Source organism: Colletotrichum spaethianum (assembly GCF_022836535.1).
Source record: "Colletotrichum spaethianum MAFF 239500 DNA, contig04, whole genome shotgun sequence".
Classification (NCBI taxonomy): domain Eukaryota; kingdom Fungi; phylum Ascomycota; class Sordariomycetes; order Glomerellales; family Glomerellaceae; genus Colletotrichum; species Colletotrichum spaethianum.
The window spans coordinates 1,267,413-1,532,314 of record NW_026054774.1 but is presented as its reverse complement, the minus strand read 5'-3'; the positions used below and the strand labels follow the sequence as shown (position 1 = coordinate 1,532,314).

The 264,902-nt window shown below is 55.3% G+C and overlaps 89 protein-coding genes and 1 non-coding gene across 90 annotated transcripts in view; 43 read left to right on the top strand and 47 right to left on the bottom strand.

The window, feature by feature from the left end:
* Window positions 1–117, bottom strand: part of ColSpa_02471 (uncharacterized protein) — a gene marked incomplete at both ends in the record, with an annotated part of 828 nt that extends 711 nt beyond the window's left edge. Inside the window, one exon of the mRNA XM_049268683.1 lies at window positions 1–117. This exon is cut by the window's left edge and continues 154 nt beyond it. Within this exon, the coding sequence (XP_049124640.1) occupies window positions 1–117 (117 nt within the window).
* A 2,780-nt stretch (window positions 118–2,897) lies between these two features.
* ColSpa_02470 (uncharacterized protein) lies at window positions 2,898–3,131 on the bottom strand (the record flags this gene model as incomplete). Its single annotated transcript, XM_049268682.1, has 1 exon — window positions 2,898–3,131. One exon carries the CDS (start codon window positions 3,129–3,131, stop codon window positions 2,898–2,900), a length of 234 nt encoding a protein of 77 aa, XP_049124639.1.
* Window positions 3,132–5,294: 2,163 nt separating this feature from the next.
* ColSpa_02469 (uncharacterized protein) lies at window positions 5,295–6,575 on the top strand (the record flags this gene model as incomplete). Its single annotated transcript, XM_049268681.1, has 1 exon — window positions 5,295–6,575. The coding sequence occupies one exon, from the start codon at window positions 5,295–5,297 to the stop codon at window positions 6,573–6,575; it is 1,281 nt and encodes a 426-aa protein (XP_049124638.1).
* Window positions 6,576–7,139: 564 nt separating this feature from the next.
* Window positions 7,140–7,862, bottom strand: ColSpa_02468 (putative endopolygalacturonase D; the record flags this gene model as incomplete). Its single annotated transcript, XM_049268680.1, has 3 exons — window positions 7,140–7,610; window positions 7,676–7,759; window positions 7,830–7,862. The coding sequence occupies 3 exons, from the start codon at window positions 7,860–7,862 to the stop codon at window positions 7,140–7,142; spliced, it is 588 nt and encodes a 195-aa protein (XP_049124637.1).
* A 1,624-nt stretch (window positions 7,863–9,486) lies between these two features.
* On the top strand, window positions 9,487–10,188 carry ColSpa_02467 (DNA-directed RNA polymerase II subunit rpb7; the record flags this gene model as incomplete). The annotated part of the gene is made up of 4 exons (XM_049268679.1): window positions 9,487–9,735; window positions 9,794–9,874; window positions 9,944–10,113; window positions 10,134–10,188. 4 exons carry the CDS (start codon window positions 9,487–9,489, stop codon window positions 10,186–10,188), a joined length of 555 nt encoding a protein of 184 aa, XP_049124636.1.
* Window positions 10,189–11,311: 1,123 nt separating this feature from the next.
* ColSpa_02466 (uncharacterized protein) lies at window positions 11,312–11,512 on the top strand (the record flags this gene model as incomplete). Its single annotated transcript, XM_049268678.1, has 1 exon — window positions 11,312–11,512. One exon carries the CDS (start codon window positions 11,312–11,314, stop codon window positions 11,510–11,512), a length of 201 nt encoding a protein of 66 aa, XP_049124635.1.
* Window positions 11,513–11,778: 266 nt separating this feature from the next.
* ColSpa_02465 (4-hydroxy-2-oxo-heptane-1,7-dioate aldolase) lies at window positions 11,779–12,373 on the top strand (the record flags this gene model as incomplete). Its single annotated transcript, XM_049268677.1, has 2 exons — window positions 11,779–12,052; window positions 12,108–12,373. The coding sequence occupies 2 exons, from the start codon at window positions 11,779–11,781 to the stop codon at window positions 12,371–12,373; spliced, it is 540 nt and encodes a 179-aa protein (XP_049124634.1).
* Window positions 12,374–12,544: 171 nt separating this feature from the next.
* On the bottom strand, window positions 12,545–13,018 carry ColSpa_02464 (glutaredoxin-like protein YDR286C; the record flags this gene model as incomplete). Its single annotated transcript, XM_049268676.1, has 2 exons — window positions 12,545–12,673; window positions 12,812–13,018. 2 exons carry the CDS (start codon window positions 13,016–13,018, stop codon window positions 12,545–12,547), a joined length of 336 nt encoding a protein of 111 aa, XP_049124633.1.
* Window positions 13,019–14,078: 1,060 nt separating this feature from the next.
* On the top strand, window positions 14,079–15,298 carry ColSpa_02463 (cysteine and histidine-rich domain-containing protein 1; the record flags this gene model as incomplete). The annotated part of the gene is made up of 2 exons (XM_049268675.1): window positions 14,079–14,184; window positions 14,433–15,298. 2 exons carry the CDS (start codon window positions 14,079–14,081, stop codon window positions 15,296–15,298), a joined length of 972 nt encoding a protein of 323 aa, XP_049124632.1.
* A 2,488-nt stretch (window positions 15,299–17,786) lies between these two features.
* ColSpa_02462 (uncharacterized protein) lies at window positions 17,787–17,978 on the bottom strand (the record flags this gene model as incomplete). The annotated part of the gene is made up of 1 exon (XM_049268674.1): window positions 17,787–17,978. One exon carries the CDS (start codon window positions 17,976–17,978, stop codon window positions 17,787–17,789), a length of 192 nt encoding a protein of 63 aa, XP_049124631.1.
* Window positions 17,979–18,020: 42 nt separating this feature from the next.
* Window positions 18,021–18,493, bottom strand: ColSpa_02461 (uncharacterized protein; the record flags this gene model as incomplete). Its single annotated transcript, XM_049268673.1, has 3 exons — window positions 18,021–18,033; window positions 18,135–18,284; window positions 18,336–18,493. 3 exons carry the CDS (start codon window positions 18,491–18,493, stop codon window positions 18,021–18,023), a joined length of 321 nt encoding a protein of 106 aa, XP_049124630.1.
* A 1,302-nt stretch (window positions 18,494–19,795) lies between these two features.
* ColSpa_02460 (uncharacterized protein) lies at window positions 19,796–21,109 on the bottom strand (the record flags this gene model as incomplete). The annotated part of the gene is made up of 2 exons (XM_049268672.1): window positions 19,796–21,016; window positions 21,062–21,109. The coding sequence occupies 2 exons, from the start codon at window positions 21,107–21,109 to the stop codon at window positions 19,796–19,798; spliced, it is 1,269 nt and encodes a 422-aa protein (XP_049124629.1).
* A 1,513-nt stretch (window positions 21,110–22,622) lies between these two features.
* On the top strand, window positions 22,623–22,962 carry ColSpa_02459 (WD repeat domain-containing protein 83; the record flags this gene model as incomplete). Its single annotated transcript, XM_049268671.1, has 2 exons — window positions 22,623–22,751; window positions 22,822–22,962. 2 exons carry the CDS (start codon window positions 22,623–22,625, stop codon window positions 22,960–22,962), a joined length of 270 nt encoding a protein of 89 aa, XP_049124628.1.
* A 3,255-nt stretch (window positions 22,963–26,217) lies between these two features.
* ColSpa_02458 (uncharacterized protein) lies at window positions 26,218–27,564 on the bottom strand (the record flags this gene model as incomplete). The annotated part of the gene is made up of 1 exon (XM_049268670.1): window positions 26,218–27,564. The coding sequence occupies one exon, from the start codon at window positions 27,562–27,564 to the stop codon at window positions 26,218–26,220; it is 1,347 nt and encodes a 448-aa protein (XP_049124627.1).
* A 2,184-nt stretch (window positions 27,565–29,748) lies between these two features.
* ColSpa_02457 (protein gar2) lies at window positions 29,749–31,276 on the bottom strand (the record flags this gene model as incomplete). The annotated part of the gene is made up of 3 exons (XM_049268669.1): window positions 29,749–30,085; window positions 30,140–30,732; window positions 30,791–31,276. The coding sequence occupies 3 exons, from the start codon at window positions 31,274–31,276 to the stop codon at window positions 29,749–29,751; spliced, it is 1,416 nt and encodes a 471-aa protein (XP_049124626.1).
* Window positions 31,277–31,844: 568 nt separating this feature from the next.
* ColSpa_02456 (NADH-ubiquinone oxidoreductase subunit, mitochondrial) lies at window positions 31,845–32,249 on the top strand (the record flags this gene model as incomplete). The annotated part of the gene is made up of 2 exons (XM_049268668.1): window positions 31,845–32,070; window positions 32,170–32,249. The coding sequence occupies 2 exons, from the start codon at window positions 31,845–31,847 to the stop codon at window positions 32,247–32,249; spliced, it is 306 nt and encodes a 101-aa protein (XP_049124625.1).
* Window positions 32,250–32,817: 568 nt separating this feature from the next.
* ColSpa_02455 (54S ribosomal protein L37, mitochondrial) lies at window positions 32,818–33,557 on the top strand (the record flags this gene model as incomplete). Its single annotated transcript, XM_049268667.1, has 2 exons — window positions 32,818–33,196; window positions 33,301–33,557. 2 exons carry the CDS (start codon window positions 32,818–32,820, stop codon window positions 33,555–33,557), a joined length of 636 nt encoding a protein of 211 aa, XP_049124624.1.
* A 370-nt stretch (window positions 33,558–33,927) lies between these two features.
* ColSpa_02454 (transcription initiation factor TFIID subunit 8) lies at window positions 33,928–35,406 on the bottom strand (the record flags this gene model as incomplete). The annotated part of the gene is made up of 1 exon (XM_049268666.1): window positions 33,928–35,406. One exon carries the CDS (start codon window positions 35,404–35,406, stop codon window positions 33,928–33,930), a length of 1,479 nt encoding a protein of 492 aa, XP_049124623.1.
* Window positions 35,407–37,299: 1,893 nt separating this feature from the next.
* Window positions 37,300–39,764, bottom strand: ColSpa_02453 (putative TLC domain-containing protein; the record flags this gene model as incomplete). The annotated part of the gene is made up of 3 exons (XM_049268665.1): window positions 37,300–38,637; window positions 38,692–39,503; window positions 39,560–39,764. 3 exons carry the CDS (start codon window positions 39,762–39,764, stop codon window positions 37,300–37,302), a joined length of 2,355 nt encoding a protein of 784 aa, XP_049124622.1.
* A 1,831-nt stretch (window positions 39,765–41,595) lies between these two features.
* Window positions 41,596–43,874, bottom strand: ColSpa_02452 (SWI/SNF chromatin-remodeling complex subunit snf5; the record flags this gene model as incomplete). The annotated part of the gene is made up of 3 exons (XM_049268664.1): window positions 41,596–43,467; window positions 43,517–43,780; window positions 43,836–43,874. The coding sequence occupies 3 exons, from the start codon at window positions 43,872–43,874 to the stop codon at window positions 41,596–41,598; spliced, it is 2,175 nt and encodes a 724-aa protein (XP_049124621.1).
* A 747-nt stretch (window positions 43,875–44,621) lies between these two features.
* Window positions 44,622–46,320, bottom strand: ColSpa_02451 (6-phosphogluconate dehydrogenase, decarboxylating 2; the record flags this gene model as incomplete). Its single annotated transcript, XM_049268663.1, has 5 exons — window positions 44,622–45,062; window positions 45,122–45,556; window positions 45,607–46,131; window positions 46,192–46,213; window positions 46,268–46,320. 5 exons carry the CDS (start codon window positions 46,318–46,320, stop codon window positions 44,622–44,624), a joined length of 1,476 nt encoding a protein of 491 aa, XP_049124620.1.
* Window positions 46,321–48,987: 2,667 nt separating this feature from the next.
* Window positions 48,988–49,207, top strand: ColSpa_02450 (uncharacterized protein; the record flags this gene model as incomplete). Its single annotated transcript, XM_049268662.1, has 2 exons — window positions 48,988–49,017; window positions 49,052–49,207. The coding sequence occupies 2 exons, from the start codon at window positions 48,988–48,990 to the stop codon at window positions 49,205–49,207; spliced, it is 186 nt and encodes a 61-aa protein (XP_049124619.1).
* Window positions 49,208–49,601: 394 nt separating this feature from the next.
* On the top strand, window positions 49,602–50,741 carry ColSpa_02449 (putative RNA-binding protein; the record flags this gene model as incomplete). Its single annotated transcript, XM_049268661.1, has 1 exon — window positions 49,602–50,741. One exon carries the CDS (start codon window positions 49,602–49,604, stop codon window positions 50,739–50,741), a length of 1,140 nt encoding a protein of 379 aa, XP_049124618.1.
* Window positions 50,742–51,802: 1,061 nt separating this feature from the next.
* ColSpa_02448 (putative transporter) lies at window positions 51,803–53,914 on the bottom strand (the record flags this gene model as incomplete). Its single annotated transcript, XM_049268660.1, has 3 exons — window positions 51,803–52,641; window positions 52,693–52,996; window positions 53,075–53,914. The coding sequence occupies 3 exons, from the start codon at window positions 53,912–53,914 to the stop codon at window positions 51,803–51,805; spliced, it is 1,983 nt and encodes a 660-aa protein (XP_049124617.1).
* A 7,008-nt stretch (window positions 53,915–60,922) lies between these two features.
* ColSpa_02447 (transcription initiation factor TFIID subunit 5) lies at window positions 60,923–61,824 on the bottom strand (the record flags this gene model as incomplete). The annotated part of the gene is made up of 2 exons (XM_049268659.1): window positions 60,923–61,194; window positions 61,293–61,824. The coding sequence occupies 2 exons, from the start codon at window positions 61,822–61,824 to the stop codon at window positions 60,923–60,925; spliced, it is 804 nt and encodes a 267-aa protein (XP_049124616.1).
* A 795-nt stretch (window positions 61,825–62,619) lies between these two features.
* Window positions 62,620–64,979, bottom strand: ColSpa_02446 (dipeptidyl-peptidase 5; the record flags this gene model as incomplete). The annotated part of the gene is made up of 6 exons (XM_049268658.1): window positions 62,620–62,730; window positions 62,783–63,102; window positions 63,154–64,162; window positions 64,183–64,516; window positions 64,572–64,774; window positions 64,878–64,979. 6 exons carry the CDS (start codon window positions 64,977–64,979, stop codon window positions 62,620–62,622), a joined length of 2,079 nt encoding a protein of 692 aa, XP_049124615.1.
* A 1,369-nt stretch (window positions 64,980–66,348) lies between these two features.
* On the bottom strand, window positions 66,349–66,932 carry ColSpa_02445 (chromatin modification-related protein eaf6; the record flags this gene model as incomplete). The annotated part of the gene is made up of 2 exons (XM_049268657.1): window positions 66,349–66,564; window positions 66,615–66,932. 2 exons carry the CDS (start codon window positions 66,930–66,932, stop codon window positions 66,349–66,351), a joined length of 534 nt encoding a protein of 177 aa, XP_049124614.1.
* A 1,224-nt stretch (window positions 66,933–68,156) lies between these two features.
* On the bottom strand, window positions 68,157–68,903 carry ColSpa_02444 (uncharacterized protein; the record flags this gene model as incomplete). Its single annotated transcript, XM_049268656.1, has 3 exons — window positions 68,157–68,444; window positions 68,532–68,727; window positions 68,758–68,903. The coding sequence occupies 3 exons, from the start codon at window positions 68,901–68,903 to the stop codon at window positions 68,157–68,159; spliced, it is 630 nt and encodes a 209-aa protein (XP_049124613.1).
* A 581-nt stretch (window positions 68,904–69,484) lies between these two features.
* ColSpa_02443 (uncharacterized protein) lies at window positions 69,485–69,796 on the bottom strand (the record flags this gene model as incomplete). Its single annotated transcript, XM_049268655.1, has 1 exon — window positions 69,485–69,796. The coding sequence occupies one exon, from the start codon at window positions 69,794–69,796 to the stop codon at window positions 69,485–69,487; it is 312 nt and encodes a 103-aa protein (XP_049124612.1).
* A 22-nt stretch (window positions 69,797–69,818) lies between these two features.
* Window positions 69,819–70,356, bottom strand: ColSpa_02442 (uncharacterized protein; the record flags this gene model as incomplete). Its single annotated transcript, XM_049268654.1, has 2 exons — window positions 69,819–70,052; window positions 70,123–70,356. 2 exons carry the CDS (start codon window positions 70,354–70,356, stop codon window positions 69,819–69,821), a joined length of 468 nt encoding a protein of 155 aa, XP_049124611.1.
* Window positions 70,357–74,595: 4,239 nt separating this feature from the next.
* ColSpa_02441 (uncharacterized protein) lies at window positions 74,596–75,258 on the top strand (the record flags this gene model as incomplete). The annotated part of the gene is made up of 1 exon (XM_049268653.1): window positions 74,596–75,258. The coding sequence occupies one exon, from the start codon at window positions 74,596–74,598 to the stop codon at window positions 75,256–75,258; it is 663 nt and encodes a 220-aa protein (XP_049124610.1).
* Window positions 75,259–75,836: 578 nt separating this feature from the next.
* Window positions 75,837–77,669, bottom strand: ColSpa_02440 (alpha-amylase 2; the record flags this gene model as incomplete). The annotated part of the gene is made up of 3 exons (XM_049268652.1): window positions 75,837–77,063; window positions 77,096–77,222; window positions 77,371–77,669. The coding sequence occupies 3 exons, from the start codon at window positions 77,667–77,669 to the stop codon at window positions 75,837–75,839; spliced, it is 1,653 nt and encodes a 550-aa protein (XP_049124609.1).
* Window positions 77,670–79,753: 2,084 nt separating this feature from the next.
* ColSpa_02439 (fusarisetin A cluster transcription factor fsa6) lies at window positions 79,754–82,481 on the bottom strand (the record flags this gene model as incomplete). The annotated part of the gene is made up of 4 exons (XM_049268651.1): window positions 79,754–79,897; window positions 79,955–81,127; window positions 81,182–82,220; window positions 82,357–82,481. The coding sequence occupies 4 exons, from the start codon at window positions 82,479–82,481 to the stop codon at window positions 79,754–79,756; spliced, it is 2,481 nt and encodes an 826-aa protein (XP_049124608.1).
* A 4,267-nt stretch (window positions 82,482–86,748) lies between these two features.
* ColSpa_02438 (endochitinase 42) lies at window positions 86,749–88,521 on the bottom strand (the record flags this gene model as incomplete). The annotated part of the gene is given in 4 exon segments (XM_049268650.1): window positions 86,749–87,526; window positions 87,586–87,834; window positions 87,888–87,992; window positions 88,004–88,521. The coding sequence occupies 4 exon segments, from the start codon at window positions 88,519–88,521 to the stop codon at window positions 86,749–86,751; spliced, it is 1,650 nt and encodes a 549-aa protein (XP_049124607.1).
* A 2,435-nt stretch (window positions 88,522–90,956) lies between these two features.
* Window positions 90,957–92,254, bottom strand: ColSpa_02437 (Ran-binding protein 9; the record flags this gene model as incomplete). Its single annotated transcript, XM_049268649.1, has 2 exons — window positions 90,957–92,009; window positions 92,063–92,254. 2 exons carry the CDS (start codon window positions 92,252–92,254, stop codon window positions 90,957–90,959), a joined length of 1,245 nt encoding a protein of 414 aa, XP_049124606.1.
* Window positions 92,255–92,847: 593 nt separating this feature from the next.
* On the top strand, window positions 92,848–94,045 carry ColSpa_02436 (INO80 complex subunit 1; the record flags this gene model as incomplete). The annotated part of the gene is made up of 2 exons (XM_049268648.1): window positions 92,848–93,367; window positions 93,420–94,045. 2 exons carry the CDS (start codon window positions 92,848–92,850, stop codon window positions 94,043–94,045), a joined length of 1,146 nt encoding a protein of 381 aa, XP_049124605.1.
* A 794-nt stretch (window positions 94,046–94,839) lies between these two features.
* Window positions 94,840–95,554, bottom strand: ColSpa_02435 (uncharacterized protein; the record flags this gene model as incomplete). Its single annotated transcript, XM_049268647.1, has 3 exons — window positions 94,840–95,126; window positions 95,192–95,296; window positions 95,362–95,554. The coding sequence occupies 3 exons, from the start codon at window positions 95,552–95,554 to the stop codon at window positions 94,840–94,842; spliced, it is 585 nt and encodes a 194-aa protein (XP_049124604.1).
* Window positions 95,555–96,413: 859 nt separating this feature from the next.
* Window positions 96,414–98,174, top strand: ColSpa_02434 (cytosolic Fe-S cluster assembly factor NAR1; the record flags this gene model as incomplete). Its single annotated transcript, XM_049268646.1, has 1 exon — window positions 96,414–98,174. One exon carries the CDS (start codon window positions 96,414–96,416, stop codon window positions 98,172–98,174), a length of 1,761 nt encoding a protein of 586 aa, XP_049124603.1.
* A 29-nt stretch (window positions 98,175–98,203) lies between these two features.
* Window positions 98,204–99,179, bottom strand: ColSpa_02433 (uncharacterized protein; the record flags this gene model as incomplete). The annotated part of the gene is made up of 2 exons (XM_049268645.1): window positions 98,204–98,906; window positions 99,010–99,179. The coding sequence occupies 2 exons, from the start codon at window positions 99,177–99,179 to the stop codon at window positions 98,204–98,206; spliced, it is 873 nt and encodes a 290-aa protein (XP_049124602.1).
* A 936-nt stretch (window positions 99,180–100,115) lies between these two features.
* On the top strand, window positions 100,116–100,547 carry ColSpa_02432 (uncharacterized protein; the record flags this gene model as incomplete). Its single annotated transcript, XM_049268644.1, has 2 exons — window positions 100,116–100,272; window positions 100,426–100,547. The coding sequence occupies 2 exons, from the start codon at window positions 100,116–100,118 to the stop codon at window positions 100,545–100,547; spliced, it is 279 nt and encodes a 92-aa protein (XP_049124601.1).
* Window positions 100,548–101,402: 855 nt separating this feature from the next.
* On the top strand, window positions 101,403–101,905 carry ColSpa_02431 (uncharacterized protein; the record flags this gene model as incomplete). The annotated part of the gene is made up of 2 exons (XM_049268643.1): window positions 101,403–101,508; window positions 101,574–101,905. 2 exons carry the CDS (start codon window positions 101,403–101,405, stop codon window positions 101,903–101,905), a joined length of 438 nt encoding a protein of 145 aa, XP_049124600.1.
* A 6,949-nt stretch (window positions 101,906–108,854) lies between these two features.
* On the top strand, window positions 108,855–109,073 carry ColSpa_02430 (uncharacterized protein; the record flags this gene model as incomplete). The annotated part of the gene is made up of 1 exon (XM_049268642.1): window positions 108,855–109,073. The coding sequence occupies one exon, from the start codon at window positions 108,855–108,857 to the stop codon at window positions 109,071–109,073; it is 219 nt and encodes a 72-aa protein (XP_049124599.1).
* A 572-nt stretch (window positions 109,074–109,645) lies between these two features.
* Window positions 109,646–112,384, top strand: ColSpa_02429 (serine/threonine-protein kinase sid2; the record flags this gene model as incomplete). The annotated part of the gene is made up of 3 exons (XM_049268641.1): window positions 109,646–110,889; window positions 110,941–111,055; window positions 112,163–112,384. 3 exons carry the CDS (start codon window positions 109,646–109,648, stop codon window positions 112,382–112,384), a joined length of 1,581 nt encoding a protein of 526 aa, XP_049124598.1.
* Window positions 112,385–114,248: 1,864 nt separating this feature from the next.
* ColSpa_02428 (uncharacterized protein) lies at window positions 114,249–114,568 on the bottom strand (the record flags this gene model as incomplete). Its single annotated transcript, XM_049268640.1, has 2 exons — window positions 114,249–114,398; window positions 114,440–114,568. The coding sequence occupies 2 exons, from the start codon at window positions 114,566–114,568 to the stop codon at window positions 114,249–114,251; spliced, it is 279 nt and encodes a 92-aa protein (XP_049124597.1).
* A 1,696-nt stretch (window positions 114,569–116,264) lies between these two features.
* On the bottom strand, window positions 116,265–117,686 carry ColSpa_02427 (cytochrome b561 and DOMON domain-containing protein; the record flags this gene model as incomplete). The annotated part of the gene is made up of 3 exons (XM_049268639.1): window positions 116,265–116,639; window positions 116,729–117,603; window positions 117,647–117,686. 3 exons carry the CDS (start codon window positions 117,684–117,686, stop codon window positions 116,265–116,267), a joined length of 1,290 nt encoding a protein of 429 aa, XP_049124596.1.
* A 9,764-nt stretch (window positions 117,687–127,450) lies between these two features.
* On the bottom strand, window positions 127,451–129,343 carry ColSpa_02426 (putative transporter; the record flags this gene model as incomplete). Its single annotated transcript, XM_049268638.1, has 3 exons — window positions 127,451–127,898; window positions 127,948–128,727; window positions 129,123–129,343. 3 exons carry the CDS (start codon window positions 129,341–129,343, stop codon window positions 127,451–127,453), a joined length of 1,449 nt encoding a protein of 482 aa, XP_049124595.1.
* Window positions 129,344–130,655: 1,312 nt separating this feature from the next.
* Window positions 130,656–131,555, top strand: ColSpa_02425 (alanine racemase TOXG; the record flags this gene model as incomplete). The annotated part of the gene is made up of 1 exon (XM_049268637.1): window positions 130,656–131,555. The coding sequence occupies one exon, from the start codon at window positions 130,656–130,658 to the stop codon at window positions 131,553–131,555; it is 900 nt and encodes a 299-aa protein (XP_049124594.1).
* A 458-nt stretch (window positions 131,556–132,013) lies between these two features.
* On the top strand, window positions 132,014–133,561 carry ColSpa_02424 (putative WD repeat-containing protein; the record flags this gene model as incomplete). Its single annotated transcript, XM_049268636.1, has 1 exon — window positions 132,014–133,561. The coding sequence occupies one exon, from the start codon at window positions 132,014–132,016 to the stop codon at window positions 133,559–133,561; it is 1,548 nt and encodes a 515-aa protein (XP_049124593.1).
* A 379-nt stretch (window positions 133,562–133,940) lies between these two features.
* Window positions 133,941–134,459, top strand: ColSpa_02423 (cyclin pch1; the record flags this gene model as incomplete). Its single annotated transcript, XM_049268635.1, has 1 exon — window positions 133,941–134,459. The coding sequence occupies one exon, from the start codon at window positions 133,941–133,943 to the stop codon at window positions 134,457–134,459; it is 519 nt and encodes a 172-aa protein (XP_049124592.1).
* A 67-nt stretch (window positions 134,460–134,526) lies between these two features.
* Window positions 134,527–135,390, top strand: ColSpa_02422 (cyclin pch1; the record flags this gene model as incomplete). The annotated part of the gene is made up of 1 exon (XM_049268634.1): window positions 134,527–135,390. One exon carries the CDS (start codon window positions 134,527–134,529, stop codon window positions 135,388–135,390), a length of 864 nt encoding a protein of 287 aa, XP_049124591.1.
* Window positions 135,391–135,729: 339 nt separating this feature from the next.
* Window positions 135,730–137,195, bottom strand: ColSpa_02421 (tRNA-dihydrouridine(47) synthase [NAD(P)(+)]; the record flags this gene model as incomplete). Its single annotated transcript, XM_049268633.1, has 5 exons — window positions 135,730–136,369; window positions 136,448–136,772; window positions 136,831–136,933; window positions 137,007–137,070; window positions 137,152–137,195. 5 exons carry the CDS (start codon window positions 137,193–137,195, stop codon window positions 135,730–135,732), a joined length of 1,176 nt encoding a protein of 391 aa, XP_049124590.1.
* A 468-nt stretch (window positions 137,196–137,663) lies between these two features.
* ColSpa_02420 (phosphoribosylaminoimidazole carboxylase) lies at window positions 137,664–139,584 on the top strand (the record flags this gene model as incomplete). Its single annotated transcript, XM_049268632.1, has 3 exons — window positions 137,664–138,501; window positions 138,554–139,207; window positions 139,262–139,584. The coding sequence occupies 3 exons, from the start codon at window positions 137,664–137,666 to the stop codon at window positions 139,582–139,584; spliced, it is 1,815 nt and encodes a 604-aa protein (XP_049124589.1).
* A 2,976-nt stretch (window positions 139,585–142,560) lies between these two features.
* Window positions 142,561–142,928, top strand: ColSpa_02419 (uncharacterized protein; the record flags this gene model as incomplete). Its single annotated transcript, XM_049268631.1, has 2 exons — window positions 142,561–142,774; window positions 142,801–142,928. 2 exons carry the CDS (start codon window positions 142,561–142,563, stop codon window positions 142,926–142,928), a joined length of 342 nt encoding a protein of 113 aa, XP_049124588.1.
* Window positions 142,929–143,730: 802 nt separating this feature from the next.
* ColSpa_02418 (putative succinate-semialdehyde dehydrogenase [NADP(+)]) lies at window positions 143,731–145,868 on the bottom strand (the record flags this gene model as incomplete). Its single annotated transcript, XM_049268630.1, has 4 exons — window positions 143,731–143,950; window positions 144,008–145,231; window positions 145,293–145,735; window positions 145,824–145,868. The coding sequence occupies 4 exons, from the start codon at window positions 145,866–145,868 to the stop codon at window positions 143,731–143,733; spliced, it is 1,932 nt and encodes a 643-aa protein (XP_049124587.1).
* Window positions 145,869–147,250: 1,382 nt separating this feature from the next.
* Window positions 147,251–148,233, bottom strand: ColSpa_02417 (succinate dehydrogenase assembly factor 2, mitochondrial; the record flags this gene model as incomplete). Its single annotated transcript, XM_049268629.1, has 3 exons — window positions 147,251–147,571; window positions 147,629–147,780; window positions 147,873–148,233. The coding sequence occupies 3 exons, from the start codon at window positions 148,231–148,233 to the stop codon at window positions 147,251–147,253; spliced, it is 834 nt and encodes a 277-aa protein (XP_049124586.1).
* A 1,104-nt stretch (window positions 148,234–149,337) lies between these two features.
* ColSpa_02416 (5-azacytidine resistance protein azr1) lies at window positions 149,338–150,423 on the top strand (the record flags this gene model as incomplete). The annotated part of the gene is made up of 1 exon (XM_049268628.1): window positions 149,338–150,423. One exon carries the CDS (start codon window positions 149,338–149,340, stop codon window positions 150,421–150,423), a length of 1,086 nt encoding a protein of 361 aa, XP_049124585.1.
* Window positions 150,424–151,721: 1,298 nt separating this feature from the next.
* ColSpa_02415 (uncharacterized protein) lies at window positions 151,722–152,472 on the bottom strand (the record flags this gene model as incomplete). The annotated part of the gene is made up of 3 exons (XM_049268627.1): window positions 151,722–151,846; window positions 151,904–152,221; window positions 152,280–152,472. The coding sequence occupies 3 exons, from the start codon at window positions 152,470–152,472 to the stop codon at window positions 151,722–151,724; spliced, it is 636 nt and encodes a 211-aa protein (XP_049124584.1).
* Window positions 152,473–156,539: 4,067 nt separating this feature from the next.
* Window positions 156,540–157,715, bottom strand: ColSpa_02414 (histidine protein methyltransferase 1; the record flags this gene model as incomplete). Its single annotated transcript, XM_049268626.1, has 2 exons — window positions 156,540–157,181; window positions 157,239–157,715. 2 exons carry the CDS (start codon window positions 157,713–157,715, stop codon window positions 156,540–156,542), a joined length of 1,119 nt encoding a protein of 372 aa, XP_049124583.1.
* Window positions 157,716–160,959: 3,244 nt separating this feature from the next.
* On the top strand, window positions 160,960–161,993 carry ColSpa_02413 (putative sterigmatocystin biosynthesis P450 monooxygenase STCB; the record flags this gene model as incomplete). Its single annotated transcript, XM_049268625.1, has 2 exons — window positions 160,960–161,524; window positions 161,581–161,993. 2 exons carry the CDS (start codon window positions 160,960–160,962, stop codon window positions 161,991–161,993), a joined length of 978 nt encoding a protein of 325 aa, XP_049124582.1.
* A 3,789-nt stretch (window positions 161,994–165,782) lies between these two features.
* Window positions 165,783–169,016, top strand: ColSpa_02412 (nephrocystin-3; the record flags this gene model as incomplete). The annotated part of the gene is made up of 3 exons (XM_049268624.1): window positions 165,783–166,536; window positions 166,584–166,812; window positions 166,883–169,016. The coding sequence occupies 3 exons, from the start codon at window positions 165,783–165,785 to the stop codon at window positions 169,014–169,016; spliced, it is 3,117 nt and encodes a 1,038-aa protein (XP_049124581.1).
* A 573-nt stretch (window positions 169,017–169,589) lies between these two features.
* ColSpa_02411 (succinate dehydrogenase assembly factor 4, mitochondrial) lies at window positions 169,590–170,193 on the top strand (the record flags this gene model as incomplete). Its single annotated transcript, XM_049268623.1, has 3 exons — window positions 169,590–169,808; window positions 169,947–170,046; window positions 170,111–170,193. The coding sequence occupies 3 exons, from the start codon at window positions 169,590–169,592 to the stop codon at window positions 170,191–170,193; spliced, it is 402 nt and encodes a 133-aa protein (XP_049124580.1).
* A 236-nt stretch (window positions 170,194–170,429) lies between these two features.
* On the bottom strand, window positions 170,430–172,790 carry ColSpa_02410 (putative ATP-dependent RNA helicase ucp12; the record flags this gene model as incomplete). The annotated part of the gene is made up of 1 exon (XM_049268622.1): window positions 170,430–172,790. One exon carries the CDS (start codon window positions 172,788–172,790, stop codon window positions 170,430–170,432), a length of 2,361 nt encoding a protein of 786 aa, XP_049124579.1.
* A 467-nt stretch (window positions 172,791–173,257) lies between these two features.
* Window positions 173,258–173,716, top strand: ColSpa_02409 (GTP cyclohydrolase 1 type 2; the record flags this gene model as incomplete). The annotated part of the gene is made up of 3 exons (XM_049268621.1): window positions 173,258–173,294; window positions 173,361–173,604; window positions 173,662–173,716. 3 exons carry the CDS (start codon window positions 173,258–173,260, stop codon window positions 173,714–173,716), a joined length of 336 nt encoding a protein of 111 aa, XP_049124578.1.
* A 152-nt stretch (window positions 173,717–173,868) lies between these two features.
* ColSpa_02408 (protein transport protein SEC9) lies at window positions 173,869–175,223 on the bottom strand (the record flags this gene model as incomplete). Its single annotated transcript, XM_049268620.1, has 2 exons — window positions 173,869–173,928; window positions 173,988–175,223. 2 exons carry the CDS (start codon window positions 175,221–175,223, stop codon window positions 173,869–173,871), a joined length of 1,296 nt encoding a protein of 431 aa, XP_049124577.1.
* A 2,002-nt stretch (window positions 175,224–177,225) lies between these two features.
* ColSpa_02407 (GTP-binding protein 2) lies at window positions 177,226–179,844 on the top strand (the record flags this gene model as incomplete). Its single annotated transcript, XM_049268619.1, has 1 exon — window positions 177,226–179,844. One exon carries the CDS (start codon window positions 177,226–177,228, stop codon window positions 179,842–179,844), a length of 2,619 nt encoding a protein of 872 aa, XP_049124576.1.
* Window positions 179,845–180,051: 207 nt separating this feature from the next.
* On the bottom strand, window positions 180,052–180,484 carry ColSpa_02406 (ER membrane protein complex subunit 6; the record flags this gene model as incomplete). Its single annotated transcript, XM_049268618.1, has 2 exons — window positions 180,052–180,342; window positions 180,419–180,484. 2 exons carry the CDS (start codon window positions 180,482–180,484, stop codon window positions 180,052–180,054), a joined length of 357 nt encoding a protein of 118 aa, XP_049124575.1.
* An 851-nt stretch (window positions 180,485–181,335) lies between these two features.
* Window positions 181,336–182,736, top strand: ColSpa_02405 (uncharacterized protein; the record flags this gene model as incomplete). Its single annotated transcript, XM_049268617.1, has 4 exons — window positions 181,336–181,384; window positions 181,463–181,650; window positions 181,720–182,192; window positions 182,286–182,736. 4 exons carry the CDS (start codon window positions 181,336–181,338, stop codon window positions 182,734–182,736), a joined length of 1,161 nt encoding a protein of 386 aa, XP_049124574.1.
* A 53-nt stretch (window positions 182,737–182,789) lies between these two features.
* On the top strand, window positions 182,790–183,425 carry ColSpa_02404 (uncharacterized protein; the record flags this gene model as incomplete). Its single annotated transcript, XM_049268616.1, has 1 exon — window positions 182,790–183,425. The coding sequence occupies one exon, from the start codon at window positions 182,790–182,792 to the stop codon at window positions 183,423–183,425; it is 636 nt and encodes a 211-aa protein (XP_049124573.1).
* A 1,024-nt stretch (window positions 183,426–184,449) lies between these two features.
* Window positions 184,450–185,501, top strand: ColSpa_02403 (proliferating cell nuclear antigen; the record flags this gene model as incomplete). Its single annotated transcript, XM_049268615.1, has 3 exons — window positions 184,450–184,491; window positions 184,555–184,984; window positions 185,047–185,501. The coding sequence occupies 3 exons, from the start codon at window positions 184,450–184,452 to the stop codon at window positions 185,499–185,501; spliced, it is 927 nt and encodes a 308-aa protein (XP_049124572.1).
* An 805-nt stretch (window positions 185,502–186,306) lies between these two features.
* Window positions 186,307–187,756, top strand: ColSpa_02402 (putative pyridoxamine 5'-phosphate oxidase; the record flags this gene model as incomplete). The annotated part of the gene is made up of 4 exons (XM_049268614.1): window positions 186,307–186,360; window positions 186,557–186,599; window positions 186,718–187,046; window positions 187,232–187,756. 4 exons carry the CDS (start codon window positions 186,307–186,309, stop codon window positions 187,754–187,756), a joined length of 951 nt encoding a protein of 316 aa, XP_049124571.1.
* Window positions 187,757–189,503: 1,747 nt separating this feature from the next.
* Window positions 189,504–190,418, bottom strand: ColSpa_02401 (uncharacterized protein; the record flags this gene model as incomplete). The annotated part of the gene is made up of 1 exon (XM_049268613.1): window positions 189,504–190,418. The coding sequence occupies one exon, from the start codon at window positions 190,416–190,418 to the stop codon at window positions 189,504–189,506; it is 915 nt and encodes a 304-aa protein (XP_049124570.1).
* Window positions 190,419–192,634: 2,216 nt separating this feature from the next.
* Window positions 192,635–194,129, top strand: ColSpa_02400 (RNA-binding protein rnc1; the record flags this gene model as incomplete). Its single annotated transcript, XM_049268612.1, has 2 exons — window positions 192,635–193,147; window positions 193,203–194,129. 2 exons carry the CDS (start codon window positions 192,635–192,637, stop codon window positions 194,127–194,129), a joined length of 1,440 nt encoding a protein of 479 aa, XP_049124569.1.
* Window positions 194,130–195,241: 1,112 nt separating this feature from the next.
* ColSpa_02399 (uncharacterized protein) lies at window positions 195,242–195,952 on the bottom strand (the record flags this gene model as incomplete). Its single annotated transcript, XM_049268611.1, has 2 exons — window positions 195,242–195,268; window positions 195,350–195,952. The coding sequence occupies 2 exons, from the start codon at window positions 195,950–195,952 to the stop codon at window positions 195,242–195,244; spliced, it is 630 nt and encodes a 209-aa protein (XP_049124568.1).
* Window positions 195,953–200,490: 4,538 nt separating this feature from the next.
* On the top strand, window positions 200,491–201,322 carry ColSpa_02398 (uncharacterized protein; the record flags this gene model as incomplete). Its single annotated transcript, XM_049268610.1, has 2 exons — window positions 200,491–200,722; window positions 200,811–201,322. The coding sequence occupies 2 exons, from the start codon at window positions 200,491–200,493 to the stop codon at window positions 201,320–201,322; spliced, it is 744 nt and encodes a 247-aa protein (XP_049124567.1).
* A 4,548-nt stretch (window positions 201,323–205,870) lies between these two features.
* On the bottom strand, window positions 205,871–205,933 carry ColSpa_tRNA_063. The gene has a single exon. It is a non-coding gene; the product is annotated as a tRNA-Lys (tRNA).
* A 5,262-nt stretch (window positions 205,934–211,195) lies between these two features.
* ColSpa_02397 (nitrate transporter) lies at window positions 211,196–212,765 on the top strand (the record flags this gene model as incomplete). Its single annotated transcript, XM_049268609.1, has 2 exons — window positions 211,196–211,330; window positions 211,386–212,765. The coding sequence occupies 2 exons, from the start codon at window positions 211,196–211,198 to the stop codon at window positions 212,763–212,765; spliced, it is 1,515 nt and encodes a 504-aa protein (XP_049124566.1).
* Window positions 212,766–214,704: 1,939 nt separating this feature from the next.
* ColSpa_02396 (ATP-dependent helicase SGS1) lies at window positions 214,705–219,639 on the top strand (the record flags this gene model as incomplete). The annotated part of the gene is made up of 4 exons (XM_049268608.1): window positions 214,705–214,840; window positions 214,889–217,199; window positions 217,458–218,376; window positions 218,437–219,639. The coding sequence occupies 4 exons, from the start codon at window positions 214,705–214,707 to the stop codon at window positions 219,637–219,639; spliced, it is 4,569 nt and encodes a 1,522-aa protein (XP_049124565.1).
* A 1,218-nt stretch (window positions 219,640–220,857) lies between these two features.
* Window positions 220,858–224,060, bottom strand: ColSpa_02395 (uncharacterized protein; the record flags this gene model as incomplete). Its single annotated transcript, XM_049268607.1, is given in 2 exon segments — window positions 220,858–221,606; window positions 221,618–224,060. 2 exon segments carry the CDS (start codon window positions 224,058–224,060, stop codon window positions 220,858–220,860), a joined length of 3,192 nt encoding a protein of 1,063 aa, XP_049124564.1.
* A 5,817-nt stretch (window positions 224,061–229,877) lies between these two features.
* ColSpa_02394 (uncharacterized protein) lies at window positions 229,878–231,476 on the top strand (the record flags this gene model as incomplete). The annotated part of the gene is made up of 2 exons (XM_049268606.1): window positions 229,878–230,108; window positions 230,133–231,476. 2 exons carry the CDS (start codon window positions 229,878–229,880, stop codon window positions 231,474–231,476), a joined length of 1,575 nt encoding a protein of 524 aa, XP_049124563.1.
* Window positions 231,477–232,339: 863 nt separating this feature from the next.
* On the top strand, window positions 232,340–233,789 carry ColSpa_02393 (putative 26S proteasome subunit rpt4; the record flags this gene model as incomplete). Its single annotated transcript, XM_049268605.1, has 5 exons — window positions 232,340–232,550; window positions 232,697–233,006; window positions 233,060–233,082; window positions 233,133–233,601; window positions 233,669–233,789. 5 exons carry the CDS (start codon window positions 232,340–232,342, stop codon window positions 233,787–233,789), a joined length of 1,134 nt encoding a protein of 377 aa, XP_049124562.1.
* Window positions 233,790–238,578: 4,789 nt separating this feature from the next.
* On the top strand, window positions 238,579–241,096 carry ColSpa_02392 (glutamine--fructose-6-phosphate aminotransferase [isomerizing]; the record flags this gene model as incomplete). Its single annotated transcript, XM_049268604.1, has 5 exons — window positions 238,579–238,583; window positions 238,747–238,817; window positions 238,916–239,147; window positions 239,243–240,813; window positions 240,876–241,096. The coding sequence occupies 5 exons, from the start codon at window positions 238,579–238,581 to the stop codon at window positions 241,094–241,096; spliced, it is 2,100 nt and encodes a 699-aa protein (XP_049124561.1).
* Window positions 241,097–241,600: 504 nt separating this feature from the next.
* Window positions 241,601–242,560, bottom strand: ColSpa_02391 (proteasome subunit beta type-7; the record flags this gene model as incomplete). Its single annotated transcript, XM_049268603.1, has 3 exons — window positions 241,601–242,214; window positions 242,307–242,454; window positions 242,531–242,560. The coding sequence occupies 3 exons, from the start codon at window positions 242,558–242,560 to the stop codon at window positions 241,601–241,603; spliced, it is 792 nt and encodes a 263-aa protein (XP_049124560.1).
* A 671-nt stretch (window positions 242,561–243,231) lies between these two features.
* ColSpa_02390 (uncharacterized protein) lies at window positions 243,232–244,236 on the top strand (the record flags this gene model as incomplete). Its single annotated transcript, XM_049268602.1, has 2 exons — window positions 243,232–243,747; window positions 243,832–244,236. The coding sequence occupies 2 exons, from the start codon at window positions 243,232–243,234 to the stop codon at window positions 244,234–244,236; spliced, it is 921 nt and encodes a 306-aa protein (XP_049124559.1).
* Window positions 244,237–244,699: 463 nt separating this feature from the next.
* Window positions 244,700–246,235, bottom strand: ColSpa_02389 (uncharacterized protein; the record flags this gene model as incomplete). The annotated part of the gene is made up of 1 exon (XM_049268601.1): window positions 244,700–246,235. The coding sequence occupies one exon, from the start codon at window positions 246,233–246,235 to the stop codon at window positions 244,700–244,702; it is 1,536 nt and encodes a 511-aa protein (XP_049124558.1).
* A 714-nt stretch (window positions 246,236–246,949) lies between these two features.
* ColSpa_02388 (sterol-4-alpha-carboxylate 3-dehydrogenase, decarboxylating) lies at window positions 246,950–248,175 on the top strand (the record flags this gene model as incomplete). Its single annotated transcript, XM_049268600.1, has 2 exons — window positions 246,950–247,441; window positions 247,534–248,175. The coding sequence occupies 2 exons, from the start codon at window positions 246,950–246,952 to the stop codon at window positions 248,173–248,175; spliced, it is 1,134 nt and encodes a 377-aa protein (XP_049124557.1).
* Window positions 248,176–249,436: 1,261 nt separating this feature from the next.
* On the bottom strand, window positions 249,437–253,164 carry ColSpa_02387 (Rho1 guanine nucleotide exchange factor 1; the record flags this gene model as incomplete). The annotated part of the gene is made up of 4 exons (XM_049268599.1): window positions 249,437–249,904; window positions 249,961–251,984; window positions 252,041–252,737; window positions 252,796–253,164. The coding sequence occupies 4 exons, from the start codon at window positions 253,162–253,164 to the stop codon at window positions 249,437–249,439; spliced, it is 3,558 nt and encodes a 1,185-aa protein (XP_049124556.1).
* A 2,610-nt stretch (window positions 253,165–255,774) lies between these two features.
* ColSpa_02386 (uncharacterized protein) lies at window positions 255,775–256,357 on the bottom strand (the record flags this gene model as incomplete). The annotated part of the gene is made up of 2 exons (XM_049268598.1): window positions 255,775–256,035; window positions 256,073–256,357. 2 exons carry the CDS (start codon window positions 256,355–256,357, stop codon window positions 255,775–255,777), a joined length of 546 nt encoding a protein of 181 aa, XP_049124555.1.
* A 1,406-nt stretch (window positions 256,358–257,763) lies between these two features.
* ColSpa_02385 (cytosine deaminase) lies at window positions 257,764–258,560 on the top strand (the record flags this gene model as incomplete). Its single annotated transcript, XM_049268597.1, has 5 exons — window positions 257,764–257,835; window positions 257,927–258,013; window positions 258,103–258,196; window positions 258,292–258,463; window positions 258,536–258,560. The coding sequence occupies 5 exons, from the start codon at window positions 257,764–257,766 to the stop codon at window positions 258,558–258,560; spliced, it is 450 nt and encodes a 149-aa protein (XP_049124554.1).
* A 489-nt stretch (window positions 258,561–259,049) lies between these two features.
* Window positions 259,050–259,235, bottom strand: ColSpa_02384 (uncharacterized protein; the record flags this gene model as incomplete). The annotated part of the gene is made up of 1 exon (XM_049268596.1): window positions 259,050–259,235. The coding sequence occupies one exon, from the start codon at window positions 259,233–259,235 to the stop codon at window positions 259,050–259,052; it is 186 nt and encodes a 61-aa protein (XP_049124553.1).
* Window positions 259,236–259,294: 59 nt separating this feature from the next.
* Window positions 259,295–264,225, bottom strand: ColSpa_02383 (E3 ubiquitin-protein ligase SNT2; the record flags this gene model as incomplete). The annotated part of the gene is given in 6 exon segments (XM_049268595.1): window positions 259,295–259,778; window positions 259,796–260,411; window positions 260,573–260,858; window positions 260,918–262,769; window positions 262,827–263,310; window positions 263,430–264,225. 6 exon segments carry the CDS (start codon window positions 264,223–264,225, stop codon window positions 259,295–259,297), a joined length of 4,518 nt encoding a protein of 1,505 aa, XP_049124552.1.
* Between the last annotated feature and the right edge of the window lie 677 nt (window positions 264,226–264,902).

Genomic DNA, 264,902 nt, shown 5'->3' with positions numbered 1-264,902 from the left:
CAGCACGCGAACCTCGAGATCGCGCTTCTCAACCTGGTTAGCATCGACGTTGGCGATGGCAACCGGGCTGGCAATGGCAGCGCCGAGGAGAGTGGTGAGGATGAGAGTAGCCTTCATCTTGATGGTTGGGTTTCCGAAGAAGAAAGAGGTGCCGTTAAGAAGAGTAGAGAATGTTCCGAAGACTTGAGAACTGAGAATTGAAGCGGCTGACTATCCTGTAGTGAAGGCGTGGTGTGATGATGAGAGAAGAGATATTACCATCCTGAGGGCGGAAGATCAGGTCTTTTATAATCGATATTGTCGTCGATGAGCTGGCTGTCTCTCGCTCAGCCGTCTTCTCATGTTCGTCGTCGTTGTCGAGTCTGACTTCCGTCTTCGTCACGCACGCCGTCTGGCCCTTTTCGGCGCCAAGGTAACAAGGGATTGCTCAACGTGTAGTTCATGTTGGTCCCCTTGCCGGGCGTGACTGGCCGCGAAGTCCATACGCATTTCTTGCACAGGCCCATCACAGGTCGCTTCGATATCCAGTATCGCGAGTCAACCGCTGGACCCTTGTGCGGGCACGAAAGGCCAGGCGCCTTTGGCTCCAGGCTAAGGTGGTCTAGGGAGGGCGGGAGTCTCAGCCCGAGCGCCTTTGATAGCTCTTGTCGCCGAACATGGCCAATTGTCGGTCGGCCTTTCTGCTCGCGCGCTGCCTCATCCGTCTAGCAAGTCTCTTATGGATAACCTAAAACTAAGACATTCGTTCCCCGGTAGAGGATCGTGGCATCTTTCCTCTTTGATTTCTCATTGGCGCCTCTCATCTGCGAACGGCTGCCGGAATGTCTCCTGCGAAGAGCACAATTTTCCGTTCAGCCACGGCGAACCCTCCGTGGAGAAAGTCGCGAATCCCCATATCCACTCATACCTATCGATGAGACAACGCAGGGAGACCTCGGCCGAAGGGCTGTTGACGTTTGCGGGGATGACATAGTTTGGTCAGAGTCAGTGCATTCTGAGCCCGCCGTTGCTGCCGCCGCCGATCACCGGTAAGTTTGCATACCGCACGTCTCTTGTGTGATGCGATGGCCCGATGATGCTCAACAACATCCGGCAGCGTCGAGTAAATTGCCTCCCCCAAGATCGTCAGGAGATGATCAACGGGGCCTGCTTTTCCAAAACCCAGTCTGACGAGAAGGCTTTGAGCCTCTTACCGCGTTGTCTCGCTCTGGCTCTTCTCTATTCCCTTTACTGCTGGATTCTCTGTTTTCGTCAAGGACCGCTTCAAAGGCAAGGGGTGACGATGAGTTAGGATACTCGTTGCGAAGGGAGCTGGAGAAAAAGACAACAAGACTATTTTGTCTCGGCCCTCGAAGCCTCTCAGCCTCCACTTATCTCCTTGCCTCCTTTCCCGCTCTACCAACGGGAGCTTGGAACCCTAACCATCCCAGTCTAGTCGCAGAGACATAAGCTCCCCTAAGCTGAAGGAAAACGTGAAAATCTGCAACCTTCACAGGAAACAGAGGTCTCGCCGGAGACCATCGAATTACGCTTCAAGGGGCAGCCATACGACGTTCTCAAGACTCAATCTCAACAAGAAGCGATCGCAGGTCGGCGTCGATCACACTGATGTTGAAAAGACCCTCCTTTCTTACGCAATAGCTCGCCATAAAGGATGCGAGACATTAAGGACATCGTGACCGGAATGGGATCTTCTAGGGCTGATTGGGATGACCGCCTTGGTAGCGTGTAAAAAATGTGGGGTTCGCTCTCCGGGTACCGTAAACAGGCCCGGCTTTGTTGACATCGAGCCGGGACCAAAATGGATACTAGTTAGCCCAGGGGATTTGATGGAAGAGGCGGGAATCTCAGAGGCTGAATCAGTGTCCCACATTGGTCCGTTGCAAGCCACGTCCGAAGCTTGGCAACATGGAAGGTAATGGGGGGCTACTTGGTAGGTTGTCTGTGGAAACCGCTGACATCTGCGCGGATGAATCTCACGAGAGCAACGAGGGCTGAATCGCACGTCATGTACAAAGGGATGTTACTCTTTTGATGAGGTCGGGAAAGAGATGTCATCGGGAGGCAAAGATGACTTTTTCGTTACGCTTGCAAACTGCAACCGTTCAGGACATCGTCAGTGTGCGCATAGCCTTTTGCGCTCGACGTCATTCCCGACACCACAACGAGGTCATGTAAGAGAAAACATATCGGGTAGGTGTTCCGACCTTACTCCAAAGCCGCCTTCAACCTCTGCCTCGATCCCTCGATTCTTCCTTTTTCTCCTTACGTTGGTGAGAACCATCATCGAGCTCGGTAAGGGCGGCACTGGATAGAATTCGGCCCGGTAGTCGCCTACCGGCATCTCTTTTGCCTCACTCATCTCGGCCGAAGTCAATTGTCGCCCTTCTAAAGCGGCAAGTGCCTCCTGCCGCATTTTGTCGGAGGCTCTCGCTTGTTGTTGAGGGCTGGGCTCTTTTCCCGACTGCCAAGTCTGGATGTCGTGGCCGGATTCGAGGCTAGAACGGCCTGTATCGTTCCCGTAGACCTGGTCTCGGATCCTTTTGGCGGGGTTCGTGGGAAGACCCCGACCGGTAGCAGTGACAACCTTCTTCCGCCTGCCGTGCTCGCGAATCCTGCGTCTGCGGGGGCTTCTTCGTTCATCGTAGCGCCGCTGCACTTGGTCACGCCGGACTTGGCTCCGTCCCGCATTTCTCAGTGGCGCCTCCAGCAGCGAGTTTGCCTGTGCGCCGTACCAACTCCGTCGTTGCCCTAGCTTAGAGTGTTTTTGCAGCCGAAGCTCAAGGCGTCGATTTGCCTCGTGGATATCGCGCGCTGTCTCACGGCCCCCTCTTCTCGTGCGAAGGCTGGTCCCGCCCCTCGAAATCGTGCTGTTCCCGGACTTCGGCAATTCTCAACTATTTCTGCCTCAGCTCCAGGATGCGGATCCAGAACGACAGAGAACTCAGGTAGACGATGGCGCTGGACCAGGCGAAGCCCAGACACCACTTCATTGCCATGCTGGGAAGGAAAGAGATCATTTCTTGTTCTTTCCTCAAAGTGCAGATTGCCGAAGTGACAGAGCGGGTCATTCGCTCGTGGACGGATAAGAAGATCGTCTCGATCTGATCGGACGCGGGTCTCAGCTCCATAAGTGCTTGTGGCCAGTTTTGCAGGGCTGGTAGATGTTCTTTTCGTGTTGCCCTCAACCGTGTCGAACTCAATATTAGCATTCTCTTCTTTGGATACATTGCGGAAACCAAGTCTGGCTGCCTCAAGGAGTGATAGAAGGCTTCCCATTTCTTCGCTGAGGGGTCTTATTTGGTCGGTTGTGTTTTTCCCCAGCTGGCATCTTTTTATGTCGAGGTCCCTGCCGCTGTTCAACCCTTGATGAATAGCATGGTGAGTATCATGGAGTTGCGTGCCTCCATCCGCTACAGTACTTGGAGTGTGAGGAGTTGATTTGGAAGTTGCGATTCCTCTGTTGAACAAAAACAGCCCAGAGGATTTTGGGGCTGACTTGGGCGCGAACCACAGATCTGCGTGGCCACGTCTTGGGAAGTAGCCGAAGAAGCGATGGGTGGATGCCGATACTCCTTCTCGCAAAGACTGGCGAATCCTCAGATTTCCGTCGAGCTTCCAGTAGACGACGTAACTGGCGCTTTCTTTGATATACGCATCTGTGTACGACTCTGCTCTTTGCCACCAAACGCGCACATGAACCATGTCACTTCGCCGCGCAGGACCTCCCGAGCCCTTTTCCCACAGTCTTCCCCAGTCATCTTCCCAAATGACAGTACGTTCCTGACGATCTTCGATCGCCCATTTCGCGCCTTTAGGCTGGTTATGGGGAGTTCCGAAGCGACGACGGCCGTGTGTGTTCCGACATGGTGAGTGAGCTCGGACTCTGTCGTATGCAACCGGGTCTAGAACACGAGCATCATGTGTGTCGAGCGGCGAAGTTGGTTCGCTCGCAGCCTCAAGCGACTCGTGAAAAGGGCGGTAATTGTGGCTGCTCATAGTTTCAGGATGAGGAGTAGAATGAGGACGACGAGGAGGAGGAGGAGGAGGAGGAGGAGGGTTGAGTTTATTTTCCTCGATCTGGGCCAACTGCCTAGTGCGTCCTTGGTCGTCGTAGTTGATACCTAGTATGCCTAAATAGTCTGATCTTTGAGTTTCATCGGATCGCATGGAACCATCACGAGGACAGTACGTCATCTCTATCATGGTTCACTGCATGTCGCTGAATGGTCGAAAAAGCTCGCGATGCTCTACATACGAGGATCAAACTTCCGAAGTTGATGTTCGCTTCAGATATATACACGATTGCCTTGGGTGACAAGACGTTTCGGAAGGCTCAAATCGAGGGGTGTGAAACGAGGGAATAACAGAGAAATCCGGTCTTGGATCTGGTCTGCATGAAAAGCTGTCAGTTTCTCAGGTCCGTCTCTGATTGAGCGCCGGTTGTGAAGCGGAGGACACTCGGAACCGAATGGAAGATTGGCATGTTCGTGGTTCGGGCGCATTGTTGATCGAGATATGCTAGAGTGACGGTGGGAAGGGTTAAGTTCCTCGAGCGCCTTGTTTCGAGCGAAACAAAGTTGTTAATGAAAGAAGCGTAAATGAAGAATCCACTCAAAGATATAAAAGAAGCATTAAAGATGGTAATTCGGGTCAAAGGAGCTTCCATCACAAAGTATGTCCTCATAAAAGTTCTCGCCTGGTCGTGCAGAAGGAATGAGCATGGCCTATCTGGTCCTTCACTAGAGACAGAAAATAGGTTCCCGTTGTCGAATAGGCTACGGCATCTTCCGGTAGATTCGAGGTTTATCGTTTTAACGCTGCATCCGCCGAGTTATGTCTTTCGCCTATGAATTTACCTCTCATTGTCTGGGCAATACCAGCCACTGCCATGTTTTGCTGAATAGCCAATCTGAAGCCTCAAATATGCTCTTACTAGTCCATAAAATAGACTGTTCGTCCTCTGGTCAGGTATTGAAGCACAAAGTGACTTGTGAGAGCAGAAAATCGATGCACAATGATATTGATGAACAGTCGTCATGTCTACCATCTTCCACCTTTGTTCGTTTTCTTTGGCCATAAGTTAGGTCGAGATTGTGACAGAGTTATATAGATTCATCCTGAGCCAGTTCGAGATAGAGGCCTTGTGAGTCACGCCAGAGCACACTTACCACACATAATAATGTACACAACTTGGCCGACCAGATATTTAGCGATCCAGGTTCCCAGTTGACGTCATAACAATAGTAACATCGTCACTACAATCTTCAGCAGCCGTCGGAATAACCGCAGCCATGTGCTTCACCAGTATAAAATACGCCTGCGATCACAAGGAAAAGAAAGTCCTCAAATGCCGCAAGCTTTGGTCCGCAAGGACGGGCTGGTGCTGTCACCCCGCCTTTCTATTCGTCTTCGGCTGGCCGACTGAAGAGCCTTGCAGCGACTACCTCGAGGAGAGAGCCTTCCTCTCCTCGAAAATCTGCCCAGCGTGTACCAAAGCAGAGCAGTCCGGCCCCAATACCAGGGGCATCGTGCTGAGCAAGTATCGTCAAAGGCTCACGCCCGAGGCGCTGGACGCCTCGCGGAAGCGCATGCAGGAGGAGAAGGAGAAGGACGAGGTCGTCAAGGAGCGGTGGTATTCACGGGAGGAGAACTTCCAGGAGTCCTTGAGGGGGCGGGAGCAGGAGGAGCGAAAGGCTGCCGCCGGTGACGACGCCAAAACCGATAAAGCCCTGCCCGATATGCCGTCGTTCGTACACGTCCCTCTCGGTGAGCGCTGGGGTGACCCGAGCTACCACTACCCACAACACATTGCGGAAGCGTATGGAGCCGCTCCCTGTCGTCTGTCGAAAGCGCCTACTCATTCGGGTGTGAATGAGCAGCAGTTGCAACCTCCGCATGTGCCTGAACGACCAACTAAGAACATCGAAGTTGTGTTGAAAGACCGGGATCGACCAGCAATCAGCTTGGAGCAAAGCCAAACAGGAGGACACCGCTCAAGTCGTCACGATCATGAGAGAGAGCATATTGCGAGTCCAGTTGACAGTTGTCGGTATGCACAACATCTTGTGGGTACAACAGACAATATGGATCGATGCCAGTATGCAGCACGGCAAGTTACGAGTCTGGATCCCGGCCCTTACCGTCATATTGGAAAAGAGGTGGACGGAGGCCGGTTGCGATATGACCTTGAAACACAGCAGCAGAGGCCGAAGCAGTCGCTCGTTCCCCACCAGAGCAGGTACGCCGATTCCAGGAGTCTGACCGACACCAAGCCCACACCGGAGGCGCCCATCGGAGAGAGAAGGGGGCACAGACAGCCGCAACCCCTGACCGACAAACGTTCGCGGCCTAGAGAGCCCCGTCGCCGAGGCACCGAACCTATGCCTCCGGCGAAAACGCCAAAGTCGGCCTCACTGAAGGGGTTCTTCCAGGCGTTCGGAAACAGTTCGCGTCGTAGTGAAGATGCTCGTCGCGATAGAGTCGAGAGCCCGAACGTTACTTCGGACGACCACTCAGACATCAGCTCTTTTGTGTGCTGCAAATCCCGCGACGTGGAGAAGGGGAGGATGTAACTCATCTGCGACCTGTACCTTGCAAAGTGGAGGTGGATGGCGCGAAGGCAGTCTTGGTGAGTGAATGCTTATGTTTGTTGAACTATGTACCCGTTTCGTGCGTTCCGCTTCCCTGTAATTGACATAGACAAATAAAGCCTCCTTTCCCTTCCCAAAAAAACAAAAAGCTGATGACCGAATGCAGGCTACGCGTAGGAGGTCCGATGGCAACTCCTTGTGTGACAAGTATTGTAACTGACCAAGGTAACAGATCCAACGACTGACAATCTGTATACGCGTAAGCTCAAATTGGTATCTGATGAAAGTACTCCGCCTGTGAGGTGATGGCGCCTGCCTGAATGCTGCCATGCCGTGGGGCTTTGATCCCGCCTGTTGTTTCTCTCGCCTGTTCAACCGCTGCGTCCCGTGATGGTTCCGTTTCCCATTATGCTGCTGATCTCTGGTGATAGTGTGAGATAGACAAGCAGGGCAGTTGGCGCGGGGCTAGCGCGCAGCATGATATCCGAAGAGTTTGCGTCGCGCAGTACCGAGTAGATGTTTACTGATGGCTGGTCTGCGCAGAGTTTATTGGGCCTTGCCGTTCTTGGCGTTACCATTTGCCTTGGAGGCCCTGAACTTGGCGATTTCCTTCTCAACGGCCTTGTCTACGCGGCCCTTGAGCTCCTGTCGGTAGCCGAGCTTGAAGAGGAACTCGAGCCAGACGAAGAGAGGGGCGAGGAAGACAGCTTGGATCAGGTTGTCCAAAAGAGCCGGCGCACGTCCCTCGAAGGCGCCATGTCCGATGAACTGGAAAATCCAGCAGGCGATGTGGACGCCAATGGCGGCTTGATTCGTCAAGGAAGGGTTCTGGAGTCTGAAGGAGTTGCCAGCTGCGGTGGCGGCCAAGCAGATAATGGCCAGCAGCGTGCCTGCCACAGGCTCGAGAAGAACGTACAGACTGCCCCAAGTCAGAGCGGCCAAGGTTCCCAGATTGAGTTCCAGGTTGGGGACAGTGAGCCAGCTAGGGAGCGGGATGAGAGTTCCTGTGTTGGTGGCCTGGGGAAGTCTGCATGAGCTCAAGACGGTCAAGAAGGGCGCTCTCTCTCTCATTGGCTGCTTACTAGGCAAAATCCCGAAAAAAGAATCAGGGGCACACAGGCCATGTGAATGCCAATGTTGACAGTGTTATGGTGGTAAGCCCCATACTGTGAGGAGGTCATTAGCGACTGCAATGAGAAGACATCTGAAAAAATGTCGGAGTTCGAATTCACTTACAAAGGTCAAGTGCTTTTCCAAGTCGAGGGACATGATGGCGGTGGATGAGTGGTGGTTGGTGTTGAGACTTAAGCCAAGGCAAGGCAGGTGACTGAGAACCGAGGTTTGATGCAGGACACACCAGAACGAGGCTGCAGGGTCGTGGCTCGGCCGCAGGCGGATCGACAGGAGTTGGGGCGGAAGCGGACAAGCAAAACGGTTCGAGTGCGTCGTGCGTTAAGCGGCAGCGTCGATCTTTCAACAGGAGTCGGATGGTTAGATTGACTGCTGGCGACAGGGAGAGGTCAGAGAGCTGGTGATGTTGGGCAATGGAGGATGATGGAAAATGAAGGAATGCCGTCGTGTTCCGGACAGGGTTGCAATGGTGTTCATATGTGGTGTCCCACCACAGCACGTCGCCCGTACCTTTGGTGTGGGAGCGCCCGTGGGGCCGCTGGGGAGCGCGTTTTTGCGCTTCGGCTCGGGGGGACCGTAGGGAGTCCGCTGGGTTTCCAGCAGGCGACAGGCCACAAGAGCGGACAAGGGGCGGCTTGTGACTGGAGATTTCGGGGGGCCGAGTCCACTAAAAACCACTAAAGGTGCATGCACCCAACGTACGACGACGCCCTTCACCCAATCTGATTTCGTGGATTTGTCGTGTGAGCGTCTTGGGGGCTGGGGAGGCTTTTTGACCGACTCTCTTAGGGTTGGGGGAGTGCGAAAACCTCGGCCAGGAAGACTAGAGAAGTCATTGGTACAGGTAAGAAGAAGAAGGGGAAGCTGTGCCGCACGAGGGACACTTTAGGGTTGCGATTTCTACCGTTGCAAATGGCACCACCCGTCGCGTTCCTCTGGCATCCGATAGGCGCACACTAGACGGTTGAGAGGCGCAACGGGTTATTCCCGCCTTCTCGTAGTAGGTAGTCCACGAATCGGGATTCCCACTCGTTTCGGACCTTCAAGTCCAGAGTTCATACTTTCTTTCCCGATCATCGCGCTTACCCCGGCCTCCCGGAGCCATGAGCCACATGGGGCGGGCGTTCCGCGCTAGTGTTAAACTTTAGCGCAGGCGCGGAAGGTGTGGCAGCTGTACCTGTGGCTTGACACTCCCATGGTCGAATGCTTTTCATTCCACTTTTCGTGCCTGGGGAATGCGGCTGCCCGCAAGGCAAAAAATTCAGGAGCCACTTCTTCGCGGTAACAAGGCCATCTCAGCCTCGCCCGGCTTCATCTTGCACAACCTCTCCGTTCACTACCCGTCGAGTCACCACGCTGGCGGCGCATTTCCGATAGCGCATTACAGAGGCACCACGCGACATTCGATCGAGTCCTCGCGCTTCTCTTTTCTTCAGTCTTTCTGTTTTTTCTTTCTCCGAGGACTGACGTGCCGTGCGACTTCACACAGCTTCTCACTTGCTCGCGACCCCCGGCCCTGCACAGCGGTCTATCTTTGGAAGCAGCGGCTCGATTGCGTTCACTCGTCGAATCAAGCGCGTCGCTCGACCTCTTAACCCGACCTCAATCCACGTCGATACGAGCTCTAGACCTAGTCACATTTTAATACAGACGCATTGCTGTTGCGCGCCGTCGACAATTCGCAGGAGTCGGATCTGGGCAGCCGCGTTCACGACCACCCGCCGCTCTCCTTCGGACACGCTGCGCTGCGGAAACCGCCAACATGTTTTTCCTCTACAACATGGAGCGCAGGGTCACCCTGCATCCCTCCTACTTCGGCCGGAACATGCATGAGCTGGTGACGAGCAAGCTGTTGAAGGACGTGGAGGGCACCTGCGCGGGAAGCTACTACATCATTTCCATCATGGATACCTTCGACATCTCCGAAGGTCGCATTCTTCCTGGCAGCGGTCTGGCCGAGTTCACCGTCGGCTACCGAGCCGTCGTGTGGCGGCCCTTCAAGGGCGAGACGGTAATTGCTACAAATCTGCCTGGCTTTGTCGGGGAAGCGGTTTCTGACATGAACCCAGGTTGATGCTGTGGTCTACTCAGTCAACCACCAGGGCTTTTTTGCTCAGGCGGGACCTCTGCGGTTATTCGTGTCGGCACATGTAGGTTTTCGCTTCCGCGCTGGCCAGGCAGTTTTTTGTCGATAACTAACCTACGACTCCTCTTACCAGCTGATCCCGTCCGAGATCAAGTGGGATCCTAATGCGACGCCACCGCAGTTCACCAACAACGAGGATACTATCATCGAGCCGGGAACACATGTGCGCGTCAAGGTGATCGGCACACGTACAGAAGTCGGCGAGATGTGGGCGATTGGGAGCATCAAGGAAGACTATCTCGGGTATGTCATTCTCTGCAAAGCTGTGGCCAGGTCTCACTTACAAATGTTTCCCTGCGAAGCTGCCTTCAGGATTAAACATCCCCCGCAAAGGGATAGAAAGGGGGCCTTGAGAGATCACGTCCCGTGTGGCTTGCGCGGGCTTCGGTCAACGCAAAGGGGTCATGTTCCTCCACCAGAGCTAAGCCTCAGCCCCTTACCGTGGCCATCCAGGGGATTGGGCAAAATGCGCATCAAACAACGAGTGTTGCTACGGCGCAGAACAAGCTTCTGGACAAGGCCCAGACGAACTTCAAGGGGATCGTTTTGGGGCCAGAGACGAACATTCCGTTACGCTGACAAACCTGCATTCGAGGAGCAGAAGATAGAAAAAAGTTTGGGGAAGAGGGCATACGCATGCCCAAACGATCGGCGCGTTTTTTGATGATTCACAAGCATCATATCCGGGTTGCGTCTTGGAAGTTGTACAAAACCTGAAGCCACAGCTTTCTCAAGTTTGACGAAATAAAAAGAGCAAAAAGCGAAGCCGTGACCACACACCGTGCCATCAGGGGCTGTTTCTAGAGACCAAAAACCGTTGAGGGGGCCGCTCCTCAGGTCATGAATGTGTGTTTGGATAAGGGAGCGATGCTTGCTTTGACGGAGTGCCTCTCTAGACTGCCGACTTGTGATTGTAACCGCAAGCTGCGAGGTCGAGGTAGGTACTTTGGCCTGCACACTCCCTCCACGTTTTCTAGTTCTGGTTCCCAATGCAATGATAGTTGAATGTTTACCCCGCCGCCGCCTAGACGCCTCGCAGGTCGTGGTTTGTGGAGGGACAGAGTCTGCCCGCGGGGTCATTTTTCTCAGGGCCGGCCCATGAACCCGCTTGGCCTTCTTCCGGCCCGTGGCGGTTATGGGGGATCCGACCACAGTTTGGCCTGTTGGTTCCCACATCCTGCGTGCATGCAAGGTGGGGGGGAGGGGAATTAGCCGGCCTTGCTCCCGAGCGTCATTGGAAACCCCCGCACCAGCCCTTCTGATATAGGGCGCGGTTGACAGCGCCTGTTCACCATGAGTCCAGTCGCGGACGGTAGCATCGTACACAAGCGCACACTGAAGATAAAAGACAAGAGACTCACGTTGCACAAGCCTGCATCTTTCTCTATATACAGACTTATATAATTTCTACCTGTTCAAAACTACCCCGGTTCGCGGAAAAATGTCGGCAATGCAGGCAGCCAACCGGCTCCGGACGGCCTTTACCAAGGGCGCTGGCCCCAGCTTCGGGTTGTGGCAGATGATCCCCGGCGCCAATGTTTCCCGGGTTCTCGCGCGGAGTCCGGGAGTGGACTGGGTTCTGGTGGACTGCGAGCATGGAAACATTGACGGTAAAGGCTTTGAGGCCTTCATCCCTGGTTGAAGAACGCGATGTGATCTGACCTGCGACTCCAGATGGCGCCATGCACGATGCGGTGCCCGCCATTGCTGCGGCCGGTGTCTCCCCGATCGTGAGGTTGCCGGACATGCAGGGCTGGATGGTTAAGCGTAAGGGAACTCATCAATTGACGGCTCGCACTACAGGACTCGGCTGACGATGCTTCCAGGAGCCTTGGATTGTGGCGCTCACGGGGTAGGGTCAACATATTGAGACGGGAGGCCTCAGAAACTTCACTGACGCATTGACAAATGAAGATCCTCGTCCCGCTGCTCCGAACCGCCCAGGAGGCTAAGGACCTCGTCCAGGCCGCCAAGTTTCCGCCGTGGGGACGCCGGGGTTTCGGGTCGCCGTTGGCCATGGAGCGGTTCAACCCGGCGCCGAGCATGACCGAGTACCTCCAGCAGGCCAACGACAGCCTGCTGACAATGGTTCAGATCGAGACCAAGGAGGCGCTGGAGTCCATCGAGGACATCGCGGCGGTTGAGGGCATCGATGTCCTCTTCATCGGGCCCTTTGATCTTGGTCAGCAAACCCCGAAACCACCTTGGCATCTGGCCGTCTGACAAGCATAACGTAGGAAACAACATCGGCCACCCGGTGATCAACGGCATCATCAAAAAGGAGTTGAGCGATGCTATCGACCGTGTCCTTGAGGCGACGCACAAGGCGGGCAAGAAGGCGGGCATCTTCTGCACCAGCGGCGAGCAGTCCAAGGCCTTCGCGGACAAGGGTTTCGACATGATTAGCGTTGCGACGGATTACACAGCATTGCAGTTCACCTTGTCGGAGTCATTGAGCGTTGCCAGGGGGGAGGCGAAGCCAGCCAAGGGTGGATCGTACTGAACGGAAGCTGAGAGGAAAAGGAGGAAGAACGGAGTGACGAATAGGGGAAGGGAGTAGGTAGGCTATGCTGTTTGCTTGGGACGCTTGGCTGGCCCGCCGGCAAATCCTTCAGCCAAGCAACAGTGCGGCCGCTTTGGATGAAAGGGGGGAAATAATAACATCCCTGGCATTTCAGTTCTTGCCCTCAACCTGATCCATCTTGGCCTCGATCTGGTCTGGGTCGAAGCGGTGCATGAGCTTGACGGCCTTGCCCACAAGTTTGGGGTCCTCCTCAGGGGCGTCAGCTTTGCTGATGTGGATCTGGTATGAGTTAGAACATGGACGGATTTGGGGGTGAAGGTCGATGTCTTGTGCGGTAGGCTTGGCGTACATCGGACGTCTATTCTCCGCGTCATGTATTCCATGCGAGATAGACTAATGATGAGGAGGAAAACTTACCACAGGGACATCGAAATCATACAGATCCCTCCACTTCTTCGCATCCGGCGCGGTGACTTTGACCTCCGTAAAGGCAAAGGGCCTCCTGTCCCAGACATTGGAGAGGGCCGATTTGGCTCGCAAGCACAAGCCGCACTCATCGCGAGTGAAGAGCGTGATTCGGCACGTCTGAGCCTTCTGGAGGAGTCGTCGTGTTGACGTAAACATTGCTTTTTCGATCTCTGGACTTGAAGATCGCTGTGAAGTCAAGCGGCGGTAATCCGAGGAGATTTGGGATTAACTCGACGGATAACGTGTATCCCACCCACACGCATAAAGACGTGGCACGCGAATAGTACCAAAGTCAGGGCGACGGACTGGCTGAGGAAAGAGGCTCGAAGGCTATGAAACAGCCTCGTTCTCGCTCAGCTGATCAAGGAAAGAGAAAAGTGTCAAAAGAGGAGATCGGCAGCCAGGGACTAGGGTTGGTCGGGCGTAGGACGTCTGTGGGCGAATTTGATGAGCTGAGAAATGTGAGATGACGGGTCTGCCACTGCCTCTTGTCAATAACGAGGATGTGAGGGGGACGCTTGTTTGTTGCTGTTTCAAAAGAGTCCGATTGATTGATTGATTGATTGATTGATTGGGGGCCACCTCGAGAAGAGCAAAGTTGCAGCCGTCCAGAGTTGTATTGTGCTGATGGAATGGGCCAAAGGCAAAAGTGTGGGCTGGAGACGGACGTGTGTTTCCGACTGAACGTCTTCCACCCTGGTTGGATTGCAAGGACAGGCCAGAGAGTGACTTACGCATCTTCGGTCAATATTTCGCGTTCGCGGGGGGGATACGCTTCAGGAAGGCGGTGAGCACACCGAAGCAGCCCGCGTCCTACCACCTGTTGGGTGGCTTTGGGCGAATCATGAGTGTGTCTTCGAGGAGCTTGTGCCCATCATGCATAATTTTGAGCCGCTAAAGCGCACTGAGGACCCCTGGGAAATTCTGGAATCCTGGAGAACATAGTAACCCCTCCATCGACGACAAACACCCCTCACTTTCACTTCCATTTACCGGGCCCTTTCGACAATTTACAGTCCTGCAGACCCGCCGCCTCTCCTTATCCACCGCCCAACTCTCAAACGTCACCCGTCGTCAATTGCGAATTTTGCCTTCGCCTTACTTTCTGTTCAGTTTCTATTCTTCAAGGACTTATCAGGGAAGCGTCAACCCCATCCAACGCGAAAACGACTGCGAAGCAACGAAACCTCTATCTACCCCCCCGGCCAGTCCCAAAATGGCAGAAAAGTGCGTCCACCAGGGTTGCGGCAAGCTCTATACCGATGTAGAGGAGCCATGCGTCTACCACCCCGGCCCTCCCATCTTCCACGAAGGCCAGAAAGGTACTCAATCGCTCGCAACCCAGCCCATCTACCCACCATACAAACTCTACACATGTACTCCGTCATCTTCAATGGAGAATGTGTCTCTTCCGTTCTTGTCCCGTGCGATTGGGATAGGGATTCCCCTCCTTCGCCCAATTGACCCCTCTCCCATCCCTTTCCTAAGCTCCGTTCAGCCGCTACCCGGTCGCATCGGCATCTATTCACACGAGACACGACGGCTAACCTCATCCATCGCTTCAAAACAGGCTGGAAGTGCTGCAAGCCCCGCGTCCTCACGTTTGAGGAGTTCATGACCATCCCCCCCTGCACAACCGGCAAGCACTCCACAACCGACCTGCCCCCAAAGATCGAGCAGAAGCCGCAAGCGGACCCCGCCGCCGCGCCCTCCCTCCTCGACAAGCTCGCCGCCTCTACAACCGAACCGGGCCGCAAGCCCCTCTCTCAAGCCGCCCAGGCCGCGCCTTCCCCTCCGCCGCCACCTCCGGAGTCCGAGTCCGACGATGCCTCCCTCGAGATCCCCGATGGCGCCACCTGCCGCCGCAAGGCCTGCTCGGCCACCTACCGTAAGGGCGCATCCCGCGACGGCGAGTCCTGCGTTCACCACCCCGGCGTTCCTATCTTCCACGAGGGTTCCAAGGGATACAGCTGCTGCAAGCGCCGCGTGCTCGAGTTCGACCAGTTCATGAAGATCGAGGGCTGCAAGACCAAGAACCGTCACCTCTTCATCGGCAGCGGCAAGAAGAAGGATGCCGCGGCGGCCGGTGGTGAGGAGAAGCTCGACACCGTCCGCACCGACTTTTACCAGACGCCCTCCACCGTCATCGCCTCCTTCTTCCTTAAAAAGATTGTTAAGGACTCGGCCAAGATCGAGTTCAGATCGCAGTCCGTCGCGCTCGACCTGCCTACGTCGGACTCACCGCCCAAGCGCTACACCGCCGAGGTGCCCCTGTTCGCGCCCATCGATGCGGAAAAGTCCACCTTCAAGGTCCTCGGCACCAAACTCGAGGTAAACCTCGCCAAGGCCGGCGGTGAGTCGTGGCCGGTCCTGCGCAGTGACGACCGTCTTACCGGTGAGATATTACAAATCGGCAAGGCGGGGCGTCTGCAATAGACTTGAGTGTAGTAGATTTATGCTCTCGCGCTTCGCGTCAAGAGGGTTATCACACGGACTTTCGGATTTAGAGGCGCCAGAGAAGGGGGGGAAAAAGGACAAACGTCAGTGAGTAGAGATGAAGAGAGCGAGAGGGGAGAGCAAGTGTGTGAGACACGGGAAAGCCCCCTGGGCGCAAGAAGAGACAGGAGAGAAGCACGCAAGATACCTCTAGATAAGCATGCGAGACACGAGAAGCTCTCATGTCGCAATCCAAGGCCGCGGCGCTGCTCTGTAAAAAGAACGTATAACAAGACAATCACCAACGTCAAACCTAAGACATGTACCTGACCCCCACCCCCTTTCAAATTGAGGCCTCTCTCTATCTCTTGGTATCCGGGCTGTGTGAGACGCACTCAGACATGACTATCCGTCATGACATGTGACGAGGGTCCTGGCGGGAAACACGTTGCGCGTCCTCGTTCTTTGACTCGGTGTGCGAGTTTTTTCCTCTCTCCCCTTCTCTAGCCAATCTCTCTCTTGGAGAGAGAGAGAAAGAGAGAGACAAGAGACAGCAGCAGGTAGAAGAAACCGAGGAACAGCCAGACACACGGGCGCACATCAGAACGTGTTCAGCCGGGACATGCCGAAAACGGTAAGAGAGATAGACATACGCAATCCGACCAAAGTCTAGATCCCTCCCAGCCCAGCCGTTCGTCCATCCACGGGAAGAAATCAGAAACACGACCCTAGGCCTCTCTCGGTACACCTTTGCGCCCATGAGGCGGGCGTGATCAGAAACGAGAAAAAGTATAAAAAAAAATAAAAAAATAAACAAAAAAGAAGACGAATTGTTGAGATGACGAGTTTCGAAAGTCGGATGCCGTTCACGTCCCCCCCCTCCCTTCGCACCCCCCCTCGTCCGAGGGTCCTTGGCACTCGAACCATTGGCGTTTGCGTGTCTCGTCGCGGCGAGCGGTCGCTCGTGGTGACGAATACGTGTCTGGAAGAGGCGGTTGGCGATCTTTTCTGCGTTTCCAACTCACTCGCACTAGTGTAGTGCCGACGGCAGTGTTTGCTTACACTGAAATGGCTTATCTGATTTTTATTCTACCTAAGCCTAGTTTTCCTAGTGCCCCTTAGTTCCCACCCTAGCTTCCTCAACATAGTCCATTCGCCTTGTCCAAGCCTTGGATATCCAACGAATAAAACAAAAAAATACGACAAGGAGACGTGAGTGACCCTCCCCACTCCTCCGGCAACTGCTGAGATATTCAGAGGCGGATGAACCTTCTCGAGTAAATACCGACGCTAATGACAACACGCCCCTGGCTCACAACGTGTGTGAACCGGAAAGGGAGACAATCTCAAAAAGGATTAAAAAAAAATGGGGGGGGGGGGGGGGGGGGGGGGGGGTCGTGGACTTCTCTCCGCTGACTACAAAAAAAGCTCTTGGCTCGTTACGGCCTGATGCAGATGTGAAAGGCTGTTAAAGAGAAATCGGAAAAGAAAACCGGGGATTTTTATTTAATTGTTTCTTCAACGCCGACCCATGGCAGCTTTCTTGCCAGGGATGGTCGACCGCACGGATATTGGTTGCGTGCAGAGAGGGGACACACAAGCGGGTTGTGTGCACCTCCCGCCGTCCGCTCGGTGTCGAGTCAACCATCCCCCCCCCTCTCAGCTGCGAAACCCAAAACGCCAAGCCTGCAATGTGGACTCGAGAAGTGAATAAAACCTGGACAAGAATGAAGGAGTGGACGGAAATTCCGTAAAAGGAGGTAAGCCACAGATGGCGAAAGAAAGAAGATCGGGAAACGTAAAACAAAATGATGTAAAACAAAATCGGATCTGACGATGCGGACATCGTCATCCCGCTCAGGCCGGCGTCCGCTCAACGTCTTGGCCGCCGCGCCAGCACGGGAGTTTGCTGCTCCGCTTTGTTGGCTTGCCACGAGCTTGGCCGTCATGACTGTCCGTCTTGGTGAAGACGGCCCTGCTCGGCGCCCGCCCGATGGTCAGGTGATCGAGGTGGGAGTGGCTTGGCTCCCTAGTGCGGGAGGACCAGTGCCAACATGTCCGGCGGGCTGATCTTGGGGTCTAGCCAGCTGTGGGTCCCCCCTTCCCAACGTGGCAGGGATCTACCAAGATGAAAGCGCCGAAGAGGAAAAAGGGAGAAGCCCAAAGAGGATGGGACGTGGAACGGTGGAGAATAAGGCTTGCGTGCCATGACTGTCCAAGTGGGCGAGAAACGGGTGTGCTGTTGTCATAATTCTCCAGGTATGCGTAAATGGAGGTGCAGCGCAGAGTGGTACGGCGGCCCGTTTGCAGGGACACTGCTCGTTTGTGCCTGGCGTTATGACGTGGGGGTAAGCCGTGGGTATAGCCGCTGGGGTGTCGATCTGGCCGCCGGACGGCATCTAGACTTTTGCCTTTGACTTCGCCGCATCAATGCAAGGGTGGGGCCTGCCCGCTACGGGACGCAACGGAACCGACACGCCCCTCACCCTCAACCGGCGTTCTTGGTTGCTGGGTTGGGAGACGGCGTCCGCTCATCCTGGCCATTGTAAATCAGCTGGAAGCCATCGCGGCGGCAGATGACAATGGGTTTGTCATTTTCGCAGCGCCCGATGATTTCGCTCGAGTTTGGCAGGTTGTAGGGGACCGCGTCCTTGAAGTGGATGATTGGGCCGCCGTCCATTGTAAGCCCGATAATCTCGGCCCCCGAACGCCCTCGTCCTCATCAGAAGACTCGGCTTGAATAGTGTTTCTGAATTGTCATGTTAGCGTGAATAGCTCATCTTGGCGGGAAACCCTCGGGCAGCAATCAATTTCCCGGGGTGAATCGTGCACGTACACTTGGCTCATTGGCAGCGTTCCGGCGTCGCTGTGCTTCCTCTTCCTCGACGACGACGCCTTTTTCACTCTTCGTACCATGCACGTATGGAAGTAGTGGAACAACCCCGCGATGACCAGGACGGGCGTGCCGAGAGCAAGAGCCCAGGGCCTACAAAAGTTGTCAGTGAAGAGCTTCAAATATACCGGGGACACAACTCACGGGTGCTTTCGCTGCCTCAGTTGGTGAACGAGAGCCAAGATAACTCCGCACACTGCGATGAGGGATCCAACCTGGATCATGGTGAAGGTCGACCAATACAGCGACATGAGATCCTCGCCATCGCAGAATTGCAATGCCATCAACGTGAAGACCTCCATGATGACTGCGGCCAGCGACACACACACGCAACCTAGGTTGAACCATATGCAGCGTTTGATGGCCTTTTTCCGTTTTGCGTCGGTCTCGGGGAGCTCGGCAACAGCGTCTAATGTCCTAAATTACTTTATCAGCAAGGCGGTTCTGCAGGAAGAAGTCACCGCAGAGCGCAACGGTTTGCCGAGAAGCCTACCGAGTATAATTCCATGCTGCCAGGAATAGGATGAAAAGGTTGAAAACAAACAGAAGCCAATATAACAGGTCGAATTGCCATCTGTCTAGGTGAGATGCGAATCTGGCGTAGTGTGCGCACCGCACAGGGTCGTAAGGTGTGAAGTCTTCCTCGTTGGCGACCATCGTGAGTATTGGTTGATGATGGAGATGTGTCAACGTATTCTCTGATATCGTCTGGTTGATGATACTGACACTGACACTTGACAGACGGTGATGCAAGAGGCTCTGCTTCTTTATAGATAAAGAGTCGTTTGGTAAAGTCCCCGATCTGCAGGGTTACTCAAGTCGGTGCGGACTTGTCCAGGCTTGCGTGTGCAGGCAGGGAGGCGCTTTCACTCGGGCTCTGATGGTTGACAGGGGTCGTCAAGGTCTATAGCTCTGGAGGGGCACCCCGGTGTGTTCGTGCAAGGCTTGGGAAAGGGGGGGCGTGTGGAAGTGGAGATATAGATCAAGCTTCCAAGACTTGTCGGATAGATTGTGAGATTGGCTCAACCTGACGTGGAGCAGAATAGCTTACAAACTGCTAGAAACTCCCCCAGTATTGCAGTCCATCCAAAGCAGGCTGCTCCACCCAGTCTTTCAACAACTGGTGGATCCATGGTCAAACTCGTCTTGTCACCAATGATGCACCAATGCTGAGTCGAGTGCAGAGGTAGGCCAGGAATAGCGCTTGAAACAAGATGACAGCGAGCAGTGTTGTCGACTTGGCTAGTGGTGATCCGCAAATGGATGGCGATGCTGTCTGGGCGGTGTCTGGGCAGTCTCTTGGCAAGATGCGCGGGCTAAGACTTGATTGCCGATCTGTAGGCGGGCCCTTTGTGACGGTTAAGTGGGATTGGATTGGTCGGACGCCGCATTATTCTCCGTACTAGGGGGGGCTTAGCAACGACGTTCAGACTTGTAACCCAGTTGCCCAGATGCACATTTGGCCCATGGTGTTCCCTGAGCTCAACGACGAGCTTCCCTAGTCCATGTCCTCCTGCTCTGTCCATCCAATGGCGTTCCGAGGCCGCCGGTGCAAAGTCACCCCGCACGTCTCATCAATGAACCCTCAACTCGACATGTGCTCCTCAACTCATTCCCTCCATCAGCTCAACTCTGTCGAGCATCATTCCCTTCAGGCCAAGGTACTCCTTGAGAGATTCCCATTCGATGCCGCCCTCCTCGCCGTGTCGCCATTTCTCCCTATAACCCCACGCGCAGGCGATATCGTCCATGCCGGCGCGTTCCTCCTCGCGGAGCCAGCGTTGGTGCAACGGGATGCCGGGCGCCCAAGTGACTCGTCGCATGTGATCATTGACAGTGGTTTTGGCAACCATCCCAATTGTCGCCGTGAACCCCAGGTAGGCCAGGATGGCCGCGAAGGCGAACTTGGTGGCGGTCACGGGCTCCATTGTGTTCTGGAATGCCGAGAGATTGGAGGCAAGAGCGTAGACCCCAAAGGGGGCCGCACTCACGGCCGAGGCGGGCAGAAGCGCCTTCCGCAGCAGTTTTTGCCGGTAGAATGCTTGTGTTGCGTAACAGGCCTCAACGATGCCAATGGCAGCATCCAGGTTCTTGGCGTCGATGGCGGCCCCCAGAGCTGTTTCGGCCACGGCTGCCTCAATGGCCTTGTCTGCTCTGTTTGGGTTCTGCTGAACATAGGTGATCGATCCCTCGACCGCCTTTGCTTTGGGCTTTGACGCATATAATTCGAAAACATGGGGAAGTGTCTCGGGCCTGCCAAGCCTAGCTTGGATGTTTACGTACAAGTCCAAGACCTGGGGACCAATGGATACGGTGGGGTGGGCAATGATTTCGTATGCTGACTCGGAGATTGTGTCGACTGTATCCTTGACAGACATTGACGGGATCGACGTGCTGCCAGATTTAGCCGCGGCCGAGTTCGAGTCCAGCGATAAGAGGTCGGAGGCGGTCGATGCTGTGAGGGTCGAGGCCGGACGAATCTCCGACTTGGATAGGTATGGTTGGATCGCATTCGCGGCGCCTTGGCACGTTTTCAAGGCTGCGATGACGAGTTGTGGAGTAGGAATGCCGTCCGTAGATAGAAACCGCTTCTTGCTCTGGAGAACCACGGCCGCGAGCTTGCTCGGGTCAGGGAGCTCCCTGGACGATGGGCTATTCGTCACAGGTCTCTCGTGACCGTTTTTTTGCAAAGCCGAAGCAGATACCGTGCTCGCCAGACGGGTTCCCTCGATGACCCGTCTCAACGTGGTATTCTCGTGAAGCTTGGCAGATCGAGGAGAGACGATCGATGATATGTTTGGCTTGGCAGTATGTTGCAGTCGAGTCTGTTGACGACTGTGTGATGATAGGGTCACGCATAATCGACAAACGGATCGAGGTTGGCGAGCCGCCGGCGCAAAGATGGCGGTCCGCATCATCTTCGTGGTGATGATGGTGGAAGAGAAAGCTTCGGGTCGGGTGTTCGAGGAGTGCGCGCGCCTTCGGCGAACAAGGATTGGACGATCTGAAGCAGCATGCAAAGAGCGAGCGGGCGTTATTCGGAGTCGGCTGGTGTCTCTGAGCTGCAGTAGTAGGGTGAACAGCAAAGAGGTTGGGTGGGCAGGTCGTTTCGCGAAGACTTGGCCAAGAGATTCGAGCAAAGGGAATCGCCGAGCAGGTGAGGCAGAAGCCGTATTGAACAAGCAACCGGGACAGACCGTCTTGGGCCTCGGGTCTTGGTCTTGGTCTTGGTATATGTGTAAGGTAGTAATGAGCGAATGCCGACACAGGACCCGGGAGGTGCGAGGCGACGATACGAAGCGCAAGAAAAAAAAAGGAGGACTGAAGCTCTGGACGCGACGGAGGCTCCGGGGAAGCTGGGAGCTCCAGCAAAATTTCCACTCGAACCCCGTTACCCCCCAATAGCAGGTCGTCTAATTACCCGCACATGGCCCCTGGCCTAACAGGCGATCATTCACGCGCGAGGGAGGCTCTTCAGCCCGGCAGACGACGCCGCACCAATAAGGCTGGCAGTTGACCCTGCTGAGCGGGGTGGTACAGGCACTAAGTACAGAAGGGTACAGTACCTAGCCAGTACCTAGAGGCCACTGAAGAAACGTGGTTGACAAAGCCACAGCCGTCCTGGTACCAAACGTCTGCCAACGCATGCTGAGAATCTTTAGGTTTTTTTGGTACGAACTGCCACTTCACTCACACTATATGCATGTTTCTCAACACCATTTCCCCCAAGACATTAAAACTGTAGATCTCCATGTAGTACCGCAATAAACAAAGACTAGGTAGCCTTAGTACATCTCTAGTTTCTTTGGCTCGTTCCGGGTAGTTTTCGTTGTTGCACTGGTGGCTTTTCCCTCGAGCACTTTGTAGGTGCATCCGCAGCTGCCGCGTCTTGGGTTCGCGTACTCCCTAGCCACAGGTATGCCGAGAGACTTGTGAGGCTAATGTGTCGCGGGGTACCTTGTTTTCTGGTGCGGCTGTCGGCCAGATGGAAGTACCTCGAAACAGGCAGAGCCGCCTCAGCCCACTCTTAATGCAACGGTTGCACCGCCCACGCCTGAACGACGCCGCATCTTCCAAGATCCTACCCAAGGATGACGAAACACCACGCGGCTTGAAAGCGATCCCAAAGTCACAGCACCTCATCGCCCCTGAGAATGCACCGATCGACCCCTCGAGAGCTCATATTTCTCTACTACTGAAACAATACCCTGCCGTACAACCGTACCGTATCTGAACGACATCTGTTGCTCGACTGGGAAACCATTCATCTCGACCAGTCAAGCCTGGCTTGCATCAGCCTCTACCCAACCCCGACCGACCGACGACGTATCCATCATCAACCACCTCTCCGTCGGTGACATTCCAGCATCATCGTCCTTCCCACGACACCGATAGCGATATAATACTGAGGGGATAAGGAACAGCTTCATCATGCCTCCTCCACCCCCACCGCCGCCTCCAATGCCTGCGATGGGCGGCCCTCCGCCGCCGCCTCCACCGCCAGGCGGCCCTCCAGGAGCCGGTGCTTTGCCTGCAAGGCCACCTGCAGGAGCTAATAGAGTAAGTAATCATTGCTTGGATGGCGCTCCTTCATGGATTCTTTGTGGTGCTGGACTGATGCGACTTGCAGGGTGCGCTCCTCTCCGACATCACCAAGGGCAAGCCCCTCAAGAAGGCCGTTACGAACGACAGGTCTGCCCCGATAGTTGGAAAGCCATCTGGCGGCTCGGGAGGGCCGCCCGTAGGGGCGCACCGCCAGTTCCAGGCTTAGGAGGTCTACCTAAACCTCCCGGCGGCCTAGCCCCTCCAGTACCGGGGAATCGTGCTAGAAGCAATAGTGACCAGAGCGGACGGGAAAGCGCACCTGCGCCGTCGATGGACGCGGCACCACAACTGGGTGGTCTGTTTGCCGGCGGCATGCCAAAGCTGCGAAAAACTCGTGGAGCCGTCGATACAGGTGCCTCTGCGGACTCGTCGTACCTTTCGGACCCCGAGAGCAATGTGCGATCATCCTCCGCGCCAAAGCCGCCGACTTTCGGAGCGCCAAAGCCTCCGGGCGGTGCGGCGCCGGCCCCGCCGGGAAGGCCGCCTCTGCCTCCTCCCAACGCTGCTCCAACACTGCCTCCATCAATCGCCAGCTTGCGCAAGACGACGAGCGATGTTCCCAGACCAAGCTCGTCAGCATCGATGAAAGGGCCCCCACCTCCCATCGGCAAGAAGCCTCCACCGCTACCTGCATCCCGGAAGCCTTCTACTACGCCCTCCAGCCATCCTCCTCCGGTACCAGGTGCACCGGCCCCTGGAGCTCCTCCTCCTCCTCCTCCTCCTCCTCCATCCGCTGCTCCAGCACTTCCTCTATCTGCGCCCCCTTCTGCGCCCCCTTCTGCACCCCCCTCGGCGCCTCCACCACCCCCTGCCGCTGCTGCACCTCGAGCTCCAGCGCCATCACCACCCTCACGCTCCCCAGCGCCTCCACCACCTCCGCCAGCATCAAATGGGCCTTCGCCGCTGGCAATGCAAGCTGCCTTACGAGCAGCTGGACAAGCGTCTCCTAGTGCTGCTCCCCCGCCTCCGCCTTCAAGCGCACCATCGCCCCCTGCTGCCGCTCCTTCCCCGCCGGCCGCTCCCCCTTCACGGGCCCGCGCCGGTTCTGGTCTTCGCTCTTCTATGCTGGACCCAAGCGCATTTACTCTTGCTCCCAACGGCGCAAAGAGCCCTAGTCCTACTCGCTCTAACACCACGGCTACTCTACATGCTGGTGGCGGCGGCGGAGGTGGCCAACGTTATATTGTTCAGGATCCGCGGTGGAGGTTTCAAGACGAGGCCATGCTACCAAAGCCAAGGGATTTCGTTGGCGGTCCTCGACGCTACCGGGCTGGCAGGGGAAGCAGTGTTCCCCTCGACTTGAGCGCTCTGTGATGAGCTGATCAAAGACGGGCTGCTCGCCGCGGCTTCATCAGCACTAGGAGCCCTATCAAGGATTAGGTACACAACGAGGGGCTTTCTCCGACAATATACATGCTTCAAACGATCAACTCTTAACGAGCTCGAGTGGCAACGCGCTCCCTGTTGCAGCACTCCATGTCACCGCAAACAAGCCCAAAGATGAGTTCCAGTATTTCGACAGTGCACTCCCCTCTGCGATTCTATTGATAGAAAGCAGTGTGTCAAAGCAAGATGAGCAAGAGAGCCAGAACGGACGTTCGGACGTCAGGATGCACGCCGTGACAAGCATTTGTCAAGCCTTAGTCGAGCATTTTCGTGTCGGTGTGTCTGAGGGTGCCGTGGTATCGGACTCTTGTCTTGGCAGCATCGTCGAGCCTTGGCGAAACGATCGATTGAGACGCAATCTAGATCTACCGGTTGCGATTCGCAAGCCTTGGATTTTTCTTGGAAGCCGCGGACCTTCCAAACATCATCACGCAGATAGAAGCCTGCCCCTATCGCTGCTGGGGGTGGGTGGCGGTTCTCTAACATGGTCGTCGGGGGAGTGAGATTCGAAAAAGGGCTTGGCATATGCAAGCATCTTGGAGGGGCGGGGGAGGAAGGATCATCACGACAACTTCTGGGATAGAGGTGGGAAAAGGGAAGTGAAGCATCACGCTAGCGGAGTTTTTTGTCGGTCATTCATTAGATGATGAGTCGCGAAAGGTAGATTAAAAAAAACAATAAAAAAAAGAGAAGACAAAATTATCCAAAACATACCCTGGACGCGCGTGCCGTGCAGCTGGAATCTGCAGAAGAGGACAGATCGTGCGAGTCTCGTGAGAACGTAGGGGTCCCGGGTTGTCAACGCGAGGGGAGGTCAGATCGAGCGAGCATCTCGGATCGAAGCACAAGTCGGCCTGGAGCGAGACCTCCCCCCGGTCGAGCACATATTTGTGTGCTTCACACATGGAACGAACGTTGAACTCTGGGGACTGACCATGACGACGCGCGCTTGTCTCGTTTGGAAACGAAGCCTGCCAGATCACATCGCATCATGATGAGGTTTGAGATAGGGGGTCTGCGCATGTAGCCCGAGTAGTCGGCCATCGGGCCTGGCTTGTAGGGCGTAGTCGTAACCGAAAACTCTCTCAGCTGCTAGGCCGCTGGACAATCGTTGTCAGGATCAGCGTGTACGAGAGGGTAAGCCCGTCCCGAGGGGGGCAGCCGGGATGGGGTCCCCAACCAGCCTCCATTACATGCGTATACATCAACACAAATGAAATAGCCTGCAGGACGTGAACCATAAAACCGTGCCCTCATTTATTAAACTACCCTAGGAAAAGCCGAGCTGAGCAGAGCTATCCCGCAAATCCAGGTTTCAAACATACTCGCCGGCCATATTGCTAAGCAGTGGGAACACAAGGCTCAAAGAAAGAACGAAGAAGACTCCCCAAGACCTCAACCCAAGAGGGGGGCCAGACGAGGCGAGAAGTGTAAACATTCCCCGAGGACCAACGAGGTTGGACGACCGGATAACCTCACCCCTTGCCCTCCTCTCTACTCCTCTCCTCTTTCCCTTCAACTCCCCTAGATAGATGCCCGGGCAGACAACAATTCGAAACCCCCGCGCACGACAGAAAAGGCAAGAAGTGAAAAAAGCTTTCACGCCATGCCGGGCCAGTCCTTGGCTGCTCTCACTCCCACTCCCACCCCCAGATCCGGAGATCATTGCATATGGCAAGTGAAGAGACAAGACAAAGGACGCAGAAAAAAGAACGCAAATGACCCCGGTCCCCCCATGAATCCCCGTTTTCGTTTACCAGGCATGTTCCGCGTTTCTTCCCAAACTCGAGGGAAAGAATAGGTATCCATGAGTAAGAGAAAAAAATTCAAAAAAAGTCGTCTATATTCGTCGTAGCCCGTGTTCAAACCCGTTCGTGACGAAAGAAAAGAGGACCAATAGTAAAGTTTGCGTGTAAGAAGAGGACCCGAAAGACCTCGCAAGGTCCAGTATCCCGGATCCGCCCGTACGTAAATAGCATCCGACGCTTCATGATTCAGACGACGTGTTCGATGATCGACGCTGGTTCAGAATTCTTCAGGCGACGACGCTTCGGCCAACACCTGCCCCCCACCTGAGGCGGCGAAGACCGCCGCCGGAGGACCGAATAACTTCTCGTCCGCACGACGAAGAGTCTGCCACGGTCGAGGCGTTGACGCTTACTCCCGCCGAGAGGGCCTCCTGCCGTCCTACTTCGCGGCCGATCACATAGCCAGCGCCAAATCCTACCACGGACACCAGCACCACGACACCAGCGCTCACCACCCAGGTCAGCAATGTCGGGCTGATGAGGGCGTCGTCGCTCGCTGAGACCTTCTTCTTCTTGGCCGCCCTCGACGAGCGTGTTTGTGAAGAAGTGCGCTTGTGCTTCTCGACGCCCTCGCTCTTGGGCGACGAAGGGGCAGGAGGCGTTGTCGTTCTTGAACGCGCGGCGGGTGACTTGGCAGAAGGAGCGCCTTGAGCTTGGGTAGGTCTCTCAGCCATGAGCTCGGATTCGGGCATCAGCCGTAACTCAACAGGTTGAGAGCTAGGTCCGACTCCGGCGTGCGCCGGCGGAGCGCCTTGTCGCTCAGCGTCCTTATACTTGGGCAGACCACGGGCGGCAGCGGCGCAGGACAGCAGGGTGGTGAGTGAAGCGCGCAGAGCCGCGTCATTGTCGGCTTGATAGGCGGGAGACATGAAGTTCGGCGGTCCGCGATGGACTCTGGTCTGAGATCGCTGTGAGAGTGTAGGCCGTACGCCGCTGTGCGGGTGTTGGTGGATCGCCGAGTTGGCCGAGTGGCTTCTGTTCAAGCCCGATGGCGGGTGAGAAAAGGCATTTGGTTGAGGCCTGAAGACGGGATCGTCGGGAACACGTCCCAGGGCCGTGGCGATCTCGTCGCTGTCGTCAGAATCTCCCGACTCCTCTGGCACCTGTTGCTGTTGGTGGAAAGGCGCACGCACGGAAGGCTGGACGTTCTCGGTCGAGCTCGTCAGACACTGGTCCTCCTCGCTTTCGCTCTCCTCATATTCCTCCTGGCTGCTCGTGCCGGCATGGATGGCCGTCTGGTCGACGTGGAAGGACCGCGGCACGGGCTGGCTCTGGTGATGTAAGCGACGTCGGCGGGCTGCCATGGACCCGCCGACGCGAAGGCCCGTCGTGACGATCTCGTCGCCGATGGACGAGAGGGACGACGAGGATGGCTGCGATGAGATCTCGACCCATGATTCTACACGGTTTTGTGTGAGCATTTCGTCATCAACCTCACCGAAATGATGGTGTCCTTCCGGTAACTGACCGTCATTCCGCCTACGTGGGCCTACGGCGGGCTGTGCTCCATTCACCGACATCCTGCCGTTCTGGACGTTCTGTCCCGCGCGCTCGTTGCGCTGCTGTCCGTCCATCCTGATATGCTATTTTTTTTTTACGCCGTGGAAGAATGCGAAAAAGAAACAGCCGAGAAAGAAAAGAGCAAATGGTTCGTTCGTCGTGATCGTTGTCGTTGTCGTTGTCGAGGGAGGTGGATAGACGTGTGGGGGCTGCGTCCTCCGTCCGAAACCCCGCGTTTTGGAGATAAGATACGCTCGCGGTGGGATCTATTTAGTACGGGGTCCGAGGCTGTCTGTTCGCGCGCGATGCCGACGATGGTTCGAAAAAGTGCTGGTGTACGATGAAGCGAGGCAGAAGGCGGAAAGAAAAAAAGTTGAAGGTTAGGAGGGAAGGGTTGCAGCAGACCGCTTCAAACTATGGCTGGCTCACCAGGCACGCAGGGTCGGTGTGATGGTGTTGAGGCCCCGTCGCTGGCTGGCTGGCTGGGCCTTTGTGCATACGGCGAAGGAGGGGGAGGGGGCTTCTGTCCAAGGATTCCAAGCTTACGATACGGAGATGATGTACACCTGCGGCAGTCCTTCGCTGGCAAGGTACTTGCTGCCTCGCACCGGCGCCTATAAGTCCCGGGCACCGTACCGTGTCAGGTGCTAAGACCACCAACCACCACTATCAGCCAGCGCCGGCACGGCTGCAAACGGCGCGATAAGCACAGTACGATCTTGTCTGACATGGGATTGTGCTCGACATGGATGACGCTATCGTTACGGTCAGGGGGGGAGAACGAGACGTCGTGGTCGCCCATCACTTACCCCCCGTCCCGCCCCAGAACATCCCACCTACTCACTGTCCGGGCCGCCAAGTGCAGCATAGCAGGGGGTCAGGTGGGGTATACTTTGGCTATGGGAAGCGCGAGCTGCGCCCACCATTTAACCAGTCTGCAGCTTTAACACCGACACCGGCTCTTTGCACCGGCCACGCATTCCACGTCGACGCAGTGTAGAACTGCGGAGATGGTGCCGTTCGGTTGTGCTAGTGGTCCGCGACTTGCATCCCGCGACAAGGACGATCCCAAGACATGCCATGATCCTCGTCTTATAATCGTCCCCAAGTCATGCCAGATTCCACTGCCTTCGTCACCTCCTTTTCGCTCCACTGGCCACCCCAACAGATTGTGTCCGTTTCGCGCCTCGAGCCTCGAGGTCTTGGGCGGGAACATCGAACGGCTGAGCAGGTTTCTACCAACTCGTCTTGCTGACGAACGGGTGTTACCCCTGTGACCTTACTTGGTTGAGCAGGCGCGGGATGACCAAGGCACCAAGGGACGGGTGTTCTAGTCGGACTGGGCACACTTTAGGTAACGGCCTAGATTGGCCCGTCATCACGGGGCTGAGCAGACACCTCGTGCCGCCCAATGACGCACCGCTCGACGGGCAGCTGAGCACGAGGCTACAGTCGAATGGGAAGTAGAGTCGGGCCAGTGCTTGTTGACAGGAGAGACAATCACCACAATGCGGCATGAAACAGCCACGGGACGATCCAGACAGTTTTGGGGACAGCATCGCATTCATAGTCACGCTTCATGAGATAGGGACAGAGGTTTCATCGAGGAAAAACATCAAAACTTTTGTATTACAATAGGAGCCGATCCCTAAACGCCGGGTCCACCTGGCAAGTGCATTTGCCTTTTTTGAAATGACATTCACGGGGGAGAAGGTATACTTACTCCATTTTTCCTGCGTCGCATTGCATTGGTATCGTTCCAAGTTCAAGAGTAACCGTAACCGAAGGGAAGAGAAAAAACGCCTGACCAGCCACATCGACAGCCGAAGTCGTTGAAAGCAACCCCCAGAGCCCACAGAAGCCGTCGTCATCTAGAACTTTGAGTCCCCTCTAACGTGTCTGCAAATGTAAGACACTGAGATTCTTCCCCAGTTTCATGATAATAAGCCGTCTGCCCACTGTGAAGATGTTGCGAAGCAACACATGCCCTCTTGGTCAACCCACAATAGCGTACAGATCCCGCATCGTCTTCTCTCTCTCTCTATCTCTCATGGAGAAAGAGAAGAAGACTGCCACAAGCCCACGGTCCCAAATGAAAAGCCCTCAGGTCCATCTTGTCTCCGAAGAGACTGCTCTCAAAGCCCACAAACCCCGCAGGGAAGAAACTTGTCTCGAACCGACAGCCCACAGTAGCCCACAGGAATGCCCGCGTAATGCCCTCTGATTAACCATCATAAGTGTGCAGCTTGCGTCACCGTTTAGAAGGTGACCTTCTGGCCCTTGAAGTCGCCGAAGCCACCACGGTTGGTGGAAGAGAATCCACCGCGGCCGCCACGGCCGCCGCGACCACCGCGGTCACCACCGCCACGTCCACGACCACCGAAACCACCACGGCCACCGCCACGGCCACCACCGCGGCCGCCACCGAAGCCACCACCCTCACGCTGGGGCTTCTGGCCGGCAAAGTCCAGGCGGACAGCACGGCCGCTGCGACCCTCGCCAACGTACTGGCCGTTGAGCTGAGCGAAAGCAGTCTTGGCATCGTCAATAGAGTTGAAGGAAACGTAGCCAAAGCCCTTAAGGTTACCCGTCTCACTGGAATGTGTTAGTAAGTTGCGTACAAGGGCTTGGGATCATGGATTAACTTACGGGTCAGTGGGCAGGCGAACGCTAGTGACCTCAGCGGCTTCGCTGAAGAAAGCGCTGACGGTGTCCTGGTCGACGTCGAAAGGAAGGTTGCCGACGAAGAGAGTGTCACTCTCAGGAGAGACGGTGTCGCCGTGCTTCTGGGCGCGGTCGAAGGCGCGAGCCTGGGGGTTGCCGTCACCAGCGGGCTTCTGGCCAGAGAAGTCGATGTTCATAGCACGGCCAGCAAGCTCACGGCCTTGGGAGCCCTCGAGGGCGGCGGCAGCAGCCTCGGGGGTGGCGAAGTCGACGTAGCCGAAGCCACGGCTGCGGCCGGTGGCCTTGTCGGTGACAACGCGGGCACCGGTGAGGTCGGCGAACTCCTGGAAAGCCTCGTACAGGGAGTTGTCATCGACAGCCCAGGCAAGGGAGCCAACGAAGAGGGTAGAGCTCTTGTCAGAGATATCGGTGCGAGCCTTTTTGCCGGGAATGACAGGGTCGTCAAGGGCCTTGCGCTTCTTGGAAGGCTCCTCGGCCTTGGCCTCGGTCTCAGATGCTTCCTTAGAGTCGGAGGAGTCTTCCTCCTCATCAGAGTCAGAGGAGTCGGAGTCGGAAGTCTGTCAAGGCACCGTTTAGTGGGATGTACGAATGGAAGACTGCGACGGTGTAACTTACGGCTTCAGCCTTCTTCTCGGTCTTCTCGTCCTCAGAAGAGTCGGAGTCATCAGAGTCCTCCTCGGAGTCGTCGCTGTCGGAGGTCTCAGCCTTCTTAGCAGCGCCGTTGGTCTTGGCCTTAGGGGCCTCCTCCTCAGAGTCGGAAGAGTCGTCAGAGTCAGAAGACTCAGCCTTCTTGGCAGCCTTGGGGGCAGCCTTCTTGACGGGCTTCTCCTCCTCAGAGTCGGAAGAGTCGCTGGAAGCCTCGGCCTCGGAAGAGTCGGAGTCCTCCTCCTCCTCGCTGCTGTCGGAAGAATCCGAGTCGGACTCGGGCTCGACAACCTTCTTGGACTTCTTGGAAGCCTTCTCCTTGGAAGCGACCTCCTTGGCGATCGCCTTGGACTTGGCCTTGGGGCTCTCAGCGGCCTTGGCGACGCCGGCGTTCTTCACCTTGGTGAGAGGGTCAGCGGCCTTGCTGCCCTTGGTGGTAGACTTGGTCTTGCCCATTGTGAAGGTGTGAAGAAAATGTGATTGAGGGGGTATATGGGAGGAAGGGGAAGGGTTTGAAGGGTTGGAAAAGAGCGAGAGAAAGACTTTTTTCCAGAGAATGGTTGCACGAGGGAAAACTTCTGAGCAGCTTCGAGGCGGGAGCTTGACTTTTATGGCAAGGGTCCGGTGGTTGGGGCGAAGGGTCTTGCGACAGAGATTTTTTTTGCGATTTGCCAACTTTTCAGCGGGGCGGTCCCTCGACCGGTACGGGCGGTGAGCGAGGGGCTGCATGGCTGTGGGCCAGCAGAGTACGTACCGAAAGCCGCAGCCGAGACGCTCTGGGGAGCAGGCCGTGGGCCTGGAGCCTGCGAATTAAGGCCACCGGAATCTGGCTGACCTTTAGCTGCCGCCAGGTTCCTCCAATCCCGATAGCCATCTCAAACCCGGCCCCCGAGACCGACATCAAGAACCACAAGCTCAACCTCACGCCGCGCGACCTCCGACCCCGGTGACCCCGTTTCGTCCACTTCGAACTCACGTACCTTAAGGAGAATTTCCCTTTTCCAATTCGAACATAGCCGTCACGATGCCCACCCCCGAGTCTGATATGTTCCTGGCGCAGAAGCCAAAGGTGCCCCCAACCTTCGACGGCGTTGACTACGACGACACCAAGGCGTTCAAGCAGGCACAGGATGCCATCATCCGCGAGCAATGGGTCGGCGCCATGATGCTGCGTCTTGTCGGCGAGGAGCTGGGCAAGTGCTACAAGAAGGAGGGCGTTAACCACCTGGAGAAGTGCGGTCAGCTGAGAGGTTCGTTGGAGTCCTGCGGCGATGGGGTGGGAACCAATCGCTGCCAACCAGCGGAGATGGGCCTCTCGTTAGATACTAGTTGCTGACAAGAAGAAACAGAAAAGTACTTGGAGCTGCTGAAGGAGAAGAAGGTCAAGGGCACATTGTTCGAGCAGCAGAACTACATCAGCAAGCAATAGACGGGCCATGTTCTGATTGGGATGGATTTGGAGAGTTTGGGTACGGACCAGGAGACGGCGCTCTGATAGAGACCTCTTTCTACATCTGAAAGGGGAACGCAGAGACGAGGCCATGACGGTATTCACGTCAATTGGCCAGCGCGTGATGGGCCATATCCCTCACGATATGTACAAATGAATCAAACAAGGCTTCCGAGGTTATGCATCTATCCGTTGTGTCCGGGCTTTGCCATCCGTTTGTCCATGAAATGGCCAGCTTGGCTGGCGAAAAACAAATAACGGTCATTTAGCAATCCAATTGACCTTTTTCCATTGTCAGAGTGCCTAATTTCATTATACAATACCCCGACTGAAAGTTGAAGCTCCATAGAGGTCCTAGTACCTGAACTGCCTTCCATGCCAAGTGCGCAACAGGCACGTCCCGCCCGCCCCAGAATTTTTCCACTGCACCACAAGCTCAAGCTCACGCATCCTGCAACACCACCATAGTCGAGGTGATCCCCCCGACGACAACCAGCAACGCACACCGGCCGCAACACCTTGTCGCGCGCGTTCAACACCACAAAGCATGATTTGCAGAACATGCCTGCGGCGGGCCTCGGCTCTGCCCCGTCTTCAAGCCCCAAGGGCCGCCGCCGTCCTCGCCATCAGACCCTTCTCCCTCTCCACGCCATCAAGAAACGCAGCAGCAGCGGCCGATGACGGAACCAAGACGAAAGCGACCGACGTCCCCCCGAACCTCTCGACCCTTAAGGCCGACGCGCCGCCGTCCGAGCCCATCTCCTCGTGCCCCGCCGGCACTGTTCTCAACGGCCTGAACTACTTCAAGGGCCGGACCGACCCGGTCGCCCTCCGCGATGAGGAGTACCCCGAGTGGCTGTGGACGGTCCTGGAGTCCAAGAAGGAGACCGTCGAGTCCGCCGACGATCTCGCCGCCGAGATGTTCTGTATGTCAAACACCACCGCCGCAGGCGAATACCCTCGGCCACCACCTCCCTTCCCCATGAAAAAATCGGGCCATGGTCATGCTAACCATCATGCGAACCCATAGCCAAGTCCAAGAAGCAGCGCAAAGCCGCCGCCAAGCGTCAAAAGGCCATCGAGGCCAAGCTCGTCGCCTCGGGCGATATCGAGGCCCTTGCGCCCAAGGTCCCGCTGCCGCAGCAGTCCATCAACCTGCCCGGTGAGAAGGGCGGCGACGTCGAGCACAACCTGCACGCGGCTACCAAGAGAGACGAGCTGCGCAAGGCAATGCGCAAGGAACGCAAGGCCAAGATCAAGGAGTCCAACTACCTCAAGTCCATGTAAGGGGGCGGATGTGGTATCGGCGGTGGTTCTGCTGCGGTTTGTGTTGCCACTGCTGGCGTGGCAGCGTGCCTGTACTGGAGTTGTGTGTCATAGAGAGTCAAAAAGAAGGGACTATTGTACAATATCTACTGTCGGCATGGCCGGCTTGTCATATCATCACTAAAACATCATACCTGGAGGAACAACAAGAGACAGTTCCGGCAAGCGCCTTGGCTTCTGGTATTAAAGCTCGTAGACTTAGTCTTCTAACTGTACATGGCCGTGAAATATGTGCATGGATTGGCCTTTTGTAGGCGCTCGAGTCATCAGCATGGCGATGCTATCTCAGTGTTTTGGTGCTGCTCCTTCGGGACCTCGCCCGATGCGTCCGCTAGTCTTCATCCTCCTCCTGTTCTCCGATGGATGCTTGCTTAAGCGACAGCTCTGCTCTCAGATCCTTCAAACGAGCCTCGACGCGGTTCCTCAGAATCTTATTAGTCTGGTTCGACTTCTCTTGCTCCTTCTTCGCGATCTCGTTCTTTAGCTGCGTAATATCCTCCCGGACAGCCTTGACCTCGTCCAGCCGCTCTTTGTCGTCGTCATCTTCATCGTCGTCGTCGTCTTCGTCTTCCTCGCTCGCGACTGACTCCTCTCCGTCACCACTGTCCTGAGCATGGGGTGCGGGCGTGCCGGTGTTCATGGTCATCGGCGTAGCGGCCTCAAGTTGTGTTGCTGGCGTGCCAACCTCTGTTGTAGCCTGGTTCATCGCCTCCTCTTCGAAAGCAGCCATGAGCTCCGCCTCCAAGTCTTCGTCGTGTTCATCGAGTTCGCCATCGTTGTAGCCGTCAGCCGGGAAATAGCCGCTGTCGTCCGCCTCGCCGTCGGCGTCTTGCTCGTCTTCGGAATACTCGTCTCCAGACTGCATCTTTCTGTCGTCGACAAGTTCATACCTGGAAGACATGGCAGCCGCGTCGGCTTGCAGGAGCTTCTTAACCTCGTTTTCCTTTAGTTCGATCTCCGAGCGACTGATGATCTTGGCAAATCTTTGATTGGTAGCGTCGTGCATGGGTGGTGTCAGACCGTGTGGCCACTTGAAGCCGGGCTGAATCATCGCGGGCAACGGCGCCTTCTTCGCCTCGTCCTCGCTCCGTACCTGCTGGAATACGAGGAGCATATGGCAGATATCAGCGGATTTCATGAACGTCTTCCGGTCCCAAGACTTCATGCCTTCCGTAATCGTTGGCAGTTCCACCATGACGGCGGCGTAAGGTTGGCCCTTCACTACCACCATGGCGCGCCGGCTCTCCTCGTCGAAGAATTTCATCAAGATGTCCGCGCCGCCATCCTTTCTAGGAATACCGACCTTGCCTTCTTCGATGCATTTCCTGACATATTCGCAGTGCTCACCGGGCATCATGCGCAAAATAAACTGTTCCTCGATTGTAGGGTCTTTCTCCTGGTCACTAGCCTCCGAGTCGTAACCATCACCGGGTGGGTGGACTGGCGGTTTGCCCTTTGACTTGACGACTATATGACCTGTTCTGGGTGTCGACACAGTCGGTGTTTTTAAGAGCTTGATCTTCTTCGATGGCTGGTTCGTGCCATCGTCGTCCTCGTCCTGTTCCCGTTTTTTGGACTCGATGAGCTTGCTTGTAGGCTTGGGTTGTCGTCCAGCCTTCGTCTTGGATGGGGTAGGCGCCGCGGGCCCAGCTGGTGTCGGCGGTTGTGAAGGTTTCAGTTTGATCTTCATGGATGAGGATGGCGTCGAAGCCGACGGCGTCGCGCCATTCTGTTCGCTGAACGAGGGTTGTCGCGAGCCTACGCTTAGCTTCAACTTCGGCCGCGGCGGCGGAGCGCTGATGTCTGGCATCTCCCGAAATCGTATGCCGATCTTTCGCTTTCGTTTGCGGTTTCTCTGGCTAGAGACGGTTCGAGTGGTTTGTCTCGATGAATGTCAGGAAAGGATCTCGAAACCGAAGTGGCAGGCGCGCCTCGATCGTCGCGGGGAGTTAGGTGGAGCGCATGCGGATATTCTTGGGTAGCAGCAGCTGGGGGGGGAAGATGATTCTTATATGGCGTTAATATAAGCAGGGGATTGAGGTTTTTTGTCAAGATTCAGGGTAGAAAGAAAGGTGAAGATTCACTGGCGAAAGGCGGCAAGCAAATCTAGGAGGTCGGTGCCTCAATTCTGGAAGGCGCAAGTGAGGTATCGGACCACGGTACTTGGGCAGGTACCTCCTCACCCTGGAAGGTACTTTTTGCTGGGGAAGGAGCGAGCGAACAGCCTTGCAGGTCGCGTGTTGTAAGTTTTAGCGTGACAAACGCCTACGCCTACGTCGCGCCTATCTCCACCCATGGTATCTACCTTATGCCGCACAGACGTTGTTCTTTCACCACCACCGACTGGCAACAAAGCTTGGCAATAAACCGGAAAGCTACCTTAACTGTGAACGCCTACTCATCCTGTCGCATCACTGCATTCTTTGTCTGGCTTGGCCTGGTCCTAATGATGCAACCGCTAGCTTATTAATGTCTCGAATGTTCCATTTTTTCCTATGTTGGTTGTCGAAAAGTCAATTTGGACTTCATGTCTTTATTAATCACACGCTTCGTTCTGACTCTGGAGTGTTCTACTATAAGATGAAGCACCAGACTACCGGCGTTCATCAACAAGCTTCTGGCCAGCATTGTACTCCTCAGTAGCTCCTAGAAGGAGAAAGAGAGTGTTAATGAGTCGGTTTGGGCGAGAGCTCGCTCTTAATTCAGGTATATTGGGGATAACTACATCACGACGATCCGCAACTTTGGCTTAGAGACCATTGTCGTCAGACCAAAAGATAGCTAGCCGACCAATCTGCCGTATAGATGTTCGCCTATCTCACCATAGTACTATATAGGAGCAGTAACTTGTCGCGTTTCTCGTTGATGGAGTGTCCATAGGAAGGGCGGTTCGTCGTGAAGTAGTCGTCTTTGGGGATCCCTGCACAAGGCATGTGGTCAGTGTTGAAGCCCGCGCATAAACCTACCTTTGAGGTGGGTTAGGTGGGTTTCTACTCCCCTTTTCGAGCTGCGTAGAATGGCTCGAGAGTGTTTGATTGCGTCGATGACTGGAAGTAAAACCTTGGATCGACCCAATTCTGATAACGCGGATCAGCTTCATGATCACGGCAGGTGTGGGTTTCGTGTGCACCAGCTTGGGGGGAGGCATAGAACTGGGGGCGGGCTGAGCGAATCTCTGCTCTATCTTTCTTTCTGAAAATAAAATCTGTCAGATTTGCCATTTTGAAGAATGACATCAACAGACCAGTTTAAGTAGTTTTGGGCATATTTCATGGTTTCCAGAACATAAAAGTGTAACATAGATGTTAGTGGCGCAGTCCCAGCCTACACTTGGATCTGTGTCAAATATTACAATACACACCAGGCGATTTGTCTTGAGGGAGCACATATGTGAGAGCCCAAGAGTCCGTACTGTATAATTTTGATCGTTGCAGTGGCATGCCTTTCTGCCGACGGTCAAACAAGTCAATGTTTCCAATGCGCCCTAGCCACACCTTCTATAGCGCCAAGGGAGAATGAACAACTGTCCAGAATAAAGACTCTCGACACTCGATCTCGTACGATTTCTTTACTTGTTACTTGGGCTTCGCGGTCATCGCTATCTCGGCTAATACACATTATAGACAAAGAGAAATGGACCGCATCCCTTCATTGCCACCAGACCTCCCCCCAACTCTACCGAATTATTCCTGATACCCCCTTTTCACAAGACAGTGAGTGTAATGGCTGCTACCACAGCACTCAAGAGAGCTGCAACATAGCCGCTCTGAGTCGTCCTGCATCCCGCAGAGATAGGGTTGAGCCCAGCCGGAGCGGTTGTCACCGCGAAGAGCCCACCAGTGGGCGCCACAGCGCCGACAGCCGTGGCCAGCACCATCGACGTCATCAGAGAGGACGGCAAGGTGATGATGGGGGCAAGGGGGCGAACGGAAGTCGTCTCACCTCCAGACACAAGCTGTGGTTGAGCTGTTGGCTGGACATTTGGTGCTGATGTATCGGACCCAGAGCCACCAGAGCCACTGTTTCCTGAATTATTGTCGCCGGAGCGGCTACCATCTCCATTGCCAGAGCCACTGCCGGAACCAGTCCCGGAGCCACTGCCAGAGCCGGATCCACTGCCGCTTCCGCTGCCATTACCCATTTCATTGCCTTTGTCGCCGCCTTTATCCCCTCCAGTCGAGGGCGTCTCTTGAGCTTGCCCACCTGAGCCGGCTGAGCCACTCATGGTCGGCGTAGGTTCAATAGACTGAATCGGGTTCAGGGGTGCGAGACCAGTAGGCGAAATTTCACTCGAAGGCAGGTTGCTGTTTGAACCCGCTGCTGAGGAGGGCATAGAGGGCTGAGGTTGCGGGGAAGCGACGGGAACGGGAACGACCGCAGCCGGCTCGGTAGCCGGAACGGCCGGCACACTAGCGGGAGTGCTAGTATTCAGTTGCGGAAGAGTAGCCATCGGAATACTGGTATTCAGCTGCGGAAGAGCAGTGACCGGAGTGCTAGTATTGAGCTGCGGAAGAGTAGCAGCCGGAACACTAGTATTGAGCTGCGGGAGAGTAGCAATGGGGATACTGGTGTTCAGCTGTGGAAGGGCAGCGGTCGGTGTGCTAGTATTGAGCTGCGGAAGAGCTGCGGTTGGGGTGCTGGTGTTCAGCTGCGGAAGAGTAGCAATTGGAATACTGGTATTCAGCTGCGGAAGAGCAGTGACCGGAGTGCTAGTATTGAGCTGCGGAAGAGTAGCAGCCGGAACACTAGTATTGAGCTGCGGGAGAGTAGCAATCGGAATGCTAGTGTTCAGTTGCGGAAGAGCAGCGGTCGGAGTGCTGGTATTCAGTTGCGGAAGAGTCACGATCGGAATGGTCTGTACAGGAGCGGACGATTCCGGCAGTGCAATACTCGTACGGTTTGCCGGGACTGGAGCGGCAATCTCAGCTGGCTGCGAAGAAGTAGTCGGTGCCTCTGGAACAATGCTGGTGAGGTTTGCTGGGACCGAGCTTGTAATCTTAGCGGGCTGAGTAGTGACAGGAACCAGAATCGGGGTTGGCGTCTGTTATATGACATTAACACAATGCCGATGCAAGTTCATGGCTGGGTAACTTACTTCAGCACTCAGGATAGCTGTCTGGTTGTTGGCAACCGGAAGGGTGGAGACGGACTCAGGCGTAGTGGAAGCCTTGGTAACTTCAGAAGTAGCTTTAGTAGCCTCAGGGGTTGAGGTCGTCTTAGCTGGGTCAGGCAAAGACCCCGACTTCAGGTCCTTGGGTGCTGCGGAGGAAGTGGATGAAGGTTGAGGCTGAGCTTTGTCACCATTTCTTGCAGTGGTTGAAGTAGAGATCGTGGTGTCCGCTTCACCGGCTTTGCCGTCCTTGGGGGAAGAAACCTTGGCCGGAGGGGCTTCGACTGGCGCAGACGGAATCGGAGTAGCCTCGGAAGAGGTAGCCACAGCGGGAGTAGACTTGGCAGCAGTTGACTTGGCCGGTGCAGATGTGGCAATGTCAGACTTCTCAGGAGCAGACGTCTCAGAAGCAGACTGAGCTGGGGCTGTCTTGCTAGACGTAGCTTCGACAGGCTTACTCTTTACGGATGAACTTTCAACTGATGTAGATTCAGCGGCAGTCGATTCGGTGGGAGTAACCTCTGCGGCGACGAAATTGGCAGGAATGGCCTTGGGTGGCAGAGCCCCAGAGTACACGACCTTGGGAGGACCAGCGGCCACAGTTGAGTACTGAACCTGGGCCTCGTCCGCCCCGAGGATCGTCTGGACGACAGGCTGCTGGGTAAGCTGGTTGATCTGGAAAGGCTCGGATATGACGACGGCCTGGGCGGAGTCGGTGATGATGATGGCGAAGTGTTCGAAGGCTGTAATAGAGGCGCTTGGGCTCCAGTTCAGACGGCCGATGTTGTCGATTTGCACTATAGAGCCTGTCAGTTTCAAGACATTCGTGTCTTGATATAAGAGGATGTCTTACCCCCAATCTTTTCGGCAACAACAGACAGGTCCGTCTTGCCGCCGGGCACAAGATTGATGTTGATGGGTGCCTGAAGACCTGTCGTCTGCCACTCGATCTCGAACTGCTGGTTGGGTTGTAGAACGTCTCCTCCCCTAGGCTTCGAGATTTGTGCTTCGCAAAGGGCAATGCCCAGCACCAGCACCAGTGACTTTGTGAACCACATCGTGTCTTGGAATTATTGGTTGAAAATAAGAGGACGTCGAGCCTATAGTCCACCGATACCGAGAGCCTTGTGCCGAACCGAACGATGAATTAAAAGAAGGAAAAGAGCCGACTAGGGCCCGCGGGTATCAAGTTCGAAGGAGTGTAGCGAATGGACTTGCTTGAAAAGAAGCTGACCTGCAGACCGGGTAGAAGAGAAAAAAGGAAGGTATTCCGAAAAGACCGATAGTAGACAGAATCGAACGTGAACTGCAAAAAAGAACGGAACGAGAAGAGAAAGGAAGAGTCACGATCGGATGGAGAAACAGACTGGATGCGCAATTAGGGGGGACCACCTCAAAAGCGCTCCCCATCCCAATAGACGACGTTTTCATGATGGAGCACTCTCTCGTGTGTAAGCCGACCCTTGACGCTGGAAGGTTAAGGGGTGCTCCTCCGTGACAGACTTCCCCAGAACGTCATCCTATGCCGAGGAGTAAAGGCTGGGCAGGGGTGATGGGGTCGTCTCATCGGCCGACACACGCTATGACGAGAAGGGCGAGCAGCGGCACATCTGAACTGCTTGATGGAGTGGGCCTGGCCAAGGCCATCAAATCGACCCGAAGCTTAAGAAGCCTATTTCTTAATGGGCTTATCCACCCGGAACCGACTTAAGCACTCGATGGAATGCGAAACGCCATGGTGAGGGGCGGCGATGGAAGTCGAGGTGGATGATTTCGCAAAACAGGCGAAGTGTGGCTTTCGCGACCACCCGAGGCTTGCTTCATCGACTGCTGCTAACCAGCTAGGCGCCCTCTCTCCACTAACCACTTGGTAGCGTGCCGCATTGTGCAGCAGATGCAGTCTGGTACTCCAATACAGTGTCAACAACGTCTTCATAGTCTTGCTCGTAGCTCCATGGAGCTTCGTCTTAGGCTTGGATTTAGGCATGAGATCTGGCAAGGAAACGCCCGCGACCTCGGACAGCTCGACGGGTCGCCTAGTATCACACAACCGGTTTTCGTCCAATCTCGTGGCGATGAACCCCTGCAGAACCCATCAATCGAGCTGTCGAGAAATCGGATGTCTGGATGACAGAGGAGCTAGTGTCGTCAAAAAGCTGCGGCTGAGACATCGTTCCTGGGGTTGATCAAACCTAAACTTCTTGCTCGGAGCTAAGCGAAGATGCGGTACCTTGTTAAGAACAACAATGCCGAGCCAGCTGATGCACTAACAAAGCGCACTGACCACTTCCCCTGTCCACGCAAACCGGCGGTTCTAGGATGAACCGCCATGTATCACCATTTTCCCCGTGTTTGACCCTATCGCCTTTCGACTCCATGGCATATGCTGGGCTGTGTATGCAATGTGCTATCCGTGGATGCGACGGCTTCGCGTTATTCCTGCCAAGGTACAGTTGGTACCGATGAGCCGCAACAATCTTGTTGATTGGCTGATCGGGGGTGGCTGAAGTCCGATTGAGCTGATAAAATTGCATTGCACCTGGGGCGACGGTCATGCATTCTGTGACCAGATCGGGGCCACTGAAAATGCTTGGTAGGACGGCAACCTTCCGGTCCTTCTAGAATCATTGAGTACAAGTGGAATCAGTGAGCGAGATTGGCAACGTAGATGGGACCTGAGAAGGCCTGGTTCTTTCCATTCTTCAAACCGTGTTATACCTTACAAACCCTTGCACCTGTCAACGTAAAAGCCATAACAATAGGACCAACTGTGGACTTCGACCACGTTAAGCCAGCCACCAATCCACCTAAAATATACAGTCCGTTCCCTGTCCGAGGCGCGTCTGCCGGTCTTATCTAGAACAATGATACGAAGTACTTTTGTTCTCCTTAGGCACCACCCTCGGACTGGTTTCCTGGCGTGTTGGTACTAGATACACCGTGGAAAGCATCGCCGAAGGCAGAATCCTCCATTTCCATGTTCATGTCCAGGCCGTCTCCTATGGATGCTCCATAACTAGCCATCGCGTCACCCGCCGAGTCGAGGTCACCCAGAGAACTGAAGCCGCCAGGAGTTTGGGTCTCCGCTGGCGTTCCGGCAGCGGATGATGCTTTGGCAGCTGGCTTGGGTTCATCACCCTCGGTCGCGCCGGTGCCGGCAGCAGCAGCGGGGTCGGGTGACGTACCTCCCTTAGGCACGACCACCCACTCCCCGCTGCCAGTCCCCTGATCAGGCGCAGTGGCAGAAGTATCCTTGGTAGACTCTGTGTTGCCCATCGTAACATCCTCTCCCGGGCCAGCAGAAGCGCCAGTAGAAGCCTGAGCCTCAGTCTCCTCGGGGATGGTCGGAGGAACTGGCGCAGGCGAGGGAGCGTTCGCGTTGGCTGGGGTTCCGGCCGTTGAGTTTAGAGCAGACACGTGAGTTTGAGGCGTAGGGAAGTTGTTCAGTGGAGTGGAGTTGGCAGAGAATCCGGTGTGCATCTCATCCAAGAGTCCTGCCGCAGTACCGCCCATGTCGATGTCTGAATCGCCAACCATCACCCCGCTATGGGTAGAGCCAGCCTGGGATGGTCGTCGCGATCCCGAAGCACCTGCATCGGCGCCGGCTGCTGGCGCTGGAGAGCTTGCCGGCGGCGGGACGGGCGAAGGCTCCTTGACGGGCTCCGGAGCGGGCTCCTGGAATCCACCGTCTTGTATCCGGTGTACGTTATGAAGGACTTCAATTTGTCGGCCGAGGTTAGCTTCGACCTGAGCGACAATCTCGTCAACCTTCTTGTTGTGTTTTTGTGACCATGAGCCAGCGTTATCGTCTGATTCTGTGGAGTGGCCCTCGATGCGCCATGGCTCTGGACCATGCTCCTGGACAGAGTTCTTGACATCCTTCTCGGCGTCCACAAATACCGAGCTCGCCTTCAGGCTAGCCAGGTTCTTCGCATGTTCCGCCTTCATCCTTTCCATTTCGGCCTTTGTTGCCTCAAGATGCTCCTGGACTCTCTTCCTAAACTCATCAGCCAGCCCGGGCTCTAGGCGCCCAATGTACGGCTTCTGAGGTGGTTCAGTGAGCGCATTCGCACTCTGTGCAGAGAAGATGCCGTCAGTCAGAGACGCCAACTCTCCCTTGAGCCCAAGGCCAAGATCAGGAGGTGCGATCTGGCTTAGGCCGTAAGGAGAAGACACAATCTCCTCCATCCACTCATGGTTTTGCTGGTATCGCGCGAAGGAGATATCTCTAGGGGTCAGGTGGTCAAAGAGATCCTTCTCCAGTTCCTCATCGTCGTGCAAAGCCTCAGCATGAGCGAGAGCTTGTTGATGCTGCTGGGCTTGAGCCTGCACCTGTGCTTGTTGGCGGCCACGGCGACCCTGAGGACCAGTGGGAGGATAGGCCATCTGCTGCGGGACACGCCGCGACTGCGCTGGTGGGTTGTACATCTGTGGTCGCCCACCGTTGCGGGGGAACTGGATTTGGGGCCAGCTGGCGCGATCCGAGAGCATAAAATCCTTGCGGGCAATCTGGCCGCACTTCTGGAGATGGTTGCGGGTTGCCATGATGTGCTGCGTTTCTTGCGAAACGGGGATCAGGTTGACCGGAACGCGATCGGGAGGGTCTGAAGGACCATAGTGCACAATCCAGAGACTAATATCAGGCTGCGGCGCATTCATCACGCCTGTCTGCGATGGCACAAGACGGAATCTACGACGAGCATGCATGGCAACCTGCTCACCCGGAACGAATCCAGACTTGACGTAGTGAATCTCGAGAGACTGTAGCCACGGTCAGTTATTGCATCAGTAATGCAATGGATATCCATACCAGTCCATTTCCAACATCCTGTCTGTGGTATTGCTCTGGGCCCCAGATCATCCCATCACTCGCGAAATTTGTTCCGAGCCGCTTGAGGGGTTGCCATGTGAGATATACTTGGCCGTCGCGGGGTCGATCGAGGTAGGTCCAGAAGAACGGAGCCTTGTCTTTCGCAACTTGGGGTGCAGCCATCAGCCATTTTGTGACTTGATTCAGATCGACGCGTGCCTGGTCGGCATAGTGGTTGGCAGAAATGAGGTGAGCGTGATTCAGCTACATTTTCATGAGTAATGATTCATTCACGGTAAATAATGGTACTGCTACTGACCAGCTCCTGATCAATTCCATCACTCGGGTCCTGCGCCATGGTGGATCGCGGTCGAGGACGCAGGGTGTAGTGCTGTGGGTTGGATGGTGCTGACGCGCAATATTTTAGGGCGGAAAGCAGAGAACTGCTGCATCAGTGTGCGGTTATGATTAGGAAGGTTGATGGTCGCGGAACAAGCTCGATGGGTGATGTCGCGACGAATTGGAAGGCTGTGTTTGGTGATGAATTGGCGTGTAGGTCGGTTCGCGATCCCCAAAATTGTCGCGACGAGGCTACGGCGCCTGAGAAGATCCTGGCTATGCCGTAGCCAATCAAGGTTGCGTTGGTCATGGGGGCCGTGCGCACATGTCCCTCAAAAAGTACCTAGTCATTTCATCGTGTCTGGGTGCTTAGTCATCGAGAACAAGCGGGAGCTCTCCTCGTCCGCATTGTTCTTCACTTAACCTTTAGTCCCAAATGCTTCTAATGTGCTACAAGGGGACCGGGTAAGAATAGATAACAAGATTGAGAGACTGGCAGAGAGATAAGTGGCCAACTCTTAGTGCCGTCTTAACACCGAATCATCGGCCCAATTTAACTTCCATTAGTCGGACTCGGTCGGGGGAGGCCCCGGGTCTCGCAGCATGTTATCACAACCAAGCAACGAAAGTCACATCTACAGGCAATGGTGGTGTATGTTTCTACCAATTACGTGGAATCATTTCATTTCATTCTCCTGGCACCATTATACCAGGCATCATAGCGTGCCCATTCCTAAAGTCTACTCGTAACCCATACAGAAACCTTTTATGCGTTATAGTTGGAAGCAGAGACGTTGCCTCCGCGGCCAGTCCAGTTAACGTGGATGTCCTGGCCCTCAGGATAGCGCTCGGATGACGCCTCTGGCTTCACACGGAATGTGTGTGCGCCAAAATAGTCACGCTGAGCCTGGAGGAGGTTGGCGGGGAGGTCCTTGGTACGGTAACCATCGAACCAGGACAGCGCAGTAGAGAAGGCCGGGGTCGGGATTCCGAGAAGGGCAGCCTTGGAGACAACGTCTCTCCAGCCAGGCTGGGCAGTGTGGATAGCCTTGTTGAAGAAGTCGTCGAAGAGGAGGTTCTCGAGGTCGGGGTTGTTGCGGTAAGCGTTGGTGATGTCCTTGAGGAAGACGGAGCGGATAATGCAGCCACCGCGCCACATGAGGGCGATGGAGGGCTTGTTGAGCTTCCAGCCGTACTCCTTGGCAGCCTGTAGTATGTACTGTTAGTACGTGGCAACTCAGAAAGGATGTTGTTGTTGATGCATACCTCCTGCATGAGCATGAAGCCCTGGGCGTAAGAGACGATCTTGGAGGCATACAGAGCCTGCTCAAGGTCGTCGATGAACTGCTCCTTGTTGCCCTCGAACTTGCTATTGCGGCCGACGTACGACAAAAGGGTAGAAGCCTTGGTGCGCTCCTCCTTGATGGCGGACAAGCAGCGGGCAAGAACAGCCTCGGCAATGAGGGTGACGGGCATGCCCAGGTCGAGGGCGTTGACGGCGGTCCACTTGCCGGTACCCTTCTGGCCAGCCTTGTCAAGGATCTTCTCGACAAGAGCAGTGCCATCTTCGTCGTTGTAGTACATGATGTCGCGAGTAATCTCAATCAGGAAAGAGTCCAAGACACCCTTGTTCCACTTAGCGAAGACATCACCGATCTCCTTGCTGGAGAGGCCAAGACCGCGCTTCAGAATGTCGTAAGCCTATAACGGGTGTTAGCAGTAATAACAGACGGATCTTCATGCGGATATACCTCGGTGATGAGCTGCATGTCACCATACTCGATACCGTTGTGGACCATCTTGACGTAGTGGCCAGCACCCTCGTCACCGACCCAGTCGCAGCAGGGCTCGTTGTCGCTCTTGGCACTGATAGACTGGAAGAGGTCCTTGAGGTAAGGCCAGGCCTCCTCGTTACCACCGGGCATCAAGGAAGGGCCGTAGCGGGCACCCTCCTCACCACCGGAGACACCGGAACCGACAAAGCGGATTCCCTTAGAAGCGCAGTACTTGGTGCGGCGGTTGGAATCGGGGAAGTGAGAGTTACCACCATCGATGATAATGTCACCCTTCTCAAGAAGGGGGATAAGGGTCTCAATGTAGTCATCGACGGCCTTGCCGGCCTGGACGAGCAGCATGACACGGCGGGGGCTCTTGAGCTTGGAAACGAACTCCTCGATGGAGTGAGCACCGACGATAGACTTGCCCTTGGCCTCGTTGGCCAAGAATCTGTCGACCTTGGAAACAGTACGGTTGAAGGCAGCGATGGTGAAACCGTGCTATACAAAATCGTCAGCGACCTGTGGGAGGATTAACAGCATATGTGGGGGTTGACAAACGTCGGCAGCGTTCAGGATAATGCTATGTTATTTGTTAGCGCACAATTCATTTCGGGAGTAGAGTCGAGACACTTACTTCTGACCCATGACGGCCAGGCCGATGAGGCCCATATCAGCGCTGTGATGCATCGTCAGCTTCAATGTTCAGGGGTCGGAGGTGAGTAATCAGTTGCGAGAGAAACGGAGCGGGACCTCGGAGCAGGCACAACGCCAGCCACAATGTTGGCCAGACGAGCGCTGCATTGCGAGTATGAGTATGTTGTTGTGTCGATGTTGAATAGGAGGAGCTAGTAGCTTGTGGCCAACGTCCATTGGCACCTCCCATAAGCCCGCACCGAGTCCGAAGCAACACGACGGACGCCGACATGCGCGAATTGGCAATCATCATCGCCGTCGTCGTGAGCATCGGAGGTCAGGAGCGGGGTGGTGGGGTAATTTGGCTTTCGAGAGAAGAGGGGTTGGAAGCGGACGGAAACTACTTACACAGGTCCAGACATGATGAATGATGTGTCGGTGGTTCAATGTGGGGGGGTTGTTTGATAGAGGAGAGGTTCAGACGCGCGATTCTCTGATGACTGCGGGAGCGTCGAGTTATTTATCTCAAGGGAATGTGTCAAGAAGAAACAAGAAGCTGGAGCTTTCGTCAACCCGGACGAAGTTTGTAGGGGGAGGGTCGACGGAGGGGTAGGATGGGAGGGGGGTTTGCGTTAGTGGCAGGGGCCACCCTGACAAGCGCCAGATGTGCACACACTCCCAGACCTCCCAGTCAACCAGTCCAGTCCTTCCCACCAAGTTACACCAAACCCAGCCCGGTGCTTCGCCAGTGGGCAAGCCCACGGCTGACTTCAACCTTTTGCCTTTGGGGGTGGGAATGGAAATCAGTGACAAAGACTGGGCAGAAAAGCGGGACTGGACGGCCCCGACGACGGTCGACAGGGCTGCTTTGACGGCAGGCCTGACTTGTAGCGATTGGCTTTGTTGGCGGGACAGAGCCAGAGCTTACTCATGGACCAGGAAGTACCGTGCTAGTATCCTGCATCTTGCATCCCACTTTCTGTTCCAGCACTTCCGTACGGATACCTGTGTACAGTAAAGAAGACGGACACATACATCACCACCCAGACGTGGAGCTCCATCAAGGCCCTCACCCCACCCCCCATTGGACGGCTTGTCATGGAGGGGCAGATATGACGATGGTCTCCTGCTACCTCGTGTTTCCTGTGTTGCTCAACTCCTCCCCAGCGTTGATTTTGGTCAACTCTCGCAGAATCTCTCGTCTCTTTGCGCAAGGGGAAAGCAGCTTCAGACACCACCGAAATTCAGGCACAATACAGCATCAGCCACCTCTGTGTACTTACAGTAGCGACTCCGGCGTCGGTACCACGGTTGACGCATTGTGCCATAGGCCGGCCCGCGCGGCGGATGGCGGCCCAGCAACGACCATCATGCTTGCTCCACGCCGGTGGTGTTTTAGTCAAGCAGCGCGCCAGCCTGACGCAGCCCGTCGTGCAAAAAGGCGCTTCTGGATCCGTCCAGTTGTGGTCCGATTCGGCGATAGGCACCGTTTCCTATTGGTCACCACGGGTGTGTCTCACACTCTGGATGTTCCAGGGAGCTGTGCGACTCCGGTATTCAAACTCGATGCGTCAGACCCTGACGTTTCGCAACTCACGGCCGCGGAGGAACACACTGCGCTCGGTCTAACAGGGCGCGGGGGCCTGCTTAACGGGAAATGCTAACATGCGCGCGCGTTGCCTGCCTGGCGGCATATATTATCTCCCTCCCAACGGAGCTCCGGTACTTGCTCATTCTCAACTCGCTTCGCTTCGCTCGCTCCTGGACTATCGTGGGTGGCAGGGGGCCATAGAAAGAGATGGTGTCTAGTCGCTCGAAATATTCCTCGAGGGCCGCCCTGCACGCACCAACATGTGCCTCTTGCCACGGACTGCATTCGAGGCCATTCCGCTTGATCAGCATTAAAAATACCCCCGTGCTCCGGGCACTTCCTGCAGCAGAGCTTCGAGAAGCTACGGGTGCCGTTGAGTCCCAAACGAATGTCGCGCTGTCGCGGTTCGTTCAAAAGCGCATCCTCGGCATCTCGTCTGAACGCGGAGAAAACACGGATGAAGGTGCAGCTTTTTGCTACGGTACCACCAGCTCACTTGAGCAATGAGTGAGCAATGGCAACAAGATAACGCATGCACCTCGCGTTTACTATCCCTAGCAGGCGGGTAGCGGGCCTTGCCCGGCATACGCGACAAATCAACTATGCGCTTCAATGGTGTGCAGAGGCAGTCGGTCCCAACCAAACCGAAGCTGGCCGTAAGGAACCCCTCTGATTCCTCCAGTTGGACTGCTTGGCCGAGCAAGCAACTCAATTCATTGGGTTCGTTGAGACCCACGTCCTCAGCAGAAGGGACAGAAAATATCGCACCTCCATCTCCCAAGGTACCTCAAGGTGTGGACGGAGGCAGACAGCGACGGTAGATCCGCGCTCGCTGCTCACAAATCGACACATCTGGCTCTGACATAGGAAACGAGGGGCAACCTCAGTTGCAGTGGGGGTAAACCGCCGCCTTCGGGCCTAGGGGCGGTCGCACGACCCGGAGTCGTCGGTTGCGAACTCCGCTAGAGCTCCGCTGTGAATCCACGCGCATTATTGATTGGCATGGACCCGACCGTGGGAAAACACAGCGTTGGAGGCCATGATGTCAGTCAGCGATTCAGCGGCGTAACACCGAACAAATGCACCAACAATTATCCGCTATGTCCGTATGGTCATGTCCGACGGATAAAATGCAGCTGATGCAGGAACAAAATGCGATGGTGAGTTGGTCTCGGTGGTGACAAACTCAGCTAGGCGGAGCGAAGCAACAGGGCCGATATCAAATGGCTCAAGACGGAAATTCCGTCCTTGTTTTCCGCCTTTGACTTCCAGATCAGACTTGGCGTTGGCGGCCTGGGCTGCACGGAGGACCTCGGGGTTCGACGGGCTTACTTAAGCAATGTCGTTTGACTGACGGCAGTTGCGGTCCCGGCCCACACGGGAGAAACTGCCAAGGTTATTATTGCTGGCCTGTAGGTAGGTACCTAGGAGCGTAGCGGGGTCATATTCTGCACGTGACTCTATCGGACTTAGCCACCAGCCACATCGGCTGAACGCCTTCGCCGAGGCTGAAGCACTATCGTCATATTTTCTCCGATTCCATCACCAACAGACCATTCTCTGCATTTGCGCCAGCTCCGATAAACAGCACGTGCACCGTCGGCAATAGCAAACAGCAAAGGAGATCTTGACTTCTTTGAGCGGGAAATCCCAGGCTCAGAGGTACGTTGCCACAAAAAAAGCTTTCAAGCAAGCCCACGCGACTTGCCCGAAAAACACCTTCAAAATCCGCAGTTCATTCATCATGGCCTACCCGCCCCCTCCAGGTATCTCAAGCGGGCCTTCCACCGGCAATCCGCCCTCTCACCCCTCTCTGCCCGCGCGGCCACCCCCGTCCAAGACTTCCGGAGGTTTCAAGCCTGCCTTCAAGCCCGCTTTCGGCGCGGCAGCCTCTCCGGCAGCGCCCAGCTACTCGAGCGCACCGAGCTACGCCAGCGCTCCCGCCGCCAACTATGGCACCTCCTACCAGTCCTACCCGCAACACTCCTCGCCCGCGGTAGCCGGCGCCGGCCCCTATCAGGCACCACCCTCCTCTTACAACCAATACCCACAAGCCGGCGCCGGCTACGGCCAGGCCACGAGCTACAATGCGCCGCCTTCAACCTACGGCGCCGCGCCGCAGATCCGGAACCCGTTCCCCGTCCCCGGCAGCGCTACCGACTACGATCCCGACATGGCGATGCAGATAGCCCAATGGCAGAGCGCATATAGTTCCCGGGACGCGACGAGCAGAGACGCCGTCAGCGGCTCCGGCGGGCGTGGCACCCCCGCGACAGGCAGCTCTGCAGCAACCCCCTCCGCCATCCCCGACCCCGCAGCAGTCGCCGCGGCAGCGACAGCGGCGAACCAGCCCCTCGAGCGCAAGAAGACCGTCGTCCGAGAGGGCGGCGGCAAGAAGTGGACGGACGACACCCTCGCCGAATGGGACCCGAGCCACCTGCGCCTCTTCGTCGGCAACCTCGCGGGCGAAGTGACGGACGAGTCCCTCCTCAAGGCGTTTGCGCGGTGGCAATCCGTGCAGAAGGCGCGCGTCATCCGTGACAAGCGCACCGCGAAATCAAAGGGCTACGGCTTCGTCTCCTTCAGCGACGCCGACGACTTCTTCCAGGCCGCCAAGGAGATGAACGGCAAATACATCCAGAGCCACCCCGTCACTGTCCGGAAGGCCAACACGGAGATCAAGATCACCAACGTCAAGGACAAGGACCACCACAACAACCGCAAGAACAAGAACAAGAAGCATTCCGGTAACGGCGGCGGCGGCGGCGGAAACAAGCACGCCGGCGACGGGACCGGATATGAGCCCCACCTCGGCCCCGTGCATAGTCACGGCGTCACCAAGCCCGGACAGAAGACCAAGAACGGTCTCAAACTGCTTGGATGAGCGTTTCCGCCGGTACAGTGTAGTTCTGTTTGTTCGGGTAGACGTGGGGCGTTCTGGAGTTGGAGGTTCATCATACCCATTCTAGTCATTAACACACGACGCAAAGAATAGAAGCATCTTCTTGAGTGAAAACAAAGTCTTTTGTGATGTTTGCATCCGTGATTGTCCCCAAGCGCTGGAGCCCTCAGTCAGAGTGATGTAGTAGTCTATTGACCACGACATGGATATGTGCGAGAGACCTCTTCTTAATCTATCTAGGCTTCATCACATCATTCTTCGCAACCAGCCCAGCAGGTCGTAGTTTGCGCATTGTTCCTAAATATGCGCGCGTTCAGCGTATACAAGGTTGCAATCCAAACTTACCCAGGCAACAGAATTCCGTCGGTGATGGAGAACTAGGCAAGCCTATCACACCTCAAGTCGTGGATAAGAACACCCACACCCTTCTCGTTGAGATATTGAATCTCATCTTGAATAGCATCCTTGCAATGCCCATGCATACGCAAACAGAGGCTGCAGCAACAGACTCTCCGGGCTATGATGACACTTTGCGTTGCCAGGCGTGGCCGGGCGTTGACCGTACTATCAAGAATTACCCCAGTCAAAAAGGCCCAGATCCTCCCGTTTACATGCACGAGTTCGTTGAAAACATGTCCCTCGCAAGTGGTTGGTCATACTTAATATTCTTGTGCATCTAACCTCTCCAGGCATTACACTAAGACAATGTCCCAGAATCCAGCGGCCTGGATCTTAACTTTCGTCAACTCTGTCGCCAATGGTATATCCACCTCGTTTTGCAACTCTTTCCTTCTGAACCTAACAACTGTGGGTTTCCCATCCATCAGGAGAGCCCGCGAGTATATGTCCGTTTTGTTAATATCTTCCTCGGGGGGCTGGAGTCCCCTTCCCATGTAAGTCCTTTGAACTCCTTGCCTGCCCTATATGCCAATCGGCGAAATATCTTTAACCCTTTTTTTTTGAAAAAAATGTACAGTTTGCCTGTCGGATCCCTCGACCTGGATATACAACAAAAGAGACGGGCACGTCCGAGGTGGACGTGTCTAGTTGTCACGGTGAGCCTGGGCCGTCCGTGACTCCTGCGCCGTATGTTGTGGGTTGGGGAGAATATCACCGTCCGCAGTGACGAGGTTGTCTTCGTATTCGGTGCTATTCCGCAGAAGGCCCGCCTCCTCGCCGCCGTCGTCGTTGTCGCTGCCGCTCGAAGACGAGCCGGACGCGACCTCCAGGTGGCCACGCTGGACCTCCTTCTGAGCATCTTCACGCATCTGAGTGATCTTGATGTAGTTGTACGCAACGATGGCGCCCATGGTGGTGATGAGACCGACAAAGTTGATGGGCGTCAGACGGTCATTGAAAACGAGAGCAGCAGCAGAGATGGTGACAACCTCCTTAAAGATACCGGCGATGGAGAGAGTGACGACTGAGGTGCGCTGCAGCAGAGCGAACTCGGAGGCGGTCATCAGGAAGGCGATGCAGCCGGGGAAGAGGAGGAACAAGGGGGTCGTGACAACACCCCACTCGGCCACGAGGACCTTCAGGCCCTCGATGAGGGCCGGGAAGCCCTCGACGGGAATGGCGATGACGATCAATGTCAAGAACATGACCGGCGCCAGGAAGAAAATGCTGGAAAAGGGGTTCGAAGTCGCCGGGTTGCGGAGCAGGAGGATCTGCGTCAGACCCCAGCGGAAACCGGAGAAGAAGGCGGCAGAGATGACGAGGATGAAGCCGCTAACCTTAAATTCGACTTCTCCCGACACCATGAGAACGACACCAAGAGTCATTGTTGCAATGATGGCTACAAGACGCCATGTGGGCTTCTCGAGTCTGAACAAGAAGGCGAAGATCAACACGAACGCCAGGGAGGATGATTTGCACATGGCTGGCTACTCGTTAGTGTTTGTTGAAAGCTTAGGTGGCGCAAAGCACTTACTGTAAAATGTGAGAGTGATGAACTTGAGCGAAGTGTTCCCCAGTCCGATATCGAGACCCGTCGCAGCACCGCAAGGCCCAATGCGCGTCAGATAGAACATCTTGGTCATCAACGGCCGGTCCGGTTCGGACTCGTGCCGTGAGCGGCCCAGATCTGAGTGACGCAGGCCGTTTGACGGGCGTAACGAAGGTATTAAGAATAACACTAAAGATGCGAGGGCGAATTGTACCAACATGTGGCACGCAGTTGTGAACAGGGGGAACGCAAAGTTGAGGCGGTCCTGGTCGAACATCCACTTGTTGTACTGCGGGGATGAAGAGTCAGCTTGCGATTCTGCTGACAGGAGCAAGGATTGGGGAACAGAAGTGGGTGTTGGGCTTACCAGCGAGATGCTGAGTGAAAAGAAGTACCACAGCAAGATCAATGCGACGTTGATCACGGATCTTCTAAAGACGTTTTGGTCGGCCTCTTTCTTCTCCTCGGCCGAGATCTCTCCGCGGACGATCCTCTGGTCTAACCGCGTGTTGTTCCTCTTCTTCTTCTTCTTCCTGTTCTTGTCCTTCTTCGTCAGGCCCGTCTCCTCGTCGTCGTGGAGGTCCTCGTCGGAGAAGCTGTCGTCGTCCATGTCTTTGGAGGCTGATGGCGTCGCCCGTAGTTCCTCCTCCGATATCTTTGGCTCATCGAGCAGGTTCCCCTGAGTCCTCGACGGGGTCTTCTGGTGATTGCTGGCGCCGGCGTTTTGCATGAGAGAACTGCGGCGCCGGCGGTGACCGGCCCCTTTCAAGGGCTCCATCTCGAATTCTTGGTCGGCGACAGTGTCTCGTTCGCGGGAAAGGCTGTCGTTGTTGTTGTTACTGCTGTTGACGGCCGAGGTAGGGCCCAGGCGCGAAGATGCGTGGGCGAGATCAGTGGCAGCGGCAACGTCTCGTGACCGGGGATCATCCGGGTTTAGGGATATAGTCGAGGTGGTCGCGTGTCCAGGAGACGGGGCGGTAGGCGGTGGGAGGAGCAAAGGTGACGGGCTCAGGAGGCGTCGGTTGGTAGCAGTAGTAGCGTGGTCGTGAGAGGAGGAGGGGAGGGCGTCTTCGTGCTCAATGGGATCGGGGGAGGATGATATGGCACTGGGAACGGCAGAGGCAGAGGCGGATCGACTAGGGTCGGGAGGCAGCACATGCACAAGTGAGGATGAGGTCGAGTCGGATGGGGAGGAGGATTGGGGCATGATTTAATCTGGGATTCCACAACGGGATTCGCAAGTTGCTGGGGCGGGCTGGAGAGCATCTGCTAAGGTCGGGTCCAGGTCCAGGTCCAATTTGCCGCAAGGTACGGGATGCTGCTCTCTGGCTCTCGCTCGCTGCGCATCTGATTGTTGTGTACGGCGGTCTAGCTGCTTGTGCTTGTGCTTGGCTGTCGGTGGATGGGGGAGGGGGGTCGGGGTCGGGGTCTTTGGTCGGGACGAGAAAATGGGCGCCGCCTATTCGCTGTCTGGGCTGCGCTGGTCGTGGTGCTTTGGCGTTTGGCTGCCCACTTGGTAGTGCTGGGCTGCGCTGCGCCTAGGATTCGGGGACGAGAGGAGCACAGGTTCCAGGTCACGACGGTGCGGATCATTTCTCCAGTCAAGTGTCGCGCCCACACGCCGAACCTACATAGTACATACCTACCTAGGAGTGTGGGCTGGGGTGGGTGGGAAAAGAGGAGAGGGGGGCCGGGGGGTTCACGGGTACGTACCTCCAAGGCACAATGAGATGAGCTAGGTGGCTTGGTCTCCTCGTGCCTCACTCCCTTTCTCTCTGGCACGGTGGTGGGTGCATTTGCAGTGACTACGGTGCCTAATGCTGCGGTATCGTTGCCCGCCCAAATGTCCCCGTGTCCACAGTGTTGCAGCTTCCTGCCGCCGCGCGAGCGGTGCGGAGCATCTACCGCCAATTACCGCCAACTGGTCTGCTGGCCCAATCTCTACACTACCAACCAATACGTGAGGTATCCAATGTCTTTGCTTTTCTCTCCCAAGATGAATTGTGGACATCGCCTTGGCATGCCTCATGGTGGAGACGGGCTTGTGGGCTGCTGCGGTAGGACTGGGCTCGCTTCTAGCGTAGCGGCGGTCAGGGTCGTCATCAGGGATGACCTTCCCTGTTGCTCCCTGTGACTTGACAGCTCACCATCATGGATGCAAACGTAGTAGAACAGAGACAACCACAATGCGACTGAGGGGGAGGCGAATCCGACCAAAACCCAGCGCGAAGCAGGCGGCACACAGCAACCGGTCAGGCACCGCGGGGCTTCCGAGCTCTTGGTCTCCATCGGCCCCCTTCACCGTACCCAGTTATGTCAGTCAACTAGTGTAGTGCATCCGCAACCAGATCCGCATCTACATCCCACCTCGGGCAGGATGAGGATCGTGGGCCGAGGACCACTGTTGCTAGAAGTCTGAGGGAAGGAAACATTGGATCTGTCCCGAGTCGCCAGCTTGGCCAGCTCCATCACATCTGTCGTGTCGTGGCCACCCTGTACCTTGACTCATTGCTACCTAATGGCAACCGAGTCGGTTCGTGCGAACAGCGCATAGCGGCAGTAGAGGAAATCTCTGTAGGTGGTATTCCCACCATCCGTATTCAACACGAGTTATTGAGTCATCTCGGAATAGACGTTGTTTGTTTGGTTTTATGCTTTCGCGCGGGCCGCTGTTAGTGCCTTTCTCCCCTTTCTTCCAAAGTATAGGAGATTACCTGCGAGGTAGGCGAAGCTAGCTGCAATATGCCAGGCTGATTGCATTAGCCCCTTTTCGTAGCTACATCTTTTCAACCGGAGTAAGCTTATCACGAGACACAGCAGATGCATAACTCAAAAACGGACCAGATCACGGCAAAGTGTAAGGATCGTCTGAAGAATCAGTGCTTCAAGTTTCACAGACGTTCGTCTAACCATCCAGATGCCAGGCTATCCGACACCACGAGAATCAAGAGCATGCAAGCTCCCATTTAAGCTTGGTCCAGCCGTCTCTCACATCCGGAGTCGCAGGTTTCCTCATCCGCTTGGGGGGCCCTGTTCGAGTGAACTTTACCGCAACATCATTCCCTCCACCAACCCCCGTTCTCTTCCATCCCTCGGACTGGCTGCAGGCTCTCGGCTACCTCCCTGTCCATGTGGTTCAGTGTCTCGGTCGTTGACAGAGCTCCTGTGCCCTGTTTGTAGGCAACTGCGAAAAGCCAGCCGAGATGGGTGCTCGGGCGACCAACTGCCCAAGGTGATCCAACCTGCCCACTCGTCAGCACCCGTGAACCAACCGGAACCTCTCTCCCACCGTCCCAACCAGACTTCACCGTGTGTTCCGAACCGGATTTCTCGGGCGGTGCCGCGACCCGCCGCCGGCCAAAACCCGAGCCCGCCCAGCACCCAGATTGGTTTGAATGTTTTGGAAGAGCCACAATCATTCCCTTCTGAGGTGTGCTGAGAAACAACCAAGACCGGCCTCGTTTCCAAACTACCGTTGCATTGTTTTCCTTTCCGGGCCCAGTTCTTCTGAGACGCACCTTGCGGAGTACAGAGCTAAAAAGGCACACAATGCAAGTTGCTTCCTCTCTGGTGCTGTCTCTGTTAAACAATCAAGGTGTTTCTCAGCCGATGTTCCCGCCTCGTCACATGGACTCATCCAAGAGCATCACGCCCACAGACGACGGGGAGCAGACAGTCCGAGCTTTGGTGGCTTTAGATCGGAACTACCAACTGACAGATGCAGCATAGACCGCGAGCGGCCAGCCTCCCCCCACAGAAAGGAGGAGGAAGAAGAGGCGGGCGGCTTGGTTTCTCGGTGTTGGAGCCCGTTAAATGTCTTGCGCCTCTCAGCCGGCGCCAACCCCGTCGAACTACACAGAAGTGGTTTCACCGGCTTCAAATCTTGAGCAATCGAACGAGACACTAGCCTCATTCTTAACCACCCGTCACCGCACTTACGGTTGCACCGTTGCATTTCTTCCGAGTGCCGTTTGCCGGCTTCTCAACGTCTCGAACAACAGGAAGGGGGAGGATCGGAGAGGCAAATTGCACATCGAGCCCCAAAAGGGAGAGACACCTAGACTTTACCATGATGTCAGGTGCCGTCATCCGTTACAATAGCTCACGTGTGTAATCGAGATGTAATCTAAATGCCTCCCCCATATCCGTAATACGTCGATCGGATCGCGACTCGGATGAGAGAGAGACGCGGTGGGTTCTTTCGCAGAAACAACCAGGAAATATCCATGTCGAAAGGGGCCATTAGCGGACGGAGAGAGCTTTCGGTTTGATTCTGTCTAAGCTCCAACAGGGTAGCTCTGCGCGCGTGCGTGCCTGGCCCAGCTTGGATGTGGTGCAGATCTGGCAGCTCGCTAGAGAGAGCTCCGAGTGGGCATCAGCCGCGGCTCGATGCGCCAACCGTATTTTGAAGCGTCATCAACTTGATCCTTGGCATCACCAATGGATCAATTTGTTTTCCAATTTGAGTTCTTCGGGAACCCTAGCCAGCCCGAGCCAAATGACGCTGCAGCTAGTGCTCAGGAGAAAGAATGGATAGACAGAGAAGCTGCGTCAGCGCCCGATTACTCACCGTCGATTAGGGGCCCGCGTCTTAGTGGACGTTGTCATTGAAGGGCAATCGTGACGAAACCATCAATCGACATTGGTCTAACGGTTTCCCTTCCACTGGCCGCCACACCCAGCCGCATATCGTGGCTTCTCATCGCTCAGTAATCGCCGGAGTTTATCCTCCCTTGCCTTAGACCCAAAGCTTGACCTCAACTTTACAGCTTCCATAGTCTTCGATCTCACCAAATCTGCTTGTGTACCATATTTACCAGATAATAATCTACACGGCTGCTACCTCATTCGCCGATTCACCCCACGGAGAGCAAACTGATCGCAGACACACTTAGCTATTGAAAAAGTGACGATCTTCGTCAGTTGTCTTTAACACCTCAAAAGCCTCGTTCCATCCTTCCAAGAGCCGACGTCATGGCTCAGCAATGTTCGACGAGACATGCTGCCGGCAGCCACGCCGGGTACCTACCCATCGAGGACTATGGCATGATCGGCAACATGCACACCTGTGCCCTCGTTGGAATGAATGGCTCTGTTGATTTTATGTGCTGGTACGAAATACCTTTCGCTGCTCTGTGTCAGATGCACGGTCTCGGCCGCGGTCACATTCGGCCGAGTGACCACTCCCATAAACCCTCCCGCCCAAAACACACCCAATGCGTCTATCGTGTGTATTGGGAATGATGAACGCGGATGCTTCTCGTTGGATTCTAAGCCTCAAGTGAGCGCGAAGGCCAAATGGTCTTTGGCCCGAAGCATCCGAACGTCCTAGCATTAATGCCACGCCGATGAACTTCTTCCTTAGACAGATCAACAAAGCTCAACATCTAACCTTCTATTCAGGCCGGACTTTGACTCGCCGAGCGTCTTTTGTCGGCTCCTCGATAAGGACAAGGGGGGCTTCTTTAGCATCTGCCCTCCTTCAACCAAGCGGTGTACCACCAAGTGAGCATGAGAGCCGTCGTTTATCAAGGCTCATCTGAATAACACGTAAAGGCAACAATATCTCCCGTCTTCCAACATTCTGCAGACGAGATACATCCACGATGATGGCGTCGTCGACCTTGTGGACTTCTTTCCTCGTCCAAAGACCGCCACTGTCTTGTCCAAGGGTACCCGCCAGAGCGCGTTCCGCGAGACCATCAAGATTCAGGAGGAGCTCAAAAAATGGCTTGTCCGACGAGTCGAGTGCATTCGTGGTCGTTTAGAGATGGGTAAGCCGAGTTGTTGATGTAACCGGGACGAAGCAGTCGGCTAATCTGCCGTAGAAATCGAGATCTTCCCAGCCTTCCAATATGCCACCGAGACTCATGTCACCACCATTGTCGAACCAACTCACACCACAGGCAGCCCGAGCAAGGCGGTCACCTTTCACAGCGAGCATTACAAGTTGCAGTTGGACGTCACCGTTGATGCAGAATCGGACTCGGCTCCTAGTGTTACCTTTAGAAAGGAAAAGCGTGACGGGATGCTAGGCGAGGGTGTGGTTGCCCACATCGAGATCGAAGAAGGCCAGGCCATTTCGCTTGTTCTGCGCAACGACATCCCCAATCATGTTACCGAGAACATCACGACCGCTGTGCTCGATGGCCAGCAGCACGACACCCAGTCGTTCTGGTATAACTGGATCTCCAAGAGCAAGTACAAGGGCCGGTGGCGCGAGGTCGTCAACCGAAGCTTGATGCTGTTGAAGATGATGACCTACGAGCCAACCGGTGCCATCATCGCCGCTCCCACATTCTCCATTCCGGAAGACATTGGCGGCGTGCGGTAAGTCCTCCCTCTCCTCTCGCTCTGTTGTCCAACACAGCTCACAGAAGCACTCAGAAACTGGGACTACCGCTTCTCCTGGGTTCGTGACTCGAGCTTCACGATTTACATCCTGCTCCGCTTGGGCTTCTCTGCCGAGGCCGATGCCTACATGGACTTCATCAGCGAGCGCTTTATCAAGTCCCGCGGCCCCAACGGCGAGCTGCCCATCATGTTCACCATTCGCGGCGAGACAGACATCCCCGAGATCGAGCTTGACCACCTCGAAGGCTACAGAGGCAGCAAACCCGTGAGGATTGGCAACGGCGCCGCATTTCACCATCAGTTTGACATCTACGGCGAGCTCATGGACGGCATTTACCTGTACAACAAGTACGGCAAGCCGATCAGTTGGGACCAGTGGTGCTCGGTGAAAGAGATGCTGGGTATGACTTTCTGAGCCCTTAACCTTGTCTGCTAGACGAGCTAACCCGAGCACTCAGACTTTGTTCTCACACTCACAGATAGTAAGTCTCCGACCTTGGGCCAAAATGAAGTCCCCCACTGACATCAGGAACAGAACCCGACATGTCCATCTGGGAGGTCCGCAATCATAAGCAAAACTTCACCTACTCCAAGGTCATGCTCTGGGTCGCTTTCGACCGTGGCCTCCGCCTCGCAGACAAGCGCAACTTTCCTTGCCCCAACCGCAGCAAGTGGCTCGCGGCCCGCGACGGCCTCATGGAAGAAATCATGGAAAAGGGTGCGTGTTGGCTCTCGATTCTCCTACCCCTTCAGCCCCGGATATCCTGGCCTCGCGCCTGAACCGTGAGCTGACTGTACGTAACAGGCTACAACAAGGAGATGAAGTGCTTCGTCCAGAGCTACGAGAACAACACCATGCTGGACTCCTCGATCCTCATCGCTCCGCTCGTCTTCTTCATTGCCCCCAACGATCCCCGCTTCCTCAACACCATGGACCGCATCCTCCTGCCCCCCGAAAAGGGCGGCCTCACCAGCACCGGTCTGGTCTATCGCTACGACACGGAGCTCACAGAGGACGGTACGTCTCCCCCTTTCTCTTCAGTGTCCCACAAACACACATGCATCCCCGCATGCTCTCCCATGATAACACACAACAGCTGACACGCTTCCATCCCCAGGCGTCGGCGGAAGAGAGGGCGCCTTCAGCATGTGCACCTTTTGGCTCGTAGAGGCCATGACGCGCGCCTCCGCCTACGAGCCAAAGTACCTCGTCCGCGCCGTCAACCTCTTTGAGAACATGCTCAGCTTCTCCAACCACCTGTCCATGTTCTCCGAGGAGATTGCACGCAGCGGCGAGCAGCTCGGCAACACGCCCCAGGCCTTCAGCCACCTCGCCCTCATCAGCGCCGCCTTCAATCTCGACCGCGTCACCGAGGTTCATCGATAGATCGAAACGAGGGAAGGGTGGGGGTCTATTCAAGAGAGGTCAATTTTGCATGATTAACGCTTCAACGTTGTAGAAAGGGGCACACCACATCCAGGACGCACAGATGATGGCCTTCTCAGTCATGGTACAGAATGAAAGAGTCAGAATGTTATGTTTTTGGCATAGTCGAATTTTCTATGCAATAAAGTCCAGCCAACGAGCCACGCAGGCTCAGACCACGAGCAGAAAAGCATCATGCCCTCGTGAGACCTGCCTATCCATACCGCCAATACGGCCTCGAGGACCGAGTGCTTTTTGTGATGTGCTGATTTTGTTTCCCTACCCCCCGAGAACGCCGCGCTATGCCTTGAAAACACCGAAACCCTTCTTCGCCACCCTCGAGCGGCTGCCGCCCCTGACCCCACGAACGGGGTCCTTGTTCCCGCTCAATGTCGCGCTGCTGCCGCTGCGCCGCCCGGTCCGCCGCCTCGTCCCCTACGACAAGTCCATGCCGTCCCGGTCGTCGCCCAGCCTGTCGCCCACGGAGCTCAGCCCGGAACTCGGCGGCCTCGATTCTTCCTTGATCCGCGGCGACGTCGCCGAGGGCGCGCTGCCCGGCGGGGGTCCTTGCATCTTGGTTCGCCACGTGTGGATGCTCGGCAGGTCGCCGCCCTCGACCTGGACCTCGCCGACGTCGTTGCCCTTGCCGATGATCGTGCCGTGGTACTTGGAGTCTTCGCCCGTCTTGCTGTGTTTCTTCTTAAGGACTGTGAGGGCGCAGATGTTAGCTTTTCTCTTGCGTCGTAAGTCTCCTAGCTCCAGTCTTATGCGCAGCTCCGGACAAGAGAGGAAGGGAGCAACGAACCGTTCAAGTAATCGCCCAACTCCAACTCCCCGTCACCCACCGCCGCCTCCCGAATTGTTTTGTTCCGCGGCCCGGAGAACCACTTGATAAACTCCTCCACGCCCCTCGTATCCTCAACCCTCTCCCGCTCCCGCGCGACCTCGGCCAGCGCTGTCGTCATCGCAAGGTCCCCCTCGGCGTCGGGCTCTTCCCCTGCTGCTGCTCCTGCGCCTCCCTCGGCGCCTCCGTCGACAGAGTCCAGGATCTCGCCCAGGATCGTACCCCTGCCCTCAGCGAGCACGTCGTCCGGCGGCACGGCACCAAGCTCTTGCAGCGCCATGCGCACGTCGACGATGCCGGGCGCCTCGCCCTCCGGGTTGTTGTCAGCGGCGTGCCGCGCCGTCGCCTGACACAGCGCGTACATGTACCGCGCCGCGAGCTCCGTCACGGCGTCGAGGACCACGGGCCGCGCCGCGTGGTAGCCCGTTGCGCGCAGGATCTGCAGGACCGCAGGCCGCAGGAGGGCGTGGAAGAGGAGCGGCGGGGGCGTCATTGTGTATTAATGTATTTGTGGCTTGTATTTTTTTGTTTCTGTTTTATTCTTGTTCTCTGTTGGCGATAGCGGTATTCGGCTGTCGTTTCGCGTAACGCGTATAGTATCTACCCCACGTGGAGTCGAGAGAAAAGGAGAGCGGTTCGAGAGGGAAATCGCGGGTGCTGTGGCTGGGCTCGTGGATGCGATTCCGTCTGTCACCTTCGGTTATGTTGTTGGTTCGGAGAGCTTCGCATCGTGCTGCGACGCGCGTTTCTTGAATCGCAAGAGCCTTGAAGTATGTATAGGGTCGTATCACGCCTTTACCGCGCTGGTCGTCGCAAACAAATCGGTCGTCGCACGAGGGAGAGGTGAACGAGGTGCAAGCCCGCGAAATTTCAGCCTTGTCGAGATGGAGGGAGCTCGGACCAGAAGAGAACAGAACCGAAAGGTGAGGCAAAAGCTCCAGTTACCAGGTACTAGTGTGGAAGCACCGCTGGGGAGAGCTGTTTGGACAGTGCAGATACTGTAATGGTACCCGCCATTGAACAATCACCGTTGCACCTGCCGCAGTGTCCCTAATCTCTCCTTCCACTTCGTTACTATTACTTTCGTCGTAAGGTAAAGCGTTCATATTATTGGACAATAATGTTCAACTTTTACACCTGCAATCCAGGATCAGGCACCTTTCCTACATGCCGATAATGTCCTTTAATCTCCGACCATTAAAAGAAAATGCGAATATTCAGAGAGTCGTCTCCTTACACAGCAATGTAACTGGATTTGCTAGCGGTCACCAGCCCACACCTGCCAGCCTTAGTTTTGCCTGACGGCTAGTTCTTCAGACTTTTCAATACCCGTGTACTTGTTGATCCAGCCCAGAACCTCTCTGTGCCAGACAAGCGAGTTCTCAGGCTTCAACACCCACTACGAATATGTCAGCATCTGCTATAGAAGCCTCATGATGTTCAGCACTTACGTGGTTCTCATCTGGGAACATCAACAGCTTGCTGGGCACGCCGCGAGCTTGCAGCACGTTAAACATTGCCAGACCCTCGGAAATGGGCAACCTATAATCCAGCTCGTTGTGGATGACCAACTGAGGCGTCGACCACTGGTCAAGATGGTGGGCAGGGTCCCACTTCTCGTAGCCCTCACGGTTCTCCCATAGAGGGCCGCCGAAGTCGTGGAGAGGGAAGAAGAGCTCTTCAGTAGACCATTGGTTAAGTGTTGAGAAAACGCCGTCGTGGCACACCAACGCCCTGAACTTTCTTCCGAGCTCGTGGCCCTGGATCCAGTCTACTTGGTGTTAGCTTTAACAACGGCAATCTGGACGAAGTATCAACTTACTGATCATGTAGCCTCCGTAGGAAGCGCCCAGAGCGACGGCGTTGCCCGAGTCAATGTAGGGAATGTTTTTCTCAATGTGGTCAAAACACTTTACCAAGTCGACGTACGGGCGGCCACCCCATTCGTTCTGGATGTTATCGGTGTGCTGCTGTCCGTAACCAGTGCTTCCCGTCGGGTTGGGCATGACCGCGATGTAGCCCTGCTCCGCGAAGATGGCTGGGTTCCACCGCGTGCTCCAGCTGTCCATCCACGCAGCCTGCGGTCCTCCGTGGATGAGAAAAGCAAGGGGGTACTTCTTGTTCTCGTCAAAGTTTGATGGTTTCACCACCAGAGCGTGTACATCGTATCCCTCTGCTCCCTTGAACCAGAACTCGTCACACTGTGACTTGGACAGGCCGAAAGACTTGCCATGCTTCGAGCTCGACGAGACAAGATCGGTCTTCTTGCTGACCGGGTCCAGGACCGAGTAAGCCGAGTTCTCGACTCGAGATGATGTACTGATGAAGAGCCTCTCGCCGTCGTCTCCCAACAGCTTAGCCTCAATGACAGAGCCCTCCTCGTAGATCGCTGCTGGCAAACCTTTCGCCTCGTGCGGTGTCGAGGGCAGCTTCCAAAGCTTCGCACGGCCGTGCTCTTCGGCAGACACGTAGAGCTCCGAATCGTCCTTGCTCCAAGTGATCCATTCGGGTCGCGCGTCCCATCCGCCAGCACCGTCCTCTGTCTGGTAAAACTCCTGTACACTTGCAAGATCGAAAACGTCTGGGACGAGCATCAACCTCGGCTTATCCGTCTCGTATTGATCGCTCTTCATCCGGGTGAAGGCAACTTTCTTTCCGTCCCTGGAGAATACGGGTGATGCCGAGTACCCACGCAGCTTGCTTGTCTTGACAATCTGCGGCACTGGCGGTTTCGTCTCCGCGAAAGACTTTAGAGGAATGAAGTAGAGGTCGGTTTTCGTGTAGATCGCAGGGGATACTTCGGGGTCCCGCGCAATAAACACAATGCCATTCTTGCTGAGGTCGAAATCACCTGCGCCACCAAAGGGGGAACCGGGGACTGTAGCTTCGAGCCCTTGAGAGCATTGACCAAGCCCGGATCCTCCAGCTTATACGTCTTATCGTCCTGCTTGAGAAGACCATACCAGATGGAGTTCTGATTTTCAGAAACCCAAGCGTCCCAGTGTCTGACAAACAAGCTCGAGTAGATCTTCCCCGTCGTGTGTTGCTTCTTCTCGGCGGCGGGGTTGTACATGGCGCCGTCAGGAGTTGTCAAGACACAGACGGCGATGGCGACCTCATTGTCCGACAGTCGCTTGGCTTTGAGGCTAGAGAGGCTGCCTTCGAAATGACCAACCCGGGTTACTCTGTCGTTCACTCGTCAACAATGGACTGCGATTGCAGGTCAGGGGAAGGGCCTACGTGGACGGCCTAGTGACGTCTCCCAACAACAGGCTGGTGGTTCCCTCGTCGCCGCTCCTCAAGAGAAGAATCTCCCGGTCTGAAATCCATGTTGCGTCGCTGTAGCTTGCCTCTTCATAGAGAAGGGTGGAGTGGCCGCTCTCGACATCGAGAACACGAGTTTGGGATGTTTTGCTGTGGGAGTCGAAGGAGTAGGTCGAAACCTGGCTTGGTCAATGCGTGCTCACAGCTTCCATTGATCTTCACTTGGTCGTAGAAAGAGACCCAAAGACCGGTAAAGCTCGAGAGTGCAGACAGGTAACTCACAGTATACAGCACCTTGGTGCCGGTGGGGTTAGGAATGCCAGGGGACCTGCGCGGGGCAGAGAGCAGGACCTCTGGGGTGAACTTGGAAGCTTGAATCGTCATCATGAGGAACTGAGGCAAGTATGCGACACTTTGAACTCGATTATACAGCTATCAATGGGGAGAAGTTGAAAGTAAGAAACGGTTGGGAGAGAATGCTGCCGTAGATGTATGTCGGTCGGTCAACAGCAATCCCCAAAACTGCGACATGACAACGGGGGATCGCCCGTCTGGGTTGCAGCTCGGTTGAAGAGCCCCGCACTAGCTACGAACAGGTTAGCTACGGCTGTTCGAGGCGACTGCACGGTGCCGACAAGGTTCTCACTTGATGCTCAGACGTTGGACAGGCTCAGGCCCCCTCAGGCCCCCTCAAGCCCCCTCACTGTAGCTCGTCCCCGTCGTCTCCGAACCAATTGGTGCAGCAGGCCGGTTGGGAGCTGGGGAATCAGATAGCCGACGCCTAGCACCTTGAGAAGAAGCTTCGTCAAACGGCAGCAGAGGGGTAAATGCTGCATCATGCAAGGGACCTGCCGAATTGAGATGTGTGTAACGAGGGGTCTTTTGACTTTTCCTCACGTTACTCGGACGGATCAATATCCAGTGGAATAATCCCAAGGGCCTTGAAAGAAGTTCATGTTGGCGATCAATCATGGGGCCTATCCTAACACGATTCCTCCGCAGTTATTATCGTAGTGAACCTCATTGTACCTACCTTAGTTCACGACACTGCCGAGACACCTCGAAAGAGGCCTCTTGTCATTTACAGCTTTGATTGACCGGGAAAACTTTTTACGCCGGAAAACCTGTCGACCAATGCGTGGGCAGATTTTGCTCTCTGCGTAGTGGTATGTATGACAGGCCTAGGAACGCAAAAGTTCGTCTCCACTAGGAACTTTTGCAGCGTCTCGTTACAGAAGTGCCCGCAAGTTACCGTAGTCTGGGTCACACGTACGTTTCTGGCCGTATTGTGTTGCATGCCCTCCTTCCTTTGGACCCAAGACTAATTACATCTCAGCGAAGACGAGTCAAGAAGGGAGACCATGTTGTCAGATCATCAAATTGGGAAGGAGAACATTATGGAGTTCTCCGTCGGGTATCATTGTTTTCCGGAACTCCTCAACTCCTCTAGCCTTCGCCGTCATGTATGATGCTCCATCGGTTGCTCTTTGTCCCCAGGTAACGATGCGAGTAGCCCTAGCGGCGCGCGACAGTTTGTGAGTTGACGGCGAAAGATCCCCTCGCGATAACCAAACGCTAGTACTGGAAGCCTGCGAGAGCCCCGATTGGTTTGAAAAACCAAGATCGCCGTGGTTGGGCCTGGAAGATGTTTACAGTCTCCCAGAAAGTTGTCGTAAATCGTTATAAAAATAATGCCTTGGCGGGCTGTCTACCCAAATCCGCAAACAATGGCGAATGGCATGCCCGAGCTAATTCACTTGCGCCCAGCCCCAAAGTTGATGCGCTTCTTATTCGGGGCCTGGGAGTCGTGATCGCTATCTTCTTCGTTCTGCTTCTTGTTCTTCTTTCCTGACTTCGAAGCTGTCGCCGACGTTGGCGTGGCATGGTTGGAGCCGGAGCCGTCCTTGAAGGACGTAGACAAGGGAGTGGGTGCATGCGATGCGGGAGTCGAGCCGGGAGTCGTGGCTTCCTGCGATAGAGGTTAGCTTATGCCATAAAGCAAAGAATGGAATGACGCACACTGCCGGGCCGATACGAGACGGACGACCGCGAGAAGACGCGATTCTGTTCCGTGGCGCCAGCCTTGCGACGCTGGGCGGCCGCGCCCGTGCCCTTGATGTAGTTATCGAATCCCGCGATGATGTTGCCGTTCGGAGTGCTCTCGAGGTACGCCGTTTCCTTCTGTTCGATGTCGGCTTCGATGTTGGCAAGTTTCCGGGCGATAACAGCTCTCTTGTCCAGCATTTGCCTCAGACGGGCCTGTTCCTCTCTGTACATCTGCATCGTAGGCGCCGGCTGCGATGCCGTGTTGGCGGTGTTTGGCTGGTTTTCGCCCATGTTGTCGGAATAAAGCTGCGCGTACGGGATCTAGGATCGGCGATGCTGTGTTCGGCGAGTTTGTCGGTGATGAACTCGATGCGGCGCGGTCGAGGCAAGGAACGGTCGCGATAGGAAAGATTGAACGACTTGTCGCGCCGGAGCTTCTAGTGGCTCAGGAACCGACGCTTTGGCGCAGATGGTCGCCGTTGGCAATGCACGACGCTCATTGGCTGATTCGGATCGTATGGATCTCCGAGTGCTTAGTCAGGTTGACAGGCGCCCCACCGTGGCTGCGGACCTGCGGCTACCTACTTAGGTAGTCTACCACGAAACCCAGGACGTCCGCGCTCCGGCCGGGTTAGTCAGCAACGCCGCTCTTGCTCGGTGAGCATCACCTTTGATCACCTCAACTTCGCCCATCCCTCCGACGAGCTGCATGCTAACCTATTACCTCTCACCCACCCATTTACGAACTGACACTGTATGGCCTTAAATTCATGCGTCTTTCGCCATGGATCAGGTTTCAGTTGATTGCGACCAGGGGCGAGGCGCGGGCAGATTGGCTAGCGAGCCCGGAGTCTGGCGACCCTCTTCATTCTCTTGACACATGAATGCCTGCCTGATGCTCAGCCACGAGACACGAAAAGTGCGCATATCATATTCGCAATAGCGCTGGGCGCGCGCTGGGCTCTGGTCATGAGTATATGAGACGCTGCGGTCGCTTGTTTTCCATCTCATCCTACTTCCTACCTGCGCAAACCGATAATACCTAATTCCTGCTCTTACTCTCTGCGGATTTCGGCGACGGGTGATCACTTGATCCTTGAACCCGTGAGCCTTGCGAACAGGGCAGTGATCATGCCTAAAAGGAAGAGCGCCGAAGATTTCTTTCGCGGCAGGAAGAACAAGGGCTCGGTACAATGCGCTGAAGGAAGCGCCTGAGGCGGATTTACAGCCAGGAACGTACCGAACAAAGCTGGGAGGCATATCGCGTAGCCAGGAACCAGAAGGGGCGAGTAACAGGAAAAGCACTGCGAACCATACGCCGCGAGAATGTGGAACAGGCGGCAGAGTCGCCGTCGTCGCTATGGAAGCTCGCAAAATGGTCATGCAACAGGCAGAACATCTTCAACCGGGCTGTAGGGACACTCTTCCACTGCAGGTGGCAAAATCTGGCAGTACATGCTTGGAAACCCGACAGAGTTCATAGCTCCGACCTCCAGCGGGAACGCAATAGCCTAGTCATAGGTTTGAGCTATCTATCCCCCATTCCTCAAGGTAGACGAGCTTGTCGTTTGCCTGGTCTAGCCAGCCATCCAGTACTAAGTCCCAATTACCAGGGACGCTGGCAAAGCGGTAGACAGAGATAGCATCCACAGCGGGACACTCTGTGACTGCAATGACGAAAGTACATCCATGTGAGAAGTCTCCGCCCACACCTCCAGTTGAGACCAGGATAGGGTTGTCAGGACCCAGCTCATCTCGAAGGTGGGTGGCACGGCCGCAGAGCCGGCCTTGAGCGTCGTCCCCCTGGCAGGCTCTGGGGTCAGGTGTCATCGGCTCATTTTTTGGTGGTCAGTACACATTCTGCCAGCTCGATGAAATCTGGTGTCCTACCTGCAAGTTGAAGCTCATGATAGCTTCTGGCCAATCCTTCCAAACCTGACCAGAGTGTGCGCCTTGATAGTTGAGTATATGTGACAGACGCGCGTCGTAGGCATCAAAAGCGGTTTGATCTACATAAAAGGCATCCCTGCCGAAGGTGTCGTGATAAATATCGCTGAAGATGCAGGTCAATAAGGCTGTGGCGTGTCTGGGAGGGACCTAAGTGCAGGCAACCTACGCGCGATAGTCACCCAAGAGGGAGTTGGAGTCATGGGGAGAAACGATCGTCTTGATGTTGCTGTCCTTCAGCTTGAACATGACCCTGTCAAGCTCATCCAGACATGCATCATTGTATTTGCCAATCGCGTCCTCCAGGGGAGGCATTGTGCGGACACGTTGGCTCCATTTCTCGCAGCCAGGCTGGTGGGAATTCACCCAAAGACGGATAACCTTGGTGACATACTCAACCAGTACTCTCGATCTCGTCAACGCCCTCTATGGACTAGCGGTGTGTTTCTTCATTGGGAGTCGAAATCCAGAATGCTTGTTGAATAACAATTTTCACATCATTTTCCACGTTGAATAGGAGGGTCACTGAGCAGAACTACAAAATGGAATGGACAGTAAGTACTTTAACATGTTTCATAAAATCTGAGAAACCGACACAGCCTCAAGGGTGCGATGGCCGAAGCTAGTGCATGGTTTTCTATTTTCCAGATGGTTGCTTGGCTGCTGTCAGGACAAGCCTTCTGTTGAGTTGATGCTTGGTCAACTCAAAGCGGATATAAATGGAGTCAGGAAACTGACGCTGTCCCATGAAATTGAACTTCCCGTCCAGTACAGCATCTCTGAAGAGTGGGTGCTGACAACCAAATGAGGCCACAAAGTATAGCTTGAATAAAAGATTCTGAAAGAACATTCATGTGCGACTAGCTACTCATACAGGGGAGATAAAATGGTCAATTTCAAGCTGTAGGAGTAGTCCTGACTGGTAGCTGCAGGTTCACGGGGTACTCGAGAGCTGGCCTGCCGCTAACAGGCAGAGGATCAATAGCTCTCAGAGCATTCCAGGTCTTCATAATCATCTCCAAGTATTGCTGGAATCCAGATCCCGGTCCAACGTCACCGTCGCCAGCAAACTCAGAAGCGAGATAGATGAGCTCGTCAAGGGTAACATCCCTATGATCGACAACGGAGATGCACAGGATATAGGCCAAGATGTTCTTGTGCACATCGACCACTCCCTTGCTACCGAAGGTGTACTTGTATGTATACATGTCGACACGAATGATAGCGTTGCTAGATAACATTGATCAGCATTTGTTGGCTTTGTAACAGAGGTCGAAGGAGCTCATCATACTGCTTCATACAAACGAAGAACTTCTTGTCATAGCTTTCGCCAGCTGAGGAGTCGCCGAGAATCGCAGAAAGGCCTGTCTTGACCACGGATTTGAAACCGTCGAGGACGCCCTTGGTCCCTGTATCAGAAGCGCCGAAGAAGGAGTCGACGGCATCCTCAACGCCTTTTCCGGGCTAGGGTATTGCAAGATTAGCGACTGGATGCTTGTGAAGGACTCAGGGGTCGGTTTGAATGAAAACTCACAGTGCTTTCAGCATCAACAGCGACATGACGCTCAAATCTCAATGCCCTCCTTCCTGGCACACTAGTCTTCATCGCCGACTCACGGTCCAGGAACATTTTCTCCAGCTCCCCTTGGAATGTGTCCAGTCGTGCATCTGCGAGCTTCATCATTAGCTCCAGTTGTTCCTTCTTCTTCCTCTCATTCTCGTCAGCTGCTTCATTGGGAGCGATTAAGGCACTGATAGCATTGCCCATCTTAAAAAGGAAGAATTGAAACGAATTACGGTGAAGAAGGATGATGATGAGAGAACGAGGTGTTTAATGATTCAATTCTACGTAGTGCAAGGGCGAACGCGCCTTTTTATCTTGCGCATTGCTTTCTTATTGCGACTGACCTCATGAGCTGGTGATTCTAGACTACAGTACAGTCCAAATGTCCGTCAGCATCAGACGAACTGGTGCCGGATCGAAATGGTCTCGAACATTTCATTGCCAATAACTACCCACCTCAGGGCATATCTTCGCGATACTACATCCCGCATCACATCGCCCTTTTCGAAGACGACTTACCCGATGCGCGGCATCAGCCAGCCATATGGCCTGATCGGCAAGCTGCAACACTATTTACAGGTAGACCCAGCACTTAGTTGATCACCGAGGATATGCTAGGCTTTCCGAAAAGGAAATGGATCAGCTGCACGAGACTCAGCAAGCTGAAAGCTGAATCCAATTGACCCCGACACCTCAATGGCATACAGTTAAGCCCGAGGTCACACATCACAGGAAAGGTTCGATAGCCACCAAGCGGATGGGTGTGTGATCCAGCAACAAGGCAGCTGGAGAGTTGGATGTGTGGTGGGCCGAAATTACTATCCTAGCCATTGTGGCTGGCTGAAATACGACCCGCAGTTTTCCAATACTTGGCCTCAGCTGGGACTACAGAACGTGAAAGGCAGAAACAATCGAAAGAGTCTTGGGTATGCCTCTGTGGGTGGAAAGAAGGCTGTTTGTCAAGCGTTCGTGTAAGCTCCCAAGCCAAGAGTGGATGGTATAAAAGTCGACAAATCCGCTGATGAAGGGATTCCTATCTCCACATACCTGTCGACGTCTACTTACAGCTTACTACATACCATTCTTCACCATGATCTTCCTTCAAGAAAACCAAAGGCCTGCGGTAAGCATTACTGAATGCATATAAGGACATTGTGAGACTAATTTTGCCATGCATTCAGGAACCGTATATCAGAGATCTTGACAAGGCTAAAAGTGTTCAAAACGGTGTGGAGAAAAGTCTGGGAGAAATTGCGACCGAAACGTATTGTTTGACGTTCGAAGACATCCGCTATATCCTACGTGCCGGTCTGAACCCCCGTTCTTGTGCGGACTTGGACGCTGCAAAAGCATTGCTAAAAAATGGCACACACTACAAGAACGAGAAAGGGGAACAGAAGCAAAGTCTCCCGGACTTCATTTCAGTCATGGGTGGCTTCTCCAGATTAGTTGGAAGCGTTGTCAAAAGCCAAAGCCTGCATTCCATCGAGGGCAAGCCTGATGTGCATGTTGAGCTTGAGCTGACGCTCTCAGCTTACGTCGACAACCGCAATCCAGACGATGTTCCGCGCCTTTGGGGTGAAGTCGGCAAAGTTCTGGACAGCTTTACAGTCGAACAGAGAAAGTTGATATGCAAGAAAGCCACAAAAGAGCTTATCACTGGCATGAAGAAGATATCGCAAGGGCCGCATACTTGCCTTGTCATGGCACCAGCCCAGACTATGATGTCGACGGACAAGGAAAGTTATGGTGGTTTTGGGAAGACAGGAGGGTCGTCCATGAAACGTGACGAGTCCGATTTCGACCGGAGTGTCATAATAGACTCCTCTGGTCAGTCTTCTCAAGTTGCCTGCGTTCCAGCTCGGCTGGTTTGGGCCTTTGCCGAGCATGCGGAGAGATTAGTTCATTTTCATTCGAACCGACCACTCTATAACTACGTTCTGAGTGTGGTGGATAGCTAGCACAATTGACTCTTCAATACTCTTGCTTTTTTTTTTTTTGCTTTTTTTGTGAAAAGTTCCATGTATGCTCATCTGCCTCCGACTGAGCCACTGCTCTCTAAGGCCTAACAGAGAGCGAAAATGCCGTCTCGTTTGTGGAGTTGACATATGTTCTATCAAAAAGCGTCTCGAGCTCATCGCTACTGTGCATTGCACCCTCGCATGGCCAGTGTAAGGTGTGGTGATGTGTGGTTGTATTGTGGAGGTTCTAGGTACCTGCCCTGTGTGGGCGGATATAACAGCCAGGTACCTTCCCCTCCTGTAGGTGCGGTTCCAGCTGAACTGCCCACCCTGGTTTTGACCACTAATGTAAGCAAAGAGCTACCCTGAAAATACGTATCTGCAGTCTACCTAGAGTGGGTGCTTAGCCATCGCCCCTGCCAAGTATCGCATTTAGGCAAGTAGTCCAAGTCAATGGTGAGCCGGAAACGGTCGCGAGCCCCAGAACTGACCCGTAGCCTACTGCAACCACCTCCTACAAGAGTCGTCTTTCTCGTCAGAATGAGAATATGTCTGTAGGCATCGTACTCACGTCAAATATTCCAACAAGAAGCAGGGTAGAACGAAAGGCAACTTTGCTAAGTCACGTGGTCAAGCGCAGCACGGTGCAGCAGACTGAAAGTTGACGACAACGCGCGCGTAGGTTTCCAAGTACAATAGAGAGGGAGACAACATGAGTGGGATTCCGATAAGGGTCCTGGACGAGCTGGCGAGAAGCTATCGACGATGCCGTTTTCTGGCCTCGCGCCACATCGATCTCTCGTCCCCTTCGACGCGGCGTGAGCATCCTTTACGCACTGAGGTTCTGGAACCGGGCGCGGGGGCAGGGGGCCTGGATGCCCCCAAGCGCTGGCACACAATGTGTTCTCCGTGTCAGCGACTGCGCAATTGTCGCCTGATCAGGGGCTTGATGGTCAGGCTTTGATCACCCTAGATCACCCTTACGTTTAGGGTAAAGCAGCGACAACTCAGGTTCCACGCCAGATATGGATTTGGAAGGCAAGATTTGTCGGGGGTGACTACATAGTATAGAGGAAGGAAGGAAGGAAGGAAGAGGCTTGGAAGAGGGCCGGTAAGGGGGAGCAGTTCATCGAACTCGATCCTTCGCTCGGCATCTCACTCAGCACCATTTCCAGAGCACAAGCTCCTTACCTCTTTTGTTCTCTTTTCATATTCAGTATTCTGAATACGGGCGATAATCCTACTGGGTCTTTGTCATGCTCTCCCAAAATTAACACTGTTCCAAGCCCCATTCAACTCAAGGTAGCAATATGCATCGACCCGGGCCCCCAAGCGCCCACGGCACCCCCGCCAGTCCTAAAGCTGGTTGTCCGAGTCGCATGAACCAAGACGGATCATCATCTCTACGCCAGTCTATTTGCAACGTAGACGGGCCGCTCATCACCGTTTCCCAGGTTTGCCCCTGGCTCTGGGGCTAGAGACAGGATGACAGCCGGTCACGTCCGAAGAAAATCAGCACAGCGTTTGGAAATGCATTCATGTTCTCACCGATTACGACAATCTGCTTCATCAGTCTGTGCATTCGACGAACGCCCACCCAACTTGCGGACGGGAAACCAACGCCAACCAGCCTCCGTCAAGCACTCAGCCGCCCTTCCGGCACCGACGGCACCCTCAACTGCCCCTCCCAAACCCTCCGAGCCGGGGGTAACATCAAGGCTCCGCACCATCAGCCGCAGCCCGCAGCCAATCGCTGGCACGCAGCTGCATCTTTTTGACAGACGAACAGAGAGGCTTGGCCCCTGTTTCGTTTCACCACGGCTACCTCGCAGAGGCCTCGCCGATGATCTGTGGCCAAGGATGCACCCGTCCCTTCTGTTCCCCCCTCCCCGTATCCTGGAGAGTCTTAGTCTTAGCATTTTTGCCAAAAACTTTACCTTGCTTGACCGTTCGGCAAAGCAAGGTCGTTCCATGTGGGGGGCAAAAGCTGCAAATCAACTGGCGCAAGCGCGCGGACAAGACGGAGGATCGTCACTGAATCAAGGGGGACGGGCATCAAGGCACTGGCTCCTGCGTTCGACTAAAGACTCAACATGGCACCGTTGGCATGCGCATGACCAGCCTTGCTACCCTACCGCTTCGCCCTAGTGAGCCGTCAAAAGATGCTGTGTTCAGGGGGCTGTTCCCTAGTCCTGGTCATCCTTCGGTCAAAAAAAAGACAAACACCTCCTCCTTGCCTGATTTCTCGTCAGTTCGCTTTTGTCTGACTGTGTCACTCACTCGTTTCCACCCACGATCGTTTCCACCCGTCGACTTCGCCCGGCTTGGCTTTTGTTTCCATCGTTTGCTTCGCTCATACAAAAGCCCTTCGTTTCTTTCTCTCTGTCACGGTCACGATCAGTATCATCACCACGCACATCCGTCGCCCACAGCACCCGCACTCCTCTTACACGGCATCAACCGTTCCACAAGACCGAACGAAATGATTCTCAACGGCTTTCTTCCCGTTTCCCTCCTCGCCAGCCTGGCTCTCGCCTCGCCCATCCTTACTATCCGCAACAACAACGCGACAGACATCATTGCGGCCGTCGCGCCAAAGTCAGTATCATGCGCCGGCGTGACGGACTTCCCTGACGAGTGCGCCACCGCAAACCACGCAGCCCAGTACATCCCGGCGGCGTTCCAAAAGTATGGCATCTACCGCCCCGGCGAGATCGCCGGTGTTCTCAGTCTCATGGCATTCGAGACTGGCGATTTCCGCTACTCCCGCAACCACTTCCCCGCGCCCGGCCGCCCCGGCCAGGGCACGCGCAACATGCAGATGCCCAGCTACAACCTGATGTACGCCCTCGCCATCCCCGAGCTCAAGGACAACGCCACCGCCATCGCCGGGGGTGTTACCGACGGCTCGACCCTGTCCGACGACAAGAAGAACGCTATCCTCGACCTCGTGCTCCCCGACGACTACTCCTGGGGCTCGGCTGCTTGGTTCCTGTCGACCCAGTGTGACCAGGGTGTGCGCGACGGCCTCGCTGACGGCACCGTCAAGGGTTTCACGCTCTACATGGAGTGTATCGGCACCTCGGGCACGGAGGACCGCGTCGAGTACTGGACGAGGGCCAAGGCCGCTTTCAACATGGCTTGAGTACGAGGCTGGCCTCCGTACCCATCTTTCTTCAACTTCCTGTACATATAGTTTATTTGGGTTGCATAATGGGATAGGGTATACGGAAATGATAACGAATGTTTTATTTCATTTCAAGAACCGAACGGCAGTGGCCGAGTGAGACAAACGCTACGAGTGTAGCTCCCATATGTACTGACTTTCCCATGTTCAAATTCGTAGTAGCAAAAAAACATGTACGTGCCCCAAAGGTGGGTGTGCGGGGTGGGTATGTGATGTCTCGCGAGCCTCGAAATCTCATGTCACACCCCCACCTTTCGGAAGCAAGAAGAAGAGAAGTTTCCCCCTGAGCTACCGCCCAGTCGCTTTCCTACCATAGGTACAGGTCCGTTGCCGAAGCAAGGATAAGAAAAGTCGAAACAGATACACACGATAAATACACACTACTTAGGAAATTAAGCTGTCGAATGTCGAGTCGATGGATTAGTTGTTTTGTTGTTGTTGTTGGTTTGTTGTTGGACTGTATGCTTGGTGAGTTGTTTCTTTGTCGATTCCTATATGCTATTCTTCAGTGGGTGACACACACGCACACACACGCGTTACAGCTGGGACGACAGGCAAGGCGACGAAGTGATGTTATTAAAACGTCCTATAAAGTCTAAGTTATAATCGGTACTCTCAAAAGCGAGGCGCGTCGTGGAGTGTTGCGCAGCACTCGTGGTCGGAGAAGGCTTGCGACGGGCAGAGGGGGGAGGAGGGGGAGGAGGCTTGCCTATGCCGCCAGCACAGATACCCGTCCCCATGACCTTCTCGGCCGGGACAAACACGAGCGGCTCCCCGGTCCCGCTCTGCGCCCTGAGCACGCCGTTCCCATCCGTCACGTACGGGCGGCACTTGACGACCTCGAGGATTAGCTTGCACGGCCGGAACCCCGTCTCGCCCGGGTTGAGCGACACGCTGAAGGTGTGGTTGCTTCCGACGTTGGAGTACACGCTCACGACCTGGCCGTCGTCGTACCCCTTGCGCATCACGATGACGTGGTCGTCGTTGTAGACGGGCAGGGCGTTGTAAAAGAGGTACCCGCCGTCGAGCGCCGCCAACGTCGAGCGCAGCGCCACGAACTTGGACACCCACCGGTACAGCTCCGACTGCGTGTCGTACCCCGCCAGCCACAGGGCCTCGCGGTTGTACGGCGTGTCGCCGCCCGCGAACCCCTGCTCCAGGCCCTGGTAGATGATGGGGATGCCGTCCATGAGCAGGGTGAAGGTTAGCGCGTTCTTGAGCAGGGTGCGGTCGCTGGTCTGGTGCAAGAAGCGCGCCTGGTCGTGGTTCTCGAGGAAGCTACCGTAGAGGGTCAGGTCACGGGCGAGCTCGGCGAGCTGCTTGACGCCGTTGGCGAGGTTCCAGATGCTCCCCGTCGTCGACTGAAAGGCCTGGGTGACCCAGTAGTAGACGGGGTAGTTCATGACGCCGCTCATGACGTCCTGGTAAGGGGCGACGTAGACCGGGTCGCCGTGGAAGACCTCGCCGATTGCAAACACTCCCGCCGAGGCCTCAAAGGGCGGCCAGAAGGACATCTCGACGTGCTTGGCGCTGTCGAGGCGGACGCCGTCGAACTTGAACTTGTGCACGACACGCTTGATCCACGCGTTGAAGACTTGCCGCACGCGCGGGTCCTCGGTGCGCAGGTCCGGCAGTGAGACGGCGTCGCTGCCCTGCCAGCACTTCTCAACCGACTCCTGGGAGTTGTAGTCGATGACGCAAGGGGGAGGTGGTAGGCCGAGGCGTTGGAGAAGGGGCGGTAGATGGAGAAGTCGACCGTGTTGCTGGGCCCGCGCCAGGCCATGTGGTTCGTCACTACGTCGGCCATGAGGTACATGCCGCGAGCGTGCACGGCGTCGGCGAGGGCGACGAGGTCCTCGGCGGTGCCGAAGCGGGGGTTGACTGACCAGATATCCTGGGCCCAGTAGCCGTGGTACGAATCGCTGGGTTCCTGTTAGTCTTGGTTCTGGGTTTGTTCAACAACCTTTCCGACAAGCATCCCGTGGGTTTTTAATGTAAGCCTCTCACAACCCATCCGCACAACTCCCTTCTCGACCCATCTCACGCAGGAAGAACAAAAGGAGAACTCACCCGTCGAGTGAATTGCCCTGGATATTCTTGACAAAGGGCGAAATCCACACGGCCGTCGCACCGAGGCCCTGGATGTAGTCGAGCCGCTGGGCGATACCCTTCCACGAGCCGCCGCAGTACGTCTGCTCGCCCAGGTCGCACGGCACCGTCGTCGACCCGTCCGTCCGCGCGAACCGGTCCGTCATGACCTGGTAAATCGTCTGAGACCGCCACTCTGCGGGGCTCAGGGCCGAGACCCGGGCGCCCTGGTGCAGGGCGGCGGCCGCTAGAAGAGAGGACCAAGCCGTGAGGGCCTTCATCGTTTCGCGCCGAGCGTACCGTTGCCGTTGTCTTGAGAGAGTGACCGAAAGAAAAAGAAAGGGAGTGACTGAACAACTAAAAAAGAAGGGAAAAAACAACAACAACAAACAACAGAAAAGAGAGTGTATGAAACAAGCCGAATTCGTGAGGAATCGTGAGAAAGAACTTCGTGAATCGGGACGTCGTCGAGTCGTAAACTTATATACTGGTCGTCGCCTTTGCGCCCTCTGCCATAACGGGTCTAGACGCGAACAAGAACCGCAGGCGTAAACGTAAAAATACAACTCTCATAGAGTTTCTAGGGGTGTAGCCGGTATCTTTCAGATTAAGGCGTCGAGTCCATAACTCAGCAGCGTCTCTTCTCAACTCCTCGCTCTATTCACGCTGGTCCGAGCAGGGAACCCCGGAGCGGCCAAAGAGTGCGATCTCTAAAGGCGTGGCTTGTGTGCGCGTTACTGGATGTTCCGGAGTCGAAGGGGCCGGGGTCTCTGAAGTAGCCCGCGAAGCTTAAAAGAGTAGTTTAGATGAGATAGGGGTTAAGGGCTGCGTTCCCCGAGAGCAAGGTACAGATGAGTCTTGACCTTTTTCCCAATGGGTTAGATGCAGTTGGTTGGTTTTGATAAAGACTAGGTTGCTAATTATTCAACCTTTTCGATTGAGTCCCCGCAAAACTGTCAGGAACCAGGAACCAGGCACCAGGGAAGCGACGCGAGTTGACATTTTAATATGTAGCGTAGGCGGGCGAGGTCCCAGGGTCCTACCTAGCTATGTCTGCTCCCCCGAGTATCCAGCAACTCGTCAACAGGGCAAGTCCCGTGGACCCACTCTCTGCTTGTCGATTTTTTTTCCCTTCTTCTTTCATTTTCGGTGTGCGAGGGGCCGACCGCCGTATCCTGTGAAAAAGGGGGTCGTATCAACTGGGGTACGATCGGCCCTATCGGCGAAGTGGTGTTCCCATCCTAGGTCCCTCACCGCCCCGGGGGTGAGATGGACTCCGACTTTTTCTCTGCGTGGGCCGGTGTTAGGACGTCTGCTGAAGACCGGGGAGATAGGCATGTAGAGTTTTATTCAAGCAACGGCCGGGAAATGAAGTTGAAGCTTGGTGGTTCGCCAAGTCGGTGGGACACCGCCGATCCCAAGTTCAGTAGAGAAAGTCTACATTGTAGCATTTACCCGTCCAGGCAAGAGGAGACGAGTTATGGAAGAAAACACGAAGTAAACAGCGTCAGTTACGCCGGTACGGATGCAGCATGTGTCTTTGACGACCTCCTCGCACCGCAGGAACAGCCAGCCGCATGACTCGGCAACGTCAAGTGGACAAGACCATTGTGCCGAACAACCATCGATCAGTAAATAAGGTAACACGAGGTCCCTTTTACTGCCCCCACCACGCGCGCGCAGGCCAAGGCTCCCCCGCATTATTTCCCCAAAAGTGACAGGTTTGACAGTGACACTCTGTAGAGTGTTGTGCGTTCTGCAGGACATCGTCTTCACTAAGCGCCCCCAATCTGTCACCCCCCCCTTACAGCGACTTTCAACCACGAGCCCAAAGGGACGGACCGAATCCTGCTGCATACCGCCGGCGTGGACGCCGAATACCACTCCGGACGGACGGTCGTTCCCCCCTCCCCACGCCCGGTTGGGCAAGTCTATCATTCCGCCCAAATGTGTCACTCTGCGGCCGAACAAACAAACGTGGTCGCTGTTCATCCAATGTGACCCTCGAAACGCGGAGACTCCGCGACTGTCATCACCTTCGGGCCGGTTGACATGACATTCTAGTGCCAAATCGGATCACATCGTCACATCGTACCGCAACTGCAAGGGAAGCTTTGCACGTGTAAAAAAAAAAAGGGAGTAGGGTATTTTGTAATCTTGTCCAACATGGCCTAAAGTGTCAAACACCCTTCTATCCTACCAAGCCCCGTGGCTAACGCGGAGGGGAGTCTATTCCCCGGCTCTCCTTTTCACCCAGCTGAATGGCCCAATCGCTCAGGCCTTCCCGATTCTGTCATTGTAGTCGTCATCACATTATCTACTTCCTGGCTCGATCACCGTTCCACCGCACCCCGAATCGGTCAAACTAGCCGGCCATGTTGTTGCCGTTGACTCTGCCAAAGGGGTTCCCGGAGGCGTCTGTTTCCGGCGAGGACTGACCCGGATAGACCTGCTGGAACCCAGTGTCGGGGGCCCAGTTCGCGTTTTGAGTGTACGTCTCGAAGGCGTTCTAGAAGCAGTGTCAGCAAACAATCCTACCATATCATTGGCGGAGCTGAGAACTTACCCAGTCGAAATTGGCAGGGAAATCGGCGCCAGCCTCAAGGTTCGTAAACATTGAGAATGGTGACCCCGCATTGTTCATACCAAGGTCGCCTTGGAAGTTGGGCGTCATGCCCGTCCCCGCCATAGGTAGTGACACCCCGAAATCCATGCCGCCAAAGTTGGTCGACGCTTGCAAGCTGTTCTCGATGGCAGCTGCCGTATTGGGCGTCATTCCACCGGACAGCATGCCCAACGTCATAGCAGCGTTGTGCTCCGACTCCATCTCGGGGCTGCTGTCGAAGGGCGGGTACAAGTCACCCTTCAAGGCCTCCTCCTCAGCGGTCGGACTCTTGATCTTCTGCAACATGATCTCGAGGACCTTTGACGCCTTGTAGGCCTCGATCGACCCGTCGGCGAGACCTTCCCATATGTCTTTGGTAAGCTCGAGGCTCCTAATCATCTCCATCCTTTGCTCCAGCGTCCAGAACATTACTGTCTCCGACGCTCTGCGATCACTGCTCGTCTCGGCGACTCGATCAAAGTGGAGGTCAAGAGCGACCAGCGAGGCTGAGAGGAGGAAGTCCTTGGTCGCTATTGAATTGACAAACCACCTGAGAGACCGGAGTCTGCCATTTGGCTGTGATTCCCGATCAAGGGTGATCAAATGCCGCAAGGTCTCCAATGCAGCCTCGACCGCGGTCCTACGTGAATAGGCATACCGCGGGTTGCGTCTGGCCCGCGGAATGTACTTCTTGTGCAACAGGCAGACGATCTTGTTATAAAGGACGTTGATATTGAACCTCGCAACGATCAAGGTGACGGGATCGTGTGAGCCCTCCATGGAAGCCACTTTGAGATGCGGCGGGATTTCATCGTTGATTTCCCGAAGGCGGGCGTCAAACCGCAGAATTTCGTCGTACGGTAGTTGTCTGCCCACCCGGTTGGTTGCCTGTAAAATGTCGCCCATCTCGGTGGACAGCCTTGATTTCGCAATCATGTACGCTATCGGAGTTGGCTCCGTCTTCGGCCGCGAAGGGGGCAGAACCTTGGTGTCCGGTCCGAACTCCTCATCGAAGATGTTATTCGGCAACTGAGTATCGCAATCGTGGCCGTATATCATCGATGGGAGACCGACCTGATGTGAAAAGAACACATCGGCCATCCTCACCAATGCCCACGTTCGCCTCCTCATTTCCTGGCAAAAGGCGTCAGCTAACACTCGAGAATCATGTTGCTCTGGGGGACTTACAGCTTGGAAAGGGGTAATAGTGGGGAACCACTTTGCATCGCGGTGGTAACCCATCCGGAACCCAACTCTGATGAGTAGCGAGACGATCAACCAGATGCCCAGATCGGCATCCCACCTTGACGAGTATTCCCCAAAGACGTAGAGAAGCATAGTCTCTACTGTGTACTCGACTGGCTTCGTGTAATCGGCGGCAACCAAGCATTGGACGGTCCGCAGCCGGTACTCTGCTGCCAAATCCAATGCTCTTCCTTTCCACTCAGGCGGCTCATCCCCAACCTTGTGATAGCTCAGCATAGCGAGGCACAAGATCGAGTACAGAAGGCCCAGCCACATGATTGGCGTTTTTGAAGGGTCTTGCCAATGTGCGCGAAGTTGTTGCTGGAATGTCGGCGCGTGGATGATGTTCACCGCATTGTCCATCGAGTTGAAGTATCGTGAGCAAAGGGCCAGAATGGCCGACTTGGGCGGTAGCTCTGCTCGCAGCTCGACTTCGCTAGCGGGCGTTGCTCCCAGGAGAAACGTGGGCCCCTCTCTAGCGCTGGGCGGTTTTGACATCATGACCTTTTCGTAGCTCCTCTCCAGATCTTTCTTGTGGTTATTGAAGTAAGTCTTGACCTCTGATATATCCTTCAAGATCGTGTGCCAATGCTCCTGGCCGATATACATGGACTTGCCCTTTTCAGTGTCGACTTTCAAAACACCCAAAGAAGTCGCCAACTCGCCATCAGGATCGCTGTCGTCGTCCTCGTCGTCATGCATCTGTGCTTCGTCGTCGAGGTCTACCTTTGCCGACGGAGGTGTGCTGTCGGTGTTCGATTTCCCGGTCGACGAGCCTGTTGCTGCGGCGGCTGCTGCTGCGGTAGAGGGATCAATAGTGGCACCCCCGTGCATCAAAGACAAAACTAGGCCTTCTAAGCGGTCAATACGATTCTGCATATCATCAGGGCTCGAAGCGCCTTGACTTTGATTCTTTTTACGAGCGGAAGGAGTCGCGTAAGAACATGAGGATGTGTCACCGCCCTCACGCTTCACGCAGTTACTGCATGGGTGACCCCTATCGCACTTCCTATGGCATGGTTAGTTCACAGGGGAGGTTGTGTTCCGCAGAAGTCTTACAATCTACGAGACGCGTTAGCAAGTTGAAGCGTAATGGCGGGATTTGCTTTCATGCTTACTTCCTAGTCCGACATGGGTAACAGCTGAGAGGAACTCTGTTTCTCTTCCTCACGACTCGGAACTGCTCCTCAGGAGAGCGACCCGACCCTGAGGAGGGCGTCGTGGACGGTGGTGTGGGAGTCATTGTGGCAATAGAGTCCGTGGAAAGAAGATACGCTTTGGCCGCGACTGGTGACGACTTCCACGGATTGAAAGGTGAGTGTTTGGACTTAAAGTCTTGTCCGACTGAACACACGTGGATGCAGTTCCACTGCCTTGGGAGACGAGATGAGAGCTACTGCAGATGATCCTTATACGACAGGCCCCTGATCCAAGGCTCGACAGGAGGGCCGTCAGATTCCCAAAAGGATACAAAGGTAGCCACTGGAACTATGACAAACGGCCGGTGGGTGGCAGCCTAAACCTGTAGGTCGGTGGAATTATCGCGCGCTTCAGCAAGGGTCCGTCCAAACGGATGTTGCGCAAATAGCAGGAGCGTCGGGCTGCTAGACCGTTGCTCCTGGAAGTTCGTTGGAGGGGCGGAATGAGACTTCTGACTACGTCCGATGTCGACGACGTCGTATCGGCGACGAGTTGCTTCTCGCCGAGCTCTTGGCCTCTCAGGACGTGACCGATGCAGGATAGTCTTGCGTCTGGATAAGCAGCAGATGTAGCTGCAATATTGCGACGGAACAGGGAACGCAGGTTCGCCACAGTTTCGAATCGATCTCGGTAATGGCGAATCGAGTCGGTCGGCCCGCGTACCACGAGGATTGGTGAAGGGGGGGGGTCGGGCCAAATCCCGCGAGGCGCACGGCAGATGTGTAGAGACGGCTGGCTTGAGGGACTAGGTAAGATTGCGGGCGCAATAGATGGCGGCGTCGATGTCCCGCGCGGTGCTCGTTGCAAGTGTCGGAAAGTGATAGCGCAGCCGGCGCGGGGGAGGATGAAAGGATTGCGGGAGAAGAAGGCAAAGTCTCGTAAGGTCGCGATCACTTTGACGGCGGCGGCGTCAGCTTTTGGTGGTACGGGTGATGGAAGGGTTGCATCGGTCCGCGACAAAAAGAGACCCAGAGTACGGGATGCAAAGTCACCACTCACCGCTGAGAAAGGTACTTTGGCTCAGTGCTAAGTTTGGCGCGTGAAGGAAGAGGGCGGAACGATGACCAAACCACGAATTGGCAATATTCCCCTCGGGATGTCGCCGTGAGAGGTTTGAGGCGGACCAGGTTGCGCGACTTGCGAAAGTGGCAGACGAGGGCAAGGAAGTGGATGGGAGAGGTGAAGTCGTAGCCGACACACTCGGAAGATTCAATAATATCATGAACAGAGCAAACCGCCCGCATCAGCTTGATCGGCACCCCCCAGCGCTGATTGGCAAGGGGGGACGGGATGGCATAACTGTACCTAGGTACGCAAGGGGGGGGCTGCTTTGAGGGTACCCGCCACCAGCAATCCCTCTCTCTTGGAGGTAACTCTACCGGTACTGTCCCGAGAAGCTGGCGTGTGATTATGTCGATACCAAGTACACAGCATTTTATTCAGGTATGGCGGCTTACATGTGCCGTGCTGGTGCCTGCTGGTGGCCTGCTGGCTCAGTACGAAAACGTGACGACGGTACCTAGGGGTCTCGAGTTGCAGTAGGTTGCGGGACACGCACGCATGCTTGGCTCATCAGGACTCAGGCAACCTGCCGCCCCCTGCTGTTCAAACCCCCCGCCCGGGAACTGCCTGCCAGATGCCTCTATCGTATTACATTTAGGAGCCCTAGGAAATCTTGGAAACTCTATCCCTCACCCAACAGTGAGTATCTTGGCTGGGATGGAACCCTGAATAAAGCAGGTTGCCAGCGGCTCAAAAAAACCAAGTCCAGACCTGCGCCGGAGTTAACGGAGACAAGAGCGGGTTCTCCTGTCATCAGCTACCGTCCAGTCTTGCGCTCAATTTCTTTTCAGTTGACACTGCCAGTGTAAGAGATTCAGCGTGGCATATACCAAGAGTCATTCAGTCGAGGCCGAGGAGCAATGAAACAATAAAAAAAACCCCATCCTAGCCTCCGTGACTCCACGGCTCTGCGACGAGTCTCTGCGCAGTCCGCAGTTCATTCGAACATTGCGCCGGAATATCATCGGCTCCTCGCTCGACTCACATCAAGCTGAGGAGACGAGACCGTCTTGCCCACGCGGTATGCCTGAGTCAGTGACCAAACAAGTTGCAATTGTGAAAAGCTTGCTTCGCGCATGCCAAAAGTTATGAAGTCGTTCCTTGGGACAAGACGCGGTGCATCATTCTCCTTATCGTCTATCTCTTCTAGTGATACATTGTATTAGGTATGTAACGATCGGTGATCAGAGGGGGACGTCCGAACTAGTGATGACGAAAGCGGGGTGGCTTGGAGACTCCAGACCCCGGTAGGAAAGCTTGCTCCACTTGGTGCATAACCGTCCTGGCTGCTAATAGCAACCCGTCCTATGTAGTGTACTCAACGTCAAACCGACCCCAATTCTCCCGCCTACCTATGTACGGACGCAGCATACGACCGATGCAGCAGCAATACGCGCCGTACATCAACAGTGCGCCCGATTGCTGAAGCCCAACGTCCAATCTTCACTTGTACCGATAGTTACACAAGCCATGAGACGTACGCAGCAGCCTGGACAGAGACCAACAACTCTTCTGTCAATCTTGTCGGTGGCTCCGTCCAGCCAATCATCACCCCGTTACCTTGCGTCGACAGGGGTGCTGTTTCTCTTCTCATGCGCGGTTTCTCACTCTCTCGCCGGATGACTCACCCCTCCCCATGGCATGGCACATTAACCGAGGGGGGGAAAACTCACATCATGATCGTTTGTTCCATCGTCTAGAACCATCTAGAGCTAACAGACGTTTCTATCGCCGAGGACGTGTGTCGTATGCCGAGTTGGAGTCTGTCGTCGCGCCCCGATTGTCAAAGGTACATCGCTGGCCCAAGTCAAATCGTCTAGAAGATGCGTTCCAAAGCAACCATGGCGGCTCATCACCGTCTAATCATGACGTCGGCAGTCTGCCACAAACTGCTCTGGATCACCGCCCCTCCGCTGGCCAACGTCGGTACCTCTCCCTGCCCCGTGAATGAAGGCCCATCCTCCACTATCTCTTTCTCTTTCTCTCACGTGGAAAGACCATTAGGGCAGGGCGCTGGTCGCCAACTCCATCCACTGGTAAGGCGGGGCACCGCCAAGTGGTTGACTTAGTCTATTCAGACCTCTGCCCTGCAAGGCTCGTAAAATTTGCGCCGACAGCAAGGCTAGACTAGCTAGCAACCAGTGAGGCGGCTCGAGCTCCCCAGTTACTCAGTGGATCCCAATTAGTAATCAGAACCAACCGAATCGCTCGTTCGCCCCTCCCGTCAGTACTATGTACGTAAGCCTGGAGAGTCTTCGGCTCCTGCCGAAACGCAGGGCCAAGCCGTCGGGACTGTACTTGGTTTGATCCGACTGTCGCCATATGACGCCAGGCGTGGGCAGCCAATCCATCGTTCCCCTGCGCAAGAATCCAGCCTTTCGGCAGTTCAAGAATAGAACTTCTCGCCCGGTAAGACAGTGCTGCGATCCCACCTTGCGGAACAGATCCGATCGAGTTGTTTAGTGTGTGCTTGCTGTGCTGCCTGACAAAAGTGCCCCTAGCGGGGACAGCGTACAAGCAGGGCGTCGACGGTGCTCCTACAGGAGCAAACATACCTAGTGCTTGATCGGGGGCTTTGTTACATGGACGGTTGTTTCGAGCTAAGACCCAAGATACCAACAAGATCCTGAAGTGCCGGCAAGAACATACTTCTCTGATCGTTAGGCCTTACCAGGATCGTGTAGCGGATGTCCAAGGCCAGGCCCGCTCAGACTGAGCGTATGCTTCTCGACAAAGTCAATCAACCTACCAGGCGAGGCGCGTGCACTTCCATCAAGGCAACAACGGACGATGCTGCGGACCGAAAGCAAGGACTCTGTGGCTACCGGCTATTCCTTGCTGTACCAGAATGCAGCGGGGGTCCAAACCGTTGCTCGAGATCTTAAGTGAAGACGTTGTAAGGCTGAATGAGCATCGTCCATGGGTATGGCCCGTCATTCCACTACTCATAGTGGAAACCATGAGCGCGGTGCTAATGGGCATAACCAACCATGGAATTTCGCCGTCGACAGTCACCATGGTCATTCGGGAAAGCCAAAGTGGAGCAATCTTGCCGTGAAGTCGGAGTTCTCATTTCTATCTCGCTCGCTCAATCATCACTCATGGGCACGGCTCATGATCCATATGCAAGCTCATCAGTCGTCTGCTAAACAAAGAGCCCCTCCAAAAGATGCAACGCCTCTAATGCCACGAAATCAAGCCACGAAACCAATGCAAACCAAGTCAGGCAGCGAACACACAAAGACCCCTCATGCCAGGTTGTTCTTGATGTTGGCGTACTGGCTGTTGGGATAGTTCAACAAATTCTGCGTCGGGTCGAGGGTGCCCATCTTGCTCGCCAGCGCGCCCACGAGACTGCCCTCGCCCTTGCGGTCCCCGGCCGCCTCCCAGAACACGGCGCCGCCGAGTTTCTTGTTGAGGAGGTAGTCCGCCTTGAAGTTGGCGCTCTGGACGTTGTCGTACGTCACCAGCTCCCGGGAGCTCGAGTCGTAGCTGTACAGTGCGCCGGCCGTCTGGTCGAATACCTCGACAGCGCCGGCCCGTGGAAGGACCTTGTAGTGCCACACGCCCGGCTCGATGGACCCCTGCCCGATTCCCTGGTACGGCTTGCCGATGCCGTCCGTGTTCAGGAACGAGCGGCCGTAGAGCGGCAGGCCCAGGACGATCTTGTCGGAGCGGATACCCTGGCCGAGGTAGTACGCCAGCGCGGCCTCGGTGCTGAACTTGGTGGCCTCCGGATTGGACGGGTCGGGAAAGAGGTTGGCCTGGTGGCCCGTCGTGGTGTCCCAGGACCCAGCGTAGTCGTAGGCCATGAGGTGCCACGCATCGACGTAGGGGTCCATGCCGCGGAGGTCCATATTCTGGTAGTGCGTCGGGCCGGCCGGGCAGGCGATGGTCAGGGCGAAGTGGTATCCCGGTGCATACTGCGCGGCGTGCTTGTCGAGCTCCTCGCGGCAGGTCTTGAGGAGGGCGACAAAGTTGGCTGCTTCCTGGGCGTTGCTGGGGTACTCCCAGTCAATGTCGATTCTGTGTTGTTGGTTAGCCCCGGACTTTGAGCATCGTGTGTCCCATCGAGAGGGACTTACCCGTCAAAGCCCCAGTCATGCATCAGCTTGATGGCCGATGTTGCAAAGCGCTGGCGGCCCGCGTCGGTTGCGGCGACGGGCACAAATTTTGGCGACCAGGTCCAGCCGCCGATGGAGAGGATGAGCTTGAGCTGGCGGTTCTGCTTCTTGAGGGCGTACAGCTGCTTGACGCATCCGTAGGCATTTCCGGCCTGGCTTGAGTCGCCCGGGTACTGTCGTTGAGTGTCTGACCAGGGGTCGGACGAAATTCTGCGGCTGTTAGTGTCTGGCATCGGCAAGCCTGGTTGGCATCGTTGACTTACACCTCTCCATCGGCAGCGATGTCGGCAAAGGAGTAGAGCAGATGCGTCACCTTGTCGGCGGGAATGTCTGCTGGCTGATAGTTGGCTCCGTAGACGCCCCTGAGTCTGTTAGCAACACTGTCCACTGGTCTTTGAACGGCTCAACGCACCAGTTCGTGAAGTACAGCACATTTCTGTAACCCGATGGAGGTGCTCCCGGGCTCGCGACTGGTGGAGACACACCACCGGTGCCCGATGTCCGAGGCGGGGACACGCTCGACGGAGCCGAGGGCACCGCAGAGGAGATCACGGACGATGGGGCCACGGACGATGGGGCAACGGGCGATGAGGCGACGGACGATGGGGCAATGGGCGATGAGGCGACGGGCGATGAGGCGACAGGCGGAGCCGGCCCTGTCCCTGAGGAACCAGGAAGAAAAGGGGTCACGACGATGGGACCCGGACCCGGATCCGAGGAAACCACCGGTGGGCTGGAGGCCGTGGCCGCTTGTGATGATGGTATGGTAACCGCTGTAGACTGAACGGCGGTCTCTGGCCTTTTGCAACTTGGCCGCGCCGAGCGGCGCTCGTTCGCCGGCACGGCGCCCGCGATGGACGCAAGGAGAAGGTGTAGGAGGAGGGTTGATCCAATCATGGCTGCAAACTAGTGACTGGAGAGGGCTGGTGATGATCGACAGGGGAAGAGTAAAAGGGAGAGGCAATAAAGAGCATTGTTGAGAAAGACGGAGGTTCTTATTGCTTTCTAAATCTCTTGTCTCTTGGGAGAGGCCGAGGGGTTGGCGAGAGGAGGGGAGAGGGGCGAGCTGAGCTGCATCATGGGAGAGGAATGCGCAGAGTTGGTGGCACAGTTGACCAACCACCAAACCCCGGGCGGGTGGTGGTGAAAAGAAGTCAGAATGGGAGGTCGTAGTCTGCCTCGCTCGCCGGCCCCTTGATATCAGGGTTCGTGATCTGGAGACCGGCTGCCACATCGAGGAATGGGGGCCACTATGGGGATTCGGAGCCCCAACTCATGGGACGTCCGAAACATGTACCCACGAACAAGGGGAATTTGAGACTCGAAAAGACACTTGTTTTGGTCCGGCTTGCTCTAGGGTGAGGATCACTCGTATCGCTAGACCATGAATTTCTTCCGAGTTATCAAGAAACCATCCAATCACGCTGATCGAGTTCGGTCATCGTGTTCTTCAGCACTTCCATGACCGGCAGGAGACCGGCAGGGGGGAATGTCTTGACCCATGGCGGTAGTTTGGACTGACAGACCCAATATCGTTACAACAATGTTTCCTTGCATACGATTTCCTGTTGCCTGCAGACAATGCTTCGAGTCGGTTGGGCCCCACGCAGAACGATGGGATGTCGTTGAAGCGAGGGTGTGCTAAGTTCTGCAGGTTCGCAGTCGGGACGCCGGACAGCCGCAGGTGGCGGCGCATCGACCCCCGCTTTCTCTCCAGGCACGCTGCACTGCGACACGCTGAAGAATGAACCCTGCCACACGAACGCAGCGGGACCGCCCGAGGCCCTGACAGCTGCCATCCCATCCTGGGGCTTGCGTCCACGACCTCGAACGCTTCCAAGACTGTCCGTCTTCTTCTCACAGTTGAGAACAACCTGGGACAGATTGGGTAGGAAGATCGGTTTTCAAGATGCCTGTACAGTCTGGAGTTGCGGGACTTGAGCCACGCATGGGCGAGCCTCCCACAGCGAGCTATAGATCCACGTTCCAGCGGCCAACCTCACTTACAGACCCATATGGTTGGAATGGTGCGCCGCCCTCAAAATCAATGTCTCGGCCAAAACGTCGTTCCAGGCAATGCACTTTGGACCTTGTCCCAACTTATCGATCAAGGGCAATTCGGTATTCAATAGCTTTGTTTCATGGTCTCAGTTGCAGTAATAATAATTTTGACAACCAACACCAAACTCGGTGTACGCAGGGCTGACGGCAGCGGCCCCTTCGCTTTAAACTCTCAGTATTTTGAGTCTAGACTTTCACGAAAGGCATTCCAACAATCTGATGCCCCTGCTCCCCTTTCAGCCCCGTCTCATGCAACGCCAATGACAGGCTGATCCCACAATAGCACCACTAACATCACCACTTGTGATAGTAGTATTGTAGGCCGGGTCTTCCTCACATTTCCAACGCTCCCTCGCCCTTGAACCCCTCCCTTTCCATCAACCCGCCCCTGCGCCTCGACCGCCATCAGCGCAGCAGGCATCGCAGCAACAAAAAAAAAACCCAACCTGCCCAGTACCTCTACCCAGTACATCCCATCCGCCTCCAGGATCCAGCCCCCGTGCCCTTTCTCATACACCAGGAACCCGAGAACCACCTCCGTGCCGGCGAGGAACGCCTTCGCCAGTCCGCCAACGGCAAGCCGGAACCATGCCAAGCGCGGAACGTCGTGGGCCACGAGCTGTTTGCTGATGTGTGCAGAGGGTCCACGAGAGCAACGTGCTTATTGTGAAGGTGAGGAGGAAGTATGGCAGCGCGATGGGGAAGATGGAAACAAGCGATGGCGACGTCCCAGAAGATTTCGACGACCAAATCCGTCGTCTCAAAGAGGTAGGTAGTGTCCCGTCATACCATGTCCAGCGAGGGAACGTGTCTTGGTGATGTGCAAATGTCTTTGACTTGAATTGATTGACCTTCTTGTTCTCTTTAGTTTCTCCCAAACTGCCAGAGCCCAGCAATTTACTGTCTCCTATATACTTCAATCTGTGCTCACGCAATTCTGTCCTGCTGTTCTGCTGATTTGACAGTCTCATGAACGCCGGGTGTATGGGGTGATCGTGGAGTGATGACATTTGGGGGGTTGCGGGCAGTCTAATACAGTGCCATGCCGCACAAGGCTCCGTACAAAGGGAAGCTGGTGATCGTCCCTACCGAAACCCGAAAGTCTCAGTATAGACCGTGCCTGGTTTTGTCCGACTGCCATCGCAATGTTGTAGGATGAAGTGTAATTTTGGGGGGTATCGTGTCTGTCTCCTCACTCCTGTAAATGGGGGGCATTCCTCTTGCGTTCCATCTTCTAAACCTGTAAACCAAATAAAACGATCCGTCCGACTCTAAATCTCCGTCTTGCCCAGCTTCTTGGCCAGATCGTCCACCTCCTTGTCCTTGAGCTGCACGGTGGGCTCCTCCTGAGCCTCCTCGGCCTCCTTGATGAGGATCTCGGCTCTCGTCGCAGGCTCCAGCTCCTCCTCCTCCTCCTCGTCAGAGTCCTCTCCCTCGAGATCGCTGAGGCTGTCGAGACCCCATGCGTCTTCATCGACAACGTCACCACCAATCTTCTCCTTGCGCTCCTCAAGCTGCTCGCGGATAGAGATAACAGAGGGGTCCTCTTCCTCGAACTTGTTGCCGTTGAGCTCAACCTTCTTCAGGGCAGGCAAAGAGTCGGAAACGGCGCTCGCGATGCCAGCCAGGGCCTTGGGGGTGATGTCGTTGAAAGCCAGACGGAGGATCTCGAGCTTGTCCTGCTTGCCCTTAGCAAGTGCCTTGGCGACGAGGGCGGTACCCTTGGCCGTGAGGTAGGCGTCGTTAAGACCCAACTCCTGAAGGTGTGTCCAGGTCGGGAGAACGCTGGCAACAGCCTTGGCGCCGGAGACGGTGAAGGTGTTGTCCTGGAGATCGAGGATGCGCAGCTCGGTCGCGTGGTTCAGACCCTCGCTGATGAGGTGGCTGATACCCTCCTGGCGAATTCCGTTCTGGACCATCTTGATCTCCTTGATCTTGTTGTGGAGGCTGAAGGCCTTGGCCCAGGCCTGCATGCTACCATTCTCCAGACGGTTGCGACCGCAGATAACAGTCTCAAGGTACGGGACCTCCTTGCCTTCCTTTCTCGCCTCCTCCTTCTTTGCGTGCAGCTCAGAGAGCGCATTCGCCACCAGGATGCCGGCGTGAGGACCGAGACCATTGTTGTTCAGGTACAGGTGCTGGAGGGGGACGTGGGCAGCCAAGAAGGCAACGACGGGCGCCTGGGTGTTGATGCCGAAAGCATTATCGTTCAGATTAATCGTCGTAAGCTTGGGGAGGTTGAGGATCGAAGTAAGGAGGGAGGTCAGAGCCTCCGGGATTTCGCTCAGGAGACGGCCAGTGAAGATGTCGGAGAGGTCGGCAGACTGGTTCATTTCGTTAGCAGTTGCGCATGAGTCTTGGCGTCGCAGCAGCGTACCTGGAGGTTGTTCTTAGTAGCCAAAACCTCACCGAGAAGCTTGCAAGCGCCGACGCCCAGGGTGTTTCCCAGGAACTTGACCTCCTCGACATCGGTCGAGCGCAACTCGGCGATGTGGGGTTCAAGGTCGGCAGCAGTGTCGAGCTTGAGACCCTTTCCCTCAAGGGAGAACACCTTGCGCGAGGACGCCATGATGAGTATGATGATGTGCAAAGAGAAATAGAGTGCTCGGGGCAAGGTGGCAGCGAGTGCGCAAAATGAGTGTCTGTCCGGGTGTGTGGTGTTGGTGGGGGCGGGGGAATAAACAAAACGATTTCGACTTTCAAAGACCCCTCGAGTCATAGTTGCAGGGGAGGAACCCGGGTGGATGCCAGGCACGAACAAGGGGCGGGTCTGCCAGCTGTCAGGCTCAGCCCCAGCTGATGGACACTGGCCACGGGCCACGGATACTCCAGTGAAGTTGGTCCGCTGATTGGACCCACCTTCCAGAGCTCCGTGAGCCATGGGCTCGTCGCGACACTGGTTCGAGCCCAGGCGCAAACATCATTAAAGTTGCCAGGAGCGAGGCCTATGTGATTACTCCAGCGATTGGTTTGCACTCGATTGGATCTTGCCATTTAACCCATCATCTACGATTCCCCCACTGGCAACCATCTATCTTCTGCCATCTCACCTCCTAATTCACTATCTCCGGCGACGATTGATCCTGCACGTCTCAGCAGCAGACAGCTGACGATAATTCTTGCATCCCTCGAAGAGCATTTCCATCCCTAAGACGGCGCAGCATGGCTCGTGGAGACTCAACACCGCCCGAATCGCCTCTGTCCTCAATGGACAACAGCGATGCTTCCGATGAGGAGGTCCACGACTACGAGGACGAATCGCTCCTCCGCCCTTCGAAGCGACAGAAGCTGGGAGCGGCCTCGACGACATCTCCTGCGGTCGCTGCCGAACCCGAACCCGAAGCAGTGCCCGAGCCGGACCCATTGGATGGCATGTCGGACGTCTCATCGGACACTTCTGGTGACATTCCCAGCTCCCCCATCAATGCCAAGCTCGACGAAGAGGACTTCCAAGAGCAGGTCACGGCTTGTGCTTGGGAAGGCTGCGACGCGGGTGACTTTGGCAACATGGATAAGTTGGTGGACCACATTCACAGCGATCACATCGAGAGCCGACAGAAGAAGTACACGTGCGAATGGATTGGATGCAACAGAAAGAGCATGGGCCACGCCAGCGGCTACGCGCTCAAAGCCCACATGCGTAGCCACACTAGGGAGAAGCCCTTCTACTGCTACTTACCAGGTATGCTACACCGGTCTCCCGTCGGTCCGAATGTAATGGCTGACCGAAACAGAATGCGATCGCTCGTTTACGAGATCTGATGCCTTAGCGAAGCACATGCGGACCGTTCACGAGACCGAGGCTCTGCGCCCTTCCGACCCTGTTCCCAAGTCTATGCAGGCCGGCCCTACAGGCAAGGGCAAGCTGAAGATCATCATCAAGACCCCTCAATCACACGCCGCTGGGCAGGACGACGCCATCGACGATGGCGTGGATGATGATGAGCTCTCGGCTGACCTGTTCACGCCTTTGACCGAAGAGCAGGGCTTTACCCCCGAGGAGCTCAAGATACCTCTCGAGAAACTTTACAAACTTTGCAGATTCCAAGTCAAGTGGGCCCAGGAGGAATCGGCTAAGCTTGCGGAAGAAGTGAAGTACTGGGAGAAGCAATACAAGGACCTCTGGCGCGAAAAGGAAGTTCTCTTTTCCCAGGTTGTGAAGAGCGAGGTCGACTGGCATGAACGTAGACAGGCGGTGCTTTCGGGCGCGGCAGACGTTCAACTCTCGGGCGTGCTTGAAAGCCAAGAGGGCAACACGGCCGCAACAAACGGCGATGGAGCAGACTCTCAGCAGGGTTCTAGCGCGAAAGAGACTCTGGCCAACGGGACCGGCTCGACAGAGGTTGCGGCAGCTAGTTAGAGTCGGCCGGTAACGTCTAAGAGCTGCTTGGGGAATACATACTGGAATGGCGACCTCGGAGAATTTGCAGGGGAACCGCTGGGCATGGGCGAGCCGAAAGTTCCCTGCATCTATTGTGGCCAGGAATATTCTTACTATTATCTTGTCGTAACACATGAGCAGACCTGTCTAGGTCTACGTGCATTCCTGACGACTGAAGACAAGACGACACAGACAACGACTTTGACGCCTCCGAGGCCAAAGCAGACCATACGGAATATGCGGGAGACACAGCAATACCATACTCCACCTAGCAAGGACTTGTCAACCGTGCGGAAGAGACGACGAGTCCACAGTCCTCCTAGCAAGGCCTACCATAAGACAGAACATGCTTTGGAACTCGCTGGAGGAGAATGGTCTCAACTACTCTGCATAATAAACAGCAGGGAATTTGGCGTGGAGTAGGTGGACCCCATGGTCTGCATGCAGTGACGGGCGTCAGGGAAAGTTTGGCGAGAAGCAAATGGGGAAAATGGCGCATGGCGTATTGTATCACTAGAAGGATGGTTCATTGTTGGCTGTAATTGATGAGCAGCGGCACAGTCGCCTTTACAACGTCTTGATATTGGTCACCTCATGTTGCGTGTGTGGACTTTGACAAGACATGTGAATTGTGTACATTATGACTACATGGCTCTCGACTCCGCAAGATATTGGAAACGACGATGCTGTGCCGACTTCCAAGGCGCCTGTTGTTTGACTGCGCGTTTCGAGGCAGCGACGTTGACTTGGTCAGTGAGAAGCAAAACGCACACTTACATTCCCTTCTTCTTGGTGCGGTAGGATTCGGCATTCTTGAAGGGGAACGAGCTCGTGTCCTTGTCGTAGCCGTGCTTCTTGCTGCGGCGCGACTTGTCGCCGGCGAACATGAGGCACCAGAGGCCGAAGACGGCGAAGACGGTGCTGCCAAGGCAGCCGAGGACGAAGGCCGTCTGGCCCGTCCGCAGATACCTGCTGTAGCAATAGAAGCCGGCGGAGGCGTGGTGGATGGAGGAGAGGACCAGGGCGGCGTTGGCGTAAGGCGAGACGGTCCCCGGGGGCGCTGTTGGGGGTGTAAGTACGACGCGGAGAGGGTCCTGGGTAGGCAAGAAGACGGGCGTGACTTACTTTGGTCCTCGGATGTGAGGGGGATTGCGCCGGAGAGGGTCACGACGAGGAGGCCGAGGGTGAGGAGGGCGAAGCCTAGGGAGCGGGCAAAGTAGTCTTCAAGAGCTGGTGGGTGGTAAAGTTGTCAGTTCACATGTCCCCGGGAGGGGCAGGGGATGTGAAGGACTCACAGCCTGCGGCCTGGTAGTCCTCAGGACGGAGGAGGTTGGTGATGAACCCAGGCCATATGATGAGCGGGACGGCCTGGGTCGCAAGCCAGCCCAGGTTGCCGAAGCTGAAGGTTGATATCGCCTGTCGCCAGAGGAGCTTGTCAGCAACATTTGTGATGCGCGGGATGGGCGGGGAGATTGCACGTACGTCCATTGTGGTGTTTGAGGGGGCAATCAGTAACCAGGTCCTGAATATTTTCTGCTTGCGGGCGGTGAGGTTGCTAATGGAATGTTATAGCCTTGGGAGCGCGCAAGGGAATATCTCGAAGCTGGGCCGGAGCTTCAACAAGCTCCATCACGCGTGGATGACCTCAGGTAAACGGTACGTAGAGCAAGGCGGTGCCAGTACGACCAGCGACGTCATTGGGCCGCCCCCCGGCCCGTCGAGAGGCGCGCGTCCACCCCTTGCTGTGCCTGGCCTGCCAGCTGCACCACCTGCAAAGAATGCCCCTGTATTTTTGGGCCTCTCAGGCCCTCTCAGGGGTCCTGGGCCGATGCCGCCCGCGGGGGGCGCTTTCCCAGCAGCCATCCACCCCCTTCGCCCGCTTTTTCTTTGCTAATCCGCCACCTGCCGATTTCGCAGCGCGTGCCCTGTGGGTTCCCCAACTTTGCCTGGCCGGCGACGTTTCCCCTGCAAAAGCCCAGTGGTGGGGGGCTGATTTGCAATCACGTCCCGTCGATTTTATTTTTCCTTAGCTGCCGAGCCGTCAACCATTTGCGCATCTCCGGGTTCGCGGAGTCAGAGAGAGAGGGACCACTCACTCCCAGCAACATTCTGACAAAAAGGCGACCTGGGTTCTTATCTGTTGCCTTTTTTCTTTTTCTACAAGAGGTGCTGATTGTTGGATCTGCCCGACTCCTCTACAAGTTCTTGCGGCCCTGTCCTTCCTATTTCTCTTCTTTCCGCATCGCAACGCAAAGCGCATTGCCCCGCCATTGTCGACATCCCACCACCCTCACCAACCCTACTCTCCTAACCTCTCACGACTCGCCCCTCCCCCCAAACCGACAAGATGAGCGCGATCCTCTCGGCAGACGACTTGAACGACTTTATAAGTCCAGGTGTCGCCTGCATCAAGCCGATCGAGACCCTCCCCTCCGCCCCGCCACCGTCGTCGCAAGACCCCTCCCTCGAGCACGAAGTGATCCTCGACGGCCAACCCGGCTCCGCCGCCGCGGCAAACGCCCCGCCCGCCGAGATCTCCCTGACGGACTGCCTCGCCTGCTCCGGATGCGTCACCTCCGCCGAGGCCGTCCTCGTGAGCATGCAGTCCCACACCGAGGTCCTCAACACCCTCGACTTCGGGCCCGCGCTGCGCATCGTCGGCCCGGACGGCAGCGGCCAGTTCCGCGTCGACGGGCTTGAGGACGAGAGCCGCAAGCTGTTCGTCGCCAGCGTGTCGCCCCAGACGAGGGCGAGCCTGGCGGCCGCAGCGGGCAAGGGAACGACGGAGAAGGAGGCAGGGTACATGCTCGAGAGGCTGCTCGGCGGCCCCGAGGGCCTCGCGAGCGCGGGGAAGCACAACAACGGGTTCACGTGGGTCCTGGATACCAACGTCGCGCGCGAAGCGTGCTTGGTCCTCGGCGCGGACGAGGTCTTGGGCGCAGAGGACGCGCCTGCGTCGTCGGCAACCAAGCCCATCCTCACGTCGTCGTGTCCCGGATGGGTGTGCTACGCCGAAAAGACGCACCCCTACGTGCTCCCGCATCTGTCGCGGGTCAAGTCGCCTCAGGCGCTGATGGGCACGCTGCTCAAGACCACGCTCAGCAAGAAGCTCGGGATCCCGCCGAGCAGGATCTGGCACCTGGCTGTCATGCCGTGCTTCGACAAGAAGCTGGAGGCTAGTCGCGAGGAGCTTACGGATTCGGTCTGGGCGGGCGACGGGACGCCGGGCAGGGGCGTCCGCGACGTCGACTGCGTCATCACAAGCAAGGAGGTCCTCATGCTGGCGGAATCAAGGGGTTTCAATTTCTTCGACCTTCCCCGGAGCAGGCCCAACATCGAGCGCGCGCCCTTCCCCGACGCGCGCCTGGAGAAGTTCCTGTTCCCCGGCCGCGGCGCCCACCGCTCGTCTCAGGCGGCGGGCACGTCCGGCGGCAACCTCTATTTCACCCTCCAAACCGTGGCCTCCAAGCACCCCAATTCCCAGATCCAAGTAGTCCGCGGACGTAACGCCGACGTCGTTGAGTTCATCGTTGCCTCCTCCACCGGCGATCCAATATTCAAGGCCGCCAGATACTATGGTTTCCGGAACATCCAAAACCTGGTGCGGAAGCTGAAGCCGGCGCGTCCATCTCGCATGCCTGGTGGCAAGGCGTTTGGTGCCGCCAGGAGGCCCGCCGGCAAGTCTGCCGGGCTCGAGTATGCCTACGTCGAGGTCATGGCTTGCCCCGGCGGCTGCACCAACGGCGGTGGGCAGATCAAGGTCGACGACCCCATCATTGTCGAACGCAGGGGCTTTGAGACTAAGCCTGGTCCCCTGGAGCAGAAGGTTTTCTTGTCCGAGGTCGACGAGGCTTACTTTTCAGCGGAGGATTCTGATTGCGAAGATGCCGCCCCTCAAAACGGCGACCTTCGAACGGATGCTGTTGATGGAATTTCGCCCTCTTACATTCGAGATACCCTGGCGCATTGGGCGGGCATTACTGGCATAGATCTGGGTAGATTGGCGCTCACCACGTATCGCGAGGTGGTCAGCGACGTGGGCAAGGACAAGGCGAGCGACACGGAGCGCGTTGTCCAGCTGGCGGGCAAGATTGGCGGAGGCTGGTAGCTTTTCATGTCCATAGGATAAGTAGTAATTCAACCCTCCTTGGTGCCTCGCTTGGCGAAGCCGAACCCTCCTCTTCCACTCCCATCTGGTCCGCGTGGTGCCCGGAAGGCCTGCTTGGGTTGATCCTCGTCTCTTGGCGTAGACCGGCCAGAATGCGAGCCGGGATCGCCCCCTCGCTTCTGCATCGCAAAGCCTCCCCTGGGCGCGTAGCTGGGATCGTAGAGCTCACGGCCGCTCTCGGAGCGGACGCCGTCGGCCCGACTGCTCCCAGGCCGTCGGTAGTCTTCCTGTCGGCTCGAGTTGTTTCCTCGGTGTCCACCACCGCGACCGCGCCCCCTACCACGGCCGCGGCCTCCTCTCTCGTTCTCACCGCCTCGGGGCGGGGTCGTCGTCCCGGGGCTCGAGGCACCAGACGAGGGGTTCGACTCTCCAAAGATCTTGGCGCGGGCCTCCTCGTAACGGCGCTGCTTCTCCTCGAGCTCGCGCTGCTGCTTGGCGCGGATCTCCTCCGGGGTGAGCTGGGGCTTCTTCTCGGCGCGCTGGTCGTCGGCGTCGTCGTCGGCGAGGGAGAGGTGGGAGAGCAGGCCGGTGACGGGGTCGCGGCGGGCGATGGTCCGGGGAGCGGGCTTGCGGCTGAGGACCTTGACTTGGGGCTTGAAGCCCGTGGCCAGTGGTACCGAGGGTTGGGCTTCGAGGAAGGTCAGAGGCGTGGGGGAGTCGCTATCGGGGTTGCTATGTCAGTGGCTGCTCCCCTAAAGAACGGAAGACACAGTCGATGAGGAAATTGCGTGGAGGTGCTACTGGGAGATGGGGAGGGCCTCCTCAATGGACGTACGCTGATTCCCAGAGCTTGCGGTTCGACTCGGCATGCTGTGCGAGGCGCTCTGCCTTGCTCAACGGTGCAGGCGGCTCAGGCTGCAACGGTGCCCCACCATCGATCTTGTCGGCGGCAGACTCCCAGTCATCGTCCTCCCAAGCGTCGGGAACAGGGCCTTTCTTGACCATCTTGTTCAAACGTCGGCCGGGGTATCAGGTGCGGTGTACAGGCTAGTCAGCAGCTGTGTGGGGATACTGAAAGCAGCCTTTCAAGACGTAATTCGGCCCAAGAAAGAGGTGCTTTGGGTGAATGAGGTTGGTTGAAAAGATGGGAGCGTGCTGTGACCGTGACGAGGCGAGCGGTGAGGGCAGCTAATGTGGGAGCATTGGAGGGGTTCGAGGAGGTGAACACAACCCAAAATTGGTGAGCCGTCTGTCTGGGTCTGAAGGAAGCTGGCTGTCCGCAGTTGCACGATGGAAAAAAAAAAAGGTGGGATGAGATGAAGTTGACGGACCCGACCCCTTGTTGGCTGTGTGCCTTGGACAGAGGCGTTCCGTCGGGACGGCTGTTTTTTTTATTTTAGCTTCCCTCCGCTGGGGACGAGGACCTTTGCGCTACTCTTTTCCGGCACCAGGCCTTGGCCATAAGTGGATGTACCCGCAAAGTCTCGTCTCGTGGCTTGTGTGGAGGGGCACCACCAGGGGTCAGCAGGCGCATCGGATCTTGGAAACACCCTTGGGAATGGTGGGGTTGCCCGGGCCGGGTGACAGCTCAGCTGGACGACATTCCACCCTCACTCATCACTTGTCCAGCTCACTGCGTAAGCAGGACCGCAGCTAAGATTCCGCCTTTGCTTTCATTCTTCGAGTATCGTTATAGTGCTCCTAACTACTTTATCTCCATCTTGTCGAATATTTGGTCATCTCTGGTGCCTAGGTTGCTTTGCTTCTCTTGACGTCTATTTCCAACTGTTCTCTTGGCGCATCCCAGGTTGCCGAATCGGGTATTAAAAGTGAGCGCGACTTGTAAGCCCACGCCGACGGCCCGCACCCTTTCTCCGCGGCCTCTTACCACAGTCCCAGGTCTTTTGAAGACTATCTCGACTTGAGACACATACACAAGCAATGGCTGCCGGGTCCGCGAAGCTCCAGACCCCCAGCTCCGAGGCCGGAGGCAGCGCCGCCGACGACTCCAAGACGGCGCCCGGCTGGAACAACAAGAAGCTCAGAGAGGAGTTTGAAACTTTCAAGGCAAAACTCCTTGACCAGCGCTTCGACCCTAGTAAGTGTCCCCAGTAGCGGTTGTGTTGCCCCTAGCTGTAGGTTTGGAACGCAGTCCATGCCTCGCAGCTTCCGCGTATTGAATGATTCAGCAACCGACAAGGCCGGTTGCGATTACAGAGATAGATCTAAATGCTAAAACTCAGACCAACAGAGCACTTCCCCGATCCTTTGCTCCCCAGGAACGGCTCCGACCCCCGGAATAATCCCAAAGGAACGCCGGAGGCCGAAAGGAGGATCGACCAGATCATCGCCGAGTACAATGCCCAGGGTTGAAGGGTACGATCGCAACCCCCTACGGCGGGCTGGCCTGTCTCTAGCCACAAAGGGCCTTACTTGTACCGGTCATACTATTCGAAGAACTCTTTTCGGTATTTGTGTGCGACTGTGTTGTGTGAGCCGCAGCTGCGTACCTCTATGTGATTCAAACAAACCCTTTTGGAGCTTTCGATTGTTGGCCGAGAAAGAGCGTTTCATCGTGGTAGTCTCTTTTTTTACTCTCGCTCCGACGAAATGAAACGGAAGCATCAAACCCCGTTTTCTTTCTGTTCTTTCTGATTCGTTGGCCTGCCTCTTCTGGTGAGTTCGCGGCCCTTAGTGATGTGGTGCTGCCAGGAGCCTTGTGGAGCTTTGGGTGAATGGAGTGGTGGTCACGCGGATGGGTTCGGCCGTGGTCATTCACCTCTCCCACCTACCCATATGATCCTTAATATGCCGTCATTGCTCTGCCCTACGGCGTAGAAAAGCCAGGCAACCGTACGCATATTTCGTCTCAACCTGATCATTTATCTCTGGGTTGGGAAACATCACTTGCTCAGTTATTCACATCGAGATCAGCCTGCCTGACTCTCGACCTATATCTTGACTTTCCCATAGCTGTCCTTTCCCACCCTCTCCGTTTCCTCGGAACGTCTCCAAAAGCATCAAAACCGAAACGGAATTTCCACGGCAGAGTCAAGACCTAGTTTGCAGCTTACTCAAGAAGTCCAAATCCACCGTTGAATCCGTGATTATCTCCATCGTCAGTTACCCACGTCAACTCCGCCGGACGGCTTACATCAGTCGCATCAAGCCATTCTGACCACATCATTGCCTCAGTTCACCTCAAAGTCGCCAGAATCCTCGGAGAATATGACTCCGATAATCTTGGACCAGGAGTTCATTAGGAACGGCTCTATCACGAAGCATCAACTCACAACCACCGTAACCTCAACTGCCCCGCCAGTCAACATCCTCAGTAAGCTCCAACACCTACACCTTCACTCTAGACTATCCGTCAACTGACGCCTCACCTGTAAACAGAACAAGCACTCGCCACGTCGCGCCGCCACCGCCCCTCCGACATTCTCGTCCTCCCGCAGTCCCCACCAGCCGAGGACATCATCATCGTCAGGATGGCCCCGGAGGCCGCGATCCTCCCGAGCCCCAGGTTCCACCGCGGCCTCCAGCAGCAACGGCTATCCATTCGAGCGAAACCCTCGCCCCTCGCCGCGGCGCAGAAGCGTCCCAGGATCCTGCTCTCGACCAAGAGCTTCAAGTGGGTCAAGACCGACGACGCCGTCTGGGTCAAGGTTCCCCTGGCGTCGAGGAAGCGGCGAATCGTCCTCAAGACGAAGGAGAAAAGCATGCATTGACGGCCTAGACGTGAAGGATCTGGTTTGTTACTGATATTTGGGTCATGACAGAGAAGCATACTGGGGGCGTTTGGGAGACATTTGGGCTAGATATCATTGTCCTACTTATAGGATTATATTGCATGGGGCGGTTCATCTCATGGCGTGGCGCGGGTTGCAGTTACTAGACTAGATGCATCGGAGCGGTTCCCAACGGATCCTGGAGATCCAAGTATAGCGAGTCTGTTTTCATATAATACGAATGCATGTCAACTAATATCCATGGGCCTTGAGCAGCGGTATGTGTTCTGGATAAAGAGCCAAAGGAGACCAAGGGTGTTTCAACTCGATTATGGTGGGACAAATGTCGTCGTTCAGGGGCCATAAAACGCCTAAAAGGGGCATTAACTTCCCTTCAGAGTCCTTGGAAATCAGGGTTGCATTAATGAGCATTGGAGAGCTCCACAACAAAGAACATGTCCTGTGCTCTCTTGTTACTCTCAGATACCGGGGATCTAATGCCGACAGCCTGATCAACCAGCATCTGTTGAATGTGATTCCTGTACTTGTGGGACGTGTTTACCAACACCACTCTTATGTTTTGAGGTATGGATATCTGGTCCGCAGTGTAGTGAATGGACAGGCACTCAGAGTTTGTTACCAACTCTATGGAGTCAGTCAAAGGCACGATATCAACCAGGAGCTTGATGAGTATGGGAGACATGTGGCTTGACGAGCTGGGCAAGATCAAACACCAGGCCCGCGCCATAGAAGTAATTAGGGATAACGGACTCGGATCACCCAATACCGTGAAGTTACGACATTAGGTAGCTGTGTCTCGTCAGGTCGACCCTGCATTATCCGGCAGTAGCACATGGCAAAACGCAGGGTATTAACCCCTCATCGGCGGAACGCGGGAGCACAGACATCGAGCTTGCATACAGCTAGACTCATGAAAGCTCTCGGCGGCAGACTGCAACCAGTGAGATAACACCCCCGCAGTCACTGGAAAGTTGTTGATGCTGGCGGGGCAGTGTTTGAGCTCCGAGAGCTTGTCCGTACCAGACGAAACTGACACTGGCATTGGCTTCTGTCTCCTCACCTGCCAGCGCCTTCGAGCGTTCATGTGAGAATGGGGGCCTGCCGGACGCACGAAGGGTCGCACGAAAAGCGCCTAGGTTCTTCGGCATGTGGTCTCCGAATGGGGGGCAGCCGAGAGGAAACTCGGGCCTAAAGATTAGACAGACTTGTTGCATTTTACCAGGAGACAGACAGCTCGGGATTGGCGAGATGCAGATCCGGCGGTTCGGGTCGAATCTTCTTCGGACGAGAATTGCTCCGGGTTGGGTTTGCGAAACGTTGACGAGGGACACGCGGTCGGCCGTGCTGTGTCGTTGAGTCGAGAAAAGAGACTTTTGAGTGCACGTGAAAACAGAGCTAGGAAAGGCTGTGTGGTTCATAAAGTATGCTTGCCATCAGACAAGGTTCATACGACTTCTGTATGCCTAGGCTCTCTTGTTTAGAAATGAGTCGGCGTCTTGCGGCAAGAGATGTTCATTTCCACGCCGAGAGAGAATGGTGGTCATTTAGCGTGAACGTAGATCAAGCCTCAGAGGGGTTTCTAAGTGTACGTCCCGGCTGCAATGTTTCTTGTATAGTAGGACAAGCACCCGAGCTATGACCGGAAGGCACAAAGTCGGCCGCGACAGCGATCGTGCGGTATTGAATATGAGAGCCCAATGACTCGTCAGCGTAAAACCGGCATGCCTCGAACACTGGGCAACGTCGGATGGAACGGGAACAAAGTTGGAGATCCCACGTTGGGCAGGAGGAAGCAGAGCAATTGACGTAGTGGATTCCACCAGTTACGTAGAGGCGGGACGGTTTCTCCACCGAGGGACGAACGGCGGGGAAGATTGGCGGTGGTCGTTCGACTTGCGTCCATCTTGAACCATGCGTGGGGTGAAAAGTTGGGGGATTGGATCGTCAAGCTCGAGCTTGTCACCTTGTTTAGCGAGCTTGCTCTGGCCGCCAGATGAATCATGGCACGGGCACTTAGGATGCAACAGACAATTTAGGGCATCCCGAAATGTAAGCGTGTGGTTGCAACAAGTGAACCCGTGCCGGTACAGTGCGTAATGTCGGCGAAGTATTGGAGATGGGCGGTGCTGACAAGAAAACCATAGGTAGATTCGCCAGTCGTTGCCGCACTGTCAGTGGCTCTGCTTATGTCTTGCTTGTTGCAGTTCGCCGATGATGCAGTTGTGTAACGAAACGGAAAGGACAGCCTAGTTTGAGTGACGATATCGACCAAGTAGAAGCGCTTACTTCACGGACAAGTTTGCCCCCGGTCGAAGACGCGGCTGCTGACGGTCCCTTGTTTAGGGGTACTATGTAACCTCATGCCTCGATGAGTTAGTTACCGGGGCGGTGAGAAATAGCCTCTGCGAGATTTGTAGTGTCGCCCCGTGTCCACGAGAAGGCGAGCATACTATCGTCAATATGTAAACACCCTTACCGACCTTGTCCATCATTGTCAGAGCATGTCATCTGAGAAAGCAGGGAATGTAACGACTCGTGCTGGCATGCTGGCCGGTTAGTCGAACGAAAAACCAGTGCTATGCCCCAACAGTTGATAGGCCAAACCATGGCATCAGTCTCGTGGTAAACCCGCCTCTGGAAAACCCGCCACCCGGGACAAGGACATGATATCGTATTGAGATGTGCGAGGGTTGAGGGCGCGAAGTTGGCCAATAATATCTGGTAATCGCCGAGCTGAGTGTGCATAGTTCGCACCGCATCGCAGGCTGACATTGGGGGGTAACTGCAGGTAAGAGGCGAATTCATGAGCCGGGGTTGTCCCGACATTCCAGACCCTGATGGTGTCTGAATTCGCAGAGTCCATACAAGTTGCTAATGGGACAGTGTGAGGGAAATGGGGGCCGGGGAGTGGACTGGCCAAAGCAGAGCCCCCTTCTTGGCTCAGCGAGGTAATCAATTCTTGCTGCAGGTGCGGCCATGGGAGGCAAAGCGACAGGTGATAAGATAACTCTGCGCCTGGACGACGGGTTAATGGCCAGAGGGTGTTGTGCCGGAGCCAAGGCTTCGGTCGATGTTGACGTTGATGTTGGTTCGTCGGCAGGTCTTGACTCATCCACCTTGTCAATCGAATTGCCCATCCATCCCACCCACCCCCGCGGTTCGCTCTCCCATGTCAAAACGAAAAGGGTGGCCCGCTGGCGGGGGTCGACGGTTTCCCGAGAGGGATCCCTCATGTCGGCGGTCTCGGAGGGAGGCCGGTGAGAACCCCACAATCCTGGCCTGGGCCAGTCGAAGCCATCGTGCAAGCGTTCGCGCTGCCCCCTGGATACTGTACAGGCTGTATACAGTATACCTATATGGATGGTGTGCTCTGTGTTGTCCGCATCGCTCCGTTCCAGAGGTGCGGTCTTAGATATTCGTAGGTTGTTTGCAGCGAAAACCTCGCTCAAACCAGGACGGCGCTGAACATTCCTTCGCATGCCTGTTTGGTCGGTTCTAGAAGGTTGTCTAGAACGGTACTTCCCTGCAATGGAGCAAGCCTAACCGAGCCCGGACGAGCTGTCCGGACGCTTCATGAGCGGCATGGCCCAAAGGCGATGCCAAGTTGGATTTGTGCGGCTGGAAATGAAGAAGAGACGCTTCCGATAACAAACTACATGTTGGCATGAGAGACCGGCGGAAACAAGAAGGGTGTTCAAAGGCGAACCCAGAGAGAGAGAGAGTGTGTGTGTGAGAAAGAGCAGGTGGTCGAAGTGGACGCGGCAGGCAGGCGGGGACAGCGTGGGCTTTGCTATGTTTGGGGAAGTGAAGGCTTGCAGATGACGGGGCAGGTGCGAGTGAGACAATATGGCCATTGCATGTGCCCTCGGCGGACAAACCTGCAGTCATCCAGTCATCTTCTCGTTGTTACCTTCCTTGGCTGCCCGTCTACGGTCAAGGCGACCAAGACTGGTTCGTGGAACGCAGGCCATCCAGAACACTTTGGAAGTCTCAAGATCCCTAAAACGGCAATCCGGGCCAAGTACCTACCTCACATACTTGAGAGCAGCACCAAGCTTGCCCTCCATCCTAGCATCTTTTGTACACGGGCTGACGGCACATGGGCTAGCGCATGCTACCTACCTTCGTAAGGCGACGCTCGATTGGACGACTGTGACTAGAATCGGGGTACCTCTTCTTCTCCCTACCGTACCTCTCTCTCACTCTCTCCGTGACTACCTACCCAAGACGACGAGGTACGTATGTAGCATAAGGAAGCGTCCAGCAACCTTGGAAGGTACCGCCATTCTTGTGGAGTTACCTTTGGCCGCCGGACTGCACCGGCCGACACACATCACGTCTCCTCCTGAGTGGCCCAATACCGGGCTTGGACTGTGACCCCCCTCGACATCGTCAACCTGAGGCTGGGCAGTCTGCATTTCCAGTTTCTTTTAAACCTTTGCCCCAGGCATCACCGCCATCCGGCACGGCAAGGCACTTTATACCAAGAACGGGATCGAATAGGACTGGATCTCCATGACAGGCACCTACCTTTTCTAGGCACCCCACCACCCCCAGAGCACAGGCTTGATTTCTTGCCTCTTACCTCACTCCGCCTCATTCACGCCCTCTTCTCTGCTCACGTACGCCTCCTTTATACTCACCTTACCTCACCTCACCGTTGCCGACCATTCTCAGGTCTAGGTATCTTGCGACCGCGCAAAGCACTTTGCAAACGAACACCTCAAATCACCTTACCTCACTTCACCAACGACCACTTCCTCTCCCGTCTCTGACGTCTCACGCTTGACCTCACTTTGACTCGACCAGCCCCACCTCGAACCCGATTTTTTCAGCTTCTCAACATTGGGAATCGGCTCCTTCTCCTCATGAACCTTCCGTCGTTCGGTGCCACTTCACGATCCGCCCTCTGCGACAGCCGCATTCTCACTGGCCGAGGGTTCATCACCACATCACGGACTCCCTGCCATACATTCGGGCCTTAGACCAGTCCATTGTCATCGACTGGAGCGCTGCGCTGTCGCCTCCCCCCCGCCCCACCCCTACACGACGCCGGACGCTCGACCTGCCCTGCTGCTGGTGCTGCTGGCTGCCCTGTCCCCGTCACCGTCTACGTCCTGCTACCTTATTCGAGGTCCTATTCGCCTTCACTGCCAGCCGGTTGCTGTGTGTAGTCAGTTCGGCAAGGGAAGAAGGAAAGAAAACGCGGAAAAAACCAGGTAGCAAGCAGCAGGCCTTACCTGGACTCACTGACGCCTTCCCCTCTCTTCCTTCCTTTCCGCCCCCCTCCTCTCAGGATCCCCTCCCCCTCCACCCGCCCGCATCCACTCCCACGCACACAACAGACCGTGGCCGACCTTCACTTCATCCCACTCTCAACTTCTCACCCCCTCCAGAGAAAAAATCAAGTCTCCAATTCCAACTCCAAAAAACCACAACACCTGCACCGAAACCGCACCGCACTGCACTCGCCGCCGCTGCCTCACGCAAACCTACCACACCACTCTCTCACGTACGCACACCACATCTGCTGCTCAATCTCTCGCATCGGCCAATCCCTCAGCAACGCTGCGATATCTCGGCCTGTTTTGACGCCAATCACGGATTTGGGCCTCTGCCTCGACTAGGCCATCACCGTCACACGAGTACAGCCGACAACCAGCGACCATGTCTGGCGCCGAGGGCACACATGCAAACACAGGCGGCTTCGACCTGCTGAAGCGGGCGACACAAGCCATGATGATGTCAGGCTCCAGGTATGTGCGGTTTTCTGTTACCCATCCCCACCACTCTCGCTGCCCTTCGATACCTATGCACTCGAACCACCCGAGCATCCATCCTCATTGCTGTCTGCGCCCGCCCTTGTGTGTTTGGTCTTCCTCTTGTCCCCGCGGGCCTCCCTGTTGCCGCAATACCCATTTCTACCCGCTCAACACACGGCGCATTTTATTTTTTGGACATCTGCCCTGGCCAGTGGCCTACCTCAACAACATCTTCCACCTGGTCAAAGCTGCGGCGCTAGTTCGCCTCCTCCCTCTGTCCGGTCGGAGTTGTGACGCCTCTTCCATTCGCCTGATATCTGCCTTCTCCTTCCTTTCCCAGTTGGGGGGTTTGTCCCCTGCCCGGCCTGTCAATTGCCGCTTATCCAAAGCTGGAGCCGTGCAATCAAGACCAACATTTCCTTCATCACCTTGCCTCTCTTTGCGCACAAGTCTTGCCTCTATATGTCACCAAGGCCTCTTCGTCACCTGTCGTGGCCGTGTTCAAGGTTGTTGTTCCCGACGCCCAGAGTCTCAACCGGAGCTGGACCCTTGAATAAGCCTCTCGTCTTAAAGGTTGCCCCCTCCTTGCGGCATGTCTACGTCGTACATACATGCTACCCAAAAGCGTGGCGACGGAGGGGTGGCCGGCGAACGAGGTGCTTTTCCTGGGACGTCCACCGTCGCTTGCTTGTTCCTGCACCTGACGGTTTGAAGGAAGATGTTCCTCATCTGGCTAGTGTCAGTGGCATCAGACTGCCGTCAACCCCTTCACCCTACCGGCGAATGGTCCTAGACGATCCCGGACGACAGTCCGACGCTGCAAGCAACTGAGCCCAGTTGGCGGCCCCTCCTCTCTCCTCACCTCGCCTTCCCATCCTACCGCTTCTACCACACCCGCCACTCCCACTCTCACCCCTCATGCTGGCACCGGGGCTTTCATCTGCCGCTGGCTTGCCTCGCGCGCGCGCCCGTTTTGTGGTTGTTAGTGGCACTACCTGACGGTCTGCGTGCTCAAACTGACCTCTGCTCCGCGGCCCATGTTGTGTGTGATATACGATGCATCCAGTTCAACGTTCAGTGAACCCCCTTCACACTCGCTTGCACATGCAAATGCAAATCATTACATACCCCTCGTCCCATCCTACCCCATTCCATCCCTAAACCCCATGCCCACCATCTACCTGCCTTACCTGAACCCTTCGGTTGGCCGCCAATGCGGCGACAACACTAAAGGATCGCAAATAGAGGAGCCGGAGCGCGGGGGCCGCCTCTGCCAGTGCAAGTCCAAGAGCCAATGCTGCAAGAGGCTTATCAGGCGAGGCCTGACTCGTCCGTTGACGGTCCAGCAGCCGGAGCATGTCTCCTCGTCGCTCCGGGAGCATTGAAGCTCTGCCTGTTGCCTTCTGCCCATCTTGGGTCCAACTTGCTTCCCTCTCCCTATCTCCCCCCGCTCATGGCGCCCAGCGTCTCTTTGCCCCGCCATCGCGTTAGGTTCAACTAAAAGCGCTCCGATTAAGGCCTTGACTAGTGTTCGAGGATAGGACCTTTGGACGACGGGGCGTTTTCGGAACAGAGAAACCCACTTTGCTCTTTTTCCTATTTGACGACGCTTCCCTTTTGGCTCTTTGCATCATCCCCTACAAACTGCACTACCCGGCTAGCTATTGCGACGGCATCCTTGCTTCCACCCAAGCCAAAGAGGACGAAAAAAATTTCCCCGTTCTTTCCCGTCAGTCACCGCAGCACACACACATAGGCAAAACTCCCTGCTACTCCGCCTCTCAATACCTCCGTCCTCGTCAAGTGGCCGTGGGCTTGGCAGCCGTCATGAGCTAGCTCTCCTACTTTGGTTCTGCCTCCGCTTTTCGCCCTACCGCTCAGCGTGTTCATCCCTCACCGTCCCCGTCGTCCAACACAGGATTTCCCTCTTCGCGCATTTCCCGCCACAAACCCGACGATGAATCTCACTGTTAACCACCACAGCAGGACCCCCGCGGCCGCAGCTGACGAGGATGGCGCGGATCAGATCGGCTTTGATACGCCCCGCTCCGGTGTGGCAACCCCTCAACCCGACCTCCATGACAAACGCCTGCCGGGCATTATGAGCTACTTCGGCCAGGTTCGTACAGATTCTTCTCACAATTCTGTATCTGCCCCTGTCGCGTCGGATCGCAATCAAAGACAATCGCTTCCTGGTCCCTCAACGAAACAAGTCGAGACGGACGGGAAGGCTTCTCAGGTCAGCTCAGTGGATGCTGTGCCCTGTGGCGATCCTGAACCAACTTCCCCATCACTTCCCCATCATCCCGAAGAGCGGCCTTCATCACCATACACCTCACCCATGGCACTGGTTCAGACACATCAGTATCCGACCCCGCCGATATCAAGACGGTCGTCGGTGGGACTTCTCCAGAGGAGTCTGTCGTTGCGCTATGGAGAGACACGGTTCGCTGCATCCTCATCGGCGCGACCGTTGCTCCAAAGAGGCGTCACGGACTACCCAAAGAAGTGTCACAGCCTCACTCTCATGTCCCAACCTTCGAGCCTCCTCACAACATCAGTCGTGCATGCGCATCACATTTCCAACCCCAGTTTTCCCAAGCCCATCACACCGATATCTCCCACCCATTTCCACGTTGGTTCAGCGCAAAAAGCCACTTCCCTTCACAGCTCTTCATCAGTTGATCAGCTCAAGAAGCTAACACAAGTCGCGGCGTTCAAGAGCGGTCCACCAACTCCCACCAGGGCGCTTTCGGCCGCGCAGCCTTCTCAGGCGGAGGAGCGGTCGACCTCCAAGAGAAGCAGCAATGAGACTGTGCCTCCCAGCGGCACGCAGACGCCCAGGAGCGGAACCACCGGGGCTCAGGTCCCCGCCGCCCGAGGCAAGCTCACGATCAAGATTGTGGAGGCTAAGGGCCTGAGACGCGCCAAGGACCCCTATGTCGTAGCCGTATTCCAGAGAAGCGAGCTCATCTCGGGAGGCCCGCGCTCTGTCGAGGAGGAAGAGGACGTGAACCTGCCGGCGCCGTCCTTTGGAGGCATTCCGATCCAGAGGCAAGGAAGCGACTCGGGTCGGCCCGCCATGTCGATTCCGATGCGCAGCCGTCAAAGCAGCAACACCAGTATCTCGGACTACAACACATTCCGCAACCGGTCACGGCGATCTTTCACCAGCCCAAAGTGGGACGCCGAGGCAGAGTTGTAAGTTGACACCACTGACGAAACTGCTGGGTCTCTGCTAAATCTGAACAGCGATGTTGTCGATTCGAACATGCTGGTGGACATTTCTGTCTACGACCACAGCGCAAATGGCGAGGAGTTCCTGGGCCATGTGGATTTCCAGGCGAACAGGGACTCGAACAACCCGGTCCGTGGCTGGTTCCCCCTCAAGGGCCATGCCGATACTGTGGCGGAGAATGCTCCAACCGGAGAGATCTATGTCGAAGCCGTCTATCAGCGCACCGAGCGGAAGCACTTTGGCCCTGAAGACTTCCAGATCCTTAAGCTGATCGGCAAGGGTACTTTTGGCCAGGTCTATCAAGTTCGCAAGAAGGACACCGAACGCATCTACGCCATGAAGGTCTTGTCCAAGAAAGTCATCGTTCAGAAGAAGGAAGTCGCTCACACCGTCGGTGAGCGTAACATTCTGGTCCGAACAGCGATGTCAGACTCGCCCTTCATCGTGGGTTTGAAGTTTTCCTTCCAGACCCCCTCGGACCTGTACCTGGTCACCGACTACATGTCTGGCGGAGAGTTGTTCTGGCATCTCCAGAAGGAGGGTCGTTTTGATGAGCGAAGAGCCAAGTTCTATATTGCAGAACTGATCCTGGCCATCCAACACCTCCATAACAACGACATTGTATATCGCGACCTCAAGCCAGAGAACATTCTGCTGGACGCAAACGGCCATATCGCTCTCTGCGACTTTGGTCTGTCCAAGGCGAACCTCACCAAGAATGACACAACCAACACCTTCTGCGGAACCACCGAGTACCTCGCCCCTGAAGTTCTCCTTGACGAGTCAGGATACACCAAGATGGTGGATTTTTGGTCGCTGGGAGTTCTAGTTTTCGAGATGTGCTGCGGCTGGAGCCCCTTCTACGCGGAAGACACTCAGCAGATGTACAAGAACATTGCGTTTGGCAAGGTTCGATTCCCTCGGGACACCTTGTCACAGGAGGGCCGCAACTTTGTCAAGGGTCTGCTCAACAGAAACCCCAAGCACAGACTTGGTGCCACCGACGACGCAGAGGAGCTGAAGCGCCATCCCTTCTTTGCAGACATCGATTGGGATCTTCTTGCGAAGAAGCTCATCACTCCTCCTTTTAAGCCCAAGTTGACATCGGCGACGGACGTATCCTACTTTGACCCAGAATTCACCAACGCTTTGGACAACAATGGCTCGCTCAACGAACGCGCAGCGGCCTTGTCCAAGGGCTTCGCCACATCAACACCCCTTTCGCCTTCTGTACAGGCCAACTTCCAAGGCTTCACCTTCGTGGATGAGAGCGCCCTCGACGACCACATGAGAGATAAGAACCGATATGACGATGAGGAGATGCGTGATTCCCACCATCAGGACGATGACTGGGATGACCTCGAGGACGTGAACCAGAAGAGCAACCGCATGAGTGGTATCGTGCGCACAGCCAACAACGACGAGCAGATGATTGGGGGAGGACACTTTGACGATTAATGAGTGCATTCTGGCTGTGTCTTGGTCATTTTTTTTGGTTCTACTTTGAGGACAAGAAAAGTTCATCAAAGCCTTCTCATTTCACAAGCAAAACACGGTCATCATCACGAAGTCAAAAACGAACATTCATGGGTTCAGTGCATAAGGGCGGTCAACTTTGCATGTGATCAATAGGGGTGTAATTGGTACATGGCGTTTGGGCTGAGAGCGATGAACATTCGGATCCTGGATCGGCCTTCAGAATGCTGCCTTTAGCTGATCGGAGCACTTACAACACATACACACTCACACAACGTGCCTCATGACGAGACTCTTGAATCCCGTGGAACCCTTGAAGCATTGGTTGCCCCAGTGTTTTTTGGTTCACTCACTTTCATGATGTCTTACTCCAAGCATGCATGTTTTTTACAGGCCATTGCAGGGTGGTCTCGCACGCAGGACAGTTGAGAGAGAAACCAGGCAGGATACAGACACGTCAAAGACAGATTGGATGGGGAACGCGATTCTCCTGACTGCAAGGCATTAACGCCTGTCGTGGGAGCGATCTCTTCCCACCCGGCATTCACGTGCCCTCTGTTGTGACGGCCGAGGTCTAGGGGACTCGAGTTGGTGTGGAAGATGACCGATCCGACCTATTCAATGGCAGCAACTTATGGTGGGAGCGGGAAGAAGGGGGAGCGGGGACCGGCTTGCGACGAAGCCGTCTGTAATACTGATTAATCAGTTAGCTAGAAGACAATCAGTCTTTTATCTTACGTGCCACCATGGTGATGTCTAAAATCGGTGCATAATACCTCGGGGGTTGTATTGGCATGTGGTTCTTCCGACGCTTAAACTCTTCCTCGGTCGTCTACGACATACAGCATGGAGGTTGTGGACCTAAATGGAATCGGAGTCGGCCGACGGACACACACACAGAGGCGACCCGTGAGTTCTGCATGCCGGGCCTGGGCAACCGGCCACCATGCGAAACTGCGTGGTTGGGTTTTCGCATGAAGAAGCCCATGCTATGCTGTTGTGGGGAACGTCCAGCAAAAACAAGGGACATGGGAGCTGCGTCGGCCGTGGTTTTTTTTTTCCCCTTCCCTTTATGTTGTTGTTTGTTGTTGTTGTTGTACGGGGCCGGCGACGGTTGCATTGAAAACGCGGGGAGAGGATGGGTCCTCGATGACTCTTGCTAACGGCTCACATCGCGGGTCCGTCGCCTTCGGGGTCAACTCGGTATCCTCTCCTCCTTCTTCAACGAGTCGTATGTGCCTTTGTCCGTCGTCACTTTTTGAAGTTTTGGGTGTTGGCTGTCCCCGGGAGTTTCCGGGGCCCACATGCCCGTCTTCTGATGATTTCCACGGTGACATGTGCAAGGCTAGTCTGGGAACAACTGGGGGTTGGCGTTGAGAGGACGTCAAGTGTAATGGATTACGAGCAAAGCAGGGTCTGGCGGTGACGAGAGTGACGCAAGTGGTTCGAGGAACGGGACATGTCACATCAGGTACACATAGACACAAGCACCACGCAAGCCAAGGTTCGACGGGTTTGAGCGCATGCAAATAGCATTCCTAGCCAGCGAGGTTCAGTTGGACAATATACACGGGATTACCACCTCCCAGCACACCTTCTTTCCCCTCGTTTCTCAGCTCTCCTCCCTCTCTCTCTCCATCAACACACTCCCACTCCTTTGGTCCGTCGGGGCAAGCGGCAGGGTTTACAAGATCCCAAAGAAGGCGAGAGGTGGAAAAGCACTTTTTCCCCCAGTCGCTTCCCGGGATGGGTTGGTTCGATCGGTTGTTTAAAGACGGGGTTGAAAAATGCGGTGTTCGTTTGTAAAAAACTTTTTCGGTATGGGGCCCGAGAGGGTGACCCGCGTCTAGTGGTGAGGCTCCTCCTCGTCCTCCTCGATCATGAGCCAGTCGTGCTTGACGGGCTCGCCGTTGGCGGCGAGGGCGGAGGCGTCCTGGCCCTCAACCTCGACGGCCATGCTCTCGTACTCCTTCAGGCTGGCGGCGAGGTCGGCCTCCTCGGGGACTTGGGGGTCTGGGGGATGGAGAAGGTCTGGACCTGGCCCTGGGCGTCAGAGTCCTTGATGGGGGTGGGCTTGTAGGCCTTGAGCTCCTTGAGGTAGAGCTCCTGGACGAAGTCGGCTGTGTGGGAAGGCTTGGTCAGTATATCTGGTATTCGGAACAACATTCGGCGGTAACGGCGACAGGGTATGATGCTCAGCGGAAGGGAAGGGGAGGCAGCAGCGACGGGGCTTTCGACGGGATGATGAGGTGCGTATTGATCGGATGTCGGATTGACGATGGGAGGACGATGCTCGACGACGTGTTTGTTGATGTGACGTTGTTGATGACCGATATCGTCATCCGAGGTCGAGGCGCAATCATAGGCCAGCTTCGGAGCTTGATCTCCCTTGGCCGCACCGGCAATCCGAACCACCTCTATCCGCCGCCGCCGCCTCCTCCTCATCCGCCTCCGGAGCCATTGCAAGTTGATAATTGGGGAAATGAGAGAATGACGAACCTCTTCGCGAGACCGTGGGGGCGATGAATCCCCTCATCTGGACGGCGCTGGGCCTCGCCAGCCGAGAGACAGCCGAAGCGGCGCGCTATTTGCACCATGTCAGTTTTTTTCCCCTCTGCCTCGCTCTTCCGATCGACCGCCGCGTCGAAACCCCGACGGCGACCGTAGCAAAAACTCCATCACGGGAAAGGGGGAGAGGACGTACAGTGGCACGGGACAATTGGACGAGCATCTTGATATGTGGACGGTGGCTGGCTCAATTGGGGGGGAGGACACCGGGGGGGAAGGGGGTTGCAGAGGGCGGAACGACGGGTGGTTGAGGGTTTTGTACGGGATGGGAGAACAAGCAGCAGTAAAAAGCTGGAGTGAGCCGGTTCGGTTCTGGTTGGACACAATGATCCAACCGCTGCGGGTTTTCGTTGGTGCCTCAGGCCTAAGGCTGCAATCGACTCGAGACTCGACTGCTGCGAAAAAAAGGCAGGCGGGATTCGATTCGATCTCTCTGTCGCCTGGCTCCACTTTCCCACGCCTTCCACTGGCGGGCGGGTCGGGGAAACAGCGACCGTGGAACAGAAGCGCTGGAGATGGAGCGGTGGACTGATATCACGTGAGAACTGACCGTCACTTTTCTTTGCTTGGCCCGAACGTGGTTTGCCAGGGTTGCGGCGGTAGTTCGATCTTTTTTCTTTTGGAGACGACAGTTTCGTCCGTCCAGAACCAAGACGCGCAAACCACCGACATCATAGGTTCGCATGGCGCCCTACACCAATCGTGCAGGTGTTGCTTGGCCTAAGCTCCTTGCGATCTGGCTAGCTCGCTGAGAGCTGCCTCATCGGCGTTGCATGACCTCACACACACACATACCTACACTCACACTCACACTGGCACACCAACTCTATTTGCCTACCAACTCAACTCATATCTGCCACAAAATAGTCCTTTGCGTCACCATCGGGCTTTGTCTATGGTGTTTGAGTGGTCACCCAGTCGACCCCCAACATTCACTAGCTTTCAGCAGCTTGAACTCACTGTTCTTGTCTGAGAGGGTTGCAAACACCAAAGCCAGCGTGCTTGGGGTAGATCAAGTGATCATAAATTCACTACCCCTTCGTCAACGAGGTGATATCATTACCAAACGCCTTGTAACTCCCAGCTCTACCCGAAATAGCCACTTGTCAAGATGCTGTCCTGGCCTATGGCGACGACCATTATTGAGATGGCACCCCCCAACCGACCCTTGGTATAAACATTACAAAAAAGCAAACCGAGAGATTAATGAGAGACCGGTCTCAGTTGTCCTCCGTTCCGTTATGTTCCGGGCCCCTTCCTCGGACCTTTCAACCTGTCTAGAGTACCCTGTTGTTTATTTCTTTTGGCGGTAAGGGATGCGCTGCTGGGAGTCCGGGGACTCGTGGCTCTGCTCGCGCTTGACGGTGCGCTTGGACCTGCGCATCTCGCCCCAAGCAGCGGACCCAATCCACGCAACGCCGATAATAGCGGCAATAACGGAGTACGCAATGACATAGGCCCGGGACGAGCTAGCAAGCTCGAGGCCCAGTCCGCCGTTGATGATTCCGAGAACCATCAGAGCCCTGCCGTACCAGATGTGTGTGTGACTGACGATGCCTCGGGTCTGATACTTCTTGTAGTACTTGTGGTGCGCCATTCCGAGGAACGGCTGGATGGCCAGCATGGCGACAACTACGGTGCCCAGAAGAGTGTGGGTTTGCGCAAAGAGCTACGTCTCATCAGCTTCATGGTCCTGGGTGGCAGGTCGGTTGGATCAGGGAGGGCGATCCACCGTTCACAAAAAAGAAGGCAACTCACATAGCCGTTGTCGCGGGCATAGACGTAGCCAGTGCCGAAACCAGCCCACATGAGTAGGAAAGCGACCGACTGCCAGGCAGCGTGTGCCATCCACTTGCCCAGCAAGGGCATGAGGATGGCACCAACAGGGTACAAGAAAATGAACACGATCGACATTATGATGCCGTGAGCGAGAAGGACGTTGGACAAGCCGCCGCCGCCTCCGTTAAATACAACACCACCGCTGGTGGAGCCGCCGTTCCCGCTTCCGCTTCCGCTGCCGTTGCCGCTGCCGCTGCCACTGCCACTGCCACTGCCGCTACCACTTCCATTGCCACTGCCACCACCGGACGTGGCCACGAACGGGTTGCTGTCAGTCTGGACAGTCGCCTGGGTCAGGTCGAGGTTGAAGCTGCTGTGGTCATCGTGCTGCTGGATGCTCTCGCTGTTGCTGGCCGAGTTGATGGCGCTGCCCGCCTTCCAAGCCGCAATCCAGGAGCTGGTGGCCGAGTTGAGGGCCATGGTGCCGGAGCTCCAAGACGCGCAGTTGGTGCAAAGGACGTTGGCGACCATCTTGCCGTTCTCGATGCCGGAGCCAGCAAGGAGCTCGAGGTTGGTGCTTGTGGAGAGCGTGGGCATGTTGTGGCCCCGCGCCGTACGGGGACCGATGGTGACGTTACCCTTGCCGTCGGTGTACATGAGGAACATGTTCGAGTTGGACATTGTCGAGCCGGTGCCGAGAGCGACCCACTGGTAGCTGGTCGGGGCAGACATCTGGAAGTACATGTTGCCGCTTCCAGAGCTAGAAGCCTGGCTGGGGACAGCGACCTTGAAGCAAATGTCATTGGGGCATGCTTGAATGGGGTCGGCGGAGACTGACGCCGCGTCTGTCGTAACTGTTAGTTGTGATCCGCAGAGGAACACTGTTCCTTTACGTACAGAGGGCGGCCGCCAGGGAAGAAGCTGCAGAAGCCTTCATCGTGGACGATGTTGTTGGTGACTTTGTATGTATGAGATGGATGCTGCTATACTGGATCACTGTGTCAGTGACGGGCCAACCATTGGGGGACCGAAAAGGCTGATGGGAAGAGATATCAAGGCAGTTGAATAAACGCCTTCGGTATGGGACACGGGCCGGAATATAACGTACGTCCTAATGTGATAGTATGCAGGGAGGCTCTGGACCCGTCTTTGGAGTAGCGCGGCTGTTGGAGACGATCTGAAGTGAAGGCAGGGTGGGAGTTCTGGGGTTCTTATGTATAAGTGTCGGGTGCTCGACAATAGCCTAGCTCCGTGGAATTCGATGGCGGAGACGTGCGGTGCTAGGTTCAAAGCGGCGCTGAGAGAAGGTACGGAGCAACCCCGGTGGCTCTGCTTGTTCTGCCAACCGTATGGCTGCGATTTGCGTTCACGGGCACTTTGCCTTCCTTCCCCACGCCCACAGCACATACTCATGAGACCTTGGCGTGGGAAATGGATAACGTCTTCATACACTAGCTCAAAGTCATCCCGACTTTGACTTCTCGAGTCGCTCTGGGCAGTCAAGCCCTGCCCCATGCCTGCTGCCCCCCCCCCGGTCCATTCATTTGTTGCTGGAACATGACTTGGGGGAGTGCGGACAGCAAATTCTATTCCCTCTGACAGGTTCAGCCACGCTGAGGGCCACCCCTGGAGCACATGTAACAGACGCACAAGGTGTAAGATGGCCGGCTGCAAGCTGTACCGGATCACCTAGCAAGTAGCCGTTATTGGGTTTCCCTCCAGGACGCTCTAGGGCGGACTAGAGATCAGCATGCGTACGTCGGCATATCTTGGCTGGCACAGCCACGCAAGAGAGGAGTAGTCGTAGGCTCGATACCACAATAAGCATCTAGTGTCGTACTATGAGGATAAAAGTGACTATGGGGAAAGTTGGACCCGCGTTGGCGGACCCGGTCGGTACAACACGTTCCCCCGGGCCACCAAAGCCTAAAAAATGGGCGGAGAGACTAATCAGGCACAGCTGCCCCTGGTTGTAATCTTGACTCCTTGCAGCACATGCCTTGGATACGGTCTGCCCTTTTCTCATGGTGTCAGACAGAATTGCGGGCAGCGTGATTGGGCACACACGGTTTCCCGGCCCTCGAGTTGGAGGGGGGTGCAGACAGTTTCCATCCTGGACAAGCCGACGTCTGAAATGGGAAATTGGCTTGGTTGGCCCTGGGGCGGCACCGACATCAGACATCTCTGAAGCAGTCACCGAGAAGGAAGAGGTCTCGCTTGCTTGTTCGTTTGGGGAGGCGCAAAGACAGGCCAACAACGAGATGGCACTTAGAACGTGGTTGTAGAGGGGGTCCGGGCCGGGACCATCCTGGCGGGAACCGGCAGAGTTCTACGCAACTGGGACTAGCGGGTTGGCAGGGTGTTTCTGCTGTCCATTTGGAGGCCGTGAGCAGCGAGTGCCCGGTACGAACTCTAAGGGGATGAGTGAGTAGCGGGAAAAGTAGCCCAAGGTGGGTGAGGGGGAAATAGAAACGAAACGCCTGATTGATGGCCATCAATACCCTGCATATGCGTGTGGATAGTTTGCTGAAGGCCAACCTGACAATGGCTCGGGTGGGAAAAGTCTAGGTGAAGGGGCCAATAGACGGGCTGGGCAGCTCAGCCTCTCGGATGCAGAATGATACCGTGCGGGCGATCCTTGGTCTCTGCTGCCGTAAGCCTTGGTCAGAGTAAGAAACAGTGTTCATGGGCAGGATATCGGACATTTGGGAAAGAGAAAAAAAGGCGTACGCAATCATTCCAAGGGAAATGCTTGGCTTGAGACAGTTGGGCCAAAGAGAAGGAAGAAAGAGGTGGAACGCAGCACCGATCGCAGGGTTGAGCGCATCACGCCGCGCCTTCGCGTTGCATCCTCCGTCATCACTGGCTTATCGAATGCCGGTGGGCTGTTGGCTTGGCTTCCGGGGTCGAGCCATCAATGTTCATGGAAGGACGAGGAGCGCATGAGAGAGAAAAGTTGCCCAGCCGGGGGTTACGGGCGCACAACTGTACACGGACGGACAGCATCGTAGGTGGAAGCCACAATGTCCCGGACAGGTAGCCAAGGGCATACCAGAGACTTGGTTCTCGTCCTTCCGTTGTTGACATTCTTCTCAGCACGCCTGCCTCACCACAGGCACGCAGCGCTTGGATCGAAAGGTCTACTTCCACGCCCTCGACATCACAGTGGCGTCTGGCCAGAGATACACACTCACACGACTCACAACGTGCGCCTGTTGTTATTTGCCAGGTATCTCCGCCGGGCACGCTGACAATGTACGCAGCCGCCAAGGAAGGGGCTTATCTGACGGCAGCCGCACCTCTCGGCACTTCTCCAAGTTCCCTGTTGCTGCATCTCAGCCCGAAATCATCGCAGTCACCGACGGGACGGGCGGTGCTATTTTCATTCCTCAGAGACCTTGTACACCAAACCTCCAACGTTCGCCCGTCGGTCAAGAGCCATTCTTCGTTGACCGAGGAGTGCCACCACTGCAGCCCCGACCACGTGTAAGTCGTTCTCTCCTCGGCGGTGTGGTTGCAAGGACGAGCTCATGGACTAAGGGTACCTGCACACCGCAATCTAGGCATCTGCAGTCAAAGACGATCAAACCGTCCGACTAAAGACCCGTACATCCGTCTCGACTTGTCCCAGTTTCTCTCACTAAGCCCGCACCAGTGGGACAAGCGCGGACGAGCACCAACGCAGGCCGCGCAATGTTTTCCCTGTTTAATTCCGTAATTCTTACTAGAACAAGCGGACCGGGCATTGGGCGACGATTCAGACAGACGGCAGATCACCGAAGAGCCGCCAACGGACCACATCGCCGGTCTGGGCCCTGGTGGACCTTGATAAGGTTGGCTAGAGATACCAAGCTGTTTGCCCAAACCGGAAGGATTCGACTTGAGCCTAGATACCCGCGCGCTGTTGACGCCATGTTCAAAACATGAAACTTTACTACTGCACGGTACGGGCTTGCAGCGATGCAGCTCCTGTCTATTCGTCTGACATTGTGCAGGTACTGGCTGGTTTCCTCCGTTACTTGGCTTGACAATGACGCACTTTGATCCGAAATATGCTTCACTTTCGAGATGCGTTGTCTTTCGAGTATGAACACATCGATGGAGACACGGCACAGCCCAGGACTCAAGACGAGTAACTCGGACTGGCCACTGATCATGCTCCACCTCGTGGACTCGGGACGGAGACCGTCTGACTTGTTTAGTTTGCTGTGCAAAAGGTGCATGTCGAAGCTGGTGAGAGCCAGTGACGCTTGGGTATTCCTCAACAAGGCGCAAACAGCACACACAAAAAACCGGACCAGTTGCATCACCCCAGAACAAGCACACACATACAAGAGCCTTATTGCCGAAAGGACTGAAAACGGTGCAGGATTGCGTCACTGTGTGGCTCAAGGTTCTACCTTCCATCCAGTACGCAACGCCAAGATTCCCACCAACAATTTTGCTGGTAAGCGGACGGTGTAGAAGGACTCGAGACCCATCCGAGTCCGCACCAAGGGAGGGCTCCAACACTGTAGTCTCATCTAGGATGTTGTGGATCACTGATAGAGTTGGAATATTATCCCCTCTCCTCAATTCCCCCACATCCTACTGTACACTTGGATATGCCGATACGGGAAATGAACATGGGGTTTCTCACAGTAGTGTCCGCGACTGGTCCCAACTAACTTTATTCGCTACACGTAGGTTTACTGTAACGGCGGGAAGACAGATGCTTGCAGTACGTCAGATGAGGATGGACGACGGTTTACCCCAAACATCGGGAAGCCCTGAAGGCAACTCGTTACGACTTGCAAAGTTTTTCACGAAACCTCGTGGCCAGCTACGCCACAGTGCCAACCCCAAGCTGTCACAGCGCCGTCAGCGGCCACCTAGCTTTCGTCGATCATTGTCTATTCACCACTCCTTACGGCAATCGACTCAATATGGCGATCTCGATGTCTCAATCCGGCCGCGGTGGCCGGGCTATGGGGCCGGTGCGGGGCTTCACCTGGTCCGGCGGGAAATTGGGCTTGCCGTTCCCCAGGTCGTCCAAGATGGCAACCGAGTCGGCTGCGAGTCGGGTAAGCTCCCTTGCAACGCTGCGTCTAGGGCATGGTGCAACTATCATCCCGCCCTGAATGAGAGTTGCTCCGGCTCGACCCCACATCAGCTACCATTATCTGTCCACATTGCACATGCGGTCTACTAGTGTAGTCTTTACTCAATGGTAACCTGGTAGAGGCTGAGCAGGTGTCAACTCAACATTAAGTTTTCTTGACCCATGAGTTACACCACTTGACCCTGGGCCCAGGCCTCCCATGAAGATGGGACATCGCGAACCCCAACCGTGGAGCATGGGTTTTGTTTGCACTCAAAACGGCACTCGTAAGGCGCTCTCCCCGGGGTCCGCAAACACCGTCAACTTCACCAAGATTGCTCCTTCTGAATCCATCTTAGTTCACTTGTTCGGACGCTGATGACAATAACAATAACTCGTTGAAGCCCGATGGAACGTATTGGTGCAAATGTACATCTTGTAATTCGTCAGCAGCACGTCTGCATTTTCCGGTGAGAGCACAACATGGCCTCGGCTTAACCCGGCGCCGATCCCGCGACTGTTCTGGTAAATCAACGAGTGAAGCGAGCACAATTCGCCCAAACGAGGCCAAGCATCCACGATCGCCCAACCACTCGAGACGACGAAGTTAGTAATTCCACTGCTTAGGGCTGACTCGATCAAACGTCAGACCTGCGACCTCAATCCCCGTGAATGGCCTGTTACACGGATAGGGGCTCATTGCCGCGCGGCGAGGGACAGCAACGACGGCAAATGCCAGGTAAACACGAGATCAGCATCACGGCCATCCGATGTCAACGTCGGCAGCACCGTTCGGAGCGTGGATCCCCCATCTTGCTCCATGAAACACACGGTCAACTTCACCCTCCAAGTAACCAAATCCTCCGTCATGCACCTCAAACTATGTCGTCCGACTCTGCCGTACATGTCAGCGGAAACCCGAAGTTTGCATCTCTTCCGCCCGTGTGGGGGGGCACCGGAACGGCGTGACAAGAGATTCGTCACTCTTTCCTGGCAGATGTACGCGCTGCTCGTTTACGGTCGATCCTTGAGGAACCGTGGCGATTGCCGGATGCCGAAGAAACTCCCACCGTGACATGTAAGCCCAGCATGCCGATATCGTGCAAGGGATGCTATCCGATTCACGGACCTTTGAATTTGCAAGGCAGCGAAGTCTGCTTTTGCCAATCCCGAGGGCGAATCAATAGCACGACACGCTAGCTTGAAAGCAAGATAGATGTACCAAGCGAAAGGGAGACTGCGCGGCAGTCGTAGGACTCTTTGTCCGAGAAGGGATGAACAGACTTCGCAGTCGCGTACAAAGGGGAACCCCGAGGCGAAGGGGGGGCAGGGGAGGGATATTGACTTTGAAGCAGCGACTTGGCGGGTTGGCTAGTCATGGCTCCTGGCGTTCAGATTGTCGCCAAGAGCCAAGGTCCAGCGGACCAAGGGTTCGCAGGTCATCGAGCCCACACGGATCGCGAGGTTGAACACCCAACACGGCTCAGAATAAGGGGCAGACAGAGCGAGACGACGGCAGGTGGTCTCAATGCTCGCTCGCTCACCTCTTTTTGCCAAGGTGAAACTCAAATACCTCCTGTCTATTGGGTACAAAGATGCTCAATCAACCCGTGTGAGGGGGGGAAACACAAACTACGACTAGTAATCCTTCGGAACACGAAGGAGAAAAGACCGACTATCAATGCCCGTGTACTGTTTTTCCAAAAACCAAGCCGCGTGATTAGTAGACACGGAGCTATCGCCCAGGTCTAGTCTGCTCTGCATCACCTCGTTTCAATAACGCCGTACTGGACAGAACTCCTTGTCCGCGCCAGCTCCCAGTAAAAAATCTAAACTTTTCTTCTCCTCATCACTCATCCGCACAGCATCTTATTGCCGCCAACGCCGTATACTCTAAGCTCCTTCGTCTAGTGATCCCACTCTACGCACCCTGTTCTACACCTCGGTGGAGAATCGAAACGCGTGGCTCTCCAACATGCTGCTCGACGCAACGAAGCTGAAGCCGCCAAAGGGGTCGTCCTCCTTGGCCGACATGGCGCTCCACGGGTCCTTGGACGTGATGACGGGGCTCAGGGACAAGTCAGTGAACTCGGGCGCAAAGTTCTCGGCGAGCTCGGGGTCCGTGATCATGGGCTGAATGGGCGGCTCGACCTCTCTGGCCTCCAGCTTCTTCCAGTTGATCTTGTTGAAGAAACGGTGGCCCTTCATCGTCTGGAGGTCCTTGGGCATGTTGGCACCCAGTCGCTTCTTGGGATCCTTCCTGAGCAGGCGCGTCAGGAGGTCCTTGGCGTCGGGGCTCAGGAAGTAGGGCATGACGAGTTTCTGCTTCACAATGTTTTGCTGGATCTTGGCGTGGTTGCCGCCGCGGAAGGGCGGGTTGCCAGTCATCAGGTCGTAGCCAAGCGCACCGAAGGACCACCAGTCGACCGCCTTGCCGTACTTCTGTCCCTGAATGACCTCAGGGGCCATGTACTCGACCGTCCCCAGCATCGAGTTGCAGTGGTCCTCGGAAGTATCGATGGCAACCTTGGAAAGACCAAAGTCGGTGAGCAGCAGGTGACCCTCGGCATCCAGCAAGCAGTTTTCAGGCTTCAAGTCACGGTACACGACACCCAGGGTGCTATGCAAATGGGAGATGGCCAAGAGCATCTCCGCCATATAGAAGGCAGCGACGGGCTCGGCAAACATCTTCTCGGTGCTCAGGTGGGTGAAGAGCTCGCCGCCCTGGCCATACTCGAGAATCAGGTACAGCTTCTCGTGGTCCTGGAAGGCGTAGTAGAGCTTGACGACAAAGGGGTGTCGGTTGACCGACTCAAGGATCTGGCGCTCCGTCTTGGTCTGTTCGATGAGCTTCTTGTGCACGGTCAGAGAAGCCTTCTTGAACTGCTTCTGGGCGTAGAGTCTGCCGGTGTTGCGCTGCTTGACCAGCAGCACCGTGCCGTAGGTACCCTTGCCCAGGCACCGGAGCGGCTCAAAGTCGTCGGCCGTCATCTTGCGCTGCACGTCCTTGTTGCCCTCGATGGGCACGATCTGCCCAGTCCGCTCTCGGACGCTCTCGTCGACGTAGTCGTGCTCCAGGTTGATCTCGTAACTCGTGGACCCGCTCTCGGAGCGCTCACTGCCGGCCTCGCTCTGGCTGCCGTCCTGACTGCCGCAGCGGCTCATGACAGCGCTGCTGATGCCAAGGCCCTTGCACAGGCCGCCATGGCCGTTGCTGCCGTTGAGAGTCAAGGTGCTCGTTCGGGAGGAGGCGTCGAGGCTGAGGGGCTCCATCTGCATGCGGAGCTTCGCGATGCCGGAGACGGCGGGGGAGGAGGCTCCGCGCATGTTGGGGCTGCAGTTCGCGCTGACAACGTCGTCGATGTGCGCGGGCCGGCCGCCGCGCTTCTTGGAGGAGAGGGGCGGGGTAGCGCAGACACCGTAGTCGGAGTCCTCGTCGCCCGAAGTGACGGGGGTGTTTTGGAAGCCACGCACCGTGTTGAGTGCGGGCGTCGCCTTGGCAATCATGGTGTCGGTGGTGGGTGAGGATATTTAGGGAGGTCGCTCCTTGTAGTAGTGAATATTGCTCGTAAACGAGGGGCGCGCGTCGGTGTCCCGGTCGCGCCCTGGACTGGTGAGAACCGTCACTTTGGGGGGAGTTTAGATGCGAAGCACAAGAAGCGTGCCTCGTCGTCGCTCGGGGTCGGCGCGTGGCTCGGAGTCGTAGTTTCTCTGGAGTTTCTTGTGGCTCGGGCTGCGCATCTGGCGGCGGAAGAATGAGCTGGAGTGGTCGTACGAATCCTTTTTACTATGCATTGGTGGTTGGTCGGGGTTCTTGGGACGGCGGTCAGTCAACTAGACATATCGAGAGAGGAAGGGAGGTTGTATTCACCCAAATGGTGTTGGTGAAGAAGAGAGGAAAAGGGAAAGGAGGGAACTTCGAAACAGGGCCCGGCTTTCGACCAGAACAAAATCCAGGAAAATTCAGCCCGCCCAGGCCGGTCCTTAGGCCGGGACAGGCCACCCACGGGGAAGTAGCGAACGAGTCGACCAACCAGAGTGCGAGCCCATGTCAGCCGGCGAGTGACTTTTCGTTCACATGGTAGCGGGCAGCAGCAGCAGTAGCCAACAACTGGGCCTCCCATTTACCACGCTCACCTCACTTTTCCCGCTGAGGGAGGGGGGAGGGGGGGGCGCCACTTTAGAGGGGGGGGTAGGATTGGCAGGCGGAAGCCAAAATTTCGGGAACCCGCGCTGGGGCCTTGTCGGGCCATTCCATTGGGCAGGCGCAGGGGCTGGACCCATCATCAGTCGCATTTGCTTTGCCTTGTTCCCATTTCAGCCCGAAATTCCCAGGCTTTTCTTGTTTTTTTCTTCGGCCTGTTCATCCCTTGTGGCCGCGGGTCTTTCATGCCTACCACTCTGCAGTAGTCGCTCGCTGCTCACCCTGACTTTCATGTAGAGGCATGTCTGACACCCCCTCTCAGGCACCCAGGTCAGGGCCTTCCTCGTCGGTGTCTTTGCCCGGATAGCAGCGGGTGTTCAGCACGTCCCCTTCCTCTCATGCTCTTTCCAAAAACAGCCAGCGGTGTCAGCGGACCGGGAAGGTATCATCCGGTGCAGAGCCGTGATTGTCGATTTATTCTAGGCGGAATTCCACCAACGGCTTTCCTGCTTTCTCTGCACGAGATGCGCCGACTTCTGGCCGCCTGAGAACGGAGGCAGAAAACAAGTCTTCTCAAGCCTCCCCAGATCCATGTTCTCCTAAACTACGGAGATTGGGGTGCGTAGCTCAGGAGGCCGTTAGTCCAGCCAAAAAAAAACCAAAAAAAAAACCGGTAACAATGAGTATGACGTTCCCGATTGTCACCAAAAGGTGGAGTGTCTCCCGTGCCTGGAATAGTCTGACAACGGGCTTGTCCATTATCAAACACGTACATAATAGCGCCGGCTGCTCGCTAATGATCCTCAATCTTACTATTTTTATGCGCCAGCCCTGCCTCGACTCTCGTGTGGCCTTTGCGCAACTCAAAATCGAAGCATGCCCAAGGGAGACGCAGACACAAGAAAAGAACAACTTCGTAGGTTGGAATGTGTTGGCATGAAGTGGCGTCCTGAACAAAGGGGAACAATAACAAAATATCCACTGGGCAGGAGGAGATAACTCTGAGGCACTGTCTCGGAGAGGTCAACACAATCGGCTGAATCGAGGCTTTCCAGATTATGCAGAACGCGACACTGGCCCGAGCATCGTGTCTCACTTTGACAGAGCCCATTCCGGACTTCGCCAGTGAACAAATCAAGTAGACGGACACTCGGCCCTCGATTCGCGTTAGAGGACGGTTCATGCGTATTGCCAGCGGGTGTTTGTGTACTGCTAGGAAATCATCCAGATCGTGGGTTTACGACATGGATTCGACCTGCAACGCCGCAAACACAAGTTCGTCGCAGCAACGACGAACGACTTCCCGCTTCCCCACCGGTTCCCACCAAATAAGGTGCTCCATCCTCCGCAACCAACCCTGTTGAAACCGCGACGATCTGCTTTTTAGCACGTCAACCTCACGTCACGCCTGATTGACCAATGCGCAAAAAAAACACATCACTAACCACATCCGATTACACGCACTCGAGAGTAGGCTCTAGTTCTCCTCCACGTTCGTTCTGTAATGCGTCTCCAGACTGAACCTCGCAAACGGGCTCCTCTGCCTCAGCCGCTTGCTGAACCGGAAGAACAGCCACGGAGTGACGCAAAACGCCGCCGCCAGCGCCGCAAGCACCGATCCGGCAATATTGGCGTTCAACCCGGCATACATTTCGTGCGCGACGAGCGGCATCAGCCCCGACGCGACGGCCCGCACGAGCGCGAGCCCTGAAAACGCTGAAGCCGAGTAGAGTAGGTACGAGTCGGCGAGATACCCGCTGAGCGTGTGCGCCGTCTCGTTGACCGCGAAGCCCACAAGCACGAGGGACGCCGTCGGGACAATCCAGTGCAAGCCGTTCACCGCCGGCGGGATCGTCCAGGCGAACCAAGCGAGGCCGATGGCTTGGGCCGGAGCGGCGAAGGCGAAGCCAATGATTTTGTCTTCTCTGTTCTTCTCGTCAGTTCCATATAATAGGGACCGCAAGGGCCTCTTACGGTTGGATGGGCACTTTTGTGCGCTGGCGGTCCCGGACGACCTTCATATCCCACAAGCGAGGGAGGAACGTGAAGAGCACGCCGACCGCGATGGCTAGGAAAGGCAGTGAAGCTTGGGTCTTGGTGAAACCCAGAGAGAGGTAGACTACAGTGAGCGACTCGGTGAACAAGTAGATCATGCCCCATGACGAAGCAGAGATGAGCGCGACCATGACGACCAGCGGTTCTGTGAGCAAGATCCTTCCGGGCCTGACGACGCTGATCCGGACCAGGGCCCGCCAGTCTCGCGCCTCGTCGGGGTTATGCCACTCCAGCTCTTGTATCGTCGTCTCCCTCCTGATCTGCTTGATAATGCCGCCCAGTAGAATGCTTGGCCTGCTCTCCTTGACCCCAAAGAGGGCCACAAACAGCACCGCCGTGACGATTGCCGCGCTGTCAAAGATCCACCGCCACCCCGCGGCCTCGGAGATGTAGGCGGCGTAGATGGGTCCGAAGCACAAGCCGACCGTTGTACCCGCGTTCCAGAGGACAATGATCCATACCCGGCGCTTCGTGTTGAACATGTCTTCCACGCTGCCGGCGATGACGACGGACGGAACGGCCGAGGCAAGGCCTGCTACGAAGCGGCCGATGTAGACTGCCACGGGGGAGTGTACGACGCCGGTGAGGAGACTGAAGATGCAGAAGGCGGCGCAGGAGGTGAGGTACGGGAGGCGGCGGCCGAACAGTTCAGAAAAAGGGGGGATCAGGAAACCCCCTAGCGCTTGACCAAGTTGGTACCTGTCTGCGGTGAGCTATGGTACTCGTGCATGGAGAGTTGATGGTTTACATGAGAGTGAAGCCGACGAGAGATGCTTGTCGACCGAGACCGTAGTCGGGTGCGGCTTCCGTTGCGGCGACGGCCTACATGATGAGTTAGCACTGCAATGGATCAATATTATCGCCTAGATATGGTGTTCTCTTGATGAAATCCATCAAGCTATTCCCAGGAGTCTCGGTATAGAGACGATCCAGAAGTCGGCACGCCCCTCGGGTCGTGCCGCCATGCGGACCGCATCTGCAGTATTAGTGGGCAGGTATGTAACACAACGCAACAACTTACTCCTGTAGTGCTTATGATGGTTCTATATTGTGTTAGTTCTGGCAGAAAGGGATACAAACGCGAAAATTCTCACGTATACAGCTCAAACAAGATGATGACTGTAGTATCAAACGTCTTCCGCCGTGTCGACCAGTTCCTTGGATGTGTCTTGCAGTCCCGTTGCCAGTTGACCAGCCCGTCTGCCCCTCTTTCGACGCCATACTGCGCCAAGGTCGCCCCCTCGTCTGCCTCGAAGACGGCATAGGCACTCTTTTCGGAGACGAAGTCCTGAGCGTCGTGGACCTCGAGAACCATGGTAATAGTAGTCAACACAGAACGAGGGAATGGAACACAGGTTGACAAGTCGAAACAACCTCTGTGCCGCAGACTAGGTAAACGAGTGAATAAACTATGAGACGACTGACAAGAAGCGGCGGCGAGGCACCCTACATCCTACCAGTCTCCAGTCCATGGACATCTCCGCTCAGCGGCTTACTTTCCACACCGCTCGGCTGGCGGCATCGTCTTCAAAACACCAGTAGGCCCGGAAAGGCATGTCGCCCGCCAGCCTAGGGAAGCACCCAAGAGGCAATACTGAACTCCAACCTCCCAAAGGGGCGAAGACATGAATCCTTGACTCAGCCCGGACCTTGCAAGCTTTGATTTCTAGCAGCTTTTGCGATCTCCGAGGCTCGTCTGTTGACCTCCGGGCCCGAGAGGTCTGCAGTACCAGCTGCAAGTAAGACCTCGAATGGTCACATCAGCATAAGCACTTGGAGAAGGCGCGTCGTTGGCCTACCCAATCGCAACACGGCATCAAGCCCGGGGCCGCGATGTGTCAGCGGAGGGCTGAACCGAGCCCGGGGGCATGTTGGGCGCGAGGGGTTGATTGCGGGAGATTGTGGAATCCGTCCTGTCAAACTGGCTTGGCCCCCCGGGCTCCCGCTTCCTGGAGGATCGTTCAGCTGTGGTTAGATAGGCGAGGGCCGTTGGGCGATATGTGCCTGGGCTGACTGTATGATCTTGCGTGCGATGGAAACAGCTTTGTGTGAAAGTTCATAATGAACCCTCAATGATGTGAAGAACTCGTTCTCTAAACCGCTCACGTTCGTGGCGCATTGTGATTGTCTCTCGACTAGCCCCGCTCCTACGTCCGGCAGATCATCACTAAGTCCGGATAATTTGAGACGCACATATACAGATGTATGCCCCTGTAGGTGAATTATCTTGCAGCTATGTGAATTTTTCATTGATGCTGATGATGCTTGCCTGCAACAATAGGCCAAATATAAACATTATGACCAAAAACGAGCACAGCCCCATACTCTGGGGATCTCCCCAAGAGACAGGTTCAACGTTTGACTTTCGGAGTGAGTTTTCGTTGTATACCCCCTGATTCTTCCCGTTGCTTCTCTTGTTCTCATCTCCTGCTCCCCCTAGAGCCAGCGTTCTAACATTGATTGCAGGCGATGTAATCACAACACCTTCCCAAGGCATGCTACTTGCCATTGCTAGAACCACCCTGCACGATGATGTATACGGTGAGGATTCGACAACCAGAAATTTTGAACAAGAAATGGCAAAAATATGCGGGCACGAGAGCGCGGCGTTCGTCCTCTCGGGGACAATGGCGAACCAGCTTGCCCTCCGATCTCTCCTCCACCAACCGCCCCATGCCATTCTCGCCGATGCTAGCGCCCACATCATCCACTGGGAAGCGGGAGGGATCGCACACTTGTCCGGGGCTATGGTCCAGGGAATCCGCCCGAAGAATGGGCTCTACCTTACCCTGGACGACGTCAAGAAACACGCTGTCGTCACGGACGACGTCCACAAGTGTCCAACGCGGGCGATTAGCATAGAGAACACTTGTTCAGGGGTGATAATCCCTTTGGAGGAACTGCAAAGGATCAAGGAATGGGCCTCCACGCATGACATCGCCATCCACATGGACGGGGCACGGCTGTGGGAGGCAGTCTCAGCCGGGGCGGGTAGCTTAGAAGAATTTGGCAGATGCTGCGATGTGCTGACAATGGACTTCAGCAAGAACCTGGGCGCGCCGATGGGCGCTATGGTTCTCGGCTCGTCTGAGCTGATCAAGCGCCTGCGACGGCTGCGGAAGAGCATCGGCGGCGGTATGAGGCAGGCTGGTGTCCTCGTCGCTGCAGCACGACAGGCCGTTGTAGAGAACTTTGGACTTGGGCCCCACGATTCTCGAGGTGTGCTTGGTATCAGTCGGACTCTGGCAGAGGAGGTCGGAAGAATGTGGACAATGAGAGGAGGAATAGTACTGAAGCCTATCGAGACCAACATGGTCTGGCTAGACCTCAGCGGGTGTGGTATCGAAATGAGTGAGTGGAACGAAATGGGGAGACAATATGGTATCAAACTTGATGGAAAAAGGGTCGTGCTGCATCATCAAATTAGTGAACTGGCTATGAAGCGTCTGGGTGCTGTGATGGACGAGGTGCTAGGTCGAGTTAAACAGACGGCAGTATTGGGTGCTGCGACGAAAGCCCGTTTGTGAGTGTTCATTGGGAAGAAACATGTCGTTAGTATTCGTTTATGCTCTATGTCACAGATCACATGATGCTTGACATTTTACCGTATGTAAAGGTTGGTAGAAGTCTACCTCATTGTAAGTGTCTTCCCTGAACTTAATGATGCCTGACAGGGGCCACTTACATTTGGGATGGTACGGGGATGCCTGGGAACCGCAGTACGGCCAAAAGAAGTACCGTTGCCGAGAATTTTTACAGCGGATCTCCAACTGTGGCGGGCGGGCAAGCTCAACTCTTGGAACTGCCTGCCAAGCACCGTTGTAAGCTCAGGAACACCTCCAGATTGTTCTTCCGCCAGGCTGCCATTGAAGCTCAACCACATCCTCCCCCAGCACGCCCACTTTCCCGAACCCCAATTTTCAACTCGCTCACGAGACCTTACCGCCGAACGTGTGTCTGGGCCAAACGCCCCCTTTCGCCCAAGATGATGCACCCGTCGCGACAAGCCTACGTCGAGGAGGCGATGGATGAGGATCGAGGCATTGCACTGGAGGATATTCCAACCGATCATGACTACGAGATTCCCTCGGCCTTCTCTGGCGCCGCGCCAGAGAAAGCGTCCGCCGTTCTAGCGCAAATGGAGAGAAAGAAATTGGCTGCAAGCATCGCGGTACCAACGGACGACAACAGGGTGCGAGCGAAGCTCCGAGAGATGGGCGAACCGATTACATTCTTTGGCGAGGGCAAACCCGAACGCAGAGATCGTCTACGAAACCTTCTTGCCATTCAACATGAGATGGCCGGCCTCGAAAACGGTGACATAGAAATGGAAGACGCAGACGAGGACGCGGAAGAGCAAGACGAGGAATTTTATACACCAGGCGGCCAGTCATTGCTTCAGGCGCGCATCGATATTGCGAAATACTCCCTCCCGAGGGCAAAACGGCGGGTCCAGTTTCAGAAGGCTGAAGCCTCCATTCCTTTGCGCACACACGTCAAGTTCCGGAAACAGATCAAGGACAAGCTGGAGGGCTTCGAGCTCCAGGGCAGTCAAACAGCCGGCGACAGGCACATCAGCATGACGAGACTGTCACCAAACGGAGAAATTGTTGCTGTGGGCAACTGGGGAGGAGGTCTTAAGCTTATCGAGGTTCCCAGCTTGGAGGCAAAGATGAACCTCCGAGGACACACCCAGAAGATCAGTGGTATATCATGGTACCCCGGCTCTACACTGCCCGAAAGCAACGTATCTCCAGATGCGGTGAATCTTGTCTCTGGAGGAGCCGAAGGCTCGGTACATCTGTGGTCTTTGAACCAAGATACTCCCCTTTCGACCCTCACTGGCCACGGCGGCAGAGTGTCCCGCGTTGAGTTCCATCCTTCTGGTCGTTACGTTGCGTCAGCTTCAGACGATACGACGTGGCGACTCTGGGATGTCGAGACGACCGCGGAGCTACTGCTTCAGGAAGGCCATTCCAGAGGCGTTTACTCTGTCAGCTTCAACGCTGATGGCTCCTTGTTGGCAAGCGCTGGCCTTGACAGCATTGGTCGTATTTGGGATTTGCGTTCAGGAAGAACTGTTATGATCCTCGACGAGCACATCCAACCTATTTACGCGCTTGACTGGGGTTCTGAAGGCCACAGAGTACTGTCGGGATCGGCAGACGGCTGGGTCAAATGTTGGGACATTCGCAAAGTCCAAAGAACAGCAAACTTGGGAGCACACGCGAAAGCTGTCTCTGACATACGATGGTTCAGGGGTTTGGACGATCCCATTGATGGAACCCCCCCTGGAACCGATGAAAAGGGCGCACAGCAACCCAAAAAGGCCGGTACGTTCTTTGTATCTGGTGGCTTTGACGCCAAGATCAAGATCTTCTCAGCCGACAACTGGGGCGTGATACAGACGCTGAGCGGACATTCTGGCCCTGTCGCCAGTGTGGACGTGAGCAGAGACGGAAAATGGATCGTGAGTGGTGGACATGATCGGACGGTGAAGCTTTGGGGCCGCAATGACGGTGAGGGTCTTTAAAGAGACAGTCTACACCGTTGGGTGGGGAAGAGGAGATCCAAGACCTATAGAATACCAAGATACCCCAAGAAATCAAGAAATCCAAAGGAGCTTCTCGAGTGCTCTCAGAAAAGCTACCTACGCAATCCTATGCATGTGCACGGACTTAGCTGCAGAAGCCAGGGTCTTAAGTGATCACGTGGCGTCTGCGATAAGATAACGGCGCTCAAACAGGACCGAAAATCCACCTCAGCTAAACCAAGGAAGGTACATCAATCATCAATCATCAATCAACAACCAACCCATCTTGCGACGACGAGCGCCTCTTCACTCATGATCAATTCATCACGACAAACTCCACCAGTCGCCGATCTGAAAGCATTCCATTAAGCTCGCGGCGATGGCTAGTATCGATCGCTACCGGCCGTCTAGAGAGGCCTACCAGCCTCCTACTCTGCCACCGGGGCCGCCACGACCGGATCGGCTGTCACGATCTCCTGCGCGTCGCCTCGACGTTCCGCCGGCCGTTCCATCACCACCGACGCACTCTTCCCGGACGTCGCCACCGCGACCTCTTTCCCAACGCGATACGCGCTCGCCACAGCGCTCGAGGGCGCAAACGCCAGGCCCCCCGCCTAACCAGTGGTACTTTACTCCCGACGAGACGCTGAGCACACCAAGTATACTGGATGGCATCTCTCCAGCGGAAGAACGACTGCGAAGAGCGAAAGGTGTCAACTTTATATACCAAGCAGGTGTCTTGCTTGATTTGCCTCAGATCACCCTATGGGTCGCAGGCGTCTTCTTCCACCGTTTCTACATGCGATACAGCATGGTTGAAGAGAAGGGCGGCATTCATCACTACGTGAGAACAAACTCCTTCCTCCTCATCTCTCGCGACGATCCTGGCCGTGTCTGATTAGTGTCAGGCGCGTCCCACGCTTCCTAAATCTAAGCGAGGGGTGGAGAAAGCTCAAGCAGAACCAATGCTGACGGGATCGATTGAACAGAACATCGCGGCTACAGCACTCTTCCTTGCGAACAAGACCGAGGAGAACTGCCGGAAGACGAAAGAAATCATCATCACCGTCGCAAAGGTCGCCCAGAAGAATCCTAAGCTCATGATAGACGAGATGAGCAAGGAGTACTGGCGGTGGAGGGACAGCATTCTTATGTACGAGGAGCTCATGTTGGAGTACCTGACGTTTGATCTCGTGGTCGAGAACCCATACCAACGTCTCTTCGAGCTTCTCGGTCAGCTTGATATCGTCCACAACAAGCACCTCCGGCAGTCGGCTTGGGCATTCTGCAGCGACGCTTGCCTTACGTCAATTCCCCTGCTGCTTGAAGCCCGCGATGTTGCCATCAGCGCGATCTTCTTCGCCAGTGTGCATACCAATCAGAAGATTGAAGATCTCAATGGCGAGCCGTGGTGGAGGGCATTGAACGGAAACGAAGAGAAGTGCGCAAAAGCCATTGACATTGTGCGACAATTCTATACCGAGAACCCGCTTCGCAAACAGAACCCGTCGTTGCCATCGCCGGCCTTCGACTTGGCCAATACTAGGCAGCCAAGAGACCCGATGAGCCAAGACGCTCTGTCGTCCACGGCAGGCACGCCCTTTGAACTGGACAGGGGGACACAGAGCCCAAGAGCTAGGGTTAATGGCCGGGACGATGTCACCAATACCGAATCAGGCTCACAGGCCACGCTGAAGGAGCCTGAGAGGCCGAACGGCAACGGCGCTACTTCTCCCGGCAAGCGGAAGGAAGTCGATTCGGACTCTGAGGGCAGGGACCAGAAACGGGCACGGCTCTCGGACGAGGACGAGGGAGAGGTTTTGGACTAGTAATTTAAGCCTACAACATTGTAATTATTTAGGGACCAGGCGTTTGGAGGTCCATCACATTTTACGGCAAGGATTCAGACAAGGGATCGATAGGGGCAACAAACAACCCCAGTGTACCATATGGGACACCCTTCCAAGGCAGCTTCGAGAGCGAGCATCTTGGCTTGCGGAAATATTCATGGTATGCCCAAGGACACGGCGTTAACGGGATGGTGGTCTGGCTGAAGCCATGGCACGAGCGATGCTTTTGGGGACATGATACCTTAACAGTGCTTTCTACTCATAGTAAACCATCACATTAGGAAAATGCGGCGCATTGTGGATCTAGAAACGAAGAGGTCACGGCACGGGCACTGTTGAGCTACCTACGGACTCGCGACGGAGCCCATCTGTCCTACCCGTCTTGCGGTTGATCGCATCGTCCATGAAATCTATGACATCCACCATGTTGTCGAGCGAGAGGAGCGCCGCCCGCTCATGCCTATTCAGCAACGCCCGCTTGTCCGGGCCCATGCCCGGCCCGCACATTTCGTGGAGGTGGTGCTGCACCAGCTTCACGGGCATCGGGGCGCGGACTACGTGACGCATGAAGGTTTCGACGGCCTCCCAAGGGCAGGACTCGTGGCCAGCGTAGAGAGCCGGGTTGGCGAGGATGCCGCGAGCAGACATGAGGCCGGCGAGCTTGGTGCCGCTGGGGGTGAAGTCCGTGTAGCCGTTGTGGCCGTTGATTGTCTCCGGCTCCGAGGGTTGTACTGCTGCTTTGGAAACGGTTGATAGGGGCAGGGTCGCCATGGAGAAGACATCGCCTGAGAGGAGAATAGGGAGGGTATCACCGTACTTTTCGAGGAGGATGCCGAGGGATTCGGTGTTGATTGGGATGCTGGAGGCCGTGTGGCGGGTGCGGGGGTGAATGGTCAGGAAGTCAATGTTTCGGTCTTGGGGGTTGCCGATGACTGTGTCGATGAAATCCATGGTTTTCCTTGTTACATGTTAGTACGGTTCTGCAAGAGAACTTTTCTGATGGCATTGATGCTGTCCTCACGAGCAAGAGACTCACCTCAGATCTTTATGGACACGAATCTTGACGCTTATACTCCTCCCCTTGGGACTGTCTATATCGCGTTCCTTGCCGACATGCCATCCGTCGCTGGCCAGGCGCTGGCGAGTCTCGGTGACCATGTCGCGGACGAGCTCGCGCTTCTCCATGAGCGCGGCGCCAAGAGTCTCGGCGCAGGCCCAGGACTGCGGGCAGCCGCAGTTAAGGTCGACGCCGTTGACATAGGGGGCGGCGAGGGATGATGAGCGGGCGAGCTCGAGGGGGCTGCTGGAGCCAAACTGGACTATTGTTGGTGGCTGGACTCCGCGGGTTGATATCGTGAGATCTTTGAAAAGTCGTTGTTAGCTGTTGGATTATCTCCCGAGTACGAGGGAGATACAAACCACTGTCACGGGCAAACTTGTTGCGGTTGAACTCCTTGGACAGGATCATGGGCGTCCAGCAGAGGTCGGTTCCATATTCATGAACGGTTTGACGGAAGGCAAGCTGTGAAACCATGAGCATTCAATTTACGTGTTTTTTCATAAGCTTTTTGTGAGATTACCTTGCTATATCTCACCATAGGGGCTGAGACGTAGAGGAACCTGTCCTGGCTCTTGGCCGCATCGAAGATTTTCAGAGGACTGCATAGAGTGACATGCTGTCAGTCATTGAGACAGCAGACAAGAGAGGGGATGCATGAGGGAAATAGGAGCTGAGCTCACTGTGTTCTGTCTGAAATGGTACCATTGTAGAGATCGGCCGCCATAGTGACAGCGCTGGCACGTTCACACGCGATGAACTGAGTCTTGATCAAATCAGCCAGCAAGTTTGAGATGAGAGTGAGTTTTGAGTGTGAGTCGAAACAACGCTGTGAAGGCGCTAAAAGCGCAGAACTACAGCGCTTCTCGGTGGAGCAGGGGGGGCCTGTGGCGTCAAACCCAGACGGGCGATCCTCACCTGGGCAGTCATAGTGGGGGTGGGGCTTTCTTGCGACGATAACGGCGGGGTGTTTTTTCACCGCTTGCCCAAAGAGGTAGAAACCTTCAAACTTCCTGCGTCAAAACTTTGCTCTATGCCCCCGGTGCGTGTTTGCATTGATGAGTCGTTTCTTCCCTGGGGAAACACTCTCCACCCTCTCACTCACCATCTTTGCTCTTGACCATCGGCTCCTTTCCTTTGGTCCCCTCGTCCCCCCGCACTTACACTAAATCACTCTCCGTCGACTTCTCCCATAATGGTCAGGAAGCCTACTATCGGCCTCCTTGGAGGCGGCCAACTCGGCCGGATGCTGTGTGAGGCCGCGGGGCCGCTCGGCATTGATATCGCGATCCTGGACGAGGCCAACTGCCCCGCGAAGCAGGCGAACCAGAACAGCCGGCACGTCACCGGTTCCTTCAAGGACCCCGCCAAAATCAGGGAATTGGCTGCCATGTGCGATGTCCTCACCGTCGAGATTGAGCACGTCAACACCGAAGTCCTCGAGGAGATCGCGACCCGCGGTGTCATCACCGCGCCGGGAACCGTCAAGAGGGTGCCCGTTCACCCCCATTGGCAGACTCTGCGCCTGATCCAGGACAAGTATTTGCAAAAGGAGCACTTTGCCAAGGCCGGCCTTCCCATTGCCCCGCAGATGGCCATCGAGTCCGGCCCCGCTATGCCGGAGAGCCTGACGGCGGCTTACAGGACGTTCCAGTTCCCCTTCATGTTGAAGGCGAGAAAGGGTTCGTATGACGGCCGCGGCAACTTCAAGGTCAAGGGCCCTGAGGATTACGAGGCGGCTGTCCAGGCGATGGGCAAGCTGTCTTTGTACGCTGAGAAGTGGGTTCCGTTTGACATGGAGCTGTCCGTCATGGTCGTACGGACTGAGGATGAGGACGGCGAGCTGAGAAAGGTGCACACTTACCCGGCCGTCGAGACCATTCATGAGGAGAGCATCTGCACCAAGGTGTTCTACCCGCCCCGGAAGGTCCCCGCCGATGTGTGTGAGAAGGCACGTCAGGTTGCTGGAGACGTCATCAAGACGGTGAAGGGACGCGGTGTTTTCGCCGTTGAAATGTTCTTGCTGAAGGACGGTGAGTTCCGTGATGACCAAGACTCCTATAATTAGACCTAACGGTGATGCAGGCACCATCACCGTCAACGAGGTTGCCCCTCGCCCTCACAACTCGGGCCACTGGACCATTGAGGGTGTTCCCTACATGTCGCAGTACAAGGCGCAGCTCTACTCCATCTTGGACATGCTCCCGCGCTCCATCAAGCTTCAGCCCCGCGTCTCTAGCGCCCTCATGCTGAACATCCTTGGCGGCGCTCGCGAGGACTCCCATGAGGAGCTGGTCGACCTTACCACGTCCCTGTACGATGACAATATGGACGTCTTCCTGCACCTCTATGGCAAGTCTTCCAAGCCTGGCCGCAAGATTGGCCACATTACAGTTACGACCTACTCTCCCAACGCCAACCTGGAGAGACTGGCCGCGCCCCTGATCAACGAGGTGAACTACATGCGTGAGGCTCGTCTTGATGCTTCTTCCGAGCAGCTCCGCCTGCAAGAGTCTCCGGCCAAGAAGACGAGCTCTCGTAACGCGGACAAGCCCCTCGTGGTGGTCACCATGGGTTCTGACTCGGACCTCAACGTTCTTAAGGGTGCCTTTGAGATTCTCGAGCACTTCGATGTTCCCTACGACCTCGACATCACCTCCGCTCACCGCACTCCTCACCGCATGGTCGAGCTGGGCAAGACTGCTGCGCAGCGCGGCATCAAAGTCTTGATCGCAGCTGGTAAGTTTTACACGCCTTCTACTCTTTCCACTACGTTACTGACATTACCTTCAGCCGGTGGTGCTGCTCATCTCCCTGGCATGTTGGCATCTGAGACCACGGTCCCAGTCATCGGCGTGCCTGTCAAGGCCACTCACCTAGACGGCCACGACAGCTTGTTGAGTATCGTCCAGATGCCCCGCGGCTGCCCCGTAGCGACCGTCGGCATCAACAACTCCACTAACGCTGCGCTCCTGGCTGTCAAGATCCTCGGATCCTCCAGCCTCGAGTACCAGCAGAAGATGGCCCAGTACATGAGCAACATGTCCCGCGAGGTCGAGCACAAGGCTGCCAAGCTGCAAAGGGTAGGCTGGAAGACTTACCTGGAGAGCAAGTAAGCAGATTTAGGGGGGTTTTTATTGCATACTTGGGACATTGTCCCGCCTTTGACAGCATTGATTGATACCAGCAACGGCGTATATAGGAGGATAAGAAAATAACAAAACTCGGATGGTGAATCCAAGATTTCTATTCAACCCATACACTTATTTTCAGTGACATTTCCGACGCAGTACTGTGCATTGCCCTTCGATAAACTATGATGCTCTACATTCAAACAACCAACAAGTCGCAGCACTGGTGCCAGGAAGCGCAGCAGCGAAATAGCCTTGAGAGGATGCATGTGTCGCTACTTAAACATGAGACCTGGACGAAACAACTGGCTTGTCAGAAAGCCCGACCCGAGACCGTGCTGAGGTAGAATTCAACAACCGATGTTGAGGCTTGATACCGCGATAATGGGCATAATCCTGCGCTGTCAGCGTACTAAAAACCTCGACATTATTGCCTTCCTAGAACATATCTAGAAAGGCTTCGTACCTCGAGTTTTATATACCTCCCCTTTATCTCGAAACTAGTACGTTTTCTGCCTTGTGGGTAGGCAATAAGCTACTAGAGAGGTCTCGGTTTATTCCTGTAACCTTTCCGACGAAGTTGGACACTGGTAGCAGGAGTTTCTGTACACGTTTAGAACCATATTAGTAGGGGCTGACATGGTACCAACTGGGCTTCCTTAGTATTCATGGGATACCTCTACTCATTGAACATGTGCCGGAAATCGAATACGAAAGAACTGTCACAGGATGAAGCATTTCGTATCACTATGAAGATTTTGGTTTTTGTGTACAACATCTCCGAGTAATCTGGGGGGTGGTTGTTGTGACCACCTGCGAACCTGTGCTACCCCATGAATAGGACCGATATTTGATCATCCAGGCAAGCGCTTAGCCACAGCTCACGAGTTGATGTTCACAGAATGGTGTTCAAGGTGGAGTTTGCGGATCAAGAAAGTTGTTTTGGTGAGTCGTGCTCCAAGGGGAAATCTTTGCCTGCGGAGTTTGCTCACGACTACCATGTCCGTCCCGCTATATCGATGCGAGGAGTATACGTCTCGTGTGAGACTGCTGATCAAAGTCTGACGATCGCTAGGGAAGCTCTTATTCCTGAAAGTACACAGGAATTTCCATGGAGAAAACATGGAGGTGCGAGGAGGAAGGTGCGGAAGTGACGAAGCTGAGCGGTTCAGGGCTTTGGGCGGATCATGTCTCAATACGGCGCATCCGCCTTCCTGGATAAAGATCACCCGCAATACCACCGCCGTCAAACTCGCAACCTACATTCGATTACGCAGTAAAACAGTGAAATAGCGATAGTGTCGTGCCAGAACAGTAACGAGAGGCAGGACTTGGGGCTTCAGGTAAACAGTATACCAAACAAGGAAGAAACCAGTAGCCATCTAAGACGTTTCTATTCATAGCTTGTTGCACGTTGCAAACTTACACATCCCCTCTTCCCCCAACCCGCATCTGGGGCTCAAGACGAATATATCTCGTATGAGTGGTATACTTTCGCTTCTTCCTTCTTGCTCGCCGAGGAAAAACGAGCTGTCATCCTTAGACTGATGTCATGCAGTCGCTAGCCGTGTATAGGTAAGGATAAGCTCGCACATCGGAAACCAATTTGCCGGCGCATTCCTCCCAAACCATGAAAGGGGTTATACCATCACATATCTTGTTTCCGGCTTTGCGTAACTTGCGATGTTACTACTACATGGGCCTAGAAAATACAGCGGCGGCATTATGTTGACAGGCTTGCCGAACATTTGGCAGAACATATTCCAGCTCGAGAATCCCCTGCTCGTGTACTGGACTCAAGCTGGATTGCCATGACCGCTTCTCTCAACAGACGGACCGATGCTGCACCCGCCAGTTGTCATCAATCCGCACCTCCGGATGCGACCTGTCGAACAGACTTGGAGGTAACCGGTCGATACTTATCCGCCCAGACCGTTCGCCAGCAAGGGGTCTAGATCGACGCCTATCCAAGACAAGCGGCTTGGCAAGAACGACACAATCCGGAGACCTTTATGCCAGCTCGCCCTAGTGGCTGGCGACCAGCCACGAGGTAGCACAAAATAGACGATGATGGCTTGAACTGCCACGATTTCGTCTGCATTTCCTACATACAAGCGAGCCCATGATGGCTCAGTTGAAGTTGCACCGTAGAAGGTATTTCCTGTCTCTGGTTCCCTGAAAACCTTTCGTCAGAATATCCCACGGTGCGACAGAAAAGCCGTTGCCTGTCTCATTGGGTCGTTCGCCTGTCTTGTCCGAGCTCAGAGGTGTCACGAACAAAGGAACCGTGTCAGTGTGACGCTTCGTAGCCCCATCCGCTTTCGCCTTTGACCTTTCGGAGGAAAGAAAAGCCTGCTTTCCTCGTTGCGGCGGGGCACCAGAGACCAAATAATCGCAAACAGCCAAAAAAGTTGAGACTTTGACTCCATCGACGATCCTAGAACGTCAAGGACTATCAATCACTTTGCCCGCCTGTGCTCGAGGCGGACGCTATTCTGCGCACCCTGACCGGATGCGCTCACTCTCCCGTCTACCACGAATCTGGATGCTCTGATCTCGTGTCTAGCCCATGTTGTATTCCTTGGCGTTTTCCCAGGCAAAGCGGAAAATAACCAAACCAGAGTTGCCACAAGAAAACTAACAATCAGGGCGCGTCTGCCGGGTCGGCGCAGTGCAATGAACAGGACCAAGGGCCGAGACAGTCATGAACCCATGTCCGCTAGCCTCCGTCTTCCCGTCATGAAGGCTATCCTTAAACGGATATCGGAGAATTTGCAGAGAAGCACGCCCTTGCGGTAAGGTGCAGAGGATATATAGAATCTTGGGCATCCAGCCTAGGTCCAGTCGAAACTCACACACCAACAAGCACTCAGCAGTAGCCGACTACGCCTGACATCTCACACTACCAAGCACAACATCAAACGTCACTGTTCAGTCAGCGCTACTACACACGAGGACGAGATGCTTTCCGGTCAATTCTTGACGGTCCTGGGCCTCGTCGGGTTCGTCGCCGCCTCCCCACAGATCCAGCTTCCTCCCTCCGGTGCAGCCGACTGCCCTCGAACCATGTGCATCGACGGCATCAACACGGAGTGCAGTATACGATGGGGAGGCTGTTACGACATGTGCAAGCCGAATATGCGGCCGACGATGCCGCCATGCAAGTCCACGCTCAGTAAATCAATCACCAAGACGCTGCAGCCCGTCATCCCCACATCGGGTCTTCCGAAGCTCAATTTGCAGGTCCTGGTTGGGAGCGGGCCGATCATCAAGCCACCGGCTCCGACGAAGCCACCTTCCAATTCGACTCGGCAGCCCACATCGAGTGAGAATTGCAGTTCCCGGACCGTTTGTGTAGACTATATTAATGAGTGCGGTCAGATGTACGGGGGGTGAGTTCATCGCCCCCAGCCTACTAAGTGTAGATGTCGCAAAGCCAGTCACTTACTCGACGGATTTGAAGATGTCACGCTGATTGCCGCCCCTGGCCGTCGTATTCCAAACCCCCTTGCACATCTAGCGAGGTTATTGACCCGTCGACGTCGCCTACCTGATAATAAAAGGGGTCGAGATACAAAACTTTTATGTTTTATAGTTTATTTTACGGATGCAAACGGTGGCGTATTGATGGAAAGGAATAAGCTTTGATGAAGGTCTATGAACGAAGGTTTACGATTCTGTTTAGCCAATAGGGATTCTAATTCAATGGTATATATTAACAACTTTACCTGATGGAACCGGCCAGCATGTCGAATGCCAGGCTATACACACGTGTACCCCATCTTATGCCGCCTCACCAGTTGATCAGGTCCAATACATGTGGCAAAACCGGAGCGTAGTCTTTGAACAAAATGAATTTCTCCTCCTACTTTACACGTTTTTAACTCCAGAGCCAAAGCCCAAAAGCCTGCGGTGTATGCACCAGCCCTAATAGCCTAGTTTCCAGGGTAGGTCGCGATATCCCCCACGTGGCTCACCCACGATCATTAACTAAATTGTCCGTCGTGGTATTATGACTGCCTTGATATGCCTTCCGCTGCTCTCTCCTCCGCCTCCTCCGTCTGCTTCCATCTCCTCACACATTCCCGGTTTCCTTAGAACACCCGACACCAATTTCTAATCGAAACAACTTTAGTACACACGCTTGAAAGGAGGAACGGCCTTGCACTCGTTCTCATCCAGAGTGTTGGCAATGACGCCACGGTAGCCGAGGTCGACCTTGCCGTGGGGCTGCTTCTGGAAGGACAGAGTGTGCTTCATCCAGTTGGTGTCGTCACGGTCGGGATAGTCCTCGCGGGCGTGGGCACCACGAGACTCCTTACGAGCAGCGGCGGAGGTAGCGGTTTGGGAACTGACAATCAATTAGCATCTCTGATATGTAAAAACAAGCTGGCTTTTTAAGACTTACGCGCAAGTCAAGAGGTTGCGGAGCTCAAGAGTCTCAACAAGGTCGGAGTTCCAGATCATGGACTTATCCTTGATGGCGACGTCGGGGAACTGAGCATCGATCTCGGTCATCTTGCGGACACCCTCGTCAAGAGACTCCTGTGTTCTGAAGACGCTGACCTCAGTCTGCATGGCCTTCTGCATGGCCAGACGAACATCAGAGGTAGTTCTGGTACCCTCGCGAGTGCGAACGTTGTCCAGAGTCTCAATAGCCTCAGCACCAGCGTCAGCAGCAATAGGCTTGTGCTTGGTGCCGGGGGTGAAGTTGTCGCGGATGGTGTGGGAAACGGCACGGCCAAAGACGACCAAGTCGAGGAGGGAGTTGGCACCGAGACGGTTAGCACCGTGGACGGAGACACAGGCGGCTTCACCGCAGGCGAAAAGGCCAGGAACGATCTTGTCGTTGCCAGACTCGTCGACGGTGATAACCTCACCGGTGTATCTCGTGGGAATACCACCCATGTTGTAGTGGACGGTGGGCAGGACGGGGATAGGCTGAGTGCGAACGTCGACACCAGCGAAAATGCCAGCGGTCTCGGAGATACCAGGCAGACGCTCGTGGAGGACCTCGGCGGGCAGATGACTGAGCTGGAGGAAAATGTGGTCCTTCTCCTCACCAACACCACGGCCCTCACGAATCTCCATCGTCATGGATCGAGAAACAACGTCACGAGAGGCAAGATCCTTGGCGGTAGGGGCGTAACGCTCCATGAAACGCTCACCCTCGGAGTTCAGGAGGTAACCACCCTCACCACGAGCACCCTCAGTGATCAAGCAACCAGCGCCGTAGATACCGGTAGGATGGAACTGGACGAACTCGAGATCCTGGTTGGGGAGACCGGCACGGGCGACCATGGCCATACCATCACCAGTGCAGGTGTGGGCAGACGTGCAGCTGAAGTAGGCACGTCCGTAGCCGCCAGTGGCCAAAACAGTGTGGTTAGCAAGGAAGCGGTGCAGAGTGCCGTCCTCCTGGTTGTAGGCGACGACACCGCGGCACTCGCCATCCTGCATGATCAGGTCGAGGGCGAAGAACTCGATGAAGTAGTTGGTGTTGTGACGGAGAGACTGTCCGTAGAGAGTGTGAAGAAGCGCGTGGCCGGTACGGTCCTCGGCAGCGCAGCAACGGTAGGCCTGGCCACCCTTGCCGAACTTCTGAGACTGACCACCGAAAGCGCGCTGGTAACTACAAGCGAAGGGCTATTAGCGTCTGCATGTCACCGCGATGATGAACGGCTTCAACTCACATCTTTCCGTCCTCAGTTCTGGAGAAGGGGCATCCGTAGTTCTCGAGCTCGACAATGGAGGCGGGCGCCTCACGGGTCATGTAGTGAATAGCATCCTGGTCACCGAGCCAGTCCGAGCCCTTGACAGTATCGTACATGTGCCATCTCCAGTCGTCCTCGTGCATGTTTCCGAGGGCGGCATTGATACCACCCTGAGCGGCGACAGTGTGACTTCTGGTAGGGAAAAGCTTCGAGATACAGGCAGTGTTGAAGCCGGCCTCGGCGAGACCAAAAGCGGCACGGAGACCAGCACCGCCAGCGCCGACAACGATGGCATCGTACTCGTGGTCAATGACGGGGTACTTGCTGGAAAGGTAGGGCGAGGCCTCCTTCGCACGAAGTGGGCGGTTCGCAAACACTCGCGCCGCGGGTCTGGTTGTAGAGAATGCGCGCGCCTGCGAGAACTGAGGTTGAGTTAGCTCTGTTCTTCGAAGGCAAATCCAAGTAATGATGTAGTAGCGAGGGGTGAAAGGGATCAGGGGAGCAACATACGGCAGGCTTGGCAGCAAACCTCCTCAACGCCATTGATGAGGCCATGTTTGATGTGTACACTGTTCTATAGTATCAGTATACGTTCTCGTTGTATTCGTGTGAATGTTTGGGTCGTGAGGTGCGGAGGGGAAGATGGTGGCGGCCGAGGATGTTGGGATGAAAGAGGTTCGCCTGGGACCGGATGTACGGATCGGTTACTGACCGTTATCGGAAGAGGGAGATCAGGCCTAGGACTGATGACTTAGCAAAAAGACGCCAGAGTTGCATGAGCTGTCGAACACTTACCGTCGATTTGAATTGGTCTCCAAAACGAGGTGCTATCTCTAAGTGATGGGTAGGCCTACAACCAGTGTATGGAGAAAAGTACGGGATGGACCACGGCAAACCTCGCACACGTCTTCTACAACAAGTCAGCTCGGCACCTCGGGTAATCACACCGTCATTGATTGGCCAGAGAAGGTGTGGCTGGTGGATCCGCGCCACACCTCCAGGAAAGCCACAGCTGGTTTCCGGGGCATGGTTCACATGCAAAGTCCCGTCAAATTCCGAGATCGATTCCGGGGTATCATCAGGGCGAGCGGATGAAAGCTTAGCCTCTGGTGATCAGCAGCTCGAAACCCGAGTATCGGTTGTAGAGATGGCATTTACTCGACGCCTATTCCATCTATAACTTCACTCAATTGAGTAAGCCTTTTCCCCAGTCGTTTCTCTTGTGTTACTTGAATTTACCAACTCCTCAGTGGCGTGCGGAAGGTGCTTTCCCGTTTCCCGAGTCGCATTGCCGAGGTGCGAGTGGAACTAGGTCTCTTTGTCGATGGAGAGGAGCGAGTCCATGACTTCACGACAAGAACTGCCCATCGTCGCCCCCATTTCTTTGCCACATTGTAAGCCAGAGCAGAACCTCGGCGGCAAATCCACAGTTTTCACCAGCGTGACAGTCTACTAGTTAATTGAAACGCCGTTTGTTTTTAGCAATGTGAATAGCAAACGCGAGACATGTCCAAAATAAGTAGGTTGCAGGTTAACGCTTTTTGCGCGGAAGACTGAAATGATAAAAATAGTTTAGGGTTACTTTAGGTATCTATGGTGAGGCCGCCGTTCTGCAACCAGCTGTAATGTGGCAGCACCTCTTATTGCTTCAGCCTCTCCCGTTGAAATTGGCACCTCCGCGACCCTACGTAGCAATCTGGGGCCTTGACCGTCTCTTACCTTACGTCGCTCGGGCACTTTCAGACACACGCAGGGCAGTCTCCCATGAGTTACTGCGGACTAAAGAAAACAAAAGAAAGCCTGAATTCAAAGTCCCCCTTTTAGTGTGTCCAAGGAGTTCAAACTCCAGCCATGCTCATAAAGTACACACTACCTAGTATACAGCCAATATCGCGCCGCCCAAGATTATGACTCCAAACGTAGACACCACAAGCTTCTTAGAAAGCCATCTGCTTCTTGATCTCGGCAATAGCCTTGCCGGGGTTCAGGCCCTTGGGGCAAGCACGTGTGCAGTTGAGAATCGTGTGGCAGCGGTACAAGCTCATCGAGTTGTCGAGGGCGGCCTTGCGCTCCGCCTTCTTCTCGTCACGGGAGTCGGCGAGCCAGCGGTATGACTGAAGGAGAATAGCAGGTCCGAGGTACTCCTCAGAGTTCCACCAGTAAGACGGGCACGAGGTCGAGCAGCAGGCGCACAAAATGCACTCGTAGAGACCGCTCAGCTTCTTTCGGTCGGCGACGCTCTGGCGGTATTCCTTGCCCTATAATGGGGGTTAGTCTAAATGGCCACAAACACAAGGATGCACAGGGTCGCATACATCAGGAGCAGGAGTGTCTCTCTGAAGGTAGGGCTTGATCGAGCGGTATTGCTTGTAGAACTGGGTCAAGTCGGGAACGAGGTCCTTGACGACGTAGGTGTGAGGCAGAGGATAGACCTTGACGTCCGACGCAGACTCCTTGGGGATACGGCCTGTTATTTGGCATTAGCACTATGTCCTCTGTCACTCTACTGAGGCGATGCGCAGCAAGGGGCGAATTGCAATGCGTCGAGAAACCACGTACAGAGGCAAGCCAGCGTGTTCTGGCCGTTGATGTTCATGGCGCAGCTACCGCAGATACCCTCTCTGCAGCTTCGGCGGAAGGTCAAGGTAGGGTCCAGCTCATTCTTGATGCGGATCAACGCATCCAACATCATGGGTCCGGTCTTGTTCAGGTCCAACGTGTACTCCTGCATACGAGGCTTCTCGGTCGGGGTATCGGGGTTCCAGCGGTAGATGGTGAACTTCTTCATCTCGGGCTCCTTAGTACGGGGCACGCGATCGCTGGGGGTAGCCAGACCGCGGCGAGGGACGGTGACGGCAGGGCGGAAGGCAGCCTTGGTGGCCGAGCCCAAGACTCGGGAGGAAGAGCGGAGAGATGCCATTTTGGCGGTGTTCGGTTCGGATTGGAACAGATGGATGCAGGTAGCAAGAGGGACGGTTGACACACCAGATGGAAGATGAGCGATTCCAAGTAATTGGCGGGGCGCGGTGTGGAAAGGCGGTGGTTCACCGTGATATTATCCTTGGTGGCGTTCAGGTGAAGTGAAAGACATCATGGAAGTTTGCTTCAATCCCTCGGTTATTGAGTCGAAGCGGCCGGAGCACGAAAAGCGGGTCTTTAGCCAATCATGACCGAGTGATTTTCAACCACAATCGGATTGCCGCTTTTGCTCGCACATGCCCTGTCGTCTATCTTGCGCCACTTGAGATACACTGAGTGTTGTAGAATCAATCTCAATATCAGATAAAACAATGGTACTGTACCAATTGAATTCACACTCAAGGACGCATATCGACTGCACCATAGCAGTGATGAAGGGAGACGGCCAGGTAGCAGGATGGTGGCTTACCGTAATCTCAATGCTAAAGCAGCGCGAACCATTCCTCCCCCCTCCCCCCGGCTTCCGAATGGAAGAAACCGGCTATCAGAAACGGCAGCAGGTGATCGAGAGCTGACTCAGCGGAAATACCCCGGACAATATCCCTGTGAAATCTGGGGTTGGACCTTTTCATATGACATCAAACGGATGTTGCATTCCCTTCAGACGCGACCACCTATCAAAAATTGTCTGTCCAATTGATTTTCGAGTGTTGCGCGTCGACGGAAGCTCTTCATCCAACTTTTGCAGAAAGTTTACGGGGACCAGCAGCGTGTTCGCTATGTGATTCCTGTCACAATCGCAACAAGAATTTGGGACAGTTAACATGCGGACTGCGGAAGCACCGCATCTACAGGAAACACTACACATCGCTGCACATTGGAAGCAATGGCCGCAACGGTGACAATCTTGCGCCAGCCTCTGGTCCTTCTCCCTAAACCAAGGCCTCTATCAAAGGGTATGTTTCTCTTCTTCACATTGGATATCTCTTGACTAGGTTCTGACGGTGCAACCGCAGCTTGCACTAGTCTTCCAACATACTTTGCGCGGCATCAGCCGGCCCCCCCAGCCCGCGCATCCCATCGATATCTCTCGACAACCAGAAGCATGAGCTCCGCCTCGGCTGCAAAGCTCTCCTTCCACGTCGCAGCGTCCTTCACAGCCAAGGACCATCCATACGATCCGTCAACACATATCTTCCACTTCAACCCCTATAACCGTATCCAGCAGACCCGCAACAAACGGTCCAGACCAGACAGCGGCCACGATGCCTTCTTCATCAGTAGGGTGGGGGACTCGGGTGCAGTAGCCCTTGGTGTTGCTGATGGTGTAGGTGGCTGGGTCGATTCCGGGGTGGATCCCGCGGACTTCTCGCATGGCTTCTGCGACTACATGGCCTCCACCGCCTACGGACACGGCTCGATCAAGAACGACCCGACGACAAAAGGCACGGGCGATAAGGAACCGCTCCGAGCGCAGAACCTGATGCAGAAGGGGTACCAGGCGATATGCGAAGACAGTACCGTCATTGCTGGAGGAAGCACGGCTTGCGTCGCCGTGGCGTCGCCGGACGGCAATCTCGACGTTGCCAACCTGGGCGACTCCGGCTTCATCCAGCTCCGTTTGAACGCCGTACACACCTACTCCGAACCCCAAACACACGCATTTAATACCCCCTACCAGCTCTCCATCGTACCTCCCAGCGTAGCTGCTCGCATGGCGGCGTTTGGCGGCGCCAACCTCTGCGACTTCCCCCGCGACGCCGATGTCACCCAGCACAACTTACGCCATGGTGACATTATTGTCTTCGCCACGGATGGCGTCTGGGACAATCTCTTCAACCAGGATATCCTCCGCATCGTGAGCCACGTCATGACCTCCACGGGCGCGTGGCTGATGACCAAGAACGGCGTCCGCATCGTCGATAACCTGAAGCCGTTCACAAAACCCTCCGAGGACGCCACCGAGAGGCCACCCTCCAAATTCCTGACTCTGCAGAGCGTACTTGCGGCCGAAATCACGGCCGCCGCCAAGTCGGCCAGCCTAAACCGCAAGGTCGACGGCCCCTTCGCCAAAGGCGTGCAGAAGTACTTCCCGCAAGAAAACTGGCACGGCGGCAAGATCGACGACATTTGCACCCTCGTCCTCATCGCGTCCGAGGACAACAAGGCTGAGCCCAAGAGCCGCCTATGAAGTTACTGTATCATTATCAGCATGCCCCAGCACCCGGTGGTTTTCTCGATTTCAAATCACGTTGTTTCAACATAGATGCCCCAAAAAGGGAGCGCCGCCGCCGTAGTTTTTCAGTTGTATCGTAGTAGTTTTTTTTGGTCTAGCCATTGTGAAAGGGCGGGCAGTGATGGTGTAAACAACGTATACCAAGCCATTTTCTCAAGCACAGTAACGGCAACCCGTGAAGCGCTTTGTTTCAGACAGTCTTGGAGAAATACTACGAAACTCGAAAAAGTTCCCACGCTGGGAAATTTGGTCCGCATGGCCCGTCGTTGCTTCTTTTGTCACAGCCACCGCCTCGCCCTCTGAGACTCTCCACCGAGTAAACTACACATTCGTTGGCTCATCCCCGGATCAGCGGCGGACCGGTCTGTCAAAAAAAGGGCCCATGTGGCAAACGTCCCTGTTTTCTCTCGTTTGTTCTGTGCGTCTTGAAGACATGTAGATCGCGGGGCGGAAAACCCCCCTCCCCCTTGCTTCTTCCTTCCAAGGCGGCAGACAGCCCCCTTTTTTCGCCGTCTCCACGTTAGTGATGCGCCCATCTCCATATTCTCCCCCGCATGGAACCAATCTTCCTTTACTGCGGCCAGTGTGAACTGGGTCCGAAACGTCAAAACGGCGCTATTTTCCTGGGGAGAGGGGATCTGGTGGTGGTATAACGATGATGGAAAGGACCCCTGACTACTTTGGACGCACCGCCGATCGGGATCTGGATTTGTCTTTTGACCATCTTGCGTAAGTTCGACGTCCGTCCTGTCAGATGCACCCTAGGAAGAAGGCCCCGGACGACAGTGCATGTCGGCATCCGCGTCAGTTTGGGTGACATCAGAGCACGGGCGGATGAGAGCAAGAGGAGAATAGAATGCCCAGGACAACAATCATGCTGTGCATGCAGCTTGATTGGGAAAGACAAGACGCGGGGTTTGTGGGGGCTGTGTTACACGTTCGGGAATGTCAAGCAGTCACGGGCGGACAAAGTTCCAACGAGACGACTGATAGAAGGCAACATTGGTATGGTTTTGCCAGTTGATTTCGTGTACAGACCCAGATAACTAGGTTAACCTCGAAGTCGCATGCTGTTTGCTTTCAACCTCTGCCTACTGTAGCTTTTTGCTACTCGACCCTTGCTTCAATTCAAATGCAACGCCTAATCCTAACTGTTCTTGGATCGCATTACTGTATTATAAACCCTTGTTCGCATCATATACCAGTCATAGGACTCCATATAACCCGGATGCCCTCACTTCAAGAGTACACGCTTACTGGAAGTAAAGCATGGCCGCGATGGTGAGGCCGATGAGGGCAATGGGGGAGCCAAGACGGACAGAGTCGCTGCCGGGGACAGTGGTGGGAGAAGTAGTGGACTCGCCAGTGGCGCTGGTGCCTGTTGAGCTGGTTAATCGAGTCGTCCTATAGTTGGGTGATCTAGAGATATACGTACGGGTGCTAGAACGGGTGCTGGTAGAAACAGTAGAAGCCGCGGTGGAGTTAGCGGTCGAGGAAGCAGAGCTGCTCTCAGCGGAGGTGGAAGTGAGGGAGGCGGAGGTGGTGATGGTGGAAGCAGCAACGGTGGTGGTGATAGTGCCCGAGGCAGTGGAGGCGGCAGAGGAGACCGAGGCCGAGGCGGTAACGTCGGTGGTGATGGTGAACTGCGTGGAGTAGTTGGGGGTGCTAGAGCTGTCGGAGATCTCAATGGCGTACTGGTCGGTGGGGAGAGTGGAAGAAGGAGTCCAGCTGTAGGAAGTACCAGTCTGGCCAGCTGTGATAATCGTCAGGCTCAAGCTCTCATGACTTGCAGGACGGTTGACAGCACTTACACGCAATGGTCGAGACGGTGACCAGGTTGGTGCTGGGGCCGTTCTTCAGGGTGAGAGTGACGGGTCCCTGGGCATCAGACCAGGTGATGGTGAAAGCCTCACCGGCCTTGACATCGAAGTCGCTGTTGGTAAGCTGAACAGCCTGGGCAAGGGCGGCAAAGCCGGCGACGAGGACGGAGGTGAAACTCTTCATTGTGACGGCTTGGGTGGTTCTTTGGAAATTAAGTGGTGAACGAGTGTAGGAGTATTAGGTATCGAACTACTGTAATTTAGCAAAAGAAAGGTCAACAACGAATGTCGGGAATAGGCTCGTGAGGAAACAAGAGAGAGAAACGGGCAACGAAGGGAGGGGGGCGGAGGAGTAGAAAAAGGCTTCCCCATCTCGCAGGCGCGAAATTAGGCGAAGCAGAATCAGGGGTAGAGCATGGAAGGAGCCTGGGGGTGGTGTGTGTGTGTGCGGGTTTGGCGGAGGCATGAGACTTACATCAGTATCCGTGCCTAAATGGAGCTATTCCTCTTATTACTCGAACGCGCTGCTGGGGGTGTATGGATGGATGGATGGATGGTTAAAGCAGAACCGGTGAGTCTGGGTTCTGGAGGGTGTGGTATGTTCGTGTGGTGGTAATCCAAGTATACCTGTTTTGTCTGTTGATGATGGTGTTTGTTTGGACGAGGTGTGGTGATGGAATGGATGGACTCGCTCGGCAGGAAAAGATGGGCGCACTTGGGATTTAAAGAAGAGGCAGGTTTCACAAAGGTTGTCACAGGAAAGGGAGCGATCGCAGCCATGCTGCTTGGTAGAGCAATATCGACATCATAACAAGCAGCCGACGTAGCAACAGCAGTAGCAACCGCGCCCCTTCTCTCTGCGTCGAGGAGGCCGCGGGCGGCATCACGGCTCCCACTGGCGTGAGCTACAAAGTCGCGCCAGGGCGTCCAGTCTGCGCCGGGCAAGTCGTCGCAAATGAGGGAAGCGATGGCCGGCGCGGACGGGTTGCTTCGCACCTTGCCCAGAAGCCCCAGCAACAAGTGTGGCACTAGCGCCGGATGGGGACTAGGGTGGAAAATTCTGGGAGGGTACCCCTGTTGCAGAGAGGAACCTGGCGAACCCAGGAGAAGGGCTAATGAGAGCACCAAGCCTCAGGTTCCTGTGGTTCGTTTTTCCGTCTTTCTTCCTCTCCCCTCGCGCCTACATAGTAGGTACGGTGCCACAAGAAGGTGCAGCAGTAGCAGCAGCGTTAGCTGGGTATTCGACCTGGCCTCACCTCACCATTTGCGCGTCGTTGTCCAGTATGTTCGATTCGATTCGAGAGATAGCTCCGAGGTACCGACATGTGTAAAGCTAAAGGCTAGGGAAGCAATATACATAGCACTATGTACCTTGCGTGGCTTCGAGGCACAGCCTAAAGCATAGCTCTCCAACGACGCGTGACCATCGACGTGCCCCCCTCACTTTCCAGGAAAATGCAATTGGATGGTGCTCAGCTTCTCCTTGTATCCCCCGGAGTCGCTCGCGGTCACCTCATTGGGTTGTCCAGCTGGGGGTCATCGAAAGATCCCTTCCAGCGAGGGCAAGAGGCCTGGACCTGAACGGCTCACGTCTGGGCCAGGGTCCTTCCGGGCGGTTGTCAGTGGTCACCGTCAACAATTGAACAATGCGCCTGGAAAATGTCACAGCCCTCCATATGTTTACTTCCCTGGTTCTCTCCCCAACTGCCAGCCCACAGCGAGTGACACCCCGTTGGAACCCACTGGAACGGCCCAAGATGCTCCAAGACACCCCTTCGGTTGCCCTGACTCTCGCCCCATGTTCTCGCAGGGCCCGCTTTTCTCGTCCTCACCCGATGATGGGGAAAAGTTCCTGTCGATCTGGGTCTTTCGAGGCGCAGCAAGGGAGAGTCAGAGAGACTCCCCCCCTCCCATTCTCGCGCGCACACTTCGACAGCCGCCACCCTCCGAGGATCTCTCCGTATTGGACAGACAACAGTACGGTTGAGACCTTTTTCGCCCCCCGTGGGAATGCGCAAAGTGCTGCTACTGCACTACTCGCTGCCGCTGACGCCCGGCTCAAGCCTGCAATTGCGTGCGCAACCAACAGCGTTCATCCCTCCACCCTCCTTTCCAGCTCGTGTTCGATCTTTCGAGGCCATAACTCTGCCTGCCACGGACCCGTAACCAGCTGCCTGCGATCCGATCATCGATGCCAAGTAGCCCTGGCAGCTCAGGGCTCTCCCCACTGCGCTATTGGAGGTGACGACGCCTACGGATACTGCAAAATACAAATGATGCTATTTGGGTCTTCCCAAGTGTATGGTACATGTATTTCCAAGCAGCAGCATTTTGACCGGCCCGTCTAAACCTTGATGTGCCGGGGGCCATTATGCAGCGGTACACTTTCGGCGGTAGCCTTGCCGGACACTCTTGCTTCCGCGGTCGCTCAGGCCAATATTTCGATGTTCACCTTCTGTGGGAGCACAGATATGACGCAGGAACCATCGGATCAGCGTAAGAACGCAGATACCTTTTGGTGGGTGTTAATGCTCAATGAGATGGGCGTGATGGGTTGGCGCTTCTCTGAAGGGTGCACATCGGTCCTGGTTCGAACCGCGAGTAGCCAGACGCACATCAGTCTGGAATGGGGCAGACGGTTACCGATCAATGAAGAGACAGGTTGCTCCGCTGCTGTCATTCTAGTCGCCTAATGAGGATCTCCCGCGGACCACGGGCGAGATACTTCCCCTCGCCTTCACCCGCCTGCCGCCTGACCCGTGCCGCCATTCATCCCGACCCTCTCGTCATGAGCATGCATAGATAGTACATGCCGTATTACACATTCAATGTATGGAGTACTCTACGGCCCCTACTTCCCGTTCCTCAGCGGAACCTACCACCACATCAGCACAAGGGCAGCGCAGGACCGGTAATCTCGGTCGACTGGGGGTGCGTTCATAACTCGGACAATATAGGACAATAAGACGTAACGACGTCAGGCGCTTCTCCGTTGTGCTTTTATCGAGTCCAATTTCAATACGCACCTCGTTGGGTCCCGTTGTGGAGACCTCCATTGGCCAAATCTCCCTAGCATCGCGCTATTCCACGGCTTGCACGGTACCTGCATCCATGCGCCACAGTCCTTGTTTCTGAGATCCATTCGACGGACCCAGGCACTAACACCAACTGCTGGCCCAGAGCTCGTCGGCTTTGCAATCGGGGCATTTTACCTGCCCTGTCCACTCCTGAGGAAACCTGCCGAGCATTCATCCGAAGGGTTCCGCGGTCGACAGCCCGCCAACGGGATGCCCGCAGCATCTGCAGGGCGTCGCCTAGCTCGACCGTCGTCCGAACGCTCCAATATGACTGTCAATACTTATTGACGTTGCTTCCCACGAAATATAACCACACCAGGGGCCATCGGACCAAATCATTGGATGCAGCAACTCGCTTAAATTTTCCAACGTCTGGGCATCTTTTGAGTTTCAAACTGCCACCACCTTCTCCGTGACAGGCTTGGCTCCACTTGCTGCGTATACTCAGATCCGCGGCCTTTCTACCAGCCGCACGATGACATCTCGTGGCAAATCGCCCTTGGCTGAAATGGATCAGGCCTATTCGCCCTGGTACGCGTTTCACTCTGACACCCTACTGGAATGGAAATGCGCCAGAATCGCGGCTTCTTCTGATTCCACTCAAGTGACGTAAAACAAGAGCAAACCCCGGTATCCGATGGCGATGGCGGGAATGCGCGGCGCTGCTGTCACCAACGCTATTCGTGGTGTTCCAGTATAAGCAAGACACCGAAGTCAGGGTAATGGAGATTCTGCAGCGCCATAGCCGCCCTCACCAATCAGGGCGAGACTTATCACGGGTTCAACGCCCACGGATGGGGTGTATGGGTTGCAATTACCATCGGACCCAAAGACTGGAAGGGACAATGTCTCGTAGAAATTTCAGGGCATACGTACAACGAATGCCCAAACTTCAGCTAGCCCTTCACAGCCCTCACGCTTCTGGAGGAGTCACCAACCAAAATGTCAACGAGGACCGTTGCCAAGCACTGGTACACCAACTCCTGTACCTCACCCTGAGACGTTTCTCGACTTGACAGCCATACCCGAGTTCGCCCCGAGCATGTGGCCGTTACGCCAAGGCATTCGTCAACCAACAACACACGAGGCGGAGGACGTGGCACAGAAGCGCCGTGGGAGCCGCAAAATTGTTAGAAAATGGCCTCATCGACAGCTCAGACTAGAACGAAGTCTATTAACGGGCTGCACTCAACGTACAGCGGACGACTCCTCGCCGGACGCCCTCGGCCTCCTCTCTGACCTGGTCCACTGTTGCGCCCTTTCCTCTGGCCTTGTCCACGAAATCATCGAGTGAACCCCCAACTCCAAAGTAGAGCCTCTTCGCTCCGACCAGCGCCTGCGACTGGCAGTTGCTGCGCTCGCTCTGCTCTCTGATAAGAATGGCGAAAACCATCTCGTTGAAAGCCTCCAGCGCGAATGGCGAGTATATCGTCTCGGCTCCCACCAGCAGGGTATCGAAATTGTCGGACTTGTCCAACTTGGACTGAGTCTCGTATAAGAGATCGACCAGCTCGACTGACCAACCACCAGAAATGAAGTTAAGAGAAATTTGAGAAGACGTAAGGAAGTCCTGGAAATGCTGCAAAACCTCGGGTGTAAGTTCGAGTTCGTCCTCCAACGCAAATGCCTCCTGCAGGGAAGGGTTCTGGTCTCTGCTTTGGAGGGCCCAGGCGAGGATGAAGTTGGGTAGCGTGACCAACTGCAGAACCGTCGGGTTGTAGTCGGCGAGGGTGAGCAAAAGCGGCGATCTCGGGGCCGAGTCCTTCATAGCCCACTGCAGAAGGGCCAGAGAAGGGAGCGCCGTGCCGCATCCAAGCTGTGCGGTGTTAGCTTCTGTCGCCACTGGAGCAAGAGACGCGCGTCAGTCTCGTACCTCGATCACTCGGAGAGGCCGTTGCTTTAGCATGTCCAAGTACTGGCCACTGGCGAGCACCTTGACGAGATCGACGCTGCTCTCCCAGCTCTTGAAGCCGCCCTCGTAGACACCCGTCTTGACGTCGTGGCTGCCAAGTCCCTCGGCTTCGGGACCCTCACTGGCGGCCTCATCCTCGGCCATGAGCTGCACTCGCACATCCCACAATTCTCGCCGAGGAACTTTGATGACGCTGCCGTCGTCAAGGGTCACGTCCAGGATTCCAAAGGCAACTTTGGAGGGCAGTTTCGCGAGCATGTCCTGCAGGACGTGACCGGTAGGCGGTAGCTGGGGTTTACCAGGGACCGGGAAGGCACTGGCCGCAGCGGACTGCGGGGTCTCGGGCTCCGGGACAGGCGCGGAGGCCTCGGCGCCCGGGACAGAGTCGTCCTCTATGTCGTCGCCGCCGAAGCCGAAGGAGAATGCTGAGGATGCCATATTCTGTGAAGTGGGATGTGCCGCGGGGTTGCAGGAATTTTGTACGTACTTGCAAGGTGAGTAAGAGAGCGACCTATCAAAATGTGGGGGCGGGCTCGCCCCAAAGTGGTACAAATTGCCGGCTCCTATTGGATACTCACCGAATTGGCCTGACCGGGAGGTATTGGATCAAGTCAGGCGATGGCCGAGAAACGAATCCTCTGTGTTATTCAAACGTTTCGCGGTTGGTGGCTCAAAGTGCTGTCTTTGTCGCAACGGGTCGATCAAGCTTGATGTAAGCAGCTCGCGTACAACAAACTGGTTCGCGTTGGACCAACGATTGATGATTGGCCCAAAGCCTATCCATCCATCGTTGTTGGTCAGAGTTGGTGGCACTTTAACAGTTTGCTTGTTTGACCGAGAATCAGATGCGCGCTCGTCGATGGATTCAAATGCACACACGTCAGGCATCATTGGTCAAGCATGAGGTCATTGCGGTTGTTTGCCATAAGGACTTGGTATCAGTGCCCCATTGTTCGAGGCTCTTTCGATTCTGTACCAATCCGAACACATATCACTAACAAGATGCGCGGTCGTCGCAAACCAGCCAATGGCCGACAATTCTGAAAGAGGAGGCTTCCTGCAATGCGGCATCCGGGCCACAGATGTACTTTGCAACCATTGTCTTTCCGTTTTCGAATCCTCTTCTTGGTCTTCGGATTGTAGGCTTACTTTTCGGTACGTCCCGCCGTGCTGAATGCAAACCGCGAAGGCAATGGCGATTGCGAACTTGCCTGCAGCCCCTGATAGGTTGCCCGACGTTCGGAAAGTTCTCCGCAATTGAGCCTATCCCTAGCACGTATCTGACTGCGTCTTCCACGCATGCTTTACACACGCGCCAACACGTACAAAAGCCTCAAGCTGAACACCGGCTGCCTTGGCGCCATCCTGCAAGCCATTATCGACTAGGTTCAGAGCTCAGCTGCAAGTGTCTGGCAGACAGGCAGGCACCCACACACATCTCCGCATTTAGAGACCCGGAGGATCTTGTGCATTTGGGCTTCGTGCTCCAAGATCTCATGTATCAATGGTCAGCAAACGCGCAACACCCCCGCTGTCCATCCTAGGATGCGGCGCCGAACAGCTTCGCGGCCGATCAATGCTAAGCGCGGCACTCGCGATTCCTTCCCTCGGCGATCTGCATAATGAGGGCGTCGGGGAATTCCCGTGGGTGTCCATCAGCAGCTGGAATGCAAGCAAGGAAGCAATGGCACTGACGAAATCGCCGATGTTAAACCACGTTAAGCTTATGGCCGCTTCACCTTCCTTCCCGAGATGGCAGCCGCCATATCCCACTGGTCGTCCTTTTCTACCATGTGCCCTAATCTACAGGATTCGTGCCCGCTCCGTATGGCCCCTCGTCTACGACATATACTAAGTCTACAACCCGGCTCCGGCTCCAGGCCTCCATCGTCCAGCGCGGCGAGGGTCTTGATTCGCCACTCACTGTTCTGGGTCCCAAGCCTTGACACCCCTCAGCCCGGTCCCTCATCGTGGTTGGATGGTTTACGACCTTGTCAGTCCGGGACCCTTTTTCTAACCGGACCTTGCTCGACCACAACAAGCTAGTAGAGGTGCAGATACGCCATTTCATCAATTCTGCCGCAGGACTCATGGGCCAGCCTTGTTCCAGAGTCGTTTGGATAGGTGCAGCCACACCATGTGCCGTTCCACCAGCCAAGATTTACAAACGGCCCCGGTCGTAAATCAGCCAACAATGACGCCCGTTGCGGACCCTCTGTTGCCTCGACCCCAAATTCGAGAATGACAGGATCCATATCCATTGGCGTTTGTTGCTTGTCTACGTGAGCTGTCTCCTTTCCCATCATGAAGTCTATGCTTCCTGACATGAAGTCGTGCTGCATTAGCTTGCAGCTCAAGGTGATGGGGTTGCGTGGGTCGACGTATTAGTTGTGTGTAGGGGCCGTCGAGCTCACCTCGGAATTTGCCTGTCACTGGTGAGGCCGGCGATGTCTCTCCCAAGGCCTGCCCATGCCAACGGGTTTTTCGTTGCTTCTTCCTCTTTAGTCCATTTATCTCATCGTATTATCGACTGCAGGCTTCTTTGTCTCCATTGGCTATTCTCCGTGACAAGCCCAACGCACCACGCGTGCCGTATACCACGTTCGCCGCCCGCTCCCTCCTCTCCAGCCGCAACTCCGCCAAAGGGACAAAAGAAGTGCGCTTGTTCGGGAAAGGACTCCTTGCAGCCACTTGCCGGCGCCTTCTTCAGAAACCTTGACCGCATCTGCAACTTGACTGAGATATAAACCACACCATCCGGCCTTGTCATTTCCCACCTAGTCATCTACTACACAACAACTTCACAATGACACGCCAGCTCCCTCAACTCTCTCGACATGTCGACGCCCAAGGCGGCGGATCCGGCCAAGCTGCCCGAAGCAAAGCTGCCTACACAGTACGTGAGGCGCCGTTCGGGGCCCCGCGGCCCATCCGTATCATCGGGGTTGGCGCCGGAGCCAGCGGGATCAACCTGATCCGCACCCTCAGAAACACGCTTGGTGCTTCGATGTACGAGATTGTGGTCTACGAAAAGAACGAGGACGTCGGAGGCACCTGGTTCGAGAACCGCTACCCGGGATGCAAGTGTGACGTGCCCAGCCACAACTATCAGTTCACCTGGAGGCCGAACCCGGCCTGGTCGAGCTTCTTCGCGCCCGCAGCCGAAATTGAGGAGTACCTGTGCCAGATTTGTGACGAGGAAAACCTGCGGCCCTACATCAAGACTTCGCATCAGATTGTAGGGGCGGTTTGGTCCGAGCCCAAGGGCATGTGGGATTTGCAGATTAAGAGCTTGGAGACCGGTGCTGTCTTCGAAGACCATGCCACCTTTTTCATCGACGCAACCGGTATTTTGAAGTACGTTTTAAGCTCAGTCATGGTTGAAGTTCGCCGTCTGACTGCTACAGCAAATGGAAGTTCCCCGACGTAGAGGGCTTGTCAGACTTCGAGGGTACTTTGATCCACAGCGCAAACTGGCCCAAAGATTTCGATTACGCGAACAAGACAGTGGCTGTCATTGGAAATGGAGCGTCTGGTGTCCAGATTGTTCCGGCCATTAGGCCCCGTCAGTTGCCCTGCTCGCCGCTCCATTGGTTCGCAAGACTTACGCCGGGTAGACGTGAAGAAGCTTCACCATATCATCCGTACACCGAGCCTAATCATTCCGCCTCGGATCACAACAATGAAGATGGGCCATTCTGCTTCTCTACTTGAGGAAATCGAGATGGATGAGGAAGAGCGCTTCTCAGCGGCGACGATCGCGAAGTTTCAGAACGACCCGGCTTTCTACAAGAAGTTCGCGCAGACCCTGGAGATGGATTCAAACATCAAGTTTGCCATTTCTCTTATTGCCGGCAGCCCCCAGCAGGCATGGGCACTAGGGAAGACGAAGGAGTTTATGGCGGCGATGCTGAGGGGCAATGAGGAGCTCTGCAGGCAGCTGATACCCGATTTTCCCCTTGGTTGCAAGCGACTTACTCCTGCGCCTGGGTATCTCGAGTCTTTCCACGACCCTAGGGTTTCTCTTCACACTGATGCTATCAAGCGCTTCGTTCCTCAGGGCATAGTACTGGCAAATGACGAGGTCTTAGAGGTCGATGCTATCATCTGTGCCACCGGCTTCGATTCTTCGTTTCGCCCGGCTTTCCCGCTTGTTGGTCGACAGGGCAACTTGCAGGACGTCTGGTCTGAGCAAATACCAAAGGCCTACATGTCCCTTGCCGTTGCAGGCCTGCCCAACTACTTTAGTAAGTCGAGTCGCTCTCGATTTTATCATTTCAATGCTGACTATCGCTTCCCCCAGAGTTCCTAGGCCCCAACGCTCCCGTTGTACAAGGCGATGTTTTTACACTGAGCGAGCACATCGCCACCTACATCGCCAACACGATCCACAAGTGCCAGACACAGGGCATCCGGTCCATCGTCCCGTCGGAAGCCGCCGTCGAGGACTACTTCGAGCACATCACTGCCGTCATGCCGCGTACCGTCTTCGCGGGCGGATGCAGGTCCTGGTACAAGCAGGGCGAGGTCGACGGCCCCGTGACAGGGCTGTACCCTGGAAGCCGGATGCACTTCATCCGCCTGCTGGAGCACTTCAGGGGCGAGGACTGGGAGTACACGTACGAGAACGCGAGGCAGAACCGGTTCGCGTATCTGGGCAACGGCTTCACTGCGCCGGAGATGGCGATGCTCAAGGCTGGAGCGCCCGGTTCGTAAGGTAACGCCGCGTGAAGGCGTGGGTCAACATGACCTTGTACATAGACAGGGGTTAGATGGCTACACTTTGTCCTTGGTGGTTCGGATTTTGGGTGGTCTGCAGGCGTTGATTTGGGTTAGGTATCTTGCGTTTAGGCACGACGAATTATGAAGTCCACCTCCGGCACGACCGAACCAGGCGACAGTAAAAGACATGTGACAAGGTGTCTGGCCGATCGCGGTCGCCTTTGGGATGCGATCCTCCCTTTTCCCGCGTGTTGGTTCGAGCCCATGGACTGAGACCCCTCGGAGGAGCCGCAGCATGCGGGAGTCGTCCGATGTCTCGGTTGCTGAGCCACTTAGTGGTCAGATCTAGGCGACTTGGCGCAGCGTGTCGGCATGCAGCCCGGGTGACTTGCGTCTTTGCTGCTAACGCCAGTGGCGGGGTTGCCGCGTGAAAGGGCGAGGCTTGGATCGAGTGACAATAGCGTTGTCTTGCGGCGGCTGTTTTGGGCGGTTGTCTTGGACTTTGAACGAGCTTGGTGGGTTCAGGGTTTCCAAAGCCGGGGGGTGGGGGGGGGGGGGTTGGTTCAGTCCATGGAGGTCAAGATGATTGGAACGGAGGCCGGGATATGAAGTGAGGAGTTGGGTCGAGATCTTTGAGGTTTTGCCTGGATCACGTTGCTTACTGCGTGTTGGGCCGCAGGATTGATGAAGTGTTAAATCATGGAACCGCATGCCTGGCAATGAGGAATCAGGTTCTTGCTGAGTTATGTGCATATATCACCCAAACTCATATGGTTAACTGGAACATGATACAGTCTCATACATCTCAACACAAACACTCATAATTGAGAGTGGACTCCAGTTGCAATTCAGCTCGCCATTGTATTCAAAGAGAATCGCGTGTGTAGTGGGTATCTCTTGAGCTTGTTTATATGGAGGTTGGTTCGATTTGAAGGTCGATGACCTAGATATCGTACAAAATAATTTCTACGATGTTTCAACTCGCGGGACCGAAGAGAGCTGCCAGGTACGTTACCCATGTGGCTGACAGTGGTTGTGTTCATTGATTCCATGTTCTTGGTCACAAAAGTTATCTTCATCCTCAATCGTAACGTGTAATTGGTCCTTGACACTTGCGTATCCGTTCTTGAATCAACACACACGAGCTTCGTGTGGATTCGCCTAGAGTGTTGCGTGTATGTCACCATCCTCTAAGCCGATGCTGTTTGCTGTGAGGTTAGCGGTGGCCGAGGGCTTTCAGAAAGTGTCGTTCCCATCCTGAGAATCGTTGCTCGGGCGGTCCCTTTACCGAGCATGTTTGCATTGATGGTCGTCTCTGGCGCTTGGGTGTCTGCTGTCCTCACTCTACGTCGTTCTCAGTCTTTGCCATCCGTACTCTGGTGTGAATACGGCGTTTTTTTTTGTTGACTATTTTACCCAGACATTTGTGTATGTCCATTGAGCGCGTACTCTAGTTAGACGGCCCGTGACTGGAGATGGACGTAAGTCTAAGGCGAATTAAGATTGCATGTTACTGAATGTGTCTTTTGTGGGTGTGGTTCATCTTGAGTAGACTCAGTGATTGCTTCAAATACGGACACCGTCAGCAGAATGAAGCCTCGTGCAAGTCTATGAAGATTTCCAAAAGTTTTGAATTGATTTTAGTAATAAGTAAAACATGTTTCTTTGTAGTTATCATGAATCTCTAAAGCCTAGATCTTCTCTTGTCAGCTAAGCACATCTGGGTACGCGGTATCTGTGCCAGGAAGGAGTATGATATATGACGAGAAAGTGTCAGAGTAGCCACATATACACACATGCGACTATTACACTCCAAATGTGTTATGCGCAACTTCACAGTTCTCAGGTATTTCCCGGCCAGCCTTGTCCCTCCAGTCGAGCCCGAGGTTCTAGTTCTCCCTGCGACACTGAACGACCTGATCGTATATCTCCCAGAAAACCAGCCTACTAGCATATGCTAGATAGGTAAGTTCGTACATGAACCTTAGGGATAGGATAAATCACACCTTTAATGCGACTATCGCCCACATCGTGTGTCCGGGAGCGGCGAAGGGGACGGCGGCGAAGGGCTCATCTCAAATGAGAGAAATCACATATGCGTTAATAAGCCCGAGATAACCGCTCATAGTGGTTCGATCCTAGTATTCAGAAGATACAAGAAAAGAAGGAATAGTGATGATGAGAAAGGGCGGGAAAGGATGTTTCCTGACGAATAGGGCGCCTGTGTGGTAGCCCCCTCCCCGTAGCGCCAATCCGTTTAGCGGTCCGACCCGCCCCGTAGCGGCCGGCGCTTACGAACAAACACTGTGTGGTTCTTTGCCAACATCATTGTCTCTTCCCATGTTATTCCATTTTCAAAGACTGTCCTTTACGCTGAACAACAAACGTTTTCTACAATCGTAGGTCGCAAGTGCGACAGATGCATGGTACTTCCACATTCCGACCAGCGTCTTGCGCTACCAGCACATCTCGCCTCCTCATCCACACCGCTCTGCCCTCGACGGCATCAGATGGCGGCATGGATTGCCGCCCCCGTTAGACCAGGATCTGCGGGCAGGCAGACTGTGCGGCTCATTCAGTTGGCTATCTTCTCGTCCGCCGAAGCACGCAGGCAGGGCAGCAGACCCGTTCCGTCGGGTCAGGACAGGCTTTAGGAGTGGCTGCGCAGTTCACACAGCCAACAATCAATCACTTGAAAGCCTGCTCTCGATGAAACACAAGGGTTGGTTCTCGGAACTGGCAACCCAGAAAGGACATAGCATGCTCGTTGGTGTGGCCGTGTTCCCCTTCATCCCCTGGCAAGTGCTGGGCGCTTATCAGGGATTGTGCATCAGGCGGTCTCCTGAACAGGCCTCCAACGGTCTCGGTGCCTCCATCGAAGGGTCGAGTTCGACAGAAGTCTGTTGGTTGGGCTGATTAAAGAAGTCCTTTATTCCGGTTCTTTCCCCCGCTTGCACAGATCTTGTGTGTCCCTACTCTGAATACCGAGCCTTGCACTATCCCCTCACGCGTTGTTTATCCTGTCTAGATGATTATCGGACTCATTTTTTCGGAGGTTTGATTACTCCTTTTAGATTACGTCCAATTCCATATCTGGCTCTACATCTGGTTGAGTCCCTAGTTTTACTTTGATCTCAGCTTTGTAGCCACACTAAACTATTTTCGCGATGGCGAACGAAGGGCCAATCTACTTACTATCTCTTGGTAAGTTTCCCAGCCACCTAAACGACGGCAGTATGAGAAGAGTCTCACAGTGGAACACTGCTGTTGTCCCTGTTGCCCTAATCCCCTTTGCGCCTATTTATCCCGCTGGTCCCTCTGTCGCATTTCTTTTTGTACTTTAATATGGTAGGAAAATGTACAGATGACACTGATCAACTGACACAATGTAGATGGTGGAGGGATCAGGGGAATATCGGAACTCGTCATACTACACGAGATAATGAAAAGGCTCGAAAAGGTGGCTGGCCTTGATAAGATACCCAAGCCGCGAGACTATTTCCACTTGATAGGTGGCACAAGCACGGGAGGGTAAGTCGACCGCTCCAACAGACCACTACCACAAAAGGACATGGCTGACAATCAGCCAACGTATAAAGACTCATTGCCATCATGCTCGGACGCATGGGAATGACAACCACGGAAGCCATCGATTGTTACGAAAAATTCGCAGAGAAAGTATTTCGCAAGAAAAACCGTCGTTTCAATAGGACGTTTAAAGAGGAAGCACTCGAAAAACTCATCCGAGATATCGTGGCTCAAAGGAACTTGGAAAAGACCGTCATGCTCGACGCTGATAGGGAAAAGGGCCTCACGTTTGTCTGCGCCGCCACTAATGGAACCTACACTCCTTATCTCTTCCGGACGTATCGGGGAAGCAACAGTCCATCAGATCCAGTTGCTGATACGGCCAGGGCCAAGTTTCCAACCCGTAATCAGGCCCATAATGTTGAGATCTGGGAAGCTGCTCGAGCAACGACTGCAGCACCGACCTTCTTCCCTCCTATCTCCATCAAGATCGAAGCGGACAGGAACGAGTACGTGGACGGGGCCGTGGTATTCAATAATCCTGCCCACCTTGTGCTCAATGAAGCCGAATCCCATTTTGGCTCCGGACGAAAGTTGGGATTTCTCTTGAGTTTGGGGACCGGACTGAAAATCACGGACAACGGGGCCAACGTCGTTCCCAACGCGGAAGCAGCGGCGAGGAACACTGAGCCTGCCAGGAAAAACAGCGGCGCCCTGATATCAAGGGGCACCATTAATGTGCTAAAACACGCAAAGCAATCCATGACCGACCCGGAGCCGACGCATCACGCACTAGAAGAGCGGTTTCGGGGCACGCCTTACGCCTATTTCCGTCTGAACTTAGACCGTGGCGCCGCAAATATCAAGCTTCACGAGTATAAGCAGATGAAAGTGCTGCGAGCGGCCACCGAGGAGTATCTACGGAACGTCCAGGTTTCCGCGGATATCGATAAAGTGGTCAGTATGTTGCATAAGAACGAAGGTGTGAATATGCCTTTGGACGCCGCATGTAAGTTTTCCCCCAGCAGTTATTGCCCGCTCTCTGATATAAGAAAGGCCGCGCGGTATCCGATGAGGCATCAAAGCAGGCCATTGCCCAGGAAATTCAAATCAAAAGCATCGCCAGCCCCCAATTCACCGGTAGAAAAGAGATTCTTGGGAAGATGGAGCGTCACTTCTGCGAACGTACACAGTCATCGCCTCGGAGGCATCTTAGGATCCATGGTATGGGCGGCGTCGGTAAGACGCAAATTGCACTTAAGTTTAGGGACTTGTACGGGTCACGGTATGCACCCACTCCGTTCATGTTCACGCCCCCCCGTTGCTTTCCACATCTTTGACACCCAATATCATAGGTTTGCCCGGGTCTTTTGGATCAACGCCGCCAGCGAGGGCTCTATTTACGAGAGCCTTAGAGTAATTACAGCTGAACTATTTGGAGGACAGCCAACCAAGCCTGACATTGGGCGAGTACACCAGTGGCTGGAGCGGAATACGGAGGAAGAGTGGTTCCTAATTTTCGACAATAACGACTCAATCGACATAAGCAAGTATATTCCTCCAGGAAACACCGGAAACATTCTCTTCACCAGCAGAAGCGACGACGTGTCGCCCAGCCTCGATGGGGATCAAAATTTACTTATAGAGACCATGAAAGAGGACGACGCTTTAGCTCTTCTTTTACGAGCATCAAAGAGGCACAAGAAGGCGTTCGACGCGAGGGAGGAAAAGCACGGAAAAGACATCATCCAAGAGTTGGGATACCTCCCACTGGCTATCGATCAGGCTGGCTCGTACGTGCACAATCAAGATTGCTCATTCGGAACGTATCTACGCGACTTTAAGGAGCGACGGAATGAAATCCTCGGCGATTGTCTCTACCCGGGAGTGTTCGAAGACAACCCGGCCGTCTACGGTACTTTTGAACTGTCATACGAGGCACTGGAGAAGCGGTCGAAAGAAGAGACTTCGAGAGGACGGGCCGCAATGAACGCCCTTCGGATCCTGAACGTCTTTTGCTTCTACAGCAATGAAAACATCCCGGGAGAGATCATCGGTAGAGCGGCTACGAACAGCAAGACCGATAGGGAGGCACTGGGGAATGCGGAAAGCTTAGCCCCTTTGGCGCTCTTCGACCTCAAGAACGACAAGTCCTGGAACGACAGAAACTACCTGGATGGAATTTCTCTCTTGAGGAGCTACTCGCTTATCAAAAAGTCTGTGGTTCACGATGATTGCCACTCGATGCATGTCCTGGTCCATTCGTGGGCCCGCGACCGGATGCATGCAGATGTGTTCAAATTCCAACGCCAGGCAGCTCGCTCCATTATCTTCGACTGCTTTCATCAAAACTTCAAGTTTGAAGACGAAAGGTTTCTCGTTCAGCTGCTGCCGCATATCAAAGCATGCCTTGGCCACAAAGGCCTCGAGGATGTGGACTGGTTTAAGCGAACCAGGCAGGACAGCAAGTATGCCAGGCTTCTGAGCGCGGTGGGGATGTGGCGAGAAGCCTTATGGGCTCTCGAGGACATTGTAGCAGAGAGGCGCGAGAACCTCGCGGCTGACAATTGGCTGATTGCAGCCGCCCTTTGGGACCTGGGCAAGATGCACAAGTCGTGTGGAAACCTCGGCCCGGCAGAAAAGACCCTGCTAGAGAGCACAAACCTGTTGAACAGCTGCAACGAGCCGGGCTGGGCAAGCAGAGTGGTCCTGGACATGGGCATCGACCTCGCTGAGGTGTACATCCAGCAGGCGCAGCTGGGGACGGCCGAGCAGATGCTCACCTGGATCGCGGAGTCCGAGGAGGAGAAGGGCGGCAAGAGCCCGCAGCTTCGCCGTGCGGTCGCGGCCCTGGCGACGACGATGCAGCTAGCGGGCGAGATTGACAAGGCCGAGAGGCTGGAAGCAAGGTCGTTGACATGGTGTATGGAAAACCCCAAAATCGGGGAGGGCCATCGGGCGACTATGAGGGCGATTAGCAACATCGCAACACTGAGGTCTGCCAAGGGGCAGCACGAGTCGGCGGATGAGATGTGGCGGCACGTGCTCGAGGTAGACGAGCGGTTCAGGGGCAAGGAGCACCCTATTACGCTGCAGTCGAAGCGGAACGTGGCCATCGGTTGCGTCAAGTTGGACAATCTTGAAGAGGCGGAGAGGTTGCTCCGGGAAGTGTTGGATGTTGGCGAGAGGGTTCTGTGGCGGGAGCATCTCGACATGCTCGTGACGATGGAGCATCTCGCCGGTGTGCTGTACATGATGGGAGAACTGCACGAGGCGCTGGAGCTGCAGGAGGAATGCTTGGAGGGTAGGGTTCACGGGCTTGGGGATCATCATCCCCTGACTGTCAAGGCCAGGGAAGGACTCGAAAAGATGAGGGTGGGAGCCGTCATACCCGTCGCGGAACAGGTGCTTTGGCAGAGTGAAGGGGCTTTGCTACCCGGGGACAGCAATATGGCCTCGCAAAGCATGAACGACAGATACCTTTACTGAAGAAATATATGTCTTCATTGGATTGTGTTTACCTGCATAGAAGATACATTGTTTCTCTGAACCCAATAACTAGTCTAGAGTGGTAGATTATCCTGAATTGATGCATACAAGTGGAAGAAAGTGCAGAGTTCAAGAGTTCCCATTATCCCTTCTATTATCAGAAATATTCACTTCACATCGACATGAAAAGATGTAGCCTTGACGCGAGAGGTTGTTAACTTCTTCCTACGACTTAGTCTGACTGCGATTGAGGCTGGCTTACCACAGATGAATGCCACGACTGATATTTAACAGTAGTAATAAACTTCATTTTGACACTGTGTGGGTCTCCGATTCGACTTCACCTCGGGAAAATAGTGACCTGACAGCTAGGGAATAAGCGTCATTCAATATCGCGATTTCGAGTCTTCGACAGTCAAAAGAACTCAAGATTGGAAACAACAGCGCGTTCGATCTTGGAGCCAATTGTATTGATATCTGCACAAGCCTTCGTTTTTTAGCAACTAGAAGCTTCCGGCCCTAGTTTCCCCCCCAAAAAAAAACCAATCCTATCCCATCAAGAGATCGTTACCAATGCGGTCATCATCGGTCTTGAGAATGGCCTCGGCCTCCGTCCCCAAGGGTAACGGCCTCCGCCCCGCGCCGATGGCTCTACTGCCGCCCATTCCGCTGTACCGCCGCCTGCTCCGCGCTCACCGCAAGTACCTGCCCTCCGAGATGCGGGTGTTGGGCGACGAGTACATCAAGGCTGAGTTCCGCGCGCACCGCAACGTCGACAACCCGGCCCATCTGGTTAGACTTGCCCGTCCCCCCTTTTCATTGGAGAGCCCTTTGACGTCTCGCACTCTTCTTATTACAACGCCACTTCCAGTGGCGAGCCGCTTTCAATCCTGATAGTAGAAGAGACGTTTTAACTGACACCTCTCGTAGATCGGCTTCCTGACAGAGTGGCAGCTGTATGCTCAGAAGATCGAGGGCGATGAGTGGCGTGGTGAGAAGATCGACCCCGGCAAGGTCGCCAAGATGAGTGGTAAGTCTCGATTACATCACAGTCCAAGGAGGCTTTGATGGGTGGCTAACAGCACTGGCCGTAGATGAGCAGATCGGGCAGCTGTATGAGTTGATGAAGGCGATTCGCGAGAGGCGCGAGCGGGGCGAGGAAGAAGAAGAGTCATGATGACCCGACATTGACTATCACCTTCAAGCCTCCGGCACATCGTCATCAAGGGGTATGAGTTCAGCGTTGAAAGTTAGGTCTAATGAAACTTCCCAAGGGACAAAAAGAGACCCTTTGAGGGCAGAGTGTACAGTACAGATGAAGATTGTTCGATTACACATGTACAGTTTCATGAGTACGTCTAGCTAGAATGTAAAACCACTAGAGCCATCTACATTGACTTCTACACTTGCTGTCTATGCGCCGCCCTCCAACGCCTCTATGATCCAGTTTGCTTGGATGACGCTGACCTTCTTGGCATAGTTCTTCTGCGTGAACACATGTTCCAGAAACATGATGGCTTCCTTCTTCTGCCCATGCAATACACTCGCTGGGTGGATCGCGACGACGTGCTTGCCTTGCGACGTGACATAGCTCGCGTCCGGCGCCAGCACGGCCGTCTTGGAGACGAAGCCGCGCAGGAAGCACTTGAGCAGCGCCTCGGCCTGCTCAGGGGCAAGCGGCGTAAAGGGCTGCGGGTCCGGCGGCGGGGCCTCGGAGAGCAGGCCCTCCTTGAGGCAGAGGCTGCGGAGCTGCTTGCGGATGTTGAGCGCCGTCTTCATGTTACGGATGTTGACCTTTCTCTTCTTGCACCACTGGATGCGGTCGGCGTTCTCGGCGGCATACTGCTGCATCGTCGTGAGGTACGTGATGATGTCGCCCTCGCGGCGGTAGAGCTCCTTGCGAAGCTCCTCGATCTCCTCGCGCTGTTCTTCGGACTGGAGCTGGTGAAAAATGTCGTCGCCCGAGGTGATGCAGGAAATGATGTCGATGGCTTCGAGAACGCAGTCAAACTCGGGTTTGGCGGATGCCAGGAGCACGGCACCCAGGGGCGCTGCGATGGGGAAACCAGCCATTTTGCGACCGGCTTCGGTGATGGTGCCGTCGTCTGCAAGCGCGCCGAGACCATGGAGACTGACTAGTGCTCTCTCGATGGCCTCGATATCCGGGGTATCCATCAGGGGGAACCCAAGAATATCGTCAATCCCTCTGGCCTTCATTGTCAGAACAGCACCCAGGACATCGATCCTCAAGATCTCTGGTAGGTCGGTTTCCTCCAAAGAACCGAATGTGCCTTCAGTGTATAACCTGAAGCATTTACCGGGCCCTTCACGACCGGCACGACCGGTCCTTTGGATTGCAGACGATTTGGAAATTGGCTTGGCCAGGAGTGACTCCATGCCGAGGCGAGCGCGGAACTGCTTAACCTTGGCCTTGCCGCCGTCCACCACGTAGCGCACACCGGGGACAGTGACAGACGTCTCGGCGATGTTGGTTGCCAGCACGATCTTTCTCGTAAAACCACCCTTGACAGGCTGGAAAGCCGCGTGCTGTCCTTCCATCGAAAGCTGGCCAAATAAAGGAAGAACTTTGATCTTCGGAACATTGGATGCCAGCGTTGCGGCATACTCCTCTATGAGCGACTGCGCAGACTCGATCTCCTCCTGACCCGTCAAGAAAGCCAGAATGTCGCCTGGCAACGGCTCTTCTGTGTGGATCTTGAAAATGGTCTGCAGAAGAGATTCCTGGATATCTGGCACCGGCTTCGGGGTATGTACCGTCTTGACCGGGTACTGGCGGCCCTGAATCTTGAGGACCTCGACTGAGCTGGACTTGTTGCCTTCGACATCCTCGACGGTACTCCCCTCCTCAGTATTGAAGAAACCCTGAATCCGTTCAACGTCGGCAGTAGCACTCATGACGATGACTTTAAGAGGAATGCCGCCACGGCCCTTCCGATCGCCCAGAAGAATCTGCTTGAGGAAACCGGACACCAGGTCGACATCGACGCTTCTCTCGTGAATTTCGTCAACGACCACCGCGCTGTATTGCTTCAAACTCGGGTCCCGCAACAGCTCCTGCAGGAGCATACCCTCGGTAAGGAACTTAATCTTCGTCCCCTTGGGTACTTGATGGTCAAAACGAACCGAGTAACCAACCATTCCCTCGCGACTCTCCCCGAGCGGCGTCCCGGCTTCCCGCGAGACTCGATGGGCCAAAGTCGTGGCGGCAACTCGACGAGGTTGCGTGACCGCGATCATGCCGCCGACGCTGGCCTCTCGTCCATCCACGCTGACCACCTGTCTCCTACACCACGGCTCCCTCACCAGGAACTGGGGCACCTGAGTACTTTTACCGGAACCGGTCTCACCAACGAGAAGAAGGACGTCTTTTTGTCGCATCCGTGCCTGAATGTCTTCCCGGTGAGCCCAAATGGGCAGTTTCTGCCGGATTTTCAATAAAGCCGGGTCTTCCCTCCATCTTGGCCCTCGGTCTGATCTCGGCCTGCCCTTGTCGTGCGGCCTTTTCGATTGGTGCTTGATGAAAGATGGTGCTGTGTGTTCCGGCTTCTTCGCATCTTCTGTCACGGATTTTGATGCCTCATTTTCTGTCGTTTCGAGTGCCTGCTTCGGTTCCTGCTTGACCACCTTCTCCTTCTTGGCGGGAGGGTTGAGGTAGCCCTCGAGAGAGATCACTTTGTTGCCGACTTTGATGACATTCTTGTCGTTAAGCTTTCTCTTTTTGGAGGCGCGTTCGCCATCTGGGGTTGGCGACATGTTTTGCTTTGAGACTTATCTGGTGGAAAATCACTGAGCGATCTGTAGTTGGAGTCGCAGTTGAGAGGTGAACTGGTTGTAAGAAGAATTTTTGAGGGTCCCCTAGCTCCCACCTGGCACCCTGCCCGTTCTTGATTGGGCACTGTCCCCGCATTTTCATAAGGCGACACTGTGTGATGCACCTATAACCTGGGCTTCCAAAGCCAACAGGGGGGATGCTGTACCTCTTAAACCTGTCGCCAGACGACGGGACGCTCTGCATCGGAGTTGTTTTCTAGAAGAAACTGCCCGCAGCTATTATGTCGGTTCGAAGATCGGTTTCCAGCATCTTCTTGCGTGGTAATTGCATATTGCGTCGTTCTCGTCTTCTCCCCTCTCGCCCAACTGCTACCTGTTGTCAAGGGTTCTCCGATTTCACAACTGGGCCGGCTAAATCGCTCCATCGTCACATCGCGACAACTTCAACAATGGCGGATCGCTTCAAGCTCGTGTACACTGTTCCAGGTAAAGGCGATACCTGATGACTGATTCATAGTCATTCCGACTAACTGCATACAATTTGTTTCAAAGCCTCTCATTTGGCGGCGACCAAGGATGCCGTCTTCAAGACAGGCGCCGGCGTCTATGACGAGGGCAAATACGTTCAGGTCGCGTTCGAGCTCACCGGCTCCGGCCAGTTCATGCCTGTCGCGGCCGCCGGAGCGGATCCTCACACTGGCGCCGTCGACCAGCTTGAGAAGGTCCTTGAGTACCGAGTCGAGATTTTGTGTGTTGGGCGAGACGTCACCAAGGCTGCGGTAGACGCCTTGAAAAGGTACAGTTGGTCCGGTGCATATCAAGAAAATGTACAGCCAAACTAAAGTAACAGTAGCGCTCATCCATATGAGGTTCCGGCGTACGAGGTGTACAAGTTGGAAGACTTCTAATTGCGTTGTAACCGCACTGTCTTATATACTAAGAGAGACGCCAGTCTACAGGCGAACTCACGGTTCTGCCAATTCATGTGTTCCATGCTTCAAGAACAAGCCACTTCTTACGATCCGTAACCTTTAAACCAGTGAACGTAGCCTTGACCCGCTTACTTGATGCGGTTCAGGCGCTCTCTGTTCATTCTGACTCCATCATCGACAGCATCACTCTGTAGACAGGGTTAATCATTGCTTTAATCAACACGGTATTGGAACCGAGTAGACATACCTTCTGACCAATCTTGTTGATCAAAACGTTTTGTTGGTCAACCTCCCTCATCTGAGCCCTGGCGAGACCATTCAGACGTCCGACAGCACCACTCAGCTGATCAAGGCCATCATCAATCTGATCTTCTTGCCGCTGAGCAAGTGCATTGCCCTCTTCATCGCTATCATCCTCGAGGGTATATTTGGATCGCTCAGCCACGCTTGACTTTGTCTTGGCCTGCGGCCGACCGGAAAGAGTCAGCTCTTTGAAGGTCTCCTCCATTCGTTGGTTCGTCTTGAAGGCCTCGTGTCGAGTCGCTTCGCGTGTCTCACGCTCAACGCGGTGTCGTTCGAGGACTGCCGCATCACGTTCTGCCGCACGCGACTTGGATGTGAATGGGTTGCTGACATGGACGGCGAACATGCTCCTGTTGAGTGTCTTGAGCTCTTTAGCTCGGTCTTCTGCGACCTTGTTGTGGTTCGTCGCCATGTCAAGGTTCTTCTCAGTGTTATGCAAGCGTTCGCCTTGGGCGCCCAATCGGGCGAGGGTTGCTCGACCGGTCTCTTCCGCCTGCATAGCGGCTTGCAGAGCTCTGTTGACGGTCTGAACCGACTCTCCTCTAACCTCGTTGATCTGCTGCTTGGTAGCACGGTATTCCTCTGCCTCCTGCTCCTCGGCTGTGAGCTCACGAGGAGCTCCATAGCCGCCATATCCTCCATCTTCGCCAGGGACGGCAGACTGGCCGTACCCCCCAGCCTGAGGCTTGTTCTGTTGATATCTGTCTTGCGCACCGCTAAATAGCTCGTCACGCACAGCGTCGGTATCGTTGCTGTTGGTCCGGCCCAGTCCTCCATAGCCACCGGGCCCGCGAGCCCCGGCAGCAGCAGCGCCTGGTCGCTGGCCCGACCCGTAAGCATTTTGGTTGTTGTCGTAGCGGTTCGCTCCGTAGCCGCTTGCAGCCCCGTACTTCTCGGCACCGTAACCGCCAGCAGCTGGGGAGGGGCCGCCGGCTCGAGGACCGGCGGGGAGACCCCCAGGGGCACCGACGCCGGGTGCACCCGCTCGCGCCTGCTGGTAAGGCGTCATGCCGGCAAACTTGTTTCCATCTTGGGCGTAGGGGTCGTTGCCGGCGGGGACTTGGGCGTAAGGGTTGTCGTTGCCTTGGGCGGGGGACTTGCTCTTGCGACCGAAGAGAGCAGAGCGGCTGGCATCGTCGCCGTCGTCGCCGCCCTTCTTGCCAAAACCGAACTTCTTCATGGTTACACAAAGGGACGTAAGACGGCGGAGGATCTAGGTTCGCGGCACAGGTGTAGTAGGGAATTCTGTCGGGATTCTGGAAGGATACAAAACGCAACGTGCTCCTACAAAGTTAATCGAGAAGCAAAACGAACAAAAGTAAAGGAGAAGATCAGGAGAGAGAAAGGGACGACAACACGGTAGCAGAGAGCGGTCGCGGATACAGATGCAGCAAGAGGGACGGGCTGTCCCCAGCGGGCGGGTGTGTGCAGGGGGGGGAGGGGGGTCAAGTAGCAGCTTGATGTGGCAAAATCGGGCCTGTCTTGGGTGTGTTTCGAAGGCGGGCGGGTGCGCCCCTCAGGGTCTAAGCCATAAAGTATTCGTCAGGGCCTGATGGTTTGGACCTGACTGAGGGATTGGGTTGGGCTGTGGGCACAACGATCCCGAAGCGCCTCCATGGAATATGCAGCCGACCGGTACTGGATCCGGGTTCAGCGTGGTTACCGCCGTGCAGCATCGCTGCGATGGCGGGGAGTCTTTTTTATGGCGCAGAAGTGGGCTGAACAATGGCGGTGATGATGAGCCTATAGCAGGCCTTGGTGCTTGGCTCAGCCTCGACTCTAGCGCTGGAAGCTTCGTGTTTGTCTTGTCACTCTGCAGCTGGCTCCGAGTGTCTTGTCTTATCCGCAACCGAATTCCAACGGCAGAAAAATGCGGCAGGCTTGCTTACTCTTGCAATGTTGGACTGAACAAGCCCGGCGTATCTGTGCTTTCCGAGCTATGCATTATGCATCGTCCAGACTGTGCAGTACGTAGGAATTCTGCCGTCCCCCTCATCTTCAAATGTAGTAATGTCCAGCAAGGTATGCTGTGGCTCCGCAATTTATCTCGACGAAAAGGAAGGGGAGATCAGCGAAGCCTGATCTTCGAAACTAACGAGTGCCCGTCAGTGCAGGCGGTCCCGTCCACTGATGTTTTATTGATTTAAGATTCAAGACTCCGTTCCTGGCGAATGGCCAAGCGGCTGCGGCGACAAAAGACCCTAGGTGCGTATGATTGTACCTGGGTACTGGCCGAGGTCCCCTAATTTCTAAAGGCCTGAGTGCTTGCAGCCTGCAGCAACAGCGAAGACAAAGACTGACGGTCGGAGACACTGCACCTGGCCGGTACCGAAGTGGGTCTAGTACATTCTGCAGCAAGACGGAGCAACTCAGCAAGATGAGAGGAGATGAAGGTACCTACCGCTCTGCCAGGCAGCCAACCTCATGAGAATGAGACCTTGATGCCGTTCCTCGTAAGGTGAATGATAGATCTGATGAGCACCAGCCACTGCACACACGACCGATACTCAATCATGGCTGTATTCCAACATAGACAACACGCGATACGAGGCGACCCTCAGCAAGGAGCGCGAGTTGCCTTAAGCGGCAAGGGCAGGAACCGAGGCTCCTTTCAGAGCCGCTCCTGCAAATGCTAGGTGGGCTCGTGGAGTCACTAGGTGGTGGATTACCCGCACTTTCTCCGCAAAGTTGAGCCACTCGGTGGCGTCGGTTTCCCGACTCCTTGGACCTTTACTCCTGGCCGACTGCGTCACACTTGGGCTGAGACCTCACCGGCCTTCGAGTCATTCATATTCAGAACCGTAACGGCGCCAAAAACTCATCGTCACCCAAGCCGTTCGCTTCTTGAATGCGTCTTGGAACACTCAACCTATTCATCGATAGTTGCCCACGCTTTCACATTCATAATGGCTTCCCACTAGGCTGCTCGCCGAGCTTCCCTCCCAGCGCTCCAACGTTTGCAACGACGCCTGATATTCACCGCAAATCAATAAACGACTTTTGATCATCAAGATGATACCGCGTATAGCATCTCGTTCTTCTGCTCTTGTAACTGCAATAGCCCATCATAACCGGCGTTTGTATCCATATCAACATTGTCATTGACTGCAAAGATTACAACGACCCCTACCCTGCAAATTAGGCGCATTCGCCACTTTATTCATCTGTCTCGAGCATCTAAGATGGCTTCCGGCTCAATCTTCACTTTTGACACCGACCCCCAACGGGTCTCTTCTCCCTGGTTGGCCCCCGAGGACCCAGGGAGGAAACCCAGGACCGACGATGGACAGATCCAGCCCGGGCACCTGTCAGACTATGGTGTGACAAAGTTGGAAGCCGAGCCACAAGAGGGTCCAACTGAATATAAGCTTCATCTCTTGTTGCGACCACGGCGTACCTATACGACCATGAGCACCATCACTTCTTCTCACAACCTCAGAAACCCGGTCACTCGCGCCTCCAAGATCGCATCGGCAGCTCTATCGGCCTCAAGCCAGAGTCGACAAGTCCGGTTACAGCAATTGACGACTCAATTGCTTTGGAGACTTCAGCAGTCATGCGCCTACCATGCTCTGAACCCCAAAGACCTCATCATTCCAAAGCTTCCCGATGACACGGACGACTTGAGTCAGGCCATGACGCCGCACAAACCTCCCCCCGGTCTTGAGGAATCTCGTGGGGCTTTATACGAAATTGGGGTCGCCGACGACGGTACCCTCGTAGGCTTGACCAAGGACGAGATGGATGAGAGCATCACGACTCTTAGGGTCATGGCCGCTACCTTGGGATGCCGGGTCGAAATCCTTCGCTATGTCATAGTAGGCGAATGCGAGTGGCTCGAGACGTCAGAATTGGTCGATAACGAAGCGACACAACCTGTTCAGGTTGCCCGACAGGGAAGACTTTGGGTTGTGGAAGCGCTTGTTACTCCTGACTATTCAACGCGCCATGCTCAGCCAGAGGACTCCCGAGAGAGCCGCCGCGGAACCAAACAATCTCCAAGAGCCAAGGAGCCTGTTGTGCCACCAAGCAGAGGGCGTTCCACCACCGATCAGCTGAGAATAACTCTCACCGGACCGACAACATCGGGAAAATCCACTCTTCTGGGGACACTCTCTACTGGAACAGTTGACAATGGGCGTGGGAAAAGTCGCATTAGTCTGTTCAAACACCGACACGAGGTAGCTTCGGGGCTCACCAGCTCCGTAGCACAGGAGCTCATAGGATACAAGGACCATGCTGTCTTCAATTACTCGCAGGATCATGTCGAGTCGTGGATCGACATCCACGACAGCGCTGAGGATGGACGTCTTGTATTTGTCTCTGATTCAGCCGGCCACCCCCGCTACCGCCGAACGATCCTTCGTGGTCTTTTCGGCTGGGCTCCTCAGTGGACTGTTCTCTGCATTGCTGCAGACGACGCAGACGCAAGCTCGACCAAGGACGGAGCTAGTTCCTCGGCTAACGAAGTTCTAGGGGTTGCGGGTGCCGGCGTGGACCTTGCAAAAGCCCATCTGGAGCTGTGTCTGAAGCTGAAGACACCTTTGGTCATTGTCATCACAAAACTGGACCTGGCCACCAAAGCAAGCTTGCAGCGAACCTTGGGCCAGCTGCTAACACACATCAAAGAGGCGGGCCGAGTTCCCAAGATTCTTCAGCCAGCTCTGCATGGCGCCCAGGAATGGACCACCATCTCTTCGGCTGACCTTGACAAAGTTAAGGCCACCACGACGGAGATGAAGCGAGATGGGGACTTGCTTAGATTCATTCCCATCATCCTCACCAGTGCTGTTAGTGGCGCCGGCATTGGCTTGACCCATGCCCTCTTGGAGAGCCTGCCCCTTCCACCAGCGCCCACTGCACAGGATTATATTGGAATGGCACTCAACCCAGAACAGCCTTCGTGTCTTTTCCACATTGACGACACCTTCAGTCTCCCAGCTTCCTATGCTTCCCTTGCCGAGAATCCGAACCAGAACGACATGGGAACCGTCGTGTCCGGTTACTTGCGGTTCGGCCAGCTCTCTGTCGGAGACAGCATCGTCGTTGGACCTTTTCCCTCGGGCGATGACGATTTCAAAGGCATGTCGCCAGAGGACCGGTCTTCTCCCGGCAACTACGGCCTGTCTATATCCCATCCTGCGTCGGCGGAGCTGGCTAAAATTGCGATACGTAACACGGTCGCTGCCTCGACCATCAAGGGAGAGTGGCACAAAGCCAAAATTGTTAGCATACGTAACCTGCGGTTGCCTGTCAACACTCTCGAAGCTGGCCAAGTTGGCACTATTGGCATCGTGCTAGACATTGCCCCGGATGATTCATCCGAAGGAGCTGTCGAGCCGCCAGTAACTGCTCCTCGGATTCGAAAGGGCATGGTTCTGGCCATCCCATCCAAACACATGGTGGACACGGGCATGTCTCTCCAGGCAGCCAGCGGGTTAACTGTGTCTTTCAACGACCCAAATGCAGCGTTTTTGACGTGCGGTTCCCTTGTCAATGTTTACGTCGGCAGTGTTCGCGCAGCTGCCAAAGTCAAGGGGGTCACCAGGCTGCCAACCAAGGATGAGTCGAGAGACTCGAACACAGACGAGGCCGAAGAGATCTTCAATATGAATGAGCACGATGAGCACGCCTCTGTTGCCGAGCCAGAGTTCTCCGGGGGTGTCCAGGCAACGCTCGAACTATTGACTAGCAGAGAATGGGTTGAAATGGGCTCGCAGATATTGGTGCTCGAGGGAGGCCGTAACGATAGATCTGGATTGGAGGGATTCGTAGGCACCGTTGTGGAGATTGTTGATTGAGCTGATTTAGGGTGCATTTGTTCATCCGAAGAGGAAGCGCGGCGTTATTGATTGCGGGTGTCGTATTGCTCGTTGTAGCGCCACGCCAGCGTTGTTTACTTCATTGATATCTAGGTATGCCATCGAATATATCATGCGTTCAGTCTTTGTATAATGCTCCCTCAACGCCCCGACGCCAGCAATGCCACTTTTACCCATTGTCGCCTACTATGCCCTCACGATGCCGTAGAATAAAGTCCAAGTGAGGATGAAGCCAGGTAGCCCACCAAACAACCCACTCGTCCAGACGTCCAATGGTCCCTTGAAGTAGCGGCTCGTGTTGAGAAACGGCAAACCTGCTGACGTCGATTCGGGAGCGATCCGGAAAACGTAGAACAAGGCGACCGTCAGGAAGGAAAAGAGGAAGTAAAACAAGAAGCCGTTGTAGGATTCAAGACCGAGAATGCCGGCCGCAACACCGAAAAGAGAAGCCGTCAGACTCTGCAGGTTCGAGAGGGTCTGCGCAGAAGAGAGGAGTGTTAGCAAGAGGTTGCGCCGGTCGCAAGAGTTGTCTGTTGCCAGAAAGCTATCCCACCTTTGTGTTGTGCATCACGGATTCCTGCACAATGGGGGAGATTTGGTAGTCGCGTTCCGACGGCATCTTTGCAGTCTTGTGTATGCGTGCGTACGGGTTTCGGGTCGCTGGGTACTCTTTCTTGATCAGGGCGACACCGGGAGATCTCAGGTCTTGCGATGTGTTGCGTCGTCGTGTCGATGCGCTCCGTGTCGTGAGGGTCAAGCAATGGTAGCGTCTGTTCGTAGAGCTCCTCCGTCACTCTGCGGGCCTTGGATTAGGTAATGACTCCCAGCACGCTGGTGGAGCTCGAAATGACAGGGCCCGGCAGGTCCAAGATCGGGATTCGGCAGTATGATGTTCCAGGCCAACTAGCGTCCCCAGATCAGGTGGAGAGTCAGCCTTGGTACGCTGATGTCGCTCTCAGCTCCGCCCCATGTCCTTTGGTACCAAATTTAAAAGATATGCAAACAATGACCAGGTCCTGTGCACAAGCCACACCTTCGGCGCGCTCTCTTCACCGTGACACCGTTAGAACGCTCGTTGGCTGGGGCAGATCATATGCAATCGCCCCACCGAGGCTCCGTCTTACCCCTTGCACCTTAATCGGTGCATGCAGGGGTCCAGCGGCGGCAGCTGGTCACTTTCGGGTCGTGGCTGCGAGCGCACTCTCCCTTCCACCTTCCCACCCCCCTGTGCAACCTCCGCAATTACAACGTATCAATTCGTACGATTCGTATATATCCCCCGAAGGACCGTCCATACGTCGCTTGCACATGACTTTGTGTTTTCTTTGAGTCTGTTACTTGTTATTCGAACGCAGCCCGCCCCTCGTTTCGTTCACGATTCCCACGACGCAGCGACCAAACACGACGACGTGAAGCAACAGATGGCCGTGCTGCTTGCAGGTGCCTTGTCGATACTTGCCAGGTCGCTAGATGGAGCCAGTTGTGTTTGACCAGTCACCGCTCGCCGAGTACCTTCGTGGTAAGTGCAACATCGCGAGATGCGACCCAACAACCCCCGATTGTGGCCGTCCGCTGACGAGATGCGCGCGCGCGGCAGACGAAGGCGAGGTCGAGCAGGCGGGATGGGCGCACGACGATCCAACCTACGATGAGTCGCCTCCCTCGAGCCCTGATTTCGCGCCGACAGGTCGGCCAATGGTCAGATCGAGATTCCGCAACAATCCCCTCCGAGTCGACATACCTACGAAGGCCGCATCCGACAAGTCGTACCGACGAAGTTATTCGGTGCGTCCCTTTCAAAATCCCCTATCTGTGGCACAATGGGGAAATTACTGACTTGTGTGTCTTCTCCAGACCGCGGTAGCGTCCAGGATTGACCGAGCCGACAACTCCAAATTCCTCGAGCAATTTCGCTATACTATTATCGCTTCCCAGCTATTGAGTGGACACTCCATATTATCCCAGCACCATGCACCATCCCGGCCTGCCAATGCTGCGATTGAAGGCAATCCGGCCGACAAGTTGCTCGATCCGACCGGCGCTGCCGTCGTCGTCTTGGGGGCACTGGCATTGGTTGTTTCAATCAACTGGCTTGCGGGAGCAGGGCCATTGAACAAGAGACGCGCTGTTGCCCTTCTGCTGGTTGTTGTGATCGCTGCAGGGATCGCCCATGTGTTTATGCGAAGGCAATGGCTGAGGTACAGACGGCTGCAAGCACTGTCAGAGGTCACTGCGTTTGTTTCGAACTCGCAGGAATTCGACAGCGCGACTGGCGCAGCGATTGCTCTGGTGCAGGAGGTGGAACTTGTTTCCAGAGGTTACCGTCTGTAAGTATATTCATCCGAAGTCGACTCGCCGACTGGAGAAAGTCTGTGGTGCGCTGACACAAGCTTTAGGAGTGCGCCTCTTCCACCCATCAGCCGTATAGAGGATCGCTCACAGACGCGCAAGTGCGTGCGCCTCCGCAAGGCTCTTAGGGCCTGCTTTGCTGATGTCATTCCTGCATACGATCAGACCGTCTCGGTAGTCAAAGGATTCTCAGAGCAGCTTGACTTGGAGAAGTACCACGACATTTACGACATTAGCGACTTCGACATGTCCGATGCCAGGCAAGGCTTCCAAGAAAATGAGTTTGAGGATAACGAATCACTTCGAACGCTCAAGATTCTAGCCGCACGGTTTCACACCATTCGTAAGATGTTTCTGTGTGCGCTGCTAGCTCTGGACGCAAGCGGTGACAGTAGCGACCTATTGAAGTGGACAACCACAGTGGAGGCAGTTCGGACTCTCAACACGGTCACTCAAAAAGCGTTTGAGAACCTAAGAAGACTGTTGAGCGACGAGGAGTGTGAGTGGTTCTCCTCTGGTTAACTGAAACTGGCAACTGACAAACCGTAGCTTTCCAGCCACCACCGACTCCAAAAATGCCCCTGACGCCTGGTAGAGAGAGATGGAGATCGCAATTACGCAAACTAAACTCCTTGTCCAGCGGCATCCGCGGCCTACAAGCCAAGTTGACTTTACTGAGAGAAGAGTCTGATCGCAGTCTTAACGAGTCCGATGACATATCCGAGCTCGGCTCTAGTCTGATGTTGCAATACGAGTCTATCGGAACAGACCTGAAGATTCTGATGCAGGCTTGGGAAGAGGGTAAAGCAGCGCTCGCCCTGGGTATCGACCGGAACGAGAAGAGGCTGTCTTCTATGAGCACACTGCTCTCCCCAACCAGCTCGCTAAGCGGCCTCACGACAGTTGACGAGGGTGGAGCTGCCGAAGCTCTCAAGGCGCTGAATGGAGAGTCTCCCTCCAGCCTGGACTTCAGCAGCGCAGGGGAACCTGACACGGAAGAGATCTTTGAGGCAGTTGCCCAGCCTAGGCCCCGCAGCCTATTGACGAGAGACGAGCGCATCATCAAGATGAGAGAAGAGCGGGAAAAGCGAGAAATCGCCAAAGAAAAGGCTGACGCCAACAGGGGTATGATGAAGGAGCTCGAGATGGTCATCAACCTCCGACCCCGCCCAAGGACTGGGACGAATCCGGCACGCATCGTTTCGATGTGACGAGGACACGACATTTGACGATGGACACGGCGTTTGAGGGGAGAAGACTCTAACTAATTACAGTCATTCGTATCTTTGATTTCCTTTCTTCTTTTCTTCTTGGCTTCTGACACATAATCTCTGCAAACATAGTCACCATACACTGATTGCATATAGAAAGGGATTCTAGGACACGCGGACAGGAAGTGTCGTTCATCGGATTGCTCATTTGTACTTTATCATGACATTGATGCGCACCATGGTCATCCGGTGCAGGCTCCATTTGGGCCAGAGGAAGCTTGTACAGACTAGTGCTAGTATTCTTAATTGATAAAGAAAAAAAAGTCTAATAATTAAACTGTTTACTTTCTTTTGTTTACATCCAAACCAGCCACATGTTCAGTTGATGCTATGCATCGGTCACCCACGTTGCTATGTAGTTTGCTATGCATCATATTGCACAAAGAACCCCTGGTTGCTAGGGGAAAGGAAAGGGGCCATGATTAAGGGGCTGGATGGAAGCCCGCAGGCCCCCTAAACGAGTGGAGGGAGCTCGGTGAGCCCGGGCCAACTATCTCTGGTGGGAAGGTGCGCCTGGCTGTCTGTCCTTTACGTAGGTGGATGGATAGTGCACGGTCCAGCCATCATCAGTCAGGACGACGGGGCGCTGAAGGCAGTGGAGGCAGCATGCTTCTGCCCCGCGCGTTAGGTTGGCGTCGAGCCCTGATAAATGCTTGACGCGTTGTCTCCTCTTTACCAGCCCACCACAACGCGCGACCGTGTTTGCCCATTAAAGTGCTTTCCGCGACGAGACCTTCTCTTCTTCACCACCCCCTCAACCACACAACTTGACGACCAACTTTTCCGCAACAGCCCACGATCATCTCTACGCCTTTCTCTTCCGTTTCTTTTTGATTTCTGAAGATACCCCTTCTCCTCTTAATTTCTCACGCATATAATCAGCCAGTATGTTACTCCCTTGGCCCCCTCACCGATGCTTACTCGGTCTACTGGTCCAGGCGCATGATGCTGACGTGAAACAGAGATGTTGGAAGCCAGACTCGACCAGGCCGATATCCTGAAGAAGGTACGGCGCAGCCGCAAAGCACTGCACGCATACATCTCAAGGCCTCTTTGCTGATCTGCCTAGGTTGTCGATGCCATCAAGGACCTCGTCCAGGACTGCAACTTCGACTGCAATGACTCCGGCATCATGCTCCAGGCCATGGACAACTCACACGTTGCCCTTGTGTCTATGGCCCTCAAGACCGAGGCCTTCTCTCCCTACCGTTGCGACCGCAACATTGCCCTCGGCGTCAACCTGACGTCGCTGACCAAGGTCCTCCGCGCCGCCCAGGGTGACGACGTCTTGACCCTCAAGGCCGAGGACGCGCCCGACAGCCTGAACATTCTCTTTGAGAGCTCCGAGAACGACCGCATCAGCGAGTATGACCTCAAGTTGATGGACATTGACCAGGAGCACCTGGGTATCCCCGAGACGGACTACGCCGCGACAATCACCATGCCCAGCAGCGAGTTCAAGCGTATCTGCCTCGACCTGATGGCCATGAGCGAGTCGGGTAAGCAGCCTCCAACGGCATTCGACCCCTAAACAAGTAATCACTAACGCCATGGTGTACAGTGACGATCGACGCAAGCAAGGACGGTGTCAAGTTCGCATGCAACGGCGACATCGGCAACGGATCCGTTACCCTGCGAAGCCACACCAACGTCGACAAGCCCGAGCTCAACGTCGACATTGCTCTGTCTGAGCCCGTCTCCCTGACCTTCTCTCTCAAGTACCTCGTCAACTTCTGCAAGGCCGCCGCCATCTCCAAGCAGGTCAAGATCTGCCTGTCCAACGAGGTACCGCTGCTGGTCGAGTACACCCTGGTGGGTCAGAGCTACCTGCGCTTCTACCTGGCGCCAAAGGCAAGTTTTACCGAAGCATCTGAGACAGAAACACCACTAACAGGAACCTCCAGATTGGTGACGAGGAGTAAATCAGCGATTGACGACGGAATGAAGTTGATATTGCGGGCGTTGCACGGGATCCGGGACGGGGCAAAAGCGCCTGTCCTTTTCACTCTGGATTGAGTTTTGCATGTTCTAGAGAAGATGCGCCATACGTTGGTAGACGAAAGGCAAAAAAGCACTATTGGGAACCACGAAAGATAATGAGATTACTGTTTCCGCCTTCACACACTCCTGGCTTCGTTCTGACACGACGAATCCCTCAGCATCGACATTGCGTTTACCGAGTCTCTGGATTATGACAATTCTCGATCGAGGTGCGCCAGCTGCCGGCACCTGTGTCGACGGCCAATCGCCTGAAAAGTTTCCAATCTCGGGCTAGTGCGGGGTCCTTCGATGCGCCCTTTGGCGGGGTTGTCTTTTTTTCCCTCTTCAGTCCTTTGGTGCACCAGACTTAACTAGCACACTGGGAGGTACCCTTAAAAATGTCGGATTGGGCGAGCACCGGCCGTCGCAACGTCAGACTCAGAGTCAGAGCGGGAACGCGCCGAGCTAGAAGGACCTGGAACCGCAGTACATCGGCTCCATGTTGTCTAATCTCACTTAGTCACTTCCAAATACATAATTACAGAAAACCGGTATCGCTCTTTCAAGCAGGTGCACCTAGAAACCCGGGATCTGCGCCGATAACGAAACCGTTCCTTTGTCTCGGCTCTCAAATTCGTCACGTCCGAGTTTACAACGTATCTTTCTTGCTTGTAGTACATCGTCGCATAGTTTGTTCGCTCCGCGCATCGGCATCCCGATAGAAGCCACCCCCGCTGATATCCGACTTCTGAGATCTGAGATCATCTCCTCCAGCATATGAGGGACCTGGAAACCGGCGGCTCAATCTTCATTCTATAAGCACACATATCAGACGAGTACCATGTCTTTGGAACTGCCCATCCCGGATACGCGCGTCCTGGCCGTCGCCAGTCATGTAAGGCACAATCCTGCGCTCCTGGACCTCCATCACGACATGCAACTGACTCTTTGATGAAGGTCGTGTCTGGGTGAGTCCCCGCTGTCTGCCAGAGACGCTCATGCGCGCTGGGGGTTCTCGGTCGAAGGAAATCCGGCTTACGGGTGTTCAACCCAGAAACGTAGGAAACAAAATCGCAGTGTTCACGCTGCAGTCCCTCGGCTGCGACGTCGCGGCCCTCAACACCGTCCAGTTCAGTAAGAAACCTTCTCACCCAGCACGCTCACTCCGCAGAAACCTCCCTTCTTCTTTCATCCTCGCACGATGGGCGGTTGGTCAGGGCTGACACCCTCTCCCCATTAGGCAACCACACAGGCTACAGACAATGGAAGGGTACCAAGGTATCCGCGCAGGAGATCCGGGACCTCTTTGAGGGCCTCAAGCAGTCGTACCTCGACGACTTTGACATGATGCTCTCGGGCTACATCCCGGGCGCCGAGGCCGTGGTGGCCGTGGGCGACATCGCAAAGGAGCTCAAGCGCAAGCAGGCCGCCGCGGGCACGCCCGGCGGCTTCTTCTGGGTCCTGGACCCCGTCATGGGCGACAACGGGAGGCTGTACGTCGCCGAGGAGGTCGTGCCCGCGTACCAGTCGCTCGTCGAGTACGCGGACCTGATCCTCCCGAACCAGTTTGAGGCCGAGTATGTAACCCCCGTCCAGGTCCCGATTCCCCTTGCGATTCACACCATGAGAAAGCTCACCCTGTGCATGCACACGCACACACGCACACACGCACACACGTTGACTAACACCTCGATAGGCTCCTCTCGGGCGTCAAGATCACAGACATGCAGACCCTCCAGACCGCCATCCGCGCCCTGCACACAAAGTACCGCATCCCCCACGTCGTCATCACCTCAGTCTCCCTCGCCTCTCCCGACCACCCGCCGTCGCACCTGTCCGTCGTCGGCTCCAGCATGTCGCCCGCCACCGGCGAGCCGCGCCTCTTCAAGATCGTCTTCCCAGCCATCGACGCCTACTTCTCCGGCACGGGCGACATGTTCGCCGCGCTGATGACGGTGCGCATGCGCGAGGCCGTTATCGCCGCCGCCGCCCCCGGGGACGAGGGCCCGCTCAAGGACCGCAAGTCGTGGCTCAGCGGCGACGACGTTGACGCGCTGGAGCTGCCCCTGGCGAGGGCCGCCGAGATGGTGCTCGCGAGTATGCACGAGGTGCTGGCGCAGACGGCGCAAGGGATGCAGGACGCCGTGCGGGCCGCCGGGGTCGACGACACGACGGAGGAGGGGCGGAGGAGGCTGCATCTGCTCAAGAGCAAGAGCGCCGAGCTTAAGCTCGTGAGGAACCTGGCGAGTCTGAGGGAGCCCGTCGTTGAGTTCCGGGCGAGGAAGCTGTAGACTAGATTTTGAACGCATTGCATGCCACCAGTTTGGGGAGGCTTCTAGATACACACACACATACACAAGAGAGGGAGGCGGGCTTTTTGTCACCTGCATGGGGCGGCGTGGGTCGGGATAGAAAAGGGCATTCCAAGGTCGTAGCATTGTCATCATTCGTCTTCCTCTTTTTTGGCCCCCTTTGTTCTATAAACACTTTTTGGTTCGCCCACGGTGGTGCCATCCGGTCACCTCTGGCCGTCTAAAACCATACTACACAGTCTCCTTGTCTTGTATCGAGGACTCTACTGCGCAAGAGCGACGCCCGTGCTGCCGAAGCCGCCGGCGCCGCGCACGCTCTCCTCGAGCTCCGCGACCTCGACGATCTCGGGGGTGAAGATGCGCTCGACGACGAGCTGGGCGACGCGGTCGCCCTCGGCGATCTCGAAGTCGGTCTCGGCGTGGTTAAAGAGCAGGACCTTGACCTCGCCGCGGTAGTCGGCGTCGATGACACCGGCGCCCGTGTCGATGAAGTTCTTGGCAGCGAGACCGGAGCGGGGGGCAATGCGGCCGTCTGTACACATGAGGATTTTGGTTAGTGGTTGTTACTCGGAGGAGAGACGGAGAGCTCTTGACGCAACGGGGTCAAAACGTACAAGTGCCGGCGGGGACGGAGATGGCGATGTCGGTGCTGACGAGCGCCTTGCCGCGGGCGGGGATGGTGGTGGCCTTGGCAGCGTAGAGGTCGTAGCCTGCGGCGTAGAGGCTGCCACGGGTAGGCAGGCGAGCCTTGTCCGAGAGCTTCTTGACCTGGAGAGGCGGGCAGGGCTCCATGGCGGCAGGAACGGGGGCGTCGTCAGAGGAGGTCTTGACTCGCTTTGCAGGAGGGTCAGGCTGCTGTGCGACGACGGGTTCAGAAGAGCTCATGTTTTGTTTTGTTTGGGTTGGAATGTCTAACGAGATGGAAAGTTTACCAGAATGCCGAAGTGTTGACTTTCGGTGTGGTGGAGAAGGGGTAAACGCAATCAGCGAGACCTGGACCGTGGAGGTGTGCAAGCCCGGGCAGAGATAGAGAGAGAGCTATACCTATGTGTGTGGGCACTTTTGGCGGTGTCGCGACGACGCGTAAAGACGCGGAGGACGAATTGACCAATGAAAAGCAGCCGTTCACCAAGGTCGTTGAGTTGCCTTAACTGCCTTACTAAGACCGGGAAAAGTCGTCATCGCATAGGTAAGGTGAGTTGTGTCCTGGTCTGCAAGTGCTAAAGTTCTTCCATCTTGCGATGATCTCTCGGCAGATCCAAATAGCCTCAGGACCATCGCGTGAACTGCTGCGAGTCACACACCTCAGGCCCCCAAAAGCTTGCACATCGTTTATCGCATGATTTCAGGGTCAAGATATGCTCATGACAGATGCGCCAAGTTCCCAAATCTCGACACCAACTATTTTCTTGGTCCTGTCCAGATTCGGAGGAAAGTGCAGAGTCAATCACAGACACTGTGAAGCACACTATCAGAAACGAGCCCGTACTGTGGCAATCCAAGCCCGAGCTGCCCTCCGCAGGGCCTGATTCGGCCTATGAGAGCCTTTTGGCCTGACTCGAGCTGCTCAACGCTTAACATCAGGAGCTTTTCTGTGACATTGCCAAACCTAGGAAGGACATGCTACTGCAATTATTTCAGTTTGATTGCCTGCCGGTCCAGGTCCACACGGGGGATCTGCGCATCTGCGTCGCACTCGCACGGGTGTCCGGCAAGCCGGGCCCTCCTAGTCGTCCAGTTCCCTCCCAAAATCAATCAGCTTGAGCTTCGTAGCGTCTCTGGGATGGAACTGGGCCACTTTGGACCTGATGAGGAACCGCGCTGCTGCTGTCTCCTTGGGCAGTTTGACGTACGCCGCCGCGCTGTCGCCCCCTGCTTCCACGAGCTGGTTCAGGAGATGTTCTGTCAATTCCCGCATCTCGCGGCCGGCGGCGGCTGCCTCGTCCGCTTCGCCGCGCTTCTGACCTGCGTCCTCCTGTGGCAGGCCCCAGACTTCCTCAAGCCTTCGTTGTCGCTTGTCCTCGTCTGGCTTGGATTTGACCTTGGCTGGCCGGCCCTGAGCGTTGAAGCCCGCAATCAGTTGGTCGGAGTCGATCTCCATCATGTCACCCACAACCGGGCCGCCAAGATCCTCCGCTGCCAGTTGCGCCGCAAGGTGATCGTCAATGAACTTCCTCAGAGCCTTGAGTAGTCGGGAGGTCTCTCTGTCGTAACGCTTCTTTTTCTGCCTCAGTTCGTCCAGTCTCTCTTTGGCTGCCTGTTCGGGCGTCAACTCCATCCGAGACTCGGCATCGTCCTTGAGGGACTGGATGCGCTTCTCTAGGCTCTGCTGAAGCAGCTTCTGATCAGCCAGATTCGCCTGCTCGATTTCGAGCCTGCGTTTTGTCTGGTCGAGAGAGGTCCCTTGACTGATCAGATACGCCCGGGATTCAGCAATGGTCTGATGCGTCTTCCGCAGGGCCAGGAGCGCGGGTAAGACGGATTCCGAGAAAGGTACGAAGGGGGGTGTACCAGCAACTTGCTCGAACGCGCCCTTCATGACTTCGTAGGGCTCTCGTCCCGCCCCAGACAGGTCTTGATTCCTCTGGCCACCATTTCTTTGGAGCTGTCTCACGGTCAGCTCGGAGTCGTCGAGAAGCATGGAGTGGGATGCATACCGCTGCAAGCTCGTCCTTGTGTTGCTGGATCTTTTGTTGGAGCTCTTGCAAGCTCTGTTCCAAGCTCAAGGAATACCTATCGCCGACGGGTCTAGGTGATTCGCTCATGTCGTGTTAAGTTCCGATATCCCAGGTCAGACGTTGCTGGTTGACTGGTGTTCTGCTTTGGCCCAAACGGTCTGATATTTGGCGACACGGTTGCAATCTCGGCCAGGCGACGCACGCGACATTCAGAGGGTCCCCCGGAAGAAACGAAACAGTTTAAGCAACGGCAATAGAGGAGCCCTTGAAGCCGTCACAAAGCACACGGCCCGTCGGAGCAACCAAGACGTCCAATAGCGTCGTGCGTCTGATCTCACCCCTGTCAGAGAGAACAAGGCGTGTTCGGGCGCTAGATCGTCTCTGACTGTTTCAAAGGAGGTGTCACTGTGTGTCGGACGCTGTTAGCAGTTCTCGGGGCAGACAGCGCGCGACCTGCACAGATGATGCACTGTCTTGGCTGGCTGGCTGTCTAGTTGTCTGGCACGCTGACAAGTGACACCAACAGCGCAGGGCTCGAGTGGTCCAGATGATTCTCCCGAGGTGTTGGTAGCGGAAAAAGGATTACAGCTTCAGCAAGGGAATAGCGGCTGTTGTCTGTTGGGTGTACTGTGTGGTCGTAGGCGTTCGCGGTATAAGACGATCGACGTGACTTGAACAACAAGACGCGATGTTGCGTTGGGATGTTTGTGGAAATGCTGTGTTGGTACTGAGCATCCACTTGCATTGCAAACAATGCAGAGGGCACCGTACGGATATTGTAGACAGGTCGCAGCAGGGGGGGCTCTGTGGTCGTCCTTCTGGTTGGTTTTTGGTGGGAGAAGTACGGAGTGGGGCATCAAGCAGGTCAGACAGTGACAAACACTGTGCGGCATGTTGCATCTGTCCAATGAATCAACCCCGGAGAAGAAGCACCAGCTGGCTTGACACCCACTGGGAGCTCCGAGGGGAGGTCCAGGTTTCCCCCCATGTAGCTCAATCTGCCGAGGGAAATCACTGCAAACTGTGTGGCTCCCGCACTCCTGGTTTGGTACTGGAGGAGTGGGGATGAGAAAAATAGGGCCGTGCGTCTGTCTTTTACACTGTAGGTACATACGGCACGGTGCACCCGTCCGCCCTGCCCTGCCCTGCTGCTGGGCTGCGCCTGAGGTGGCCGCAGCGGGCTGGCTCCTGGCTCGGGGCTGGCACTGGGCTCTGGCACTGGCACTTGCGCTGCTGGCCCTGAGGAAAGCGTGAGAGCCCGATCTTTTCTGACAAGATCTTTGCCCTCACCCATCCGTTTCTCAAACCTCTTCGAGACATCCGGAACCCCCTTCCAACCCATCTGTTTGCACGGCTTTTCCCTCCCCATCTCTTTTAATCCTCGACTCTGCTCCCCCATCCCTCCCCTCCGCTTGTCGAAACTTCCTCTCGGTGGGTTGTATTATCTCACGGCGCAGCGCACTCGGTCCCATCTTCGCTCCCACTCTCACGTGTCGCCTTCCAAAGCTCCCATTCCAGGTCCTTAGGCCCGACCGTCGGCGCGTCGCCAGTCCCCGTTTTGCTCTACAGCTTGACAAGCTCAACAAGGACACGCGACATTTCGCAGAGGGGAAACATCAAGGCTCTGCTTGCAGACTTGACAGACCGTCGCAACACTTTGCAGCTCCTTGCCCTGCCTTCGCAGCTTGGACTGTCCGTTTGACGGAGAAAGGTTTGAGCTTCTGCATCCGAATCGCCTCCTAGATACAACCTTTTGTCTACTACCATCAGCTCCTTCCCTCCCACCTTCTCTCTACCTCTTTTTTTCCATCACCCATCTACTTCCTGCCCGTCCGCTGCCTCTTCGCATCGCCTCGCCTTCCCTCCGCTTGACCTGAGTTTCTTTGCGATTCTCACGATTTCGGAAGTCACCTACCTCGGCCCTGATAGGATAGGAGTCATCCTGAACCCACATCCCGATCTCTTCTCAACGTCACGACCCTCTGCCCTACGACCTTCATCCTGCACGAGCACAGCCACTTCACCGAAGAGACCTACTCTGAACCCGATCCCGACTACGCCACTACACCAGCCCGTTTTCCTTTGAAAACCGTTGTGGTGTAGATAGTCGAATACAAGCTCTTCTTGAACCTAGACGGAATCGCGAAAACTTGTGTGAGACATTAACAGCTAGCCCATCATGTCCGCGTCGCCCCCCCAGCCCGCAAACTCGGCCAAGCGCCCCCTCGAGGAGACCTCCTCCCCGTCGCGCAGCAACGACCAACCAGACGCGAAGCGCCCGGCCTTGGACAAGATTCTCAAGACCGATGAGGAGGTTGAGATGGCACAGCCCCCCGAGACCAGTGTCATCCCTACCACGGAAGCGAACGGCAGCACAGAGAAGACGAACGGCTCCGATGCCAAGTCCGAGCAGGCCGATGCCGAGGGCACTGAGACGAAGCCCATCCAGAGCTCCGTCGCCGGCTCCGTCCCTGCGACCTCTACCCCCTCGGCGAGCCACGACGAGAGAGATTGGATCCACATTCGCGCCGTTATCTCCAGCCCGGAAGCTGCCACAATCATTGGAAAGGGCGGAGAGAATGTTTCCAATATTCGCAAGATGTCCGGTGCCAAGTGCACCGTGAGCGACTATCAGAAGGGAGCTGTGGAGCGCATCTTGACAGTTAGCGGCGTTGTCGACGCTGCTGCAAAGGTTGGTGACCGTCCTACTCGTGTTAACTTGAATGTCCTACTAACGAGATGACCAGGCCTTCGGACTGATCATTCGTACCCTCAACAACGAGCCTCTGGCCGAGCCTTCAAGCGCCCAGTCAAAGACATACCCTCTGCGCCTGCTGATCCCCCATATTCTGATCGGCTCCATTATTGGAAAGGGTGGTGCTCGCATTCGTGAGATCCAGGAGGCTTCCGGGGCTCGGCTTAATGCTTCCGACTCCTGCTTGCCTCTGTCTACTGAGCGCTCGCTCGTCGTCATGGGTGTTGCTGATGCCGTCCACATCGCGACCTACTACGTCGGTAGCACGCTCCTCGAGCAGCTGAACGACCGCTTCGGCGGCCCGGCTGCTTCCGCATACGCAACGAGAAGTGGTGGCCCTGCTGGTGTTGTCCCCGGCGGCATGCAGGTCGTCCCCTACTGCCCGCAGCCGACCACTGGCAACTACGGTAACCGCGAGAACTACAACCGCAGGCACGATGCCCGCGCTCAGCACCACGGTCTCCCCGCTGCCCCGTACGGCGCGCAGCCGTACCCTCCTCATGCGGCTCAGCCGAACCCGGCCATGCCCATCCACTACGGCGCGGCGCAGGCCGGTGCCTACGGTGCCGCCGCTCCCATGCAGCCCCATGCCGGTGCTGCCGTTCCCCAACCCCATGGTGCCCACCCAGCTCAGCCCATGCACGGAGGAGCCATCGCCGGCGCTCCCTTGACCCAGCAGATCTACATCCCCAACGACATGGTTGGAGCCATCATTGGAAAGGGTGGACAGAAGATCAACGAGATACGCCAGATCAGCGGCAGTGTGATTAAGATCAACGAGCCTCAAGACAACAGCAACGAACGGCTGGTCACCATCACCGGAACGGAGGAGTGCAATCGGATGGCGCTATACATGCTTTATTCTCGTCTCGGTACGCAAACACGACAGAACTCTGGCAAGGTGGATCGCAAATGCTAACAGTGACTGCAGAATCGGAAAAGCACCGGATCTAACGCTGACGACGTTTATGACTTTACTGACTATCAAATCTTAGTTCGGCAAACCAAAAATTTCGGGCGGAATGGTACAGTTTCTTTTCTTTCGCGAAACATCATCGCCACGTTTGGGGGATATCGGATTGGTTTCCGGCAACAGCTTCGCCGCGAAACCCCGGCTACATCTGGAAAGGGGGACAGGTCTCGATCAACTTCGTCTGATCAAAAGGTGCTTTTAGAGGAGGTACTACTTTTAATAGTGCACTACTCTCTTTTATTTCATCCGTTCTCCAGCACATCTTGACTCCCTGCCCACATCTTACACCATCACCATTGCGAGCCCTGTCAACCGTTGCCCTGCCTGCCTGCCTGCCTGCCGCCCTACCATCCACATCGCCTCACTTACACAGCCCTGATGGACATGATAGCCTTGAGCCCTAGAACCTCGTGATCCAATCCCAACGTCGCCCTGACTACGTACACCAACTTTCATGCACTTGGCCTTACTTTTTCCCGTTTCCTACCATAGCACGTGCCCGCCTCGTCTCATGGAGGCAGAGACGAACTCCCTCTTTTCTCCTCCCCTGCCTTGACAGATGGAACGAGGTTCGATACCACAAGAAGAGTTTTGTTGTCTGAGAACGAATTGCTAATGATTTGTGGCAGGCATCACAAAGTTTCACTGGCGGAGCTGGCTGTCGGCCGCCATAGCATCGCGATGCGTCGTCAAAGGATGCCGGTATATATGGCAGCTTGGTAAGTCTTTGACCTTGCCCCCTGCTTGCTCATGAGTATGCAGCAACCTTCACGCCAAGCCACAGGCGAGAACCTATGAACGGTAAGAAAGTAGTTGGTGATTGTGTGTTCGCTATGGTCCATTTTGTCCCATCATCGTAGAGTACATTCTGTAGTCGTGATTAAGCCATTTTCATACTATTCTGCCGTTTACGCAATAGGTTATCAGTTGCCTTGGGCCATCATTCAGATTCGCTTCAAATTCACATGATACTGTTTCTTGTCAGCATGTGTCACAAACTGCTAGTGTATGACCGTGATGGTGGTGACGTACCATGGAAATGCCTTTGCGGCCTGACCTCAACAGGTGAATATTGTCGGATATCGCTGTGAGATATGAGTTAGTAGTCGCTCTCTCACACATCGGTCTATCCGGCCGTGACGGCGCTCCACAGGGGTATAACTCACGTCCAGCCTTGGCCTTGGCATCAAGATGCGCCTGCTTGCTATCCCACCCAGCAACAGCGTCACCGCGGGCCCCTTCTCCCCGTCGCCGGACCCCTCCACGGCAAGCGGCGTCGAGATCTCGCCGTACGCGTGGCCGTGGAACCCGTCCACCGAGGCCCTCCCCTCCACCAGGCCCTTGACAAACTCCGCCGTCCGGCCCACGAAGGAGTCGTCCACGCCGTAGGCGACAAAGACCTCGGTGCACGGGGCGCCGAAGACCGCGGCCGGGTCCGAGTCGGCCGTGAAGGGGACCTTGTAGAAGAGCGGCGGGGCGATGCCCGGGCTGTCCGGGGACGCGTGGGCGGAGACGGCCTTGAGGGAGGCGAACCAGGGCGTGTACGACTCGGAGGCGGCGAAGGCGGAGAAGGCGGCGGGCGAGGCCCACTCGACGACGAGGACCGTCTTGGAGGGGTCCTCGAGCTGGGTGCCCGTGTACACGGCGTTGACGCCCGGCAATGACTTTAGGGTGCCGGTGACGTCGGACCAGGCTGCTGGGGGCTCCGAGGGGGAGGTGGCGTGGTTCTTGAGAGTGAGGATTATGAATTCGGTGATGGGGGTGGTCATGCTGGAAGGAGAGTGAAGCACAGCAGTGAAACTCGGTTCGGTGAGAGTGTGATGCTAGCTTTGGGTGAGAGAAATGCTGAAAGACAGTGTTACAGTCGAGGAAGGCGTGCAGGCAGGAGCGGGAGCGGGAGCTACGGGGACACTTTATCTCGCGCCAAATGTGATGCTATTCGCGATGCTTGTGGGGGTGCTCCAAGTTGGCTAGCACATTCTACAAAGTTCTACATCAAGGCGGCACGTCGCCGTCGAGGGACGCATCGGGCAGGCGCGGTCACGTGGACGCCTTCTCCGCACCGGAGGGCGAAGCTTCTGGTGACACAATCCGGATCGCAATGTCGCAAGCCACATGCCACGATCCCCCCCGCAGCTTCTTCAAGGGCCAGCTTTTATTGTTCTGTCAATGGCGCCTTCGTGTCTGGAGACAAGGGGTCTCGAGAGATCTGGTGAGGCGGGGTCGAGAAGACATCGCGACCTCCGCTCCGTAGCACCGGTCCGCTCTCCACTCCCGCCCGCATATACCTCCACCTGTAACGGCGGACCGGGTTAGAGATCGGGAGCAGCCCGGCGACGAGGGGCGGCGCACCACCCCGGCACCCTCGTTGACCCGAAGACCCGAAGACTAATGCGCATTCTTTGTGCCCGTCGTAATAAGATGATGACAACAGAGAGCAGCGAAAAACAATACCAAAACGGGACATGGCTTTGCGCCAATAGTAGCGCACCCCACTAGGAGTTTGGCATTCTAACGGTCGGCGGGATGGGCTACGTCGGTGTCTTGCCTTGAAACCGCGAGAGGGTAAGAGCTCGGAATGCGATCACCCTGGCGAGTATTTCCACACCTCATGTGATGATGGTAGACTTGGCTTGGCTTGGCTTGGCTTTTTGTGGTCTCTGGCGCAACTTTGTAAAGAGCCAGGGAAGTACCGTGCCCAGGACGCCATGTTTCCCTCTCTTGGGCGTCGCAAGGTGGCTTAGGGCTGAGGTGCAGTCAATAAATGGCTGCTTTGGGCTTCTTGCTTGTGTGACCGAGAGCTTGGACTGCAGAGAAGCTGACAAGGTTGTTCGTGTTAACCGCGATGCGACGGTCTTTCTTACCTTCGGGTATGACCGAATGACAGGATAGTTGTGCAGAAATCGGGCATCGTGGCACCACTACCCTACTATGGAAGCTTTCTCACTAGCAGCAGCCTGCATGTCCGGAAAGGAAAGGCGGTGACGACTTCGACGAAGACGGCAGTGGTCGCAGAGCAGCCTTGTGACACATGAAGATCTTGCAGGAGAGCGCCATAACTGTGCCTCTTGACCGCAGGCAGCCAAGAAACCAGTGGCCCGTACTCGACCGTACACGAGCAGCTGCTAGGCAAGCTGACTGCGTTGTGGGGTTGCAGTGGGAGAAGCAATCTTGTCAAACAGTTGGCAAAGCAATATCGAAGCCAATGGCTAACACGCCGTCTTCTGGGGTTGAGTGTCTTTGAAATGGCCTCATTTAGACGAGTTCAAACTCGCCCACTACTGCGCATGCAACGGCTGCTCCAGCCGCAGTACATTTTGCTTTTCCCCAAATAAGCTCTGTTGGCTCCTGACGTCGTCAGGCAGTAGCGGCTGGTTGAGAGACCTTTGGCTTCAGGCTTCCCCGTCCTTCATGCCTTCATACCGGCGGCCCAGGGGTTGGGAGTCGCTGCCGAAGGGTATCGCTTGTTCCGTCCCTCAACTATGGGCAATAGAGTTTGGTGTTGAAACTCTGACAGGGCCGAGAAGCGACGGCGACCTTGCTGACGGCTGACCCGATGCATCGGGCGGGTCGTTTTCTGGATTTCCTTCCCAAATCGGGTTGTGGCGGTGGTGCCTGCAAGACATCGGATTATTCTACAAATGGAAGATGGAAGATGGAAGGCTATGGGCTGAGTGTCATTGCGACGGCTAAGGCCCGCATGTGGCATATCAGATGGATTTGTTGACGGAAAGGCGGAGGATGTGCAAAGCCACGAGATAGAAGCTTATGACTTAGCTGCGTCCGGCTTCTGTCCGACGCCTTGCATGGATTGAGCCGCCCCTGGCGGAGAGTGCTGGGCGGAAGGCTGAGGCACAGGTCGCGGACTCCGTTGTGTCTCCAGGCCCAGGAGGTCCTCACATTCCACGGGCAAGGTTGGGGGGAGTCATTGGGGTTAGAATGGATTCTTCGGAGTGGCGAGTGCACAGTATCAACGGCGACGGCCAGCGGGGATGGCCTTCTACTCAGTGATTGCGACATGAAGGCGAAAGCGAGATGGTAACATTCGCTTCATCTGCAATTCAGAATCAGGGGAGGTAACAACCACCGTTGGAAACGTTGTGCCAAGGCATCGGATCGACTATTGAGTCGAAAATTTCTCACTCGGTCCAGACTTTGCTCTCGGTTCGCAGCTAGTGCCGCTCCTTCGCGCGGTTCTCAAATGGGCCGTCAACACAAAAGATCCTTTTTTGCATGACGCATCGTCACTCGAAGTGCCAATTGGCCCCCCTTGCTTAAGTGTCGTCCTGCAGTAGGCTGCGGCGTGGTTAAATTAGGTGACCGCTTTGGCGTGAGACCGATGTTGGACCGTCGTTTGCTGCAATAGAGTGAAAAGGGGACGGAGACGGGGACGGGATAAACTGGTGCCAGGTGGACGGGGGCGAGGCGGGGACAGGATGAGGGGACTGGCGGCTGCAGCTGGTGCCAAGTCAGGCGGTCCCTTGAACGGGGGTTGTGGTTCCTTGCAGTGGTCGTTTCGCCTCTAGTTACGCGGTACGTATCCCTGATGTGGTGTAGGTACCTAGTATCCGAGAGACCACTGAACTGAAGGACTGACTGAGCCATACACGACGTCGAACTGCAGGCCCCCTCGTTATGACGGAGAATTAGGTTAAACGCTCTTGATGTTGAATGGGGCATAAAGTGAGCCTGTACAAAGTAGCAGACGTCACATCATCTCGGTCCCGTGTGGGCTCATCTGAGCGAGATACCAACCGCGATTGTTGGCGTGCACTTGATTCAAGTGAGCATCCGCCGAGCTAGTTTGCTCATCGGCGGCTGGCCGTGTAACTTTGTGGGTGAGAAAATGCCTAGATTTTGTCTGGAAATCCTGGCCGCAATCCCGTCTCGTCGTGCTTGGTTCTTGGCCGCCCATGCCAGTGCTCCCTGTGAGGCTTTTCCCTCCTCGCCATGTCCATGATTTGGCTCTTCTTGACGGCCTTGCAGGTGCTTTCGCCGGTCGTCAAATGGGACCATTGCCGTCGAGTAGGGTCGAGTTGCGAGGCACATGGATCAATGATCGCGGCTACGGCTGCCTCGACATAAGCGGCGCTGTTGCCTTGGGTCGAACCACAGAACCCCAGCAGCTGTACCTAGGGAGCTTCGGAGACAAGTGGATTTCGTCAAGAGTGGGAGATCTCAAGTTTTGTCGACGACGGCCCCTCTACCCTGGTTTCCCTAGAACGGCACGATGGGTGGTGTCCAAGGAAGTCTTGCGCGGGCCGTCTCATTGGGCGGAAAGGTGGTCCACAGGGTAGGAAGCGGAAAGCGCGTTGGCTCAGCCCTGTTCGGTTATGGTCTGGCCTTGCCCTGAACGGAAAGGTTGCTTTTCACGAAGTACCGCGCTGTGGCTCCCAGTGGCTTCTCCTGCTCCTGTTAAAAGACGACGCTAAGCTGGAAAGCCCACAGCTCCACGAGCTGTGCTGGAAAATCCACGCGCCTCACGCTTCAAATGGTGCTCACTTCGGGATGGGGGGGAGGTACGTTTCCGCTAAAGCTGGAGTAGGAGGGAAGTACCTGCCTCGAAGTACCTGCGCCAGGGAAATAGCATGACCCCACCCCCCTGCTTCATCCCGCCACAGCCCAATCACGTTGGAGCAATCTCGTCTTTAATTTCCACACCCATGCTTGCTCTGTCGGCGGCGCAGTGCACAACTACCACGATGGCACGCAAAAGACGACAGGAGCATTGCGCCCAACTGCAGTGCGCTTCCCCTTCTGTGCCGCGTACCTCTGACAGTCTCCGGGCCCTCTCTTGCTCCCTCTCTATGCGAAGCTTATGAGGCCATCGTGTGAGCCATGCCTAATTGGGCCGGGATGCCTTGAGATTTCCCTCTCCTCCTACTGCTCCTGCTCCCCGCCAGACCATGGATGAGCCATGGTCCATCCGCCCTGCACCCCCTTGCCGCGCGCCCAGAGCACTCAGCACTCACTCACACACTAGCAGGGGCCATGCTCACCTCACCACCTCTTCTATTCCTATCCCTCGTCTTGTCGTCCGGTCTTTTCTTTCTCTTTCCTCCTTCCTTCCTTACCACCAACCCAGTCAAAAGTTGTGTCTCGTCCTCTGGCTTCAGCCTGCCGCTCTTTTTATATAGTCACTCTTTAACCCACGTCGCAAGGACAACCCTCTCTCCCTTTCCAACAACCTGCTCGCTTTCCTCCAGTCGCTCTTTCCTGGACTTTCTTGTCTTTTTTATAATAGACCTCTAACTTCTAATCATCACCACCTCCTCTTTCTCGTCAGCAAACCTTTAAACCGCTCAAAATGCAGTTCAAGATTTCCGCCGCTGCCTTCCTGGCCTTCGCTGCCTCCGCCCTGGCTCAGAACCCCAACTTCGACCCCGTCAACAAGCCCACCCCCAACCAGAAGGTCGACGCCGGCAGCACTCTCTCCATCGAGTGGGTTGCCCCTGATGCCTTCAAGGACGTTACCGTCTCCATCAGCCTGATCGGTGGCGCTACCCAGAACACCCAGGTTCCCCTCCAGGACATTGTTTGTGAGTATCCTCGACTCGCTGGCTGAGACGCCATTGCTCTCGCCGCCGTCATCCCCCGAAAGGGCAGCCAAACTAACAATGCTCCCAGCCGGCATCCCCAACAGTGCTGAGAAGTACAGCTGGACCATCCCTTCTACCCTCGGCAAGGACGCTTTCTACGGCCTCGTCATCAAGTCTGAGGTCAACCCCACCGTCGACTTCCAGTACTCCAACCCCTTCCACATCGTTGCTGGCGAGGGCAGCAGCTCCGCTACCACCTCCGTGGTCATCTCCTCCAGCACTGCTACCCTCACCCTGTCCGCCAACGACGCCTCGGTCACTCCTAGCAGCTCTGCTTCCGCCTCGGCCTCTGACTCTGAGAGCGTCATCGTCAACTCCACCACCGCTCTCTCCACCACTGCCGCCCCTACCGCCGTCGTCCCCAGCCAGTCTGCTCCTGCTACCACCATCACCAGCGTCACCCGCCCTGCCTCCAACGGCACCGCTAGCCGCACTGCTACCACCACCATTGCCACTGTCACCGGTGCTGCCGCCGGTGCCCAGGCCACCGCCGGCGTCTTCGCTGTCCTTGGTGGTCTTGCCGTTGCCGCTCTTCTCTAAGCAATGCTCATTGCCACAATTCTCGGATTTTCTACATCTGCTAAATTGCATCGGGCATGGGTTTGGGTTTCAACGTGCATATTAGGTCATGACTGGATAAAAAGACGGGGGACTCGGCTTCCGGGCTTCTGAGCTCGGGACATCCGTGTTGTCGCAGCCCCGAGGGAAGGGCTCCCGCACATGGCGTTCTTTATTTTCCTGTGTTTCTGATACCAGTGTCCCCGTGGATGAGTGCGATTCACGAGGGATGGGTTGACACCTTTCTAGTTGATAATGTGAGAGAAGAATGATTCGGTCTATTCCTTAACAACAAAAAGAATATTTTCGCAATGAACTCCTTTATCCAATATGACTTGAAGTCAGTGCCTTGTCGATCACCCCGTGGAGATGAATGCCGATCGGATAACCTTGCAGCTGTCATGCGACGGCCACAGCTCGTCTGACGTGAACAGGTGGGATTCTCGGGTACAATTGGTCCAGTCACAACAAGGCGGTTTCATACGACCCCAGAGACTTGGGCCGCTAACAAGCGCAAAGACATTCTTCTCTATTAACAAGCATGGGCTTTGTTTTTGCCCGCCACAGCAGCAATCCTGCAGCTTGGCAACGGTCTCGCGCAATAAGCAACGAACAAGGTCTGTTATTTCGTCTCCATTGTTCCTGGTTGCAACTCACCATTCAATGCTGCCGAAGGGCTCTTTGAGATTTTAACGTGTTCTTATCCGCAATCACAAAGGCCGCCAATCGCAACCATATAGCAGCCCGCCACTCACAGGTGGAGGGAACCAACAGTTGCTTTTACCACCGTAGTCGGCCAGGTCGGAGTCGGATAAGTGTCCGTCTCTGCCATGGAAACCTTTTCCTGTCTCCAAAACCCCACTCCGGCCTTTACACTAATAACTCCAACGTTTCCCAGGCAGAGCGACAGCCACCCAGCTTCCAAAGCTTGCTGCCCTTACGAACCTGACATGACTTCAGCCCATGACTCGGCCAGTAGATTGCCACCCCAGTTTTCTGGAGACACTGGGAAACTCTGTAAAGTCCGGCGGTCCGGGATCATCGGTCTTGAAACTGAGGGGAGTTGTCTCTCTCTCTTGCAACTATTTCCAATCCAACAGGGCGGTCTCCGTTTCGGATTCTCCCCTAGGCGCATGGTAGAGCAACATATCTGCCTCGTTCAGCCGGCGACTCCGGAAGCCCCCCCCTCCCTCGATCTTGAGTTACCGATCGAATTGTTAGACTCGAGGGATACTTTGCTGAACAAGAGATGGAAAAGAAAAAAAAGAGAAAAAAATTCGCAATGTCTTTACTCACTAATTCAACTTATTAAACGCTCACCAAATAACCGGGCAGGATACGATTCGACTCCATGCAATGTATTATACTTTCGGCTTCCTCATCTCGGGAGACATTGTGGGAGCATGCGCCTTCCTCCCGGCGCGGCAGGACCGGGTCCTAGGTCACATCGTTATCCCGGGCATTACGCATCGACAATGTTGCTTTTTATAAGGGGTTCGTGTGGAAGGGCTTACCTTGTCTGGGTTTGAGAGCGATTATCGTTTCGTATGTTGGTACTTTTCCTACTCGATTCGGCGAGAGGGGCACGTCGAGCAGAGTCAGGCACATAACGCCCGGTCTTGAGGATGAAGTGATGGATGTGGTGCAAACAAGCGTGCACCTCCTGATCTGCAATTACTTCATTGTTGGTTTGATGGAGTCGAAAGGGCCTGGTCGAATCCCTTCCAAGCTGATGTGAAGTTGAATTCCAACTTTGCGAAGCTTCAAGCGTGGCGCAGAATCCAGCCATTGCCGTCGCTGGGATCTATTTTAGAGAACTATCACAGTAGCGACTCGAGACGAGACCGTAGCCATGCCATGGAAGGGTTAATGGCTGGTAGCCGAGGAGCATTCTGGCGTGGTCGTGCAGTGGGCGACATCGTCGGCCTCTTGGCGTGCTGAGACATTGAGTAGCATCTGGAGGCCGAATCTCTCCGTTCGCCCTCTGCTGACTCGGTCGCCATGGTTGCTTTTGAAATGAGGTCTAGCACATACTTTCTTTTCCGTTGTTCTTGAGGTTCATCCACGAGATGTAGTCATTATTCCTTCAGCGTCCACAATCTCCAACAACCACGGATGTTGTAGCCCTATGTCCTTTTTCCGCACTATGATCCATCTAGACGCAATGTACAACCCCTGAGTGACAGTCTATAGCTGATCCACATTGGGGTCAGTTAGGCTGGGCTTCGGGGTTTGGTTTCTTGCCCTAGATTTGGCTTCGTGTGCAACGATCGCTTAGGGGAAACCAGTACAGGTTGGCATCTTCTGGTGAACTGATCAAGTCCTGGCACCTATCCAAGAGACACTGTAAACATTGTCGGATAACTTGAATACTTTGGCGTCGCAGTGGAAGCACCTAGCATACGAGTCTCTACTGGCTTATTTAGGCCAGCTTCGGGACTTCACACTTGTGCACCGGAAGTCCAGCTCATTGAGAACGGCCCGGTAGATCGTGCTGTTCCCTTCTACTAGCTCTCCTCTTAACCCTAGTCTGGAGATTCAGCACTTACGTGATGTATTTGCCATTTCCACATAACTTGAGGTGCTCAAGGGGAGCTCACTCGACACCAGCCTCCGTTTCCTGCGTAGTCATTATGGCAAGCTTGAACTGCAACCCCCTTCTCTACTTTGGTAATTCTCGGCTCACGCACCACGTCTTTTGACCTTTTTGATGCTGGCCGTTTGGGCTTATTACAAAAGCCTAAGAGAGGGTTTTTTTTTTTTTTTTTTTGGAAACTGCGGCAGTGTAGAAGCCAGCGGAAAACGTACTATAGTCAGCAGCTGCTCACACGAAAGCGCCAAATCTCTGTCCGGGGTGTCGACGAGAAGCAGACATGATCGAATCCAGAACACCGCGACAACCTTTGAACATCTCTCTGCTATATCTTGGTGATATTTAAGTACGACTGCTTCCGCAGCAAGGTTAGTTAGAAGGGGCAAAAGCTTAGTGAAAGATGGCACGACCGGTAACAGGAATGATAGTCTGGCCCCTGAGACGAAGTTGTTCCTGATAGGACGGCGAGGGTCATATAACATGTCAGATACTGAAGATCCAGTCTTGCATGACCAAGGAACATTTCATATGGAGTATTGGCCTATCACCTGTGGTTGCCTTCAAGCGGCCTTTGGCATGAAGCGATCGACAAAAAGCATACTGCTCTAAACTGCGCGTTGACTCGATACATATAAACAACCCAACTGTTCCGACAATTACATGTATATTTATATGGAGAATATCTACCTGAGTCTTAACCATGAATCGTAGCCGTTCAGACTAAGCGATGGGGGATGGACATCATGCGTTTACACTGGCTGTCAAGGGGCGACAGGATTGAAATGAAGCTGCCTTAGCAATGAATGAAAATTTTATAACATAAGAAACACATATTAAATCGTTATCCTAAGATGCAAAACTGACAAACATGCTTTGTTTACTCCTGGTTATTAGTCGGAATTTGCTGGCCATGGTTGCATGCTCGTTGTTGAGTCGGGGGACGATGAATGTTTCCTTCTGCTTTCCAGGGGAATGCTGCAACTTGCGGCGCTTACACTGCTTCGGGGGCTTTATCAAGTGAATGAGAATATGCGTTGAGGTGTCATAAGAAAAAGTCTTGTATGGTTTTCAGCCTCTAGTGAGATGTTACTCACGTCACCTATTTGCTGGGGAAGTAAGTTCGATGAGGTACAAAACTACTGCACCAGTCCGTCTTCGGTTGTTTACGTCACCGTCTTCAAGCAACTATGATTGACAACGTGTCTGGAAAGACACTATTGTTGATTCACTACGATGCACTTCCCATGCCACGTGGCTGGAAGCTTAACTTGTGAAATCTTCGGCAGTGCCCATCGCTGGCTGCTCCGTCGAGTCCGATGATCCGACCTGTACTTGATATACAAACATCTTCTCAAGTAGGAAAAGTTTACAATGCACTACTTCTAATTGCAAGAATACACTTCTGGCACGCCTATTAAGTCTGTGTAGATGTTTCTTCCCAGATATTCAACTTCATAATTTGAACTACAGTGTGTTTCTTTCTGACGCGTTGAGATATCCGATGAACTTGTAACACATCCTTTATATTTAATCCAATGACTTGACACCCAAGACGTCCGTATGGAGATGGAATAAAAGGTAGTCAACTCACAGAGGGCAGATAACGGCACAGTTCGAGGAGGTCCGCAATCTGGAGACAGACAGAAGAGATCCACCGTATAAGCTCGTAATTCCACCAACACACCCCAGTCGTAGATCCAGAAATACATCAGAAGCCCTAAGCGCACACATAGGGGAAGCATGTCGCCTTGAGACCCTTAGAGAGGTAAAAGAAAGACTGGAACGTCTTGAAGAATAGACGGGGTCAATACTTGTTCAGAACTGAAAGCAATTCTCCCCAAAAAAAACATTGGAAGCGTCAATCGCTGACGGGAATTGAGCCCGACGTGGCTGAAATTTGTTAGCTTTGATGATGCTGCGATGGAAGAGTCAGGATGAGCTTACGGGTCGAACCCACAACCTTGAGATTAAGAGTCTCACGCTCTACCGATTGAGCTAGCCGGGCGGATTGAATCCTGCCTACAGGATGGTTGGTGACGGGCAGCGGTCGTGAGCAGTTTATGGACGCGGATGAAGCCCCCACAAGCTGGAGCGGACCCTCTGCTGACGATGGAGGAGTACGCTCGGTTTGACGTCGATGGTGGTTCAAGTACAGAGCCATGCATGCTTTGTGTTACTTTGGGAAGCAGGAGGACCGAATCAGTGCATCAAGGCTCAATCCACCGCGCACTTGCGCCTGGGTCATACGAAACAACAGGGCATGTGCGTATTAAGCTACTTTCTCGATGATAAAAAAACATCAATGGAAAAATACAAGGGGTTGTTCTGCTTTCCCGCCGGGTCTCTTTCAAGATGGCAAGAGAACGCAAAAGCTGAAGAGGCACACTCGTAGACTTGCTTCTGTGACAAGGTACATTCTGTCCATGATCAGCAATGGTTTTCTCCAGACTGAAGCAGAGTAATTTGGCAAACGGTAGCCTGGTCCTCAATAGCTACACTTCTTGAACCAACAGCCTGGACTTTGAAAAGCTAATTGAAAGCCGCAGAAGGGTAAATGTATATGCCATCATCTTGGGCCGGGGGCCCTTCTGACACTCCGCTTTTGCGGAGATGGAGACCGCATTCATGCTCCCGTAACGGACTATTGATAGCCTCGAAAAGCTATCCCTTGATGTCCTAGAGTATATTCGACTCTCGCATGGACTAGGAGGAAAAGTTTCATTCATCCCCGAAGCAGAAGGGTTCCGTCAACTTGTCCGGTAAGCATGGCCAGTCAGCCACTATGTTTATGATTGACCTGAGGCTCGATATGACTTCTAGGCGTCCTCTCGAGCCTGATCATGACGAACCAGATTCTGCAAAAGTCAGAGAAATGATTCTGGGCTCTCGTCATTTCCCACAGAGGCAGACGTCTCGCCTATGATGCTAGCTCGACAGTACCTAGATAGGAAAGCACCGAGTACAGTAGTGTTCAAGCTTCGACAGGCTTGGTGGCCTGCTGAGGAGAGTATGGGGCTTTCGATGTCGGGAACGTATTGCTGAAGAATAAACAGTCCGCTGAAAAGTGGCTGACCAGAAGCTTCGCGGTTTTCGGGAACGGGTTTCGGGGAAAGACCATAGAGTTCTGGTCTTGCGAGAACGGCTCGTCATCGAGACATGGTTTCATTTTCGGCGTTATCGATGGCTCCCAATGGAAAGACCTAGTTGAGGGCAAAGGAAAGAATGCTACGGAAGAGCATGATGCCTGCGAGTGCTGCAACCCCAGATGAAGAGTACATAGTCAATGATCAGCATATGTAGTGTCGAACTATCATGTCTTGTAGAACGGTGTTGGAATCGAGGATGAATGCTATCGCAGTAAGGAAATAAGACGTTAATGGTCTATAAACCGGGCCATCAGTCATTCTGAGTTCGTCAGCGTGTTCTTCAACCTCCTAGTTGCAACATCAGGATGGGGGTGAGAGGGCGAACAGGAGAAGAGATGGGCTAAGCGCTGTCTAGCAACACATGGTAAGCGAAAAAACTGGGATAAAGGAGAGCTTCAGACAACCGCAACACCAGGACCTGAACCAGCTCATGAACTTCCCAAAACCCCCTTTTCTAAAGATTCCGAGCGCAAACCAAGAAGAGTGAAGGCAGAACGAAGGTCAGTCGCCTCAAGAGCAAAAATATACTACTCGGAGATGTTCCTCACTGAATCACGATAAGAAGTCGTTCCTCTGACTATCTTTGCCTTGGCTTATCGGGAGGTGTGCTGTTTAGTGGGCTCATCAAGGATCGTTGAGCACGAGCTGTTCTAGGGCCATCTCACGGCATACGTATGAAAACGCTGGAAGAAGCCATGGTGCAGCCCCCAATGGGCCTTTTACGTCTCCCTAACTAAGAATGTCCAAAGAGTGGCAAAGTCACTTCTCGGCCTGGAACGCAGCAAGATACAGCTATCACGATCCACGCGCCAAGATTTGCAAGTGCCATAATTTAGCTCCATTGTCCTAGTCCATGTCGCATGATAGCCGCCTTCCCTTCAACACATCGATTTGGATAACTCCGGCTTCTGCGAGAGATTGTGATATCAATCGGGCCGCAATATGAGACCACAGGTAAGTTTTTTCGAATATCAGAATCTGTAAGCCGAAACCTGGCGCAAAAGTTTCTCGTTGGATGAAGATATGGACGTCGACGTTGACCGGAGATGCAAATTTCGATCCACTTGCAGGCGAGGGAGTGATCTGTAAACCAGTTCGTGGAGTTTTGAGGCAGCGTGGTGCGCTTGGGTGCTGGCTGTTGGACCCCACGCTGTCTGCGTAGTCCATGGAATGACGGGCCCATTGCTTTATATGTCTCGGCATGATTGCACCGGATAACAACCGGCTCAATGGATTAGACTTGACAACCAGCTCACAGCCGACAATACCAATGCTGCGCGGTTGAAGCTTGTCCTGCTCGGCTCGAGATGGGTGGTTCCTAAACACGGCCATTGTGAACCTGGAATCAGTCTGCCATGGTGAGATGTGCAACCACGCAGCCGCCAGGTGCTTTAGTATCTATGTGCCCGCGTGCATGGGAACACGCTGACAAAAACCGGACCTCGTTAGAAAGATGGGGGAAAGATATGGACATCTTGTCAAGGGCACTGATTAGAGGCATTTGGTGAATGTAGTTTCCTAGAACTACAAGTATGTCGCAACCGCCGCAAGCAAGAAGTACTGAAGACACTCCAAGTGCCTGCTTCCATCATTGTTGTTACCATTGCCTGGATAGCCTGTGACGGCTTGCCCAGGAGATAAATCTTCAAACACTGATATCCAAGATATGCAAGAAGGTTGAAGATATCTTGCACACGCACATGACGCATGGACCATCTGGTGCCTTGAGTGTTGTTGTGCGGCTGGTTGAAGTGGTTGTTTTGTTATCTTGAAATGGACAACTCCGCGGAGCTTGATTTCCACGTGCGAAAGGCAAAAGGGGTCCGCAATGCCGCGTTAAGTGGAGGCTGAAAGGGCCGTTCAAAACGCCCGCAACCCGCGGCCGCTGTGCCGAATCCATCCATGACAGATGCGGTAGCGCCGAGGCGTGCTCTTTGTCTGACGTTGGAATCCAGACATGGTCCTAGAGGGATAAGCATGGAGGATTGAAGTAGGGACGAGCTGTATAGTCTAGACCCCGTCGCCGGCAAGCCGGGGATGCACGCCGCAGCGGGAGACAGAAGGGCCTGAACCAGACAAGCGGGATTGACGTGGGGGCACGGCAGGCTGACATAATTCATGGAGTATCCGTACACCCCTGCTAATGGGGGCTGCGTGCGCCGGGGGCTCCCTTGGCTCTACTATCTTTATCTTATCTCAACTTCTCCCCCGAATGCGGCCTGCGTACCCAAACTCCCAGTCATCGCAATTTTTCATCAGCTGTGCGTTACCCCTTCAGTCTCTCCCGTTGTGCCTGGGGAAATCTCAGGGGCAACAACAACAACAACAACAACGTGGGGAGAAAGGGGATTCGGGAGGACAGTTGGGCGGAACCACAGCATTGCCCAATTATAAGGCTTCGGATTACACCAAGCCATCTATTCCTGGCCAGCAGCCGAATAACGGTACGTACGCGGCAGCACAGTCTAGGATCAGGATCAACGCTGTGCCCAATTCTTTGAAGTGTTTATGGGCAAGCCTGACAATCTCGTGCTACAACTTCGCCCGCGCTAGATGACCATTGCTGCCAGCTAGTGTTGGACGGGCCAGGCATCAAGGGACTGCCATGCAATCTGCGGCCCTTGTCCGTCAAGATCCCGCCGAGTCCCTAGTCTTGTCCCCCCTCAAGGGAGCCAAGCCAGTGCTTGAAGTTAAATCGTGATCAGCCAGGACTTCGTCAACTTGTCATCATCACCAGACGTCACTCACTTAACAACACGCATCTGAGCCACGAGAAGATTCGGCTAGGAATTGTGACTTACGCCAGTTCACAGGTCATAGCCGAGACTTCGAGACACATGCCACGCTCGAATAGATCCGCGGAGATCGACGCCAACGATTCACGCATACACCAGTCAGCTATCAGAGTCAGAGCTCTTATCTCTTGGATGCCAGGGGTGGGGCCTGGCTCATCCGTCCCAACTGCATCTCGAGCGCCTCTGCGAGCCTCCCAGAGATAAGCAACAAGCTTGCAAGCCTCCGTTTCGTCGTTTTGTCCCCCATTCCCCTTTCGGCCCTGTCCAATCATTGCTCTTTCAAGGCACTTTACTGAGTACCCTAGACAGGCAAGGACCGTCGAGATAAGGCATGAACCCAGTGCCAGATCCTATTCTGTCCAGCTTACCAGCTCAGTGTGCTTCGCCATCTCGACGATGAGAGTCGCGACAGCGGACAGCCAATGCCACCTACACAATTTCTGTGCCTCGCCCTTAAGACTGGAGTTCAATCGGGATAGAACGTCGTTCGACTGGGGCACGAATATCTGGGGAAAGCCTTGACTCCGTCAGCCTAGGCATCAGCGATCTTATCAGCTCTAGACGAAGCTCTAGCAGGACTTGCTCTCCCGGTAACACCTCGCTTGGTCCCAAGTCCAGTCCCTAGAAAACTGGTCGAGACACACACCTGGGTATACTTGTCAAGTCTTCGAGGTTCTCCTTAGCTCCCGGCCATCAAGAGGGTCGAGTGGATCGAGCCAAAACGTGCAGCACCGGGACTCTCGTTCGAGACACTGTCCTAGTGCCTCAGCCTACCTACACTACAGGAAGAATTGTGTCATTTCCGCCCATCTCCCGACCAGAGACTCTTATCAGAGAGATCGACGGGCAAGCCCGCTATTAAGGCTACCACACAAAGTGGCCCGGCCTGGTCTCTGTGCGCCGCTTGGCCGCCTCCATCGCATCAGCACCTACCCATTACCCTCGCCATTGCGCCCCCCCTCCCCTTGTATCCCCGCCGCCAGAGCAAGGGATTGCTCGCGGCAGAGTCGATTTGGTTTAGCGTGTCGTTCTTCCGGAGATGCTTCAACCGCCTCCAATCTCTAGAACCATATGTTGATTGAATGCAAGCAGCCATATAAGACTCTTCATTGAGCCTCCTGGATGTTCTGGCTAGAGACAGTAGCATCCGCCAACTCGACGACACCGTCAAAGATATCCTTACGACAAGGCTCAGACTGGGGTACTCTCGACAGCTTCCTGTCCTAATATTGACGACTTACACGAAACGTCAAAACACGATATCATAGACTTATACAACTCGAGCTCGAAGCATCGCAAATAAACACCCCACCCCTTCACAATGACACTTTCCGTTCTCTGGAGGGCGCCTGAGGTGAACCCTGTCAACCGCAAGGCCCGCAGTATCCCGGTGCTCAACATCTTCAACGTTTACGCACGCGCGTTCCACTTCTCATGGCTTGGCTTCATGATTGCTGTGCGTATAATCCGCCCATAGACTCTATTGGTCTTATTGCTAACGTGACACTCAGTTCTGGGCATGGTACACCTTCCCGCCGTTGTTGACAGTAACAATCAAGAAAGACCTCAAGTTGACCAACGCTCAAGTCGCCAACTCCAACATTGTTTCCCTGGTCGCGACACTATTCATGCGCCTCATCGCTGGCCCTGCTTGTGATCGATTCGGTTCCCGCATCGTCTTCGGCTCTCTGCTCCTCATCGGTACCCTGCCCATCGGTCTTGCCCCGCTGGTGACGAACGCCACAGGCCTCTATATCAGCCGCTTCTTCATTGGTGTCCTCGGTGCGACGTTTGTCCCCTGCCAGGTGTGGTGCACAGGCTTCTTCGATAAGAACGTTGTCGGAACTGCCAATGCCCTTGCGGGTGGTTGGGGTAACGCCGGCGGTGGCATCACCTACTTCGTCATGCCCGCGGTCTACGACTCTTTTGTCCACGCGCGTGGCTACTCTCCTAGCCAGGCTTGGCGCATGACTTTCATCGTTCCCGTCATCTGTCTGCTTGCCTGCGGTATGGGCCTTCTTCTCCTATGCGAAGATACCCCTACTGGCAAGTGGGCCGACCGTCACATCCATGCCCAGGAGAGCCTGCGATCTCACGGTGTGATCGATGTCCCGGGAGGCATCACCGATCGTACTGTTGGCTCCATGGGATCTGACGAGGAGAAGAGCAGCACCAACGGGAAGAACGGCGTAATTACCGACAACGAAGCCCCCCTCTCAGGCGCCGAAATGGTCGAGACCGCCCAAGGAGACACTGTGGTCAACCCGACCTTCAAGGATGCCATGAAGGTTGTCATGTCCCCTCAGACTGTCTTCCACGTCGCCACATACGGCTGCTCCTTCGGCGGTGAGCTGGCCATCAACGCTATCCTTTCTTCGTACTACCTGAAAAACTTCCCTTCCCTTGGCCAGACTGGTGCAAGCAACTGGGCCGCCATGTTCGGTTTTCTCAACGTCGTCACCCGCCCGGCCGGCGGTGTCGTGTCTGACCTGCTATACCGATTCGGCGGACACAACCTTTGGCTCAAGAAGGGATGGATCACAACTTGCGGTCTCCTTACTGGTGCTCTCCTGATTCTGATCGGCCAGCTCAACCCCCATAACGAAGCTACTATGTTCGGCCTTATCTTCCTCATGGCTGTCTTCCATGAGGCAGGCAATGGTGCCAACTTCGGTCTCATCCCCCATGTTCACAGCCAAGCCAATGGAATTGTCTCTGGTATTACTGGTGCTGGAGGAAATTTTGGAGGCGTCATCTTCGCCATTATCTTCCGCTTTATGGACAACGGCGCCAACTATGCCAAGGGCTTTTGGGTTATTGGCTGCATCCATATCGCCGTTAACCTTGGTGTTTCCTGGATCCACCCCCTTCCAAAGCACCAGCGCCATTAACTGTGAACTTTGGTAAAGATTGATGATTCTCTACTGTTGTTTAATGACTGTTTGGGCTGGCTTCTGGGACTGTTGGAAGGGCTATGGGAAAATGAGTATGGAGTATGGGAAACGGACGATATGATATCCACGGTTGGAATTCTTAGTGAACAATTTACTTTTAAGCGATTCGATCTTCCAAATTTTTGAGCCATCTTTATTGTGTGTTGTCTGCAATCCTTGTGAATCAAACCCAAGGTTTACACTGATACCTTTGAAGTGAACGCGGTCTGGTTTACCTATGTTTCTGGAGATGTGGACCATTCGTTTCCCACAGCTGTTCAAGCAACCACGCGGGTTCACAAACACACCGCCGGTCGTCAGAAATGCCTGCTTTTCAGATCGCAACAACTAGCAGAACAAATCCAAAAACCATCACAATAAAATCTAAAGGTAATTTCTTCGAGCTCTTACTTATTGGTTCTGCTCCTCGTTGAGGGGTGCTATTGCAAGCTTGGATGAACGGCCTTTGGAAAAATCGGCGGCGTTTTTTCGGAACCCGTGTGGCAACCAAGACTTCCCTTCCTCGAGCTCTGTATCAACGCACCATGATCTCACATGTAGTAGGTAATGTGCTTTTCAAGGCTAACAGCGAGACATCAAGCATTCTGACGTCAAAGATGCTCTCCACAAGAGGGTGGGCAGAGACATTCCCCAGAAGCTCCCTTTGACTGCATATGCCGTCTTATCTGCGCGTTTTGATCGGCATCTACCCGAGGGTGTGGCTGTCCCGCCCACGGGTCAGCATCCACCCTCTTGCCTGCACAGCGCAAGTCTGCTGCAAAAAAGATAAGGAAGACAAGCTTTCGTCTGGGGAAATCTGCGCTAAGCGTATTCAATCCGAGTGCATAGTAAGCTTATCGCGGTGCTTAAGCGTTTGGGGGTTGAGAGGGACCACTATGCTTCCGAGGGTGCAGCAATATTGCACTTGACATATCGTTCCTGTCATGGTCCATCGTCCTTCCATTGGAAGATTTCACACACGTGATAAGGTTCCCTGCGACTCTGAGTCTGGTGGACATGCTTGGATGTAGATGCGGAGAGGTCAGTGCTTGAATCAAGGCAATGTCACCTCTTTTCTGCTTCGATCGTTGAACCTTCAAATAGCTTGTCATGTCTCCTCAACACCGAGGTTATAGACTAGCATACTAGACGCGGTCCGTGATCTTGCACGGGCGAGTGGGGTTTCCAGTCAGACTCAATGAATGACCCAGCAGGACAATACACTTCCTCTGGTTCAAAGGCTTCGAGTGGAACGAATTGGAGGCTTAGAAGCCTTATCGTCCTACCAAACTTAGAAGATAGAGCAATGGGTGCATTCGATTGGCTCTTCCAAACGTGTCGTTAGATATGATAAGAGCCCCCCGAAGCTTTGCCGTTTGAACGCCAGATCACGTGGATACGAGATCAAACGAATGACTAAGCCGAGGATAGACGCGCCGACACGCTAGCTAAAGTGGGTGGGGGGGCCAAACGCGGTCGTCTTCACTATCGCGCAGATGGTATAAACACTCACGACCGACCTTGCAACGACCGACCGAAGAGCTTCAAACGCGCCCGAACCGTCCCCGATGACGCCTAGAATCCCCGAGGTACATCTCCTGCAGTCGGATAAATGACTCGAAACAATCTAGGGGATCAAATCTCCTGGCTGCTGAGCAACGTTGCGATATCCAAACCAACCGATCTCTTCTTTCCACCAGCTCGCGACCCCTCTGGCACCGAGTCGTCGCAGTCGCAAAGCCGCTTCGGTAGCTCAAGCTCTCAACAAGAGGTCCTGAGCCATTCGGCTTTTCAATCGATCCCTGGTCTCCCGCATGCTGGAGCTGCACTTCATGCCTTCGACACTGTGGAACAGCCACGGGATACCAGGGTGGCAACAGCGGGAAACTCTGCCTCCATGGCGAGGCTGACCTCGTCCACAAGGCCTAGGAGGCCCTCGCTGGCGGTAAAACAGCAACAGTTGCTGACACCGTCTTCAACGACGAGTGGTGGACGATTTCAGCAAGCTTACACTGCCAAGCTGCGGCAAGAAGGTGGGTACAGGTTATGATCTCGTGTGTACATGTACTGACTCAATGCAGATGCACAACATGAGCGCACCGACAGAAACCCTCCGTCGTCGTCACAAGATGGAAGACAAAAGCCTCCACCTGTGGGTACACCGGATTTTCTCGACGACGATGACGACGAAATCCTTGATTTGACAGGCAACGATACGATCTTGTCATCTGACTCGATTGCATTCGACGAGGTGGCTACAATATGGAACAAGGAACTTGCTTCAAGACCAGAACCGTTGACCAAACGTGGCCATAAGAGAAAAAGCACAGAGATGAGCAAGGCAGGAGATTTCGACTCGGACCCGGATGAATTCCCGGACATCTACAAGACACTGGGAACACCAGCGCCAAAGGATAGCCGCTCAGTTAATGGCCCGAAGACGATCCCATCAAGTATTCGTCGGGCGACCACCACCGACGGCGGCGTCGTCGAAGAACGAACTATCACGCAGACAATCAGCCGGACGCAGCGTACCTACAAGATGACCGACGAAGGGAATGGGAACGGGACACCGCGCCGGATACCAATGGCACTTGGAACCCAACAGGCCCTTGGAAGGACTCCAAGCAAAGCGCTGCGGATATCGTCAAGCCCCGAATCGAGAAGCAGAATCAAGCCACTGAATCTCCAAGCGAGCACGAACAAGCAACGTAGCAGACCTCGGGTTATTCAAGATTCGGATGACGAATTTGATGATGAGGATATCGATGAGGAGCTTCTTGCTACGCCGAGCCGACATAATGGCACTCTTCTGCCAGCGACGAACCCGAGATCGAGACCGGCATCAATTCCTTTGGATGGTGCCGAGTTGTCTGACGGACTTGTAGCACCCGATACCCCTTCCCGGCCCGATCCATCGGTATTGCAGATTGTAAATCGTCTTACGCCGGTCGACACGAATCATGTACACTCCTTGCATCGACGAGACTTGGACAAGCCACTATCCCAGCAAAGTGGCTCGTCCCAGGGACAAAAGCCAGCTATTCTCAAGTTTATCCTGAGCAACTCGGACTCAATGACGGTAAAGGAAAAAATGATTCAGGAACAACTCGAGCAGAACTCCAAAGAATATTCAAGGGTTCTACGGGAGGGTTCCAAAGAAGATCGTGCTCAACTCAAGAGCGCGAAGGAGTTGCTGCTAAAGCAACAAGCTGGTCTGAATGAAGTTTCCGAACTTCTCAAGTCTCACGCGAAACTTGTGGATGAGAGGGAGTCTCTCGCACTGCAAATTGCCGACGCCTACGACGAAGGCCGCGATACTGAAGTCGACGAGAACCGTTTAGACGATATCGCAGACAAAGCTAAAGATTTGGAGCAATCCATTAGCCGACTTCTTCCAGGCATTGGTATAGATGGCGAGTCTTTCATCGAAGAGTACCGCAGGTCAAAGTCCATCGTCATGAGTACACAGCCTGGTCACAAGGGTCTCTCGAGGGCATCGAGAGATGTGCAGACAGCCATGGAAATGGATAACCAAGTCATCCATCAGACACAGTTTCCTGGGTCGTCCAGACTGACCGACCCCAGAGACTGCTCGCCGCCGCCGTTTCCACGAGGTAGATCCCAGGCGCCCAGGAGTGCAAAGCCTCTTGCTTCGAATGCCAAACCACCTAGGCGGGACGAATTTGACGACAACTTTTTCGACGATATTGAAGATGATTTTGGTACTTTTCATCCTCCTTTGCCACCTGTATCCAGACCGACACCGAACCGCAGAAGTCCCCTGAAGAAAACACGTCCTCGTGCTCAGGACATGTCGAGCGACTATGGCGATGATGCAGATGCGGACATGCTCGCACTCGCTCAAGACTTCGAGCTTCGCCAGTCTTCATCCGCTGAGACCACCAGAGGCAGGAGTGTGCTTACTGCAACCTCTGGCAACACCACTCAGCTCTCAAAAGGTGTCGAATCCCTCAAGAAGAGGGAACCGCCTAAAACGAAGCTGTCAATCCCTCCCGAGCTGATGAAACACCCGTGGTCCGCAGACGTACGGAAGGCGCTGAAAGACAGGTTCAGGATGAGAGGCTTTCGCTCAAACCAGCTTGAGGCAATCAACGCCACGCTCGCGGGCAAGGATGCATTCGTGTTGATGCCGACAGGTGGAGGAAAATCCCTATGCTACCAACTTCCGGCTATCATCAGCAGCGGGAAGACGAGGGGAATCACGATCGTTGTGTCTCCTCTGCTCAGTCTTATGCAAGACCAGGTGGATCATATGTCAGCTCTCAACATCCAAGCGGTCTCTCTCAATGGCGAGACAAATGCCCAGAAGCGGAACCAAATCTTTTCTTCGTTCAAAGAAAGGAGCCCGGAACTTTACATACAGCTCCTGTATGTTACGCCAGAAATGTTGAACAACAGCCAAAATTTTATGAGGGCCCTGACGAATCTCTATTCCAACAAGAGGCTCGCACGCATTGTCATTGACGAGGCTCATTGTGTCAGTCAATGGGGCCACGATTTCCGCCCAGACTACAAGGCTCTGGGTAAACTTCGTCATCAGTTCCCTACGGTACCCATCATTGCCCTCACTGCAACTGCGACTCAAAATGTCATCGTTGACATCAAGCACAACCTGGGCATGGACAGTTGCCAAGTCTTCTCCCAGAGCTTCAATCGGCCAAATCTGACGTACGAGGTTCGCAGGAAAGAAAAGGAACTAATTCAGAAGATCGCCGATCTGATCACATCCAAGTATAGTGGTCAGTGTGGAATCATCTACACTCTCTCCAGGAAGACCTCGGAGCAGGTGGCTGAAAAGCTACGTTCCCAATACGGCGTCAAAGCAAGTCACTATCATGCGCAAATGACACCTGAAGACAGAATCAGAGTACAGCGCGAATGGCAAGCGGACAAGATCCATGTCGTTGTAGCAACGATCGCTTTTGGTATGGGCATCGACAAGCCTGACGTTCGGTTTGTTATCCACCACTCGGTACCCAAGAGCTTGGAAGGCTACTACCAAGAAACAGGACGCGCTGGAAGAGACGGCAACCCTTCCGATTGCATTTTGTTCTTTGGATATCAAGATGTCGCCACCCTGAAGAAAATGATAGCCGATGGCGAGGGCAGCGAGGCGCAGAAAGAACGACAGAGAATCATGCTTAACAGGGTTACTGCCTTCTGTGACAACCGGGAGAACTGTCGCCGTGTAGAGATTCTTCGTTACTTCGGAGAGGTCTTTAACCCCGATGACTGCGAGAAGACGTGCGACAACTGCCGAGCAGGAGCTGTTTTTGAACAGCAAGACTTCTCTGAACTCGCCAACGCGGCGATTCAGACCATTGAAATTCACGAGCGCCTGACTATCAATCAGTGCAGTGATATTCTGATGGGAAAGAAGTACCAAAGGACGATTAACCCCCATCCTGATGATCCCCACGGCATCGCCAAGGGGATGAAGAAACATGAGATCGAGCGTATCCTGGACAGGCTCACAGCGGAAGAAGCTCTTGAAGAAGAGAATGTGGTGAACAAGAGGGCCGGCATTGCGATCCAATACCTCATTGTAAGTCATTATACTAGTCCAGTCCAACAAACATTGCTTATCCAACTAATTTACTCTCAGGTTGGTCGCAACGCTCACTTGTTCCTCAACGGGCGCCGCAAGTTGCTGTTGTCGGTTCAGGTTTCCGATAGGAATAGGGAATCGTCGGTACCAAAGCCCAAAAAGCGGGCTAAGAAGAGCAAGAAGGATGATGGGCAGGATCTTGACGAAGAATCGTTGAGACGCCTGCCACCTTCGACGAACGTATCTTCGCCTGCCCAAGTTCGGAGAACTCAGGACAAGAGGAAGAAGGGCAAATCCCTAGCGACCATTGTTGATTCCGACGAGGAAGACGAGATGTTGTTACAAGCCATGGAAGAACAGAATCTGTCCATGCATGCAAACGGGTATATCAAGGACGGCTTCGTCATGTCCGACAATGATTCTGACGATGGCTTCGAGCCACTGCCCAAGACCCGAAAGCGAGGAGATACCTCCAGGGGTCTCGGCCCTCGTATTGAAGGGGATGGACGTTTGGGCAGCCTTGATGAACTGCATCAAGACGTCGTGCACAACTTTGTCGAGGAGGCTAAGCATCTGGAAGAGTCGTTGCGCAACGCGCAGGGTCTGCGGAAACCTCTTTTTTCTGAGAAGAGTTTCCAGGAAATGGCCATTCGATGGACAACGACTCTGCCTCAGATGCGCCAGATCCCGGGGATTGAGGCGGAGAGAGTGGACAAGTTCGGCAACAAGTTCATTCCTCTGATCAAGCGCTTTCAGAGTAACTACAAGGCTATGATCAGCATTGCCGACGAAGATGAAGACATGGACGCGGGCGAGCAGGACGTGGTCGACTTGATCAGCTCTGACGAAGACGAGGACGAAGCCATGGAGGACGAGGAAGAGGGAGAGGAATCCTCAAAGTATTTTAGTAGCGGACCGCCTCCCCTCGTACCTGCCGTCCAAGAGTGGAACGAGCGAATGAGGGAACTAGACACGGCCCCTTCATCCCGAGCCCCATCGTCGAGCTCAGCACGGGGGCGCGGTGCGGGTGGCCGAGGCGGCCGGAGGTCAGGCTCTCGCAAAGGTTCTAGCACATGGGGAGGCTACAAAAAGCAAGGGGGCGGCGTTACCAAAAGAAAGGCCGCCGGCGGAGCAAGCAGGAGGAGCAGCGGTGGGGCAACCGCTTCAGGCTCGAAGAACGGATCTGTGACGAGCTACCTCACCAAAGGTGGAAAGAGAGGCGGAAGGGGAGGTGGCGGCATCGGGCTGATGCCGCACTGAGGCAATGAGAAAGGGGAGCAAATGGGACCGAAGAGACATGACAGACACGATTCAAACAACACTAGCCTAGCACTCGAGGCACGCAGGAGCCTGTTCTATTGCAAGGCACGGCTTTTTATGAAGCGGTTGGGAAAAGGAGATGGTGAGGGGGGATCCAAGCGAGAGACACGGTGGTTTCTTGTCCGTTGTGCATCTTCATGACGGCGGCGGCGGCGGCGAAGAAGCGGACGATTACGCATGACGGTTCCTTGGTTTCGCACGAGCAGGCGTTAGTCGGGTCATTAGGCATCATCATCTCTTCGGCGCAATATAGGCACACTTGGGCACTTTTTTATTATTATTGAAAAAACGTTGACAATGACCAAAGCGTCTCTCCCTTGGTGGGGGTACACCTCCCAAATATCTTGTGCACGTCCTCGTTCATGTTTGCACATTGTATCCCATGTGACCAGTGGCGACCAAATGGGGCGGCAGGCGTCGAATCTACCATGCACTTCGCGGATAGACGGTGGAAGGAGGGAGGAGGACCAAAGAAGGACGGTCTCGAAAATACGATTATCAATTTGCGTCTCTTCGCATAGCTAACTAACCGCTTCCATCCTCCCCGCAACGGTCACCATTCTCCCGCCTATGTCCATGAAGAAGAAGCCCGGTGTCGTATCGAGGGGGTATCGGGTCCGATTGGGAGGCCCAGCACATTCGTCGCAATACCAATAACATTTCCGAGTTTTCTCTGCTTTCTTGAGGGGTATAGCCTTTGCGTCCACTATTCCGAGTTCCTTCTCCGTCCTGCCTATTGTGACGGTTCACACTGGCCCCACGAAGTTGCTGTGCCAGATAACGCTCGAAACCAGACTCCATCCCTCCTTTCCTGGTATAATACTAAAAGACCGTCAGGCAGGCACTGACCTGCCTAGAATAAAAGAACGCCCGTCGACGGATCCTAACCCGACGCCTCGCAATAAAGCATTTGAAATAGAATCGTTCAGTGGCACTGCCGTGAATCCATCAAAGAGGGTATTCGAATATGTACAAGTTTACTTTTGTGTCGTGTGTCGAGGTCGCACTGAGCTTGCCTCGCTCGTCCGGAACGATTGTCGATTGTGCTCCTCAAGTCCGCCAGCGGGGTTTGCCTTTCGGAACTGCGACTGCTTCATACTGAGGTATCGCTGCCAATGGAGAACTGAATGCCCTCCTTTGCCTGGATAAGAGAGATTCCTAACCCCTCCACCGGGGCTTGTTGTTGTTGTTATTGTTGTTCGCTGTGCTCTTCGACAGCTCGGGAAGAGTTTTGCGCGTGGTGTTTCGCGAAGTTGTGCCCCCCAGGGGGGTTTCCCTGCCACTCATCACGCTGCTGGCCTTGGGCTGCGGCAAAAGACTGTTTCGTCGAGTGGATGCCAGGGAGCTCGCAGGGCGGCTAGGTACAGTTCTTTCGGCAAAAGAGTGTAGCTTGGGTGGTTGCAGAGATGCACGGCGGCTCGATTGGGACTCGAGGCCCGAGGTAGAGACGGACGAGGACAAGCGTGGTTTGGAGAGGGTCTGCTGGGAATACGGCCCAGGCGACGCCAAGCGCTCACGGAAGGAGAGTTTCGAGGGGGCTCGCTTAGTGGGCGTGTCCTCGGGCATGGGTGATGCGGATGACTCCCGAGTAAGGGAGTACGGAGGTTCGGCGCCCTCGAGCCGCCGGGTGAGCATGTCCCGGGGGTCAACGAGGACGGTGGCCGTACAACGGGGGACGTCTTCTTGGCATAGGGGCTGGGACATGTGAGGGTCAGAGGTTTGAAGTTGTGACCAATGCCAACGTCCGAGGTGTTGGTCGAGCTGTTCCATCTGGGACGGTTGGGTTGAGTTGACTGAGGTCTGGGGATGTTGCCTGCGGACGGTGTGCCGAGCCTGGACGGCATGTTTGACAGTCGAGAGTTCAAGGGCCTGCGCGACAGCTGTGAAGACGGCGTCGGCAACGATGACTGCCTCCTACCAGATGGCTGTGGCAGATGGCTGTTGGTGCTCATCGAGCGGTTCTTGGCAAACTTATTGGCAGGAGTCGTGGGCTCAAACCCGAGGCTCGACATGATGACGGAGGAGGGCGGAGAGCTCCCTGGCGTATCGCGGCCGCTGCCTATTGTTGAGCGATCATTCGACAACATGCTGGAGATGGAGTCTCTCAACTGCTGGCCGCGGGTATCCGCCTGCACCTCGTCCACAACCACGTCCATCTCTTTCATTTCGTCCTTGAGTGAGTCCCACTTGGACTGCATTTCAGCATGCAGGCGCAGGATCTCGCCGTTGACTGTCAACCGGTCCTTAACACCCTTGTCAATGATGGCAAGAACGCGCTCGATGGCTGGACCGTAATGCGTCTTCTTGGCGTCATAGCTCTCGATTTTCTTTATCATCGTGGGCGGGTTGCTCAGATGCATGCCGGCGTCGACAGCCTCCCTAAGCTTGAGCATCGATCTCTCGACCGACTCGATCATCTTCTGAGCCTGTCTTCCAGCGCCGCGGAAGACAATAACCCAACGGTCTTCACCCAATTCCTTGCGGAGAGATTCGGCATCCTTTTCCAGCTTTTTGTAGCTCCCGTCAAGACCGGTTCGTCGCATATCCAACTCTTCGCAGGCGGTAGGGAAAGACTTCTCCGCTCGAGCGGCGAAGACGGCGAGTCTCATGGGCAGGAAGTCCAGTGATGCGCGCAATGGCTGCATTCGGGCGAACAGGGCTAACAGACTTGAGTCGTCTTGCGACAGGGTGGGCGTTCCTGGCGAGGTTGATCCGGGGCTTAGCGGCAGGCCAGTAAGGCTGAAGCGGTTTTGCGCCTGTGTCCTGGTCATGGGCGGAGGAGTGTCGTCAACAATGTTCTCGAGGTCTCCGATGTCGACGCCATCGCCGCCAGCAGCAGCCATCAAAGACTTGTGGCGGCGTTCCTCCATCTCGAAAACCAGACGGCTCAGCTCGTCCATCTCGCTCTGGATATCACCAAGAACATTGTTCCATAACTCTTCCCACTCCATCGCAATTTCGACCTGTCCTTTGACGGTGTTCAGCGCCGCTTTGATATTGGCCCACTCTTCGATAATGGACTCCATTTGGGACACGGCGCGATGAAGGTCTTCGGGCGACACGTTACCAATGTCTTCGCGGCCTTGTAGCTCCTCGATGGCACCCACGTATACTTTGATCAACTTCTCAAAACGATGGATGGCATTTTCGACTTCCTCCAGTCCCTCTCGGCCACCCGCGGCGGCCCACTCGACGTCATCGTCGCTGTCCAGGCCACTGATGACCTCCGATGCCTTGTAAATCCAGCTCCTGATTTGTTCGGCGGCGTTGATGAGAGCTTTTGATGCGACTTGTGCAGTTGGGATGGCAGACACCTTGCTGGACAAGGACTCGGCATCAGGAAGTTGAAGTGACGTGAGTTGAGCAAGCTGGTTAGCGAAGGACGCGCGTGAAAGCGTGTAAATGGAACCAGGTCGCTGATGGCCGGGGTTGAAGTATGACGCAAGGTCGGGGGTGAACTCGGTTGCAGGAATGGGCGGCGTGTCTTTCGGAGGCGGAGGTGGTGGTTGTTCAGAGGGGGACTGAGCGGCGCTGCGTTCAAGATGTTCGCGTCGAGTTTCGAGTTGGACCTTGGTGCCGTTTCCATTAGTGTGGTCGGGCAGGCGGTATTTATGTGTCTCCATGTCCAAAGGTTCGGTTGTTGTGATCTCGGGTAAGACGAGAGACGCGCCCTGGGCAACGTCTAGTGAGGACGACGATACCCCAGTGTAGGGCTCTTCTCTCGAGGCAGTCGAGGATGCGGTTGTTGGTCTCGGATCGTCGGATGATGTGATGCCCTTCCACGGGCGACCGCGACGATGGATCCTGGACCCGAGGGAACTCGCCTTGTGATTCTCGTCGATTTGGCGGATCTGATCTTCAGGCAAACGCCCAATGTGGTCTTGCTGCGTAAGATCGTGGTTTGCTGATTTCTTGTGAGAGGTGAAGCCAAGCGCTTTCAATCGCGCGGCGAGGTTGGGCGAGGGTTTGCGAGTTTGTTTTGTTTTGGTTGTTTTGGGCGAGCCGAACGGTGTAGTGCTTGCGGATTGCGAAGTTGTCGGGTGGTCGTGGGCTGCGGCTGCGGGCGGTTTGTAGTCGGTCGGCAGTTTGTTTTGGGTGGTGTCGACGGTGTTGTTGTTGTTTACAACGTGGGAGGGCGGGTTTAACTGGAAAAGTTGCGGGTTGGAGACGTCAGAGAAGCCCAGGTCTAGGTGTGCTGGAGCAGCGGTATTCTGGGCCTGTACTGAGTCCTGTGCATGCTGTGGGCGCTGTAGTTGGTGGCTGGAACACAAGACCCTGGTTGAGACGGTAGCAGCGTCGGCGGTCGCAGCGTCACTGCAAGTGGCCTCTGGCTCTGCAGCTGACGCTACCTCGGCCGACATTTGTTGGTATTGTTTCGTGAACGAACCTTCAGTCAAGACTCCAACCCCGTTCCGTTCTGGCCTTGGCGTCTTCAGCCGGCCTCGCGTGCCTCCGGGGAGACAGATACGTCGTGCCGCTCGCTATGCTGCGAGACTGTACCGTACGTGTCCGGTCGGAGGCGGGTGTCAACGACTGAGTTGGCTCGTGGGTAGGCTGGGTCCGGTGGTCCTGAGCTTGAGTAATAACTGGGTCGTTGACTGATCCTCGCCGGGTTCAGTCGGGTCTCCCGCAGACCGTCGAATGAGAAGGACCGATGAGCGGTGCTGGAATGCTGAGAATGCTGGATGCCTGAGCGAACTTGTCAAGCGCACTGTTGTCAGTGCCTTAGTGTCGGTGGGGTTCGGCGACAAGGGGAGTCTGGGGGGAGCCGGTGGACGGGAATGCAGTCGCTATTGGAGGAGCAGACGTGGATGTATGTGCGCTGCAGCAGGATGCCGTTCGTTGCTGGCGTGGTTCTTTGGGCGATTACGCGGTTGGGTTGGGTTGGGATGCAGAGAAGTAGGTAGCAGTACCCGTCAGGCAAGGTGTGAACAAGTGACCGTCTGGTCTAGCCTAGGATCGGCAAGGTGGGTGTTAGAAAAGTGATGAGGTAACGGGTTTCGCAACGTAGGAAGTGCCTTGGAGTTCGGAAACCAGGAGGCAAGAGAGAACGTGGCGGCGGATCGATTCGCAGCCGGCAGATTATCAGTTCGGCCTGTACCTTAATCGGCGTCCATTGCCTGGATCCGGCCGCGTGCGATCCTGCTGGGTTGGTCCTTGCTCGAGCGCAAGCGTTTTAGAAGAAAGACGTAGGAAAGAAAACGAGTGGTAGAGAGCGTTCGTTGAAGCGATGAGCGGAAGTATCGCTTCCCTAAGGTATCCGGATGTTGCAACAACTTGGAAAGACAAGAAAGAAGGAGGGAAGGGAAGAAGAGATAGAAGGATCGGAGCAGCAAAGAATGCTGTAAAACGGGACGAGAGGGAATGACGACGAAAGTCAAAAAAAACCGTATAGCTGTTAGTCAACGCGAACAAGAGAAAGAAAGCACTGGCCAGAATAAGGAAAGAATGTGCGCGACAACGACAGCGTGTGAGAGCGAGAGAGAAAAGAAAACGAGCGGCATCCGAAATGCAGGCAAAAAGTCCAATCGAACCGATTTTGGGGGGAACGAGTCGGGATGGGATGGGAGGGAAGGGATGGGCTACGACGCAACAAGACAAAACACAGGACACAATACCTGGTCCTCCTTTCTTCTCTCCTCCACCCCACGGCATCCCGCGGTGGTTCTATTGATTTTGCACGAAGTTACGGATGCTACCTCGAGCTAGCTCCAACGCAAGGCGCCTTGCACTCTGGAGCTCTACTCGGCTCCTCGTCCCCTCCGGCTATGCCTACGTCGACTGCTCGCCTCTGTCGACACGAGGAACTCAACCTGGCACAGATTGAGTGCAACAGGGGGGGGGGGGGGAGGGGGGGCAAGTCAAGCAAACGCCCCATGTCTTCTTCACTTTCCATTTACCTCAGAATATCCCCCTCCGCATACGCCGCGGCAGCCAGTCATGCCCAAATATCGCCGTACGGTAACCTACAAGGGGTGAGCACAAACATCTCCCTCAACCTTAATGGAACCAGGCGACTTCCCGTCCCAGTGGTCATTGGAACTCTCTCCATGGCCTTGGGCAATGAAACGCCCGTTGAACCCTCTCTGCACGTATGCTTCCTGTTTGATCATTTGCTGCAAGGGAGACGACTCGCTCACAACTCGGTTCGTACCTAACTTTTCTAGAGCCAACGGGGGTTGTCGCGGGAGATATCCTCATATCCATGCCTCCCTGGCCGTTGGTCGCCATCTCCCTCAGTGTTTGGCCATTCTCGCTTTGTCATTCACCGGTAAGTCACAACGTCAAAAATGACCTTCACTACAAATGGAGCCCATGATGTAGCCGTCTGTCACCCTACGCCAGGACTGTGGCTTGGATGGAATCGATGGCTGCCATCCACGAGGGCAGTAAGTAGTGCCCTATTCAACGGCTGACGCACCAACCCTTTGCTTCACGTCCCGCACGTTCGCCCACCGAAGAACATGGTGACAACGGAGGAACGATTAGCCGCCAGACCGGTGATGACCTTTCCCCCCTCGTTGGTCACGAACCAAGAGTTCATTGCCCCTGGCACCCGGGGCCCCGAGGGTTCTTCTAGTGGGCCACCACGTTGCCACAGACAGGTCTAATGAGCGAGCCTTTGCCATAAGTTATTTCCGCAAGTTACGACGTTGCAGCGGCATCACCATTTGCGGCAGTCGAAGGCCTCCTCTCTCAGCCAACCTAGGCGCAACGACCGACGGTGTTCCCAGTTCTGGACTGGTCATGCTCCAGCTAGCCGGGAGCCCTGGCATTTCGGAGGCTCTTGGAAGATTGGATGAGCCAGGGGGGGACCCTGCGCTTTGGGTCGGCGGATCGGGGCCCGTGAGCCGTGGGCCGTGGGTCATGGGCCCCTCCCTTCTCTGCGCACAGTTCCAGAGAGCTGGCTGGACATGTGTTCTTGACTTCTTTGTCCAGGGTGATGATGGCGGCGTTGCATTAAATGCGGGTTGGCTGGACAATGTTTCTCGTGCGTTTCAAAGTATTACCAGCAAAGGTCGCCTTGTGTTTCTTGCACATGCATGCTGACTTGTTTGAAAGCAGCGTACGTAGCATTTGTTTCTGGTTGGCCGTGACGCAATGAACCAGCATCGGAAGAGGCTTACTCTGCACACTTTCGTGTGGTTTATATGCTTTGATAACGGTGCTATCGAATGGAGCCGCAGGCTACTGCTGCATATCACTCTGCATGTTAAGCCGTCAAGCCGTCTGACTTATGCAAGGGCCAGGCACATTTCACACTAGTTACCATATTAGGTAGGATGAATATCTCCGGGTCTAGCACCATGTAGTCCCGGGCTCGAGACGGATATTAGGCAGCTGAGTAGTGCAGCAGCGCCGATCGGTGTTAGGAGTAGTGAGTGGAGACGTTATTTCCATTACCGACATGGAGTTGGGTTGGCACCATTGCTTGCATATCACTTGCATTACCGGAATCTCTAGGGTTAGAATGGGAGTCGGGCGAACGAGATGCGAGGAACGAGAAAATGGAATACTGGCGTGCTCCAAACGGGAGAGAACTATCTTGGGCCGAACTGGAATCGAGGGCCTCGGGCAAGCAAGACAACAAGCCACCGTCCAGAGACTGGCGACATGCTCCTTTCTTTTCCCCGGTTTACCTAATTGGGTTTCAACACGGGTTCTCACTTGCAGAGTTCCACCAGCTCTGGCTATGATTGCTCGGTGGCTAGTGTCAAACCCTTACCCATCCATATAGGTACTATGAGGCACCTGGATCAACATTGACCAATCTATCGGGTGGAAGAAAAGTGCGCCGCCCTCTGATATCTTACAAGATTCCTTCATCGACCCTCAACCATAATACATACATTTTGCCAAATAAAAGTCGAACAGGATGGACTTACAGATTTCTCCTATTGTATGGATACTGATTTTGTTATTCTAACACGCTTCTTTGGTACTTCAGGGTGGTGCTTCCTGTTGGTACTAACAGAAACCGGCACGTTCATATTTCACCCAGGTGTCAATGGCAAGTGCAACACACTGTAGGCTGCTGTTACGGCCCAATTGCACAGTTCAGACATACGAGTATGATTCCCTCCTCTGACAATACGTCAATGAGAATGTTGCGCTAGATCGACGCCGAAGATCATTCGGCCAGCGGACGGAGATTGTAAAGATAGTCTATGCGCGACAGGGTCAGACAGGGGGCCACGGTCTGGAGAGGACACGGGAAAGGCCGGGCCGCTGGTAGTAGGTGCGGATAGGGCGACGAGGGAGGGAACGAAGGAAAGGGGGAAGAAAATGCCCTTGGTGCCATGTGGCCGAGGTTGCGCAAGAGCGATGTTTCGATTCGATTCGATTCCCCAGCTTGAGGTGTCGTTCTCGCGATTTGCTGGAGCCTGAGAGATGCTTGTTCGCCGATCAACCACTGGCGCGTTGCCAGCCCGGATAGAGAGAGGGAATATCAGCATGGGATTGCCTGAGGATTTACGTGCGAGCGAGCGAGGGGGTGTCCGGCTAATCTCGATGTCGGGAAACACGGAGGGCAGTTTTGGCGGAATGAGATTATCCACTTGTGCGCTTTGTTGGCCGGGCGAGTCGCTGGATATTGAATCACAATGTGAACGCCTGATGTTGAGAATGCAATTGCCACGGGGAATTCGACTGGACGACAAGGAGCGGCAGGCGGGATACAAGGAGGAACAATCTCTACTAGAGCTGCCTTGGGCCCATGTGACACAGCTTTTGCGGCATCAGAAGTCTTGGGTTGCTTATCGATACATGTCTTGCTGCAGCTTGCTGCCTACCTCGCTACCTGTATCTGTATATCGTTGCTGAGTTGACATGAACAAGTTCCCTGCAGACACACCTAGTTGAGACTCCCCATGTCATTGACTTGGTTTCCTGGTGCATCGTGCAAGTGAATAAAAAGACGACGGTCCCCTCTTGTCGAGGCTTGTGATATGCCAATTATCAAGGTTGATTCAATCGCTCAGCTGCACTGCCTAACATCCCCCCACATTACACGCCCCAAGTGCAGAATTTCAGGTTCTATTCTATCTTTTTGTTGCCCTCTAAAAGACACAGAGGCTTTCTTTGACAACCGTTGGGTTGAGATCCTACACCGAACGAGGAGATTGAATCCAGAGTGTGGTATATCCGTCTCTGTCCCCCCCCCATCGCTTCTCTTCATAATTACACCAAGGCGCCCGGACAGTGGAAGAGCAATAAGACACCAGACCAACCAGTGGGATAGGGCAGAACAAGTCCCGGTCCATTCCCACTTTCCCCTGTCCTTTCCTTTGCAACTGGAGCACCCCACATTTGGAGACGACGCGACGTTCAATTTAAACGGTCCCCTCCCCTTGGCCACCCGCGCGCGCCACTCTATTGGACCCCCAATTTGCCCGCTGGAGACTTTTCTGTCATCAAAGAGGGAGATTCGCCCTCGGTCCTCCCACGGGAAGTCAGGGAGTTCCGCTGACGCAACTGGGACGAGCATCCAGACCAGCGACCAAACACACCCGCACCGTACCGTACCGCACTGCTGCCACTTGCACTCTCACCTGCTGCTGTGGCCACACCCAACACAAACCCCTGACGCTCAAAGGTCGCGTCGTGTCACAGCTCCAGGGACAGGCACACAACCCTTTCCCTTCTCCTCCTGAGCCCACGGCCACGGCCCTTCCTTTCGCCTTACCGTTACCGAGCCGGGCCTTTGACCTGGGGTGTTTACCGGCCGGGGTGTTAGTCCAGAAGTAAACTTTCTCTGTTCCGCTTCGTCCAACCTGACCTGCCTGACTTTCGTTCCTTGGGCCTTCACCTTTTACGAAGCCACTTGCTCTACCTTCCCTCGAACCACCAGCACGCGTTTCTTCGTCACAACCTCCTTGCCAGTCGACTTCTGGACGCTGCTGTGCACCCAGTCTCACCGGACGGCCTGATACGCAATCCTTTTCGCTCTGTACATACCTAATTGCGACATTGGTTGTCTTCGTTCCCCTCACGTTGCCTAGCGCCCGTAGCTTGAGCCCGCCTATCGACGCTCAGCTGAGACGAGACAACAGCATATTCCCATCCGATCGCTACAGTACCCTCTGACGGCTCTGTTTAAAACCCCAGGGGTCAAATCCTCTACTGCCCCCCGCTTCTTGAGCCGAACCGAACACTCGACTTTTTACCAACCCGGAATCATGGCCACGGCAAATGAGGAACCGCCTTCTTTCCGACGTGACTCGCCCTCGCCCGAGGCCTCCCCGACTCCAGCTATCGGCGCTTGCCCCGAGCTATCCCGCTGCGTGTCAACGGCCTCCTCTGTCTCCCACGGGTCCGCCACCGACGGCGCTTCTCGGGACTCCCTCGGAAGCGTCCAAAGCAGCACAAACTCCAGGCAGTCCTCCGGAGCCTACAGCCGTCGCTCCGATGTGAGTTTCGCATCCTCTCGGCAGTCAACATGCAGCAACAAGGAGGCCGGCGTCGGCCGCTCTTCCAGCCGGCGCCGTGGATTCGTCCGGCCGCAAGGAACCGACTTCGCTGCGAGCGCCCGGCACAGAGAGAGCGTCCTGAGCCTGGGAAGCATCGCCCATCTGCAGTACTACTTTGCACGCACCGGCCTTCTTGACGGCAAGGGCGCCCAGCTGGCAAGGAAGAACAAGGCCAAGGGAGGACTGGATCTGTCGTCGGTCAGCAGCTCGAGCTCTTCGTCGCCAAGGATCGTTGGTTCGGAGGGAAACAGCCCGGAACTTGGTTCTCACCCCTTTGACACCGGGCCGATTGTGGAATCGCCCACCGAGGACCATGATTACTATTCCGACGATTTCGACGAGCCTGACCCGGATGTTTTGCCACCCACCGCCAGCACCTACATCTATAGGGACAAGCCGGTCCCTAAGCCGCCGACGATACAGGAGCTGAAGGCGGACCTGACAGGGTCTCTTGAGAAGGCGGCCGCGGCAACGAGGCATGCCAAGGCCAACAAGGAGCCTCTGCCGGAAATACCCCCAAGGAAGCAGGATGCTCAGGCCACGCCCAAGAAGGGCCAGGGCCAGGGCTGGCACGAGGTCCAGGGCATGCACATTCTTGATGTCATGACGCTGGCGATTCGTGCGGCTAGGAACTATTACACGGCTCACGAGGTCCCGGAGCGGTTGGACGCCATCAAGTCTGAAAAAGAGATTCGCGCAGAGCTGTTATCCGTCATGGAAACCCTGAAGCAGATGGCGACCCGCAATTGGGCCGGCGGGATGAAGGACGAGGAGCTTCGCGTTCTGGACTCTTGGATCCAGGGGCTGTTCGACATGCTCAAAAAGGAGGAGGAGTTGGTGGAGGTCGAGAAGGCGCAGCGCAGCACCTGGACCTGGCTTTCGGGCGATTGGACCGGCAAGGAAGTCGAAAGGGAACTGGCCTTCATGACGTCGCTCGATCCCGGGGCCGGTCCTCTGTCCGAGTACACTCCCGCGGCCGACGCGACCGAGTTGCCTACGCCCTTCCTTGAGAGTCTGCAAAACGGCATCCGGCTCGTCGAGCTGCACAACGCGGCGGTCAAGAGGTCGAAACGGCGGTTCGGCTTGATCACCACGTTCCACACCGACACGGACAAGCCGTACCGATGCGCCGACAACATCCGCTACTGGGCCAAGGCAGCAGAGCTGCGCTGGGAGGTCTTCCTGAAGGTGGACGCTCTCGGCATCGTCTACAACAACTCTCCCGAAGTCTGGGTCAACTTCGAGAAGGCCGTCATGGCTTGGAGCCGCAAGGTCCGCGAGGAGATCACATCCGAACTCCTGGGTTGAGTTGCGAGTCACCACCTGCGGCCGTCGTCGTTACGATTAATGCACCCCCTCAATACCCGTCTTTTTTCTGGAGTTTTTATCGTGGATCTTGGAATCTCTTTTGTTGCATTTTTTACCCCTGGGAGGACTGCAATCTGCGCAATGCGCATACGCATATACACCCTTACGCATCTTATCGCATCAATACCTAGTTCCCAAGGCAGAGTAGATCTGAGTATGAGACGTTGGCCCGTTGTTATCAAAAATACAAGACAGGGCATTCAGGCGTTGGACAGTCATTTGTTACCATTCATAGTACATACTTGGAGGTTGTTCCTCCCAATTGATATTGGCACACGATAGATCAGCCCATTCCCACCGTTGACATGTGACACTACGGAAGTGCCTTCCCTTAGAGATAACTCATTCAAATAGGTCTTGAGCATTACGAGGCTTGTTCTTTGATCCATGATGCGTCTAATACGATTCTTTGCTTCCTTTGCAAAGACAGGCAGATGGATGAATGCTTGCTGAAGCGACAGGGGTTATCCCGGGACAACTATTTTCCGATGCCGAGGTGGCAGCCAATTGTGGCCTGGCCGGCAGAGCTTCGGTGGCAGCAGGGGTGAGGCGCTAGTCGGAGCTGAGCCGTGCTTTGTGGGAGGCAGAAGGCTGCAGTGGGAGGTACGTCGACACCTCAACCTCCGAAAACAACGATCCGATTACACAACAAGCTATCCACCACCGACCGACCGATCAACTAACCCTCCCAAACCCCGAACCCGACACTTTCGCGCCGCAGCCAGTCTGTCCGTTACCTCGACAAGAAGCTCGACGGTCTGCCTATTTCTTTTCTTTACCTTTTCTCAGTCACATAACCAGGGATGTCTTCCGACGACGAACGCCAGAAGGCTCTCGACTCCTACCGGAACAAGCTGCTCGAATCCCGGGAGTGGGAGGCCAAGCTCAAGTCCCTCCGGCTCGAGATCAAGGACCTGCAGAGGGAGTTTGACAGAACCGAAGACAACATCAAGGCGCTGCAGAGCGTCGGACAGATTATCGGCGAGGTCCTGAAGCAGCTCGATGACGAAAGATGTAAGTGGAAAGCATTCCCGGCCGTCTTCCGACCTTGGGTCTACTCGCATCACCCGCCCCGCCACAATCGTCGCCGCCCACACAAGCCAACCCCCTAACAAAGCAAGAACAAACCCGGCTGACCACCGCTCTTACCCTCTGAACAGTTATCGTGAAGGCGTCGTCCGGTCCCAGATATGTCGTCGGATGCAGATCAAAGGTCGACAAGGTCAAGCTCAAGCAGGGCACGCGGGTGGCTCTCGATATGACGACACTCACTATCATGCGCATGCTTCCCCGAGAAGTCGACCCCCTCGTCTACAACATGTCGCTGGAGGACCCCGGCCAGGTCAGCTTCGCCGGCATTGGTGGCCTCAACGACCAGATCCGCGAGCTGCGCGAGGTCATCGAGCTGCCGCTCAAGAACCCCGAGCTCTTCCTGCGCGTGGGCATCAAGCCGCCCAAGGGTGTCCTGCTGTACGGACCCCCGGCACGGGCAAGACGCTGCTCGCCCGTGCTGTGGCGAGCAGTCTCGAGACCAACTTCCTGAAGGGTGAGTGCGACGCAGAACAAAACAAGACCTGGGACGCGGCATGCTAACAGCGGCGAACACAGTGGTCTCGTCAGCAATCGTCGACAAGTACATCGGAGAGTCTGCCCGCCTGATCCGCGAGATGTTCGGCTACGCCAAAGAGCACGAGCCCTGCATCATCTTCATGGACGAAATCGACGCCATCGGCGGTCGCAGATTCTCAGAGGGAACTAGTGCGGATCGCGAGATCCAGAGAACGCTGATGGAGCTGCTCAACCAGCTCGACGGTTTCGACTACCTCGGCAAGACCAAGATCATCATGGCGACGAACCGGCCCGATACCCTCGACCCCGCCCTGCTCCGTGCCGGACGCCTCGACCGTAAGATCGAGATCGCCCTGCCGAACGAGGTCGGCCGCCTGGAGATTCTCAAGATTCACGCCTCCGGCGTGGTGACGGAGGGCGAGATCGACTTTGAGAGCGTGGTGAAGATGAGCGACGGACTCAACGGTGCGGATTTGAGAAACGTCGTCACAGAAGCGTAAGTCGTCCCGTGACCCCCCGCCTGCCTAGTCTACAGAACAGCAGCGGCTAACACGGAAACACAGCGGCCTGTTCGCCATCAAGGACTACCGAGATGCGATCAACCAGGACGACTTCAACAAGGCGGTGCGCAAGGTCGCCGAGTCGAAGAAGCTCGAGGGCAAGCTCGAGTACCAGAAGTTGTAAGGTGGCGGAGCGTCTCGTCAAGGCGGATCACAGGGGAGAAGGAGGGAGAGAACGCACGCGAGGGGGGCAGAACCAAAAGAAAACAGACATTTGCAAGGACGGCCGGGACGAAGCATCATCGGGCCTTGGCCGCCTTTGGGGTCTTTTTTTTCTTTTAATGTGTTAAACAATGTACAATACCCGAGTCCAAGGTTTGGGGTTGTTTGCAAAGGGGGGATCATAGAGACGCACGGCGTGGAATAGAGGCAGCTATGAGGGTCCCAAGCATCGGCATTGCACGCTTGCGTAAACCAGACACGCCCGTCTTTCGCGATGGTCGAGTTTCCCGTGCCTCGACATGATGTGCCTCTCTGCGCGTGCCCTGACGACGTTAATCTGTTCAGGGGTTCTCCGGCAGCACGATGTGCTTCTGGGGCATATACCCTGCGGCGAATGCCAGATCAGGGGACTTCTCACCTTTGCGCCCTTCCGTATGTTTCCCCTGTCCGTGTATTTTAGGGCGAAGCGACCGTACCGGGGTAGCGGAAGGTGCGAAGCTCCGTTCTTGAAGCTATTGATGATGCACAGCCTCGACTGGACTAGGGGGAGGCTTGGTACGGGAGCTCACCCGGCGCCACGTGCCGCAGTACTGACAAGAGGCACAGCGTAGACCCTCGACAACGAAACAAAACAAAAAGACTAATTTGGAAGTTCTCGCTTTCTCCTCCGCGTAGTCCACCTCGAGGCGCGGCGAGCAAGCCGTATTGGACGACGACGACGACGACGTTGTCGGCGGCGGCGACACAGGCCTCCCGAACATCCAATAGACCCGGTGTAAGCGTAGGGCTGGGGAAACGGAACAGGGGCGTGTGCGGTGCACCTTGAGCCACAGGTAGCTGAGGGGGTGGGTTTAGGTGCCTTTTTCGAACTTGCCTGCTCAATTGCCAGCTCGCCAGAGAGAGAATCTTACATGATATCTCTGTTTCTTACAATAGCAGCTTACACCAGAATGCAGAAGAACAGACGGAAGCACATGCTTGCGATCCTGTCTGACGGGACAGCCGGCTAAGGGACGGGGTCGCACATTGTAAGCCTAGGAGGATCGCAGGTCTGGTCCTGCATCTGTAATTCGACAAGTCCGACCTGCCGTGCAAAGGAGGCTGTCGGGCTTTGCTGCATGCGGACAGCGGGGCTCTAGCTGAGACCACATCATGTCATGGGCGATTTCGCACGGCAACGAATGGCGACAAAAGGTCAGCCACATGCTTTCGAAGCGAGTAGCGCCCCGTGAGACTGGGGATGAGCGGACGACCGGGCGACTGCAAGCGGGATGTCCACTGCGGGCGTCTACCATGGTTCATGGCAGCATCGCAGACTCTTCTGACGGCTCAGGTCTGGATGGATTTTTCGCACTCGAAAATGCTGAAGTCGTTGTGGTGCTACGGGACCATAACCATGTGACCTGTAGCTCCCCATCACATCCTTCCGAAGTCAGGGACCGTGGAACATGGTATCCACTTTGGAATCTGACATCAGAAAGCTTTACATACCACCTAGGCTGCAAAACTGGGTAGCGCGACGAGCGGCTATGAACACGCGCGCTCGACGCTGCCAGCCCTCGGACGGGTCACAATTGCGTACGTGCCTCGGCCGGGTGGATTTGCCGCACGCTTCGAGAAGATCTGGGTCGTTAAGATGGAGCGGCGAGATGGGTGGTGGCATTGGAAGATGCCAGATGGTGATTTGCAGGAGAGCCCGACCTAGCAGGGTTCTCTCCTCAGTGCGGGTGGTTATTTTTGGCCATTTTATACGGAGTGCACGACAGGTCGCCCCTTTCTGGGCCCGTTCTTGCGATGGCCATTGAGGCTGTACCTGTCTTAGCGCGTAGCTCTCTTCTCTTCTTTTTTTTCTCTCTTCCTCTTCGTACCTGAACCCCCCCCCCCCCCCCCCCCCCCACACCCTCTCCCCCTGGATGACCCCCCTCCATGGGTGCAACCAGCAACGCAACGGAGCCAAGCAGCAAGAGTTGGTAACCAGGGGATCCGAGCTTGGGATTTCTCGTCGCCTGCCGTTGCAGTGCCGACGATCCCCACTGGATTCTTTTTAGCGCTTGACAAACAAGGTGTCCGTACCCAGATGATTGGAGACCGGGACTGGGCAATACGAAACGGAAGGGGTCGAGAAAGCGATGATGTCGGCGATGGAACCCTCGAAAAAAAAGCGATGGAGGGTAGGGTCGGGAATGACGAAGGCAGGTAGCCGTCCGCATCAACACCCAAGAAAAAGGGGATGCCTTTGAGGCAACACCAAAGAGTCTGATGGCCGAATCGGGAGGACTTGCGACGAAGACGTTGAGCTAGCGGCAGCTTTGCTTTTGTCTCGTTTCTTGTTTCTGCCTGCCCAGCTGCCCCCTTTCTTAGGCTTGGTTTCGCTGCCGCGGTTCCTTGGTTGGGTATAAGTCGCAGCGGTTGTTGGGATAAGGCGGTCTTGGATCGGATTTTGGGGTTGAAGTGAGAAAAGGATTGGATGGGGTTGGGGGGCACCAGGCACACGGGACGAGCACGTACTGGGGGCGTGTCCGCGAAAAGTAGGTTGTTAGCAGGCAAGGTAATCTACGGAGCAAGCTAGAGAGTAGCAGAGCTTTGGGCGTTGATAGTAGGCGGGTTGATGAGGCGTCACCTCAGCGGGCTGGTAGACGAAGGAAGAGGACGCCAGGCATGGCATTTCGCGGATTGATGATATACCGTGTACGTGAAGGATCAAGGTAAGATGCAGTCAGAATCAAGGAAGATGAGGTGGGACTCAAAGCTGCGATGCGGCAGAAGGAGCTGACTGAAGCTTGGCCAACGTGGTGCCTGCTTGGTGCCGAGTTTCATCAAAAGCTGGCCTAGTTTGGAAAGCGCGGCGTGAGGTGGTGGCGGCAGATGCAGCGACTTGTTGTGGAGCGGTCTTGCTTTCCTACCTAGCGGCCGGTTCTGGAATGGAAGCGACGAGAACAGAGAGAGTTTGATAGATGGTTGGCTATATCGACTTTCACCCATGCGACTTGGGTGTCTGCAGAATTACCAAAGAACAGAAGGTATCGCAAGTGTTCAAATGTTCTGATTGCGCTGGGCGGATCGACCCTTCGCCCGACAAGGACTACTGTATCCGTAACAGCTGGTTTAGATGAACAAGCAAGCCTTCTCCAGAAGTGAGATATTGCGGCGGTACGTACCGATGGCGATCTCTCAAACTAGTGTAGCAGCCGGATGGCTCAGCCAGGGAATGGCGCCACAGCCCAGGAAAGGAAGGGGGGCTTTGAGGAGAGAGGCGGCGGACATGGACACTGAATGGAGGTGAAGACGGGAGGAAGTGAGTGGTGGGCGGGCTCTCGCTCCTGCGTCCGCTGCGCCTGCCGTGGGTGAGAAGAAACAAGTCAGAGACAGCTTGCGAGTAGGATCCTGGCCAGTCAACAGTCCAGATTAGACAACATGTCAGTTCCTGGACGATATTTTCCGTCGAGCTGGAGACAAACGGATTTCGCCGGGATGGGCCTACTCGGAGATATGCAGTCAACTCAAGGTTCTAAGGAGAATCGCGATGCTGTTGCTGCAGGCAAGTGGTGCCAGCAGTAACTGCAGCTGCTTTGTTGTTGCCGGTGAGGTGGGGGCCTTTCCATTTGGGGCCCTCCAGAAAACCTGCCCCTCACTTGCTGCATTCTCAGCTCGTCGACAGGCTGGCCAGGCACAGGTCCGTGTTTTCCTTTCTTTCCCTGGTCCATGCCGCTCCCTGAACGCAGGTAGGTGCCTTTGCTGCCCGCTGCTCCATTTGAACCCAGATCCATTCCTGTTGCCCCGGCGCCTGCTCTCCGAGTCTTGACATGTTTGTATGCTACCCCTAATCGCGATATGTCAGACAACACTGAATGGAGTCTTTGGGGGTGAAGTCACTTGCCATCCAACGCGCCCCAAACAACCAATGCAACTTAGCAAAGACCATATGGACACTGTACCTTGCCCCTGTGATAGCCCCGGCATCCAGACTAACAAACGAAAACGACGACAAAACAATGCCGTCTTTTTCACTACTGTAGCAAGACACATGAACAAACCCGGTGACCTCAATATGGGAAATAAAAGCTTGCATCGTCCGTACCCCAGCCCCAGCGTCTACCTAGACTGCCCACGCGTTCGGAGCCTCATCTTCTTCACTGGCCGAAGATCCAAGGCAGCTAGGCTCTTGCTTGACGTCTACCTGCCAAAACCGCCCAAGACATCTTCCAGTATTCTCAGGACAAACTTCACCAATAGCCTGTGCAATTGCTTCTGACAGTCCCGATTCCTTTCCATTCAGCCTAGGCGAAAAAAAGGTAGTCCAATATCGTCCACGCAACAAGTACGGATTCAGTGCAAGGGATTTAGTCCTCCCACCTTGGCTTCATCCCCCTTCTCGCCCTCGTCCTCGTACCTCACCCTCAACCCGTCCCGCCCCGCGCCCTCTCTGTCATCCGCCGATACGAGCACGCCCCTGTCACACCCCGCCCACCACCACCCACCTCCACGCCTCTAGGCGCTACTGCGTATTCTCTCCACGTACACAATACACTCCCCTCTCTCGCTCTCCAGCCCGTCGACCAGCAACACATAAAGCTGCTCAGCTCCCACCTCCTGAACTTGCTTTGCCCTGCTCATTCTCTCTCGACTCAACTATCCATCTCTCTCGCTCTTCTTGATACCCCACACCGCCTCCTCCACGACCCAGTCTCTGACTCTCTTTGCGAATTGCTCTTTTACGTTTTTGTCGGGGTCTTCTATTGCGTTGAATCAATATGTGGTACGTCTACCCCCAATCCTCTCCCCGCTCCCCAGCAAGCTTGCCCGCAGCCTGTGTCCCCCCTCCACATAGCTTTTCACCAGCTGAAGAGGGGACCGGGACGGCAGCCACAAAGGCAATTGGCATCTCAGTAAGCAGTAAGCTGACGGGAACCTCCTGATAGTGGCATTTTCGGCTACGTCAACTACCTGGTGGAGAAGGACCGGAAGTTCATCCTCGACACGTTGGTGAACGGTGAGTACACCGCCTCCCCCTGAACAACTCCAATTGGAGCCTCTGAGCTCCACTCACTCCTGAGAACCTTTTGGCTGACAAGTTGCTGCCTCCCCCAGGTCTGTCTCGTCTCGAGTACCGCGGATATGACTCGGCCGGTCTGGCCGTCGACGGCGACAAGAAGAACGAAGTCTTTGCCTTCAAGGAGGTTGGCAAGGTCGCCAAGCTTAAGGAGCTCATCGCCGAGTCCAAGGTCGACCAGACCAAGTACTTCGACTCACATGCCGGCATTGCCCACACTCGCTGGGCTACTCACGGACCCCCGTCTCGTCTGAACTGCCACCCCCACAGGTACGCGTGCACTTCCTCGAGGACAACAGCAAACTTTCTCCGTTGAGCCTCCTTCCACGCCATTGACTCTGGAACTAATAACATCTCCTTTGTAGATCTGACCCTACCTGGGAGTTCACCGTCGTCCACAATGGTATCATTACCAACTACAAGGAGCTCAAGACTCTCCTGAGCGCCAAGGGCTTCAAGTTCGAGACCGAGACCGACACTGAGTGCATTGCCAAGCTCGCCAAGTACCTGTACGACCAGCACCCCGAGGTCGGCTTCACAGACCTGGCCAAGGCTGTCATCAACGAGCTCGAGGGTGCCTATGGACTGTTGATCAAGTCCGTCCACTACCCTCACGAGGTCATTGCTGCCCGCAAGGGTTCTCCCCTTGTCATCGGTGTCAAGACCCAGAAGCGCATGAAGGTCGACTTCGTCGATGTCGAATACTCCGAGGAGGGTGCTCTCTCTGCCGAGGCCGCCTCTCAGAACGTTGCCCTCAAGAAGCAGGACAACTTCTTGAACCCCAACGCTCTGCTGGGTGCCCCCGACAAATCCCTTCTGCACCGCTCGCAATCGCGCGCTTTCATGACCGACGACGGCATGCCCATGCCCACCGAGTTCTTCCTCTCCTCTGACCCCTCCGCCATTGTCGAGCACACCAAGAAGGTCATGTACCTCGAGGACGACGACATTGCCCACATCCACGAGGGTTCGTTGAACATCCACCGTCTTAAGAAGGCTGATGGCAGCTCCAACGTGCGGACCATCCAGACCCTCGAGCTCGAGCTCCAGGAGATCATGAAGGGCAAGTTCGACCACTTCATGCAGAAGGAGATTTTCGAGCAGCCCGAGTCCGTCGTCAACACGATGAGAGGTCGTCTTGACATTGCCAACAAGACCGTCACCCTCGGTGGTCTCCGCTCCTACATCTCTACCATTCGCCGCTGCCGCAGAATTATCTTTATTGCATGTGGCACTAGTTATCACTCGTGCATGGCCGTTCGTGGTGTGTTTGAGGAGTTAGCTGAGATCCCCATCGCTGTCGAGTTGGCTTCCGACTTCCTCGACAGACAGGCACCTGTCTTCCGTGACGACACTTGCGTCTTCGTTTCCCAGTCCGGTGAGACTGCTGACTCACTGATGGCTCTGCGTTACTGCCTGGAGCGTGGCGCCCTGACGGTCGGTATCGTCAACGTCGTCGGTTCCTCCATCTCCCTGCTCACTCACTGCGGTGTTCACGTCAACGCAGGCCCCGAAATTGGTGTTGCCTCGACCAAGGCCTACACTTCTCAGTTCATCGCCATGGTCATGTTCGCCCTCTCCCTTAGTGAGGACCGCGCCTCCAAGCAGAAGCGCCGTGAGGAGATCATGGAGGGTCTTGCTAAGATCCCTGAGCAGATCAAGGACATCCTTACCCAGGACCAGGCCATCAAGGAGCTCTGCTCCAAGACCTTCCAGAACCAGAAGTCTCTTCTTCTTCTCGGCCGTGGCGCCCAGTTCTCCACTGCCCTTGAGGGTGCACTGAAGATCAAGGAAATTTCCTACCTACACTGTGAGGCTGTCATGTCTGGTGAGCTGAAGCACGGTGTTCTTGCACTTGTCGACGAGAACCTGCCCATCATCATGATCCTCACTCGCGATGACCTCTTCAAGAAATCGCTCAACGCCTACCAGCAAGGTAAGTTCAGAATACCTTCGTGATACGGCCTGCTCAACTCGGATGCTAACAATGTTCAATAGTTATTGCTCGTGGTGGCAAGCCCATTGTCATCTGCAACCCCAGCGATGAGGAGTTCAAGACCAACGAGGCCGAGAAGATTGAGATCCCCAAGACGGTTGATGCCCTGCAGGGTATCCTCAATGTCGTCCCCCTGCAGTTGATTGCTTACTGGCTGGCTGTCATGGAGGGCCTGAACGTCGACTTCCCTCGTAACTTGGCCAAGTCTGTCACCGTCGAGTAAGCTGCTTGTATCGGGAGATTGAGGTTTGGTTTATTGTCGGCTACTTCTCGCCACAACGGAGTTGGGTTGCCAAAAGGGAGACTGGCCCTTGATGCTTTAATGCCACAGCGGGCTGCTTAGAGGCGGTGTCAGATGTGAAACCCTCTCGTGTATTACTGGGTATTTGTGGAAAATGAGGGAAAGGTCCAGCATGGGAGACTTCAAGGACCTGTCAAGATAAAGGAGCGTAATTTTTTTTTGGAGGTTAAATGCCACACAGCAAGGCAACCTGAAGCAATGAAAGCAATATTGTCTATTTCATTTAGTGTTACACTTTGCAAGCCTCGACTCACTGTGATGATGCCGATTTAATTCGCGGTTGAAAGGGTCGGCCTCGACCCTTCGTTCCCTCATTCGTCTAGAGACGCCTTTGAACATTCCCACACGATCAATCGCCAAGTAACCAGTCATTGTCATTTCATTCCTTTGTCTCTCTATTTCCCGACCATCCCCTGTGATCCCACTCTAGACAACCTGCGTACCGTAGCCACGGATTCGTTCCGCAAACTTCCAGCTCTGCTTCTCGAGCTTCTCGTTCTCCTTCAAGTCAACACCGTCCTTGGTTACCACAGCGATGGAGTAGTTATCAGAGCTGCGGGCGTCACGGTAAAAGAGCACCTTCATGCACTCCTTGATGACCTCGATGGCCTGCTCCTTGGATAGCTTGGCGGCGGCCTCCTCGTCGGGGACGTAACGACGCATGATGGGCTGCGCGAGGGCGGAGCCAAAGCCTGTGGCGAGCGAAGGCGAGGTAAAGGTGGTGCCGAGTAGGTCGGCGGCAGCGAGGAAGGGCTTGTTGCTGTCGTCGAGGCCGGCGACAAGGAGGTGGTTCCAGAGGGGGTCGAAGTCGGAGCGGCGCTTGTAGAGGAGCTTGGAGAGATACTTGTGCAGGTTCGCAGCGTTGAGGCGGGCGGGGGCATCTGCGGACAGGTCGTACGACTCTTCGATATCGAGAGCCGAGAGGTGGCGGTCGAGGTACTGCATGTCAGAGACGTCGCCGCCGAAGCCGACTACGGTGGAGTTGGCGAAGGTGCGGAGACGCTTGACGTCGGTAAAGCGGGCGAGGGAGCCGTAGGATGCTTGAGGGAAGTGTCAGTGCATGTCCTGCTTTTGATTCGAGAGGGATGCATGGTGACGAGGATGGGAGGACAGGAGCGAGTTGGAGACATACCCAGGTTATCGGCGGCAATGACAACACCCTCGCTGAACTTGATGGCGATGACTGATGTGCCCGTGACGATTGGGGACTGTGTCGCTTGGTTGGGACCATTGAGGTTCATGTAGGAGCCGTCGTAGGCACCGTAGACGTCGTCTCTGGGCTGCGAGGAGGGGTTCGGTATGTTAGTCCATGATACAAGGCTGAAGAGGATGGAGGGGAGGAGATGGATTGCATACACGGCCCCAAGCTTGCGGTCTGTGATCCATTATGGCCGGTGTGATGTGTGTAGTTTGAAAGACTGGTTGATTGAGGTCGTAGAACTACGGTGTCGATTGTTCGTGTGGAAGGTCGTGGGTTTTGGCGATGGTCAGTCGGTATGTGAGGTTGAATGAAGCTTGGGGGTTGCTGTGCTGAGCTTCGCGTCCCCATGGATGCCTCTCCGGCCCGGCTGGCTGTGCCAGCTAATGCTCATGCCGCTGGTGCATGCTGCGTCAGGGTGGTGCCTGACAAATGGGGCTGCAAGTTTGGGGTGTGCTTGCCGAAAAGAGTCAGCTTCGAAGCTGTTGGAGTGGGCGATGCATAATCGGTACTAGATACCTTTTGACAACATTAACAAGGCGTGCATTCTCAAGTATCTAGTACAACAAAGCTTCAGGGGTCAAAGGTCAAACAAACAAGGAGGTCAGCCCAATTCTGGTCGCATGCTCTTAGTCCCATCCCCCGTCATTTCGTCAACACCACGGACGGCATTTGTGGTGTCGAAAATCTCCCGACTCCTCCGAATCCACGATTGGTACCTCTCCTCTCCAGACAAAACACCGTTCGCAGCTTGATCCGCTCTGGTTCGTGCCGTTCGAATCACCCTGCGCCGCATCGCGACTTTGCCCTCGAAACGAAAGCTCAGCATAAAATAACCCCATAAATAAACACTTCCAGGATGTTGACATCAATCGGCCGGGCAGCCGCCCAGCGCCTGCTCTTCCGCGCCGCACCACTGGCCGGCCCGCGAACCCAATCCATCGTGCGCGCAGCGTACCGCGGCTTTTCGACGTCACAATGGACACGTGTGCCCGCCACTAAGGCGTCCTCGACGACTACCAAGACGAAGAAGACCACCGAAGCCAAGGACGGAGCGGCGGCGAAGAAGAAGGTCACGACCAAGACCAAGGAGGCGGCGGCGAAGAAGCCCAAGGCGAAGAAGAAGGTGGCGGCCAAGAAGCCCGTGCCTAAGAAACGGGCCAAGAAAGTGCTCACGCCCGAGGAGAAGCAGAAGCTCGACGTCAGGGAGTGGAAGAAGCTCGCACTGCTGCCGGACCCGAAGAGGCTGCCGTCGACGGCGTGGTTGCTTCACTCCGCGGAGGCGGGCAAGCAGGCTGACTCAGCGGCTGTTCTGATGGACCGGACCAAGGAGAGCGCCGAGTCGTTCAAGAACCTGTCTTCGTACGAGCTCCAGGTAAGCTCCCAGACCTCCCCACCCCTGATCTCTTCTATGAAAGTCGCCAGAGACTGACACCGGTGCGTTCCCTCCCAACCACAGCGTCTCCAGGAAAAGGCCGACGAGAACAAGCTCACCAACAACGCCGCCTATAAAGCGTGGGTTGAGTCGCACACGCCGCAGGCCGTGGCCGAGGCGAACCGCGCGCGCGCGAAGCTCCGCAAGGTCAGCGGCCGCAAGGTCCCCGCGCCCATCCGCGACGACCGGCAGCCCAAGAAGCCGCAGACCCCCTTTGCGCTCTTCACCAAGGCCCGCTGGGCCAGCGGCGACTTTGCTGGCTTGAGGCCGTCCGACGTCGCCCGCCGGGTCGGCGACGAGTGGAAGGCCCTGTCGGAGCCCGAGAAGGGCACGTACGAGGAGCTGTCCAAGGCAGACGTCGACCGGTACGCGCGCGATGCTCTAAGCGTGCTGGGACACGTCGTCAACCGCGGCGAGACCCCCGAGTAAAGGGTCGAGTTTCGTAGGGTGTGTTTTCCCAAGGCGGCGTCGAGTTTTGAAAAGCAGACATAGGTTATATACTTGAGCGAATTCGGCAAGCAACGGTCGACCGTGTACGAAGAGAAGGCAAAGGCTGAGAAGAAGGCGGCGGGCCTGTTGTTGTAGTTTGTGCTCTGGGCTTGTACAGAATAAGGGATCGCTGGAAAGGATTGGGCGCTTGTTCAACGCTGTATTTCAGATACCAGTTGTCAGGGAGGGGTTTGGCAATCAAATTCGATTGCCCAGTTGGCCCTTTTACATGCAAAGTACCGAAGTAACGCGGACCCCCTTTGTTGATGCTGTGCTCACCGCAGTATTTGCGCCGGCGTGTCCAAACTTTTCAAACTGATGCGACGCCCATGTGCGATCCAAACGCCTCGCTAATTCAAGAAAACATGAAAACTCTACCTGGCATGCCCCCTTCCGTATCGTCTCACGTCCCGTCATCCGGGCCGTCATCCATGCTGTCCCCGGACTCGGAATTCTCATGCCCGTGGGTAATGACCACGACGTCGCCGGCACCGTCCACCCACCTCGCCGCGTCCTTCTTCAGCGCCCTCTCGCTCGCCAAGTACAGGGCCAGGTAGACGTGGCCCGCGATGTGGCCCCAGCAGTAGACCCGCAGCCAGGTCCAGTCCTCGGCGCGCTTGCACCAGACGCCCCAGCCGGCGAACCCCTCGAGGATGTAGTCCGTGAGGAAGTGCCACGCGCGCTCGCGCAGCGTGGGCCGCCAGCCTCTCCAGTCAAGCTGCCAGTAGCCTCGCTCGAAGGGGCGGAGTTCCCGTTTCTGCTCGACGGGTGCGTAGCGCTTTGAGATGTTGAGCTGACGGGCTAGTTCCCGAAGTTTGGGCGTCAGGAGATCGTCGGGCGTCAAGTCTGTGGTTCCGACGGGAGGACCGACAGGATGGATTTCGAGGCGTTCGAGGTAGTTTAGATGCCGCTCATTTGGAGGGCGTATGGGGCGGTAGAGGTCGCTAGGAACCGTTCCGACATCTGAGGAGCTTTTGGTAATGACCGACCTCGACTCAGAGATGGGCGCAGATCTTCTGTGCCGTTTTGACGTAAGAGGAGGCTCAGAACCGCCTCGGGTTGGCGACGAAGGTAGTGTTCTCTTCTTCAAGGGCTGGCATGGCGTATCTTGTATGACCTGCTCGAACGACGAGCTGGGTAGAAGTGGCCGCTTAAAAGCAGGGAACGGTGTTCTTAGCACCACATTATCTGCCGAAGAAGCAGGGCCCGGGGTGGCTTCATTGCCAGCTGTGGTCAAGTAACTCGATGCCACGAGGACAACCTGACCATCATCCTCATCCTCCCCCGAGTCTGAGTCTGGCACTGGTGTTGAATCTGCCGGGAGAGTCGGCCCTTGTTGATTCCCCGAATGTTGCTGTGATAACCCGGCGGCTTGGCTGTCAAACTGGCAAGCCAGGTGCTCGAACAGCCGACTGGGAGACGAGAACTCTATAAGACTTATGGTATTCAGAGGCTGGGAGTCTCCGATGGTACTCGGAGGGGCTTGCCAACTACCCTGGGTCCTTTGCGGATCTGCCTCTGGTTGGGAAGAGGGTATTATGTCTCTGGATATAAGTGGCCGGGCTAGGCCCGGGGAGTTTCTGTTGTCCAATACGCTTCTGAATGACAGTTCTTGCGAGCGAAAGGACCCAAAGGATCCAAACGATATTGGCGGGGGTGGTGGTGGCCGCACCGGTGAAGAGGTGGCAGGCTGAGTTGCATCGCTGCTGGGAATCGGCGGTGGTGCATCAGACCAAGCAGGCAAAGCCGGCAGCTCAGCCTGTGAACTCGGAATAACTTCTTCTGCGGTACTGGGTGAAGGCCTCCTCACGATCTTGGTCTGGCTTGCCGGGTTGAAGTCGAGATATGCCTGTGCCAGGGCCCGATAGCGCGCATCGTCGACGGTCCTGCACGGTGCTGTGACGTGCACCAATATTTCGACGTTGGCAGTTGTCTCCATGACAGCCTCACAGCGGTTCTTGCGAGCGCGGTCATCTCAAAGACCAGACGCCAGGGTGCATGATGATGAGAAGGAGCAAATTTGATGATGAAGGGTATAATACATAAGATTCCTAGGCGAATTAGTATCCAAAAAGGAAGAGAAGAGCATAAAGGCGCCTGGAATGCGGGAAGTGAGTAATGTTAGATTGAAAGTCAAAGGCGAAGTCCCAAAAGCGCGACTGAGGACCGTAGAAGTCGCGAAGTCAGTGCACTTCGAGGTGGGGCACATATCCCATCATCTGTCCCTTGCACGTAGCGGTGCAGGCGGAAGCACGCATAGCACACCGAACCCACCACCACCACAACGCCAGAAGAGATAGACCGGGGTGTCGGTTTCTAGCCCGCAGCCCAATTCCATTTAGCGCGCTGAAGAGCTCGAATGAGGTAGCTGTACCATCCGCTGTGGCCTTCCCCAGCCCCGGCAGCCTGTACTCTGTACGCGCGGGCTGTCAGTGGACAATTTGAGGCACAGAAAGATTGGCCCATCCCGTTGCAGTGTGTGTCCTTACCCCAGAATCATATTGCTCAGGGACCAGACACAAACCGCCAACAAACTGACTTGCTCCTTTCCCCGACTTCTTCCCCTTCCTCACCCGTGGTACCCCCTTCCGTTCTCGCTCCCCTGGACTCTCCCAACGAATTCTTCCGGTCGACGACCTCAGAAACAGCAGCCATGTCCGAGAAGAAGCCTGCGACTCTCCCCAACCTGGGCAAGGTTCTCGTCATCGGCGGCAATGGCTTCCTGGGCCACCACGTCGTCAACCAGCTCCTCGCCGGCGACCGCTGGGCTGTTGCGGCTGTCGACGTGATCGACCTCCGCTGCGGCCACAACCGCCACCCCAAAGCCAACTACCACGAGGCCGACATCACCGACACCGACAAGATGAAGTCCATCCTCGAGAACGTCAAGCCCGACGTCGTCATCCACACCGCCTCCCCCGCCGTCCAGGGCGACAGCGCCGTCGCCAAGGACCTCTTCCGCAAGGTCAACGTCGACGGCACCGCCTCCGTCGTCGCCGCGTGCCAGGCCGCCTCCGTCAAGGCCCTCGTCTACACCTCCTCCGCCAGCATCATCAGCGACAACACAAACGACCTCATCAACGCCGACGAGCGGTGGCCCGTCATCCGCGGCGAGCTACAGACCGAGTACTACTCCGAGACCAAGGTATGCGCCTGCCCTGGTGGCTTCCCCTTCGTCGCATAACGCTCTCTTGCAACCAGGCGCACCAGGCTGACATGACATGCTCCCTCCCTCAGGCCGCCGCAGAAGAACTGGTTCTCAACGCGAACCGCCAAGACCCCTACCCCCTCGTCACATGCTCCATCCGCCCGGCGGGCATCTTCGGCGAGGGCGACACAATGGTCACCCACCAGATGGTCAAGATCTACCGCGAGGGCAAGACGGGCGTCCAGCTCGGCGATAATGACAACCTCTTCGACTTCACCTACGTCGGCAACGTCGCCCACGCCCACCTGCTGGCGGCGCGCCTCCTCCTCGCCACCGCCGCGGCCTCCACCGCGCCCCTCGACCACGAAAAGGTCGACGGCGAGGCCTTCCTCGTCACCAACGACAGCCCCATCTACTTCTGGGACTTTGCGCGCGCCATCTGGCGCGCCGCGGGATCCGACAAGGGCACAAGCCACGTCTGGGCCATCCCCCGCGAGATCGGCGTCGTCCTGGGCTTCTGCTCCGAGGTCTTCTTCTCCATCATCGGCAAGCCCCCCATCTTCAACCGCCAGCGCAACATCTACAGTTGCATGACGCGCTACTACAACATCGGCAAGGCCAAGCGCCTGCTCGGCTACCGCCCCATCGTCGGCCTCGACGACGGCATCAAGAGAGGCGTGCAGTGGTTCCTGGACCAGGAGAAGGCCGGCAAGGTCAGTGTCAAGTCATGAGACGAACCATGATGGGTACAAGGACAGACAGACGGGTACGAGGAACGCTTGTGATGAGCGGCGGCATTGGCGATCTTGGGACTCGTGTTTGAAAAGTGTGGTTTTTTCCCGTATATACACATATATACCCTCGCTGTAGGAGGGACTTAATAATCGGCCCCCAATCGGCCATGTCATGAGCAAAAACATCAAGCTGCGAAGCACAGTCCACTTTACCTTGCAACATCATGTAACATTATAGTGACCAGTATGTGCAAACATGACAGCGCACATGGAAGCACACACATGGAAGCACACACATGGAAGCACACACATGGGAGCATACACATGGGAGCATACAGGTATGGTATCTGAAAGCATCAATTGGAGGGAAACCTGCAGGCCGACCATCGGCCTGGTCCAGTTCACATTTACGGCGCTACAAGGCTGGTTCTTCACCATCCCGTTGCTACCTGTAGAGAAGACTGTCGCTCTCTGCCGCGCGACCTTCCATAAGTGGAGGCGGAGAACAGGCGGCTTTTTGTTTTCCACCCCTCACCCTCACCCTCACAACAACAACAACAACAACAACCTCCATACCTATGCGCGCAAATGTGGCGCACTTTTTTTGCATCTATCCTTCTCTCTGCCCCCGATATCCTCTCACAAATGTAATCCGACATCTCACCATTCCAACAAAGAAGCGAAGCTATAGTGGGTCTCGCGCGCAAGCCAAGAAGATGACGAAGCTTGCTGTCCAGCTCGAGACGGTCAATCAATCGAGCAGCATTGCCCACCGACGAGTCGACGAGCCCCTTGGGCCTATACTCCAAGCCAGCCAAACCGAAGTCAAACCAATTCTCCCAATCCTGCCACCCCCTTCCTGAAAAATGTCAGGCTCGTGTCGTGTGAAAGAACACCGGCAGACCGCAGGAAACTAGTTCCGAGCTGATCCGATGCTTTGCTTAGAGAAGCCAAGAAGCAAAGGGGTTGGGAGTTTTTTTGGAAGAAAAAAACCGAGCTCTCTGAAAAGAAAAGAAAAAAATCATTCATGCCGCCTTGTCGTGAGTAGAAGTCGAACAATAAGGAAATCTTTTTGTCCTTTCGATGAAAAACGGTCGGGAACGCCGTCAACGATGCATGGATATGTGACTCTTGAAACCCCAAATCGCAGGTTCCGATGGAATGCTGCGCAGTAATGAGAACCGGATGGCGGGTCGCTCTGTGATGTGTGTAGACCTGCCATGTGTGTGTGTGTATGTGTGTGGCCTGGCCGGCCGGCTTACAAGTTTCCGCCAACACCAACACCATTCTGTCTTCCCCAGACTCCACCAGATTGGCGCCACTCTCTCTTCTGCGCCTCACTAGGGCCCTCGGTGTCAGAATGCTCGAATTGTGCTCCTCCGCCATAGGGAGACGGTTGGCCGTTCTCTTCTTGTTGTGCTCGCCATCGCTGGGGCGGCGTGCCAGGGTTGGCTTGGTTGAAAGGAGGTATGGGCATGGGCGAATCCTGCACGGGGCGGACACTGCTCTCTTGCTGTTGCCACAGAGCGGGGTCTGTCTCGACCCTTCGGGGAGGGGGCCGAGTCGAGTTGTCGGGTCTGTTAAAAACCTCGTTGACTTCACCGCTGAGCCCCGATCTCTGGCCCATGCGGTCTTGGTAGCGCTTGAGAATGTCCTTGGTGGTGAGATCAGCCGTGTTTCCAAAGACAAAGGGATCGTTGACCAGATCCATGAGCTCGTCAGGGACCTGTGAGATAGAGTTAGCCACGTCCAAGTACTCGACACTTCACAAAATATGCCTACCAAGCACATCTCTTCAATAGAGGTGATCATGTCGTTCACGGCCACAATGGCAAACATGGGGTCGCTGTCCAGCGTAGGCGCTTTGTTGCTGTTGTAAAGGATGTTCGGCGCAATGACCGTTGCCAGGTTCTTGATGTCCATCCTGGATCCAGCTTCTTCGTCAACCTGGTGGAAAGATCCGGCCCACTTCAAAAAGCAGAACAAGATCTCCAAGCAGTCTCGGTGAGGCTTGGGCAGCAGGCAGCAGATGAGATGCAGGTACTGTTTGCGCTTTTCGTCGTCTTGAATCTTGGCGACGGCGATCCAGAGTTTCTGAAGCTTGAAAGTCATGAGCGGATCGGGAAGCTCGCGCAGGTATCGCTTCAACAAGGCGGCGACTTGGACTACGGGCTGGTCCATGAAGTTGATGCTATCGCAGCCTTCGCGGTCAATCCTCTCGCACAACTCGGACAGCTTCTTGATGTTTCCGTTCTTTCGAAACACACCCTCAACCGACAAATCCATCTTCCTCATCGAGGAGATGAGATCGTCAATGATGGCGGGGATCTTGAGAGTGCCGGGTCCCACGCCGTCTGTCGATTCGGCACCGTCCTTGTCAATAATGATATCCAGCGGCACACCGAAGATGCCCTTCTTCTTGACGTTCTTGGGCCTGTCGTTCTTGAATGCCTTGCCGAGATTCTTCCAGAAGGTGGGCTGCTTCCTCAGCTCGATGAAGCTCAACAACTCATCGAGAGAGAACTCGTGCTCAACCGCAGGCGCTAGAGTCAAGACTGCTAGGTGGCGCACGATGAAGTATTCCAGTCCCGACAGCTCCGAGAAATACTTCCGGCCGAGCCGCTGAGGCATCGGGTCGCCCATGCGGATCTCTGCCTCTCTGCCCGCAGATTGCGATCTTTGGTGTCCCGTGGGATCGGTCGCAGGAGATCGGAAGAGCTCTTGTCGGCTTGGTTTGTACTGCTGCTCTTTGACCTGTTCGGCAGCGACAATCCGCGGGATGTCATCGAGAGTCAGGGCGTCCTGGTGGTTAAACATTTTGTCCGTCGTGCCCTCGTCGTTTGGGCCACGTCTGTCTTCGACAATCTGGAGGTCCCCATCGGCTCGTCCCAAGTCCTCGCCTGCCGATCCTGGGCGGACGCTACGACCCTCAGGGCCGTCCATAATGCGCGAGGTTCTCGCCTTTCTGAAGCTGGACGACAAGTGCTTGTCGAGCCGAGTGCTTCTCAACCGGCGAACATCATTCAGCGTGTTCTCGTAGGAAGACTCGCGATTGTGCTCCCGCTGATCTCCGGCGTACGATTTCGAGCGGTTGTCTGAATTTAGGTAGGGCGCTTCTCCGGGTGCCAAAGTTTGGGGGCCCTCGCCTGGACCATACCCATCCATGTTCTGGTCGTCATTCTGCCGAGGCAAAGCGCCGTTACTTCGGAGGATGTCCAACAATCTCGCCAGAGCCACCTTCAGCAGGAAAACGTATTGCTGCAACTTGGTGACATGCTCGAAAGGAGGTATGTCCTCGCTGTTGGCGCCGATACAGTTATTGCAGTAAATCTTCTTGTCGAAGGCATTGTAACGAGCGTCTTCCAGCTTGCGACCGATGTCTCTGGTGCATCGAGAACAGCTCACGCAAGTAATGTGCCAACGTCTATCGGAATGCTTAGCGCACTCGTCCTCGACAGATTTGTTGCACAGTGCGCAATGGTCCGAGTCCTTTGCCGAAAGTCGTGAGTTGCCGGTGATAGCCTGGAGAGTGTTGTCGTCAGGTTTGACACTGTCCAGCTCGCTGAGATCGTCCAGGAATTGATAGATGCCGTCAGAGCTCTTAGACTCCTTCTCGAGACGCAGCGCTCCCTGCAGACAAATTCGAATAAGAAGTTTGAGGTAGTGGGCAAGGCCTGTGACGAGAGACAGCAGCTCCTGCGTGACGCCAAGCTTCCGGGCTCCCGTGTCCTGGGTCTTGGACAACAGGGAAAAGAAAGATACTATCTTCTTGCACAAAAGCTTGGCCTCACGTCCGTACGACAATCCTATTTCTGGCCTGTTAGCAGCGCGATTTGAGGCAGGCGAAGAGACCAAAACACACCCTTTAACTTCAGCTCGTCCATGGAGTAGTCTAGGCGATCAGCAGACTGGAACAGAATTTCGACGTGCCAAATGAACTTCTTGGCGACGAGCACACCGTCGACGTAGGCGCCATTGCTCACGTGGAGAAGCATGTCGGAAATGCAGGCCGCAGATGACTCCTCAAAGGTCGACAAGACACTCCAGATGCGATAAACTTTCTCTTCCATGCGCTCCTCCTCCTCTCTGATGATTTCGCGCGTGGCGGGGTCGTCGGTCTCTTGGGGTATCTCGGAGGAATCGCTTGGCTGGGTAAGTCGCACATTCCAGAACTTGTGTATCATGTAACACTCGGGGTGCCAATGTTGGTTCTGGCCATTTCTGTAAATCTCCACAAACTGCTTGAGGATTGCAGTCTGGCAGCCATTACATCTCTGCGCGAACTGCGTGGAGTAGTGGTAATGGCAGTAAACATTGCCATCGTGCTCGTAGTAACTGTCCTGGGCGCCGAAGACAGTGGGACAAAGGGAGCATGTGAAGTGGTCGACGTGATACTTTCGGTCGAGGGCAGTGATGTAGGAGCCTCGAAGGGCACCACCACACTTGTAGCAAAGCAGACCCAACCGGCGGAAGTAGTCCGTCTCGCAGAGCGGGTACTGTCCCTCGCCATTTTCGTCGTCCACAGGGAAGAACTTGGAAGCTACGATCTGACCGCAGTCCTGGAGAAGTTTGGATTAGTAAGGCCAAGGGGGGATCGGGGACACGTTCAACACCTACACGACACTTGAAGCAGTCCAGATGAAAGGTTCCATCCAGTGCGCGCACGAATTGGCCGGTCAGCGGCTCTCCACACTTCTTGCAGATTCTCTGTTGACCGCTGGCTGACCGCCCACCTCTTCCGTTGGATCTGCTGCGTTCACCGCTCCGTCTCGAGTCGCCTTCTCTGCCAGGTGTTCTGGGGCCTGGTGAGCGCGAGGACTGCTGTGTGCGATAACTGCTGTCGGGGGTTCTCCTTCCTCCATTCTGTTGTTGTTGCTGCTGCTGCTGCTGCCAACCTCGATCGCCAGGATAGCCGGGTTCCATAGGGGCAGCGGGGTGGGCCTGCAAGCGGTCGTCAGGCGCCCCGTGGTCGTAATCCGACGCCATGTTTGCAATACTCTTCGTGTCGATACTCTCTCTACTTGGTAAGGTCGATTGCGACTCTTGGCTGGTAGGGCGGAACGGATTGAAAAGCGGCCCGTCAGCCTCGAGTGTCGGACGTGGAAATTGCCAGGGGATTATCGGCCGGCATCAGCTGGACGGTGAAAATGCCGGGGGGTGGTTGTGGTGGGATGGGTAGAGGGTATGTATGTACTGGGATCGAGAATTGAAGAAAAGGGTCGTCGTCGCACGGCGGCGGTATCGTGCTGCTGAGCGATGGTAAATAAGCCGGATAACGGCGGGCAGCTACTCGCGTGACTGGCGGGAGACGGCTGGCCGCGTCGCAGGCGCTGGGCTGAAAGGGATGGCGGTTGGTGAGAAGTGGCAGTCGGGGAGTGGGATTGGGATTGGGAGTCGGTCGAGTACGAATAGTCGGGGTTCAGGGTGAGGGCGAGGGTGAGAAGAGGGTCGGGGGAAACTGGGTCGGGGTCGTCGAGGTTAGGTTGTTGGCTTGTGGCAGTGGAGTAACCAGCAGGGCGATGTTTGGAGCAGGAGCTGAAATGCTACCAGCGGCCGACCACTGTTTTTTTTTTTCGTCCCTTCCCTTTTTACCTTCTCGTATGGTCCGAGGGAAGAATAGACGGCGGGACGAAGAGGAGGAGACAAAATGACACCCAAGGGGTAGGCAATCCACACCAGAGTAGTGATGCGAGGCTATGTGATGCAAATCCTAGAACGTCCGGGTCGCAGGAGTGCGGTGCCGCAGTCCAAGTTCAGCACCAACACCAGCTGAGAAGGGGAAAAAAAGGGGCCGAGTCAAGGACGATCAAAGGAGTGTGGGCGAAGGCGCGGTGGTGGTTTTGTTATGAGGCGTTCGTTGCTGGCCGTAGGGAGATTTAGTGTGGGCTCGATCGGCTGCACCCAAAACCCGGGCGAATCCCCAAAGTTAGGCTGTGCAGTTGGGTGCTGGTGCAGAGAAGGAGGAGGAAGGGTAAGGTGATGGGATGGGATGTAAGGATAGCCGACGAGCGACGTCGGGTTGTTTTTTTCCTTTTGATTTTTTTTTACCTTTCCTTTCCTTTCCTTTCTTTCTTCCTGTACCTTTCCGTGGTACCTTACGCCTCGAGTGCCACAGAAAAGGTACCTCGAGGGTGAGAAAGTATGAGGTGGAAAGGTGGTGGTGTGCAGTGCCGCCGTGCTTTTTGGGAGCAAGGTACAGAGTAAAAGCACGGGTAAGGCAGTGGACGAGGGCGGTAAGGCGAGGCAAGGCAAAGCAGAGCGGAGTGAAAGAAAGAGACTGTGAGGGTGGGAGAAGTGGGAGAGTGGGAGACGGGAGCGAACTCGGTAGGTACCCAAAGCGTAAGGCACGGCAAGAAAGGGCAGGAAGGAAGATGCAAGGTACCTTCCTTCGACTTACATTATGCTAAGATACGGGTACCCAAATTACTCCTCACTGCCGCAAGGCGCTAAGACTGATGATCGCCGCCTCTATGCACTGTTTGGGTTCTTCAGAGACGCTGGCTTGTGGCGTCAAAGGCACTCCGTCTCTTTTGCCGTCCAGTGTACGACGGATACGGACGAAGAGAAAGACTGTACCAAATCGCGGAGAGACAACAGGCCCCCAAAAATAATTCATTTCCCCGAACCGAGTGTGACCAAGGATGCAACAGCTTCGCTCATTCCAAGCCGTCGATATTGAGATTCTTGTTGTTGCCAATATCTGCACCGCGACCGCATCCACATAGGTGCCAGCGAGTGCGTGCACATACCTCCGTGTATAAGGTGCCTGCTCCCGCCGCTGTCAGGCAATCTCGAACGAAGGGAAATTCGAGCAAAGCGACGACAAGTCAATCAATGCTTTTGACCGGGGCCTTCATTGGAGCCCCCCTTCTCCTAGCGGGGGAACGGGGAGTCCTGCTCCCTCTCACTGGACATGGAAAAGCGACCCGTGATGATGATGGGGATCCAATGCTATTTACAGTGGAATTGCAATGCTCCTGCCAGGACGAAGGAGTGGACCCCGACCTTGGCTCCCCAATTGGCGCTTCAGCCGAGGAGTCAGGTTGGCATCCGTGCACGGCCCACTGCAAAGACGCCCGCGCAGCGGAGAAGGAAGGAAGAAAGAAGGGGAGAGAGGCCCTTCACAGCATTTTTGGGCGCTTGGCCGAGCAGGAGGGAAGCACGACGGAGCAACCAAAGGTTGCCTTCCTCGAGAAACCTTGCGTCACCGTCCATTTCTTACATAAGACAACCCCTTCCATCCGGCACCCAATCCTAAGGATCAGCGACGCCGAGGAGCAACATCGTTGTCAATATCAGCATAAACAGGAAATAAGGTGTGGTTAAACTCTGAATAAAATTCATTGGATCACCTGCACCATCACGTGGATCCGCCCGATGTTCGAGTTCGGTCCTCTGCCTCCTTGGGATGATCTCGAAACAGCCCCACCTAAATTTCGATATACGAGTTTACTCTAGATAAACACCGATGCAAGCTTCGGGAGAATTGATCTAAAGTAACATTGCCGTCGTATGTAATCTGCTGATCCCCAACGGCCGTTCTCCACCCGCAACCGACGACTCCTCGCGAACCCCTCTTGCAACTGCGGCAACCTTTCAGTCTTCTAGGTGTAGCAGCTTCTTCTGGATCTTGCCCAGAGCCTTCTTCATCCTCTGCTTGAGCTTCTGCTGCTGCATCTTGCGCAAGCTTGAGGCTTCTCTGCGTCTCTTGGCTGCGCAGTTGCCCTTCGTAGTCCCGGTTTCTTGCCGCGTCGTCCGTCCCTGTTCTCTGCTGGTTGCCGCAACTGTGTCCGTAGTCTGCAGAGGTGTTTGCTCGTGGTTCTGACCCTGTTGGCCCCATATAATGTCGTCCGATGGCTTGACTGACGCAACAGTCCGAACAGGTGCCAATCACAGGGTCGTCGTCCGGTCTTCGGTCTTTGCGTAGTCGGATGGTTGGAACGATACGACGGTCTGGATGGGCGACTAGCCCAAGGTGGTTCGTCTTGTCTGCGGCCTTGTGCTCTTCGACTGGTTGGAGTTCTGCGCCAGTTCGCGGTGCTATCAAAACGCAGGCAACCGTTCCTTCCACCAGAGATTGCTGAGCTGCGCTGGCCTCTGCCGTCCTCTCTTTAACCACAATTCCAGTGCCCCTCATCACAAGCAAACCCCCTACGTTTCCATTACCAGCTGAGCCCATCATCGGGTTCAGTCGATGGTAAGGTAGCAGCACCCGGCGTCGAGCCCTATAACCTTGTGTCTCTTGGTCCTCTATGCTGTACCTCACAGCTCTTATCGTCTCGATGGACTTTGTTCTGCTGCTCGGGAGCAAGACTGGCTGACTCTAGGGACGTCATTGTTGCATACTTTCACCACACTTGCACAACAGTTTTATCTCAAAAGGATGTCGGTCGACATGCTATCATTGCATTCGGAAATGGGAGCCCTACCAAAGTTCTCAGACCACCAGGCATCAATGGTAGGGGCATGATGCGAAGGAACCTCGAAAGCGTATTACTTCCGTTTATATAATAAGGCTGGACTGTTTGTCTCTTTAAAGAACGAGGAGACAAGCGCAGAGGGCAGACTTCCGTCTTGGTCCCATCATTAGAGAAGAGATCAGGGAGGTATCCTAGTTGTGGGTTGTCCAAAGAGAAGAACATGACAAATGGGCCAGAGGAACTGGTATAATCAACTATTGTTTCCACGGTCAAGACCATCGATTTTTCAATTTGGCGGAGATACTCGACCTCCGCACCATGGAGTCAGGACTGCTCAAGTGCGAGGTTGAGTTCGTCTTGCTTGCAAAACTGCGTTATTGTGCAATTGGTAGATTACTATAGTACGCCTCCTCTGTATGGCCCCCGTTCTCCATCATTTCTCTAATTGTACTCGTATCATTTCGACTGCATTAGTCTTGCTCTCAGCGTTTATGGCAGTCGTTACGGGAACAGTGTTTGCAAACAACTACCTCAAAGAGTCGACAAATCAGAAGAGCGGCAGCGGACTCTACAACGACTTGTCGAAGCGGCAATGAGCAAGCTGTGACATATCTAACATCCCTAAAACCCCTGCAACAATTTCCCCAGTCTTTTTGTTTTGTTTTCATATTCTCGGCTCCCTACTGAGTCTGTTCAAGAATAGCAAGCTTGGCGAAAAGAAGTAGACTAGGCCAGTGAGGCTTCTGAGGAGCGGCTTACTTGGATCCACGGACAATTTCACCACAGAAGACCGGCTCCTCCACATCAAATACGTTGGTTGTTGCAGTGCCGAGTTGAAGGCGAACACCTGCCATCGAGCTGAAGTGAACCCTTCGCGACCCAAGTGGAGTTCGCGATAAGGATATCCCCAGGTCCATTCAGTGTCGTCTCATACGTCAACTCCTATCTCCGCCGCCACTCGTCCCGTCTCCGTCCCCATCGTTTCTGACACTTTGAGCAACAAAACTAGCGCCCTCGTTGAAATATCCGCGAGCCTCGGCGCGTCAGTCTACAAAAGCCTCTCAAAAAATCATTCAGAGTGACACCCGACTCCAATTTACCCCGCCCCCACTTCATCTCACAGCTCTCAAGTGCGTTACCAGACAACGTCGTCTGACAGACAACCATGAACGACGCAGAGGGTCTCGCCATCGCAATCGAGGAGGCCAAGACTGGTGCCTCCGAGGGCGGCGTCCCGGTACGTCTTGACCCCGGCCAATCCTCGACAACTTTCCAAAGCCCGAGCCAAAGTCATCCAAGCTAACGCAGACTGATCAACCCCTCGCCAGATCGGAGCCGCCCTTGTCTCCGCGGACGGCAAGCTCCTCGGCCGCGGCCACAACCGCCGCGTGCAAATGGGCTCTGCCATCCACCATGTAATTGAACCTTTTTTATTTATATACTTATTTATCAGTTTTCTCTCATGATCATTACAACGTCCAGAAAAACTGACAGAACCCGGCAGGGCGAGACCGACGCCCTCTTCAACTCGGGCCGCCTGCCCGGCAAAGCCTACAAGGGCAGCACAATGTACACGACCCTGTCACCCTGCGACATGTGTAAGTTTCTGTACCCAAAAACCCTTGCCCCCCTCCCTCGGGCACAACGACGGCTTGCCTTGCTTTCCCGACGACCGATGTATTGATAAGGATAGGCACGGGCGCCTGCCTCCTCTACGGCATCTCCCGCGTCGTCATCGGCGAGAACAAGACCTTCCTCGGCGGCGAGGCGTACCTCAAGCAGCGCGGCGTCGAGGTCGTCGTTTTGGACAGTGCCGAGTGCAAAGCGCTCATGGACAAGTTCATTGCCGAGAAGCCTGAAGTCTGGTATGGCTTTGCTTCCTTCAAAACCTCCCTCTTAACTGCGTTAGTTGGTAATACGAAGCTGATTTTGAATAGGAACGAGGACATTGGCGAGGAATAGGTGTGCCACCGCAATGGTTGCGGAGCTCCCAGGGGGAAAAGATTGTAATCACAACATGACTTAAAACTTTGGATGAAGCTTGGCTGCATAGACTTGAATGCCAGTAACATTTACAGGCTTCTATTCAACAACAGAACTTCTAACAAATGCGTTTCGTGGGATGGATCCATTCCATTCCCTTGCGGTCCTCCCTCCCTTGTGACCTTCCGTTATCTTAACAATTGAGTGTCAGTTGACACAAAGGTTTCCTTCGCTCCAACAGAATGAGTAATCTACATGAGCGAGGCGGGGCTTCGCCGCCCTACAGTTCCGATACCGAACGTATCCATGATAACCATCGTTTACATCCTCCGAAACTCCAAAAAAAAAAAACGCAATACTAAGGCAACACGCTTCGGTGCCCTCAAGAAAGCAGGTTCCGTAGTGAAGGGCTGGTGCTTGCTCCCGCTGGTCGAGGCGGTTCGTTGTTAGGGCGCATGCTAGGTGTCCTCAGAGGACCTCCGGCCTCATGGGCAGGAGGGCTGCTGTATGGCGCTCGTTGAGGCAGGAGTCCTTGCGCAAAAGCATCGGGGCCTCTTGGCGGAGGAACACCATTGGGTAGTCCATGAGGTGGCCCGTGAGGGCTCTGCCGGTAAGGGTGCATGTATGGCGACCCGTGTGAGCCATGTGAGCCATGTGAGCCATGGGACGTGTGGGACATTGGTCCGGCCATAAGGGGCGAAGGCGGCATTCCGTTATGAGCGGGCTGGCCCATATGCCCAGCGGGAACAGCTGTAGGCATTGGCGGGTGTGCAGGCACCGCCATTGGCGGAGGACGCAGCGTCGACAGCGGTTGAAACGGCGGTGGTCTTTGGGGTGGTGAACCGTGCCGGGCAGGCGGGCGGCTGTGCCAGTCTCCATATCTCGGCGCCGGAGGAGGGCCGTAGGGGCTGGGAGCCTGATGAGGTGCCGGCGGTGGGATCGGAGGAGGCGCCGGGGCAGCCTGGACGGGTTGTGCGGTAGGAGCTGCCGGTGGAGGAGCTGCAGGCTGGGCGGCTGGCGGAGGCGGGGGTGGTGGTGGTGGTGCCGGGGCTACCCAGGCGTATGACGAAAGACTGCGAGCCCTTGCCTCTGGGCCGGTTGTCGGTGGGCTTCTCAAAGGCGGAGGTCCTGGAGGAGGTGCGGCCAGTGCGTGGTGCGGCGGGACAACTGGCAGCGGAGGAGGCACCACTCTCGCGGCTTCGATGATTGGGGACGGGTCTTTGGGCGGATGGGGGTTGGGCTTCCGCTTGAGCTTCCGGCACTTGTGGCACTGGAACTTCCTCTGCTCCACAAACTTTTGAGCTTCTGACCCGAGGCTTCCGTAGTGGCCGTTGGTGAGTTCTCGCTCGTCAGAGTTTTCGATGGGCCACCACTTGAGACTGACGTCGATACCACAGGTAATGCAAATTTTCTCTCCTGCTTGGTGGTCGCTTGCCGTTTCGCTGTTGCTCCCGTTGTGAGAAACACCATTGGTGGGCAGAGTCGTGGTTGATGCTCGTCTAGTACTTGGCGTCACAGGAACACCGCCCACCTTGGCAGCATTTGTCATGAGATTAGCCTTACGGACCGTACCAGTCAACGTAAGATCTGCCTGCTTGTAGCTCTGCACATAGAGCTGGAGGGCATTAAGACCGTCCTCGTTAACAATGTCGTGCATGCGGTGTATGACGCTCTTTGTCGGAACGTGTTCTTTGCACCACACTGTGGCTGACATGACACCGCTCTCGCCATTAACGGTGACGAGGTTGAATTGATCACGGCGAGACCCCTTGACAGGAGTGATGTCGAAACCGAGGAGGTAGCCTTGCTGACGAGCACACTCGACGTGGACTGGTGGCCATGATTAACACCGTTTCAAAAGACGGAGGAAGCACACTTACCAGGATTACGACAATGATGACAGGCTACACAAGCGCCACCCTTGTGCCCACAGGCTTTGCAAACCTCGTCATACCTTACTCGAGGAATGGATGGAATGCCTTCAGACGGACTCAGTGCCTTAGCATTGCCGAACTTGACTTCAGCTGTCCAAACGGCACAGGTGACATGGACCCAGTTATTGTCTGCGGTTCGCTTCAAAGGTTCCCGAGGGTTGACTGGCCGGTTGTTTTCCTCTTGCTTCTTCTTGTAGTAGTCTGCGGCCTTCTGTGCTTGTTCACGCTCGACTCGTTCACGCTCTTTCTCCTTCTCTGATTTCTTCTTGGAAGCAGATATCTTCGGCTGCTCAACGAAATCATGTTCCGTGTGCTCGATGGGGCACAGGACACATTTGTATTGCTGCAAACAAAGTTAGAGTTGGATCATCGGACAAAACGAATAGGGGGGTTTGGACATACGATTGAAACCTGTGGGCTCTTGTCGTTGGCGCACATATCACAAGTCCACTTGCCGGGGTTTCTGTTGTCAACGACTCCGTAGCAGTTGCGGTGTACTGTCAACCGGCACTCTCTGCAAGACAGATGCTGATCTCCTAACGGCTCCAACTGGTCGCAGATTGCGCAAGGCATGGTCTTGGGCTTCGGGATCTCGGGTACCGGCGGAGGGGCGGGTTTCTCGATCGCCTTCTCCTTCTTTTTGGCAGGGGCGGCAGCAGGAGCAGGATCCGACGCCAGCGGCTCCGAGTCTCTGTCCGGGGCGGAACCCTTGAGCTTCTTGCGGGGTGGTTCGCTTGATGGTGCAGTAGGGGTTGCAGTGGCCGGCTCCGGAGCATTGGGCGGCGGGGGCGTGTTCCAGTAAGTGTGCATTTCCTTGGCGGCCTCGAGTTCCTTAAGGAGCTCCTCATCCTGTCGTTTCTTCCAGGCTCGGCCGCCTGCTTGTGCGATTTTCTTGGCCACCTCGTCAACATCCTCCCACTGAATAGCATAGCGCCGCCAGAGCTCAGCGCATCTGCGACAGAGTGCTTGAATGTACTGGTTGTTCTTGTCCTTGTTGGAGTTCTTGCCCCCGCCTTCGCTTACGGGAGTCCCGGATGCGTTAGGAGCTCGCCGCCACTGCCTCGAGTATTTTGTATGACAGAACTTGCACACAAAGCCCTTCTTCTTGCTGTGTGCTTTTTCGTAGTCAAAGGCAGAGTCATCGGCGTCATCTGCGATATCGTCCTGAAGCTTGCTCGCGGCGACCTCTGCTTTCTTGGCCTCCTTTTTGCTCTTCCTGTTCTGAAAGTTGCCCCAGATTTGTTTGCCTTGCGGAGTCTTCTTCCAAATGTAATAGTATCGCACAATTGTACCGGGTGGAACTGTTTTGACATGTCGCTTGACCAGATAAAGCTCGGATCCGTACTTCCCGACGCCTTCCTCGAACTTCTTCTGTTCCGTTGCCGTCAGTTCAGGCTCCTTGAAAGCCGCCTTGTCCACTTCGGAAAACAGCTTCACCGCGCGGTCTTCGTTGTAACCACTGTGATAGTAAGTTTCCAGCGCGACATCGTGGAGGTTGGTGGAGTTCTTGGGCAGATCGAATTTGGGTGCCAGCTCTTCTGCTTTCTTCATGTACCGATCGACTTTGGCCTCCCAGTCCTTGTTCTTCTCAGTCGCTGGAGGCGGGGCCCACAGTCGGGTGGCCGTCGCGTTCGGGTCGTCGCTGTCATAATCCTCACCTCTTGCCACATAACCGGGGGGTTCGTCCTGAACCCACTTAGGGCGCTTCTCGCGACGGGACTTCTCAGCCTCCAAAGCTGCTAATGCCTCCTTCGACAAACCCGGCCCTTTCTTTCCAGTTCTCTTAAATTCAAGAGGCTTTTGGTACTGTACAGGCTGACCGGGCCACGGGAGCACAGTAGCTTGATGCTTAGGACCAATCCGAGTACTGGCACGAGGGTAGATTCGGTCGTCGTAATCTAGGGCATCCTCGGGCTTGCAGTGCATTCCTAGGTAACGCCAAGGCCAAAGGCTGGCTTGGTAGATTTGCTCCGCAGTGCCGGTGCGATGAGAGTCGTCGTCGTCGGCGGGGCTCGTTCGCTCGGTATCAATCTGCATCTCATCGTCGTCGTCATCGTATAGATCCTCATCATCGCCGTCGCCTGCGGGATCTAGTAGATTAGGTGTGTGACGGGCTTCCAGCTTCCTTTCCTGGGCGCGGCTGCATGCAGCGCAGGACCAGGCGAAGCCTCGTGAGGGCTTCTTCAGCAGCGGCGGCCTGACGCAGTTCATGTGGTATGTCTTCTTACACACAGCACAGTCGACCGAGTCATTGCTGTTATTTTGTTAGTAACCCCAACTTTCCATGAGACCGCGGCGTGGGTGGACCAACCTTGCACAGTACCCGCTGCATCGCTTGCAGAGCTTCACTGCGCTAGTGAACTCTTTTCCGCGACCCTGCTCCACAATAACGAATTTCCAGCGCTCATCCAGCACTTTCTTGACTCTCTCCGGGACGTTCACGATTGTCGACGTGGGGATGAGGTCGTAGTTTTTCTGGATGTATCGGTCGTAGAGCTTCTCGTACCAGAAGCAATCCGAAATCTTGCGGTACTCGTCCATGTTGGGTATTTCCGCCTTATGCAGGATTTGGCACTTGCCACGCAAAGCTGTCAAAGGGCTGATATCGGAATGCATCGTCGCAAACACCAAGCGAGTGTCATTGACCTTTTTGCCTATGTCCTTGGGCCTGTAGAACCAATTGATGCGAAGTGCATCCACAGGCTTGGTGTTGTCATTCTGCGTGTGGAGAAACTCCATGATGCGACCCAAGTAATATGGCTCGCCTGGAGGCTCACACACAAGATAGACGTTGTCTGCAGTCGTGGATCAGCATGTCATCTTCCCAAAAAAATAAATAAAAAATAAAATATGAACGGGGGGGGGGTTGCACAAGGATGGGTGAGGGCGCGTGTGTGGTTTGTTGCTGTCTTACCATTGGGTGCTAGTACGGTACCGTCATCCGCCACCAACTTGCCGTCTCTGGGGACCGCACCGGAATTCTCAAAACTGAGCATGTTCGTCTCTGCGTATGAGCTAGCGTAAGGGCCCGACGCCGTTTTTCGTGATGCCCCTGTGCCGGCACCTGACGACGATGTCGCCGTCGAGGACTGGGCCTGAGAAGTCGCAGTCGCGGCGTGTGAGGCCGCCTTGCGCTTTTTCGAGGGTTGCGTCGAGTTTGTCAAGGTCGATGGTTGCGTAACTGGGGGTGGATTTGCGGGCTGCACGTCCTTTGCTCCGTTCTGAGGAGCGACTGGCTTTGCGTCGTCGGATGGGAGTGCCTTACGGGTTGACCCGTTGGCGCGCGCGCCCTCTTGGGCGGACGTGGCCGACACATTGCTGTGACGCGCCGACTTCTTGGACTCCTGATCCTTCTTCTCGGGGGCGTAATCGTACATGTCGACGTCCAGGTCCTTGTCCTCTGCGTAATTTGGGCGCGATGATCCATTACGGTTTCGTGATCGCGTCCCATACGGGTTCGCGGCCTCAATGCCAGCGTCCTTCACGGCCGGGTCCGAGACCGTGGAGGACGACTTGGCCATGGGCTGTGAAGTGTTGCGCAGGGCCGCGTCGAGCTCAGTCTGGTGTGACTTGTGGGCGGCGGAAGCTGCCTTTGAGGTTGACGCGCCCGAGGTAGCAGGTTGCGTGGGATCCAAGGCGTCTTGTGCAGATGGCGTGGCGCTGGCAGATTGGTCCTCAGAACTGCTGGCAGTTTGTGTTTTCTGTGCCATGATGGCAATGGCTAGCTGCGCGTGGGCGAGAGGTGAGATGAAATTCGTCGGGGCCCTTCCCGCGGGTGATGAGATGCAAGAGGGCCGACAGGTTGGAGCTCGTCTGCAGAATGGCGGAGGCTCCAATCCATAGACTGGGCCAAATGAGATTCGGGGACTACTTATCCAGTGCGGCAGGCGGCCGTGGACGAGATGCAGCCCATGAGATGGCTAGATGTGGATGCGTGGGAAGGGTCGCGTCGGATGGGGGAGAAAGATATGCAATGTGAATGTGCGAAGGCTTGGAGATCCAGCAGGCGGGTGGGAGGTGACGTTGGGGAGAAGTGCGCGTGGGCGTGGACGCGGCGGATATTGGATATGGCTGTGGATGTGCGTGGTGTTTGGGGATGGTGTAGATGAACGAGGATGAGAATGAGAATGAGTGAGTGAAAGGATGGGAAAGGGACGGATGAGTGAGTAAGGGTCCGGTAGTGGGAAGGAAAAGATGAGACCCGAGAGTCAAGGTTCCGGGCGACCAGGGAGGCAGGAAGCAATGGGGGGGCCCAGAGCCAGAATCGGGCGTGTTTGTGAAGGTGGTGAAGTTGGGCAGGGAGGGAGTGATGTGGAAAGGAAGGAAGGAGAAGAAGAAGACGGGTCCAGGTCCAGACAAGCAGAAGGCAAAATGGTAAGAAACGTCG